The 274,526-nt window shown below is 46.9% G+C and overlaps 3 protein-coding genes, 1 non-coding gene and 3 pseudogenes across 4 annotated transcripts; 4 read left to right on the plus strand and 3 right to left on the minus strand.

Moving 5' to 3' along the window:
• Positions 1-39,864: 39,864 nt before the first annotated feature.
• On the minus strand, positions 39,865-78,476 carry EIF2S3 (eukaryotic translation initiation factor 2 subunit gamma). Its single transcript, XM_063956226.1, has 12 exons — positions 78,353-78,476; positions 67,817-67,880; positions 66,115-66,242; positions 65,367-65,488; positions 57,938-58,032; positions 57,239-57,397; positions 55,311-55,445; positions 54,276-54,370; positions 42,475-42,619; positions 41,908-42,077; positions 41,628-41,800; positions 39,865-40,270 (listed from the first exon to the last, which is right to left on the minus strand). Exons 1-12 carry the CDS (start codon positions 78,419-78,421, stop codon positions 40,207-40,209), a joined length of 1,419 nt encoding a protein of 472 aa, XP_063812296.1. The 5' UTR covers positions 78,422-78,476; the 3' UTR covers positions 39,865-40,206.
• Positions 78,477-83,201: 4,725 nt separating this feature from the next.
• Positions 83,202-227,443, minus strand: ACOT9 (acyl-CoA thioesterase 9). Its single transcript, XM_063956227.1, has 16 exons — positions 227,308-227,443; positions 198,797-198,894; positions 192,299-192,325; positions 183,549-183,594; positions 181,911-182,081; positions 181,773-181,810; positions 172,984-173,067; positions 170,944-171,047; positions 151,323-151,396; positions 148,499-148,569; positions 144,291-144,402; positions 127,824-127,914; positions 118,692-118,777; positions 117,412-117,499; positions 109,813-109,963; positions 83,202-84,442 (listed from the first exon to the last, which is right to left on the minus strand). Exons 1-16 carry the CDS (start codon positions 227,322-227,324, stop codon positions 84,363-84,365), a joined length of 1,338 nt encoding a protein of 445 aa, XP_063812297.1. The 5' UTR covers positions 227,325-227,443; the 3' UTR covers positions 83,202-84,362.
• LOC135054189 (U5 spliceosomal RNA) lies at positions 98,354-98,461 on the plus strand (annotated as a pseudogene).
• LOC135054106 (U5 spliceosomal RNA) lies at positions 100,069-100,185 on the plus strand. Its single transcript, XR_010243358.1, has one exon. It is a non-coding gene; the product is annotated as a U5 spliceosomal RNA (small nuclear RNA).
• Positions 227,444-239,708: 12,265 nt separating the features above from the next.
• On the plus strand, positions 239,709-244,522 carry SAT1 (spermidine/spermine N1-acetyltransferase 1). The gene is made up of 6 exons (XM_063956228.1): positions 239,709-239,960; positions 240,415-240,466; positions 240,738-240,821; positions 242,371-242,472; positions 242,558-242,598; positions 244,017-244,522. Exons 1-6 carry the CDS (start codon positions 239,895-239,897, stop codon positions 244,185-244,187), a joined length of 516 nt encoding a protein of 171 aa, XP_063812298.1. The 5' UTR covers positions 239,709-239,894; the 3' UTR covers positions 244,188-244,522.
• A 2,639-nt stretch (positions 244,523-247,161) lies between these two features.
• LOC135054047 (5S ribosomal RNA) lies at positions 247,162-247,281 on the minus strand (annotated as a pseudogene).
• A 1,472-nt stretch (positions 247,282-248,753) lies between these two features.
• LOC135054058 (5S ribosomal RNA) lies at positions 248,754-248,873 on the plus strand (annotated as a pseudogene).
• The last annotated feature ends 25,653 nt before the right edge of the window (positions 248,874-274,526 follow it).

Consider the following 274,526-nt stretch of genomic DNA (forward strand, 5'->3'; position numbering starts at 1 on the left):
AGTCCTTCGGCCCCAGAAAGGCAAGCGGGTTAAAGGCGCGTCCTTTCTGCCCAGAGGCAGAGGTAGAGGGAAAAAGCTGCAAAATACAGCCAGTTCCCAGGAACAAAAGTCCTCCCCCGCTTCCGCTAAGTCCACAGCATGACGCTGGGGCTCCACTGGCGGAGCCAGGTGCGGTGGGAGCCCGTCTCAAGTGCTTCAGTGATCAGTGGGCTTGCTCACAGGTGGATCCCTGGATTCTACAAGTATTGTCTCAGAGATACAAGCTGAAATTCGAGACGTCTCCCCCTCGCCGTTTCCTAAAATCTGCCTTGCCAACGTCTCCCTCAGACAGGGAGGCTGTGATAGAGGCAATTCACAAGCTGTATTCGCAGCAGGTGATAGTCAAGGTACCCCTCCTTCAACAAGGAAGGGGTTACTATTCCACAATGTTTGTGGTACCGAAACCGGACGGTTCGGTGAGACCCATTTTAAATTTAAAATCTTTGAACACGTATATAAAACGGTTCAAGTTCAAGATGGAATCGCTCAGGGCGGTTATCTCAAGCCTGGAGGAAGGGGATTACATGGTATCACTGGACATCAAGGATGCTTACCTGTCCCCATTTACTCTCCTCACCAGGAGTACCTCAGATTTGTGGTACAGGACTGTCATTACCAATTCCAGACGCTGCCGTTTGGTCTGTCCACGGCACCGAGGGTGTTTACCAAGGTAATGGCCGAGATGATGATACTCCTGCGAAAAAAGGGAGTTATAATTATCCCGTACTTGGACGATCTCCTGATAAAGGCGAGGTCCAAGGAACAGTTGTTGATCGGAGTAGCACTTGCTCGGCAGGTGCTACAACAGCACGGCTGGATCCTGAATATTCCAAAGTCGCAGCTGGTTCCTGCAACACGTCTATTGTTCCTGGGGATGGTTCTGGACACAGAACAGAAAAGGGTGTTTCTCCCGGAGGAGAAGGACAAGGAGTTGTCATCTCTAGTCAGAGACCTCCTAAGACCAAAACAGGTGTCGGTGCACCACTGCACGCGAGTCCTGGGAAAGATGGTAGCTTCTTACGAAGCAATTCCGTTCGGAAGGTTCCATGCACGGATCTTTCAGTGGGATCTGTTGGACAAGTGGTCCGGATCGCATCTTCAGATGCATCAGAGGATAACCCTGTCTGCAAGTACCAGGGTGTCTCTACTGTGGTGGCTGCAGAGTGCTCATCTTCTAGAGGGCCGCAGATTCGGCATACAGGACTAGGTCCTGGTAACCACGGACGCCAGCCTTCGAGGCTGGGGAGCAGTCACACAGGGACTATGGTCAAGCCAGGAAATGTCCCTACACATAAATATTCTGGAACTAAGAGCCAATTACAATGCCCTAAGTCAGGCAAGACCCCTGCTTCAAAGTCAGCCAGTACTGATTCAGTCAGACAACATCACGGCGGTTGCCCATGTAAACCGACAGGGCGGCACGAGAAGCAGGATGGCGATGGCAGAAGCCACGAGGATTCTCCGATGGGAAATCACGTGTTAGCACTGTCGGCAGTGTTTATTCCGGGAGTGGACAACTGGGAAGCAGACTTCCTCAGCAGACACGACCTCCACCCGGAAGAGTGGGGACTTCATCCAGAAGTCTTCCGGCTGATTACAAACCGATGGGAATGGCCACAGGTGGACATGATGGCGTCCCGCCTCAACAAAAAGCTAGAAAACTATTGCGCCAGGTCAAGGGACCCTCAGGCGATAGCGGTGGACGCTCTAGTGACACCGTGGTTGTACCGGTCGGTTTATGTGTTTCCTCCTCTTCCTCTCATACCAAGGGTGCTGAGGATAATAAGAAGGAGAAGAGTAAGAACTATAATCATTGTTCCGGAGTGGCCAAGAAGAGCTTGGTACCCAGAACTTCAAGAAATGATCTCAGAGGACCCATGGCCTCCACCGCTCAGACAAGACCTGCTGCAGCAGGGGCCTTGTCTGTTCCAAGACTTACCGCGGCTGCGTTTGATGGTATGGCGGTTGAACACCGGATCCTGAAGGAAAAGGGCATTCCGGAGGAAGTCATTCCTACGCTGATCAAAGCCAGGAAGGACGTGACCGCAAAACATTATCACCGCATATGGCGAAAATATGTTGCTTGGTGTGAGGCCAGGAAGGCCCCAACGGAGGAATTTCAACTGGGTCGATTCCTGCACTTCCTACAGTCAGGGGTGACTATGGGCCTCAAATTGGGGTCCATTAAGGTCCAGATTTCGGCTCTGTCGATTTTCTTCCAAAAAGAACTGGCTTCCATGCCGGAAGTTCAGACTTTTGTTAAAGGAGTGCTGCATATTCAGCCTCCTTTTGTGCCTCCAGTGGCACCTTGGGATCTCAACGTGGTGTTGGATTTCCTTAAATCGCATTTGTTTGAGCCACTTAAAACCGTGGAGTTAAAATATCTCACTTGGAAAGTGGTCATGCTATTGGCCCTGGCTTCGGCCAGGCGTGTGTCAGAGTTGGCGGCTTTGTCATGTAAAAGCCCTTTTCTCTGACGTCCTAGTGGATGCTGGGCACTCCGTAAGGACCATGGGGAATAGACGGGCTCCGCAGGAGACTGGGCACTCTAAAAGAAAGATTAGGTACTATCTGGTGTGCACTGGCTCCTCCCTCTATGCCCCTCCTCCAGACCTCAGTTAGATTTCTGTGCCCGGCCGAGCTGGATGCACACTAGGGGCTCTCCTGAGCTCCTGGAAAGAAAGTTTATTTTAGGTTTTTTATTTTACAGTGAGACCTGCTGGCAACAGGCTCACTGCATCGAGGGACTAAGGGGAGAAGAAGCGAACCTACCTGCTTGCAGCTAGCTTGGGCTTCTTAGGCTACTGGACACCATTAGCTCCAGAGGGATCGACCGCATGGAACTGGCCTTGGTGTTCGTTCCCAGAGCCGCGCCGACGTCCCCCTTACAGAGCCAGAAGCAAGAAGAAGTCCGGAAAATCGGCGGCAGAAGACATCAGTTTTCAACAAGGTAGCGCACAGCACTGCAGCTGTGCGCCATTGCTCCTCATACACACTTCACACTCCGGTCACTGAGGGTGCAGGGCGCTGGGGGGGGGCGCCCTGAGCAGCAATAAAAACACCTTGGCTGGCAAATATATCACAATATATAGCCCCAGAGGCTATATATGTGATAAATACCCCTGCCAGAATCCATTAAAAAGCGGGAGAAAAGTCAGCGAAAAAGGGGCGGAGCTATCTCCCTCAGCACACTGGCGCCATTTCTCCCTCACAGCTCCGCTGGAAGGAAGCTCCCTGGCTCTCCCCTGCAGTCTGCACTACAGAAAAGGGTAAAAAAGAGAGGGGGGGCACTAAATTTAGGCGCAGTAAATATAATAGCAGCTATAGGGGACATAATTCAGTTAGTCCCTGCATTATATAGCGCTCTGGTGTGTGCTGGCATATTCTCACTCTGTCTCCCCAAAGGGCTTTCGTGGGGTCCTGTCCTCTGTTAGAGCATTCCCTGTGTGTGTGCGGTGTGTCGGTACGGCTGTGTCGACATGTTTGATGAGGAAAATTATGTGGAGGCGGAGCAGATGCCTATAGAAGTGATGTCACCCCCTGCGGGGCAGACACCTGAGTGGATGGTCTTATGGAAGGAATTACGTGCAAGTGTCGACTCCTTACACAAAAAATTTGACGACATGCCAAATGCGGGACAGCCGGCTTCTCAGCTCGTGCCTGCCCAGGCGTCTCAAAGGCCATCAGGAGCTCTAAAACGCCCACTACCTCAGATGGCAGACGCAGATGTCGACACGGATACTGATACCAGTGTCGACGACGATGAGTCTAATCTAATGTCCACTAAGGCCATTCGTTGCATGATTGAGGCAATGAAAGAGGTGTTACACATTTCTGATATAAACCCAGGTACCACTAAAAAGGGTATTATGTTTGGGGAGAAAAAACTACCCGTAGTTTTTCCCCCATCGGAAGAATTAAATGAAGTGTGTGAAGAAGCGTGGGCTTTCCCCGATAAAAGATTGGTAATCTCTAAAAAGTTACTAATGGCGTTCCCTTTCCCGCCAGAGGATAGGGCACGTTGGGAAACACCTCCTAGGGTGGATAAAGCGCTCACACGTTTGTCTAAAAAGGTGGCACTACCGTCTCCGGATACGGCCGCCCTAAAGGAGCCTTCTGATAGAAAGCAGGAGGCGATCCTGAAGTCTGTATATACACACTCAGGCATTATACTGAGACCAGCGATTGCTTCGGCATGGATGTGCAGTGCTGCAGCTGCGTGGTCAGATTCCCTGTCGGAAAATATTGACACCCTAGACAGGGACACTATTCTGCTAACCGTAGAGCATATAAAAGACTCTTATACATGAGAGATGCACAGAGGGAGATCTGCCGGCTGGCATCAAAAATAAGTGCACTGTCCATCTCTGCTAGGAGAGGCTTATGGACTCGGCAGTGGACAGGGGATGCAGATTCGAAAAGGCACATGGAAGTTTTGCCTTATAAGGGTGAGGAGTTATTCGGGGAAGGTCTCTCAGACCTAGTTTCCACAGCAACAGCTGGGAAGTCAGCATTTTTGCCCATGTTCCCTCACAGCCTAAGAAAGCGCCGTATTATCAGGTACAGTCCTTTCGACCCCAGAAAAACAGGCGGGGAAAAGGCGGGTCCTTTCTGTCCAGAGGCAGAGGTAGGGGGAAAAAGCTGCAACAAACAGCAGGTTCCCAGGAACAAAAGTCCTCCCCCGCTTCTTCCAAGTCCGCCGCATGACGGTGGGGCTCCACAGGCGGAGCCAGGTACGGTGGGGGGCCGCCTCAAAAATTTCAGCGATCAGTGGGCTCGCTCACAGGTGGATCCCTGGATCCTTCAGGTAGTATCTCAGGGGTACAAGCTGGAATTCGAGGCGTCTCCCCCCCCGCCGTTTCCTGAAATCTGCCTTGCCGACAACTCCCTCGGGCAGGGAGGCTGTGCTAGAGGCAATTCACAAGCTGTATTCCCAGCAGGTGATAGTCAAGGTGCCCCTACTTCAACAAGGACGGGGGTACTATTCCACTCTGTTTGTGGTACCGAAACCGGACGGTTCGGTGAGATCCATTTTAAACTTGAAATCCTTGAACACATACATAAAAAAATTCAAGTTCAAGATGGAATCGCTCAGGGCGGTTATTGCAAGCCTGGAGGAGGGGGATTACATGGTATCCCTGGACATCAAGGATGCTTACCTACATGTCCTCATTTACCTTCCTCACCAGGAGTACCTCAGATTTGTGGTACAGGATTGCCATTACCAATTCCAAACACTGCCGTTTGGACTGTCCACGGCACCGAGGGTCTTTACCAAGGTAATGGCAGAAATGATGATACTCCTTCGAAAAAGGGGAGTTTTAATTATCCCGTACTTAGACGATCTCCTTATAAAGGCGAGGTCCAAGGAACAGTTGTTGATTGGAGTAGCACTATCTCGGGAAGTGCTACAACAGCACGGATGGATTCTAAACATTCCAAAGTCACAGCTGGTCCCTACCACACGCCTACTGTTCCTGGGGATGGTTCTGGACACAGAACAGAAAAAAGTGTTTCTCCCGCAGGAGAAAGCCAAGGAGCTGTCATCTCTAGTCAGAGACCTCCTGAAACCAAAACAGTTATCGGTGCATCACTGCACACGAGTCCTGGGAAAAATGGTAGCTTCTTACGAAGCAATTCCATTCGGCAGGTTCCATGCAAGAACTTTTCAGTGGGACCTCTTGGACAAGTGGTCGGGATCGCATCTTCAGATGCATCGGCTGATAACCCTGTCTCCAAGGACCAGGGTATCTCTACTGTGGTGGCTGCAGAGTGCTCATCTTCTAGAGGGCCGCAGATTCGGCATACAGGACTGGGTCCTGGTGACCACGGATGCCAGCCTTCGGGGCTGGGGGGCAGTCACACAGGGAAGAAATTTCCAAGGACTTTGGTCAAGTCAGGAGTCGTCCCTACACATAAATATTCTGGAACTGAGGGCCATTTACAATGCCCTATGTCAGGCAAGACCCCTGCTTCAAAACCAGCCGGTACTGATCCAATCAGACAACATCACGGCAGTCGCCCATGTAAACCGACAGGGCGGCACAAGAAGCAGGATGGCGATGGCAGAAGCCACAAGGATTCTCCGATGGGCGGAAAATCACGTCTTAGCACTGTCAGCAGTGTTCATTCCGGGAGTGGACAACTGGGAAGCAGACTTCCTCAGCAGACACGACCTACACCCGGGAGAGTGGGGACTTCATCCAGAAGTCTTCCAACTGTTGGTAAACCGTTGGGAAATGCCACAGGTGGACATGATGGCGTCCCGCCTCAACAAAAGCTAAAGAGATATTGCGCCAGGTCAAGGGACCCTCAGGCGATAGCTGTGGACGCTCTAGTGACACCGTGGGTGTACCAGTCGGTTTATGTGTTCCCTCCTCTGCCTCTCATACCAAAGGTACTGAGAATAATAAGAAGAAGAGGAGTAAGAACGATACTCGTGGTTCCGGATTGGCCAAGAAGAGCTTGGTACCCAGAACTTCAAGAAATTATATCAGAGGACCCATGGCCTCTACCGCTCAGACAGGATCTGCTACAGCAGGGGCCCTGTCTGTTCCAAGACTTACCGCGGCTGCGTTTGACGGCATGGCGGTTGAATTCCGGATCCTAAAGGAAAAGGGCATTCCGGAGGAAGTCATTCCTACGCTAATAAAAGCCAGGAAAGAAGTAACCGCAAACCATTATCACCGTATATGGCGAAAATATGTTGCGTGGTGTGAGGCCAGGAAGGCCCCTACAGAGGAATTTCAGCTGGGTCGTTTTCTACACTTCCTACAGTCGGGAGTGACTATGGGCCTAAAATTGGGTTCCATTAAGGTCCAGATTTCGGCTCTGTCGATTTTCTTCCAGAAAGAACTGGCTTCACTGCCTGAAGTTCAGACTTTTGTAATGGGAGTGCTACATATTCAGCCCCCTTTTGTGCCTCCTGTGGCACCTTGGGATCTCAACGTGGTGTTGAGTTTCCTGAAATCACATTGGTTTGAGCCACTTAAAACTGTGGATCTGAAATATCTCACGTGGAAAGTGGTCATGTTATTGGCCTTGGCTTCGGCCAGGCGGGTGTTAGAATTGGCGGCTTTGTCATGTAAAAGCCCTTATCTGATTTTCCATATGGATAGGGCAGAATTGAGGACTCGTCCCCACTTTCTCCCTAAGGTGGTATCAGCTTTTCACTTGAACCAACCTATTGTAGTGCCTGCGGCTACTAGGGACTTGGAAGATTCCAAGTTACTGAACGTAGTCAGGGCCTTGAAAATTTATGTTTCCAGGACGGCTGGAGTCAGGAAAACCGACTCGCTTTTTATCCTGTATGCACCCAACAAAATAGGTGCTCCTGCTTCTAAGCAGACTATTGCTCGCTGGATTTGTAGCACAATTGATCTGGCGCATTCTGCGGCTGGATTGCCGCATCCTAAATCAGTAAAAGCCCATTCCACAAGGAAGGTGGGCTCATCTTGGGCGGCTGCCCGAGGGGTCTCGGCTTTACAACTTTGCCGAGCTGCAACTTGGTCAGGGGCAAACACGTTTGCTAAATTCTACAAATTTGATACCCTGGCTGAGGAGGACCTTGAGTTCTCTCATTCGGTGCTGCAGAGTTATCCGCACTCTCCCGCCCGTTTGGGAGCTTTGGTATAATCCCCATGGTCCTTACGGAGTTCCCAGCATCCACTAGGACGTCAGAGAAAATAAGATTTTACTCACCGGTAAATCTATTTCTCGTAGTCCGTAGTGGATGCTGGGCGCCCATCCCAAGTGCGGATTGTCTGCAATACTTGTATATAGTTATTGCCTAACTAAAGGGTTATTGTTGAGCCATTTGTTGAGAGGCTCAGTTATATTTCATACTGTTAACTGGGTATAGTATCACGAGTTATACGGTGTGATTGGTGTGGCTGGTATGAGTCTTACCCGGGATTCAAAACCCTTCCTTATTGTGTCAGCTCTTCCGGGCACTGTATCCTAACTGAGGTCTGGAGGAGGGGCATAGAGGGAGGAGCCAGTGCACACCAGATAATACCTAATCTTTCTTTTAGAGTGCCCAGTCTCCTGCGGAGCCCGTCTATTCCCCATGGTCCTTACGGAGTGCCCAGCATCCACTACGGACTACGAGAAATAGATTTACCGGTGAGTAAAATCTTATTATCTGATTTTCCATATGGATAGGGCGGAATTGAGGACTCGTCCCCAATTTCTGCCTAAGGTGGTTTCAGCGTTTCATTTGAACCAACCTATTGTGGTGCCTGCGGCTACTCGGGACTTGGAGGATTCCAAGTTGCTGGATGTAGTCAGGGCCCTTAAAATTTATGTTTCCAGAACGGCTGGAGTCAGGAAAACTGACTCGCTGTTTATCCTCTACGCACCAAACAAGATGGGTGCTCCTGCTTCAAAGCAGACTATTGCTCGCTGGATATGTAGCACAATTCAGCTTGCACATTCTGCGGCGGGACTGCCGCATCCTAGATCAGTAAAAGCCCATTCCACGAGGAAGGTGGGCTCTTCTTGGGCGGCTGCCCGAGGGGTCTCGGCTTTACAACTTTGCCGAGCTGCTACTTGGTCGGGGTCAAACACATTTGCAAGATTTTACAAGTTTGACACCCTGGCTAAGGAGGACCTGGAGTTCGCTCATTCGGTGCTGCAGAGTCATCCGCACTCTCCCGCCCGTTTGGGAGCTTTGGTATAATCCCCATGGTCCTTACGGAGTCCCAGCATCCACTTAGGACGTCAGAGAAAATAAGATTTTACTCACCGGTAAATCTATTTCTCGTAGTCCGTAGTGGATGCTGGGCGCCCATCCCAAGTGCGGATTGTCTGCAATACTTGTACATAGTTATTGTTAACAAAAGGGTTATTGTTGAGAGCCATCTGTGCAGAGGCTCCGTTGTTGTCATACTGTTAACTGGGTATAATATCACGAGTTGTACGGTGTGATTGGTGTGGCTGGTATGAGTCTTACCCGGGATTCAAAATCCTTCCTTATTGTGTCAGCTCTTCCGGGCACAGTATCCTAACTGACGTCTGGAGGAGGTTCATAGGGGGAGGAGCCAGTGCACACCAGGTAGTCCTAAAGCTTTCTTTAGTTGTGCCCAGTCTCCTGCGGAGCCGCTGTTCCCCATGGTCCTTACGGAGTCCCAGCATCCACTACGACTACGAGAAATAGATTTACCGGTGAGTAAAATCTTATTATTTCTGCTGCGGGGTACACTGGGCTCCACAAGGATAGACATTGGGGGGGGGGGGGGGGGTAGAGTAGGATCTTGATCCGAGGCACCAACAGGCTCAAGGCTTTGACTGTTCCCAGAATGCACAGCGCCGCCTCCTCTATAAGCCCGCCTCCCTGCACAGGAGCTCAGTTGTGTAGTTGGTGCTGCAGTAAGCAGGCACATAACAGAGGGACTGCTCCAGGCAGCCCTAAGAAGAGCTTTTTTTGAAGAAAAAAGTGATGACTACAAGGGCAGCAGCGATGGTAAATGTCAGAAGACATTCACTGCTGCAGCTCCAGCTCTCCCCAGCGGCGCTGTACACTCCCGAGCCTTGGTTGCCGGGTAGCTACAGCAGGAGGCTCCGGTTTTCTTCACGGTCAGGCACACACGACGGGGGCTCTCCGGGATCGCGTGGCCGCGCTTCGGGAGGTGGTGATTGTGTCCCGCTTACGGGACCCGGTCTTTATCGCGATCCGGCGCGGTCAGTGGGAGGCGGGCCGCGCACGCTGGCGGTAGACACTGTGGCAGTACAGGCGATCCCACTAGATCACCAGGGCATGGGTGCAGGTCAGGTTTTCTCTCTAAACCATTTTCAGTAGCCCACAGTACCCGGTGGTTTTGCCAGCAGGGGGGTAAGGCTTAGACCTGAAGCCCCAGCCCCAGGGCGCCATTTCCCGCAAATGTTCCCGCCCTGGAGCTGCATATCTGTCTCTCCCCCACTCCCTGTCAGTGTCTGGGCGCCATTATCTCTCAGCTTCACTGTTCCTGGGACTGCTTGGGCAAATTCTCTGGTGTAAAGCCGCCTGGTTGTCAGTGCTGTGACTTTACATGACACTTAAGTATTCTACCTGCCTTTTTTAGTCAGCGTTAGTTAAGAAAGAGTGCATTTAGTCAGGGTTTCCTAGTACAATTACCCTGTGATATACATCCAGTACTTACTGTGCAGTGTTATATCTATTGACTAAATAGCTATATATATATATATATATATAAGCTAGTCCAGTGCAGTATTATTGTTAGTAATAACCTCTGCATTGTGCAAACTGTGACTATCTGTGTGTTCATTAGCTAGCTGAGTGGTGTCCATTTTGTGTCTTTCACTCAACTTGCTATCCCTATATTCTATAACCTGAGAGGGCTTGGTGCGTCAGGTTTTATATTGATATAGGATTTTCCCAAAGATATACTTTAATACTTATTTTTCTCTGTGATCTTAGTCACCATATCTCTCCTTTATCTCTGCTAGTGCTGACTACACTGCGCAGGGGTTTGGGTAAGAGGTATTGTGCTGCTGACAATTGTACTGTGTTACCTGATACTGCAAGTTATATCATGTCTGCTTCTGAAGGTAACGGTTCTGGGGCTGAACACACTGCCGGTGTTGCTGAAGCCACAGATCCCTATGAGGAAAATATAGCAGCCATGGGCTCTGGTTCTGGGGGCTCCTTGCCCCCCAGTGGGACTGTGGCAACGGAGGTACATAATGACCCACCGTGGGCCGCTTTTTCCACGCTTCTACATACGCTAGTTAATAAACTAACACCCCCTATAGGACCCCCTATGCCGGTACAACCGTATGTGGTCCCTGCAGCTAACCCGCCGTGGGCGGACAATTTATCTGCTCAATTGAAGAAGTTGAACCAGTCCCTGACTACTAAAAAGTCTGACCATCGCTCGCCTAAGCCCAAAGGGTCCTCTAAGCGAGCTCTTGTCTCACAATCCACTGCTGTCACTGACACCTCGTCTGATCAAGACGGCACTTACACTGACCCCACAGGTTCTGACTCAGATACTGCTGATGGGGAGGGTAGTATTTTAAATTTTTTGACAGCTAGGCCGCAAGTAGTTAGGCTTGGTAAATTTATGTCTGGTGAGATCTGTATAAGTACGGGGGTCCCACAAGGGTGTGTCCTGAGCCCGCTACTATATTCTCTATTTACGTATGATTGTTTTTCAACTTTTGATTCCGTTAAAGTGGTGAAATTTGCAGACAACACGGCGGTTGTCGGTTTGATAAGTGGTAACGATGAGTCATTTTATAGATCCAAAATTTTACGCTTACTGGAATGGAGTAAAGCAAACTGTTTGGTTTTAAACACGTCTAAAACAAAGGAGATGGTTGTTGATTTTAGGCGGGGTTGTAATAGACCATTATTTCCCGTGTCTTTGGACGGAAAGCCGATTGAGGAGGTGGTCTCTTTTAAATTTTTGGGCACATATATTACAAATGACTTAACTTGGTCTTTGAACAGTCTTTTTTTGATTAAAAAGGCGCAGCAACGCCTTTTCTTTTTGAGGAGGCTTAGAGCTGTTTGTTTAAGCACAAGCACTTTAGTTAGGTTCTATCATAGTATTGTAGAGAGTGTTTTAACGTACCGGATGATAGTGTGGTTTGGAAATTGCACTGTAGCGGAACGAATAGCTTTCGAGAGGGTGGTTAAAACTGCCAGTAGGATCACTGGGGTGCCTCTGCCAACTATGAAGGACTTGTATATTAGAAATGTATTAAGGAAAGCTAGGAGCATATTCACTGATGAGAGTCATCCAAATTGTTTGATCTTCGAAAGATTGCCATCTTTAAAACGGTTCAGGAGTATCCGCGCTCATACAAACCGCATGTCAAACAGCTTTTTTCCAACTGCTGTCCGGCTATTAAATGATCATTAGGTTGTGTGCAAATGTTTTCCAAAATGTGGCATAATGTTACTGTTATCTTATGGCATTGTGATGCTCTGATTGTATTTTCATTGACATTTCGTTGTTGATTTTGTTAATGACAAATAAAGTATATTATTATAGTTCACATGTGGATGTTCCTGATCTTTTGGAGGCTATTAAGTTAATTCTACAGATTACGGATGATCCCGAGCCATCTGTCCCTTCTAAGAAACCAGATAGGTTCAAGCGTCAGAAGGTGATTAAACAAGTTTTACCTCACTCTGACCACCTAGTGGATATACGTCAGGAACCCTGGGAAAACCCAGGTACGAAGTTTGTGCCTCACAAGAAGATGCTGGCTCGCTATCCCCTCGCACCAGAGCTGTCTAAGAATTGGGAAACGCCTCCTCCAGTAGACTCACATGTGGCTAGGATGGTGGTTTCCTCAGCTCTACCTGTCACTACCGTCACGTCTCTAAAAGAGCCTACGGATAAACGTGTGGAGGGTTGTCTGAAAGCGATTTACACCCTCACTGGTGCTGCACAAAGGCCCACTATTGCAGCAACATGGGCTGCAGAGGCTATTGAAGCATGGGCCTTGGAGTTAGAAGCTGAAATCTCTTCTGACCATGCTAGACAATGCTTGTCATATATTGTTACAGCTTCTCACTATATTAAAGAGGCGGCTTCTGATGCCGGTATTCTAGCAGCCAAGGCCTCTACTACGTCAGTCCTGGCTCGTCGAATATTGTGGCTGAGATCCTGGTCCGTGGATCTGGATTCTAGAATAACCCTGGAGGTACTCCCTTTCAAGGGAGATATTCTGTTTGGGGAGGACTTAAATAAGATAGTGGCTGACTTGGCTACTGCCAAAACTGCCTGACTGCCAAGTACCACTCCTTCAGTGTCGAAGGCTAAAGGTACTTCCTTTCGCCCCTTTCGGCCTTCAGGTAAAGCAAAAGATCAGGCGTACAACAAGCAGGCACGCACTTCCAAACCTGGTAAGCCAAAGCCCAAAAGAGCCTGGGCTGCCCGTCAGCCAGCTTCCAAGGCCGATAAGCCTGCCGCATGACGGGGCGGGCCTCCCCCTGGGGGACCCCAGGGTGGGGGGCCGGCTTCTAGGGTATACCAAGGAATGGTTGAAGACCACTTCAGATGCCTGGGTACGGGAAGTCGTCACTCGAGGTTACGCCATAGCCTTCAAAAACCGACCCCCTCTTCGATTTTGCCGGACAGACAAAGGCAAACTCTCTACATTCGGTGGTACAGACCCTCCTGGATACAGGAGTCGTAGTACAGGTGCCTCTTGCGCATAGGGGCCGGGGGTACTATTCTCCGCTGTTTCTAGTCCCGAAACCGAATGGGTCCTCCCGGCCCATTCTCAACCTCAAGGCATTGAATATGGTTTGTGAAGGTTTCCAAGTTCCGTATGGAAAACCTTCGCTCTATAGTTCTGGCCTTGGAACCTGGGGACTACATGGTCTCCCTGGATATACAGGATGCTTACTTGCATATTCCTATAGCAGCGTCACATCAGCAATACCTGAGGTTTGCGATTGGCAACCTCCATTACCAGTTTCGGGTGTTACCTTTTGGTTTAACAACGGCTCCGCGAGTCTTCACCAAAGTCATGGCGGTGATGACGGTGGTACTCCACTGTCAAGGGGTCAGTATACTGCCGTATCTGGATGACTTGCTAATCCTGGCAAATTCCCCAGAACTTCTCCTACGTCATCTGGATATGATAGTCCGGTTTCTACAAGCCCACGGGTGGCTCATCAACTGGACTAAATCCTCCCTGGTCCCTGTTCAGAGCATGGTGCATCTGGGAGCGCTCCTGGACACTCACAACCAGCGGTTGTTCTTGTGTCAGGAGAAAGTCCTGAAGCTTCAGGGCAGAATTTCTTGCTTCCTCTCTCGTCCGCAAGTTTCGATACATTCGGCAATGCAGGTGCTGGGCCTCATGATATCAGCATTCGACATGGTGGAGTATGCTCAATTCCATTCTCGCCCCCTCCAGAGGCTGATTCTAGCCAAGTGGGACGGCCTGCCTCATCGGATCAGGTCTCAAATGATCTCATTGACTCCGGAGGTCCATCTGTCGCTGCTCTGGTGGCTCCAGGACCAACAATTGTGCAGGGGCCGTCCCTTCTGGATATCCAACTGGGTCCTGTTGACGACAGATGCCAGTCTAAGAGGTTGGGGCGTGGTGCTGGAGCAACACTCCCTTCAGGGTCGGTGGACCAAGGAGGAGTCCCTCCTCTCAATCAACATTCTGGAATTGCGGGCGGTCTTCAATGCATTGAACCTAGCCCAGCATTTAATTCAGAACCGTCCTGTTCAAGTGCAGTCAGACAACGCCACCACAGTGGCTTACATAAATCATCAAGGTGACACTTGAAGCCGTCTAGCAATGAAGGAAGTCTCACGGATTCTACATTGGGCGGAACGCCATCTACCGGCCATATTGTCAATCATCATTCCGGGAGTCCTGAATTGGGAAGCGGACTTTCTCAGTCGTCAGGACGTACATGCCGGGAAGTGGGGCCTCCATCCAGAAGTGTTTCAACTCCTAGTGGAAAAGTGGGGCCTTCCAGACGTAGATCTGATGGCGTCTCGACACAATCACAAGGTTCCGGTCTTCGGAGCAAGGACAAGGGATCCTCAAGCAGCATTCGTGGATGCGCTGGCGGTGCCGTGGAGGTTTCGGCTGCCATACGTGTTCTCTCCGGTGTTACTCCTGCCCAGGGTAATTCGGAAGTTCAAACAAGAAAGAGGGATTCTGCTTCTCATAGCTCCGGCGTGGCCCAGACGGCACTGGTTCTCAGACCTGCAGGGTCTATCGTCAGAGCGTCCAATTCTACTTCCACAACGCCCAGACCTTCTCGTTCAGGGCCCCTGTGTCTACCAGGACCTAGCCCGGCTGTCTTTGACGGCGTGGCTCTTGAAGCTTCCGTCTTGAGGGCTAAAGGGTTTTCTGAGGTGGACATTCAAACTATGTTGCGGGCCCAGAAACCGGCTTCTGCTCGGATTTACTATAGGGTCTGGCATTCTTACTTTGTTTGGTGCGCATCTAACAATTATGACGCTTCCAAGTTTAGTACGGCCAAGTTGTTGGCTTTTCTTCAGCAGGGCCTGGACTTAGGCCTGCGTCTGGCCTCCCTCAAGGTTCATATTTCTGCCTTGTCGGTGTGGTTTCAGAGAAAAATTACGACCTTACCTGATGTGCATACCTTTACTCAGGGTGTGTTGCGTATCCAACCTCCCTATGTCCCGCCTGTGGCTCCTTGGGACTTGACAGTGGTTTTGGAGGCGTTACAAGAGTCTCCGTTTGAACCTCTTGGTTCAGCTGATCTTGAGTGGCTTTCCCTTAAAGTGGTGTTTCTGCTGGCTATTGCTTCAGCTAGAAGAGTCTCGGATTTGGGTGCCTTGTCTTGTAGTTCCCCATATCTGATATTTCACCGTGACCGGGCGGTTCTTAGGACTCGTCCCGGATATTTACCTAAGGTGGTTTCTTCGTTCCACCTTAAGCAGGAGATCGTGGTCCTGGCACTTGTTTCTTCTGATCTGTCTCCCAAAGAGCGGTCTTTACGGGCTCTCCGTATCTATGTGAAGAGAACTGCTTCTATTAGTAAATCTGATTCTCTCTTTGTGCTGTTTGTATTTCACAAACGGGGCTGGCCTGCTCATAAGCAAACTTTGGCCAGATGGATTAGAATGGTGATTGCACATGCTTATGTGAGGGTTGGCCTCTCGGCTCCTGCTCACATTACGGCCCATTCTACTCGGTCTGTGGGACCTTCTTGGGCGGCCTGCCGTGGTGCGACCCTTGAACAATTGTGCAAGGCGGCTACGTGGTCTTCAGTGAATACGTTCATAAGGTTCTATGCATTCGATACTGCCGCTTCCCAGGATGCTTCCTTTGGACGCCGGGTTCTTGTGCCCGCTACAGTGCGTCCCCTCCCATAAGGAACTGCTTTAGGACATCCCCTATGTCTTTCCTTGTGGAGCCCAGTGTACCCCGCAGCAGAAAACAAGTTTTATGGTAAGAACTTACCTTTGTTAAAACTCTTTCTGCGAGGTACACTGGGCTCCACAAGGTGCCCACCCTGACGCACTTAGCTTCTTTGGGTTGGTATGGCATTAGCCGCTGACACTTCTCCTGTCGTGAGAGTGTGGTGTATGTGTCTACTAACCGTTGTCGTCTCTTTTCCTGCTACTGCATTGGGCTGGTTAACTAAAAACTGAGCTCCTGTGCAGGGAGGCGGGGTTATAGAGGAGGCGGCGCTATACATTCTGGGAACAGTCAAAGCTTTTGAGCCTGTTGGTGCCTCGGATCAAGATCCTACTCTACACCCCTATGTCTATCCTTGTGGAGCCCAGTGTACCTCGCAGAAAGAGATTTAACAAAGGTAAGTTCTTACCATAAATCTCGTTTTTTGCATTTGTAAGCGATAACAAAGGACACGAGAGGATAGCCCACATTTTGCTAGCAATCTCCCTGTCTGTCAGGCACCAGAAGATGCAAACTTTTGCGCCCACCTATAGATGTCACCATGGTGCATTGCAACAAAATATACGATGTCACAAAACATGTACAAATTTGGGCAAGATGGGCGAGAACAATGAATTGATAGGTATAATTCTAGTAGAATCTTGTAAAAATCAATAAAAAAAATAATGAAATAATCATTTATGTTAGATAGTACTGTAGCGTTAATATTTGTGACCATAATATTGGCACAAGCAGCTGCCTCTCAGTTGAGGTGTTTTTGGGATTATAACTTCTAGCAAACAAATGGAGGATCTCACACAGAAACTTTCTCAAATTGCCAGAACTGTATTGAGAAAAACATATGTAGATAGATAATCCCTTACAAAAAGGGCAAAATCACTTTGTTGGTGGTGCTTCCAAGAGTCAAATGTACATTGCTGCACACAGTGCTGTAACTAGCCATTTTAGCGCTGTGGGCAAGAAACAGCATCGGCGCCCCCCCTTCCCCCGCAAATATAAAACAGGGACAATGCGCGCCGTAGGAGGCCTCCAAAAATATATGGGCGTGGCTTCATGGGGAAGGGGTGTGGCCACATAGCTCCCTTTTACACAGTACGGCAGACAGAGTCCCCTTTTACACAGTACGGCAAGCAGAGTCCCCCTTTTACACAGTACGGCAGGTAGAGTCCCCCTTTTACACAGTACAGCAGGTAGAGTCCCCCTTTTACACAGTACGGCAGGTAGAGTCCCCTTTTACACAGGCAGCAGAGTCCCCCTTTTTTACACATTAGGCAGCAGAGTCCCCATTTTTTACACATTAGGCAGCAGAGTCCCCCTTTGTTACATATTACAGTGAGAGTGAGTGAGAGTGTGTGTGTGACCTGTTCAGGCGATACGGCATCCAGGAGTACCAAGCACAGTACAAGCACTCCAGTCCCTCTCGACAGCTTACGCGGTGCAGACCCTCATGTACAGGCGCTCCACTCCTCCACAGCTGCCGCAGCGCCTGGTCTCACTGGCGGCATCAGTACACGCAGCAGCTGCTCATGTATGGGTGCACGCTACTGAAGGACCGCTCCCACTCACTCTCCATGTCAACGACGGCAGCGGGGCTCACCAGCGGAATTACCACACGACGAGCTGTGTGGCCATCACTCCACTTCCCTTACACAAGCGGCGGCTGGAGACAGGCGCCGGCGTACAGATGAAATTTCAGTACCTCACTGAATACAATGGGTGTACGTGGGGGGGTGCTGCCAGATGGTGCGCCTCCATTGCAGTTGTGCTGTGGGCAAGGCACCATCGGCACACATCTAGTTACGGCACTGGCTACACAGGTAAGAGAGAAAATAGACTCTTTTTGTTGGGGCACTCTTTAATTTATTATATGTATGTTTATTAAAACATAACTTTTAATAAAGGCTTCTAAAAATTATGTATCTCACTATGTATTCCCATATGCCACGAGAACATAAAAAAAACAAGTAACAATTATATAGTTAAAACATGGGTGGGTCTCCACTTATTGAAGATATAAGTGTTATGGATAGAGTCCTATCCTATAAAACGTCATACGTGAATCATCTTAATCTCGTGGAGAAGTTTCACCTTAGAAGACCAAACATTTGTCAAATACACAACTTACAGTATGTGTGTTATAAAATAGTGAAAAAATCTATTAGGTAAATGAGGATTCCAGGTCATAAATTGCATGAGATTATGATAAATCTGCTGATAGACATATGCAATATCAAGTTAATTCGGGGAGGTGTAATAAGTTTCCGGATGCACGAAAAGTGTTATAGTATATTTCTCTAACGTCCTAGTGGATGCTGGGGACTCCGTAAGGACCATGGGGAATAGACGGGCTCCGCAGGAGACTGGGCACTCTAAAGAAAGATTTAGTGCTACTGGTGTGCACTGGCTCCTCCCTCTATGTCCCTCCTCCAGACCTCAGTTAGAATCTGTGCCCGGAAGGAGCTGGGTGCATTTTAGTGAGCTCTCCTGAGATTGCTATTAAGAAAGTATTTTAGTTAGGTTTTTTTATTTTCAGAGAGCTTCTGCTGGCAACAGACTCTCTGCTACGTGGGACTGAGGGGAGAGAAGCAAACCTACTAACTGCGGCTAGGTTGCACTTCTTAGGCTACTGGACACCATTAGCTCCAGTGGGTTCGAACACAGGAACTTAACCTTGGTCGTCCGTTCCCGGAGCCGCGCCGCCGTCCCCCTTGCAGAGCCAGAAGACAGAAACCGGCGGATGAAGCAAGAAGACGTCAAAATCGGCGGCAGAAGACTCCTGTCTTCACATGAGGTAGCGCACAGCACTGCAGCTGTGCGCCATTGCGCCCACACTAACCCACACACTCCGGTCACTGTAGGGTGCAGGGTGCAGGGGGGGCGCCCTGGGCAGCAATTAAGTACCTCCTGGCAAAAGTAGCATATATACAGCTGGGCACTGTATATATGCATGAGCCCCCGCCATTTTTTTACACCGAATCGCGGGACAGAAGCCCGCCGCTGAGGGGGCGGGGCTTCTTCCTCAGCACTCACCAGCGCCATTTTCTCTCCACAGCTCCGCTGAGAGGAAGCTCCCCAGGCTCTCCCCTGCAGACTCACGGTAGAAAGAGGGTAAAAAGAGAGGGGGGGGGGGGCACATAAATTTAGCGCAATAATCATATATACAGCAGCTACTGAGTAAACACTAAGTTACTGTGTGATTCCTGGGTCATATAGCGCTGGGGTGTGTGCTGGCATACTCTCTGTCTCTCCAAAAGGCCTTGTGGGGGTCCTGTCCTCATAGAGCATTCCCTGTGTGTGTGGTGTGTCGGTACGTTTGTGTCGACATGTTTGACGAGGAGGGCTATGTGGAGGCAGAGCAGGTGCAGATGAATGAGGTGTCCCCGCCGACACCTGATTGGATGGATATGTGGAAGGTGTTAAATGATAATGTAAATTCCTTGCATAAAAGGTTGGATAAAGCTGAAGCCTTGGGACAGTCGGGGTCTCAGCCCATGCCTGATCCTACAGCGCAGAGGCCGTCAGGGTCTCAGAAGCGCCCACTATCCCATATTGTTGACACAGATATCGACACGGATTCTGACTCCAGTGTCGATGGCGATGATGCAAAATTGCAGCCTAAAATGGCTAAAGCCATCCGCTACATGATTGTAGCTATGAAGGATGTATTGCACATATCAGAGGTAAACCCTGTCCCTGACAAGAGGGTTTATATGTTTGGGGAGAAAAAGCAAGAGGTGACTTTTCCCCCTTCACATGAGTTAAATGAGTTATGTGAAAAAGCTTGGGATTCTCCTGATAGGAAAGTACTGATTTCCAAAAGGTTACTTATGGCGTACCCCTTCCCGCCAACGGACAGGATGCGCTGGGAATCCTCCCCTAGGGTAGACAAAGCTCTGACACGCTTATCTAAGAAGGTGGCCCTGCCGTCACAGGATACGGCCTCCCTAAAGGATCCTGCGGATAGGAAGCAGGAAGGTATCCTGAAGTCTGTTTATACACATTCAGGTACCATACTGCGGCCGGCAATTGCGTCGGCCTGGATGTGTAGTGCTGTAGCAGCATGGACAGATACACTGTCTGAGGAACTGGATACCTTGGACAAGGATACTATTTTACTGACCCTGGGGCATATAAAAGACGCTGTCCTATATATGAGGGATGCCCAGAGGGACATTTGCCTACTGGGCTCTAGAATAAATGCAATGTCGATTTCTGCCAGAAGGGTCCTGTGGACTCGGCAATGGACAGACGATGCCGACTCTAAAAAGCACATGGAGGTTTTACCTTATAAGGGTGAGGAATTGTTTGGGGACGGTCTCTCGGACCTAGTTTCCACAGCTACAGCTGGGAAGTCAAATTTTTTGCCATATATTCCCTCACAGCCTAAGAAAGCACCGTATTACCAAATGCAGTCCTTTCGATCACAAAAAGGCAAGAAAGTCAGAGGTGCGTCCTTTCTTGCCAGAGGCAGGGGTAGAGGAAAGAAGCTGCACCATACAGCTAGTTCCCAGGAACAGAAGTCCTCCCCGGCTTCCACTAAATCCACCGCATGACGCTGGGGCTCCACGGGTGGAGCCGGGAGCGGTGGGGGCGCGTCTCCGAAATTTCAGCCACCAGTGGGTTCGCTCACAGGTGGATCCCTGGGCTATACAGATTGTGTCTCAGGGATACAAGCTGGAATTCGAAGTGATGCCCCCTCATCGTTACCTAAACTCAGCCCTGCCTGCTTCCCCCATAGAAAGGGAAGTAGTGTTAGCGGCAATTCACAAATTATATCCCCAGCAGGTGGTGGTACAGGTTCCCCTCCCTCAACAGGGAAGGGGTTACTATTCCACAATGGTTGTGGTTCCGAAACCGGACGGTACGGTCAGACCCATATTGAATTTAAAATCCCTGAACATTTACCTGAAAAGGTTCAAGTTCAAGATGGAATCGCTCAGAGCGGTCATTGCAAGCCTGAAAGAGAGGGATTTTATGGTGTCTCTGGACATAAAGGATGCTTACCAGCATGTCCCCAGTTATCCACCTCATCAGGAGTACCTCAGATTTGTGGTACAGGATAGCACACTCTCAGGAAGTGTTGCAACTGCACGGCTGGATTTTGAATATTCCAAAGTCGCAGCTGATCCCTACGACTCGTCTGCCCTTCCTGGGCATGATTCTGGACACGGACCAGAAAAAGGTGTTTCTCCCGGCGGAGAAGGCTCAGGAGCTCGTGACTCTGGTCAGAGAACTCTTAAAACCAAAACAGGTGTCGGTGCATCACTGCACGCGAGTCCTGGGAAAGATGGTGGCGTCATACGAAGCCATTCCCTTCGGCAGGTTCCATGCGAGGACCTTTCAGTGGGATCTGTTGGACAAGTGGTCCGGATCGCATCTTCAGATGCATCGGCTAATCACCCTATCCCCCAGGGCCAGGGTGTCTCTTCTGTGGTGGCTGCAGAGTGCTCACCTTCTCGAGGGCCGCAGGTTTGGCATACAGGACTGGGTCCTGGTGACCACGGATGCAAGCCTCCGAGGATGGGGGGCAGTCACTCAGGGAAGAAACTTCCAAGGGCTGTGGTCAAGTCAGGAGGCTTGTCTGCACATCAATATCCTGGAACTAAGGGCCATATACAACGCCCTGAGTCAAGCGGAGCCTCTGCTTCGCAACCAACCGGTGCTGATTCAGTCAGACAACATCACAGCAGTGGCTAATGTAAACCGCCAGGGCGGCACAAGAAGCAGGGCAGCGATGGCGGAAGCCACCAGGATTCTTCGTTGGGCGGAAAATCACGTGCAAGCACTGTCAGCAGTGTTCATTCCGGGAGTGGACAACTGGGAAGCAGACTTCCTCAGCAGGCACGACCTCCACCCGGGAGAGTGGGGACTTCATCAAGAAGTCTTCACACAGATTACAAATCGATGGGAACTGCATGATGGCATCCTGCCTCAACAAAAGCTACAAAGGTATTGCGCCAGGTCAAGAGACCCTCAGGCGATAGCTGTGGACGCACTAGTAACACCGTGGGTGTTCCAGTCGGTCTATGTGTTTCCTCCTCTTCCTCTCATACCCGAGGTGCTGAGAATCGTAAGAAAAAGAGGAGTGAGAACAATACTCATTGTTCCGGATTGGCCAAGTAGGACTTGGTACCCGGAACTGCAAGAAATGCTCACAGAGGACCCATGGCCTTTGCCTCTCAGACAGGATCTGTTGCAACAGGGGCCCTGTCTGTTCCAAGACTTACCGCGGCTGCGTTTGACGGCATGGCGGTTGAACGCCGGATCCTAGCGGAGAAAGGCATTCCGGATGAAGTTATTCCTACGCTGATAAAGGCTAGGAAGGACGTGACAGCAAAACATTATCACCGTATATGGCGAAAATATGTTGCTTGGTGTGAGGCCAGGAAGGCCCCTACAGAGGAATTCCAGCTGGGCCGGTTCCTGCACTTCCTACAGTCAGGAGTGACTATGGGCTTAAAATTAGGGTCCATAAAGGTCCAGATTTAGGCCCTATCCATTTTCTTTCAAAAGGAACTGGCTTCGCTTCCTGAAGTTCAGACGTTTGTAAAGGGAGTGCTGCATATTTAGCCCCCTTTTGTGCCACCAGTGGCACCTTGGGATCTTAACGTGGTGTTGAGTTTCCTGAAATCTCACTGGTTTGAGCCACTTAAGACCGTGGAGCTAAAGTATCTCACGTGGAAAGTGGTCATGCTATTGGCCTTAGCTTCGGCTAGGCGTGTGTCAGAATTGGCGGCTTTGTCATGTAAAAGCCCCTATCTGGTTTTCCATATGGACAGGGCAAAATTACGGACTCGTCCGCAATTTCTGCCGAAGGTGGTGTCATCTTTTCATTTGAACCAACCTATTGTGGTGCCTGCGGCTACTCGTGACTTGGAGGACTCCAAGTTGCTTGATGTAGTCAGGGCTTTGAAGATTTATGTAGCCAGGACGGCTGGAGTCAGGAAAACTGACTCGCTGTTTATCCTGTATGCATCCAATAAGCTGGGTGCTCCTGCTTCAAAGCAAACTATTGCTCGCTGGATCTGTAACACGATTCAGCAGGCTCATTCTGCGGCTGGTTTGCCGCATCCAAAATCAGTGAAAGCCCATTCCACAAGGAAGGTGGGCTCTTCTTGGGCGGCTGCCCGAGGGGTCTCGGCATTACAACTTTGCCGAGCAGCTACTTAGTCGGGTTCAAACACCTTTGCAAAGTTCTATAAGTTTGATACCCTGGCTGAGGAGGACCTTGTGTTTGCCCATTCGGTGCTGCAGAGTCATCCGCACTCTCCCGCCCGTTTGGGAGCTTTGGTATAATCCCCATGGTCCTTACAGAGTCCCCAGCATCCACTAGGACGTTAGAGAAAATAAGATTTTACTCACCGGTAAATCTATTTCTCGTAGTCCGTAGTGGATGCTGGGCGCCCGTCCCAAGTGCGGACGACTTCTGCAATACTTGTATATAGTTATTGCTTAACTAATGGTTATGTTATGTTTGCATCAGGTTGTCTGATGCTCTGTTATTGTTCATACTGTTAACTGGGTAAGTTATCACAAGTTATACCGTGTGATTGGTGTGGCTGGTATGAGTCTTACCCTGGATTCCAAAATCCTTTCCTTGTAATGTCAGCTCTTCCGGGCACAGTTTCCTTAACTGAGGTCTGGAGGAGGGGCATAGAGGGAGGAGCCAGTGCACACCAGTAGTACTAATTATTTCTTAGAGTGCCCAGTCTCCTGCGGAGCCCGTCTATTCACCATGGTCCTTACGGAGTCCCCAGCATCCACTACGGACTACAAGAAATAGATTTACCGGTGAGTAAAATCTTATTTTTTTCAAAGCATTCGCCAGAAGAGTCTATGCAAAGTTGCATGCGCTCAAACCACTTGGTGAAGCAGCTGGACCAGTTGGAAGCAGATATGTCTTCTACATGCTGAATTAAGGTCTCCACTGCAACTTCCGTCAACTGAAAACGAATCCCATTCTTGTGGCCATGTCTTGACAGTATGACAGATGACTAAGATCATGGATGCGTTCATGGGCCAGAAAATCCATCACTTTTCTGAACTTGTGGGCAGGTGCATTGTTGTGATGGGGAAGGGCACCACGAGCATGAGTTCGTGGACGATGCCTGGAAATGGCTTCCAGCATTTGCGGCAGGCATTGGTTGGTGTACTAGTCCCCAGTGACAATGCACTGCTGCACAAATGGTATGGTAGCTACTTGACCAGTCTTGTCCACAAATACAGTCACCATTTGCTTTGCCACGCTGCACTCATGTTGGAACTTCTGTAGCGGCACATCTCCACCTGCAGTCCACTGGGCCAATTGTTGTTTGGTCCCGGGGTCGAAACTGTGGGTCCAGGATTCATCGCCACTGATGAGCTCCCAGACAGAGTTTGAGTGACCGCCAGCAAACCTGTCCAGCATGTTGTGGCACCCAGTCACCCAAGCCTCTTTCTGTTCTCTAGTTAGCTGATGGGCCACCCAGCGTGTAGAAACCTTGCCCAAGCCAAGCTTTTCGTGGAGGATCAAGCGGATGGATGCCAAGAGATGCCTCTCTCCTCTAACTGGGCCATGCTCACCCTGGCGTCCATCTCAACTGTGGCCCGCACAGCAGCAACATTGTCCTCGGTGATGACAGACACAGTTTGGCCATAGTGCTCATCTACCAGGGACCGTCTCCCGCACAGAAATTATGCAAACCACTCAAACACAGTGGTTCAGGATGGTGCTTCCCCTCCAAAAGCAGCTCACAGTTGGTCAAAATTCTACTGCTGTCGCAGACCACTCTTACAATGAGAGAAGATCATGGCTCTCCAGTGGCCTCTGTTGAGCTCCATAATGAGTTTGTGATGGTAGTGAACATACTGAATTTGTTTTTTGTTCTGGGGAGGAGGAAACTGAAAATGTACTGCAGGGGCGGCAGAGGGGCCATTCCCACGCTGCTGGTCATTGTCATGACATCATGGCTGCCACAAAATATTACTGTTTTCAGAATATTTCTGATAGCAAAATAACAGATATGAGTGACTCAACCTGTACTACATGGCAGCCGTAAAGAACGGGTTCATAGAGACAGGAACATAAAAGTTGACAACCCCAGAAGGTATATTGTGCAACTTCCTCTTACTTTCTTGCTTTTGAGTAACTACGTGGCCTCTGACAAATACTTATGCCATGCTTCCAGAAAATAAAGGAATTGAATTCTTGGTGAAATGCTTATTTCCTCCTCTGTCACCATGACAGATCTAACAAATATTATGTACACAAGCAATACCTAATGGTGGGTCCAAAAAAACGAGCACTAAGTGATCTATCCACATATTTGAAAAAAATTAACATCAGCCAGAAGGACGACATCCAGGAGATATTTGGACAAACAATGAATCGATGACTAGCCCGCTGCTTTACACAGATCCTTTGCTGAAGCCAGAGCGCTGTGTGCCAGGAGGATGCCTCTCCCTTTTTAAATACCTCTTCAGCATTTTTGCCACCACAAGTCTGTTCCACTTACAAGACTGTGGAATAACTTCACCACCCAATCTTGCAACAGTGTCTATGGATGGAGCTTGACATGGGAATTCTGCTGTGATCTGTGGTCTCTGTGTCTGTATTAGACGCTCTCTTTTGATTTGTCTCTATCTAGTCCAGGGTTGTTACTAGGAAGATCTTCTAGCTGCTACAGGTGATGGCATTTTTCTGTCTGGTACAGGCTAGGGCCCCGGGAAGGGAGGTGGGGGGGTTTAGGGCTAGGCACTTGGGGGGCGGGGTTAGCCCTAGCCACCAGCCCCCAAGGGGTAGGGTCAGGGTGGGAGGGGGTAGAAATACTTACCCCCTTGATCTCGGGACCTTCAATGTTGGGATGCAGCAGTTGGTCATGTGACCGACAGCGTTCTGCTAGAGGAATGGCAGAGTCACTGGTAATAAGGGACAAAAAGCCATGTTTAAAATCTTTGAAGGTAAAGTGGTTCTGAGAATCAATTTAACTTTCCTACCAAAGGTTACAGGAGAATGTGTTATCAATTCATCCTTTTTTCCCACAGTTATACCCCTTTCACACTGACAAATATTTCCTGGGTTATTGCACATGAACGCGCATCAACCCGGAAATTTGCTCAGTGTGAAATGGTACTGAAAGTATATCCTGAGTCGAGCGTCCCAGCATTTCATCCCAGGTCTCGACCTGGGTTGAATCCGGAATCGTCATGGGATGCGGTGCAGTGTGAACAGGTTAGCCGGATCAAGGCGACCCGGTACCCGTTCTCTGCAGAGGAGGAGGCGGCGCTTGGAGATGATGATCTCCAAGCGCCACCTCCAATAGCGTCAGCAGTGACGTCACCAACCCGGCAAAATGCCAGGTCGGGCCACAAGTCTGAAAGAGGTCTCAAGCCGGGTCGCACCTGGGAAACACCCGTGTACATATTCCCGGGTGCTATGTCAGTGTGAAAGGGGTACAAGTGAATGTAAAGGAGAAAAGACACTATCTATATATTTATCTAGGACACGGTCATAGAAACACAGAACAGCTGTTGGAGAGAACATGCTCCGTCCAAACTCTCATACACTTCAAGATGGATTACAGATGCGTCCTCATATACCTAGGGGTAAATTTACTAAGGTGGGAGTTTTTTTTTAGAACTGGTGATGTTGCTCACAGCAACCAATCAGATTCTACTTAACATTTATCTATCTGCTTGTAGAAGATAATAGAATCTGATTGGTTGCTATGGGCAACATCACCAGTTCTAAAAAATTCCCACCTTAGTAGATTTACCCCCTAGTGTCTTTTGGTCACATTGCATAACTCAGACCCTCTGCCACAGGTAGCGCAGTGTTCCTATTTCCTAAATATTGCCTCTAAAGCTGGGCAATTTGAGTGAACTACAGTTTTTCTGCGTTTTCCAGTGTTTCAGAACAAACGATTGTTTATCATTTGCTCTCATCCATTACCAGATTTTCATTCCAACCAGCCAGATCTGACTGTATAGTGTATACCCAGCTTTAGTCATATCTTAGCTGCATAAAAAGCTGCTCTCAATGTACAAGGGAAGGTGGTCTTCAGTATGCCGCCGCCACATATTCTCCCTCTTGGGGGTCCATAACCCCCCTGGAGGGAGACTAAATAGCCACCATGCCCGCAGCAATGGCGTATGCAGCGAGCCCGCAAGGGGCTCATTAGCGCTCGCCCAGCTGTCAGTATGCTGGCCCCTGGGATCCCAGCCGCCGGCCACTCATACTACACCCACCAGGTTGCTCCTTTTGTTGCAGAGGAATTGGTATAACATACAGTATGTACAAAGTTGCAATAGGAGAATTCCCTCTGAAGAAACGACTGGGTTTTGAGGTCGAGAAATGCATAAGGAAATAGGAGACCCCTGGGCCACTGTATTTGTTGTCACTGACCTCCTACTGTGGTGTTTGAGGCAGACTTTCAAACCACAAGTGGTCCGCTCGTTTCTTTGGCTGCCTGCAGCTAATGGCATTGCATTTGCCGCACTAGGATGCCGGAGCTCCAGTGGCCCAAGTCTAGCAGCTAAGCAAAACACCATCACCGTCTGGCCGCAACAACCGGCAGATCCACACTACTGCATACCTCACAGGAGGGGCAGAATGCTCTGCTCCTGGATTTCCCTCTTACTTTATGATTGCCATCACCTGTGCTGAAACACCTTTCTTATCCATTAACCTGTTCAACACTGGTGCTGGCAATCATAAATTGAGAGAAAAGTCCAGGAGCAGAGCATTGTGTCCCTCCTGGAGAGGGTCATGTTGGGAGGTATGCTACGGTCTGGCTGCAACGCATTCCCAGTGCACGGCCTCAGACAGCACAAGCATTGCCCAGTTACACCAGGTTCCAAAGGCATTAAATAAACTCTCGGACATTGCCTCACAGCTACACCAGGACCCACAGCACTGCTGGCTCCGAACGGACAGCAGAAGGAAAGAGGGCACCGACTACTGCAAGGCTGGCCAGCCGATAGGTGACTCTGGGGAGGATGTATTAACTTGGAAAAGGCATAAGGAAGTGATAAACCAGTGATAAGTGCAAGGTGATAAACGCACCAGCCAATCAGCTCCAATACATAAAAAAAAAAAAAAATAAGCTATCTACTTAAGACTCTTTTTAAGTTCTATTACGAATATTTCCTATTTATTAGGAGTCAAGATGTTATTGCGCTAAATCATTTTGTTACATTCAATTGGGTACTTAGTAGATAATAAGAATTTACTTACCGATAATTCTATTTCTCGTAGTCCGTAGTGGATGCTGGGGACTCCGTCAGGACCATGGGGAATAGCGGGCTCCGCAGGAGACAGGGCACATCTAAAAAGCTTTTTAGGTCACATGGTGTGTACTGGCTCCTCCCCCTATGACCCTCCTCCAAGCCTCAGTTAGGTACTGTGCCCGGACGAGCGTACACAATAAGGAAGGATCTTGAATCCCGGGTAAGACTCATACCAGCCACACCAATCACACCGTACAACTTGTGATCTGAACCCAGTTAACAGTATGATAACAAAACGAAGTAGCCTCCGAAAAGATGGCTCACAACAATAGTAATAACCCGATTTTTGTAACAATAACTATGTACAAGCATTGCAGACAATCCGCACTTGGGATGGGCGCCCAGCATCCACTACGGACTACGAGAAATAGAATTATCGGTAAGTAAATTCTTATTTTCTCTAACGTCCTAGTGGATGCTGGGGACTCCGTCAGGACCATGGGGATTATACCAAAGCTCCCAAACGGGCGGGAGAGTGCGGATGACTCTGCAGCACCGAATGAGAGAACTCCAGGTCCTCCTTAGCCAGAGTATCAAAATTTGTAAAATTTTACAAACGTGTTCTCCCCTGACCACGTAGCTGCTCGGCAAAGTTGTAATGCCGAGACTCCTCGGGCAGCCGCCCAGGATGAGCCCACCTTCCTTGTGGAATGGGCATCTACATATTTCGTCTGTGGCAGGCCTGCCACAGAATGTGCAAGCTGAATTGTACTACAAATCCAGCGTGCAATAGACTGCTTAGAAGCATGAGCACCCAGCTTGTTGGGTGTATACAGTATAAACAGCAAGTCAGACTTTCTGACTCCAGCCGTCCTAACTATATATATATATATATATATATATTTTTAGGGCCCTGACCACGTCTAGTAACTTGGAGTCCTCCAAGTCCCTAGTAGCCGCAGGCACCACAAGAGGTTGTTTCAGGTGAAAACGCTGACACCCCTTCATGAAGAAACTGGAGACGAGTCCCAGTTCTGTCCTGTTCAAATGGAAAATTTTAATATGGGCTTTTGTAAGACAAAGCCGCCCATTCTGACAATCGCCTGGCCGAGGCCAGGGCTAACAACATGGTCACTTCCCATGTGAGATATTTGTCAACAGCATGGTCACTTTCCATGTGAGATATTTAAAATCCACAGATTTGAGCGGTTCAAACCAATATGATTTTAAGAAATCCCAACACTATGTTGAGATCTCACGGTGCCCCTAGGGGCACAAAAAAGCTGTATATGCAATACATCCTTTACAATCTGGACTTCAGGAACTGAAGTCAATTCTTTCTGGAAGAAAATCTACAGGGCCGAAATTTAAATGTTAATGAACCCCAATTTGAGGTCCAAAACACTCCTGTTTTCAGGAAGTGTAGAAATCGACCTAGTTGAATTTCCGTCGTGGAGCCTTCCTGGCCTCACCCACGCAACATATTTTCACCACATGTGGTGATGACGTTGTGCGGTCACCTCCTTCCTGGCTTTGACCAGGGTAGGTATGACCTCTTATGGAATGCCTTTTCCCCTCAGGATCCGGCATTCAACCGCAATGCCGTCAAACGCAGCCGCGGTAAGTCTTGGAATAGACATGGTACTTGCTGAATCAAGTCCCTTCTTAGCTCCCCAGGCCCTTAGTCCTCTGTGAGCATTTCTTGAAGTTCCGGGTACCAAGTCCCTCTTGGCCAATCCGGAGCCACTAGTATAGTTCATACTCCTCTATGTCTTATAATTCTCAATACCCTGGTTATGAGAAACAGAGGAGGGAACACATACACAGACTGGTACACCCACGGTGTTACCAGAACATCCACAGCTATCGCCTGAAGGTCTCATGACCTGGCGGAATACCTGTCCCGTTTTTGTTCGGGCGGGACGCCATCATGTCCACCTTTGGTCTTTGCCAACGGTCCACAATCATGTTGAAAAACTTCCCTATGAAGTTTCCACTCTCCCGGGTGGAGGTCATGCCTGCTGAGGAAGTCTGCTTCCCAGTCGTCCACTCCCGGAAAGAACACTGCTGACAGTGCTATCACATGATTTTCCGCCTAGCGAAAAATCCTTGCAGTTTTCACTGCCCTCCTGCTTCTTGTGCCGCCCTTCTGTTTACGTGGGCGACTGCCGTGATGTTATCCCACTGGATCAATACCGGCTGACCTTGAAGCAGAGGTCTAGCTAAGTTTAGAGCATTATAAATTTGCTCTAAGCTTATTTATGCGGAGAGAATTCTCCAGACTTAATCACACTTCCCTGGAAATTTTTTCCCTGTGTGACTGTTCCCCAGCCTCTCAGGCTGGCCTCCGTGGTCACCGGCATCCAATCCTGAATGCCGAATCTGCGGCCCTCTAGAAGATGAGCACTCTGTAATCACCACAGGAGAGACACCCTTTTCCTTGGATATAGGGTTATCCGCTGATGCATCTGAGGATGCGATCCGGACCATTTGTCCAGCAGACCCCACTGAAGAGTTCTTGCGGGAAATCTGCCGAATGGAATTGCTTCGTAATAAGCCACCATTTTTACCAGGACTCTTGTGCAATGATGCACTGACACTTTTCCTGGTTTTAGGAGGATCCCGATTAGCTCGGATAACTCCCTGGTTTTCTCCACTGGGAGAAACACGTTTTTCTGGACTGTGTCCAGAATCTTCCCTAGGAACAGTAGACGTGTCGTCGGAAAAAGCTGCGATTTTGGAATATTTAGAATCCACTCGTGCTGTCGTAGAACTACTTAAGATAGTGCTACTCCGACCTCCAACTGTTCTCTGGACCTTGCCCTTATCAGGAAAGCGTCCATGTTTCTTTTAAGAAAAATCATCATTCCGGCCATTACCTTGGTAAAGACCCGGGGCGCCGTGGACCATCCAAACGGCAGCGTCTGAACTGATAGTGACAGTTCTGTACCAGGAACCTGAAGTACCCTTGGTGAGAAGGGCAAATTTGGACCTGTAGGTAAACGTCCCTGATATCCAGTGACATCATATCGTCCCCTTCTTCCTGGTTCGCTATCACTGCTCCGAGTGACTCCATCTTGATTTGAACGCTTGTATGTAAGTGTTCAAATATTTCAGATCTCACCGAGCCGGTTGGCTTCAGTACCACAATATAGTGTGGAATACTACCCCCTTCCTTGTTGTAAGAAGGGTACTTTGATTATCACCTGCTGGGAATACAGCCTGTGAATTGTGTGAGGGGGAGACGTCTCGAATTTCCAATGTACACCTGGGATATTACATGTAGGATCCCGGAGTTCCCTTGCGAGTGTTGCTGAAACTCTTGAGATGACCCCCTACCGCACCTGAGTCCGCTTGTACGGCCCCAGCGTTATGCTGCGGACTTGGCAGAAGCCGTGAGGAGCTTCTGTTCCTGGGAATGAGCTGCTTGCTGCAGTCTTCTTCCCTTTCCTCTCCCCCTGGGCAGATATGACTGGCCTTCGCCCGCCTGCCCGTATGGGGACGAAAGGACTGAGACTGAAAAGACTGTGTCCTTTTCTGCCAATATGTGACTCGGGGTAACAAAAGGTGGATTTTTCAGCTGTTGCCATGGCCACCAGGTCCAATGGACCGCCCCTTTATACGGCAATACTTCCATATGCCGTCTGGAATCTGCCTCACCTGACCACTGTCGTGTCTTCGTCTGGCAGATATGTACATCACATTTACTCTTTGATGCCAGAATGCAAATATGCCTCTGCGCATCACACATATATAGAAATGCATCCCTAAAATGCTCTATAGACAATAAAATCCTGTCCCTGTCAAGGGTATCAAAATTTTCAGTCAGGAAATCCGACCAAGCCCCCTCAGCGCTGCACATCCAGGCTGAGGCGATTGCTGGTCGTAGTATAACACCAGTATGTGTGTATATACTGTTATGATATTTTTCAGCTTCCTATCAGCTGGCTCCTTGAGGGCGGCCGTATCTGGAAACGGTAACGCCATGTTTTTTATATGCGTGTGAGCGCCTTGTCCACCCTAAGGTGTGTTTTCCAACTCGCCCTTACTACTGGCGGGAAAAAGGGTATACCGCCCATAACTTTCTGTCGGAGGAACCCCACGTATCATCACACACTTCATTTAATTTATCTGATTCAGGCAAAACTACAAGTAGTTTATTCCCACCCTACAAAATACCCTTATTTGTGGTACTTGTGGTATCAGAAATACGTAACACCTCCTTCATTGCCCTTAACATGTAACTTGTGGCCCTAAAGGAAAAATACGTTTGTTTCTTCACCGTCGACACTGGGGTCAGTGTCCGTGTCAGTGTCTGTCGACCGACTGAGGTAAATGGGCGTTTTTACAAGCCCCTGACGGTGTCTGAGACGCCTGGACCGATACTAATTTGTCCGCCGGCTGTCTCATGTCGTCAACCGGCTTGCAGCGTGTTGACATTATCACGTAATTCCATAAGTAAGCCATCCATTCTGGTGTCGACTCCCTAGAGAGTGACATCACCATTACAGGCAATTTTCTCCGTCTCCTCACCAACATTTTCCTCATACATGTCGACACACACGTACCGACCTACAGCACACACATACAGGGAATGCTCTGATAGAGGACAGGACCCACTAGCCCTTTGGGGAGACAGAGGGAGAGTTTGCCAGCACACACCAAAAGCGCCATAATGTATATAACAACCCTAGAAGGTGTTGTTTCTATATATGGGCTCTTAATATATAATTATATCGCCAATTTATGCCCCCCTTCTCTTTAACCCTGTTTCTGTAGTGCAGGGGAGAGTGGGAGCCTTCCTCACCAGCGGAGCTGGTCAGGAAAATGGCGCTGAGTGCTGAGGAGAATAAGCTCCGCCCCTTTCACGGCGGGCTTTTCTCCCGGTTATTAGGAAAACTGGCCTGGGTTAAATACATACATATAGCCTTAATGGCTATATGTGATGTATTTATTTGCCAAATAGGTATTTATATTGCTGCCCAGGGCGCCCCCAGCAGCGCCCTGCACCCTCCGTGACCGTGTCAGTGAGCCGTGTAGCAACAATGGCGCACAGCTGCAGTGCTGTGCGCTACCTCTCTGAAGACTGTGAAGTCTTCTGCCGCCTGTTTCCGGACCTCCGTTCCGCCGTCTTTCTTCAGCGTCTGTAAGGGGGATCGGCGGCGCGGCTCCGGGACGAACCCCAGGCTGACCTGTGTTCCGACTCCCTCTGGAGCTCAGTGTCCAGTAGCCTAAAACTTCAATCCTCCTGCACGCAGGTGAGTTGCAAGTCTCTCCCCTAAGTCCCTCGTTGCAGTGATCCTGTCGCCAGCAGGAATCACTGATTAGAAACCTAAAAAAAAAAACTTTACTAAACAGCTCCTTAAGAGAGCCATCCAGTTTGCACCCTTCTCGGACGGGCACAAAAACCTAACTGAGGCTTGGAGGAGGGTCATAGGGGGAGGAGCCAGTACACACCATGTGACCTAAAAAGCTTTTTAGATGTGCCCTGTCTCCTGCGGAGCCCGCTATTCCCCATGGTCCTGACGGAGTCCCCAGCATCCACTAGGACGTTAGAGAAACATTGTTAAAGCAATCTGCAATAAACATTATTATAATATTATTATAAGATATACTCACCTTTTCTACATTATCTGGTCCTAGGAGTTATTTGATCTTATATTACATCTCATTGAAATCTGTCAGTTTTTACATTGGTCTTAGTTGTTTTATAGAAAATATTTTTTTATATATTTTGTTTTATCATTTTTTTAAAATATGTTATATTACATTTGATACTAAAATTTCCCGTTATCTTTCAGCTCTTTTATACTGCAACAGGAAAATAGCTGCCACCGCTCATATCAGAATCTTTTTTACATAGATTTGTGACAAATGAGTCTATTTACTAAGCCTTGGATGGAGATGAAGTCGCTGTAGATAAAGTACCAGCCAATCAGCTCCTAACTGCTATGTTACAGGCTGTGTTTGAAAAATGACAGTTAGGAGCCGATTGGCTGGTACTTTATCTTCATCCAAGGCTTAGTACACACTATGCTGACGGATCTGCTGACCACTGGATCCACTGACAGAGCAGCCGATTTGGTATGCATACACACTTACCAATGAGGCGCTACATACATCTGGTTAGACATCACAACTGGGCTGCCATTTGAATTAGCACACCCAATTTGCGAGCATTTGCATGTATGACCGGCATATGGGACTGTCGCTGGGTCATCCGTATACACAGTCAGACATTCAGATATACGGTATCTGCATGATATATTGGCCTTGGCTGTGCTGCAGAGCTGACCTGATACGTATGTGACCTTCATTCACTGATATATGGGGTGTACACACCCGCCAATGAACACTCATACGAGTGATATATCATTCAAGTGTATACCCAGCCTTAATCGCACACATATGTACAAGTACCACAAGTCCCAGTGGTTAGTACACACTAGCAAATTATTTCTTGTCATTTTGCAGTGAAAATTGTATTAAAATTTTGAGGGGAAAAAAAAAAAAAAAGACACTTGGCCCGGCTAAGACGGAAGGTTATTGGCGCGCCTACAGCAAGAGGTGTAGTTATAGTGTCAATATTCACAATGTTTACAATCATAAAGTCAAAATATTGACATTGCGCATGTTGGCATCTGCAGAATGTCAACATGTTCACAATGCCGACATCCTGCACGGACCAGCAGCAGAGGGCCAGACTGCGGAAGGGGTGGGCTAGGGTTAGGCTGCAGAAGGGGTGGTCTAGGGTTAGGCTGTGGGAGGGGTGGTCTAGGGTTAGGCTGTGGGAGGGGTGGGCTAGGGTTAGGCTGTGGAAGGGGTAGGCTAGGGTCAGACTGCAGGAGGGGAAGTTAGGTTTAGGCTCTAGGAGGCTTAGAGTTTAGTCATGCTGCTGGATGAGCCGGAAGTTACCATCACCAGATTGCTGAACCTGGTGATACTTCTGGACCTTCCGTACCAGGTAAGTCACAACCAGGCCACCAGGAACGTTTTGTCAACATTCCATCAGTGTTGTAATGAATGTTGATGTTGTTAACGTCAACATGCCAAGCATGTCGTCATTCTGATTATGTCAACATTCTCTTGCCAGTAAATATACCACAGCCTATAGCAAAGGTGGAGGACACATAAATAATTACACATTGCATACAAGGAGAATGGCCATATACTGATATATATTGACATATTAGAACTAACGCTACTCAGGTGATGGCAAAACTGGAACCAAGTGCTATCAGGCATCAGTAACAGACCCTGGAACAGCAGGTGGGACATACCATCTGTAATTATTATCAGTTGGATATTCTACCCTCTATTGACTCTTGTGGCCTGTTTCTGAGTTACACGCATAAGTCAACGACTCAGTATTGGCGGCTGCCCATCCCTCGTGTAGATCCATGTTGCCAAATGTACAAGGACTGTTATACCTACCCACTTTTAGTGCCCATGCACACTGTAATACAGAGTGGTGCGTCATTAGGAGTCACCATTGAATATAGCACCAACCCTATGGTAGGTGTAGTGTCATCGTCTGACCACGGCCTCCTATGCTTAAAACTGTGCGTCCGGGACTGCACCCAATCACAGCAGCATTTTTAGGTGTACACTGTGCAACGCTTGCGTCATAGGGTTATCAAAACTTTCTGCGCAGTTGCAAATAATCACTTAACTACACAAATATCTGCATTTCATGCAACTCAGAATCCGGCTCTTTGTTTGGGAGAGGTGTTCTCCATCCAGCCAAGCAATGAATGTGGCTCATGCAGGATAATGTGGTTTTAATATTTCCCTATTAGACTTCTGGGTGCATCCCACCGTAGGGCAGCCATGGAGGTTTTTTTTAAGGAGAAATAGTCCCCTACTGTACCAATAATTCCTTCAGTCCTAACTACTGTACACTTGGCTTTAGGTCTCCAATCCATGCTTCAATATACACATTTTTCAGATACAGCTTTGGAGCCACTCGTAGATACTGGGGTAGAGGGATTATTTACCATTGTTTCAAAATGACCTCTCTCTACCCACTAGAATGGACCCGTGCCTACTGTAAGGCCTGCCACAGAATATTCAGAAAAAACATTTGTTAAATAAAAATTTGCCATTTTATTCTTGCATTTCTGTACCCTGAATCACTTGTGTGCAGAAGAGCACCCAGACTTTGGACTTGACATGCCGGACAACATTGGGGTCAGGAGTTTGATTCTAGACCACAGCCATTATTTGTGTGGAATCTGTATGTTCTCTCCATAATTGCATGAAGATTTTCTCTTGGTACACACACAGTTAATTGTTTTTTTTTTAACTAATAAATACTCTAACAGAGGGGTTGTCAGTGTGTGGCTCTCCAGGTGCTGTGGATCTATACATCCTGGTTGGGATGTGTAGTTCTACAGCAGCTGGAGTGCCAAAACCCTGCCCTAGGCATGTGTGCTAGGACATTTAGCATGTAAGTTTCAATGTGGCAAGAATATAGTGAACAACAAATATTCTCTGTACAATGCTGTGTGATTGGCAGCACTATAAAATAAGGGAATACATACGATTTACCGGCGAGCGGGATGCCGGCTGTCCATATCCCGACAGCAGCATCCCGTCTGGCAAAATGCCAGCAGCGGTGAGAGCGAAGAGGTCCCTTGCGGGTTCGGTGGCTCACTGCACTCACCACAGGATCTATTCCCACTCTATGGGTGTCGTGGACACCCACCAATGGGAATGGTCACATTTTGCTGGGATTCTGGCGTCTGTATCCTGACCATTGGGATCCTGACAGCCGGCAAACTGAACGGATCCCAAAATAAGGTATTCTGTAATATAGGAGTTGATGTATGCTGTATTCCCATAGTTTTATTAATATTTAATCAGAGTATTCAGCAGCTCAGAGTAAAATGTCCTAAGCTCCTCTTTAATCTCTGCTTCTGCTTTATCATATGAATCTTTCTAACCAGTCTATGGATTTAGATGAAGAGGATCCCTGAGGACACCAAACCAATCTGATACTTTATAACCTTTGACTTGATTTCATGTTTTCCTTGCAACCCCCTTCTCCCTTTGTAGGGCTTATCTAGAGGTGCCCTCTTTTTTTTTTCTGGGGGTGAGCTCAAGATCCATGCTGCAATTGTGTACAAATACTCAGCTGCAGTAGGTAACTAGCATTTCTTGTGCGTTCTATGAACAGTGACCTCAAAGGATGTCAACATCTGAGATCACAATGTCGTATGTTGTGCTAGACACACACATACTGGATGTGCTAAATTCTTTTCAACTTAGCACGTAATGTCCTGGATTTACTGTCTGAAGATAGTAAACACCCGCTCGGCCAACCACACATCCCATGGGGCATAATACTAGGGTGCTCTAGAAAACAGGGAAGCCCATAACCGAGAAAAGGGCACTACTGAGATGTAAACATAATAAGGGGCATTACTATGTGGTGTAATATGAATCGGGCACTACATGTGGTGTAATGTGAATAAAATTGAGCAAATGTGTGGTGTCATTTGAATTAGGGGTACTATTGCGTGACCACATTGCTTCTTTGTGTGATCATTGTCCCTTTATAAAGTATGGGACGTAGTGTACTAATTTACAGTTTGCAGGGGGGTGTCGAAAACACTAGCACTGGCTCCGCTTAATGTGAAGGTGGGTAGGTGGCCAGGTAAATAAGTTCCACCACCTCTCCAGGACCATTTTAGTGAGCCTGACCATAGGTTTAGGCCACACTGTCGCCCTCCGTTATGTGTAGTTTACTTAAACGGCTGCGTAGAGGCAGAAAAAAAAAATTGACACCCCCTGGAAGATATATAGTGCAACTTCCTTTGCTTTTCCACTCTATTTATTGCCGCGCAAAGCAGCAGGGAGTTGAGTAAGGGTTTGGGTTTTTTTTTGCTTGAAATTGGTATATTCACATTGCACTACACAATGGTACCCTATATATGTTATGCCACACATATATGTAGGAGTACCAGGAGGGGTGGGCTGTGGATGGAGGCGGACCACGGCACCAACTGGACCTGAAAAATGGGGAGGTGGCTGCAGCTCATCAGTAACACTAGCACTGCCCGCATCATCGATTGACGTAGGTTATGGGCAGGCTTTTCTGTTGATATTACTGTGCAAGGCAATGGAGGCGGTGGAACTAGTTCCTCCTGCCATTACAGGTGGTGGAACTCCGTTCCACCTCATTCCCCTTCACTTTAAACCCTGGTCAGGCCAATTCATTTTGCAAGAAATATTTAATGCATCGGTGATTGGCTGAATGATCACAAACAATGGGTCAGGCTGCAAAATGAATGCCTTCACCATGTTTCTAGGGATCATTCACACCTATTCACTGTGTACACACTATTTACAATAAGCCAATAACGATTCCCAGAAACTGTATTAAAAATAAAGTGGCTATAGGTTTCCACTGTATTCTAAAATATTAACGGTGTTTAAAACTGTAGCAGGCAGAATGACCCTTTTCTCATGGTAACAGGATGTAGTCTGTATTGGAAGTGTAACACATGAATAGCCAATGGAAAATCAGTCTAAAAAAAGTACTAGATGCAGAATACACATTGTCCTTGTGCATGAACAAGGACTTAATTTTTAGGTCCAAATTCTAGTATATCTAAATTCTGTAATCAGCAATAAACTGCATACTGCAGAGTTTATATTGGTGCCAGATTTCCTATTCCCCAAACATTTACGCATCTCAAACTCTGTTGCATGTGACATCGCTAGATCGATGTTGCACAGACCTGTACATGTATACACACGAACACACAACCTACACGTACAACGGCACATGAAACAATTAGACCAGCATAATGTTACTCTATACAGTAGTGTTGTTTGTTGCCATAGTACATAGGTGCATAGATACTACACAACCTCAAAACAAAGAGTGAATTTTCTTCCTGAAAATGATTGCCCTGCCTCTTTTTTCATAACTCACATTAGATCCTCGCCTCACTGATTGATAATAATACTTATTGAAAAGTAGAATTAACTTTCACGGCATTTGCCACACTGTTTTTGGGAACAGGATAGAATTCCAATTTGACTACACCTGTAACACTTTAAATACAAAAATATATTTATTATGCAACCTAGTGGATAGCTCCAAAGTTGCTAGAAGTGTGGATCAAAGTAGACTGGGACAAGGGTCAATAGGTCGACATAAAAAAAAAAAAAGGTAGGCACAACAAAAGGTCAACATGTACAATGGGTTGACAGTCAAAAGATCGCCATGGAAATGGTTGACAAGTTTTTTTTAATGTCATTTTGTATATTTAATCAGATGCAAGGCAAATTAGTGAAACAGCGTATCCTCGTGTGCTCGACACGCTTCGGGCAAGGTGCCTCGCTCCACTACTGCCGGGCTTGACACAGGTTATTATTCCCAATCGTAGTCCATGTGGATGGTAAATAATGAAAGTTTTTTGGTGTTCTGAATGAACCCCCCCCCATCCCCCCCAAAAATAAAAAATTGCATCGATTGTATGAACCTGTCAACCTCACGCATGTCAACCTTATGGGGTCGCTCTATTGACCTATCATCTGGAACCCTCTTGATAGATACCTCCACAGCTACATCCTGATCAATCGCTGTACAGCTTGTGTGTGTCAATCTAACATGTTTAGGTCACTTACACACTGAAATGCTCATCACGTCCTGCTGTATTGGCACTATTCTGCGTGTATCCCAGTTGTACAGCCCTGCTCCTAGTTACTTCAACAAAAGAAAAAAGGACACAGTTGGTCTTTTGGATTTTATTTCTTGACTCATTCATTGATGATAGAAGTCCTGAAGATTGGGGTCACTTCAGGAAGAATGAAGAATACGGTATTATACTTTATAACAAAAGCATAGAATTCACTGGGTTACAGAGCAGAAGGTCTCTGGACAGCATCAAGTGTTCATTTTGTGCTGCAAAACTGCTCAATTATAAATTAGAAATTGGGGCTATAAGTGAACTTGTGGTGTATGAAGAGTTAGGTTATCCCGGCAGGTGGCATTTTCTCCATAAGTGTATGGCCGGAGTTTTCAGATTATTCTTAAAACATTTTAGCAGCATTGGTGGTCTGCATCTCCGCTGTCTAGTCGTCATCAACAGTCGGCTTTATGGTCACGCCTCTTCTTATCTGACCCCAGCCAATCAAACTGCAAAGAAAGCAGCAACATTTTACCAAAACACATATGTAGACAAGGGGTGGCCGACCCTGGTCCTCGAGAGCTACCAACAGTTAACGTTTTCCAGGTCTCCTCACAGAATCACAAGTAATCAGCTCCACCTGTGGATCTTTTAAAATGTATCAGCAAGTAATGAATACACCTGTGCACCTGCTAGATGACCTGGAAAACATGAACTGTTGGTAGCTCTCGAGCACCCGGGTTGGCTACCACTGATATAGGCAAACAATCGTACTGCCTATAGTGCTCGTCCTCCAGTAACTGTCCTGTGAAATAGTGTCTCAATGTTAGCTGGTGTTAGGCTTTCAGTAATCAGTGGCTAAAGCGCTGATCTAGAAAGGGCTGCTATAGGAATGTCTACCTGGTAGGAAACACTCCAGTCATCTGAATAGGACTCTCTTAGTCACATATCGCTAGCAAGTGGCTATAAAAACGCTCACCGACAGTGAAATGAAACCGTAACTTGATGATCTTTTACTTACCAGCTGCTTTGTGACCTTTTACTCAATTGTCGCTAATGTAAAAGGGTTCTAGACAGTGGCACACTGGAGCTTTTGTTGCGTTGATGGATTATTAATGCAGTTCATGGCCAACGTAACAAGCAACTATAACACAACTAGGCATCCAGAGATATAATGTGTGTATTGGTTAAATGGCATATACATGAATCCTGCATGTCCTACTCCATTACATACAGTCTAACAGGAGAGCATATTGTTGCCAAGACAATGAGGACCGATGTCTTGTGAGGCAGACCTGCTGGTGAGCTGGTGGTGCCGTCATTTTCCAAAACCTACAACATAGGTTTCAACTTTAAAGTACAAGTCTTAGGGGGATATGTACTAAGCAGTGAAAGGAGTGGAGAAGTTGCCAATGGCAGCCAATTAGCAATGAAGTAACATTTATAATTTGCATACTATAACATTATACAGAGCAGCCCATTGATTGCCATGGGCAATTTTTCCACTGGCTCACTTCTCCACTCTTTTCACTGCTTAGTACATCTCCCCCTTAATGCTCTACCTCGTGGATCTTAGGATCTTTGTATAAAGTAACTGACATCTTAGCCTGCTAAAAAGGGAGAAAAACAAAAAGCCAACACCATTACTAATGTCGCCACACAACTGCTCTGTAGAGAGAATTCATTCTCAAGTTTCAACTCCACAAAGATCAAAAGCTTGTGGGGTGGAAGTTGCCTAGAACAACTATCACTTTATAGAAATGAACTTGATAAATGCTACCTCAAAGCTACTTCTCCGCTCTTTTCACATCTCCCCCTTAATTTGACAGCTACTATTTTACCGAGCGCATATCTAAGAAATCTTACCGCCAATGTTTCTCAACCCTCCGACTGAGAGCTATTTTCTCGCCTACTTCCGTGCACACTGGGTTTGTGAGCATAATTTTTCCTAAATCCGCTTTCACGGCACTGACACGACCTCCGGTGGACAAGGACCCAATGTTGACCATCAAAACCTCATTCTTAGACAGTTTTTGCACCTGAAAGACAAGTCACATCGAAGCTTTACACAGAGCAAGCTCATGGATTTTAAATGCTCATAAGAAGATATTTCCACGTTGCCACTATCTAGAGATGAAGCGCTCACCTTTGCAGCCTTCTTGTCACCTTCTGTGCGGACTCCGAGAAGACGGCGTAGGAGGAAGTAAGAGATCTCCAGCTCTGTGAATATTTCTGGTAGAGCGCCAACTGCACCTAGAACTTGCCCAACCATACGGTCAGCACGACACAGCGTTGGGTCAATCTTGGTACCAACACCTTTAGAAAAGAAAACCAAAGCAAAAAATATACATGGTCAATCTCAGAACTATAGAGGGAATATAATGGAACATTAGTGCTGATCATTTACACGTTTTGGAGGAAATATAAAAAAGTTATAACAGAAAACTAATGGTAACCATTACGTACTGTTAAAAGTACTGTGAAGTTGTAAATGCTGAAGTAGTGTAAAGAAATGCCAAGGTGCAGGCTACAAATTAGCATTACACTATTAAAACCATCAGAAAGAAACATTTTTAGAATGTTTTTTTTTTTTTTTTAACCAGCAGAAAAATAAAGAAAAAAAAGATAGGACATATGCAAAAAATGGACGCACTTTGTACAAACACAGCCGTATCCAGTTACTTGCTGCCGATGCACCAATGCGGTCTCTTACCAATAAGGCCTCCCGGAGCAGCGTACTGTAGATCATTGTGCTCCGCAAAGAGGGAAACTATTTTGGAGAAGATTGGCTTGCACATGAGTTTTCCTTCACTGTCCTTGGAAACAATGCCAGGACGCACCTCTATTTCCTGCCCCACCTGCACAATATAACAAGACAGCCCTCTTAAGGCAAACACAAACTGCAAAAGGCAACAACTGAATGGGTGGGAGAAAATTCCAAGTAGTTGTACTATGCACAGTACTGTATAATGCAACAGCTTGATCACGTTCTATAGATTAGAAACTTGCAAGCAAGGCCCTCTTACCATTGTAACATAAAAGGGACCACTTTCAATCTTGCAAACAAAGAAAATAATGTAAGTGTAAGTTGGTCAAGGTAGGTATGTAGGCAAGTCCACAATACATTGCATTCATTTTGCAGCACATATGCATACTCAATGTTGGGGGAGGAGAAACAAAAACCCTTCCACATATTCTCATGCATTGTGACATGTCTGCTAAACAAATGCTCAGATAATGTGACCAAAAGTGATCAGGATTCCTGCATGTCAAAAATAAGAATTTACTTACCGATAATTCTATTTCTCGGAGTCCGTAGTGGATGCTGGGGTTCCTGAAAGGACCATGGGGAATAGCGGCTCCGCAGGAGACAGGGCACAAAAAGTAAAGCTTTTCCAGATCAGGTGGTGTGCACTGGCTCCTCCCCCTATGACCCTCCTCCAGACTCCAGTTAGGTACTGTGCCCGGACGAGCGTACACAATAAGGGAGGATTTTGAATCCCGGGTAAGACTCATACCAGCCACACCAATCACACCGTACAACTTGTGATCTAAACCCAGTTAACAGTATGATAACAGAAGAGCCTCTGAAAGATGGCTCCCTAAACAATAACCCGAATTAGTTAACAATAACTATGTACAAGTATTGCAGATAATCCGCACTTGGGATGGGCGCCCAGCATCCACTACGGACTCCGAGAAATAGAATTATCGGTAAGTAAATTCTTATTTTCTCTATCGTCCTAGTGGATGCTGGGGTTCCTGAAAGGACCATGGGGATTATACCAAAGCTCCCAAACGGGCGGGAGAGTGCGGATGACTCTGCAGCACCGAATGAGAGAACTCCAGGTCCTCCTTTGCCAGGGTATCAAATTTGTAGAATTTTACAAACGTGTTCTCCCCTGACCACGTAGCTGCTCGGCAGAGTTGTAATGCCGAGACCCCTCGGGCAGCCGCCCAAGATGAGCCCACCTTCCTTGTGGAATGGGCCTTAACAGATTTAGGCTGTGGCAGGCCTGCCACAGAATGTGCAAGTTGAATTGTGTTACAAATCCAACGAGCAATCGACTGCTTAGAAGCAGGCGCACCCAACTTGTTGGGTGCATACAGTATAAACAGCGAGTCAGATTTTCTGACTCCAGCCGTCCTTGAAAATAAGAATTTACTTACCGATAATTCTATTTCTCGTAGTCCGTAGTGGATGCTGGGGACTCCGTCAGGACCATGGGGAATAGCGGGCTCCGCAGGAGACAGGGCACATCTAAAAAGCTTTTTAGGTCACATGGTGTGTACTGGCTCCTCCCCCTATGACCCTCCTCCAAGCCTCAGTTAGGTACTGTGCCCGGACGAGCGTACACAATAAGGAAGGATCTTGAATCCCGGGTAAGACTCATACCAGCCACACCAATCACACCGTACAACTTGTGATCTGAACCCAGTTAACAGTATGATAACAAAACGAAGTAGCCTCCGAAAAGATGGCTCACAACAATAGTAATAACCCGATTTTTGTAACAATAACTATGTACAAGCATTGCAGACAATCCGCACTTGGGATGGGCGCCCAGCATCCACTACGGACTACGAGAAATAGAATTATCGGTAAGTAAATTCTTATTTTCTCTAACGTCCTAGTGGATGCTGGGGACTCCGTCAGGACCATGGGGATTATACCAAAGCTCCCAAACGGGCGGGAGAGTGCGGATGACTCTGCAGCACCGAATGAGAGAACTCCAGGTCCTCCTTAGCCAGAGTATCAAAATTTGTAAAATTTTACAAACGTGTTCTCCCCTGACCACGTAGCTGCTCGGCAAAGTTGTAATGCCGAGACTCCTCGGGCAGCCGCCCAGGATGAGCCCACCTTCCTTGTGGAATGGGCATCTACATATTTCGTCTGTGGCAGGCCTGCCACAGAATGTGCAAGCTGAATTGTACTACAAATCCAGCGTGCAATAGACTGCTTAGAAGCATGAGCACCCAGCTTGTTGGGTGTATACAGTATAAACAGCAAGTCAGACTTTCTGACTCCAGCCGTCCTAACATATATATATATATATATATATATATATATATTTTTAGGGCCCTGACCACGTCTAGTAACTTGGAGTCCTCCAAGTCCCTAGTAGCCGCAGGCACCACAAGAGGTTGTTTCAGGTGAAAACGCTGACACCCCTTCATGAAGAAACTGGAGACGAGTCCCAGTTCTGTCCTGTTCAAATGGAAAATTTTAATATGGGCTTTTGTAAGACAAAGCCGCCCATTCTGACAATCGCCTGGCCGAGGCCAGGGCTAACAACATGGTCACTTCCCATGTGAGATATTTGTCAACAGCATGGTCACTTTCCATGTGAGATATTTCAAATCCACAGATTTGAGCGGTTCAAACCAATATGATTTTAAGAAATCCCAACACTATGTTGAGATCTCACGGTGCCCCTAGGGGCACAAAAAAGCTGTATATGCAATACATCCTTTACAATCTGGACTTCAGGAACTGAAGTCAATTCTTTCTGGAAGAAAATCTACAGGGCCGAAATTTAAATGTTAATGAACCCCAATTTGAGGTCCAAAACACTCCTGTTTTCAGGAAGTGTAGAAATCGACCTAGTTGAATTTCCGTCGTGGAGCCTTCCTGGCCTCACCCACGCAACATATTTTCACCACATGTGGTGATGACGTTGTGCGGTCACCTCCTTCCTGGCTTTGACCAGGGTAGGTATGACCTCTTATGGAATGCCTTTTCCCCTCAGGATCCGGCATTCAACCGCCATGCCGTCAAACGCAGCCGCGGTAAGTCTTGGAATAGACATGGTACTTGCTGAATCAAGTCCCTTCTTAGCTCCCCAGGCCCTTAGTCCTCTGTGAGCATTTCTTGAAGTTCCGGGTACCAAGTCCCTCTTGGCCAATCCGGAGCCACTAGTATAGTTCATACTCCTCTATGTCTTATAATTCTCAATACCCTGGTTATGAGAAACAGAGGAGGGAACACATACACAGACTGGTACACCCACGGTGTTACCAGAACATCCGCAGCTATCGCCTGAAGGTCTCATGACCTGGCGGAATACCTGTCCCGTTTTTGTTCGGGCGGGACGCCATCATGTCCACCTTTGGTCTTTGCCAACGGTCCACAATCATGTTGAAAAACTTCCCTATGAAGTTTCCACTCTCCCAGGTGGAGGTCATGCCTGCTGAGGAAGTCTGCTTCCCAGTCGTCCACTCCCGGAAAGAACACTGCTGACAGTGCTATCACATGATTTTCCGCCTAGCGAAAAATCCTTGCAGTTTTCACTGCCCTCCTGCTTCTTGTGCCGCCCTTCTGTTTACGTGGGCGACTGCCGTGATGTTATCCCACTGGATCAATACCGGCTGACCTTGAAGCAGAGGTCTAGCTAAGTTTAGAGCATTATAAATTTGCTCTAAGCTTATTTATGCGGAGAGAATTCTCCAGACTTAATCACACTTCCCTGGAAATTTTTTCCCTGTGTGACTGTTCCCCAGCCTCTCAGGCTGGCCTCCGTGGTCACCGGCATCCAATCCTGAATGCCGAATCTGCGGCCCTCTAGAAGATGAGCACTCTGTAATCACCACAGGAGAGACACCCTTTTCCTTGGATATAGGGTTATCCGCTGATGCATCTGAGGATGCGATCCGGACCATTTGTCCAGCAGACCCCACTGAAGAGTTCTTGCGGGAAATCTGCCGAATGGAATTGCTTCGTAATAAGCCACCATTTTTACCAGGACTCTTGTGCAATGATGCACTGACACTTTTCCTGGTTTTAGGAGGATCCCGATTAGCTCGGATAACTCCCTGGTTTTCTCCACTGGGAGAAACACGTTTTTCTGGACTGTGTCCAGAATCTTCCCTAGGAACAGTAGACGTGTCGTCGGAAAAAGCTGCGATTTTGGAATATTTAGAATCCACTCGTGCTGTCGTAGAACTACTTAAGATAGTGCTACTCCGACCTCCAACTGTTCTCTGGACCTTGCCCTTATCAGGAAAGCGTCCATGTTTCTTTTAAGAAAAATCATCATTCCGGCCATTACCTTGGTAAAGACCCGGGGCGCCGTGGACCATCCAAACGGCAGCGTCTGAACTGATAGTGACAGTTCTGTACCAGGAACCTGAAGTACCCTTGGTGAGAAGGGCAAATTTGGACCTGTAGGTAAACGTCCCTGATATCCAGTGACATCATATCGTCCCCTTCTTCCTGGTTCGCTATCACTGCTCCGAGTGACTCCATCTTGATTTGAACGCTTGTATGTAAGTGTTCAAATATTTCAGATCTCACCGAGCCGGTTGGCTTCAGTACCACAATATAGTGTGGAATACTACCCCCTTCCTTGTTGTAAGAAGGGTACTTTGATTATCACCTGCTGGGAATACAGCCTGTGAATTGTGTGAGGGGGAGACGTCTCGAATTTCCAATGTACACCTGGGATATTACATGTAGGATCCCGGAGTTCCCTTGCGAGTGTTGCTGAAACTCTTGAGATGACCCCCTACCGCACCTGAGTCCGCTTGTACGGCCCCAGCGTTATGCTGCGGACTTGGCAGAAGCCGTGAGGAGCTTCTGTTCCTGGGAATGAGCTGCTTGCTGCAGTCTTCTTCCCTTTCCTCTCCCCCTGGGCAGATATGACTGGCCTTCGCCCGCCTGCCCGTATGGGGACGAAAGGACTGAGACTGAAAAGACTGTGTCCTTTTCTGCCAATATGTGACTCGGGGTAACAAAAGGTGGATTTTTCAGCTGTTGCCATGGCCACCAGGTCCAATGGACCGCCCCTTTATACGGCAATACTTCCATATGCCGTCTGGAATCTGCCGCACCTGACCACTGTCGTGTCTTCGTCTGGCAGATATGTACATCACATTTACTCTTTGATGCCAGAATGCAAATATGCCTCTGCGCATCACACATATATAGAAATGCATCCCTAAAATGCTCTATAGACAATAAAATCCTGTCCCTGTCAAGGGTATCAAAATTTTCAGTCAGGAAATCCGACCAAGCCCCCTCAGCGCTGCACATCCAGGCTGAGGCGATTGCTGGTCGTAGTATAACACCAGTATGTGTGTATATACTGTTATGATATTTTTCAGCTTCCTATCAGCTGGCTCCTTGAGGGCGGCCGTATCTGGAAACGGTAACGCCATGTTTTTTATATGCGTGTGAGCGCCTTGTCCACCCTAAGGTGTGTTTTCCAACTCGCCCTTACTACTGGCGGGAAAAAGGGTATACCGCCCATAACTTTCTGTCGGAGGAACCCCACGTATCATCACACACTTCATTTAATTTATCTGATTCAGGCAAAACTACAAGTAGTTTATTCCCACCCTACAAAATACCCTTATTTGTGGTACTTGTGGTATCAGAAATACGTAACACCTCCTTCATTGCCCTTAACATGTAACTTGTGGCCCTAAAGGAAAAATACGTTTGTTTCTTCACCGTCGACACTGGGGTCAGTGTCCGTGTCAGTGTCTGTCGACCGACTGAGGTAAATGGGCGTTTTTACAAGCCCCTGACGGTGTCTGAGACGCCTGGACCGATACTAATTTGTCCGCCGGCTGTCTCATGTCGTCAACCGGCTTGCAGCGTGTTGACATTATCACGTAATTCCATAAGTAAGCCATCCATTCTGGTGTCGACTCCCTAGAGAGTGACATCACCATTACAGGCAATTTTCTCCGTCTCCTCACCAACATTTTCCTCATACATGTCGACACACACGTACCGACCTACAGCACACACATACAGGGAATGCTCTGATAGAGGACAGGACCCACTAGCCCTTTGGGGAGACAGAGGGAGAGTTTGCCAGCACACACCAAAAGCGCCATAATGTATATAACAACCCTAGAAGGTGTTGTTTCTATATATGGGCTCTTAATATATAATTATATCGCCAATTTATGCCCCCCTTCTCTTTAACCCTGTTTCTGTAGTGCAGGGGAGAGTGGGAGCCTTCCTCACCAGCGGAGCTGGTCAGGAAAATGGCGCTGAGTGCTGAGGAGAATAAGCTCCGCCCCTTTCACGGCGGGCTTTTCTCCCGGTTATTAGGAAAACTGGCCTGGGTTAAATACATACATATAGCCTTAATGGCTATATGTGATGTATTTATTTGCCAAATAGGTATTTATATTGCTGCCCAGGGCGCCCCCAGCAGCGCCCTGCACCCTCCGTGACCGTGTCAGTGAGCCGTGTAGCAACAATGGCGCACAGCTGCAGTGCTGTGCGCTACCTCTCTGAAGACTGTGAAGTCTTCTGCCGCCTGTTTCCGGACCTCCGTTCCGCCGTCTTTCTTCAGCGTCTGTAAGGGGGATCGGCGGCGCGGCTCCGGGACGAACCCCAGGCTGACCTGTGTTCCGACTCCCTCTGGAGCTCAGTGTCCAGTAGCCTAAAACTTCAATCCTCCTGCACGCAGGTGAGTTGCAAGTCTCTCCCCTAAGTCCCTCGTTGCAGTGATCCTGTCGCCAGCAGGAATCGCTGATTAGAAACCTAAAAAAAAAAACTTTACTAAACAGCTCCTTAAGAGAGCCATCCAGTTTGCACCCTTCTCGGACGGGCACAAAAACCTAACTGAGGCTTGGAGGAGGGTCATAGGGGGAGGAGCCAGTACACACCATGTGACCTAAAAAGCTTTTTAGATGTGCCCTGTCTCCTGCGGAGCCAGCTATTCCCCATGGTCCTGACGGAGTCCCCAGCATCCACTAGGACGTTAGAGAAATGTATATTTTTAAAGCTCTGACAACGTCCAACAACTTGGAGTCCTCCAAGTCGCTTGTAGCCGCAGGCACTACAATAGGCTGGTTCAGGTGAAACGCTGATACCACCTTAGGGAGAAAATGCGGACGCGTCCGCAGCTCTGCCCTATCCGAATGGAAAATTAAATAAGGGCTTTTATAAGATAAAGCCGCCAGTTCAGATACTCTCCTGGCGGACGCCAGGGCCAGTAACATAGTCACTTTCCATGTGAGATATTTCAAATCCACATTTTTTAGTGGTTCAAACCAATGGGATTTGAGGAAATCTAAAACTACATTTAGATCCCACGGTGCCACCGGAGGCACCACAGGAGGCTGTATATGCAGTACTCCTTTGACAAAAGTCTGGACCTCAGGAACTGAGGCCAATTCTTTTTGGAAGAATATTGACAGGGCCCAAATTTGAACCTTAATAGATCCCAATTTGAGACCCATAGACAATCCTGATTGCAGGAAATGTAGGAAACGACCCAGTTGAAATTCCTCCGTCGGAGCACTCCGATCCTCGCACCACGCAACATATTTCCGCCAAATGCGGTGATAATGCTTCGCGGTGACTTCCTTTCTTGCCTTAATCAAGGTAGGAATGACTTCTTCTGGAATGCCTTTTCCTTTTAGGATCTGGCGTTCAACCGCCATGCCGTCAAACGCAGCCGCGGTAAGTCTTGGAATAGACACGGTCCCTGCTGAAGCAGGTCCTGTCTTAGAGGTAGAGGCCACGGATCGTCCGTGACCAATCTCTTGAAGTTCCGGGTACCAAGACCTTCTTGGCCAATCCGGAGCCACTAGTATCGTTCTTACTCCGCTTTGCCGTATGATTCTCAATACCTTTGGTATGAGAGGCAGAGGAGGAAACACATACACCGACTGGTACACCCAAGGTGTTACCAGCTCGTCCACAGCTATTGCCTGCGGATCTCTTGACCTGGCGCAATACCTGTCCAGTTTTTTGTTGAGGCGAGACGCCATCATGTCCACCATTGGTCTTTCCCAACGGTTTATTAGCATGTGGAAAACTTCTGGATGAAGTCCCCACTCTCCCGGGTGAAGATCGTGTCTGCTGAGGAAGTCTGCTTCCCAGTTGTCCACTCCCGGGATGAACACTGCTGACAGTGCTATCACGTGATTCTCCGCCCAGCGAAGGATCCTGGCAGCTTCTGCCATTGCACTCCTGCTTCTTGTGCCGCCCTGTCTGTTTACATGGGCGACTGCCGTGATGTTGTCCGACTGGATCAACACCGGTCTTCCTTGAAGCAGAGGTTCCGCCTGGCTTAGAGCATTGTAGATTGCTCTTAGTTCCAGAATGTTTATGTGAAGAGACTTTTCCAGGCTCGACCACACTCCCTGGAAGTTTCTTCCTTGTGTGACTGCTCCCCAGCCTCTCAGGCTGGCGTCCGTGGTCACCAGGATCCAATCCTGTATGCCGAATCTGCGGCCCTCCAATAGATGAGCCCTCTGCAACCACCACAGAAGAGATACCCTTGTCCTTGGAGACAGGGTTATCCGCAGGTGCATCTGAAGATGCGTGCATTGATGTACAGACACCTTTCCTGGTTTTAGGAGATTCCTGACCAGGTCGGATAACTCCTTGGCTTTTTCCTCGGGAAGAAAAACCTTTTTCTGAACCGTGTCCAGAATCATCCCTAGGAACAGCAGACGAGTTGTCGGCATTAATTTGGATTTTGGAATATTCAGAATCCATCCGTGCTGCTTTAGCACCTCTTGAGATATTGCTAATCCCATCTCTAGCTGTTCTCTGGACCTTGCCCTTATTAGGAGATCGTCCAAGTATGGGATAATTAATACGCCTTTTCTTCGAAGAAGAATCATCATCTCGGCCATTACCTTTGTAAAGACCCGAGGTGCCGTGGACAAACCAAACGGCAGCGTCTGAAACTGATAGTGACAGTTTTGTACAACGAACCTGAGGTACCCCTGGTGTGAGGGGTAAATTGGAACGTGGAGATACGCATCCTTGATGTCCAAGGATACCATAAAGTCCCCTTCTTCCAGGTTCGCTATCACTGCTCTGAGTGACTCCATCTTGAACTTGAACTTCTTTATGTACAGGTTCAAGGACTTCAGATTTAGAATAGGCCTTACCGAGCCATCCGGCTTCGGTACCACAAATAGAGTGGAATAATACCCCTTCCCTTGTTGTAGAAGAGGTACCTTGACTATCACCTGCTGAGAGTACAGCTTGTGAATGGCTTCCAAAACCGTCTCCCTTTCGGAAGGGGACGTTGGTAAAGCAGACTTCAGGAAACGGCGAGGTGGATCTGTCTCTAATTCCAACCTGTACCCCTGAGATATTATCTGCAGGATCCAGGGATCTACCTGCGAGTGAGCCCACTGCGCGCTGTAATTTTCGAGACGACCTCCCACCGTCCCCGAGTCCGCTTGAGAAGCCCCAGCGTCATGCTGAGGCTTTTGTAGAAGCCGGGGAGGGCTTCTGTTCCTGGGAAGGAGCTGCCTGTTGCTGTTTCTTCCCTCGACCTCTGCCTCGTGGCAGATATGAATAGCCCTTTGCTCTCTTATTTTTAAAGGAACGAAAGGGCTGCGGTTGAAAAGTCGGTGCCTTTTTCTGTTGGGGAGTGACTTGAGGTAGAAAGGTGGATTTCCCGGCTGTAGCCGTGGCCACCAAATCTGATAGACCGACTCCAAATAACTCCTCCCCTTTATACGGCAAAACTTCCATATGCCGTTTTGAATCCGCATCGCCTGTCCACTGTCGCGTCCATAAAGCTCTTCTGGCCGAAATGGACATAGCACTTACCCGTGATGCCAGTGTGCAGATATCCCTCTGTGCATCACGCATATAAAGAAATGCATCCTTTATTTGTTCTAACGACAGTAAAATATTGTCCCTGTCCAGGGTATCAATATTTTCAATCAGGGACTCTGACCAAACTACCCCAGCACTGCACATCCAGGCAGTCGCTATAGCTGGTCGTAGTATAACACCTGCATGTGTGTATATACTTTTTTGGATATTTTCCATCCTCCTATCTGATGGATCTTTAAGTGCGGCCGTCTCAGGAGAAGGTAACGCCACTTGTTTTGATAAGCGTGTTAGCGCCTTGTCCACCCTAGGAGGTGTTTCCCAGCGCTCCCTAACCTCTGGTGGGAAAGGGTATAATGCCAATAATTTCTTTGAAATTATCAGCTTTTTATCAGGGGCAACCCACGCTTCATCACACACGTCATTTAATTCTTCTGATTCAGGAAAAACTATAGGTAGTTTTTTCACACCCCACATAATACCCTGTTTAGTGGTACCTGTAGTATCAGCTAAATGTAACGCCTCCTTCATTGCCAAAATCATATAACGTGTGGCCCTACTGGAAAATACGGTTGATTCGTCACCACTGGAATCAGTGCCTGTGTCTGGGTCTGTGTCGACCGACTGAGGCAAAGGGCGTTTTACAGCCCCTGACGGTGTTTGAGGCGCCTGGACAGGCACTAATTGATTGTCCGGCCGCCTCATGTCGTCAAACGACTGCTTTAGCGTGTTGACACTATCCCGTAATTCCATAAATAAAGGCATCCATTCTGGTGTCGACCCCCTAGGAGGTGACATCCCCATATTTGGCAATTGCTCCGCCTCCACACCAATATCGTCCTCATACATGTCGACACACACGTACCGACACACAGCAGACACACAGGGAATGCTCTAAACGAAGACAGGACCCACTAGCCCTTTGGGGAGACAGAGGGAGAGTCTGCCAGCACACACCAAAAAGCGCTATATATGACAGGGATAGCCTTATAATAAGTGCTCCCTTATAGCTGCTTTATATATATCAAGATATTGCCATTTAATTTGCCCCCCCTCTCTGTTTTACCCTGTTTCTGTAGTGCAGTGCAGGGGAGAGACCTGGGAGCCGTCCTGACCAGCGGAGCTGTGAGAGGAAATGGCGCCGTGTGCGGAGGAGACAGGCCCCGCCCCTTTTTCGGCGGGCTCGTCTCCCGCTATTTTGTGAATACAGGCAGGGGTTAAATATCTCCATATAGCCTCTGGGGGCTATATGTGAGGTATTTTTAGCCTTTATATAGGTTTACATTTGCCTCCCAGGGCGCCCCCCCCCCAGCGCCCTGCACCCTCAGTGACTGCGTGTGAAGTGTGCTGAGAGGAAAATGGCGCACAGCTGCAGTGCTGTGCGCTACCTTTAGAAGACTGCAGGAGTCTTCAGCCGCCGATTCTGGACCTCTTCTTACTTCAGCATCTGCAAGGGGGCCGGCGGCGCGGCTCCGGTGACCATCCAGGCTGTACCTGTGATCGTCCCTCTGGAGCTGATGTCCAGTAGCCAAGAAGCCAATCCATCCTGCACGCAGGTGAGTTCACTTCTTCTCCCCTCTGTCCCTCGTTGCAGTGATCCTGTTGCCAGCAGGAATCACTGTAAAATAAAAAACCTAAGCTAAACTTTCTCTAAGCAGCTCTTTATGAGAGCCACCTAGAATTGCACCCTTCTCGGCCGGGCACAAAAATCTAACTGGAGTCTGGAGGAGGGTCATAGGGGGAGGAGCCAGTGCACACCACCTGATCTGGAAAAGCTTTACTTTTTGTGCCCTGTCTCCTGCGGAGCCGCTATTCCCCATGGTCCTTTCAGGAACCCCAGCATCCACTAGGACGATAGAGAAACAGAGGTAATAGCTACACCCTTCCAGTCACAGCCCCCAGCACGTACTGTCTGTGGGTTTCAGCATTCAAACAGACTCCGGTCATTTGGTAAATGTCCGTACCTTTAATACACCTTTTAGAATACTGCCTCCAGCTACACCACCTTTTAGATCATCAACTTCACATCCAGGTTTGTTGACATCAAAAGACCGGATAACTGGAAGAACATAAAAAGGAAAAGTTTTCTGTCAGTTATGGAGACATACGTAAACGGTTTACAGAACATTTAGCAGACGCTGCACCTCCCATATCCCGCAAGCATTAGATGCTGATGCAGAGATCAGTAAATGTATACTCCTACCAAGAATGGGAAAGAAAAAAAAAAAAAAAGCTGCGCAATACAGGTGGGACGCCGCACTGCACACATAAGGGCCATTCTGGTAGTTTATTTTGGCTTGTGCTTCCAGCAGTCAAAAAATGGGGTGATTGATATACTGCGAAGCGGCTGAAAGCCCTTCTGACAGTAGCTCACAGCTAACTGCATCTGTCCCATAGAGTAAAGACTACACATGAATTATAAGTGTACATGACCAATAGCAAGACAATGCCACATTCTGTAAAGTACAGCTCAATATCTTCATCTATTTGGATGGAAGCTTCCCCATTAAAATTATTTTAAACATGCAGTGTACTAAACACCCTCTTTCTAGACCTTGCAGCATTCACATTTTCATCTTCTGTTGGCAGATACATGGGGGGAGAGGAATTAAAATTGTTTACGCCAGTGGCTGTCATTGCCGGGCTGCCGATGGAGCAATTGTTGCTCTGTTCGGGCGCAAACAGCTGCCAGCATTTCTGCTTGCTTCCTCCTGAGGAGGCGAACAGAAATGTGTGAAAAGTGACCCGTTTGGGTACCCAAACTGCACTTTTTGCGTTGTGCCCAGAACATTGGGCGGGTTTAGCTGTTTTACGCGGTATGATCATTGCAATAAACAAAGCAATTGAATAGCGCCTCCGATCTCCCGTCGCTTTAGACAGGCGATTGGGCGCGCATAAACAATTGAATCACCCCCACAGAGTGTAATCTAGTTTAATGATCAAAATGACATTTAAAGTTAATTATTGTTATCAAGACATGAGGATGGAGCAGAACTTACCAATAAGCCTTGGCTCAGAAGAGAAGTCTCGCAGAGGCACTGGGATTTTGTTTACAATATACTCACAAACTACCTCAATGTTATACTTCAGCTGAGCAGAGATCGGAATGATCGGAGCCCCCTCAGCAACTGTACCTATTAAAGCAACATATACAAACGTTTTAAACTCAATAAATCCAACTCCGTATGTTCAGTTACTACAATAAATCAGGCCTGGACAACCTGTAGCTGACTTTTAATTTCATAACACCTGGAGACCCATAAAGTGTCCAGACCCGAACTACAGTCCTCACTGTTGTCCTACAGAAAATAAGGAATGAAAACTGCATGAGGAAGCAGACACTGTTCTGCAAAACGCGTTTCTATTGAAGATTCTTATTTTTATTCTTGCTTGTGCGTTTTATTTTATTTCTAAACTATTTCCAAGGAAATACTTTCATAGCCATTTCATTCTGGTTACTAATTTTGAAATCAATACTGTGAATACTGGATTATAACTGTGCACTAATCGCAAGATTTTGTATACCAAGTCGTGACATATATGTTAAACTATATACTATGAATAAAGGTTTAAGCTTGCACGCCAATGTCACGGCTTCATCATTTCTGCCCGCGATGGCCTGACCAAAATATTAGATAATTCCTCATCATTTCACTCTACATACACGCAGATTTGTAGTAGTGACAAGCGCTGAAACCAATAATAGTTCTGTTTAGTATGTGCAAATGGCATTATGGTCACTAAGACCGTGTTGTGTATCAAATAGGTAAAAGATAAAAGCAGTGGAATTCTTAGGTTTTATTAAAAAAAATAAAAAAACAACTACTTAAGTGATAATCCATTTATTATTTATATATTAACAGTTTCTTATATAGCGCAGCAAATTCTGTTGTGCTTTCCAATTGAAGACAATGATGGAACAGAACTGGGTAATAACAGTCAGAGGAAGGAAGGCCCTGCTCACACGCTTATCAGCTATATTGTATTTGGGGATTATTAAACCCTGAGGTTAAGCAAAACTTCTGTATACTAACACACAGCATCTAAGCGTAAGATCCTAAGAAAATACATCATAAAACACAATACCAGACTTAAATAATATATTTAATAGATGAAAATCGCTAGATCATATGTATTGGATTCTGGTGCATTCGTAACCTACACTGGCTAGAGTTACTCACATCCTTTAAGCTACTGGAATGCTGAAGAACAGAAACAGTGGGGTAAATTTATGATGGGATGTTGTCCATAGCAACCAATCGGATTCTACTTCTCATTTATCTAGCACCTTCTAGAAGATAATACCCGAAATCTGATTGGCTGCTATAGGCAACATCCCATCTTAAACAGAACTCCCATCTTAGTACATTTACCCCAGTATGTCAGATAATCAGTGATTTTAGCTTACGGATTAACCATCTTGAACACAAATAACTGGCCTGTGCATTATGGTAGTATGGGAACACACGAGCCAACCAGACAAATCTAAAGCTGGGTAAACACTGCCCGATATGTCGGCCATTAATATAACTGCAGATATATTGTGGGCGCGTCAGCGGTTGTGTAGCAGAGATAGGTCTGTAAACAATGTCGTTCACAGAAATATCGTGTCAGCTGTGCAGCGCAGCCAACGGCTGATATATAGGTGCACCACACTGTGCGTACACTGTCAGCCAAAAGCCCATAGACTTGCTACGGAGGACACCGGTGACTGACATCCCAAATTGGCGGGCACATGTGGCTGCCTAGTTGTGACGTCAGGCCTGACTATCAGGCCGTTGATTAGTAAGTGCATACACACTTACCAATGGTAAGATAGGTCGGCAGATCAGCTGGACAGCTAATCAGTCGTCTTAGTGTATACCCGGCATAAGTGAATTTTTCCCAGAATACATTGCTCTTAATGAACAAACAACAAAAATCTCACCTTGTACAAACGCAAGGATCTGCTCGTATTGTTCCTTGGCCTGACTTTCCTTAACCAAATCAATCTTATTTTGTAAAATGAGGATGTGTTTTAGTTTCATGATTTCTATAGCAGCCAAATGCTCCGAGGTCTGGGGCTGCGGACAGGATTCATTGCCAGCTGGAAATCCAAAAAGTTAGCAGTGGTGAAAAAAAACAAAAACAAAATGATCAGCAAGCAATCCATTATACGTTCTGTTCTAGATAGATTACACAGTAGTAGAGGACAACATGAGAGATTATCAGAATTACATTGTACCTAACAGATGTACAGTATGTTATACATGAAATGTTAATTGCTTTTCATAACTGTTTTACATTAACTAGCACAGTGGAAGTGGGGAAGCTAGACATAGGAGTGTCATTGTTATAATGTACAGCATACGGCCCATTCATGATGCATTTATCTAGCACTTAAATTTCATGACCACTTTCAAGGGGTAATTCAATTTGACGCAATGCTTGCGATGTGCTGCTGAGACGCTTGCAGTGACAGAAACATTGCTAATTTTACCTTGCAACCCTCCCGCCACTCCCCAATAGGGTTGCGCAGTTCAGTGAGGGATGTTACTCCAACTGCCCCATCAGACTTCCCCTTGACCAAATGTTAAAAGCTATGATCACGATGATGCAGCTTCTACAGCAGAAGTCACAAGCTCACCTATTAACAGCAAGGCGGCATCCATAACCGCTGCACCGTTCAGCATAGTGGCCATCAAAATATCGTGTCCTGGGCAATCCACAAAGGACACGTGCCTGCCAAACCAAAGGAGAGGAACTTGTGAGGTACAGGAACGGAAAATGACGTACTGCTCGGTACCGAAATACATTTACTACACAGCTTGCAGAATCCATTAACAATTGTGTAAATAATAAGAATTTACTTACCGATAATTCTATTTCTCGTAGTCCGTAGTGGATGCTGGGGACTCCGTAAGGACCATGGGGAATAGCGGCTCCGCAGGAGACAGGGCACAAAAGTAAAAGCTTTAGGATCAGGTGGTGTGCGCTGGCTCCTCCCCCTATGACCCTCCTCCAAGCCTCAGTTAGGATACTGTGCCCGGACGAGCGTACACAATAAGGAAGGATTTTGAATCCCGGGTAAGACTCATACCAGCCACACCAATCACACTGTACAACCTGTGATCTGAACCCAGTTAACAGCATGATAACAGCGGAGCCTCTGAAAAGATGGCTCACAACAATAATAACCCGATTTTTGTAACAATAACTATGTACAAGTATTGCAGACAATCCGCACTTGGGATGGGCGCCCAGCATCCACTACGGACTACGAGAAATAGAATTATCGGTAAGTAAATTCTTATTTTCTCTGACGTCCTAAGTGGATGCTGGGGACTCCGTAAGGACCATGGGGATTATACCAAAGCTCCCAAACGGGCGGGAGAGTGCGGATGACTCTGCAGCACCGAATGAGAGAATTCCAGGTCCTCCTCAGCCAGGGTATCAAATTTGTAGAATTTTTCAAACGTGTTTGCCCCTGACCAAGTAGCAGCTCGGCAAAGTTGTAAAGCCGAGACCCCTCGGGCAGCCGCCCAAGATGAGCCCACCTTCCTTGTGGAATGGGCATTTACATATTTTGGCTGTGGCAGGCCTGCCACAGAATGTGCAAGCTGAATTGTACTACACATCCAACTAGCAATCGTCTGCTTAGAAGCAAGAGCACCCAGTTTGTTGGGTGCATACAGGATAACAGCAAGTCAGTTTTCCTGACTCCAGCCGTCCTGGAAATCTATATTTTCAGGGCCCTGACAACATCTAGCAACTTGGAGTCCTCCAAGTCCCTAGTAGCCGCAGGTACCACAATAAGCTGGTTCAGGTGAAACGCTGACACCACCTTAGGGAGAAACTGGGGACGAGTCCGCAGCTCTGCCCTGTCCGAATGGACAATCAGATATGGGCTTTTGTGAGACAAAGCCGCCAATTCTGACACTCGCCTGGCCGAGGCCAGGGCCAACAGCATGGTCACTTTCCATGTGAGATATTTCAAATCCACAGATTTGAACGGTTTAAACCAATGTGATTTGAGGAATCCCAGAACTACGTTGAGATCCCACAGTGCCACTGGAGGCACAAAAGGGGTTTGTATATGCAGTACTCCCTTGACAAACTTCTGGACTTCAGGAACTGAAGCCAATTCTTTCTGGAAGAAAATCGACAGGGCCGAAATTTGAACCTTAATGGACCCCAATTTGAGGCCCATAGACACTCCTGTTTGTAGGAAATGCAGGAATCGACAGAGTTGAAATTCCTCCGTGGGGGCCTTCCTGGCCTCACACCATGCAACATATTTTCGCCAAATGCGGTGATAATGTTGTGCGGTCACCTCCTTCCTGGCTCTGACCAGGGTAGGGATGACCTCTTCCGGAATGCCTTTTTCCCTTAGGATCCGGCGTTCAACCGCCATGCCGTCAAACGCAGCCGCGGTAAGTCTTGGAACAGACATGATCCTTGCTGAAGCAAGTCCCTTCTTAGTATCTCTTGAAGTTCCGGGTACCAAGTCCTTCTTTGCCAATCCGGAGCCACGAGTATAGTTCTTACTCCTCTCCGTTTTATAATTCTCAGTACCTTGGGTATGAGAGGCAGAGGAGGGAACACATACACCGACTGGTACACCCACGGTGTTACCAGAGCGTCCCAGCTATTGCCTGAGGGTCTCTAGACCTGGCGCAATACCTGTCCATTTTTTTGTTCATACGGGACGCCATCATGTCCACCTTTGGTCTTTCCCAACGGTTCACAATCATGTGGAAGACTTCCAGATGAAGTCCCCACTCTCCCGGGTGGAGGTCGTTCCTGCTGAGGAAGTCTGCTTCCCAGTTGTCCACTCCCGGAATGAACACCGCTGACAGTGTTATCACATGATTTTTCGCCCAGCGAAGAATCCTTGCTGCCATTGCCCTCCTGCTTCTTGTGCCGCCCTGTCTGTTTACGTGGGCGACTGCCGTGATGTTGTCCGACTGGATCAGCACCGGTTGACTTTGAAGCAGAGGTCTTTCTAGGCTCAGAGCATTGTAAATTGCCCTTAGCTCCAGTATATTTATGTGGAGAGAAGTCTCCAGACTTGACCACACCCCTTGGAAATTTCTTCCCTGTGTGACTGCTCCCCAGCCTCTCAGGCTGGCATCCGTGGTCACCAGAACCCAGTCCTGAATGCAGAATGTGCTGCCCTCTAGTAGATGAGCACTCTGCAGCCACCACAGAAGAGACACCCTTGTCCTTGGAGACAGGATTATCCGCTGATGCATCTGAAGATGCGATCCGGACCATTCGTCCAGCAGATCCCACTGAAAAATTCTTGCGTGAAATCTGCCGAACGGAATCGCTTCGTAAGAAGCCACCATTTTTCCCAGGACTCTTGTGCATTGATGCACTGACACTTGGCCTGGTTTTAGGAGGTTTCTGACTAGCTCGGATAACTCCCTGGCTTTCTCCTCCGGTAGAAACACCTTTTTCTGGACTGTGTCCAGAATCATCCCTAGGAACAGCAGACGTGTCGTCGGAATCAGCTGCGATTTTGGAATATTTAGAATCCACCCGTGCTGTCGTAGAACTACTTGAGATAGTGCTACTCCGACCTCCAACTGTTCTCTGGACCTTGCCCTTATCAGGAGATCGTCCAAGTAAGGGATAATTAAGACGCCTTTTCTTTGAAGAAGAATCATCATTTCGGCCATTACCTTGGTAAAGACCCGGGGTGCCGTGGACAATCCAAACGGCAGCGTCTGAAACTGATAGTGACAGTTCTCTACCACGAACCTGAGGTACCCTTGGTGAGAAGGGCAAATTGGTACATGGAGGTAAGCATCCTTGATGTCCAGGGACACCATATAGTCCCCTTCTTCCTGGTTCGCTATCACGGCTCTGAGTGACTCCATCTTGATTTGAACCTTTGTATGTAAGTGTTCAAAGATTTCAGATTTAGAATAGGTCTCATCGAGCCGTCTGGCTTCAGTACCACAAATAGTGTGGAATAATACCCCTTTCCTTGTTGTAGGAGGGGTACTTTGATTATCACCTGCTGGGAATACAGCTTGTGAATTGTTTCCAATACTGCCTCCCTGTCGGAGGGAGACGTTGGTAAAGCAGACTTCAGGAACCTGCGAGGGGGAGACGTCTCGAATTTCCAATCTGTACCCCTGGGATACTACTTGTAGGATCCAGGGGTCCACTTGCGAGTGAGCCCACTGCGCGCTGAAACTCTTGAGACGACCCCCCACCGCACCTGAGTCCGCTTGTACGGCCCCAGCGTCATGCTGAGGACTTGGCAGAAGCGGTGGAGGGCTTCTGTTCCTAGGAAGGGGCTGCCTGCTGCAGTCTTCTTCCCTTTCCTCTACCCCTGGGCAGATATGACTGGCCTTTTGCCCGCTTGCCCTTATGGGGACGAAAGGACTGAGGCTGAAAAGACGGTGTCTTTTTCTGCTGAGATGTGACTTGGGGTAAAAAAGGTGGATTTTCCAGCTGTTGCCGTGGCCACCAGGTCCGATGGACCGACCCCAAATAACTCCTCCCCTTTATACGGCAATACTTCCATGTGCCGTTTGGAATCTGCATCACCTGACCACTGTCGTGTCCATAAACATCTTCTGGCAGATATGGACATCGCACTTACTCTTGATGCCAGAGTGCAAATATCCCTCTGTGCATCTCGCATATATAGAAATGCATCCCTTAAATGCTCTATAGTCAATAAAATACTGTCCCTGTCAAGGGTATCAATATTTTCAGTCAGGGAATCCGACCAAGCCACCCCAGCGCTGCACATCCAGGCTGAGGCGATCGCTGGTCGCAGTATAACACCAGTATGTGTGTATATACTTTTTAGGATATTTTCCAGCCTCCTATCAGCTGGCCGTATCTGGAGACGGTAACGCCACTTGTTTTGATAAGCGTGTGAGCGCCTTATCCACCCTAAGGGGTGTTTCCCAACGCGCCCTAACTTCTGGCGGGAAAGGATATAACGCCAATAATTTTCTATCGGGGGAAACCCACGCATCATCACACACTTCATTTAATTTATCTGATTCAGGAAAAACTACAGGTAGTTTTTTCACACCCCACATAATACCCTTTTTTGTGGTACTTGTAGTATCAGACATATGTAACACCTCCTTCATTGCCCTTAACATGTAACGTGTGGCCCTAATGGAAAATATGTTTGTTTCTTCACCGTCGACACTGGAGTCAGTGTCTGTGTCGACCGACTGAGGTAAATGGGCGTTTTAAAGCCCCTGACGGTGTTTGAGACGCCTGGACAGGTACTAATTGGTTTGCCGGCCGTCTCATGTCGTCAACCGACCTTGCAGCGTGTTGACATTATCACGTAATTCCCTAAATAAGCCATCCATTCCGGTGTCGACTCCCTAGAGCAGGCCTGGCCAACCTGTGGCTCTCCAGCTGTTGTAAAACTACAAGTCCCATCATGCTTTGCCACAGTTTTGCTATTAGGGAAGGCTAAAACTGTGGAAGGGCATGCTGGGATGTGTAGTTTCACAACATCTGGAGAGCCACAGGTTGGCCAGGCCTGCCCTAGAGAGTGACATCACCATTACTGGCAATTGCTCCGCCTCCTCACCAACATCGTCCTCATACATGTCGACACACACGTACCGACACACAGCACACACACAGGGAATGCTCTGATAGAGGACAGGACCCCACTAGCCCTTTGGGGAGACAGAGGGAGAGTTTGCCAGCACACACCAAAACGCTATAATTATACAGGGACAACCTTATATAAGTGTTTTCCCTTATAGCATCTTAATATATAATAATATCGTCAAATAAGTGCCCCCCCTCTCTGTTTTAACCCTGTTTCTGTAGTGCAGTGCAGGAGAGAGCCTGGGAGCCTTCCTAGCAGCGGAGCTGTGTAGGAAAATGGCGCTGTGTGCTGAGGAGAATAGGCCCCGCCCCCTTTTCGGCGGGCTTCTTCTCCCGTTTTTCTGACAACCTGGCAGGGGTTAAATACATCCATATAGCCCCAGAGGCTATATGTGATGTATTTTTAGCCAGCATAGGTACTTTCATTGCTGCCCAGGGCGCCCCCCCCAGCGCCCTGCACCCTCAGTGACCGTTGGTGTGAAGTGTGCTGAGAGCAATGGCGCACAGCTGCCGTGCTGTGCGCTACCTTAAGAAGACTGGGAAGTCTTCAGCCGCCGATTTCTGGACCTCTTCTCTCTTCAGCATCTGCAAGGGGGTCGGCGGCGCGGCTCCGGTGACCCATCCAGGCTGTACCTGTGATCGTCCCTCTGGAGCTAGTGTCCAGTAGCCTAAGAAGCCAATCCATCCTGCACGCAGGTGAGTTCACTTCTTCTCCCCTAAGTCCCTCGTTGCAGTGAGCCTGTTGCCAGCAGGACTCACTGAAAATAAAAAACCTAACAAAACTTTTACTCTAAGCAGCTCTTTAGGAGAGCCACCTAGATTGCACCCTTCTCGGCCGGGCACAAAAACCTAACTGAGGCTTGGAGGAGGGTCATAGGGGGAGGAGCCAGTGCACACCACCTGATCCTAAAGCTTTTACTTTTGTGCCCTGTCTCCTGCGGAGCCGCTATTCCCCATGGTCCTTACGGAGTCCCCAGCATCCACTTAGGACGTCAGAGAAAATGTATTTGATAATTTGCAGTCGCTGAATCGGATATTACTAAACTGGCAAATACTCATTCACGATGTTTGTCACCTCAACTTTCTCTCTCAAGGCTCTGAATTGCCCACTATAATTTTTAAACTACACTATAAGGGAAACGTAATAGTCTGTGAGAGGATAGCATCAGCATGAATATGGCAAGTCAGCCCGATGTTTTAAAGAAACAATAAATTAAAAAGGTTACTGACCTGTCTTATCTCATTACTAACATACTGTACCACACCGCCGGTAACTGCGCAGACCATGGTTGTTTATCATCAATAAATGAAAAGCCTTCTGCCCTACAGTAACCAGCCAATCGCTCTCCTCACATCAGTTACAGATGGTACCCCACTAACTCACGTACAGATTATTCGCACATCTTAGATTGTACACTCAGTTACACAGATCATCATTACCTACCATTTAATAGCATTATGTCATTTACTTGTAATAGCCTCGATGTATAGAGCAGCATAATATGTTGACACTTTATAAATAGAATAATAATCTTAAAGTGAGTTTAGCCAAGCATAGGTGGCAACGTTTCACCCATCTCTTAGGCCTCCTCTAATGTCCCTGAATTTTCCACGTCAGCCAGAACCACAAACCCTGCATCTACTTCCTGTACCGGTGTTGTGGAGATATCATTTAACTCGGACTTTACATTCCAATCACTGACCAAATCCTGCCAATCCGACAAATGCAATCAAAATCTAATTTCATGCACTCCTTAAAAGCCTCTGCCAGGATTATTCAGCTACTAAACAGCATAACCTCAGCTGCCCCTATGCAAACCCTAGCTCTAGCCAAGATACAACTAAGAAGTACTTAGAGCACCATCTGCCTCCACACTTCACACTGCTCGTCTCTCCCATGGTCTCCTTTAGATAGTAAACTCTCACACAAAAGTGTACCTTCATGCTTTTTCATATGTAAAAAAACACATTAATCTCTCCAAAAGGGAGCACCATGGGGGTCATTCAGACCCTGCCGCATATGCGGCTCGTAGCGCAGTTTACCAATTTCTGCAAACTACGCATGCGCACGGATTTCCACACTGCGGCCGCATCCCCGATGGATATGTCCGCAATGTGACTGACAGTGGCGGGCATTGCAACTGGTGGAGTTAGGGCAGTACTGGGAAAACGGGGGCGGATCGACTGTTTTCGCGCAGTCGCTCCGATGAAAATAACCACTGACCACCTTGACAGCGCCAGGGGTCAACATTGGTTCGGATGCATCCACAATGAGATTGCGGACGCGTCCTCACGTGTGCTGGGCGGCCCCCGGCATGTGCAGAAATGAATGCAGATCTTGCTGCGTATGCAGCCATCTCTATTCATCTCTGAATAACCCCTAATGTACACTGCAGCCTCTTAATACTGGATAACAATTAGAAAGCATTTTCGGTCATAGGAAATAAAACCATACATCAGCTCTTTACCTGACCAACTTAAAATTGCCCTTGGCATTGGACATGTCTGCAGGAAACTCATCAGGAGTGCTGCTACCACAGGACCGATAGCATTCGGGACGGGAACAGCTAGGGTCGTCGAGTTTATAGATCTGCAATGACAAGTGGTCAGTAAAACTATCCTAGCTACAATTCAATTCCAATCCTGATAGATCATACTAAAAAAAAAAGCTAATCCATTCCAAACTTATAACTCATCAATAATACAGGACTGTTCCATTCCAAGAGCAGAAGCACAGGTGATAAAGGACATCATATTTAGGGAGGATTTCAATAGGTTTTTGGACACCTGTTAGTAATTGGCGCCTGATGGAGTTATTCAACCGTTTTGCAGATCAGGTGCGAGTGCCATGGGCGCCTATTTCTTTTCTCACCCCCTAACATGGCGAAGAGAAATGCACATAAAGTCCTGCTTTTGGGTACCCTAAAAAGCTATTGCGCACGACAAGCACATTAAGTGCCCGTGCCATTCAAACCCATCAGCAAAACAAATGAATAGCAGAAAGTCAGCTTAACAATGAGCCACTTATTCTACCCTTACTGCTCATATATGAAATTGCCAATTTTGGGGTGAGCGGTCCTTTAAGCTGCAATTTTCTGGCATGCCGATTGTTTAGGGCCAAACAGAAATAGGATGGCAATTTTCTGATACTGACAATGGTATTTTATTCCTATATGTGGCAAACATGAATGCCATACAAGAGAACCATGAACTGACCTTGGCATTGGCATAACCAAGCTTGATGGTGATATTTCTCTCCAGTTCATTCTTAAATCGGACAGTGTGTACACCAGAAATGGCTTTTACTACGGTGGATTTACCATGGGCTACATGACCGATGGTACCTGTAAAAGACAAAACCCGTACATTTAATCACATCACAAAGGCAAGACAGCAAGTAATGCGACTAAGACATCATACATTCTATAAATAGGGGAGATATATACACAAACTGGCTATTAACTCATCTTATTTTCTTCTAGTATTTCTATGAAGGATCAGATATCTGCATCCTCAGACAACCAAAAGAAAGGCTATGAGAATCTCTCTCCAGAAAAAAGATTTAGACTCTGATCACAGAAATTTCCTTTCAGTGAGCCACACTGATCTGGGACACTGGAAAAAAAATAAAATTGTTGCATATGTCATAAGCCACTTTATGAATATCACTCATTTGAGGGGAGATGTATCAAGCCTTGGAGGGAGATAAAATGGAGACGGAAAGTACCAACTAATCCGCTCGTGTCATTTTATCGGCTCTGCTAAAAAAACAACTGACAGGCAGGAGCTGACTGGTTGGTACTTTAGCTGTCTCCAAGGCTTGATGCATCTCTCCCATGGTCACATAATGCAGCACTAAGTATATCAAGTGCAACTTAATGGCATGTAACCATGTCCTGTGAGAATAAGCCAAGTGTAGCTCTGTTACCTGCCTGGGGCTGCTTTGTTAAGACAAGGTATCTCTCTATAAGTAGGGACAAGCTTGCTTCACATTTATTGCCATCTTACCCCAGACACTCAATAGTGGCTATCTAGATAAATCTGAATGTGGTGTACTACAACAAGCAATCTGGGGAGCAGCATTATCTATAAACATGATAGTCATCCTGCATATCACAATAGATGAGATCACAAGCGTGGAATATTCCAATTCTAGAATTACTTTTCAGAATATTTTTCCCACAGTTTTTCATTTTTTCCTAATTTTAATAAGTTCCTCTTGCAGACATGAATACATAAAATGTGTGTTCAGATTGTGTGCGTCTTGTAGCACAATTAGAAGATGGTAAGGAAAAGGCTTTCTCACAAGTATCTAAAGTAACATATCCACCAGGGAAACAGGTTACTTTGGTGAATCCCTTGAGAAAAGTTTGGTTATAAAGAATATATTACACAAGAGTTTGCCAAACTGCAGTCCAGGTTTTAAGGATATCCATGCTTGATCACAGGTGACTTGATTAGTACCTCAGTCAACTTGATTTAACCATCTGGACTCAAACATGGATATCCTTAAAACCTGGATAGCAATGGAAGAGTTTGGGAATACTAAGACACATTTATGTCGTCATTCTATTTCCATTGAAACCAATGTAGCTGGTTTATTTGTAAGAGCCACAATAGGCATGTTCATATTGCACAACTGATGAATATACTGACAATATCAGTAAGATTAAGGGTTTGGGTTAGGGCTGCAAAAAACAATCACTCCATGGCTTTTCTTTTTTTACATGAAACAGCTGTCACAGAGGAAGTCAGTACACATAAAAATATAGTTTCACATTCATTTTTACAGGTTCTAGACAGTTGTATGTATCAGTCTTCCCATAGGTATAGCCTACAAGCCAGGCTGAAGAACAGTAACGTTAAGGAATCAACAGGGTGAGCATAGAGCGATATGTGCCGTGCCTACTAATATTACCTATGTTAATTGTCGCTTGTCTGCTGATGATCTCTCTGGAAAGGGGCGTCAGTTTGGAGACATCCTGTAAATATAAAAATTTTTATTTAGAATATTGTATATGACTAGATAACTAACCCCAAATGGCCGCACACTTGTGAGGACAAGGACATATATACAACTAATCCCCAAGGCCTGCAGACTTCGGAGGACAAGGGCATATATACAACTAACCCAATATTTACATTTTTTATTTTCATAAAAAGCTCACACGGTGCAATTCATCACATTCACACTGGCTCCTCTTCCCACACAAATACCCTGTGATAATCAAACATTCGTTTTCTCCATGTGACAGGCGTGTATCTAAATCCAATATCAGAAGAGACAGCTATATTACATTTTTATACTCAAATATTTTCCTGGCTGTTAAAACAATTTAAATGTATAGACCACCATCAGCCGACCAATTACAAATAATAAAGCTTATCACAGTCAGAAATACTGTAACTACACATGTAATGTAGCAGACCCATAACTCCAGTGATTAGTGTCAGGCTGATCACAGAAGTACTATTTTTCAGGCCAATGGGGGGTCATTCCGAGTTGTTCGCTCGCAAGCTGTTTTTAGCATCTTTACACACGCTAAGCCGCCGCCTACTGGGAGTGAATCTTAGCATCTTAAAATTGCGAACGAAAGATTCTCAAAATTGCGATTACACACCTCTTAGCAGTTTCTGAGTAGCTTCAACCTTACTCGGCATCTGCGATCAGTTCAGTGCTTGTCGTTCCTGGGTTGACGTCATAAACACACCCAGCGTTCGCCCAGACACTCCTCCGTTTCTCCAGCCACTCCCGCGTTTTTCCCAGAAACGGTAGCGTTTTTCCGCACACACCCATAAAACGGCCAGTTTCCGCCCAGTAAAACCCACTTCCTGTCAATCACACTACGATCACCAGAACGAAGAAAAAGCCGTGAGTAAAATTCCTAACTGCATAGCAAATTTACTTGGCGCAGTCGCACTGCGGACATTGCGCATGCGCACTAAGCGGAAAATTGCTGCGATGCGAAAAAAATTACCGAGCGAACAACTCGGAATGACCCCCAATGTTGCTAGAAAGCTATACGGGATGGCAAAGTATTTCAGAGAAAAACAATGGGAGGGGGATTTAATTTCATCACTATTCAATGGACTGCACCCCGGCACTGAACCCGGGAGATGCACCGTACCGCGACTACTGACCAGGGCTTGGTCATGGTAAATGACATGTTCTGGGATAAGCGCTGGACGCGGTGCTGGTACCACATGCAGTAACACAGTAACTAGCCCTGAGGCACTAGTTAGCAAGAATTTACCATGCAGACATCTGTATAGTTTCGGGCACTTAATGCAGGAGCTACATCCCTGTGATTAGAATGATTCACCCCAATGAGCGGATATGATAAAATATGCGATCAATATTGTGCCACAAATTTAAGCTGCCTCTTCTGCTGATTACTTTCTCCCATTCCAAGATTTTGCCTGTGCTGCTCCTTACCTCTGGATTTCTCTCCCTATCAGACTTTCCACAAAACTTCAAGACGCTCTTCTTAATCAAACCCAGCCATCTCTCATCCTAACCCTCTGTCCCACGCTCACCGTCTACCCGATCTGTTTGCTCCTCCCCTTTAGAATGTAAGCTCTCATGAGCAGGACCCAATCCTCTTACTAATACTACCATCTACTTTATACTCCGTACAACAACACCTAACCCTCGGTTTCTGCAACCCTTCTGCTTATTTGAGTGCTACGAACTCTGTTGCAGCAATGTTTATAAACCATGTACTTGTCCTGCAAAGTCATTTATGTACCTTGTTAGCTGCTGTGGAGCCCTTGTGGCGCAATATAAATAAAGGATAATAATACTGATCATTTGTAATGCAAACACACACTCACTTAAAAAACAAAACAGACTACTGTGAAAATATACATATCAAATTTATAGCCTTATCAAGAGGTGAATGTGTGTTCTAAATCAAATTAATAGCGAGCGGGTACTTGGCAGCAACACTATACATCATACAACATACATGTAATAACTATTGTTATGGCTGCAGGAATGCCTGTTACATGATAAGTGCGCTATGTTCCCCTGTCTATATCGGCACTGCTATCTACAAGATCACCAATGTGCAGGGCAATCACCAATCTGCAATCACCAATGTGCGGGGCAATGTATGAATGGTCAGTGACCGTTCTGACACTTTGCCGCTATCAATTTCGACAGCTGCAGGTGTCGTTGTCCCACTGACTAACGGCTTTGTGCGGCAAACTGGAGATCTTGCGATAGCAGTGGGATCTCACGCCTGCTCAGAGGAGGCGGACGCGGAAGAGACACAGCACATCAGCAATGGGCTGATGTGCCAAGTGCTCTAGCGGGCATAGAGGGGGAAGATTTTACTTCCACACTCTGGAAAATGAGATATTCTTACATCTCGACACAGTGGCGCAGCAGGAAGAGCTACCAGTGCCGCTAAAGTACATCTACCTCAGTCTGTACACTGAAGGAACCAACTAGATACGAAACCAGCAGGACCAACAGAAATTGACCTATACATTAAGGGCCGTGTGTATTTGCACCCTTTGCAGTGCAACTTGGTTTGTCCAGGTGCAGAGTTACTTGCTTTTTTGCTTTACTTCCACACCTCAGAATCAGGCCCTAAGGGTTCATTTAATTAGGTGTGAGGTACTATTTAATGCATTCTGGAATGACATGACAGCATTTCCTACATCTCCGATTTCTGGAGGCTCCAATAAAGGTGCGCACAAAAACTGGCAAAGTAGCCATGATTACACGCCCGCCCAGTTCATGACGCCAGTCCCCGACGGATTGGGCAGTGTGTATGCTCAACACACTGCCCGATCCGTCCACAGATATATCTGCCGATCAATTGATCAGCAGATATATCTACCAGTGTGTACCCACCTTTACCGATGTGTTTATGTTTAAAAGGGCAATGCTTTTCATAATAAAAAACCCCATGGTTTCAATTTTGGGCATAAACAAGCTGGGAAGTGTAAATAAACCCCTGTGACATCAGCTGTCAAACAGAGGCAGAAACATGATGATCCGGGGCAGTTTTGCTGGATTCAGAGTCTAAAACTTGCACAGTGACTGGCAACCTGAACTTAAAGCGCAACCACTGCATTTTGCAGCACTGTACAATACCATGTGGTCTAAACCTAGTTGGTTAAGGGTGCCCTACAGCAAGATAATACCCTGAAACAAACCTCCAGCCTATGTCAGAACCAGACGATAGGCTTCAAATTATGGAATACACATACAGACTTTAAATCCCAGAGAGCTGGTTTGTGATGAACTGGAGAGAAAGGTAAAGGCAAAGCCACCTACAAGTGCAAAACATTTGTGGGAACTTCTGCAGCAGTGTTGGGAACAATATTTGACTTCCATTGTAGAAAGAACATCCAAACGTGTTCAGCAGTTACATCTTGGTTATACACATTGGGGGGAATTCAATTGTTTGAAAAGTCAGTTGGGCGTCTGTTTTTTCCTGTCTAAACATTTTTAGACGCCCAAATGAACAATCACAATTCAACTATCATGCCTTGGGGCGTCTAAAGTTTGCCTATCTTTAACATGGGATTTGCAATTCAATTGTTTTAAACAGTCATGAAAAAAAAATTAACCCGAACCGTTGGAGTGCCTTGAGGACCACGTTTAAGAACCTCTGCTCTAGATGGAAAGTGGGAGGACACAGAGAGAGTGAGGGGAGTAGATATGGAAAATGCAGAGGCTGGAAAGTGAAGAGGAGGTTGTTCGTTAGGCTTGAATGAAATGAGATTTAAGAGCATATTTAAGGGCAGAGGAAGCTGAATGCAAGTTTAAGAAAGTGTTGAATTATACAACAGAAGATAACCAAAAGACAGCACTAACCCTTTCAGACTGCCACAGCCTGAACACGGGTTATTGGCACATGAACACTCATAACCTGTGTTCAAGTGTGGTCTGAAAGGTTCAAGGGTCGAAATACCGGGTCGAGTGAGCCCAAGACGGGTCGCGCGCTGGGAGCTCCCGTGTGCGACCCGCCTCAGTCGGTCTGAAAGAGGTATAAGTGACATGGGAGAAGGGAGCCATTGGCATACAGGTATTACTGGAAGATGAACAAGCTGATAAGCCCACAGAAGAAAGATGTAGAGAAAAAAGGCAAAAAGCCGGGGAGGTAGAAGTGTGAATACAGAAGAAACAGTTGGAGACATAAGAGATGAACCAAGAGAGCTCTGTGTGGCAGAGGCCAGTGTAGGATTTTGTGAACTGCGTCAACCACCACCATGAGGTCAAGGGGAATAAGAAAGACAACATTACCATAAAATTTGGAAATGAGGACCACTATCCAATGAAGGCAGTGCTGGTGGAATGCGGAGAGGAAGGAGTCAAGGTGATTGTAGACAGCTCACACATGATGAGATTGAAGGTATAGTTTAGAGTAAAGATGGGGTGTAATTTTCAGAGTAAGAAAGGGTTTAGTAAGTCAGGGGAAAACGAGAGGAAGATACAAGAGGAAAAGGATTGGTTAACCAGGTGGGTGATGTAGGAGCAGGCAACAGGGAGTGTGGTACTGGAGAAGGTGAGAAGGGATAGGACCAATAGGGCAATAACAACGCCTGGGATTTGTGTATCCCTGATTCTGCCCTCTAAAAGGAACAATGTCAACAAAGAAACATTTCAAGTCCCACACAAGTGTGAAGAAGCTGCCAAACTCCAATACTAATGCCCTCACACTAATACCATCACAACTAATCCTATCATTATTATTACCAGATATTTATATAGCGCACACATATTCTGCAGCGCTTTGCAGAGAATGTGTGGCCATTCACATCAGTCCCTGCCCCAGTGGAGTTAACAATCTATACTCCCTGCCACATGCACCGGTACAAACATTCACGCTAGGGTTAATTTTTTTGTCAGCAGCCAATTAACATACTAGCTTATTTTTTGGATTGTGGGAGAAAACCGGAGTACCCGGAGAATACCCACGCAAGTACGGGGAGAATATACAAACTCCACACCGTTAGGGCCTTGTTGAGAATCAAACCCATGACCTCAGTGCCATGAGACAGTAATGCTAACCATTACACCATCCTACTACCCTAACACCCCAAACCTTACTCTTAATCCAAAACCACACTTTAAAAGGAGAGACTAGATGGGCAAAATGGTTCTTATCTGTCATTCTATGTTTCTATATTTAATTTGCTGACACATGGGCTGATCACACCAGTGATTATGTCAAGTCACAGGATATCCATCCAATTTATCTACAGGCATAAAGAGGCAGATTTAACCTAACAATAGCAGATTTCTGCTTGTATCTCCATAGGCTGCACGCATAAACCAGCTGGTGGTAACCAACACACGTAGCTGCCAGAGCCAAAGGTATGCAACAGGGTAGACACACCAGGTGGGGTAAAACAAATGATTGAGGATCTAGGTAGACTAGAGGAATGGTCAAGAGTCTGGCAATTACAGTTTAATGCCAAAAAATGCAAAATCATGCACTTGGGTCTCAAAAATCCTAAAGCTAAATACAGTATTAATGGCACTATACTGGAAACTACTGAGGAGGAAAGGGATCTAGGAGTCACTATTTCAGATGACTTAAAAGCAGGTAAGCGATGTAACAAGGCAATGAGGAAGGCTAGTCAGATGCTTGGCTGCATTGGGAGAGGAATCAGCAGCAGAAAGAAAGAAGTAATAATGCCACTGTATAGGTCATTGGTACGGCCTCATCACTGTGTTCAATTCTGGAGGCCATATCTTCAAAAGGATATTAATACATTAGAAACTGCACAAAGGAGGGCAACTAAAATGGTGCATGGCCTACATCACAAAACATACCCAGAAAGACTAAGAAATCTCAATATGTATAGTTTGGAGCAGAGAAGGGAAAGGGGGGACATGATAGAAACTTTCAAATATATGAAGGGTTTTAACAAAGTCCAGGAGGGAAACATTCTCCAAATGAAGAGAAGCAATAGGACACGAGGACATGCACTGAGACTGGAGGGGGGGAGGTTCAGGGGAAATTTGCGGAAAAATTATTTCACAGAAAGGGTAGTGGACAAGTGGAATAGCCTCCCATCAGAGGTGGTGGAGGCTAAGACAGTAGAGCAATTTAAACATGCATGGGATAGACATAAGGACATCCTTACAAAGAAATAAGGATCAAATAAGGTTAGTGATAAAAAATAATATAAAAAAAATAAAAAAAATAAGGGGCAGACTAGATGGGCCAAGTGGTTCTTATCTGCCGACAAATTCTATGTTTCTATGTTTCAGTTACGCTGACTACGGCGCCTAACTGAATCTGGCCCAAAGCATTCAAATAAGAGATTAGATTTTCAGCCTCCTTGTTCCTGAGTCGTTAGGCTGAGCTGATCTGTTACCTCGTGGGTCTTTAGGACCTCTTACTGTAGTTGGACAATTACATACTCAGGGGGAAATTTACTAAGCTCCCGATTTTGACCGAGATGCCGTTTTTTCATCAAAGTGTCATCTCGGTAATTTACTAAGCACTAATCACGGCAGTGATGAGGGCATTCGGAATTTTTTGCAAGTTCAGGTAAAAAATTACGAATGAATACACCATCGGTCAAAACGCGGCTGTTTAAGTATGAATCTCGGTCATTTACTAAGAAGTGCAAAGCAAAAAAAGAACAAACACTGCCGTGAAAAATTACAACTCGTAAAAAAGTGCTAAAAAAAAACAGACCTTTTTTTTTTCCCCGTGATTAGATAGGCATGCAGGGATCCATGAGATCCGTGCATGTATATCAATGGGAAGGGGTGGGAAAGTGCTTATTTTGTCAAAAAAAATTGCGTGGGGTCCCCCCTCCTAAGCATAACCAGCCTCGGGCTCTTTGAGCCGATCCTGGTTGCAAAAATATGGGGAAAAAAATGACAGGGGTTCCCCCATATTTAAGCAACCAGCATCGGGCTCTGCGCCTGGTCCCAAAAATACGGGGGACAAAAAGAGTAGGGGTCCCCCGTATTTTTAAAACCAGCACCGGGCTCCACTAGCTGGACAGATAATGCCACAGCCGGGGGTCACTTTTATATAGTGCCCTGCGGCCGTGGCATCAAAAATCCAACTAGTCACCCCTGGCCGGGGTACCCTGGGGGAGTGGGGACCCCTTCAATCAAGGGGTCCCCCCCCCCCCAGCCACCCAAGGGCCAGGGGTGAAGCCCGAGGCTGTCCCCCCCATCCAATGGGCTGCGGATGGGGGGGCTGATAGCCTTTGATGTTAAAGAAAAGATATTGTTTTTAGTAGCAGTACTACAAGTCCCAGCAAGCCTCCCCCGCATGCTGGTACTTGGAGAACCACAAGTACCAGCATGCGGCGGAAAAACTGGCCCGCTGGTACCTGTAGTACTACTACTAAAAAAATACCCAAAAAAAGACAAGACACACACACCGTGAAAGTATAATTTTATTACATACATACACACATACATACATACATACTTACCTTAAGTTCCCACGCAGGTCGGTCCTCTTCTCCAGTAGAATCCAAGGGGTACCTGTTGAAGAAATTATACTCACGAGATCCAGGGGTCCAGGCTCCTCGGCAAATCCAGGGTTAATCCACGTACTTGAAAAAAAAAAAAAAACGGTGTCCCGACCACGAACTGAAAGGGGACCCATGTTTGCACATGGGTCACCTTTCCACGAATGCCAGAAACCCACTTTGACTTCTGTCTAAGTGGGTTTCTGCAGCCAATCAGGGAGCGCCACGTTGTAGCACTCTCCTGATCAGCTGTGTGCTCTTGTCCTCACTGACAGGCAGCACACGGCAGTGTTACAATGTAGCGCCTATGCGCTACATTGTAACCAATGATGGGAACTTTCAGCTCAGCGGTGACGTCACTTTAGGTCAACCGCAGGGCAGAAAGTTCCCATCATTGGTTACAATGTAGCGCATAGGCGCTACATTGTAACACTGCTGTGTGCTGCCTGTCAGTGAGGACAAGAGCACACAGCTGATCAGGAGAGTGCTACAACGTGGCGCTCCCTGATTGGCTGCAGAAACCCACTTAGACAGAAGTCAAAGTGGGTTTCTGGCATTCGTGGAAAGGTGACCCATGTGCAAACATGGGTCCCCTTTCAGTTCGTGGTCGGGACACCGTTTTTTTTTTTTTTTCAAGTACGTGGATTAACCCTGGATTTGCCGAGGAGCCTGGACCCCTGGATCTCGTGAGTATAATTTCTTCAACAGGTACCCCTTGGATTCTACTGGAGAAGAGGACCGACCTGCGTGGGAACTTAAGGTAAGTATGTATGTATGTGTGTATGTATGTAATAAAATTATACTTTCACGGTGTGTGTGTCTTGTCTTTTTTTGGGTATTTTTTTAGTAGTAGTACTACAGGTACCAGCGGGCCAGTTTTTCCGCCGCATGCTGGTACTTGTGGTTCTCCAAGTACCAGCATGCGGGGGAGGCTTGCTGGGACTTGTAGTACTGCTACTAAAAACAATATCTTTTCTTTAACATCAAAGGCCATCAGCCCCCCCATCCGCAGCCCATTGGATGGGGGGGGACAGCCTCGGGCTTCACCCCTGGCCCTTGGGTGGCTGGGGGGGGGGGACCCCTTGATTGAAGGGGTCCCCACTCCCCCAGGGTACCCCGGCCAGGGGTGACTAGTTGGATTTTTGATGCCACGGCCGCAGGGCACTATATAAAAGTGACCCCCGGCTGTGGCATTATCTGTCCAGCTAGTGGAGCCCGGTGCTGGTTTTAAAAATACAGGGGACCCCTACTCTTTGTCCCCCGTATTTTTGGGACCAGGACCAGGCGCAGAGCCCGATGCTGGTTGCTTAAATATGGGGGAACCCCTGTCATTTTTTCCCCATATTTTTGCAACCAGGATCGGCTCAAAGAGCCCGAGGCTGGTTATGCTTAGGAGGGGGGACCCCACGCATTTTTTTTAATGATTTTACAGTGTTTAATTTAAAAAAAAAAAAAAAAAAAAACCCCAGCACGGATCACACAGATCCGGCCGAGATTGATTGTAAAAAAAGTCTGCAGTGTTTTGCTAATCACTGCCGTAAAAATAGGTAAAAAACCACGAATGACATCGACATCGGAAGAAAAGAAAAACCCGAATACGACAGCTTAGTAAATCCATCGTAATCAATTCAAAAAGTTGCAATTTTACACTGTCGATGGCATTCGTGATTGAACTTGGACATGATTCTGGAAAATACGAATCTTAGTAAATGTACCCCTCAGACAGAAAGCAATCACCATCTCACTGCACTTACAAGCACGCCAGCTATGAAGCCTATTTATTTCAGTAGGATATCTGCCATCTGGCCTGATGCGGCAGCATGTGAGGCCAACACTATGCATGCAGAGCACCAGACACCCATAAGCCTGCCAAACCTTAAGGCCAGTACTCACTGACTGATGCGGGAGAGATGTGTGCTGAGCGTGGGGGGGGAGACGCTCATTTCACCCAGCGGGTGAAATGAGTGACCTGCTAGATTGGCCTGCACGGCAGGCCAATCTAGCACCAGCAATAGCGATGCACGGGGCTGCGTATCGCTGTCGCTGTGGGGGCTACACACGGAGCGATCCTGCTTAAAATCTAAGCAATCTAGTCAGATTACTTAGATTTTAAGCAGCGATCGCTCCGTGAGTACCCCCCTTTAGTCTTTTAAGCAAAGCTGAGGATAAATTTATACCAGCAGTATTTGTACAAAGTATAATGTACTTGTACATGATACAGATAATTATCAGATAATGTTCTGAGAAGATATAAATGATATTAGCATAACATGGGAATAGCTTATAAGGACAATAAGTAGTTCTATCCCGTCGGCATGTAGTCAGCATGCCAGTATTCGAGATCCCGGCGGTCAAACCTCTGCTTTATGCTTTTTAATTTGACTTTGGGAAGGAAAGCATTATACTACAATACATCTACCCACTCACTGCAAAAATAAACCCACAGCTGCTTCCACAAATGACTAGCAGAGGGCTCACACGCATCCTTTGTGCTGGTTACAGATCTCATGGTCAGACAAGCCACTGCCTATTGCTAAACCAGGAGCGTCCAATGATAGGTGGCTACCAGGAACATCATAATATTATATAACACTTTATTCTCCAACAGGACTCAGGGCATGATGAAACAATGCAGAGAGTATAGCCCTGGAGTGTACAGCATGCTACTTGCAGCCCTCTCAGCGCAGATACTAATACACATATATTGACCATTGTACCACATACACTGCTGGAGTAGAAGCCTAACCCGGACGCAGACTCCGCACAGCAGCCAGGACCAGGGGAGACACAGCGGCCTGGAGAAGCAGTGCCAGTAGATGTGACCCAGCGCTGACCCGGGGGCCCCCCGCACTGACTGGGCCTGCGCTCTGGCCGGCACACGAGGCAGAAGGGAAGCCCCGGCACCGCTACAGGTCCCCTCCACCCCCTTTCACACCGCCCTCCCCCAGCTCAGCCAGCCGGGCCGCATACAGTGACGGACACTCACCAGGGTAGTGAGATCCTGCCTGGAGAGATGCGGCTGCCCGAGAGTGACTCCCGACTCGTCGCCCGCCATTTTGGTGAAGAGGAAGTATCCGGCACACGACAGTCAGTCCCAGAATGCTGCTCACAGCCACTTCCGGCGCACGCTGCGTTCCACGCCTCGTCTTCGCCCTGTCCTCCTGCGAGCGCTAGCACGTGATTGGCCTACAGCCGGCAAAGCAACAGCTGGGGCGTTTCCGGGCACCCTTTCCCTGCCACGGGGAACATACGGGTCTGCCGGCCGCTCTGTGTTCATTCATTCACAACCCGGGCCTCTGCCTCTGCCTCCGCCAGCGTGCAGGGATTGCAGAATGCTTTGAACCAGAAGTAGTTTCCACTAGGGTGGTTGGGAATATGCAATAGCATCCTCCTCTTTTCTGTCGCCAGACTCCAGCTGATGCAATAGGGAGAGTGTTCCTGTCAGACACTGATTACACTGCAGACACAGCTGGCAGCAGTCGGGACAACAACTATATCACTAACTTTGGGTTTTCTATCTACTTGTCTTTGTTAAAAATAAAAATACAAAACTTTTTCAGTCCATTTCATTTTTTATTTTATTTAATCCTGTAACGTGTTACACAAATTATAGAATATAAACAGGATAAGGCGTTTTAGCAGGCCGGCTGTTTGTCTGGTCTTCAGCCATAATTTAGGAGATGCAATACTGTACTATAATTGTCTTATATATTATTTGCATTTAGAATTTTTTTATATTTTGCGTTTTAATGGATTAGGAAATGCACTGTATAGCGCTGCAGAATATGTGCACTATATAAATATTGGGTAATAAATGCATTAATAGTTATAATTCTGTAATTGTAAGCATGAATATTTTATGTAGCAAGTGTAGTGTATTCTTACATGTATACGCGTAGGAGGGTCAGGACTGAAATGCCCGTGGTCAGAATTCCGACTGCGGCATCCCGCTGTTTATAATCCGGACAGGACCCGGGAACCATGTTATCCCTCACTTATCCTAACCCTCCCCTATTGCCCCCACCAACCTGCAGCCTAACCCCCCACAGGGGCGTGCCTAAACCTAACCCTCCTCCCGCAGCCTAAGACCAAGACCTGACTGGTTCCCGCTTCGGCCTACCATACTATGGGGGATATTCAGTTCCCACGATGAAGCTTCGGGTGATATTTCAATGTTTTTTCACCTGGAAGAAACCTTTTTCACCTGAAAACACACAGGTTTAGCGAAACCTGTGTGTTTTCAGTAGAAACAGCCCCGTTTTGGGGTGAAAACGGGGCTGTTATTGGGGATTTTGCTTTGCCTGCCGGATGCACACGCCGGTTTAGCAGGGCTAATTAGATAGCCCTCTCAGCGATACTTTTACACCCGCAGTTGCTGCGGGTAATTGAATATCCCCCTATCCGTTCACACTAGGACACATGTTCTCTAGCTGCTTAAAACCAGGCTTGAAGTCAGCCAGCCACAGAACCTGTGTAATTTCAAGTGACCCAGTAGTGTGGTAAGCCTATGGGGTCTATTCATGAAGCAGTGAAAGTGTGGAGAAATGATCCTGGGGAGAAATTGCCTATGGCAACCAATCAGTGTTGAGGTAACATTTCTAAAATGCATTCTATGAAATTACACGTAGCAGTTGATGGGTTGCTATGGGAACCTTCTCCATTGGCTCACATCTCCACACTTTTCACTGCTTCGTGAATATACCCCTATATAGGCTCCTTTTATTTCAGTAGAAAAGATGAGTGTGATTTCTTAATAACTTGTTTAATTTCATGTGACCATTGGTCAGACTATGCCATCTAGGAAAAGGCATCTGAACTCCATTATCTGTGTCCATCGCGCCTGTCAGTTCTAGGATAAGACATGTTGGCTATAGGGTTCAAATGGAAAGCGTTAGAGTATCAATGTGTGAGAACAAACTTCTAAGAAATTGAACAGCGCAATAAGCCATTGAGTCAGTATTGTGGGTAAATAATAAGCACCAGATGATTTTCGCCTTGTCAGTGTACGATGGGTGATTTCGTCATCTCCCTTCCCCGATCTATGGCCCTCATTCCGAGTTGATCGGTCGCAAGGCGAATTTAGCAGAGTTACACACGCTAAGCCGCCGCCTACTGGGAGTGAATCTTAGCTTCTTAAAATTGCGACCGATGTATTCGCAATATTGCGATTACTAACTACTTAGCAGTTTCAGAGTAGCTCCAGACTTACTCTGCCTGTGCGATCAGTTCAGTGCTTGTCGTTCCTGGTTGACGTCACAAACACACCCAGCGTTCGCCCAGGCACTCCCACCGTTTCCCCGGCCACTCCTGCGTTTTTTCCGGAAACGGTAGCGTTTTCAGCCACACGCCCCTGAAACGCCGTGTTTCCGCCCAGTAACACCCATTTCCTGTCAATCACATTACGATCGCCGGAGCGAAGAAAAAGCCGTGAGTAAAAATACTATCTTCATAGTAAAGTTACTTGGCGCAGTCGCAGTGCGAACATTGCGCATGCGTACTAAGCGGATTTTCACTGCGATGCGATGAAAAATACCGAGCGAACAACTCGGAATGAGGGCCTATGTTCTCTGTAATGCCTTGGTAAAGCAAAACCTCAAAATATAAAGTTCTCCTTATGGCTCTAAGAAAGTTTATGTAGCTTGGTCTTCAGTCTACAGGCAAATTAGCGTTATAACCTCACAGTAATTAAGTCATGCGTTCAATTCCTGGTCATGACCAAACGGCCTGGTTTTTATGTTTTCCCATTGTTTCAATGAAATTATTCTGCATGCTGAAGTTTCCTTCCACACCTCAAAAACAGGATCCAGTTTGGATCTCACTGTTCAGGATCCCGCCACTGCTCAGAATACAGACGCCGGGGAGGGGGGGGAGAGTTAGGCACCACCAGGGAGGGTTAGGGTACTTACCTTACAGGTGTAGGGATCCTTCACGTCAGGAAGCTGTTGTCGGTATTCTGACCACCAGCATCCAAAGTGTCAGGATCCTGATACCGTCCCCCAAAAACATACCGGTAGGTTAATTGGCTTCTGACAATAAAAATAAACACGTCTCTGTCCATGTGCTAGGGAGCATAGATTGTTAGCTGCACAGGAGCAGGGACAAATGTGAACAAGTGAAATATTGGCCCTCATTCAGACCTGATCGCACGCTGCAGTTTTTCGCAGTGGTGCCATCAGGTCTGAAGTGCGCCTGCGCATGGGTCGCAATACGTAGGCGCGTCGCTCCGTGGCGACGGCCCGGCCGTCACCAGGGAGCAGCAGATCTAACGAAAGCGATCGCACCGGCGATCACAAGAAGATTGACAGGAAGAAGCCGTTCGTGGGCGTCAACTGACCGTTTTCAGGGAGTGTCCGTGCGAACGCAGGCGTGCCCGGCCGGTTCCAGGGAGGGATCCTGACGTCAGTTCCGTCCTGGTTCATCGCAACGGGTAAGTCCTGAGCTATACAGAGACTCTCTGCACAAGCGTGTGTAGCCCTGCCCAGCCATTACCCCCTCCCCTGTAGGCGACGACTACCTGATCGCAGCAGTGCTAAAAATAGCTTGCGAGCGATCAGGTCGGAATGACCCCCATTCTCTGTAAAGTGCTGTGGAATATGTGTGCGCTATACAAATGTTATATAAATGTTAATAAAAGTAAATGAGTATTTCCAGGCAGAGCGAAGTGCCTAGACCACTTGCCAATGTGCAGAATCTTATGGTAAAATATCCACATGCATTGTCAATGTGATTGGTCTGCACATGGCAGCTCATAGACTTGGCTTACAGCACAGGGTCGCTTCCATCCATCTCATCTTCTTGTACATATCAAAAACTTGCAGGTTCAGTAGGAGTATGTACATGATATATTCCGCTATACCTTCCTAGTAATGGAGCCTGCTACATTCACATCCCGCCTATACTTTACTGCACTTCACTTACCACATAATGACGGGTATGGGTCGTTGACCTAAGTTGTGTCGACCCAACAGTCATTAGGTCGACCACTGAAGGTCAACATGGGCATTAGGTCGACAGGTGAAAATGTCGACATGAGTTTTTGGACTTTTTTTGGTGTCATTTTCTTCGTAATGTGACCGGGAACCCCAATTAGTGCACCGTGTCCCCTCGCATGGCTCAATTCGGGCAAGGTGCCTCGCTGCGCTCGGCCAAGGTTACCTTTCCCAATTGTAGTCCGCGTGGATCGTAAAGTATGAAAAAGTCCAAAAATTGTGCGCCTCATCCAATACCATTTCAGGACTCTGACAGCGCGTCCTGTAGGACCCGCTCATTTTTAAAAAGTGAGTCCGTCGCTACCTGTAGCGTGTGAAAAAGCGCTGTAGGCTTTACACTCAGCAGCTGCCTCCGGGCTGGCCAAAATGCCTGTCCGAGCCGGATAAGGCCCGTGGGCCGGAGGTTACCCACCCCTGAGCTAACGCATTGTTTGAGCAACTACACAATGGGGGTAATTCCAAGTTGATCGCACAGGAAATTTTGTAGCAGTTGGGCAAAACCATGTGCACTGCAGGGGGGGGGGGGGGGGGGCAGATATAACATGTGCAGAGAGAGTTAGATTTGGGTGGGTTATTTTGTTTCTGTGCAGGGTAAATACTGGCTGCTTTATTTTTACACTGCAAATTAGATTGCAGATTGAACACACCCCACCCAAATCTATCTCTCTCTGCACATGTTATATCTATCTCCCCTGCAGTGCACATGGTTTTGCCCAACTGCTAACAAAGTTCCTGCTGCGATCAACTCAGAATTACCCCCATTATCTGAAGAACTATACCAGGAGGTACTGTACAAGCAACTCTGCATCAAGAATATACAGAACAGAACTAATGGCTGCACCTACAGTTGTTCTGAAACAGATCTAATTTTATAAAACAACCTATGTCATTTGAAAAACACAACAATGATGAATGACAGGAAAACATTCAGATATAGAAAATGTTTTGGTTTCTACAAACGCTGACTTTTGTTTTTTGGGAAAAAAAATGGAATACATTTTGTAATATTCCTACATAATGAAGCATGAATATACAATATCGCACTCAGACTGGAAGGCATTGCGCTCTCTTATGTGTGCGTGTTCTCTCTTTAGGAACAAGGGCGGTAATTCCAAGTTGATCGCAGCAGGACATTTTTTAGCAGTTGGGCAAAACCATGTGTACTGCAGGGGAGGCAGATATAACATGTGCAGAGAGAGTTAGATTTGGGTGGGTTATTTTATTTCTGTGCAGGGTAAATACTGGCTGCTTTATTTTTACACTGCAAAATAGATTGCAGATTGAACACACCCCACCCAAATCTAACTCTCTCTGCACATGTTATATCTGCCTCCCCTGCAGTGCACATGGTTTAGCCCAACTGCTAACAAAATTCCTGCTGCGATCAACTTGGAATTACCCCCATGTGCACTGCAGAGGGGGCAGATATAACATTTGCAGAGAGATATATATTTGGGTGGGTTATTTTGTTTCTGTGCAGGGTAAATACTGGCTGCTTTATTTTTACACTGCAGTTTAGATTTCAGTTTGAACACACCCACCCAAATCTAACTCTCTCTGCATGTTATATCTGCCCCCCTGCAGTGCACATGGGGGGTAATTCCAAGTCGATCACAGCAGGATTTATGTTAGCAATTGGGCAAAACCATGTGCACTGCAGGGGAGGCATATATAACATGTGCAGAGAGAGTTAGATTTTCGGTGGGGTGTGTTCAAGCTGCAATCTATTTTGCAGTGTAAATATAAAGCAGCCAGTATTTACCATGCACAGAAATAAAATAACCCACCCAAATCTATCTCTCTCTGCAAATGTTATATCTGCCTCCCCCTGCAGTGCACATGGTTTTGCCCAATTGCTATCAAAAATCCTGCTGCGATCAACTTGGAATTACCCCCATGGTTTTGCCCAACTCCTAACAAATTTGCTGCTGCGATCAACTCTGAATTACCCCCAAAGTTTTTTCCATGCTGCAATCCTGGTAAGATCTGTAGAGTGGCGCAGGTGGTTTACAAGCTGTGGCTCTGACCATTTCTACTTTGCACGGCGGCATTAAAATGACGTCTTCCATCTAAATATAGCATGGATTCTGCATCAAAAAGGAAAAAAAAAAACATGTATACAGCAATAAAATTTATCTATAGGCAAACGCAACATGCATTTTGCGCAAAGTGGCTTCCGGTGCACTTAATACATCTCCCCTCAGAACTGAACAGATAATGTTAACTCTACAAGAAATATATTTTATCTAGGAAAATAGAACATACACTACACGTGTAAAACATGGATAGATCAGTCTTGCTTCACATGAAAATGTGAAGAAATAAACGGTACACATTTATTTATATTGATGGCATATTGGGAATATGTAATCTATAAATACATAAAATGTAATAAAGATATGGATTTACTGTATTTTGGATGCTTGATGCCCAGAGCATGCTTTTGGGTGATTCTTTGAGACAGGATGTGGCATGTTAATAAGTCTCTGGTCTGAGTCCTGGGGCAGGGTGGGTGTGCCATTGACATTATTTTGATTGAGTGTTGGCAAAGCCCAGTAGGGGCTCGTTCTGTGTGAGGGAAGTCTAGTAGGGGACGTTATCCCAATAACAAAGCTTACCTGTGTAGCCATGTTATTATAAACAGAGAATAAAGACAATTGTGTTTATAGGCACACCATTGTTCCCTGTGATTATAGCTGTACCCTGATGCCAATCATTAGTGCGTTATATAGCCGTGCTGAAATATTTTCTGTTTACAGGAGAAGAGGTCTGTACTATGGCTAAGAAGGGGTAAGGACTATTCTCCTACAACTGGGGAGCCACAGTGATGGACATTTATCATGCTGTTAAGTAGTTATACCAGTGGTTCCCAGACTGAAGCAAGGCACCCTAGAGTATCAGAATCATTTTCACGGCACTCCTAGGCCAAAAGTAACTTATTCACAATTCAGAAAATAAGATTTTAAACCTACCGGTAAATCTTTTTCTCGTAGTCCGTAGAGGATGCTGGGGACTCCGTAAGGACCATGGGGATAGACGGGCTCCGCAGGAGACATGGGCACTTTAAGAAAGACTTTGACTCTGGGTGTGCACTGGCTCCTCCCTCTATGCCCCTCCTCCAGACCTCAGTTAGAGAAACTGTGCCCAGAGGAGACGGACAGTACGAGGAAAGGATTTTTGTTAATCCAAGGGCAAGATTCATACCAGCCACACCAATCACACCGTATAACCTGTGATATACTATCTAGTTAACAGTATGAAAAAACAACATATCATCGGTCCAAAACCGATGAAATTATAACATAACCCTTATGTAAGCAATAACTATATACAAGTCTTGCAGAAGTAGTCCACACTTGGGACGGGCGCCCAGCATCCACTACGGACTACGAGAAAAAGATTTACCGGTAGGTTTAAAATCTTATTTTCTCTAACGTCCTAGAGGATGCTGGGGACTCCGTAAGGACCATGGGGATTATACCAAAGCTCCCAAACGGGCGGGAGAGTGCGGATGACTCTGCAGCACCGATTGAGCAAACAGGAGGTCCTCCTCAGCCAGGGTATCAAACTTATAGAACTTTGCAAAGGTGTTTGACCCCGATAAAGTAGCAGCTCGGCACAGCTGTAGTGCCGAGACCCCTCGGGCAGCCGCCCAAGACGAGCCCACCTTCCTAGTGGAATTTCGGTAACGGCAATCCTGCCGTAGAATGCGCCTGCTGAATCGTGTTACAGATCCAGCGAGCAATAGTCTGCTTTGAAGCAGGGCCGCCAACCTTGTTGGCTGCATACAGGACAAACAGTGCTTATGTTTTTCTGATCCTAGCCGTTCTGGCCACGTAAACTTTCAAAGCCCTAACCACATCCAGGGACTCAGAATCCTCCAAGTCACGTGTATCCACAGGCACGACAATAGGTTGGTTCATATGAAAGGATGAGACCACCTTAGGTAGGAATTGAGGACGGGTCCGCAATTACGCTCTATCCATATGGAAAACCAGATAGGGGCTTTTATGTGATAAAGCCGCCAATTCCGAAACTCGCCTAGCCGAAGCCAAGGCTAACAACATGACCACCTTCCAAGTGAGATATTTAAACTCCACTGTTTTAAGTGGTTCAAACCAATGTGACTTAAGGAAACTTAACACCACGTTAAGGTCCCAAGGCGCCACCGAAGGTACAAAAGGAGGTTGAATATGCAGTACTCCCTTCACAAAAGTCTGTACTTCAGGTAAAGAGGCCAATTCCTTTTGAAAGAAAATGGATAAGGCCGAAATCTGAACTTTAATGGAGACTAATTTTAGGCCCAAATCCACTCCAGTTTGTAGGAAGTGAAGAAAACGGCCTAGATGGAATTCTTCCGTAGGAGCATTCCTGGCCTCACACCAAGAAACATATTTTCGCCATATTCGGTGATAATGTTTAGATGTCACGTCCTTCCTAGCCTTTATTAGCGTAGGAATAACCTCATCCGGAATACCTTTTTCTGCTAGGATCCGGCGTTCAACCGCCATGCCGTCAAACGCAGCCGCGGTAAGTCTTGGAACAGACAGGGACCTTGTTGTAACAGGTCCTGCCTTAGAGGAAGAGGCCACGGATCTTCTGTGAGCATTTCCTGCAGATCCGGATACCAGGTCCTTCGTGGCCAATCCGGAACAATGAGTATTGTTCTCACTCCTATTTTTCTTATTACCCTCAACACCTTGGGTATGAGAGGAAGAGGAGGAAACACATAGACCGACTGGAACACCCACGGTGTCACTAGGGCGTCCACAGCTATCGCCTGAGGGTCTCTTGACCTGGCACAATACCTTTGTAGCTTTTTGTTGAGACGGGACACCATCATGTCTATTTGGGGCAGTCCCCACCGACTTGCAATCTGCGCGAAGACTTCTTGATGAAGTCCCCACTCTCCCGGATGCAGGTCGTGCCTGCTGAGGAAGTCTGCTTCCCAGTTGTCCACTCCCGGAATGAACACTGCTGACAGAGCGCTTACATGATTCTCCGCCCAGCGAAGAATTCTGGTGGCTTCCACCATTGCCACTCTGCTCCTTGTGCCGCCTTGGCGGTTTACATGAGCTACTGCGGTGACGTTGTCTGACTGGATCAGAACTGGTCGATCGCGAAGTAAGATCTCCGCTTGACGTAGGGCGTTGTATATGGCCCTTAGTTCCAGGATGTTGATGTGAAGACAAGTCTCTTGACTTGACCAAAGGCCTTGGAAATTTCTTCCCTGTGTGACTGCTCCCCAACCTCGGAGGCTCGCGTCCGTGGTCACCAGGATCCAGTCCTGAATGCCGAACCTGCGGCCCTCTAGAAGGTGAGCACTTTTCAGCCACCACAGGAGAGATACTCTGGCCCTGGGGGACAGGGTGATCAGCTGATGCATTTGCAGATGTGACCCGGACCATTTGTCCAATAGGTCCCATTGGAAGGTCCTTGCATGGAATCTGCCGTAGGGAATGGCTTCGTATGTCGCCACCATTTTTCCCAGGACTTGAGTGCAATGACGTATTGACACTTGTTTTGGCTTCAACAAGTTCATGACTAGAGTCAGGAGTTCCTGCGCTTTTTCTGTCGGAAGAAAAACCTTCCTCTGGTCTGTGTCCAGGATCATGCCCAAGAAGGGCAGACGAGTTGTAGGATTCAGCTGCGACTTTGGAATATTGATAATCCAGCCGTGTCGCTGTAACCCAGTCAGTGAAAGTGATACGCTGTTCAGCAACTTCTCCCGTGATCTCGCTTTTATGAGGAGATCGTCCAAGTACGGGATAATTGTGACACCCTGTTTGCGCAGGAGCACCATCATTTCCGCCATTACCTTGGTGAAAATTCTTGGGGCCATGGAAAGCCCAAACGGCAACGTCTGAAATTGGTAATCACAATCCTGTACCGCAAATCTCAGGTACGCCTGATGAGGAGGATATATGGGAACATGCAGGTATGCATCCTTTATGTCCAGAGATACCATAAAATCTCCCCCTTCCAGGCTGGCGATGACCACTCTGAGCGATTCCATCTTGAACTTGAACCGTTTTAAGTAAAGGTTCAGGGATTTTAAATTCAAAATGGGTCTGACCGAACCGTCCGGTTTCGGGACCACAAACAGAGTTGAGTAGTACCCCTTCCCTCTTTGAAGCAGGGGAACCTCTACCACCACTTGTTGAAGACACAATTTGCGAATCGCATGTAACACTATCTCCCTTTCCATGGGGGAAGTCGGTAGGGCCGATTTGAAAAACCGGCGAGGAGGCACCTCTTCGAATTCCAGCTTGTAACCCTGGGAAACAATTTCTATTGCCCAGGGATCCACCTGTGAGTGAACCCAGATGTGGCTGAACAGTCGAAGACGTGCCCCCACTGGGGCGGACTCCCTCAGGGGAGCCCCAGCGTCATGCGGTGGATTTTGCAGAGGCCGGGGAGGACTTCTGTTCCTGGGAACTAGCTGTGTTGTGCAGCTTTTTACCTCTGCCCTTACCTCTGGCAAGAAAGGACGATCCACGTACTCTCTTGCTTTTATTGGAACGAAAGGACTGCATTTGATAATGAGGCGCTTTCTTAGATTGTGAGGGAATATATGGCAAAAAATTCGACTTACCTGCCGTAGCCGTGGAGACGAGGTCCGAGAGGCCCTCTCCAAACAATTCTTGTAAGGCAACAACTCCATATGTCTCTTGGAGTCGGCATCACCTGACCACTGTCGGGTCCATAAGACACGCCTAGCAAAAATAGACAGCGTTTATCCTGGAACCCAGTAAACTAATGTCTCTTTGAGCATCCCTCATATATAAGACAGCATCTTTTATATACCCTAGGGTCATTAAAATGGTATCCTTATCAAGGGTCTCAATATCCGCTGATAAGGAATCTGTCCATGCTGCTACAGCACTACAAACCCAGTCCGACGCAATAGCCGGTCTGAGTAACGTACCAGAATGTGTGTAAATGGACTTCAAGGTAACCTCCTGCTTGCGGTCAGCAGGATCCTTGAGGGTAGCCGTATCTTGGGATGGAAGCGCTATCTTTTTTGATAAGCGCGTCAAAGCTTTGTCTACCCTAGGGGAGGATTCCCACCGGATTCTGTCCTGCGACGGGTAAGGATACGCTATTAGAATCCTTTTGGGAATCTGCAGTTTTTTGTCTGGAGTTTCCCACGCTTTTTCGCATAATTCGTTCAGCTCATGTGATGAGGGAAAGGTGACCTCAGGTTTCTTTCCCTTATACATGTGTACCCTCGTGTCAGGGACAGGGGGTTCCTCAGTGATATGCAAAACATCTTTTATTGCGATAATCATATATCGAATACATTTAGCCACCGTTGGCTGTAATTTTGCATCATCGTAGTCGACACTGGAGTCTGAATCCGTATCGGTATCTGTGTCAACTATTTGGGATAGTGGGCGCTTCTGAGACCCCGAAGGTCCAGGCGACATTGGGACAGGCATGGGTTGACTCCCTGACTGTACCCCAGCTTCAGCTTTGTCTAATCTTTTGTGCAATAAATTAACATTAGCACTTAAAACATTCCACATATCCATCAAGTCAGGTGTCGGCACCGCCGACGGAGACCTAACATTCATACACTCCCCCTCCTTCTTAGGTGAGCCTTCAATCTCATACATGTCGACACATGCGTACCGACACACCACACACACACAGGGAAGCTCTTTTCTGAAGACAGGTTCCCCACCAGGCCCTTTGGAGAGACAGAGAGAGAGTATGCCAGCACACACCCCAGCGCTGTATGACCCAGGAAAAAATAGGATTTTACTTACCGGTAAATCTATTTCTCGTAGTCCGTAGAGGATGCTGGGGACTCCGTAAGGACCATGGGGAATAGACGGGCTCCGCAGGAGATAGGGCACTTTAAGAAAGCTTTAGATTCTGGGTGTGCACTGGCTCCTCCCTCTATGTCCCTCCTCCAGACCTCAGTTAGAGAAACTGTGCCCAGAGGATATGAACAGTACGAGGAAAGGATTTATGTAACCTAAGGGCGAGATTCATACCAGCCACACCAATCACACCGTATAACTTGTGATAAACTACCCAGTTAACAGTATGAACAAGTAACATAGCCTCGGTTGAAGACCGACCAACTATAACATAACCCTTATGTAAGCAATAACTATATACAAGTCTTGCAGAAGAAGTCCGCACTTGGGACGGGCGCCCAGCATCCTCTATGGACTACGAGAAATAGATTTACCGGTAAGTAAAATCCTATTTTCTCTAACGTCCTAGAGGATGCTGGGGACTCCGTAAGGACCATGGGGATTATACCAAAGCTCCCAAACGGGCGGGAGAGTGCGGATGACTCTGCAGCACCGATTGAGCAAACAGGAGGTCCTCCTCAGCCAGGGTATCAAACTTATAGAACTTTGCAAAGGTGTTTGACCCCGACCAAGTAGCAGCTCGGCACAGTTGTAGTGCCGAGACCCCTCGGGCAGCCGCCCAAGAAGAGCCCACCTTCCTAGTGGAATGGGCCTTAACAGATTTAGGCAATGGCAATCCTGCCGTAGAATGCGCCTGCTGAATCGTGTTACAGATCCAGCGAGCAATTGTCTGCTTTGAAGCAGGAGCGCCAACCTTGTTGGCCGCATACAGAACAAACAGAGCTTCAGTCTTCCTGATCCTAGCTGTTCTGGTCACGTAAATCTTCAAAGCCCTGACCACATCCAGGGACTCGGAGTCCTCCAAGTCCCGTGTAGCCACAGGCACGACAATAGGTTGGTTCATATGAAAAGATGAGACCACCTTGGGCAGAAATTGAGGACGAGTCCCCAACTCTGCCCTATCCACGTGAAAAATCATGTATGGGCTTTTATATGATAAAGGCGCTAATTCCGAAACACGCCAACAACATGACCACTTTCCAAGTGAGGTATTTCAACTCCACTGTTTTGAGTGGTTCAAACCAAGGTGACTTGAGGAAACTTAATACCACGTTAAGATCCCAAGGCGCCACCGGAGGTACAAAGGGAGGCTGAATATGCAGCACTCCCTTCACAAAAGTCTGTACTTCAGGAAGAGAAGCCAATTCTTTTTGAAAGAAAATGGATAAGGCCGAAATTTGGACCTTTATGGACCCTAATTTTAGGCCCAAATTCACTCCCGTTTGAAGGAAGTGAAGCAGACGGCCCAAATGGAACTCCTCCGTAGGAGCAGCTCTGGCCTCACACCAAGAAACATATTTCCGCCATATACGGTGATAATGTTTCGATGTCACATCCTTCCTAGCCTTGATCAGGGTAGGAATGACCTCCTCCGGAATCCCTTTTTCAGCTAGGATCTGGCGTTCAACCGCCATGCCGTCAAACGCAGCCGCGGTAAGTCTTGGAACAGACAGGGCCACTGCTGCAGCAGGTCCAGACTTAGAGGAAGAGGCCACGGATCTTCTGTGAGCAACTCTTGCAGATCCGGATACCAAGTCCTCCTTGGCCAATTTGGAACAATGAGAATTGTTCTGACCCTTCTTAGTCTTATTAATCTCAACACCTTGGGTATGAGAGGCAGAGGAGGAAACACATAGACCGATCTGAACACCCATGGTGTCACCAGAGCGTCTACCGCTACCACCTGAGGGTCTCTTGACCTGGCGCAATACCTCTTTAGCTTGTTGTTGAGACGGGACGCCATCATGTCTATTTGAGGCAGTCCCCACCGATCCACGATCTGTGTGAAGAATTCTTGTTGAAGTCCCCACTCTCCCGGATGCAGGTCGTGCCTGCTGAGGAAGTCCGCCTCCCAGTTGTCCACCCCCGGGATGAACACTGCTGATAGTGCGCTTACATGGCCTTCCGCCCAGCGCATAATCCTGGTCGCCTCTGCCATGGCCACTCTGCTCCTTGTGCCGCCTTGGCGGTTTACATGAGCCACTGCCGTGATATTGTCCGACTGAATCAGAACCGGTTTATTCTGAAGCCACTCCTCCGCCTGGCGTAGGGCGTTGTAAATGGCCCTTAACTCCAGGACACTGATGTGGAGACAAGTCTCTAGGCTTGACCAGAGACCTTGGAAATTTCTACCCAGTGTGACAGCCCCCCAACCTCGGAGGCTCGCGTCCGTGGTCACCAGGATCCAGTCCTGAATGCCGAACCTGCGACCCTCTAGGAGGTGAGCACTGTGCAGCCACCACAGGAGAGATACCCTGGCCCAGGGAGACAGGGTGATCCGTTTCTGCATATGTAGATGGGACCCGGCCCATTTGTCCAATAGGTCCCATTGGAAAGTCCTCGCATGGAACCTGCCGAAGGGGATGGCCTCGTATGAAGCCACCATCTTCCCCAGAACCTTTGTGCAATGATGCACCAAAACCTTTTTTGGCTTTTAAAAGGTTCCTGACCAGGGCTATGTGCTCCTGAGCCTTCTCCACCGAAAGAAAAACTCTTTTTTGGTCTGTGTCTAGAATCAGGCCCAAAAAGGTCAGACGCGTTGCAGGTACTAGCTGGGATTTCGGTAAATTGAGAATCCAGCCGTGCATCTGCAACGTCTTCACGGACAGAGACACGCCGTCCAGCAACTTCTCCCGAGATCTCGCCTTTATAAGGAGATCGTCCAAGTACGGGATAATTGTGACTCCCTGCTTGCGCAGGAGCACCTTCATTTCCGCCATTACCTTGGTGAAAATTCTCGGGGCCGTGGAAAGACCAAACGGCAACATCTGAAATTGGTAGTGACAATCCTGTACTGCAAATCTCAGAAACGCCTGGTGAGGGGGGAAAATCGGAACATGAAGGTACGCATCCTTTATGTCCAGGGACACCATCCAATCCCCTCCCTCCAGGCTGGCGATGACCATTCTGAGCGATTCCATTTTGAACTTGAACCTCTTCAAGTACAGGTTCAGGGATTTTAGATTTAGAATGGGTCTGACCGAACCGTCCGGTTTCGGTACCACAAACAGGGATGAATAATAACCCTCTCCTTGCTGGAGATGAGGAACCTTGATTATCACCTGTTGAATGTACAATTTGTGAATTGCCGCTAACACTAGCTCCCTCTCTGACGGGGAAGCCGGCAGAGCCGATTTGAAAAACCGGCGAGGGGGCATGTCTTCGAATTCCAGTATGTATCCCTGGGAAACAATCTCTATTGCCCAGGGATCCACCTGTGATTGAACCCAGACGTGGCTGAAAAGACGAAGACGTGCCCCCACTTGATCTGACCCCCCCCCCCGGAAAGCCCCAGCGTCATGCTGTGGACTTTGCGGAAGTAGGGGAGGACTTCTGCTCCTGGGAACTAGCTGCGTGCAGCTTTTTTCCCTTGCCTTTACCTCTGGCAACGAAGGACGATCCTCGTACCTTCTTGTTTTTATTGGAACGAAAGGACTGCATTTGATAATGTGGTACCTGCTTAGAATGCTGCGGGGAAACATAAGGTAAAAAATTCGATTTACCGGCTGTAGCAGTAGAGACTAGGTCCGAGAGGCCTTCTCCAAACAACTCCTCCCCCTTGTAAGGCAATGACTCCATATGCCGCTTTGAGTCGGCTTCTCCCGTCCACTGTCGGGTCCACAAGTGCCGCCTAGCAGAAATAGACATAGCGTTTATTCTAGAGCTTAGTAAACAAATGTCTCTCTGAGCATCCCTTATATACAAGGCAGCATCTCTGATATGCTCCATGGTCATTAGAATGGTATCCCTATCTAAGGTGTCCATCTCCGTAGATAAGGAGTCTGCCCATGCCACGACAGCACTACAAACCCAGGCCGACGCCATGGCCGGCCTAACTATAGTTCCTGAATGTGTGTAAATGTGTTTCATGGTAATTTCCTGCTTGCGATCAGCAGGATCCTTGAGGGAAGCAGTATCCGGAGAAGGCAGTGCCACCTTCTTGGATAAGCGTGTCAGCGCCTTGTCTACTTTAGGCGCAGATTCCCATCGTATCCGATCCTTCTGTGGAAAGGGATACGCCATGAGAATCCTTTTGGGAACATGGAGTCTCCTATCCGGAGATTCCCAAGCCTTTTCGCATAATTCGCTTAGCTGCTCAAATGAGGACGGAAACGTGACCTCAGGCTTTTTCCCTTTATACATGTGAACCCTCGTGTCAGGGACAGGGGGTTCCTCCGTGATATGCAAAACCTCTTTTATGGCAATAATCATGTACCTAATACCTTTTGCCACCTTCGGCTGTAATTTTGCATCCTCATAGTCGACACTAGAGTCAGTATCTGTGTCGGTATCTGTGTCAGCGACCTGGGATATGGGGCGCTTTTGAGACCCTGAAGGTCCTGGCACCACAGGTACAGGCACGGACTGGCTACCTGACTGATCCCTAGCTTCAGCTTTGTCTAATCTTTTATGCAGGAGATTTACATTTGCATTCAAGACATTCAGCATATCCACCCAGTCCGGTGTCGGCGTTGCCGACGGCGACCTGATATTCAAGCACTCCCCCTCCACATTAAGCGAGCCTTCCTCATCAAACATGTCGACACACACGTACCGACACACTGCACACACCCAGGGAAACTTTTTCTGAAGACAGTATCCCCTGAAAGGCCCTTTGGAGAGACAGAGAGCGAGTATGCCAGCACACACCCAAGCGCAACAACCTGGAGGCCAACACAGAATGCTTTTCCCCAGCAGCGCTGTATTATACTTTATCCGCCAATTATGTGCCCCCCCCCCCCTCTTTTTAAACTCCCTTCACCGTGTGTAAGCAGGGGAGAGTCCGGGGAGCTTCCTCTCAGCGTTCTGTGGAGAGAGAAATGGCGCTGGTGAGTGCTGAGGGAGAAGCCTCGCCCCCTCGGCGGCAGGCTTCTGTCCCGCTCAAAATCGTGTAAAATGGCGGGGGCTCAATTATATACATGTACAGTGCCCAGCTGTACATGTATATACCTATATGCCATCTAAGAGGTGTTATTATTGCTGCCCAGGGCGCCCCCCCTGCGCCCTGCACCCATACAGTGACCGGAGTGTGTGAGGTGATGTGGAGCAATGACGCACAGCTGCAGTGCTGTGCGTTACCTCTGTGAAGCTGAAGGCTTCTGCCGCCTGAGACGTCTTCTTGCTTCTGTTCTTCTGGCTCTGTGAGGAGAACGTCGGCGTGCCTCCGGGGGTGGACGCCCAGGACGAACCTGTGTTCACCTCCTCTGAAGCTAATGGTGTCCAGTAGCCGAGGAAGCAGATCCTATCAGCTAAGTAGGTCTGCCCCTCTCTCCTCAGTCCCTTGATGCAAGGAGCCTGTTGCCAGCAGTGCTCCCTGTGAAAAAAGTAAAAATCCAAACAAAAATGTTTCTGTAGCAAAGAACTCAAGAGAGCTCCCTGCAGTGCACCCTTCATCCTCTGGGCACAGTATAAAACTGAGGTCTGGAGGAGGGACATAGAGGGAGGAGCCAGTGCACACCCAGAATCCAAAGCTTTCTTAAAGTGCCCTATCTCCTGCGGAGCCAGTCTATTCCCCATGGTCCTTACGGAGTCCCCAGCATCCTCTAGGATGTTAGAGAAAACACAGTATGTTTACCCAGTAGCGCTTTTGTTATGTATATGCGCCAATTATGTGCCCCCCCTCTACTCTAAAACCCTTCTTTCACCTTGTGTTAAGCAGGGGAGAGTCCGGAGAGCTTCCTCTCAGCGGTGCTGTGGAGAAAAATGGCGCTGGTGAGTGCTGAGGGAGAAGCCCCGCCCCCTCGGCGGCGGGCTTCTGTCCCGCTCAAATTTCGCAATAACATGGCGGGGTCTCTTTATATACATGTACAGTACCCAGCTGTACATGTGTGTATATATATATATATATATAAGCCACAGGACAGAAATTGGCGGCACTCACGGACTTTTCAGAAGCTAAAGGACCACAAAAGCCTTCTAGCGCTTAGCGTTTCGGTTTATTTCAACCGTCATCAGAAGCAATACACATCTTACAAATAGACATACCTTTATACACAAACATATCACCACACGTGCATGATCCCCGGAGCCCCGGGGGCGGATATCCGGTTGCGTCGTGTATGTCTCGATTGATCGGGATTGACAAGGATTCTATTGTTGTATATAAGTATTCTGAAGTTGTTACAGCTTTATGTCATACTGTTACGTATCATGTTATTTTGTAACATTGAAGCCGGATCTCTTCATGCATTCTGTAGATGTTTCCATGGTGATGGTGTACACAGAAGCCGGGAAGCGTCATCGGCTGGGCAGGCTTGTCAGTGTGAGATGACGCAACCGGATATCCGCCCCCGGGGCTCATGCACGTGTGGTGATTTGTTTGTGTATAAAGGTATGTCTATTTCTTTTTCATCCACTAGGGGTCACTGGAGTACTCTTGGGATATGGACGGGCGGAGCCGAACAAAGGCACTGAATATTCAAATTTAGGACCCTCCCACCCCTCCATATCCCCGAGTACCTCAGTGTACTGTCTCAGTGTTTTTTCGGTGCTCACAGCACGAACATCGGCTTGTGGTATAGCCACACTTGGATTTTTATTTTTAAATTTTATTTTTAATTTTTATTTTTACAACTTAGCACATCCCTTCCCAGTTTCTGAAAAAACATGGGTCCGGGATAGTGCCGCTGCACGGGCAGCGCATGGCGTGTCGGTCCTCACAAAGAGCACCCTCACAGCCACAGACAGCATGGCGTGTCGGTCCTCACAAAGAGCACCCTCACGGCCACAGACAGCACTGCTTCTACAAACAGCAGCCAGGACTAGAGAGCTGGACGGGCTTGCAAAAAGCCGTCGCAGCCAATAGATCACTGGAAGCTGACTGCGTCACAAGGACTACAGAGCTGACGGAGCTTACACAACGAAGCCCCGTTGCAGCCATGAGTCACACCACTGAAGCTGGACGGAGCTTATACAGAAAGTCCCGCCACAGCCAGAAGTTACAGAAAGGTAGGCTGGGGAGCGGGGCGGTCAGCGCAGGCTGCCGCCCCGCTATGTGTGGGTTAATGTGAATACAATACAGCTCCGTCCCGCCGCACAGCAGGGGGAGCTCATACCCGCCAAGACAGCCACTACCTTCTGAGGAGACAAGCCGTCCCAGTGCTCCGGCAGCCGCCAACTCCGTCCTGCCGCATAGCAGGGGGAGATCAGACGACGCTAAACAGCCGCTATGTATCACACAGACGGGGACATCAAGCCGCCCGTCCCAGCGCTCCGGTCGCCGCCAAGCTCCCTCCTGCCGCAGCAGGGGGAGTTCATACGAAGCAGCTGCTCCGTCTGACATCAGGCCGCCCGTCCCAGCGCTCCGGTAGCCGCCAGTCCGTCCTGCCGCACACTGGGCTCCGTACGGCTGCACAGCAGGTAAGCCATACTTAGTACCAGTATGACCGCCGCTCCGTCACGGCCTGCAAATGCCAGGGCAGGCTTCCAACACTGGGTATATATATACGGCCGCCCAGCTACGTCCGGCCGCCCATCAGTCTCACTACAGAGACGATCACAAGTGCAGGCTTCCCGCAGATGATCATAGGGGGGGAAGAGGCACGGTGGAAGCTGGCGGATATATGACCAGCTGGGTATATATATATTTATATATATATCTATCACAGATATAAGCTTGTTACCGATACTGACAGTAATAATTGAACTATATTACTGGCTGTGATTTTCAGAGTTTAACCTATATTAATGGCTGCTATTAACAAAGCTAGGGAGCCTATATTAATATATTAATATTAATGTCTGATGTGATCATGGCCTATCAGCTTATATATATATTTATTCATAGAACAGTTGTAACCGTCCTGTGGTTATACTGTATAATAACCTATACGGAAAGGTCAGCATGGCAAACGGGCCATTTTAACCATGCTGCCTGTTGTTTTCCAGTTTGTGATTCTGGAACATTCCTGCCCTACATCTCTAAGCCACTGGAGGCGCAGGGGTGTTAGTGGGAAATTTTAATCGGCATAAGTAAGCCATGTAAACTGTTTTTCTACATGATTCTAGAACATTCCTGCCCTACATCTCTAAGCCACCAGAGGCGTAGGGGGGTTAGTAGGAATTTGGTTCGGGTTTCATAGGCCATGTGAACTGCTTTTCACATAAAGATTACTCTGTTTTTTCTTCACAGCGAATAAATCTTTAGTTTTACTAAAGATTTCCGTAGAGAGAATCAACCTTGAGTTTAATATTATTATGCTGTTCACCAATACAATATATATATATGACATGATAACGTCATAAGGCGTGCAATGGCTGTCCGTGGCCTATTGGGGTGTCTGTCTGCATAGCGAGTAAGGCTCTAGTACAGACCAAAAAAAATACCATTGGCATCGGAGTCTCGGAAGTTATTCCGCCAGCTCTAACAAAAGACAGTTTTCCAGAGGAATTCCCTTTGGGTACCACAGTGCTTATTTAACTGGTCTTATAATGTAATGCACGATTCTATGTCAAATCTCACACCGATAACCACGAGTGAGAAGGGTTCATTAGACCAGCACTCAGATAGTGCAGGGTTGTTGCGAACATACATTGCTAAATTACAGGGAGTCAATGTCTCCATTGTTCCACTTAGTAGACTTTGACCACTATTTAATCGTTTACAATATGACGCCATCCGACATTGGTAAATGCGTCTGTGTCAAACATAAAGACCCATGAAACATTTGGGTCACTAGACATTACGGTTAAAAGAAGCTACAGAGTATATCTGTAAAGCTTCTAACGACGTTTCATCGTCGCCAGTTCAGCACGACAAGGCCACAGCTTGTTGGTCCTACATTTGATATTCAGCCGTTAATCGAAACGGAATTCTTGTGCCGGCATTTAATCCCTTTAGACTTCAGTTTCAAGGCGGTGATACAAACACTCACGCCTTGTAACGACAGGTCGCTACGGTCTGCAAGCCAGTAGTTGATGACCTCTTTTCCAATTGTGGGAGCGCGTCTTTACATGTTACCTTTGCGGGGTTTCCAGACTTCAACAGGGTCATGACTGCCTCTGTCGAACGGATTGGCAGGTAGCCATTTGGTCTCTACTGGGTTTCAGCTGTCTTTATAATACAGGCAGAGTCAGGGTGGCTTATTCCCCTCTGGTTGGGGTAACCAATCCATACAGCTCCGTCGCAGTTGCAATCAACAAATCACTTACTGCAGTTTGAAAATGGATTTGCTGCGGGTAGTATTGGCATATTGGAGCCACAAAATACTGGCATTTGCAATGCGTATATACCCATTCCGGTTTGTTCATCACAGGTTTTAGCGTTTGCAATTCGCCACAACCATTAACCATTTCATGTCTACCGTTGCTTATCGCTTTGGGTGTTTACCAAAAGTGATGTTGGGATGATAGCTCATCTCACATACGAACTCTGTCTCAACAAAGTTCCTCTAAACTTGCGCTACTAAGGTATACTGCGGTAGCAGAGCAAGTTCGAAAACAATCGCATCTAATTCCGTCTAAACGATGTCAATGCCTAGGTAAGATGATAAATACGGTAAATCAAAGACTTTTACCTACTACACCAGCAATAACAAATGTACGTCTAGTAATTAGTGCAAAACACGCACACTAGCGGTACATTGGTGTATTCACCTATTACGAATAACGATGTGTTTTCAATTTAGTTCGCCACCCTTCACTCGCGTTTCCCACAGAGGGAAAAGGGTGCATATACTCTGGACGACAGTCGCAGAGGGTCAGGATTTGTAGTTAAAATTAGCAACAAAGGTTCTAAAACACGACAGATTGCTGTCGATAAATGTCCTAGAACTCTGGGCATTTTACAATGCAATACATAATTCGCTTTCAGTCTGACCAGGTATATACTCTGGTTTCTCTTCAGAACGAATAAATCTTTCGCCTTTTACTAAAGATTTCGGTGGAGAGGAACAACCATGAGTTTCATGTAAATTTTTGATGCATGTCCCACGCTGGCCTTAAGCAGTCAAACAAGGCAACGGCAGTTGCATACACAACAACCAGTGAGAACCAAGTAGCCGCATGGCAATGCGGCAGGTAACTCAGATCCTCAATGACTCAGAACACCATTATGTGAAAATGTCAAGAGATCATTATGTGAGTGGACATCTGTTAGACAGAGGATCTCACCCGTCAGGATTTGGATCCTGAAAACTGGACATTAAATCTAGAGGTGTTTCATATGTGAGTCCACAGAAGGGGGTTACCCTCAAGTATACATGATGGCATCTCGCCACAATTACGAAAGTTCAGTATGTGTACAAAACAGATCACAAGGGCAGTGGCGGTGGAGTCTCTCACATTCATGTGGTCATTCAGCATCGTGTATCTGGCTCCACCATTTTCCGCTGCTCTCTCCGTTGTCAAAACGGATCATAAGACAGTTTGTCACAGTCATACTGGTGGTATCTCATGGGTTTCGGAGAAGTTGCTTCTCGAATTTTCAAGGAATACTTGCACACGATCTTGGCCCGCTCATAATACGTCCAACCTGTTACATCAGGGAACGTTAGTTTACCCATAGTTCCCTAGGTACCTATTATCTAGGTACCGCAGCTGCGGTTGACGGGGTGAGGGTTCAGACCGCCCTCTTAAGAAATTGAGCATTACAGTATCGGTTATACTAACCATGTTACGAAATAGTAAGCCGTTTAAGGCAGCTCATTTTTACAAAATTTCGTGTGCTTACATAGGTTGTAAACCTCGGAAGTTCCAACATCATCCTTCAAGTAACCCGTATTCTGTTAAACGGGGTGGGATGGAAAACTGCGTTGATCTGCACGAAGAGTGCAGGTATCTGTGTGGTAAACTTATTTTCAAAGACGTTTGCTTCTATTTGCGTCTGTACACATCTTTCTACAAGGTGTCATCAAAGTTCACACTCTATTTATCCCACCTACAGCGCCAGGCGACTTGAAGTTGGGTTCAGATTTCTTACAGTTTCATATTGTGAACCCTTTCAACAAATGGGAATTAAGTTTCTCACTTTGGAAAACAATTTTTTCTTCTAGCCTTGGCTTCGGCAAGGGTTTGTTTTCATATTTGGGTGCCTTGTATTCCAAGCCACCGTATTTCAGTTTTCTCATGACAAAGCAGATCTTCGGACGAATCACGCTTTCGTATTCTTCACATCAATGTACCAATAGGGGTTCCTGTGTGGACAGCACATTCTAGAACTGAATGTGGTACACGCATTACGCGTTTATATATGTGCCGAACGTCAACAGTACGTGTTATGAATACGTTGTTTGTTCTCTATGATACTGCCAACTGGGGTTAGCCAGTTTCTCAGCAGACATTATCGAGTTGGGTAATAATGATGACTACAAGTCAGGCTTACCTTAAGGCTAGGTTACAATCGCCTACGTCAGTAATAACTCATCCCACAGGTTCTGTGGGAATGTCAGACCCAGTGGGTCGTGGAGTGTCTAAAACGCGGCTATATAGCCTTCATGTGCACCATGTTTGTGCACGTTTACACGTTATAAATGGTGGCGCCATCAGCATCTAGCCTTGGGCTGCCTACTGTTACAAGTATCAAACAGCTCTCCCGCCCACGAGGGAAGCTTTGGTACGTCCCAAGAGTACTCCAGTGACCCCTAGTGGATGAAAAAGAAAATAGGATTTTGGTACTTACCAGGTAAATCCTTTTCTTTGAATCCATAGGGGGCACTGGACGCCCACCCAGAGCAGTTTACCTGGGTTGTTTTAAGCTCAAGAGAGCTTAGGGTAACAAGTTTTACTTGATTGATATTAAGCTCAGAGGAGCTTATGGTAACACATTTTCACCGATTGGTTCAAATTATAAAGTTCTATCGGTTATGGTGTCAACTGTTTAGTTGACAGTAAGGTTATGGGTCAACATTGTTGTTGTCCGTTATGTTATAGGTATTCTCCATTGTCAACCTCTCTATATCGTTCCTGTTCGCTCAGTAAAAAACACTGAGACAGTACACTGAGGTACTCGGGGATATGGAGGGGTGGGAGGGTCCTAAATTTGAATATTCAGTGCCTTTGTTCGGCTCCGCCCGTCCATATCCCAAGAGTACTCCAGTGCCCCCTATGGATTCAAAGAAAAGGATTTACCTGGTAAGTACCAAAATCCTATTTTGTAAGATGTGTATTGCTTCTGATGACGGTTGAAATAAACCGAAACGTTAAGCGCTAGAAGGCTTTTGTGGTCCTTTAGCTTCTGAAAAGTCCGTGAGTGCCGCCAATTTCTGTCCTGTTTATGCTGTGAAGTTTCACTATGGATGGCACCCGGCATGCTGTTTTTTCATGTTAAAGTGAGTGCCGAATATCTACTATATATATATGCCACAGGAGAGGTTTATATTGCTGCCCAGGGCGCCCCCCCCCTGCGCCCTGCACCCTTACAGTGACCGAGGTGTGTGAGGTGAATGGAAGCAATGGCGCACAGCTGCAGTGCTGTGTGTTACCTCTATGCAGATCAAGGTGTCTTCTGCCGCCTCTGATGTTCTTTTCCTCAATACTCACCAGGCTTCAATCTTCCGGCTCTGCGAGGAGGACGGCGGCGCGGCTCTGGGACGGACGGCTAGGGTGAGACCTGCGTACCGATCCCTCTGGAGCTAATGGTGTCCAGTAGCCTAAGAAACAGAGCCCTGAAACTCAGAGAAGTGGGTCTGTTTCTCTCTCCTCAGTCCCTCGATGCAGGGAGTCTGTTGCCAGCAGGTTCTCTGAACATAAAAAACCTAACAAAAATGCTTTCTTTACAGGAAACTCAGGAGAGCTCCTGAAATGCACCCAGTCTCCACTGGGCACAGTATCAAACTGAGGTCTGGGGGAGGGGCATAGAGGGAGGAGCCAGTGCACACCCAGAGTCAAAGTCTTTCTTAAAGTGCTCATGTCTCCTGCGGTGCCCGTCTATCCCCATGGTCCTTACGGAGTCCCCAGCATCCTCTAGGACGTTAGAGAAAATAAGATTTTACTTACCGGTAAATCTATTTCTCGTAGTCCGTAGTGGATGCTGGGGACTCCGTAAGGACCATGGGGAATAGACGGGCTCCGCAGGAGACATGGGCACTTTAAGAAAGAATTTGGATACTGGTGTGCTCTGGCTCCTCCCTCTATGTCCCTCCTCCAGATCTCAGTAAGAGAAACTGTGCCCGGAAGAGCTGACAGTACAAGGAAAGGATTTTGGAATCCAGGGTAAGACTCATACCAGCCACACCAATCACACCGTATAACTTGTGATAAACTTACCCAGTTAACAGTATGAACAACAACAGAGCATCCGATCAACCCTGATGCAACTATAACATAACCCTTATGTAAGCAATAACTATATACAAGCATTGCAGAAGAAGTCCGCACTTGGGACGGGCACCCAGCATCCACTACGGACTACGAGAAATAGATTTACCGGTAAGTAAAATCTTATTTTCTCTAACGTCCTAGTGGATGCTGGGGACTCAGTAAGGACCATGGGGATTATACCAAAGCTCCCAAACGGGCGGGAGAGTGCGGATGACTCTGCAGCCGCCCAAGAAGAGCCCACCTTCCTTGTGGAATGGGCTTTTACTGATTTTGGCAGCGGCAATCCAGCCGCAGAATGAGCTTGCTGAATCGTGTTACAGATCCAGTGAGCAATAGTTTGCTTTGAAGCAGGAGCACCCAGCTTGTTGGGTGCATACAGGATAAACAGCGACTCAGTTTTCCTGACTCTAGCCGTTCTGGCTACATAAACCTTCAAAGCCCTGACCACATCTAGTAACTCGGAATCCTCCAAGTCACGAGTAGCCACAGGCACCGCAATAGGTTGGTTCATATGAAAAGATGACACCACTTTTGGCAGAAATTGCGGACGGGTCCGCAATTCTGCCCTGTCCATATGGAAAACCAGATAGGGGCTTTTATGTGACAAAGCCGCTAATTCTGACACACGCCTAGCAGAAGCCAAGGCTAATAGCATGACCACCTTCCACGTGAGAAATTTTAACTCCGCGGTTTTAAGTGGCTCAAACCAGTGTGACTTCAGGAAACTCAACACCACGTTAAGATCCCAAGGTGCCACTGGAGGCACAAAAGGGGGCTGAATATGCAGCACTCCCTTTACAAACGTCTGAACTTCAGGTAGAGAAGCCAGTTCTTTTTGAAAGAAAATGGATAGGGCCGAAATCTGGACCTTAATGGAACCCAATTTTAGGCCCAAAGTCACTCCCGACTGTAGGAAGTGAAGGAAACGGCCCAGCTGGAATTCCTCCGTAGGGGCATTCCTGGCCTCACACCAAGCAACATATTTTCGCCATATACGGTGATAATGTTTAGCCGTCACGTCCTTCCTAGCCTTTATCAGCGTAGGAATAACCTCATCCGGAATGCCTTTTTCTGCTAGGATCCGGCGTTCAACCGCCATGCCGTCAAACGCAGCCGCGGTAAGTCTTGGAACAGACAGGGCCCCTGTTGCAACAAGTCCTGTCTTAGAGGCAGAGGCCATGGGTCCTCTGTGAGCATTTCTTGCAGCTCTGGATACCAAGTCCTTCTTGGCCAATCCGGAACAATGAGTATTGTTCTCACTCCTCTTCTTCTTATGATTCTCAGCACCTTGGGTATGAGAGGAAGAGGAGGAAATACATAGACCGACTGGAACACCCACGGTGTCACTAGTGCGTCTACAGCTATCGCCTGAGACTCTCTTGACCTGGCGCAATTCCTCTGTAGCTTTTTGTTGAGGCGGGATGCCATCATGTCTACTTGTGGCAGTTCCCACCGACTTGCAATCTGCGTGAAGACTTCTTGATGTAGTCCCCACTCTCCCGGGTGGAGGTTGTGCCTGCTGAGGAAGTCTGCTTCCCAGTTGTCCACTCCCGGAATGAACACTGCTGACAGTGCTCTTACGTGATTCTCCGCCCAGCGAAGAATTCTGGTGGCTTCCGCCATCGCCACCCTGCTCCTTGTGCCGCCTTGGCGGTTTACATGAGCCACTGCGGTGATGTTGTCTAACTGAATCAGCATCGATCGGTCGCGAAGCAGGGTCTCCGCTTGACGTAGGGCGTTGTATATGGCCCTTAGTTCCAGGATATTGATGTGAAGGCAAGTCTCCTGACTTGACCACAGACCTTGGAAATTTCTTCCCTGTGTGACTGCTCGCCACCCTCGGAGGCTTGCGTCCGTGGTCACCAGGACCCAGTCCTGAATGCCGAATCTGCGGCCCTCGAGAAGGTGAGCACTCTGCAGCCACCACAGGAGAGACATCCTGGCCCTGGGGGATAGGGTGATCAGCCGATGCATTTGTAGATGTGATCCGGACCACTTGTCCAACAGATCCCATTGAAAGGTCCTCGCATGGAACCTGCCGAAGGGAATGGCCTTGTATGATGCCACCATCTTTCCCAGGACTCGCGTGCAGTGATGCACCGACACCTGTTTTGGTTTTAATTGGTCTCTGACCAGTGTCATGAGCTCCTGAGCCTTCTCCATCGGGAGATAAACCCTCTTCTGGCCTGTGTCCAGAATCATGCCCAGGAAGGGCAGACGCGTCGTAGGAATCAACTGCGACTTTGGAATATTTAGAATCCAGCCGTGCTGTTGTAACACTTCCCAAGAGCGTGCTACGCTGATCAGCAACTGCTCTCTGGACCTCGTCTTTATGAGGAGATCGTCCAAGTATGGGATAATTGTGACTCCTTGCCGTCGCAGGAGCACCATCATTTCCGCCATTACCTTGGTAAATATTCTCGGTGCCGTGGAGAGACCAAACGGCAACGTCTGGAATTGGTAATGACAATCCTGTACCACAAATCTGAGGTACTCCTGATGAGGTGGATAAATGGGGACATGAAGGTAATCATCCTTTATGTCCAGAGACACCATAAAATCCCCCCCTTCCAGGCTTGCGATGACCGCTCTGAGCGATTCCATCTTGAACTTGAACCTTTTCAGGTATATGTTCAGGGATTTTAAATTCAATATGGGTCTGACCGAACCGTCCGGTTTCGGTACCACAAACATGGTCGAATAGTAACCCCTTCCTTGTTGAAGGAGGGGAACCTTGACCACCACCTGCTGAAGATACAATTTGTGAATTGCAGCTAACACTATTTCTCTCTCTAAGGGGGAAGCTGGCAGGGCCGATTTGAGGTAACGGTGAGGGGGCATCTCTTCGAATTCCAGCTTGTATCCCTGAGACACAATCTCTATAGCCCAGGGATCCACCTGGGAGTGAACCCACTTGTGGCTGAAATTTCGGAGACGTGCCCCCACCGGGCCTAGCTCCGCATGTGGAGCCCCAGCGTCATGCGGTGGATTTAGTGGAAGCCGGGGAGGACTTCTGTTCCTGGGAACTAGCTGTATTGTGCAGCTTCTTTCCTCTACCCCTGCCTCTGGCAAGAAAGGACGCACCTCGGACTTTCTTGCCTTTTTGTGATCGAAAGGACTGCATTTGGTAATACGGTGCTTTCTTAGGTTGTGAGGGAACATATTGCAAAAAATATGACTTCCCAGCCGTAGCTGTGGAGACCAGGTCCGAGAGACCCTCCCCAAACAACTCCTCACCCTTGTAAGGTAAAACCTCCGTGTGCCTTTTTGAGTCGGCATCGCCTGTCCATTGCCGAGTCCACAGGACCCTTCTGGCAGAAATCGACATTGCATTTATTCTAGAGCCCAGTAGGCTAATGTCTCTTTGAGCATTTCTCATATATAGGACAGCGTCTTTTATATGCCCCAGGGTCAGTAATATAGTATCCTTGTCCAAGGTATCAAGTTCCTCAGATAAGGTATCCGTCCATGCTGCTACAGCACTACACATCCAGGCCAACGCAATCGCCGCCCTTAGTAAGGTACCTGAATGTGTATAAATGGACTTCAGGGTACCCTCCTGCTTTCTATCCGCACCATCTTTTAGGGTGGCCGTATCCTGTGACGGCAGGGCTACCCTCTTGGATAAGCTTGGTAAAACTTTGTCTACCCTAGGGGAGGAATCCCAGCGTAACCTGTCCGTTGGCGGGAAAGGATACGCCATAAGCATCCGTTTGGAAATCTGCAGTTTTTTATCTGGAAATTCTCAAGCCTTTTCACATAACTCATTTAGCTCATGTGAAGGGGGAAAGGTCACCTCTTGCCTTTTTTCCCCATACATATAAACCCTCTTGTCAGGGACTGGGGTTACCTCTGTGATGTGCAACACATCCTTCATTGCTATAATCATATAACAGGTGGCTTTAGCCAATTTAGGCTGTAACTTTGCATCATCGCAATCAACACTGGAGTCAGAATCCGTGTCGATATCTGTGTCAACAATTTGGGATAGTGGGCGCTTCTGAGACCCTGACGGCCTCTGCGACATAGGATCAGGCATGGGCTGAGACCCCGGCTGTCCTAAGGCTTCAGCTTTATCCAACCTTTTATGCAAGGAAGTAACATTATCATTTAAAACCTTCCACATATCCATCCAATTGGGTGTCAGCGCCGTCGGCGGCGACCCCACATTAATTTGTTCCCGCTCTGCTTCCACACAGCCTTCCTCGTCAAACATGCCGACACAAGCGTACCGACACACCACACACACAGGGGATGCTCTTTTTGAAGACAGTTCCCCCACAAGGCCTTTTGGAGAGACAGAGAGAGAGTATGCCAGCACACACCCCAGCGCTATATGACCCAGGAATCACACAGTAACTTAGTGTTAACCCAGTAGCTGCTGTATATACTGTTTTTGCGCCTAATTTATGTTCCCCCCCTCTCTTTTTACCCTCTTCTACCGTGTTTCTGCAGGGGAGAGCCTGGGGAGCTTCCTCTCAGCGGAGCTGTGGAGAGAAAATGGCGCTGGTAAGTGCTGAGGAAGAAGCCCCGCCCCCTCAGCGGCGGGCTTCTGTCCCACGTTTCTGTGTAAAAATATGGCGGGGGCCCATGCATATATACAGTGCCCAACTGTATATATGCCCACTTTTGCCAAGAGGTCTCTAATTGCTGCCCAGGGCGCCCTCCCCTGCGCCCTGCACCCTACAGTGACCGGAGTATGTGGGTGTAGTGTGGGAGCAATGGCGCACAGCTGCAGTGCTGTGCGCTACCTCAGTATGAAGACTGGAGTCTTCTGCCGCCGATTTCAAAGTCTTCTTGCTTCTTTCACTGGCTTCTGTCTTCCGGCTCTGCGAGGGGGACGGCGGCGCGGCTCCGGGATCGGACGACAAAGGGTGAGATCCTGTGTACGATCCCTCTGGAGCTAATGGTGTCCAGTAACCTAAGAAGCAGGACCTATCTTCAGTGAGTAGGGCTGCTTCTCTCCCCTCAGTCCCACGTAGCAGAGTCTGTTGCCAGCAGATCTCTCTGAAAATAAAAAAACCTAACAAAATACTTTCTTTTATAGCAAGCTCAGGAGAGCTCACTAAGTAGCACCCAGCTCGTCCGGGCACAGATTCAAACTGAGGTCTGGAGGAGGGACATAGAGGGAGGAGCCAGAGCACACTAGTATCCAAATTCTTTCTTAAAGTGCCCTGTCTCCTGCGGAGCCCGTCTATTCCCCATGGTCCTTACGGAGTCCCCAGCATCCTCTAGGACGTTAGAGAAATAAAATTAAATTACGCAAACTGTGTTTATATGTCATTCTTTAATTCAGTTATATGTTGAAGGACAGGATTAGCTCCTGTTTGTCCACGTATTTTATGATTTACAGCCACCAGCACTGGTTTTGCCTATTTCATTGACCATTAATAATTTGAATTGGTCCTGGACCACCAAACCCAGGGCACCCCTGCAAGTGTCATGAGGCACCCAGAGTGCAGCCTACCCAGTTTGGGAACCACTGAGTTACATACAGGTTACTGTTGGTAAGAGACAGCCCAAGACACAACGCACCTAACCCCAACAGGGTGGCAAAGTGAGCCCACGCTGTCACACTATGTTGTGACTGGCGGTCAGGCTGCCAGTCACAATACTGACGCTGGGATCCCGGCTGTTATATGGCCAGCGGGAAGGGGGGGCGCCACGATATCCCTTGCGGGCCACCACACAGCGGACTCGGTGGCTCGCTACACTCGCCACAGGTTCTATTCCCACTCTATGGGTGTCGGGGCGGGATATTCAAGGTTCGGGATCCCGGCTTCGGTATTGTGACCGCCGGTCACATAACCGCATCCCCGAGTGCACAAGGGGAATGCTTAAACTGGCATTTGAACATTCTCGCAGAGAATCCGCAAGTAATCGCAGCCCCGCATGATCTGCCTGCACCTCTGAATCAGGCGTTATGTGTAAAATGTGTTTATACTAAGTAAATATATGTGGTTTTTTTTAAATAGCGCAGGTGGAGAATATTTTCAAAACGGTTTTCAGCAATTAGTGAGACCCTCAAAATTTGCCTTGAAGTGGAATCAGCTAGAACTATACCAAATATGCCAAATATGTGCACTGGTTTCTAGATAATTAATATAGGCTGCTTGTCTCAATGATGGCTTCATAATGTACAGTAGGTAATTATTTAGGTTCTATTTAAGAAACAGTTGTTCAAGAATGTTGAATATTTTTTTTTTTCAAGAAAGTTCCCTATAACGCAATATTGGTACACTGCATGAACCATTCTGTTTTACTTTAATTAATTAATGATACAAAATGACTCTGTACACTCATATACTCACCTCCGTATGTCTTTGGAACAATTTGTGGCACTTCTTTATCGGACATGTATGTAAAGTGGAAGATGTTGGTTGTGTGATGCTCTCCGGTGATTGGATCAGAAACTTCGCTGTGCACTCGGATCTGCATGTAATTATTCTCTGTGTAACACACCTACACAAAACAGACAGTAAAACAGAGGTTGGTTGTGGTAGCATTGGATGGGATGTAGAAATCTATAGAAAGGTATACCAGTTTTACAATGGGAAATGTAATTCCCCTTTAATTCAATCATAGTAGACAGTTATCCTATTAGCTGCGAAAACGCAGTGTCGCGATAAAAACAGCTTTTTCTCGCAATTGCAAAAAAGAGGATTTTGGTACTTACCGATAAATCCATTTCTCTGAATCCTCTAGGGGACACTGGAGTCTTATACAGTAGGGGTGTGAAGCTTGCAACCGGAGGTGTGGCACAATCTAAAATTAGCATTGTCTGCACAGCCGGCTCCTCCCCCTTCACATCCCTCGACCCTCAGTTTGGAAAATTTGACTGAGAGAATAGGACATGATTATAGCCCGTGGCGAGGAACCGAACCGTACAACATATCAAACAGCAACTAAGAAACTCTTAACAGAAAAACTAACGCTGTTTGCACGAAATGTGTGAACAAGAACCTTGAACACAGCAGGTTGACAGCACCGAGGCGGGCGTCCAGTGTCCCCTAGAGGATTCAGAGAAATGGATTTATCGGTAAGTACCAAAATCCTCTTTTCTCTTTCATCCACTAGGGGACACTGGAGTCTTATACAGTAGGGGACGTCCCAAAGTAATCCCCAAGGGAGGGAGTGCTGTCGGTGGCCTGCAAAACTAAACGTCCGCACTTAAGAGTCTCCGGACGCAAAGATATCAAACTTGTAAAATTTCGCAAACGTGTGGGCTGAGGACCACGTCGCCGCTCTGCAAAGTTGAGTAGCGGAAGCACCACTGGCAGCCGCCCATGCGGCACCCACTGAACTGGTGGTATGAGCACCAGCCTGACCTGTCGACCACAGGAATTACAAGCTTGCCGAATGGCAAGTCTAATCCATCTAGACAAGAACTGCATAGATGCTGGCCAACCCTTCTTTGGCCCATCATAGAGAACTAACAAATGGGCCAACCTTCCGAAGGACGACGTAACTTTTACGTATAGTCGCAAAGCTCGGACAACATCCAAAGACACGTCCCCATCTGCAAATCCCTGAAAAGATGGGACTACAATCGTCTGGTTTACGTGAAACCCCAAAATGACCTTAGGAAGGAAATCCGCTCATGGAGTTCTGCCATATTTTCACGGAAATTGTTTTCTTTCTTTTTTTTGTTTTTTTAAAAAGAACGACTCATACATAAGGCTCCTAACTCAGAAACCTTTCTGGCCGAAGCAAGTAATAACGTGACCTTCCAAGAGAGAAATTTCAGGTCTGTCCTCTCTAACGGCTCAAAAGTTGGTGACTTCAAAAATTCCAATACCAAATTTAAGTCCCACGGCACAGTGGGGGAGGGGGAGGGGGGGGGGGGGGGGGGGAGACACAGAAAGGAGGCTGTATCCTCAGAACCCCCTGTAAAAAGGTTTTAACCTCTTGTAAGGATGCTAACCACTGTTGAAATAGGATGGAGAGTCGAAACTTGAACCTTCAAGGAACCTAGTCTTAGTCCTCCATCTAAACCAGCTTGAAGAAAAAGTAGAAGTCTGGATAAGCTTGTCGAATTCCAACCACGTTTCTGACACCATGTACTTCTTCCAAATTCTGTAGTAGTGCATGGCTGTAACCGGCTTCCTAGCAGCAATCATCATAGGAATAGCCGTTCGCAGGATCTCTCTGTTCCTTAAATCCGGGTTTCAATAATCACACCGTTAAACGCAGCCTGTTCAGGTCTGGGTGTAGTAACGGCCCCTGAGATAGCAGGTCCTGTCTCTGAGGTAACCGCCAAGGAACATCCGCTAGTAATCCCCTTAAGTCTGAGTACCAACTCCTGCGGGGCCAATCTGGTGCTATCAGAATTTCCCACACTCGTTCTCGGTTCCCCTTCTTCAGAACCCTGTTATGAGTGGGAAAGGTGGAAAAATGTAAACCCTTCTGTAACCCAAGGAAGTGTCAATGTGTCCACTTCGTCTGCTGCTGGACCTTGAAAATCCCGGATACATGTAATGGCGATTGAGATAATCCGCTTCCCAGTTCTCCACACCTGGAATGAACACTGCCAAGAGGATGATGTTTCGCTTTTCTGCCCACAACAAAATCTTTGTGGCTTCCTTTAACGCCACCCTGCTCTTTGTTCCTCCTTGACGGCTTATGTAAGCCGTCGTCGTGACATTGTCCGACTGTATCCTAAGGTGTTGACCCATGACTAAGTCTTCGGCTAAGAGAAGCGCATTGTAAACTGCTCTCAGTTCTAAACGGTTTATGGGTAGACTGCTCTCCCGTAACGTCCCTCTGCCCTGAAACTGATGTTCCTCTAGGACGGCACCCCAAACTCTGAGACTGGCGTCCGTTGTCAGGATCCTCCAATCCCAAATGTCGAATCTCTTGCCTGCTGCTAGATTCGTGTGCAACGACCACCAAATCAAGGAGGTTCATATGCGCGGTGGAAGTCGGATTCTTGGGTGTAGACGCCAGTGCGAACCTGCTCCCTGAGCAATGAGGTTCATCTGGAATGGTCGGGAATGAAGTCTGCCGTACTGGAGAGCTTCGAACGTCGCCACCATCTTCCCGAGAAGTTGCACACAGAGGTGTAGAGAAACAGTCTGTGTTCTTAGTACCGGAGCCACTAACCTCTGTAGGGCCTGGATCTTGTTCTCTGGTGAGAATACTCTCAATTTTATAGTGTCCAAGATGAGACCGAGGAATTGAATCCGTTGAGTTGGCATGAGGTCGGATTTCTGGAAGTTCACAATCCACGCATGTTGAATGAGAAATTGATGTCTCAATCCTGCCACCATTATTGCCATGATCTTCGTTAAGATTCTAGGGGCTGATGATAGACCGAATGGCATGGCCCAGAATTGGTAGTGATCCGTCACCTGTGCAAACCTTCAGTAAGCTTGGTGAGAAGTCCAAATTGGGATATGCAGGTATGCATGTTCCAAACCTGCAATGACTGACTGGATTGATTCCATCTTAAATTTGTAGACCCTTAGAAACCGTTTAAAGCTTTTAAATTGAGTATGGGTCTGACCGTCCCATCTGGCTTTGGCACAACCAACAGACTGGAATAGAAACCCGTTCCCTTTTGAGAGGCGGGAACTGGAATAATGAGCTCTGACCGTAGCAATTTTTTAATCGCTGTCAGTAGTGCTTTTGATTTCAGAGGGCACCGAGGCAATCCCGTTGCAAAAAAACTGACTGTGAGGTCTCTGTTGAAAATCCATTTTGTACCCCTTTATGTTGTTTATCCAAAGTTCTGGTGAGGTTTTGGCCCAGTTGTCCTGAAAACCTTCCAGACGCGCGCCCACCAAGTCTTGTCAGCCGGTTTATCCTGCTTTCTGGTCGGTGCCTGTGAGCGGCCTCTATCTCTGCCTCCACGTACTTGTGTACCGAAAACTCTTCTTTGGGCTCGAAAGGACTGCGATCTGAATGAATGAGACCTTGGTCCCGAATAACCTCTCCTAACCTGTGGTGTGGTTCTCGTAGAAGGAGTAGGTAGAAAGGTGGACTTGTGGAAAAGGCAGTAGCTTGTGAAATCCACTTGTCCAACTCTGGCCCGAAAAGCATTTCACCCACAAAGGGGATGGATTCCACCTTGCCATTCTCTGAGCCATAAAACCGGTCTAGCCAATATGGCCTATGCAGAGATGCGCGATGCTATCCTACTAATATCCTTTGAGGCTTGACACAAGTATGAAGCAGATTCTCGAATGTGTTCCGCCAGTTGGGTAATTTCTTCCAAGCTATTTTCCTCCTCAATAGCCTGTATAATACGTCCAGACCATGCTCCCATGGCCTTGTTAACCCAAGCACAGACGATCGTAGGTCTCTGTGCTGCACCTGCTGCTACAAAAAATTGACTTTAAAGCTGTGTCAATTTTACGATCTGAAGCATCTTGAAAGTCGTTACATGAGGTACAAAGGAGACAATCTTACCGACTGTCTCCTTTGACAAACCACATTGGGATTTAAACTCTTGCAGTTTAGTATCCTTATTAACCGCTTCTATAAGGAAAGCTGGACCCGTCACCTCTGGGTCCTCCTCCTGAGTATCAACATCAAAGGTAGTCTCAATTAACTCGCCTTAATGTATGACCAGGCCCCTCTCTGACTTGTAAAATTGGGAGTGGTCTCTGACCGCCTTGCGCACATTATTTATTGTTCGCAGGCGGTGTTAATTTATCAGAAATGCCTCCATAGCTTTGAAAAACCCTCAGCCCAGTCGGACTGATGCCTGTGGGATTCTCCTCTTTGGAATTATTTGCCAGGGCAAATAATTGCCCCTGTTGGAATACCACTCACGGGTTTAGCGTCCTTATGAATCGCACATCCCGGAGCTGCTCCCCTAGTGCTCTTATTACACTTGTTTGAGGTGCTTTAACCACTGAGCGCACCGTAAAACTTTTCCTCCTTTTTTAATAGGAATGGAAAAACCGTAACGGATGATGGGCGGAAAGGTACACTGGATACACCGGTCTGGATTTTTTTCGATATATATATATATATATATATAAAAATAATAATAATAATAAAATTAAATAAATAATAATAAACACCAGCTTTGTAGCAACTCCCGCACACCCAACTGTTTGTCAGCTGTGAGGCCGGGGTTTGCGATCCAGTCGTTTCTTTTATTTTCTCAGGATCTGTGTATCAGAAGTCCCTTGAAAATATAGATCATCCAATTGTTAAGACACATTGAAAATCCATTGCAGCAGAGCCTAACTGTCCAGTAGAGGGAGCAACTTCTCTCTATTTATAAAAAATCCCTCCCTCCCACCTAATTTGTTGTCCCTAGTGGGTAGCCTGTTGGCGCCTCTTCTGTATATGAAAGATGGCCACCACTGAAATTTTTTGATCACTTCATTAAAAACCCTAGCGCCCCTTCAGCATGGTTTATGCTTCTGTTTGGGGCATTAATGTGATGAGCAACTGAGGCTTTGTCATGCCGCTTACATCGTTTCCCCCCCTGCCCCGATTAGCCCTCCGTGTCCTGTGAATCCCTCCCTACTAGTGCACGTGGGAGGTTTGCAAGTGGCATAGTCAAACTGTGCAGTTGGGGAGCCGCGGCTTCCAGACACTAAGTCACTGCCAGCGGAGGGAGAGGGGGCGGCAGGGTAAGCTGCGCTGCTTCCGCCTCCGACACTGAGGGTAGCAGTGTAGTTGTTGAAGAGACCAGCAAGGCTGCGGCTTCCAGCCACGAGATGTCCCAGCGTCAGCGGAAGGGGGACGGAGGGGGAGGCTGCGTTGCTTCCTCCTCCGATACTGAAGGCATCTGAGTGCAGAGACCAGCGGGACTACAGCTTTCAGCCGCGAGATGTCCCAGCGTCAGCGGAAGGAAGGGAGACAGAGGGGGAGGCTGCGTTGCTTCCTCCTCCGATACTGAAGGCAGCTGAGTGCAGAGACCAGCGGGACTGCAGCTTCCAGCCGCGAGATGTCCCAGCGTCAGCGGAAGGGAGATGGAGGGGGAGGCTGCGTTGCTTCCTCCTCCGATACTGAAGGCAGCTGAGGGAGCCGCGAGGTGTCCAGCGCTAGCGGAGGGAGGGGGGCAGCGGGGGAAGCTGCGCTGCAGTGCCAGGGCTCAGAGCCAGAAGACAGCAGCATGATCAGCGTGAGGCGCGGGTCCGGTGGCGGGAGTAAGCTTGTACCGCGGGACCACAGATTCCCCCTGTGCTTCTCTGTATAAGCTATATACTTGGAGATTAACTAGGGCCCTTAACAACCAGTACTCACTGCCCTTGATCTGTTTGCTGCTCTGTGCTCAGGATTTTCTGTGGAGAGATGCAGGTCCCCTTTATTAGGGATCATTGTCTCTCAAGTTTAAAGACATTTGTCCCCCTTTTCATTAGGTTGACTCAGCCTCTTAATGTAATGGAGCAGGAGCTCCCTTCTTGTGCTTGTACCTCCTAGGCACAATTTTCCAAACTGAGGGTCGAGGGATGTGAAGGGGAAGGAGCCGGCTGTGCAGACAATGCTAATTTTAGATTGTGCCACACCTCCGGTTGCTAGCTTCACACCCCTACTGTATAAGACTCCAGTGTCCCCTAGTGGATGAAAGAGAAACTCAGTATCCAATTAGCTGCAAAAAGTTATCAGCGATAAGTCTCCATAGGTTTTATCGCAAGTTTGTTTTCACCATCGCAGAGCAGGTGATAAGTAGCCTATTTTTGCTGTAAAAATATGGGGATTTGGTTCAGAACCCCTGGGACACAGCCCTGAATGACTAATTAGGCACTTTAGAAATTTTTAATTCGTTTTAATTGGCCATTAATGGCATGTCATTATTGGGGTAAAAAAATGCAAAGTGATGGAAATTGGGATACAAGGTATGGGACAGGTACATTGGGGTGCTTTATGAGTGGGATAACTGTTTTTAGGCTTGCAGGTGGGAGTAGTATTTTTTTTTTTTAAATGTCTATAAATTACTCAAATATATACTTATACCCATTTTTTTACGTGCCCCTAATATAATGAGAGCTCTTACTTTGCTGAAAAAAAATAGCTTTCTATTATGTTTTCACATTTAAAAGAATGGATATAACTGCCATTTATCCAATTTAAGTACACCAAATAGTTATATCATGGCCACAAATAGACTTCTATAATGATTTCCTATATTGGGGGTACAGGCATATTTGCCCATTTTCTTCTATACTTATTGCCCGTTTTCATGCTTTTAGAAAAGGATAGGTGCGAAAAACAGGAGCGCGCATACCCTGATAAGCTGAAACTTTTGTCCAATAGGTGCGAATAGTTGACCTGCGCTAAAATGGCGCATTTTCACGGCTAATAGGATACCCCCTAAATATCTGTATATTTAGGTGCATTTTTGCAAAATACACTTATTGCATTTAGGAACAGGTCTGTCCATATTTAAAGAAGACATTTACTGTCCACTTGCAGCAGGACTGTTCATGTAACATCCGAATTTATGGAACTGAAATATTTACTACATTTATGGGGACAGGTTTTTTTGGTAAAGCGTGTGCATTCCAAACAATACACACACACACACACACACACACACACACACACACACACACACACACACACACACACACACACACACACACACACACACACACACACACACACACACACAAGTCTATATAGGTTGCTGAAGGTGGCACTCAAACAGGATTTCCACAAGCACAATATATAGGTTATATATATATATATATATATATATATATACACATATATGTGTGATGTATGTATATAAATGTAGGGTCAGTTGTTTCACAGCAGAATAGACAACGACGTGAAAGAACCATTCCTGGATGTATTAATTTGCTCCCATATTTCTTAGCACAGACTACGTTACCGAATTAACCTGAAGTTTGTTAATTCGTCAACAGATATATTTCAGATGAAATGGTTTAGGCTGCCATCTAGCCTCTAATATCCATACTTCATATACCGAGTGAAACCCCTACCTGAGAGGACAGGAACAGTAAGGATCCAATCTCCACCGGTCTCTGGAACATGATGTCGTCCACAGCTACAACATACGGTCTAGATCCGCTGGAAGAGAAAGATCTACTGTCGTCAAATATCACACGAATTCCCAGTATACATTCATTGTATTATACATATGTATAACTGTGCAAAAGACTAGATGACCGAGCGGCCCTCATTATTGTTATTTCTGTTACATTGTGAATGACAAGTAGAATCGTTTTTTGGAGCATGATACAGAGATTTACAGTGAAGACAATGCCACTTACAGTGACAGATGCACATCTACATCTAAGTGTACTTTTCCTTGTCTCATTGGATGGACGGACACTTTTCAATCACTAACATGAAACATGACTCTAGCACATAGGCATACCTCCCAACATGTCCCTCTCCAGGAGGGACACAATGCTCTGCTTCTGGACTTTTCTCTTAATTTAAGATTGCTGGCACCTATGTTGAACAGGTTAATGGATAAGAAAGGTGTTTCAGCACAGGTGATGGCGATCGTAAATTAACAGAAAAGTCCAGGAACAGAGCATTCTGTCCCTCCTGGAGGTCCCTCCTGGAGAGGGTCATGTTGGGAGGTATGCATAGGTCTGCAAACTCAGTCCTCATTACCCCACACGGTGCATGTTTTGCAGGTCTCCTCACAGAATCACAAGTGAAATAATTACCTCCACCTGTGCACCTTTTAAAATGTGCCTGTGAGTAATTAATACACCTGTGCACCTGCTGGGTTACCTGCAAAACATGCACTGTGTGGGGGTAATGAGGACCGAGTTTGCAGACCTATGCTGTAGCAGGATAACTGAACTGTGATCAGCACATATGGAAATAGAATATTTTGTAGCACTTCAATCGGTAGAACATACAGCTGTGTGTACGTGTAACGTGGAATTTTTCATGTATGTGTGTCTGCATGTGCTTTCTAACTCATCCCCCAGGTAGTAAGACCGTCACTGCACACAGACTCACTATGATATAGCTCTTGCGGATGCTAGTCAATCTGTTATCTGGCTAGTAACACAGAAAACCAAAACTGGGCCTCAGGAATGGATTCCCGCCCTCTCTACCCATTCATTCTAGAAACCAGAATCCCTCTCTTACCTGAGCCCTGCTTTTGGAAAGCGGTTTCTCTCCAATATACTAAGCAGTTTTCCTGGACTGTAGGAAGCATACGATGGAAATCTGGGACACACATGCAGGACATTCCCAGTGGCTCGACCATAGTGCATAGTGGACACTGATAACTCACCCATAGGAACATGCAGTAGCCCATCCCAATTCATTGGCTTTCCTCATTAGAAAGCCACCAAAGATCCTGTTGAAGATATTCCTTTGCTTAAGACAAAAAAAAAGAGGAACAGTGAAAAAACAGGAAACCCGATTATGTATTTCACGGAAATGTATGGAGTATATAAAGCAAACCAATCTCTAATGTACAAGCTCAAAAAATACCTGTGTGTAATTCTGTACCAATGCTACAGTCCAGGCCTACCTACTCTCCCAGAACTTTCGGGAGATTCCCCAATTTGGGGAGTCCTCCTGGCTCCAGGAGAGTGATTAGCACCTCCACATTCTGCCCACTTTTCCAGAGTAGCAGACGGAACTGCAATGGTGCAATGCACAGCATCATACCCATGTTACATGGATCTCCCTACATCTCATGTAGGCAGGCAGTCAAAGGAAGCAAGTATGCTGCAGTGGTATAATAAAACAAGCAAAACATCACACATGTTGATCACTTTAAGATGTAATTACTCTAAAAGTAATACCAACAGTGAACATCACCAATTAGCAGATTTGGATGCAAACTATTCATTGAAGTTACTGAGGAGGAAGATCATGTAAGAATCCATATGCCAAGCAGTCACTAAGGGGCCCATTTATCAAATAATATTTGCGGCTATATCCCGGAAAAGAAATACTAAGGGGTATATTCAATAAGAGTCGGGTCCATTCCGACATGCAGTTGTCGGAATGGACCCGATAACCCTTATTCAAAAGAGCGGCCAAATCCGACTGTCGTATATTTGGCCGCTCCCGGTGTCCTGTCCTGCTGCTGCTGTCAGCAGCGGGGGAAGCTGTCAGCGGTGCCAGGGGAAGGGAGCTGTCAGCGGCGCCGGGCGGAGGTGAAGTCTGCGGCGCCGGGGGGGAGAGCAGCAGAGGAGACCAAGCAGACGGGGGAGGAGAGGAGGAGACGGGGGGAGCAGCGGCTGCAGCAGCATAACAGGAGGCTCAGGGCAGCGTCCACCCGGCTCCAGCAAGCGGGACCTCGGACAACCGGGTGGACGCTGCCACTGGGTTCCTGCTCTCCCCACTGCTCCCCCGTCTCCTGCTCTCAGCTCACTCATCTCAATCCGGCTTTTTTTAAAGTCGGATTGAGACTGTAGGAAACAGGGCTAAAACCTGTCTGGTTTGGCCCCGCTTCCGACAATGCACGCTGATCGGCGGCTGAAGCCACCGATCAACGTGCTTTCCGACAAGTCGGGTTTCCCGACTTGTCGGAATAAATGGGGCCGTAATGAATAGGTCAGAGCCCCTTCCGACCTAAAACTGTCGGAAACTGCCGTCTTTCCAACAAGACGGCAGCTTCCGACAGTTATTGAATATACCCCTAAGTATCCCTGGTATGTATAAAGGAGGGATGGCAGCGGGTACCTGCTGCAATCGCTCCATTACCACCTGCAGCCGCATTCCCCATAGGTTTCTATGGGGGATGGGATGCTGCCCAATGTATCAATATCAGGAATGCATTCCCAATATTGTTCCCCACAGCTACTGCAATCTTTTGACAGCGGAAGGCCATTGTAGCCTATGGGCTACAGACCGGAGAAAGTAGCTACGGCTGGGTTCTTTGGGAACCCCCCGCCGGAAAATAGGATTTTAATACTTACCAGGTAAATCCTTTTCTTTGAATCCATAGGGGGCACTGGAGTACTCTTGGGATATGGACGGTGTTAGCAAGGACAGGGCACTGAATATTCAAATTTCAGTAACTCTCCTCCCTTCCATACTCCCAGAATACCTCAGTGTTTTTTCCTGAGGCGAACAGGAGCGATAGAGAGGATGAACAATGGAGAATTACCTATAACGTTATAACATAACGGACAACAAGAAAGTTGACACATAACGTAACTGACAACTAACCAGTTGACACCATAACCGATAAATCGGTGAGAATGTGTTACCATAAGATCCACTGAACTTACCACAACCAGGTAAAACTGCTCTGGGTGGGCGTCCAGTGCCCCCTATGGATTCAAAGAAAAGGATTTACCTGGTAAGTACCAAAATCCTATTTTCTTTTTCATCCACTAGGGGTCATTGGAGTACTCTTGGGACGTACCAAAGCTTCCCCTGTGGGCGGGAGAGCTGTTTGGCACCTGTAACACTAAGCGGCCAAAGCTAGATGCTGATGCCGCATACGTATCAAGCTTGTAAAAGCGCACAAACGTGTGCACTGATGACCATGTAGCCGCACGGCAAAGCTGCGTCGTAGAAGCTCCACGACCAGCTGCCCATGAAGTTCCCACAGAACGTGTGGAATGAGCTGTAACCGATGTAGGCGGCTGTAACCTAGCCTGAAGGTAAGCCTGACGTATGGTCAGTTTTATCCATCTGGATAAGGTCTGCTTAGAAGCTGGCCAACCCATCTTGGCAGCATCATAGAGAACAAATAACGTATCCGTTGTACGAACTGTAGACGGTCGGGATACAGAAACGCGTAGGGCGCGTACCACATCCAAAGTTCCAGAATCGTCTGTTAACACAGGAACTGCCATTGGTTGATTGATGTGAAAAGATGACACTACCTTTGGTAAGAAAGCGGGATTTGTCCGAAATTCCGCTCTGTCATCATGAAACACCAAAGACGGTGGCTTGCATAACAAGGCACCCAATCTGAAACACGCCTTGCTGAAGCTAAGGCTAGGAGAAAAATTGTTTTCCAAATGAGAAACTTAATATCCACTTGTTGTAAGGGTTCAAAATATGAAGACTAAAAAAATCCAAAACCAGATTCAAGTCCCATGGCGCTGAAGGTGGAATGAATGGAGGCTGTACTCTGAGGACACCTTGCAGAAAGGTGTGTACAGACGGCAATAGAGCCAATCGTCTTTGAAAGTAAATTGACAAAACAGATACCTGCACCTTTAGTGTAGATAAACGCAGTCCTCCATCTAACCCCGTCTGTAAAAATAACAAAAGACGGGATAACTTGAAAGATGACGTCGGAAACATCTGAGCGTCACACCAACCTATATAGGCACGCCGACTCCCGTAATAATGAGCAGCCGTAACTGGCTTACTAGCACGTAACATGGTTGATGGAATGTCCTCTCTTCTTAAGAGGGCATTCTCAACAGCCACCCCGTCAAACGCAGCCGCGCTAAATCGGGGTAAAGGAATGGACTCTGTGTAACAGGTCCGGACGTAGCGGGAGCGGCCAAGGATCGTCTGCGAGTTGCCCGTGAAGATCCGAGAACCAAGCTCTCCGAGGCCAATGAGGCACCACTAGTATGACTGTGGCAGACTCTCGGTTGATCCGTTTTAGCAACAGAGGGAGCAGCGGAAACGGTGGAAACAGATACACGAGGCTGTATGGCCACGCGATTGTGAGAGCATCCACCGCCACTGCCTTTGGATCTCGCGTTCTGGACACATACTGGGGCGTTTGGTGATTGTGGCAAGATGCCATCAGGTCCACTTGAGGGTAACCCCACCTCTGGACCAACATGTGAAACACTTCTGGATTTAATGCCCATTCTCCTGGATGAAAATCCCGACGGCTGAGATAATCCACCTCCCCGTTGTCCACTCCCGGAATGAACACTGCCGACAATATCACTTGGTGATGCTCGGGCCAATTGAGGATTCAAGCTACTTCCCGCATGGCCATGCGGCTTCTCGTTCCTCCTTGTTTGTTGATGTACGCGACCGCCGTCACGTTGTCTGACTACACTTGGACAATCTGAGACCGAAGCATGTGCACTGCTTGTCGTAGCGCATTGTAAATTGCCCGGAGTTCTAGGACATTTATAGACAGCAATCTTTCGTGATCCGCCCAGAGACCCTGGAGCTGACAATTTTGAACTACAGCTCCCCAACCTCTGAGACTTGCGTCCGTCTTTAGAATTAACCAATTCCAGACGCCGAACCGTCTCCCTGCTGTTAGTGTACTTTGAGCCACCAGAGTAGAGAGACTCTGGCTCGTGGAGACAACCTCACCCTCTGGTGAATCTGCAGATGCGAGGCCGACCACTGTGCGAGCACTTCTAGTTGAAAAGGACGCGAGTGAAATATTCCGAACTGAAGCACTTCGAAAGCCGCCACCATTGTGCCGAACAGGCGAATGCACAAATGTACCGAGACTGTGCGAGGCTTGAGCACCAATTGTACCAGATGACTTTCTGTTCTGGTAGGTAAATTCTTTGATCTACCATATCGAGAATCATCTCTAGGAATTGAAATCGTTGAAACGGAAGCAGATGTGATTTCTTGAAGTTAACAATCCAACCGTGCCGAACTAGTACATTGTACGTTAGCAACGCATGTTGGAGGAGCATCTGTTGAGACGGAGCTTTGATGAGCAGAACGTCCAAGTACGGAACTATTATCACTCCCAGGGATCTGAGATGAGCTATCATCAGAGACATCACTTTGGTGAATACCCGAGGCGCTGACGAGAGGCCAAACGGTAGAACCTGAAACTGATAAGGGTTCTGCCGTATCGCAAAACGCAAGAACCTCTGATGAGGTGGCCAAAGCGGAATGTGTAAGTACGCATCCTTGAGATCCAGCGCAATCATGAATTCCTGTGGCTCTAAACCTGCAATTACTGACCGCAGAGATTCCATCTTGAATCTGTAGTAAGTGACGTACTGATTGAGGCCCTTTAAGTTCAATATTGGCCTGACCGAGCCATCCGGCTTTGGTACCACAAACAGACTGGAATAATAACCCTGACCTTGTTGGTGTACAGGGACCTGAATCAAAACTGCTGAATCCAGCAGAGACTGAATGGCAATCTGCAGAACCGCCCTCTTGTCGTCCGACACAGGCAGTCCTGTCTTGAAAAACCGCAGAGGCGGTAGACAGTCGAACTCTATATTGTAACCTTTTAACACTAAATTGCGTATCCACCCATCTGTGGATGTCTGGAACCACGCCAAATGGAACATCTGAAGGCGCGCTCCCACAACTGGAGATCCGAGAAGGGCTGGGAGCCCGTCATGCCACTGGCTTGTCGGTGACCTTAGCGTCCTGACTACAGGTGTTGGTTTGTTGAAAACCACGTCCTCGACCTCGTCTACCAGGCGTGGCTGTTCCTCTACCACGGCCTCGAAAGGGCTGAGGTCTAAAGGATTTGAACGCCGGGCCAGAGCAGGTCCGTCTAGGTACCGTTGGAGGCAATGGTAGGAAAACAGACTTCCCTCCCGTGGCCTCAGAAATCCATTTGTCCAATGCAGGACCAAACAACTTCTCGCCACCGTAAGGTAACGCCTCTATACCTCGCTTAACCTCTGCCTCCGCTTGCCAAGACCGCAGCCAGAGTGCTCGTCGTGCCGTAACTAGCGACGATGAAATGCGAGAAGTGAGCTGACAGACGTCAGTAGAAGCTGTACCTAGAGACTCCGCAGCCTCACACATTTGATCTGTGAGAAGTATAAGGTGATCGTCATGTAGACCAGCCTTGTGTTTCGGTATCCATACCATTAGCGCCTTAGTTACCCAAATGCCAATCAAACCAGGTCTAAGCAACACTCCTGCTGCTGTATACATGGACTTTAGCATAGCTTCTAGTTTACGCTCTGACGGGTCTTGAAGCGTAGTAGCAGTTGTTACTGGAATGTTAATATTTTTAGTAAGTTTTGACACAGACGAATCCACCATTGGCGGATTCCCCCATGTAGATGTTACAAACTCTGGAAATGGGTAACTAGACTTAAATCTGCGAGGTATAGAAAACCGGTTATCTGGATTTTTCCGTGTTTCTACTAACATCTTATTAAGAGATTCCGAAACCGGAAAACACACCGGGGCTCTGTTTCATCTAGTAAATACTACCCCATCAGGCATTAGAGTTTCTTCAGTCTCTGTAAACTTCAGAGACTGACGCACCGCCCTGGTGAAATTAACACTGCCCGGCTGTTAATATCCTCACTATCTTGCGCAGTGAGGTTTTGCTGGCGCCTTACCTATTATGTAACCAGACAAATTCCACGACTCAGTAAAATTCCTAACGTGTGTATATGGCTGAAGAGCAGTGCACGTGGCCAGACGTATATAAACGTGAGTGAAAATTCCTACTAACACCCCTGCGCCATCTGGTGGAGCAGTGTTGTAGGACAGGAAAGTTCTAGAAAAGAAACAGGAAGCATTGTTAAAAATGGCCTCCAGCCATGTGCGTATAGTCAAAGTTACATAGAGCATACTACATATTGCATTTCAATGTTATAAAACGTGCCCTTATGCATATATAACACAATACAGCCTTCTTTAGCAAAAGCTGTCTATTGCTGCTGCTGTGGGCACAAACTCCCCCCCCCCCCTGCAGCTGCGCTGCATGGAATAGGGGCAGTGAAACTCCTGTCTGCCTAGAATGAGCCCAGTAACTACGAGAGGACTGTTTTTAGGGACAGACCGCGGCAGCACTGAGCGCTGTCCGCGGTCTGAGTGAGCAGAGCCGCCGGCAACTTCCCCCCCAGCGTGTCCTTTTGAGTGACTGAGCTGGCGCCGTTACAGGGACAGACCGCGGCAGCAGTGAGCGCTGTCCGCGGTCTAAGTGAGCAGAGCCGCCGGTAACAGGGACAGACCGCGGCAGCAGTGAACGCTGTCCACGGTCTGTGCAGAGCAGGACAGGCAGGGAGCGCTGACAACGGCGCTTGGAGCGGCCATCCAGCGCATCCCTCTGAGCGGCGGCCGGAAGTATCGGCCGGGAGGGGGGCGGCGGGGAGCGGACATCAGTGGTGGCGGGGAGCGGTAGTTTCGGGGGGGGTGGCAACGTGACTAATAGTCCCCCACACGGCGGGGCGGCAGCGTGACTGACCGTCCCGTTCATAAATACCTTTTTGCTTGTCGGGCTTCTCCAGCAAGATCCGTTCTGCAGCACTGCTGAAGTTAGCTGACCTGTGCTCATGGGCTCTGACGGGGCTTCTCGATCAAGTTCCGTCCAGTCCTTTCTGCAGCATCAGCTGAAGTTAGCTGAGCTGCTTGTGGCTGTGAGGGGGCTCTATTGTGAGGCCCGACACGCCAAGAGCTGCAGGCAGCAGCTTCTGTAATCCCGGACCCATAGCTTTTGTGTAAGCTGGGAAAGGATTGTAAATAGAAAAAAGTATAAAAAATAAAACAATCTAAAAGTAGAATATGTGGAGGAGCTCCACACTTTGTGCTCCTATCCATGTGAGCACCGAAAAAACACTGAGGTATTCTGGGAGTATGGAAGGGAGGAGAGTTACTGAAATTTGAATATTCAGTGCCCTGTCCTAGCTAACACCGTCCATATCCCAAGAGTACTCCAGTGACCCCTAGTGGATGAAAAAGAAATACATCAGTGATTCGTGGTCAAGTGTGACCGCACATGTGCAGGACCCCCGTCTGCCCGCAGAACACATAGCAGGAATGGGGTCCTTTCTTAGGCCCTGTCCCTGCGGGTTCTGGGTCAGATCCCGCCCAGTTCTCATTCAATATGTAATCCATGATAAATTGGCCACTCACAGTGATAACATATATAGCAAAATCTCTCATAAGTAAACAACAGATATGAAAGTGTCCTTTAGCTATACACAAGTGGAAACAACCATTTTGAAGCCAAAAAGAATATTTAAGAGTATGCAAGTGTTCCCACATTATCCAAATGTGTGACTGCGATGATCCTGTATTCCCATCCCCCTCCTCTTCTTCCTAACCCTACTCTTTATCTTCCAGAGATTAATGGTTAAATTCTGTTTTCCTCCTGGACCTCATGCAGTTTCTTTGAATGCAAATTCCTGTGAGGGAAAGCGTGGTGATTTATTATGGTATATAAAATCTTGTTATAACTGTTGAACCAATATATAGAAGAAAGAAGAAAAAAATATCCAAAAGTTTGGGAAATATTCTGGGATCTAGCAATTGAGGGTAGGCCCCTATGCAAGAATAAAACACATAATGGTATTTCGGCAATTCAAACTAATGTATCAGGCCCATGTATTCCAGCCAGGATGTGCCTCAAATATATGGAAGTGAAAAGAGAAAATAAAGTTAAATATATGAAATAAATGGTATATTTATTTTCTTTTATTCTAAATTACAGAATTTAATAATAGTCCATCATGGGATGCAAACATACAGATATCTGCAGGCGATCCTAGTTTTCTGCACTGAAGTATGTGAATATTGCTGTTTCTATCAGATGGGCCTAGAAGCTAAGCCCAGTCTTGCTCAGCATATTGTCACTGCTACACATCCACAAAGGGGGCGGTTCCAGTACAAAATAATAGGGGGGGGGGGGGGGGTAACCATGAGAGGGGAAGAGAGTACGGGGGAAGGAGCGGTATTTAAACACTACTGGAAAAGTTGGCATGGTCTCACAACAAGTGGCATGGCCTCAAAGGAAGTGCCATATCCGTATGAGGGAGAGGGTGATGCCTTGAAGAGGCAGAGGGTGACAAGAGAGAGAGAGGGTGATGGGGAGTTACACAAGGGAAAGACAGAGGGTGAGACAATGGGTGATAGGGAGAAATAGTGGAACGCAGAGAGGCAGTGGGTGACAAGTGAGAGGCAGTGAGTGACGCCAGGGAATGGGTGATAGAGGGAAGAAGAGTGCGAAGCCAAGGCAAGACAATGGGTGACGTAGGGGATGATGGTAAGAGGCAGTGGGTGACAGGAAGAGCAGACAAGGCAGGGGCGAAGTCCAGGCACCAGGAGTGATAGAGGAGACCCTGATAAGCATACTTGACTGTATCCTAGGGACAGGGGGGCTCCTCTCTGGATTCTGGTAAGATGAGGCAGGGGGGGGGGGGGGGGGGACCCACCTCCTCTTCTACGGCCAGAAGAAAGCCTTGTTAGGTTTGTTACTGCCTGAGACCAGCTGCAGTGTATAGTAGTGAGTCGGTCTAACTCATTACTAGTACTCCTGTCAATGTCACTGTCGCAGGCCGTTGCAGAGGGCCACCTGCTAAGTGTAGAGGGATGTGACTCCTGAGTCAATAGTAGTTGTTTAAATGAAATAAAATAAAAATAAAATAAAATCCCCCCCCCCCCCTGAATCCGCCCCCGCTTGGGGCCTCTGGCTGTGTCACACAACAACAACCCATGTAGCAGGTGAGTTGAATGGTATCTTGCACTACCAAAAAGGTCAGAATCCACTGTGGTAGGTGATGACAGAGCAGCAAATGGGGAATACCTGTGGGTGACAGATCTCCAATCCTTTGAGTTTGGCATCTTCCATCCACACTGAATTGAAAGGCAAAACACGACTTCTGAAGCTCACTGTCCTATACAAAAACATTTCAAGAAAACATCTATAAAGAACTCTGGGGAATGTGAAACATTAAAGAGAAACATAGCGTTCCTGCTGGGCTATTTCAGAAGGGTGCCCGACCTGCCCTTATATAGGTGCCCCCATAAGTGCAGGGTGTGGCGCTTTGCTGATCTTATGCTGACCTCGGTGTGCTCGCAGCACCCCATTTCCCGCTTTGCTGCTGCTGTGGTGTGTAGATGCTGGTGCACCTCTCCCTCTGTCTATTGGGGGGGCGGGGAGCGGAAGATGAGCACACTCACCACTAGCTGAATAGATGCAATGCAATTGTGAATGGCATCTACTTACAGTGCAGGAGAGCTTCTGCATCTCAGGGAGTGCAGGGCATGTCCACAGTATGACACAAAGAGAATGTGCCACCTAGTCATACCACCTCCCCAAGAGGTCACACCCCATCAGCACGTGCAGATGTGCCCTCCCAAACAGCCAGTGCCCTACCCTAACAAAACTCTAGTATAAACACTAGAATCGGGGTCTAATTTATCTTAGGACTACCTTTCAATTTGAAGTGCACCTTTGACCTACGCAAAGCAGGGGTAGCAATTTTATGGGTGGGGCTATATTCCCTACATCAGCCCAACAAGCCGCAGTGATGTAACTGGTTCCTAGTGATTTAAAGGGCAGCGTTCTTAATAATGTTGTTTCAGCCCACAAAATATCTATCTCTACTGTGTGTAGACAACAGGGCACACCCAGGTCCAGATTAAGGGCCACATGAGCCTGGAGCTGAAATGTTCTTCAGGACTATACTGAAAAAGGGAGGGTCTGTAACCAGTGCTGTGTGGGTGTAGTCAGTGCTATGTTGGTGTCTACAATATAGGTAGCTTGTTATCATTATGCTGTTATGATGATGGACCTATTTTTATGTGGAACCCTGGAGCTGTAGCTCCAACTGCTCCATTATTAATCTGGCCCTGGGCACTGTCCTGGCTTTTGGTGGCTACTGGGTCTCTTGCTCTCAAACATTAGCAAATATGGTGTCCAGTCTGCTGAGTGGCAGCAGATAGTGATGGACAGCTGGCTGGGTAGCGGGCCATTCTGTCTGCAGGTGCTGGTGCTGAGGAGCACAGTAAGAAGGGTTGACAGCTATGGTGACAGTCGGCTTTGTAGAGTGTCCGGACTGTGGGAGAGATGTACTAAGGCTTGGAAAGTGATAAAGTGGAGAAAGTTAAAGTACCAGCCAATTAGTTTTTAACTGCCATGCCAGTCAATCAGCTGCTAACTGCCATGTTACAGACTGTGTGGTTGAGTAGGAGCTGACTGGTTGGTAGTTTATCTCTCTTTACTTTATTACTCTGGAAAACACTTCTTTCTGCGGTAATCAGCGGCCGGTGCTAGTAGCGGGAGCCTGTCAGTTTGGATTGGCAGGCAATATGCAGCAATCGGGCTCAAAGGCTGGGCTGTCCGTTAGGCGAGCAGAGCTCAGCAATCAGCGGATGTCACTGCTGCTCCGCTCTCTGGGTCACTAGGGATCCTGCACTCACAGACACAGCTTCTTTTTCCCCCCGGGGTCTCAGATACTACCAGCCGACGTCCCCATTCCTCAGCACCGCTCTCTAGTACCTCCCCACCATGGAACTTCCCGACCGGTGTGCGAGACCCTTGCCACTTGCCCTGCATGCACTAAGAGGACACCAGCATCAGCACGAGGGCCATCCCCTAATGTTCAGGTGACCATCAGTGTCCACTCAACACCAGTGAGTCCTTTAGTCCATAGTCACTTTCCCCTATTATACAAATACTTTAAATAAGAATTTACTCACCGGTAATTCTATTTCTCGTAGTCCGTAGTGGATGCTGGGTACTCCGTAAGGACCATGGGGAATAGACGGGCTCCGCAGGAGACTGGGCACTCTAAAAGAAAGAGTAGGTACTATCTGGTGTGCACTGGCTCCTCCCTCTATGCCCCTGCTCCAGACCTCAGTTAGGGAAACTGTGCCCGGAAGAGCCGACACTACAAGGAAAGGATTTGGAATCCCGGGTAAGACTCATACCAGCCACACCAATCACACCGTACAACTCGTGATAACTATACCCAGTTAACAGTATGAACAACAAATGAGCCTCATTAACAGATGGCTCATAACAAAACCCTTTAGTTAAGCAATAACTATATACACGTATTGCAGAGAGTCCGCACTTGGGACGGGCTCCCAGCATCCACTACTGACTACGAGAAATAGAATTACCGGTGTGTAAATTCTTATTTTCTCTGACGTCCTAGTGGATGCTGGGTACTCCGTAAGGACCATGGGGTTTATACCAAAGCTCCCAAACGGGCGGGAGAGTGCGGATGACTCTGCAGCACCGCATGAGCAAACTCAAGGTCCTCCTCAGCCAGGGTATCAAACTTGTAGAATTTTGCAAACGTGTTTGACCCCGACCAGGTAGCAGCTCGGCAAAGTTATAATGCCGAGACCCCTTGGGCAGGCGCCCAAGAAGAGCCCCCTTCCTCGTGGAATGGGCTTTTTTACTGATTTAGGATGCGGCAGTCCAGCCGCAGAATGTGCAAGTTGAATCGCGCCACAGATCCAGCGAGCAATAGTCTGCTTAGAAGCAGGAGCACCCAGCTTGTTGGGTGCATGCAGGATAACAGCGAGTCAGGATTTTTGACTCTAGCCGTCCTGGAAACATAAATTTTCAGGGCCCGGACTACATCCAGCAACTTGGAGGCCTCCAAGTCCAGAGTAGCCGCAGGCACCACAAAAGGTTGGTTCAAATGAAACGCTGATACCACCTTAGGGAGAAATTGGGGACGAATCCTCAATTCTGCCCTGTCCCTATGGAAGATCAGATAAGGGCTTTCACATGACAAAGCCGCCAATTCTGACACACGCCTAGCCGAAGCCAAGGCCAAATATATATATGACCACTTTCCACGTGAGATACTTCAACTCCACGTTCTGAAGTGGCTCAAAACAATGTGATTTTAGGAAAACCAACACTACGTTGAGATCCCAAGGTGCCACTGGAGGCACAAAAGGGGGCTGAATATGCAGCACTCCCTTAACAACGTCTGAACTTCAGGCAGCGTTTTTCCTAGCCTTTAACAGTGTAGGAATCACTTCATCTGGAACGCCCTTTTCCGTTAGGATCCCGCGTTCAACCGCCAAGCCTTCAAACGCAGCCGCGGTAAGTCTTGGAACAGACAGGGCCCCTGCAGTAACAGGTCCGTCTGAGAGACAGAGGCCATGGGTCCTCCGAGATCATTTCTTGTAGTTCTGGGTACCAAGTTCTTCTTGGCCAATCCGGAACTACGAGTATAGTTCTTACTCCTCTCTTACTTACTCAGTACCTTGGGTATGGGAGGAAGAGGAGGGAACACATAAACCTACTGGCACACCCACGGTGTCACTAGTGCGTCCACAGCTATCGCCTGAGGGTCTCTTGACCTGGCGCAATACTTTTTTAGCTTTTTGTTGAGGCGGGACGCCATCATGTCCACCTGTGGTCGTTCCCAACGGTTCACAATCTGTGTGAAGACTTCTGGATGAAGTCCCCACTCTCCCGGGTGGAGGTCGTGCCTGCTGAGGAAGTCTGCTTCCTAGTTTTCCACACCCGGAATGAACACTGCTGACAGTGTTAGCACGTGATACTCCGCCCATCGGAGAATCCTTGTGGCTTCTGCCAACGCCATCCTGCTTCTTGTGCCGCCTTGTCGGTTTACATGGGCGACAGCCGTGATGTTGTCTGACAGAATCAGCACCGACTGGTTTTGAAGCAGGGGTTCTGCTTGCCTTAGGGCATTGTAAATGGCCCTTAGGTCCAGAATATTTATGTGTAGGGAAGTCTCCTGACTCGACCATTGTCCTTGGAAATTTCTTCCCTGAGTGACTGCTCCCCAACCTCGGAGGCTTGCATCCGCAGTCACCAGGACCCAGTCCTGAATGCCGAATCTGCGGCCCTCGAGAAGATGAGCCCTCTGCAGCCACCACAGCAAAGACACCCTGGCCCTCGGGGACAGGGTGATCAGCTGATGCATCTAAAGATGCGATCCTCACTTGTCTAACAGGTCCCACTGAAAGTTCCTTGCATGGAACCTGCCGAAGGGAATTGCTTCGTAAGAAGCTACCACCTTTTCCAGGACTCGCGTGCAATGATGCACCGACACCTGTTTTGGTTTTAGGAGGTCTCTGACCAGAGATGACAACTCCTTGGTCTTCTCCTCCGGGAGAAACACCTTCTTCTGTTCTGTGTCCAGAAACATGCCCAATATCAGCAGACGCGTCGTAGGAACCAGCTGCGACTTTGGGATATTCAGAATCCAGCCGTGCTGTTGTAGCACTTCCTGAGATAGTGCTACTCCGATCAACGACTGCTCCTTGGACCTCGCCTTTATAAGGAGATCGTCCAAGTACGGGATAATTATAACTCCCTTCTTTCGAAGGAATATCATCATTTTGGCCATTACCTTGGAACACACCCTCGGTGCCGTGGACAGACCAAACGGCAACGTCTGGAATTGGTAATGGCAGTTCTGTACCACAACCTTGAGGTACTCCTGGTGAGGTGGGTAAATGGGGACATGTAGGTAAGCATCCATGATGTCCAGTGACCATGTAATCCCCCTCTTCCAGGCTTGCAATAACCGCCCTGAGCGATTCCATTTTGAACTCGAACTTCCTTATATAAGTGTTCAAGGATTTCAAATTTAGAATGGGTCTCACCGAACAGTCTGGTTTCGGTACCACAAACATTGTGGAATAGTAACCCCGTCCCTGTTGAAGGAGGGGAACTTTTATTATCACCTGCTGGAGGTACAGCTTGTGAATTGCCGCCAGTACTACCTCCCTGTCCTGGGGAGTAGTTGGCAAGGCTGATTTGAGGTAACGGCGAGGGGGAGACGCCTCGAATTCCAGCTTGTATCCCTGCGATACCACTTGTAGAACCCAGAGATCCACCTGTGAGCGAACCCACTGGTCGCTGAAGTTCCGGAGACGCGCCCCCACCGCACCTGGCTCCGTCTGTGGAGCCCCAGCGTCATGCAGTGGACTCAGTAGAAGCAGGGGAGGATTTTTGTTCCTGGGAACTGGCTGTCTGGTGCAGCTTTTTCCCTCTCCGCCTGCCTCTGGGCAGAAAGCAAGCACCTTTGATCCGCTTGCCTTTCTGAGGCCGAAAGGACTGTACCTGATAGTACGGTGCTTTCTTAGGTTGTGAGGGAGCCTGAGGTAAAAATGTCGATTTCCCAGCTGTTGCTGTGGATACGAGGTCCGAGAGACCATCCCCAAACAATTCCTCACCCTTATAAGGCAAAACCTCCATGTGCCTTTTAGAATCAGCATCACCTGTCCACTGCCGGGTCCATAATACCCTCCTGGCAGAAATGGACATTGCATTCATTCTAGATGCCAGCCGGCAAATATCCCTCTGTGCATCCCTCATATATAAGACGACGTCTTTAATATGCTCTATGGTTAGCAAAATAGTATCCCTGTCGAGGGTATCAATATTATCTGACAGGGTATCAGACCACGCTGCAGCAGCACTACACATCCATGCTGAAGCAATTGCAGGTCTCAGTATAGTACCTGAGTGTGTATATACAGACTTCAGGATAGCCTCCTTCTTTCTATCAGCAGGCTCCTTCAAGGCGGCCGTATCCTGAGACGACAGTGCCACCTTTTTTGACAAGCGTGTGAGCGCCCTATCCACCCTAGGAGATATCTCCCAACGTGACCTATCCTCTGGCGGGAAAGGGTACGCCATCAGTAATTTTTTAGAAATTACCAGTTTCTTATCGGGGGAACCCCACGCTTCTTCACACACTTCATTCAACTCATTTGATGGGGGAAAAAACACTGGCTGCTTTTTCTCCCCAAACATAATACTCTTTTTAGTGGTACCTGGGTTAATGTCAGAAAATAAGAATTTACTTACCGATAATTCTATTTCTCGTAGTCCGTAGTGGATGCTGGGGACTCCGTAAGGACCATGGGGAATAGCGTCTCCGCAGGAGACTGGGCACAAAAGTAAAGCTTTAGGACTACCTGGTGTGCACTGGCTCCTCCCCCTATGACCCTCCTCCAAGCCTCAGTTAGGATACTGTGCCCGGACGAGCGTACACAATAAGGAAGGATTTTGAATCCCGGGTAAGACTCATACCAGCCACACCAATCACACCGTATAACTTGTGATCTAAACCCAGTTAACAGCATGATAACAGAGGAGCCTCTAGAAAAGATGGCTCACTACAGCAATAACCCGATTTTTGGTAACAATAACTATGTACCAGTATTGCAGACAATCCGCACTTGGGATGGGCGCCCAGCATCCACTACGGACTACGAGAAATAGAATTATCGGTAAGTAAATTCTTATTTTCTCTGACGTCCTAGTGGATGCTGGGGACTCCGTAAGGACCATGGGGATTATACCAAAGCTCCCAAACGGGCGGGAGAGTGCGGATGACTCTGCAGCACCAAATGAGAGAACTCCAGGTCCTCCTCAGCCAGGGTATCAAATTTGTAGAATTTTACAAACGTATTTGCTCCTGACCAAGTAGCTGCTCGGCAAAGTTGTAAAGCCGAGACCCCTCGGGCAGCCGCCCAAGATGAGCCCACCTTCCTTGTGGAGTGGGCATTTACAGATTTTTGGCTGTGGCAGGCCTGCCACAGAATGTGCAAGCTGAATTGTACTACAAATCCAACGAGCAATAGTCTGCTTAGAAGCAGGAGCACCCAGCTTGTTGGGTGCATACAGGATAAACAGCGAGTCAGATTTTCTGACTCCAGCCGTCCTGGAAACATATATTTTCAGGGCCCTGACAAAGTCTAGCAACTTGGAGTCCTCCAAGTCCCTAGTAGCCGCAGGCACCACAATAGGTTGGTTCAGGTGAAACGCTGAAACCACCTTAGGGAGAAACTGAGGACGAGTCCTCAATTCCGCCCTGTCCGAATGGAAAATCAGATAAGGGCTTTTACAGGATAAAGCCGCCAATTCTGACACGCGCCTGGCCCAGGCCAGGGCCAACAGCATGACCACTTTCCATGTGAGATATTTTAACTCCACAGATTTAAGTGGTTCAAACCAATGTGACTTTTGGAACCCAAAAACTACATTGAGATCCCAAGGTGCCACTGGAGGCACAAAAGGAGGCTGTATATACAGTACCCCTTTTACAAACGTCTGAACTTCAGGGACTGAAGCTAGTTCTTTTTGGAAGAAAATTGACAGGGCCGAAATTTGAACCTTAATGGACCCCAATTTCAGGCCCATAGACACTCCTGTTTGCAGGAAATGTAGGAATCGACCCAGTTGAAATTCCTCCGTCGGGCCTTACTGGCCTCGCACCACGCAACATATTTTCGCCAAATGCGGTGATAATGTTTTGCGGTTACATCCTTCCTGGCCTTGATCAGGATAGGGATGACTTCATCCGGAATGCCTTTTTCCTTCAGGATCCGGCGTTCAACCGCCATGCCGTCAAACGCAGCCGCGGTAAGTCTTGGAACAGACAGGGTCCTTGCTGGAGCAGGTCCCTTCTTAGAGGCAGAGGCCACGGATCCTCCGTGAGCATCTCTTGAAGTTCCGGTTACCAAGTCCTTCTTGGCCAATCCGGAGCCACGAATATAGTGCTTACTCCTCTCCATCTTATAATTCTCAGTACCTTGGGTATGAGAGGCAGAGGATGGAACACATACACCGACCGGTACACCCACGGTGTTACCAGAGCGTCTACAGCTATTGCCTGAGGGTCCCTTGACCTGGCGCAATACCTGTCGAGTTTTTCCCAACGGTTTATAATCATGTGGAAGACTTCTGGGTGAAGTCCCCACTCTCCCGGGTGGAGGTCGTGTCTGCTGAGGAAGTCTGCTTCCCAGTTGTCCACTCCCGGAATGAATACTGCTGACAGTGCTATCACATGATTTTCCGCCCAGCGAAGAATCCTTGCAGCTTCTGCCATTGCCCTCCTGCTTCTTGTGCCACCCTGTCTGTTTACGTGGGTGACTGCCGTGATGTTGTCCGACTGGATCAACACCGGCTGACCTTGAAGCAGAGGTCTTGCTAAGCTTAGAGCATTGTAAATGGCCCTTAGCTTCAGGATATTTATGTGAAGTGATGTCTCCAGGCTTGACCATAAGCCCTGGAAATTCCTTCCCTGTGTGACTGCTCCCCAGCCTCGCAGGCTGGCATCCGTGGTCACCAGGACCCAGTCCTGAATGCCGAATCTGCGGCCCTCTAGAAGATGAGCACTCTGCAACCACCACAGGAGGGACACCCTTGTCCTTGGTGACAGGGTTATCCGCTGATGCATCTGAAGATGCGACCCGGACCATTTATCCAGCAAGTCCCACTGGAAAGTTCTTGCGTGGAATCTGCCGAATGGGATTGCTTCGTAGGAAGCCACCATTTTTCCCAGAACCCTTGTGCATTGATGCACTGAGACTTGGCTCGGTTTTAGGAGGTTCCTGACTAGCTCGGATAACTCCCTGGCTTTCTCCTCCGGGAGAAACACCTTTTTCTGGACTGTGTCCAGGATCATCCCTAGGAACAGAAGACGAGTCGTCGGAACCAGCTGCGATTTTGGAATATTGAGAATCCAACCGTGCTGCCGCAACACTACCTGAGATAGTGCTACACCGACCAACTGTTCTCTGGATCTTACCCTTATCAGGAGATCGTCCAAGTAAGGGATAACTAAAACTCCCTTCCTTCGAAGGAGTATCATCATTTCGGCCATTACCTTGGTAAAGACCCGGGGTGCCGTGGACCATCCAAACGGCAGCGTCTGAAACTGATAGTGACAGTTCTGTACCACAAACCTGAGGTACCCTTGGTGAGAAGGGTAAATTGGGACATGAAGGTAAGCATCCTTGATGTCCAGAGACACCATGTAGTCCCCTCCTTCCAGGTTCGCAATCACTGCTCTGAGTGACTCCATCTTGAATTTGAACTTCTGTATGTAAGTGTTCAAAGATTTTAGATTTAAAATCGGTCTCACCGAGCCGTCCGGCTTTGGTACCACAACAGTGTGGAATAATACCCCTTTCCCTGTTGCAGGAGGGGTACCTTGATTATCACCTGCTGGGAATACAGCTTGTGAATGGCTTCCAAAACTGCCTCCCTGTCGGAGGGAGACGTCGGTAAAGCCGACTTTAGGAAACGGCGAGGGGGAGACGTCTAGAATTCCAATTTGTACCCCTGAGATACCACCTGAAGGATCCAGGGGTCTACTTGCGAGTGAGCCCACTGCGCGCTGAAATTCTTGAGACGGGCCCCCACCGTGCCTGAGTCCGCTTGTAAAGCCCCAGCGTCATGCTGAGGGCTTGGCAGAGGCGGGAGAGGGCTTCTGTTCCTGGGAACTGGCTGATTTCTGCAGCCTTTTTCCTCTTCCTCTGTCACGGGGCAGAAATGAGGAACCTTTTGCCCGCTTGCCCTTATGGGAACGAAAGGACTGCGCCTGATAATACGGCGTCTTCTTATGTTGAGAGGCGACCTGGGGTAAAAACGTGGATTTCCCAGCTGTTGCCGTGGCCACCAGGTCTGAAAGACCGACCCCAAATAACTCCTCCCCTTTATAAGGCAATACTTCCATATGCCGTTTGGAATCCGCATCACCTGACCACTGTCGTGTCCATAACCCTCTTCTGGCAGAAATGGACAACGCACTTACTCTTGATGCCAGTCGGCAAATATTCCGCTGTGCATCACGCATATATAGAAATGCATCTTTAAAATGCTCTATAGGCAATAATATACTGTCCCTATCTAGGGTATCAATATTCTCAGTCAGGGAATCCGACCACGCCAACCCAGCACTGCACATCCAGGCTGAGGCGATTGCTGGTCGCAGTATAACACCAGTATGTGTGTAGGATACCCTCCTGCTTTCTATCAGCAGGATCCTTAAGGGCGGCCATCTCAGGAGAGGGTAGAGCCCTTGTTTTTACAAGCGTGTGAGCGCTTTATCCACCCTAGGGGGTGTTTCCCAACGCACCCTAACCTCTGCGGGAAAGGATATAATGCCAATAACTTTTTAGAAATTATCAGTTTTTATCGGGGGAAACCCACGCTTCATCACACACCTCATTTAATTTCTCAGATTCAGGAAAACTACTGGTAGTTTTTCCTCACCGAACATAATACCCCTTTTGGTGGTACTCGTATTATCAGAAATGTGTAAAACATTTTTCATTGCCTCAATCATGTAACGTGTGGCCCTACTGGAAGTCACATTTGTCTCTTCACCGTCGACACTGGAGTCAGTATCCGTGTCGGCGTCTGTATCTGCCATCTGAGGTAACGGGCGCTTTAGAGCCCCTGACGGCCTATGAGACATCTGGACAGGCACAAGCTGAGTAGCCGGCTGTCTCATGTCAACCACTATCTTTTGTAAAGAGCTGACACTGTTAATTCCTTCCAACAGTTCACCCACTCAGGTGTCGACCCCCTAGGGGGTGACATCCCTATTACAGGCAATTTGCTCCGCCTCCACATCATTTTCCTCCTCATACATGTCGACACAAACGTACCGACACACAGCACACACACAGGGAATGCTCTGATAGAGGACAGGACCCCACTAGCCCTTTGGGGAGACAGAGGGAGAGTTTGCCAGCACACACCAGAGCGCTATATATATATACAGGGATAACCTTATATAAGTGTTTTTCCCCTTATAGCTGCTGTATTGTTAATACTGCGCCTAATTAGTGCCCCCCTCTCTTTTTTAACCCTTTCTGTAGTGTAGTGACTGCAGGGGAGAGCCAGGGAGCTTCCCTCCAACGGAGCTGTGAGGGAAAATGGCGCCAGTGTGCTGAGGAGATAGGCTCCGCCCCTTTTTCGCTGACTTTTCTCCTGCTTTTTTATGGATTCTGGCAGGGGTTAAAATTCATCCATATAGCCCTGGGGGCTATATGTGATGTATTTTCGCCAGCCAAGGTGTTTTTATTGCTGCTCAGGGCGCCCCCCCCTAGCGCCCTGCACCCTCAGTGACCGAAGTGTGAAGTGTGCTGAGGAGCAATGGCGCACAGCTGCAGTGCTGTGCGCTACCTTGGTGAACACAGGATGTCTTCTGCCGCCGATTTTCCGGACCTCTTCTTGCTTCTGGCTCTGTAAGGGGGCCGGCGGCGCGGCTCTGGGACCGGACTCCATGGCTGGGCCTGTGTTCGATCCCTCTGGAGCTAATGGTGTCCAGTAGCCTAAGAAGCCCAATCCACTCTGCACGCAGGTGAGTTCGCTTCTTCTCCCCTTAGTCCCTCGATGCAGTGAGCCTGTTGCCAGCAGGTCTCACTGAAAATAAAAAACCTAAAACTAAACTTTTCACTAAGCAGCTCAGGAGAGCCACCTAGTGTGCACCCTTCTCGTTCGGGCACAAAAATCTAACTGAGGCTTGGAGGAGGGTCATAGGGGGAGGAGCCAGTGCACACCAGGTAGTCCTAAAGCTTTACTTTTGTGCCCAGTCTCCTGCGGAGCCGCTATTCCCCATGGTCCTTACGGAGTCCCCAGCATCCACTAGGACGTCAGAGAAATATGTAACACATTTTTCATTGCCGTAATCATGCAACGGATGCCCCTTGTGGATTGTGTATATGTCTTATCTTCGTCGACACTGGAGTCAGACTCCGTGTCGACATCTGTGTCTGCCATCTGAGGTAGCGGGCGTTTGTGAGCCCCTGATGGTCTTTGAGACGCCTGGGCAGGCACGGGCTGAGAAGCCGGCTGTCCCACAGCTGTTACGTCATCCAGGCTTTTATGTAAGGAGTTGACATTGTCGGTTAATACCTTCCACATATCCATCCACTCTGGTGTCGACCCCGCAGGGGGTGACATCACATTTATCGGCACCTGCTCCGCCTCCACATAAGCCTCCTCATCAAACATGTCGACACAGCCGTACCGACACACCGCACACACACAGGGAATGCTCTGACTGAGGACAGGACCCCACAAAGTCCTTTGGGGAGACAGAGAGAGAGTATGCCAGCACACACCACAGCGCTATATAATCAGGGATTTACACTAACACAAAGTAATTTTTCCCTATAGCTGCTTTACATGTATAATTTGCGCCTAAATTTAGTGCCCCCCCTCTCTTTTTTACCCTTTGAGCCTGGAAACTACAGGGGAGAGCCTGGGGAGCTGTCTTCCAGCGGAACTGTGAAGAGAAATGGCGCCAGTGTGCTGAGGGAGATAGCCCCGCCCCCTTCACGGCGGACTTCTCCCGCTCTTATATTAATATTATGGCAGGGAATTTTTGCACATATATAGTTTTTTAGACTATATTATGTGCTGTTTGCCAATGTAAGGTACTCTAATTGCAGCCCAGGCCCCCCCCCCTCCCCCCCCCCTCCCCCCCCAGCGCCCTGCACCCATCAGTGACCGGAGTATGTGGTGTGCATAGGGAGCAATGGGGCACAGCTGCAGTGCTGTGTGCTACCTTAATGAAGACCGAAGTCTTCAGCCGCCGATTTCCAGGATGTTCTTCTTGCTTCTGGCTCTGCAAGGGGGACGGCGGCACGGCTCCGGGACCGGACGACCGAGGCTGGGCCTGTGTTCGATCCCTCTGGAGCTAATGGTGTCCAGTAGCCTAGAAGCCCAAGCTAGCTGCAAGCAGGTAGGTTCGCTTCTCTCCCCTAAGTCCCTCGTAGCAGTGAGTCTGTTGCCAGCAGATCTCGCTGAAAATAAAAAACCTAACAAATACTTTCTTTACTAGAAGCTCAGGAGAGCCCCTAGTGTGCAACCAGCTCGAGCCGGGCACAGATTCTAACTGAGGTCTGGAGGAGGGGCATAGAGGGAGGAGCCAATGCACACCAGATAGTACCTAATCTTTCTTTTAGAGTGCCCAGTCTCCTGCGGAGCCCGTCTATTCCCCATGGTCCTTACGGAGTACCCAGCATCCACTAGGACGTCAGAGAAAATACATTACTACAATATTTATTTAAACCAGACAAATGGAACATATACATGTACTTTCAGTTATTATCTTTTACACTACCATTACAATAATGAATACATAAATTGTAGTTATTAACAATAAATTCATACTTTAAAAAAAAAAAACTAATATAATCCTAAATGATTTATTACATTACAGTAAATATGTTTTGATATGAAACACAAAAGCGTCACAACTATGGGGGTAATTCAGAGTTGATCGTAGACGTGCTAAATTTAGCACCTTTAAGGGGGGTGCACATGGAGAGATCCGTTCTTAAAATCAAAGCAATCTGACTAGATTGCTTAGATTTTAAGCACGGATCTCTCGTGTGTATATGCCCCACAGTGATAGCGAAGTGCGGCCCCGCGTGTTGCTATCGCCAGTGCTATGCACAATCTAGCACATCGCGGGGTGAAATGAGCGCACCCCCCCCCCCCCCTGCTCAGCACACATCACGCTGTGCTGAGTGGGGGGAGAGACGTGTGCTGAGCGGTCACTGATAGATCGCTCAGCACACATCTCTGGACGTGTGTACTGGCCTTCAGTAGCAGCACTAGTAGTATTATTAGTGGGGGCAGTTCTTATTGCCAGAAATAACTCACATTGCAGTTATCCGTATTAAGGGCCTAATTCAGAGTTGATCGCAGCAGCAAATTTGTTAGCAGTTGGGCAAAACCATGTGCACTGCAGGGGGTCAGATATAACATGTGCAGAGAGAGTTAGATTTGGGTGGGGTGTGTTGAAACTGAAATGTAAATTGCAGTGTAAAAATAAAGCAGCCAGTATTCACCCTGCACAGAAACAATATAACCCACCCAAATCTAACTCTCTCTGCAAATGTTATATCTGTCGTCCCCCCCCATCCCCCCCTGGCGTGCACATGGTTTTGCCCAACTGCTAACAAATTTGCTGCTGCCATCAACTCTGAATTACCCTCTAAGTTGTTAGTAAAGCCTGATTGGATTAAAAGCAATTGTGTACAGTAAATTCCACTTGTTCCCTTTTCAAGCATTCCTGTCAATTATGTGGATTTCAAACACCTCATTTATTTTCCATGCCCGGCCAGGCAAAAGGCTGGATGCCAGAGTATTAGACCGGTAATTAATCCCACTTTTATCACTCTACAAGGCAGCTGGAACAGATATCTCAGCTTATGTGCGCTACTTACAGCAATCATGAGCAAAGCAGAGTCACACGCATCTCAGATGTGCCTCCGCTTGCAGCTGAGTGGGTGTTACAGGTGTTCTGTGAGCGCGCTGATGAAATGGAGGGGTCTTTAGAGATGAGTGTATACAGAGATCCGCCTGACTTCAGTCACATCTCCTGCACCAAGCATAGGCCTGATGCAAATGTATGATAATGATGATGACTATTGCCACCAGCACATGGACGGGGGAGCTGAGGAGCCATGAACGACATGAACCCTCATTTCCTAAATTGCTGCTGCTTTACATGCAACCCTGAATCAGGCCCTTACTGTACAAAATGTCCTTTTCAACAGCGCAATATGATTTGTATTTTGAGAAATAAATACTTTGTGATTACAAATTACATGCTTGTGATGAGAATCTAGGGTGTATATTTACTAACGGTCGATTTCTATCGATTTAAAATTGATACAACTCAGTCTCAATCGTTTGGGTTACAGGGAATGAAACACACATTTGCTAAGAGTTGTTTTTCTATATACATTATTCAATATTTATACATGTACGTTTCAGCCCTGGAAGCAGAACGTCGATTTTGATTGATTTTAAATCACTCGGAATCGACCTTTGGTAAATATGCCCCTAGAAGTAATAAAACCAGTAGCAATGGAAGAACATAATTCGCAGTCCTGAATATCCACACTACAGTATATGTATATTTTGCCTTGTGCTCCTGTTTTTGTTCTCTCTACACATTTTGGAATTTCAAGTAACCTGGGCTTAATGAAGCAATTCATTTCTCTATATCCAGATTAAATCAATATAAACATAAGTGTGAACAAGTTGAATGTCTGCACTTTGGGCCTGAGTCATGTTTGTAAGTAAAGCAAAAAAAACAAAACAACAACACAACTTTGTGCCAGGAACAAATCATGTAGCAACGCAAGGGGAGCAAATACATTTATATTTTTTTCTGTGCAGGGTAAATACTGGCTGCTTTTGCATGTACCCCGCAAATGCTTTATTTTTATACTGCAATTTAGATTTCAGTTTGAACACACACCACCCAAATCTAACTCTCTCTGCACATGTTACATCTGCCCCACCCGCAGTGCAACATGGTATTGCCCAGCTTGCTTTTTTGCTTTACTTACAGACATAAATAAGGCCCATTGTTCCATAGAAGTACACTTCACACAATCTTTTAGTGTCAATTTGACAAGGAAGCTCACAGCCATACAAAGTGCTGATGCGGAACTTGCTAGTTCCTCCATATAAAACATTTCCTCCATAAACGGGAACATCAGACGCACATCGGTCGCAACATCGGACCTCTCTGCGTCCCTATTTTGAATGAGCGACTGTCTTCAGATGCCTGGGCCTCTCCTAGGAACGAGGAGGTGGCCGACTAGGTAACATCCATAAAACGGTTCCGACACGTCTGAGGTTTTCTGGACTCCTCCCATTTCCTGCCCCAAACGGGATCGGTATGAAATACCTACAATCAAATCCCGACAGCAGTTGACCAACGGTCAAAATCCAGACATGGACAAAATACCGACATTTAACATACCAACAAGGTCAAAATACCGACATGTAAAATGTCGACAGGTCAAAATGCAGACATGCATTTTTCATTGTTTTTTGGTGTGTATGTCGGCATAGGTCAACATGGACACTATATAAAAGTGTACCGCGTGCGCTCGCCATGCTTTGGGCACGGTGTCTTGCTGCGCTCGGCACACTATTATATTCCCCCTCCAGGTTCACTGGGATGGTAAAGTATGAACAAGTCAGTTTCAATGGAAAAATCATGAAAAACTCATGTCGGCATTTTGACCTGTCGACATTTTACATGTCGGGATTTTGACCTTGTCGGGATTTTGACCATGTCGGGGTTTTGACCGTCGGTCAATTGCTGTTGGGATTTTGACCGTCGGTAAATTGACTGCATCCTGCATCCCCCCAAACACGAACTATAGCTGTTCAATCGCTGCATGTGTACAGTGGCAAAACAATCGTTCCACTGCGTCTGACGTGGACACTGGGCCTGAATCCTAGGTGCGCACAGAGTCACTCATACACTCACATGTGATCGGTACGCTTATCTCCTTAAATAGTCTCGTACTGAGGTTGTGCTGCCCCCACCTGCTCCAAAATTAAAACTAAGAACATCTGAATGAGCTGGCGATGACCATTTATAACAAGAGGTTCTCTTGCCCTAGTCTAACAGTTTATGAAGGAAAAAAGGAAAATTTGGTATTTATGGCTTTGTGTGCGTGTTATATATGTCTTTACACATACCTTGTATCCAATGTGTTGAGAAACATGTCATGAACAATCTTCCGTTCTTCCGCTGTCGGAGCCATTTTCAGTAAAGATGCCGTGCTGAATTCAATGCGCCTCAGTTTGTTCACTGGAGAAAGTAAAAAACACAAATCAGCTTTAACTGTAGAGGAGCCGTGTCGATGGGCAATAACATTAGAAACAAGCATTGAATACAGGCAAAGTACCCCAAGAACAAAATAAGAAAAGTGAATACAGTCAGTATAACAAGACCTACTGGTCGAAAAACACGGGGGAGGACTCTGGACATTTGACATCAGGGCACTAGCATTTTGTTGGGACTAAATACCAGGGCCATTTCCCTTTGTGGGATGTGTTTTACCTTACTATGTAGGCAATAACGAGTTACTTCTTGTCTATAAATTGGTAAGGAAAGTAAGGTGACTTGCACACCAGGCACTTGGTTTCAAGACTGTATTTAGCCCTATAAAGGGTGGGTGCGATCAGATATATAGGCCTTATTAAGTTGTGGCTGGAGTAGCGGCATATGCCGCAAAGTACTGATGTTGGTTACTTTGCGCATGTACTGGAACCGTACTGCAACACCGGTTGTACTATGGCAGGCCTGGCCAACCTGTGGCTCTCCAGCTGTTGTAAAACTTCAAGTCCCATCATGCCTTGCCACAGTTTTGCTATTAGGGAATGCTAAAACTGTGGCAGGGCATGCTAGGATGTGTAGTTTCACAACATCTGGAGAGCCACGTGTTGGCCAGGCCTGATCTATGGCATCAGACTGTCAGTGATTGACAGTCTGATGCCGTTTGGGGGTTGGTGGCGACGCCTCTGTTTCTCCAAAGGCGCCGTTCCAGGGAAGGCGCTGTTCCAGGTAATGGACAAGGCAAGGATCTCCGTCAGAAGACAAGAGATTTCCTGGACTCTAGGTAGGACTTGTGGCGGCCAGTTTGCAGGACACCATGGTGGTGGTGTTACAGATGATCCGTTACTGTGTCCTAGGATGCAGCTCAGGTCGTTAATGCAGCAGGAGGCGTGACGCCCCCTGCTGCATTATCATATTTGTGCTATGGCTGCTGCTTTTATGTAAGCAGCAGTGATAACTACTCCAATCACATCTGAATCAGGCCCTATATGTGTTTTTTTCTTTTACAAGTACCCATTCAGAGGCGGAACTACTGCCAGTGCAACCAGTGCGTTGCACTGGGGCCCGCCTCTGTCCAGGGGCCCAAAGCATGTAATGAGTCAAACTGACTCATTACATGCCGCTGTGCGCTGCGGGCAACCGCTGCCCGCAGCGCACAGCCGCCCGGAGAGAGGAGAGGAGCAGCGGTACGGGGGAAGGAGGAGGAGGGAGGTGAAGGAGGGAGCTGCAGCAGCGCTTTACTACTGAGAACAGCCTATAGTGAAGCAGAGGGGCAGCAGCGCCTCCACCAATAACACAGCGCTGCTGCGGCTCCCTCCTCCACCTCCCTCCTCCTCCTTCTCTCCAGCCCGGGAATCGTCTGACGCTGCACCGAGGAGCCTGAGCCAGCGGAGAGGGTAAGTATAATTCTTCTTTCTTTCTGTCTCTTTCTTTCTTTCTTTGTTGGGACTGCCTGCCGCAATGTGTAAAAATGGGGGACTGCCTGCCGCAATGTGTAAAAAGGGGGAATCTGCCTGCCGCAATGTGTAAAAATGGGGAATCTGCCTGCCGCAATGTGTAAAAACGGGGGACTGCCTGCCGCAATGTGTAAAAAGGGGGAATCTGCCTGCCGCAATGCGTAAAAAGGGGGGACTGCCTGCCGCTATGTGTAAAAATGGGGAATCTGCCTGCCGCTATGTGTAAAAAGGGGGAATCTGCTTGCTGCAATGTGTAAAAAGGGGGACGCTGTCTGCCGTAATGTGTAACAAGGGCACGCTGTCTGCCGTAATGTGTAAAAGGGGACGCTGTCTGCCGTTATGTGTAAAAAGTGCACGCTGTCTGCCGCTATGTTTAACAAGGGCACGCTGTCTGCCGTTATGTGTAAAAAATGTACGCTGTCTGCCGCTATGTGTAACAAGGGCACGCTGTCTGCCGTTATGTGTAAAAAGGGGACGCTGTCTGCCGTTATGTGTAAAAAGTGCACGCTGTCTGCCGTAATGTGTAAAAAGGGGGACGCTGTCTGCCGTTATGTGTAAAAAGTGTACGCTGTCTGCCGCTATGTTTAACAAGGGCATGCTGTCTGCCGTTAGGTGTAAAAAGTGTACGCTGTCTTCCGCTATGTGTAAAAAGGGCACGCTGTCTGCAGTTATGTGTAAAAAGGGGACGCTGTCTGCCGTTATGTGTAAAAAGTGCACGCTGTCTGCCGTAATGTGTAAAAAGGGGGACGCTGTCTGCCGTTATGTGTAAAAAGTGTACGCTGTCTGCCGCTATGTTTAACAAGGGCACGCTGTCTGCTGTTATGTGTAAAAAGTGTACGCTGTCTGCCGCTATGTGTAACAAGGGCACGCTGTCTGCCGTTATGTGTAAAAAGGGGACGCTATCTGCCGTTATGTGTAAAAAGTGCACGCTGTCTGCCGTAATGTGTAAAAAGGGGGACGCTGTCTGCTGTAATGTGTAAAAAGGGGGACGCTGTCTGCCGTAATGTGTAAAAAGGGGACGCTGTCTGCCGTAATGTGTAAAAAGAGGAATCTGTCCGCTGCAAGGTGTAAAAGGGTCTCTACCTGGTGTAGTGGTGCTACTGTGCGGCGTAATTTGAAGAATGGAGACTACTGTGCACCGTTTTATGAATTGGTATTATTTTGTGGCCACACCCCTTCCCCACGAAGCCACGCCACTATGTATTTTTGCACGCGCCTACGGCGCGCACTGCCCCTGTTTTGTATGCAGGGGTGGGGCTCCGATGCCGTTTCTTGCACGTGCTAAAATGTCTAGTTACGGCACTGTTGCTAGGTATCCATTTCTCTGGCCCTGAGTAGGTCCCCCTCACCAGATCCTCTCCAGGGGTGAGGGGGTGGACTTGGATGGGATGTGGGGGGAGGGGGGGGGGCGGCAAAGCATTTTGTCGCACCTGGGCCCACCGCTCGCTAGTTCCGCCACTGTACCCATTTATATATCAACATGCAAAGCGATGTTCCCCTCATTTACCAGTGGTTGGAGGTTTACACCAGTACTCACTTGGGTGGTGTGCAGAAGTATTTTTTTTTTTTTTAAATCAGGACTGCTGTCTAACAATCATTTATGCATTTTCTCTTTTCTCCCTACCATTCATATCCTACATTGTGAGTCCAACTGTTGAGAACCTGCATTGTTTTTTAGGATTTGACGTTTTGGTTGATGGGTGACACCTTTAGGTTCTGATAGAAGCAGGCAGCTCTATGGTTGCGCAGTAAGTGTGTTTTCACTTATTTGTATAGCCAGTATACCAAACACAGCTTCATGCAGGCCACATACAGGTTGAGTATCCCATATCCAAATATTCCGAAATACGGAATGCTGTATTAGCAGGTTTCTAAAATATGGTAGGAGAACACGTTCACCGCTAACGATGGCCAGGGAGAGCTTCTAAATTATATCCGAACAACCACTACATCAAACTTTGGTGAGATAAGATGTAACTTTGTGGACTAGTGAATAGGAGATTGGAGGGACATGTGGAAGGTATTTTGAAAGAACTGAGGGGCCAATGTATCAAGCAACGAAAAATAAGAGTGGAGAAGTGGACCAGTGGAGAAGTTGGGTGCTATGGGCAATCAGCTTTGAGGTACCATTTATCAAGTACATTCTATAAAATGATAGGTAGGAGCTGTTTAGTTGCTATGGGCAACTTCTCCACAGTCCAGTTATCCATTCTTTTCACTGCTTGATCAACCTCTGAGTCCTCACAAAAACTATGGGTTAATTTGAAGAACACCATTCTCGATTTCATTAATTAGAGAGATCGTTAATGCAGGGGGACGGTACAGGATACCAAGACCAAAAAGCTGGTAGATGAAGAAGGATTGAACTCTAAACTGCTCACAGAGAGCACGAGAGTGATGACAACTTCCATGTCCAGGAAGTAACATATGCGAGATAGGGGTACCTGGCATCCATGTCAGCGGTAGCGTAAGCTTGTGAGATATTCTGAACAATCTCTATACAGATACAAAGTTTTAAAAAAGCCATAGCTCATTTATAAATGGGGGAATTGCCTACATGTATAGAGAACCTTAGCATGATCATCATATTAATACAGCAAACATAAAACCACGTACTCTCTCCTGTTTCAAAAGGTCTTCCTCTTCCATTCCATCAGGAATTAATGGATTAACAAATGCTGGCCTGAGGGTGGTAATAGAAAAGGGTAAATGAGAAGGTGACCTCCAATACTCATAGCAAACTTGTAGAGAAATACACAATTAAGGCCAAGACTGTAGTACTAACACATGGTAATTACACGCAGTAAGGGTCACAAGGTGTGAAGTATGTTTTAAACAAATACCTGCACATTTTTTAGCGACTTCTTCAAAATGACCCCCTGATGCTTCTTTATCATAGCTTACATACAGTGCACGCCTTCACACTGCACATCAAGTGCTACAAGAGTTACTCCGTATTCATAGCTTTAGCTACTGTATATAGCAGCATACACTTACACACTGTCTTATACTATCTGCAACAATTTATTTATTTATTTATTTATTAGCAGTTTCTTATATAGCGCAGCATATTCCGTTGCGCTTTACAATTAGAACAACAGTTATAGAACAAAACAGGGCAAAGACAGACATAGCTGTAGGAAGGCCCTGCTCGCAAGCTTACAATCTATAGGGAAATAGGTATTGATACACAAGGATAGATGCAAACTGTTACATAATGTTTCCCCAGATTGCAAGGTTCTTGGGACTGTGCAGAGGGAATGTAACTGGATAGGGAAGCATTGAAGGTTATGTGTGTGGGTCAGGAATTTGGTAGGCTTGTCTGAAGAGATGAGTTTTCAGGGAACGTTTAAAGGTTTGGAGACTAGTGGAGAGTCTTATTGTGCGTGGGAGGGCATTCCACAGAGTGGGTGAAGCCCGGGTAAAGTCCTGTAATTTTGAGTGGGAACAGGTAATACATCTGGATGAGAGACGCAGGTCTTGTGCAGAGCGGAGTGGTCTGGTAGGGAGATATTTTGAGATGAGTGAGGAGATGTATGATGGTGCAGTTTGGGTAATAGCCTTGTATGTAAGTAAATGTATTTTATATTTGACACGGTAGAATACCGGTAACCAATGGAGGGACTGACAGAGCGGATCAGCAGACGAAGAACGTCTGGCTAGGAAGATTAGCCTTGCAGCTGCATTTAAAATGGATTGAAGTGGTGAGAGCCTATGTTTGGGAAGACCAGTAAGGAGACTATTACAATAATCAATGTGGGAGATGATGAGTGCATGGATCAGAGTTTTTGCAGTGTCTTGTGTAAGATAAGGGCGTATTTTGGATATGTTTTTAAGGTGCATGTAACATGATTTAGAGACAGATTGAATGTGTGGAACAAACGACAGTTCAGAGTCAAGGATGACACCTAGGCAGCGAGCTTGTGGGGTAGGGTGGATAGTTGCATTGTCAACAGTTATGGCAATATCAGGTTGGTAACTACCCTTAGCTGGTGGGAAAATAATTAATTCTGTTTTGGAAATGTTGAGTTTGAGATGGCGAGATGACATCCAAGATGAAATGGCAGACAGGCATCCAGTGACACGAGCCAATACAGATGGTGATAAATCTGGGGAGGATAGGTAGATTTGAGTATCATCAGCGTACAAATGATACTGAAATCCGAAGGAGCTGATTAGTTAACCAAGAGAGGAGGTATAGATTGAGAAAAGCAGAGGACCTAAGACTGAGCCTTGCGGTACTCCAACTGATAAGAGGTAGAGAAGAGGAGGTAGAATCAGAGAAGCGAACACTGAAAGATCGATTAGATAGGTAGGATGAGAACCAAGTAAGGGCTGTGTCCTGAAGACCTAGGGACTCTAGTGTTTGTATGAGGAGAGTGGTCAACAGTGTCAAAAGCAGCAGAGAGATCTAGAAGAATAAGTAGTGTGTAATGGCCTTTTGATCTAGCAGTGACCAGATCATTCACTACTTTGGTCAGTGCCGTCTCCGTGGAGTGTTGGGCACGAAAGCCTGACTGAAGTGGGTCCAGTAAGTTGTGGGAGTTAAGAAAGTGTGTAAGGCGAGTGTAGGCAAGTCTCTCAAGTAGCTTGGAGGGGCATGGGAGCTGAGAAATGGGACAGTAGTTAGAGAGTGTGTTTGGGTCAGAGTTGTGTTTTTTCAGAATGGGAGTAATCACTGCATGTTTAAACAGAGATGGAAAGATGCCAGTAGAGAGAGAGAGATTACAGATTTTAGTTAAGGTTGGGATAAGCACAGGAGACAAACTTTTGCTGACCTGTGACAATGTGTGGGAATAGCAACTTCAAGTTAAGGAATCAAACATAGAAGAGGTGCCGCCCAAAGAACTTTACAACCTAATATGTAAGATAATGTACTCCCTGCTGTAAATTATAAGGGCATAATAAAATATAGGCACACCTTGAGCAATCTTCTAGCCCAAATAAAAGTTATTTACAGGCTGGGCAAAGATTCAACTTCAACTCCAGCTACCCGCCGATTTCTCTACTAAATGTAGACCTGAAGATTTTTGCCAAGGTGTTGGCGATTAGACCAGACCAGGCCATTACAGCACTAATCCGTCCACACCAAGATGGCATAATTCCAAGCCATCCATTGAAATGTAGACTTTATACATATAGTCAAACTCAGAACAGGTCTTCACTGTTAGCACGAATGGAAAGGTCCATTACGTGATAAACCCTGAATACTAATGGGCTTCATCGGATTCTTTCTCAATACCAAATAATTATAGAACCTTTACTGGCAAGAGTTAGAGCAAATTCAAACGTTGCTGGGCTCCATGTCGGCAACTGTAGTCATAAAATTCCTCTACACGCTGGTGATATACTTCTCACTCTAATACGGGGTGGGGTGGGGGGATAATGTCAACAAGTATATATGATTTGTGCATTATAATTAACCGATGCGTTCACCTCTTATTCTCTGGATCTCTGGCCACCATAACGAATGTTGCATCGAGCACTGGACTATAAACATCATCATGGAGCTACAGTCAAAAAGGAATAGGAAACAGAACAGTTACAATAGCTGGTCATCCCACATCAAAGAGATGCTACACAATTGGCAGGTCAATTATGTGAGGCATTGGTCACTGACAAGGCATAAGTGTGTGGAGCTCGAACAGACTTTCAGGTTGTGTCAGCAGAACCAACAACCTTACTATAGACAAAATATTAGTTTTTCATATTAGGGATAATCAAGTAGCTGGAAGAGCAAGGACCTGCCATCAAGCCAAACAAGACACGTATAGGAAACCTTCAAGTTGCATCATAGCAAACCAGGGCCGTTCACTGATAAGACTAAAGTTAATAAGGGGGTTACTGAGTATGAATGAAATTAATGGATGCCTTAATACGTAAGCGTTGATGGGCAGAGCCTACATGGAGACTTGTGCTCCTTTGTCTCCATGTCAGCTCACCAATACTGCATGTTCCTCTTTCCCTTGTGTACAGGCTCACTGGGTGCTGTACTCCTCCCTGTGCCCTTCCACCACTTGCCCAGCAAGATACTGAGTAACCCTACCCTGTGTCCGCATTCTACTTAGTCTATCATTTTATTGCTGTATGTTGTTCCTAGATATGTCAAGCTACACTGTTAGTATGTATATTCCTTGTATGGTGCTGTTGCGACTTAAAAACAGTGGATGACAAAAATAATTAACAATGTGGGTGTTAATTATTTGGATGAGGGAGTTGATGATTATAATAGGATTTTAATACCTACCAGTAAATCCTTTTCTCTTAGTCCGTAGAGGATGCTGGGGACTCCAAAAGGACCATAGGGGTATAGACGGGATCCGCAGGAGACATGGGCACTTCAAGACTTTAAATGGGTGTGATCTGGCTCCTCCCTCTATGCCCCTCCTCCAGACCTCAGTTATAGGAACTGTGCCCAGGGAGACGGACATTTCGAGGAAAAGATTTTTGTTAACCAAGGGTGAGATACATATCAGCTCACACCACAACACACCGTACAACATGGCATTTAACTAAAACCAGTTAACAGCATGAACCAAAAAATCAGCAACAGGCTGATCGAAACCAAAACACAACCTTTGTGTAACAAAAGCAATAACTATGAACAAGTACTGCAGATAGAGTCCGCACTGGGACGGGCGCCCAGCATCCTCTACGGACTAAGAGAAAAGGATTTACCGGTAGGTATTAAAATCCTATTTTCTCCTTCGTCCTAGAGGATGCTGGGGACTCCAAAAGGACCATGGGGTTTATACCAAAGCTCCAGACCGGGCGGGAGAGTGCGGATGACTCTGCAGCATCGATTGAGCAAACATGAGGTCCTCATCAGCCAGGGTATCCAACTTGTAGAATTTTGCAAAAGTGTTTGAACCCGACCAAGTAGCTGCTCGGCAAAGTTGTAGCGCCGAGACTCCCCGGGCAGCCGCCCAAGATGAGCCCACCTTCCTGGCAGAATGGGCCTTCACTGATTTCGGTAACGGCAATCCAGCCGTAGAATGAGCATACTGAATCGTATTACAGATCCAGCGTGCAATAGTCTGCGTAGAAGCAGGAGCCCCAATCTTGTTGGAAGCGTACAGGACAAACAGAGCCTCCGTTTTCCTAATTCGAGCCGTTCTGGCTACATAAATTTTCAAAGCTCTGACCACATCGAGAGACTTTGAATCAGCCAAGGCTACAATAGGTTGGTTCATGTGAAACAAAGAAACCACCTTTGGTAGAAATTCTTGACGAGTTCTCAACTCCGCTCTATCCTCGTGGAAAATCAAATAGGGGCTTTTGCGAGACAAAGCAGCCAATTCCGACACCCGCCTTGCGGACGCCAAGGCCAATAGCATGATCACTTTCCAAGTGAGAAATTTCAACTCAACCGTTTGTAAAGGTTCAAACCAATGTGACATAAGGAACTGTAACACCACATTAAGGTCCCATGGTGCCACTGGGGGCACAGATGGAGGTTGGATGTGCAGCACACCTTTCACAAAAGTCTGTACTTCTGGAAGCGAGGCCAATTCCCTTTGAAAGAAAATTGATAAGGCCGAAATCTGCACTTTAATGGAGCCTAACTTCAGGCCCACATCCACACCTGCTTGTAAAAAATGGAGAAACCGACCCAGCTGAAATTCTTCCGTAAGAGCCTTCTTGGATTCAATCCAAGACATATATTTTCTCCAAATACGGTGGTAATGCTTTGCCGTTACCTCCTTCCTAGCTTTCAGTAGAGTGGGGATGACCTCACCGGGAATATCCTTTCGCGCTAGGATTTTGCGTTCAACCGCCACGCTGTCAAACACAACCGCGGTAAGTCTTGGAACACGCACGGCCCTCGCTGTAACAGATCCTCTCTTAGAGGAAGAGGCCAGGGATCTTCTATGAGTAATTCCTGAAGATCCGGATACCAGGCCCTCCGTGAAGTTTCTTGTTGAGGCGAGACGCCATCATGTCTATTTGAGGAATTCTTGATGAAGACCCCACTCTCCTGGATGGAGATCATGTCTGCTGAAGAAGTCTGCTTCCCAGTTGTCCACGCCTGGAATGAAGACCGCCGACAGAGCGCTTGCCTGTTTTTCCTCCCAGCGAAGAACTTTTTTGGCCTCCGCCATCGCCGCTCTGCTCCTTGTTCCGCCCTGGTGGTTTATGTGCGCCACTGCTGTTATGTTGTCCGACTGAATCAGGACGGGCAGGCCGCGAAGAAGATGTTCTGCTTGTAGTAGGCCGTTGTAGATGGCCCTTAATTCCAGAATGTTTATGTGCAGACAAGTCTCCTGGCTTGACCATTTTCGCTGGAAATTTTGTCCCTGTGGACTGCTCCCCAACCTCGGAGACTTGCATCCGTGGTTACTAGGATCCAATCTTGGATCCCGAACCTGCAACCCTCTAGAAGGTGAGAACTTTGGAGCCACCACAGGAGAGAAATCCTGGCCCTGGAAGATAGGCTTATCTTCCGGTGCATGTGTAGGTGAGACCCGGACCACTTGTCCAACAGGTCCCACTGAAAAACCCTGGCATGGAACCTGCCAAACGGCATTGCCTCGTAGGCCGCCACCATCTTCCCCAGCACCCGAGTGCATTGATGAATCGACACCCTTGCCGGTTTCAGAATCCCCTTGACCATGTTCTGTACTTCCAGAGCTTTTTCCATCGGGAGAAAAATTCTCTACAGTTCCGTGTCCAGAATCATGCCCAAGAACGACAGCCGTGTTGTTGGAATCAACTGTGACTTTGGCAAATTTAGGAGCCAACCATGTTGCTGCAGAACTGCCAGGGAGAGCGCAACGTTTTTTAGTAACTGCTCCTTTGATCTCGCCTTTATCAGGAGATCGTCCAAGTACGGGATAATTGTGACACCCTGCTTGCGCAGGAGCACTATCACTTCCGCCATTACTTTGGTGAAAATCCTCGGGGCCGTGGAAAGACCAATCGGCAACGTCTGAAATTGGTAATGACAATCCTGAACAGCAAACCTTAGGTAAGCCTGATGTGGAGGATATATGGGGACATGTAGGTAAGCATCCTTTATGTCGATTGACACCCTAAAATCCCCCCCTTCCAGATTGGAAATCACTGCTCGGAGAGATTCCATCTTGAATTTGAATCTTTTCAAATATAGATTTAGGGATTTTAAGTTCAGAATCGGTCTGACCGAGCCATCCGGCTTCGGGACCACGAACAGGCTTGAATAAAACCCTTCTCCCCGTTGTGACGGGGGTACCGTGACAATGACTTGCTGTTGACACAGCTTTTGTATTGCAGCGCACACCACTTCTCTTTCCGGAAGAGAAGCTGGCAAGGCCGATTTGAAAAATCGGTGGGGGGCACGTCTTGAAACTCGTTTGTATCCTTGGGCCACAATTTCCAGCACCCTATGATCCAGGCCTGAGTGAGCCCAGACCCGACTGAAGAGCTGAAGACGTGCCCCCACCGTTGCGGACTCCCGCAGCGGAGCCCCAGCGTCATGCGATGGACTTGGCAGAAGCCGGGGAGGACTTCTGCTCCTGGGAGTTTGCCACAGCCGGTGATCTTTTTCCCCTTCCCTTACCTCTAGCAGCAAGGAAGGAGGACCCTCGTCCTTTTTTGAATTTACTAGACCGAAAGGACTGCATCTGATACTGAGGCGTTTTCTTTTGCTGTGGAGGGACAAAAGGTAGAAAAGATGACTTACCCGCGGTAGCTGTAGATACCAGGTCTGCGAGGCCCTCACCAAACAAAACACCACCTTTATACAGCAGAGCCTCCATAGCCCTCTTAGAGTCAGCATCACCATTCCATTGATGAGTCCATAATGCTCTCCTAGCCGGGATTGCCATGGCATTGGCCCTTGATCCCAAGAGGCCAATATCTCTCGCAGCGTCCCTTAGATAGACGGCAGCATCCCTGATATGACCCAGCGTAAAAAGAACGCTATCCCTATCCAGGGTGTCCAAGTCAGATAATAAGTTATCTGTCCACTTTTCAATTGCACTACTCACCCATGCTGATGCCACTGCAGGTCTGAGCAGTGTACCCGTAGTGACATAAATAGATTTCAAGGTAGTTTCCTGCTTACGATGCGCAGGATCCTTTAGGGCCGCCGTGTCAGGGGATGGGAGCGCCACCTTCTTGGATAGCCATGCTTGAGCTTTGTCTACATTGGGGGTCGACTCCCACTTTTTCCTATCCTCAGAAGGAAACGGATATGCCATAATAATTCTCTTGGGAATCAGCAACTTTTTGTCAGGAATTTCCCAAGCCTTTTCAAAAAGAGTATTCAGTTCATGAGAGGGAGGAAACGTTACCGGAGGTTTCTTTCCTTTAAACATACAGACCCTTGTCTGAGGAACAGCAGGGTACATGTAACACCTCTTTTATTGCCACAATCATGTACTGAATGCTCTTAGCCAGTTTAGGATTCAACCTGGCATCACCATAGTCGACACTGGAGTCCGAATTCGTGTCGGTATTTGTGTCTGCTATCTGGGTAAACGAACGTTTCTGTGACTCTGAGTTTGTGACAAAACATCTTCCATGGATTGTCTCCATGCTTGGTTCTGAGACTCAGATTTGTCTAATCTCTTATGCAACGAAGCCACACTTGCATTTAAGACACTCCACATATCTACCCAATCAGCAGTCGGCAGCGCCGACAGAGTCACTCCCACATTCTGTTCTGCCCCCACACCAGCCTCCTTCTGGGAAGAGCATTCAGCCTCAGACATGTCGACACATGCGTACCGACACCCACTATCACACTGGGCTATAGGGAACAGACCCACAGTAAGGCCCCTCAGAAAGACCGAGATGGAGTTTGCCAACTCACACCCAGCGCCTCACCCGGTCTGAAGGAATATACAATGCCCCAGACCTTGCAGCTCTTTTATATATATATATATATATATATATATATATATATTCAACACCAAATATGCTGTGCCCCCCCTGTTTTTGCACCCTGTTACTTGTGACAGAAGTGAAGGGCCAGGACCAGCGTCTCTGCAGCATGCTGTGAAGAGACGCTGATAAGAGCTGGAAGGAGGAAGCCCCGCCCCCTAAATGGCGCAATTGTGTCCCGCTTATTTTTATACTGGCGGGGGTCTGTATACAGTGCCTGCGCACTGTATACCTCTGTGCCAAATCTTAAAAGAGGTTTTATTGCTGCCCAGGACGCCCCCCCCCCTGCGCCCTGCACCCGTGTAGTGCCGTCTGTGAGTGGGAGCAATGGCGCGCAGCGTGACCGATGCGCGGTACCTCCGAGACTGATGTCTTCTGCCGCCTTCACTGAAGTCTTCTTTGCTTCGGTTACTCACCCGGCTTCTCTCTTCTGGCTCTGTGAGGGGGACGGGGGCGCGGCTCCGGGAACGAGCAGCTAGGCTATACCAAGTGATCAGACCCCCTGGAGCTAATGGTGTCCAGTAGCCTAAGAAGCAGAGCCTTTACCTCACAGAAGTAGGTCTGCTTCTCTCCCCTCAGTCCCACGAAGCAGGGAGCCTGTAGCCAGCAGTGCTCCCTGAAAACAATAAACCTAACAGAAAGTCTTTTCTAGAGAAACTCTGTAGAGCTCCCTTAGTGTGTGTCCAGTCTCTCTGGGCACAGAATCTAACTGAGGTCTGGAGGAGAGGCATAGAGGGAGGAGCCAGTTCATACCCATTTAAAGTCTTGAAGTGCCCATGTCTCCTGCGGATCCCGTCTACACCCCCATGGTCCTTTTGGAGTCCCCAGTATCCTCTAGGACGAAGGAGAAAAAGAAGCTAATTATATTAAGCGATTGTTATGATAAAGCTGAACCAGTTACCGGTAATTGTTTTGAGGAGGGAACCATTAATGAGGACATGATATTTTATGGCAGTCACAAAAATGCTTTATGATATGGTAGTCACTGGAATCCTCTCTGCACCTATGTCGGTCACTGAAATTTACTCTGTACCTATGATGGACACAGAGATTTATTCTGTACCTATGGCGGTCACTGAAATTTACTTTGCACCTATGGCGGACACTGAGATTTACTCTGCAACTATGGCGGTCACCGAGATGTTTTCTCCACCTAGAGTGAAAACAGATATTCTCAGCACTTATAGTGGTCACTGGGATGTTCTAAGTACCTATGGCAGCCACTATAATGTTCTATGTACTTGCGGTCACAAGGATGTAGAGCAGATTACAGACTCAACAAGCGAATGAGCTTAAGTAACACAATTTCCGACTTCCGGTTCCGGCGCCCATGTGAGGAGAAGCTGATTGCTGCAGCTCTCCTGCACCCTCGGCAACCGGAGCACACAGCGCCTCCAATTCGCGGCTTTTCTCCGCGCCGGCTGCACAATACCAGTAGGAAGGTGTAGAGAACTGGATGGAGAGATTTCTGTCCTCCCCTATGCCCCCTAAAGTCCAAAGATCGAGGTCTTAAAAACGGCCGGGAGAATCCAAGATGGCCGCCGCATCTAACTCACAAACGAGTCTGCAGGCTGCTGGCAGCACCAAACAGGCTTCTGCAAAACACACTTCTCCCTCAGGTGAGCCTGACTGTACCCCTGTCTCTCCAGTGACTTATGCTGATGTAGTAAGAGCTGTTAGGGATGCCATGGAGCCTATCATGGATGCACATGCTGTTAAAATGCAGCAGGCAGTAAAAGATCTAAAATCCCAAATCAAGCAGCTCACCAAGACTGTTCTTACAAATGAACAAAGGCTGGGGGAGACTTTTCAGGATGTTGGGGATCTTAAGCACAGATATGATGAGCTCCAGAAATCTCACTTTCAACTGCTGAACAAGGTTGATGATCTTGAAAATAGATCGAGGAGATCGAATCTTCGGGTACTGGGGCTCCCTGAGTCACTGAAAGGTCCTGATTTGACTCTGTTTTTGCAAACGTCCCTCCTTGATTTACTGCATATCCAAGATGAATGCACCGGCTTAGTTATTGAGAGAGCCCACAGACTGGGTCCCCCACGTTCTGCACCTAATAGCAGACCACGTGTGGTCATATTTAAATGTCTGAACTTTCTCCATAAGGAGGCAATATGGTCGGCATCCAGGAAGCATAGAAATTTACAATGGGAGGGAGCTCGTCTGGCCATTTTCCAGGACTACTCCGCGGAGGTTTCCCGGGCCCGTCGAGAATTTACCCCCCTTTGCTCTCGTTTGGTAAAGGCGAATAAAAAATTTGCTCTGCTCTTCCCTGCAAGACTACGTCTGTTTGATGGAAATTCCTTTCGAGACTTTACAAATCTTGCAGATGCAGAGGCTTATGTCTCCGAGGCCTCCCAGGCAGATGACGACTCCTCTCAGGTGGACGACACCCTGGAGAGGGATGGCTGAGTATTGCTCCTGGACTTCTCTGTTTCTGGCGATGCCCGCCAATCTAATTTAATTTAATTATTGCGGTAGAAGCTGCTGCAGGTGTTTTTCCCCACAAAAGAGCATTTGGTCTTATACAACGGGCCGAACCATTTTACTTTGTTTTATGTTTTAGATTTTTCTTATACATCTGCTGTTTTCTCCTGGAAATGCAATCTTTCTAGAATGTTTACATATGTTTAGAGGAGATATTTCCATCCTTTTATTTATGTGACAGGCTGCATTTTTCTTTTTCTGTAACATGCTCTGTGTGCTCTGATATTTTCTGGTTCATTTTCTTAGATATATTTTCATATAATATGTTGCCGAGGGTGGGTAAGGGCGCCCCCTCCCTCACTTTTTTTTCTCAGGTTATCAAATTCTGGCTGGCTCAGTGGTGGTCTATGACGGCCTCTGTGCTTGCTCGAACCGGTTGTTCTTGTTTTCTGAAGTTATGATCGTCCTTAGCAGGACTTTCTTTCACAATTTTAATGTTATATTCTGTGTGTTTTCTATGTTTTTGTTCTTCTTTTCTTCTCCCCCTCCCCTTCTTTTCCTTATGTGTCCACCCCTGTATGTTTGGTATTTGTTTCTCGACGGCTGTAGATATTATGGTTACTGTGCATGTTTTCAGGTTCTCCCAGGTCATTTGATGCATGGCTAGTCTGAGCGTAGGCACGTGGAATGTGGGAGGGTTCAACTCCCCAGCTAAACGCAGAAAGATTTTACTCTATCTTCGGAAGGTGGGGATGGATGTAGTTTTCATTCAGGAATCTCACCTTATGCCAAATGAGGTGGTGAAACTGAACACTATGGGTTGGTCTGTGGTAGCCTCTTCCTCCTTCTCTTCTATAGGGGGGTACTCACGGGAGAGATGTGTGCTGAGCGATCTTAACACAGACCGCTCAGCACACATCTCTCACCCCGCTCAGCACAGCGCGATGTGCTGAGCGAGGGGGAAAGCCGACGGGGGGCCGCTCACTTCACACAACGGTGAAGTGAGCGACCCGCTAGATTGAGCCTGCATGCAGGCTCAATCTAGCACCGGCGATAGCGATGCGCGGGGCCGCGCATCGCTATCGCTGGAGGGCATACACACGGCAGATCCGTGCTTAAAATCTAAGCAATCTAGCAAGATTGCTTAGATTTTAAGCACGGATCTCTCCGTGTGTACCCCCCTTAAGGCTAGAGGAGTGATTATATTAGCACGACACACGGTCCCTATCTCTGTCCAAGCTATTATAGATGACACTCAGGGTAGGTATGTATTGGCAGATGTCACATTGTATGCATCCAGGTTCCTACTTTGTAATATTTATGCCCCTAATCAGTACTCTAAGCAATTCTATACGAACATGGTCACTAAGCTACTAAGTTACTCTGAAATTCCCATAATACTGGGTGGAGATTTTAATATATATTCTTCTTCAACCATGGATAAATCCCCTCCCCCCCGCACTCCCCCCTCGTTACCGCGTATTGGTATCCCCTATATTTGCTCGCAGCTGTCCTTAGTGGATGTGTGGCGCGCATGCTATCCATTAGAAAGGGAGTTTACATGTCTCTCAGCTGCGCACCACACGTTCTCGAGGATTGATTATCTGCTGTTATCTGAATCCCTTTTCTCAAAAGTGGCTGACTCAAAAATCGAGAATATCTGTATTTCAGATCATGCTCTATGCTGGATGAAATTGATGCTCCTCTCAGAAAAATCCCCATTCCGCTCCTGGCACTTCCCCTCTCATTTAAGTGGCTCTCTAAAATTCCGCTCCTCATTAGATGCAGCGTGGCTGGATTATCATGTGCACAATGGAGAAACTCTGAACGACGATCCTGCTCTTTTCTGGCAGGCGTCAAAATCAGTTATCCGGGGACACATTATTTCCTATAGTAAAAAAATAAGAATTTACTTACCGATAATTCTATTTCTCGTAGTCCGTAGTGGATGCTGGGGACTCCGTCAGGACCATGGGGAATAGCGGCTCCGCAGGAGACAGGGCACAAAAATAAAGCTTTAGGATTAGGTGGTGTGTACTGGCTCCTCCCCCTATGACCCTCCTCCAAGCCTCAGTTAGGATACTGTGCCCGGACGAGCGTACACAATAAGGAAGGATATTGAATCCCGGGTAAGACTCATACCAGCCACACCAATCACACCGTATAACTTGTGATCTGAACCCAGTTAACAGTATGACAAACGTAGGAGCCTCTGAACAGACGGCTCACAACAATAACAACCCGAATTTGTTTGTAACAATAACTATGTACAAGTATTGCAGACAATCCGCACTTGGGATGGGCGCCCAGCATCCACTACGGACTACGAGAAATAGAATTATCGGTAAGTAAATTCTTATTTTCTCTAACGTCCTAAGTGGATGCTGGGGACTCCGTCAGGACCATGGGGATTATACCAAAGCTCCCAAACGGGCGGGAGAGTGCGGATGACTCTGCAGCACCGAATGAGAGAACTCAAGGTCCTCCTCAGCCAGGGTATCAAATTTGTAGAATTTTGCAAACGTGTTTGCCCCTGACCAAGTAGCAGCTCGGCAGAGTTGTAATGCCGAGACCCCCGGGCAGCCGCCCAGGATGAGCCCACTTTCCTTGTGGAATGGGCCTTGACAGATTTAGGTTGTGGCAAGCCTGCCACAGAATGTGCAAGTTGAATTGTGCTACAAATCCAACGAGCAATCGTCTGCTTAGAAGCAGGAGCACCCATCTTGTTGGGTGCATACAATATAAACAGTGAGTCAGACTTTCTGACTCCCGCCGTTCTTGAAATATATATTTTCAATGCCCGGACCACGTCCAACAACTTGGAATCCTCCAACTCGTTAGTAGCCGCAGGCACCACAATAGGCTGGTTCAGGTGAAACGCTGACACCACCTTAGGCAGAAAATGAGGACGCGTCCGCAGTTCTGCCCTGTCCGTATGGAAAATCAGATATGGGCTCTTATATGATAAAGCCGCCAATTCTGATACTCTCCTGGCTGAAGCCAGGGCCAGTAGCATGGTTACTTTCCATGTAAGATACTTCAACTCCACCGATTTGAGCGGCTCAAACCAATGGGATTTGAGAAAATCCAAGACTACATTAAGATCCCACGGTGCCACTGGGGGCACAACCGGGGGCTGTATATGTAGTACTCCTTTTACAAAAGTCTGGACTTCAGGAACTGAAGCCAATTCTTTCTGGAAGAAAATCGACAGGGCCGAAATTTGAACCTTAATGGACCCCAATTTGAGGCCCATAGACAATCCTGTTTGCAGGAAATGTAGGAATCGACCCAGTTGAAATTCCTCCGTGGGGGCCTTCCTGGCCTCACACCACGCAACATATTTTCTCCAAATGCGGTGATAATGTTGTGCAGTCACCTCCTTCCTGGCTTTTACCAGTGTAGGAATGACCTCTTCCGGAATGCCTTTTTCCCTTAGAATTCGGCGTTCAACCGCCATGCCGTCAAACGCAGCCGCGGTAAGTCTTGGAATAGACACGGTCCCTGCTGAAGCAGGTCCCGTCTTAGAGGTAGAGGCCACGGATCCTCCGTGAGCATCTCTTGAAGTTCCGGGTACCAAGTTCTTCTTGGCCAATCCGGAGCCACTAGTATCGTTCTTACTCCCTTTTGCCGTATAATTCTCAGTACTTTTGGTATGAGAGGCAGAGGAGGGAACACATACACTGACTGGAACACCCACGGTGTTACCAGAGCGTCCACAGCTATTGCCTGAGGATCTCTTGACCTGGCGCAATACCTGTCCAGTTTTTTGTTGAGGCGGGACGCCATCATATCCACCATTGGTTTTTCCCAACGGTTCACAATCATGTGGAAGACTTCTGGATGAAGTCCCCACTCTCCCGGGTGTAGATCGTGTCTGCTGAGGAAGTCTGCTTCCCAGTTGTCCACTCCCGGAATGAATACTGCTGACAGTGCTATCACATGATCTTCCGCCCAGCGAAGAATCCTTGCAGCTTCTGCCATTGCTGTCCTGCTTCTTGTGCCGCCCTGTCTGTTTACGTTGGCGACTGCCGTGATGTTGTCCGACTGGATCAACACCGGCTGACCCTGAAGCAGGGGTTTTGCCAGACTTAGAGCATTGTAAATCGCTCTTAGCTCCAGTATATTTATGTGAAGAGACATCTCCAGGCTTGACCATACTCCCTGGAAGTTTCTTCCCTGTGTGACCGCTCCCCAGCCTCTCAGACTGGCATCCGTGGTCACCAGGACCCAGTCCTGTATGCCGAATCTGCGGCCCTCTAACAGATGAGCACTCTGCAACCACCACAGAAGAGACACCCTTGTCCGTGGCGATAAGGTTATCCGCTGATGCATCTGCAGATGCGATCCGGACCATTTGTCCAGCAGATCCCACTGAAAAGTTCGTGCGTGGAATCTGCCGAATGGAATCGCTTCGTAAGAAGCCACCATCTTTCCCAGGACTCTTGTGCATTGATGCACAGACACTGTCCCTGGTTTTAGGAGGTTCCTGACAAGTTCGGATAACTCCCTGGCTTTCTCCTCCGGAAGAAACACCTTTTTCTGAACCGTGTCCAGAATCATTCCCAGGAACAGCAGACGTGTCGTCGGGGTCAACTGAGATTTTGGAAAATTCAGAATCCACCCGTGTTGTTGCAGCACTAGTTGGGTTAGTGCTACTCCGTCTTCCAGCTGTTCTCTGGACCTTGCCCTTATCAGGAGATCGTCCAAGTAAGGGATAATTAATACGCCTCTTCTTCGTAGAAGGATCATCATTTCGGCCATTACCTTGGTAAAGACCTGAGGTGCCGTGGACAATCCAAACGGCAGCGTCTGAAACTGATAATGACAGTTTTGCACCACGAACCTGAGGTACCCTTGATGTGAAGGGCAAATTGGGACATGCAGGTAAGCATCCTTTATGTCCAGGGACACCATAAAGTCCCCTTCTTCCAGATTCGCTATCACTGCTCTGAGTGACTCCATCTTGAACTTGAATTTTTGTATGTACAGGTTCAAAGATTTCAGATTTAGAATAGGTCTTACCGAGCCGTCCGGCTTCGGTACCACAAATAGCGTGGAGTAATACCCCTTTCCCTGTTGTAGGAGGGGTACCTTGACTATCACCTGCTGAGAAAACAGCTTGTGAATGGCTTCCAATACCGTCGCCCTGTCTGAGGGAGACGTTGGCAAAGCAGACTTTAGGAACCGGCGAGGGGGAGACTTCTCGAATTCCAACCTGTAACCCTGAGATACTACCTGCAGAATCCAGGGGTCCACCTGTGAGCAAGCCCACTGTGCGCTGAAATTCTTGAGTCGACCCCCCACCGCTCCTGAGTCCGCTTGTAAAGCCCCAGCGTCATGCTGAGGGCTTTGCAGAACCCTGGGAGGGCTTCTGTTCCTGGGCAGGGGCTGCTTGCTGCCCTCTCTTACCCCTTCCTCTGCCCCGAGGCAGATATGACTGTCCTTTTGTCCGCTTGTTCTTATAGGACCGAAAGGACTGCGGCTGAAAAGACGGTGTCTTTTTCTGTTGGGAGGGGGTCTGAGGTAAAAAAGTGGATTTCCCGGCAGTTGCCGTGGCCACCAGATCCGATAGACCGACGCCAAATAATTCCTCCCCTTTATACAGCAATACTTCCATATGTCGTTTGGAATCCGCATCACCTGACCACTGTCGCGTCCATAAACTCCTTCTGGCAGATATGGACATCGCATTTACTCTCGATGCCAGAGTGCAAATATCTCTCTGCGCATCTCGCATATAAAGGAAAGCATCCTTTAATTGCTCTATAGTCAATAAAATACTGTCCCTATCCAGGGTATCAATATTTTCAGTCAGGGAATCCAACCAGACGACCCCAGCACTGCACATCCAGGCTGAGGCGATGGCTGGTCGCAGTATAACACCAGTATGTGTGTATATACTTTTTAGGGTAGTTTCCAGTCTCCTATCCGCTGGATCCCTGAGGGCGGCCGTATCAGGAGACGGTAACGCCACTTGTTTTGATAAGCGTGTGAGCGCCTTATCCACCCTAGGGGGTGTTTCCCAGCGCGCCCTAACCTCTGGCGGGAAAGGGTATAATGCTAATAACTTTTTTGAAATTAGCATTTTTCTATCTGGGTTAACCCACGCTTCATCACATACATCATTTAATTCCTCTGATTCAGGAAAAACTACAGGTAGTTTTTTCACCCCCCACATAATACCCCTTTTTGTGGTACTTGCAGTATCAGAGATATGCAAAGCCTCCTTCATTGCCGTGATCATATAACGTGTGGCCCTACTTGAAAATACGTTTGTTTCATCACCGTCGACACTAGATTCAGTGTCTGTGTCTGGGTCTGTGTCGACCGACTGAGGTAAAGGGCGCTTTACAGCCCCTGACGGTGTCTGAGACGCCTGGGCAGGTACTAACTGGTTTGCCGGCCGTCTCATGTCGTCAACTGATTTTTGTAATGTGCTGACATTATCACGTAATTCCATAAACAAAGCCATCCATTCCGGTGTCGACTCCCTGGGGGGTGACATCACCATTATCGGCAATTGCTCTGCCTCCACGCCAACATCGTCCTCATACATGTCGACACACACGTACCGACACACAGCAGACACACAGGGAATGCTCTTATCGAAGACAGGACCCCACTAGCCCTTTGGGGAGACAGAGGGAGAGTTTGCCAGCACACACCCAAGCGCTATAATATATATGGGAACAACCTTATATAAGTGTTGTTCCTTATAGCAGCTTAAATATATCCAATATATCGCCAAAAAATGCCCCCCCTCTCTGTTTTACCCTGTTTCTGTAGTGCAGTGCAGGGGAGAGTCCTGGGAGCCTTCCTCACAGCGGAGCTGAGCAGGAAAATGGCGCTGTGTGCTGAGGAGAATAAGCCCCGCCCCCTATTTCGGCGGGCTTTCCTCCCGTAGTTTTAGATAACTGGCATGGGTTAAATACATACATATAGCCTTAATGGCTATATGTGATGTATTCTTTTGCCATAAGGTATTAAAATATTGCTGCCCAGGGCGCCCCCAGCAGCGCCCTGCACCCTCCGTGACCGCTTGGTGTGAAGTGTGTGACAACAATGGCGCACAGCTGCAGTGCTGTGCGCTACCTTCATGAAGACTGAAGAGCCTTCTGCCGCCTGTTTCCGGACCTTCAATCTTCAGCATCTGTAAGGGGGGTCGGCGGCGCGGCTCCGGGACGAACCCCAGGGTGAGACCTGTGTTCCGACTCCCTCTGGAGCTAATGGTGTCCAGTAGCCTAAGAATCCAATCCATCCTGCACGCAGGTGAGTTGAAATTCTCTCCCCTAAGTCCCTCGATGCAGTGAGCCTGTTGCCAGCAGGACTCACTGAAAATAAAAAACCTAAAAAACTTTTTCTAAGCAGCTCTTTAGGAGAGCCACCTAGATTGCACCCTGCTCGGACGGGCACAAAAACCTAACTGAGGCTTGGAGGAGGGTCATAGGGGGAGGAGCCAGTACACACCACCTAATCCTAAAGCTTTATTTTTGTGCCCTGTCTCCTGCGGAGCCGCTATTCCCCATGGTCCTGACGGAGTCCCCAGCATCCACTTAGGACGTTAGAGAAAAGGGATTTAGATTTAAATTCACAATATTTGGAAGCCCAGGCGGCTCTCACTCTCGCTTTCCAGGAATTTAAGTACTCCCCCTCCCCTTCTACTAGAGAACGGTACCTTACACAAAAAACACTGTTCGATACCCTCCTTTCTCAATTGGAAGCGAAATATTCATTTTCAAGAGACTGTAGCATTTACAGATATGGCAACAAGTCTGGCAAACTGTTATCACGTTTATTAAAGGGCAGACACCCTAAAGTGGTCATTCACTCTCTGCTCACCCAAGGTGGGGACAGAGTGCGGACCTCGGCCGAAATTGCTGAGGTGCTACAGTCTTTTTATTCCACTCTGTATGCACGTCCTATTATCAACCAGACACACAAGTCTAGCTTTTGGTCTTCTACTGATCTGCCTCAAATGTCTGAGTCGCATTGTACCTCTCTTCTTGCACCTTTCACCACTGAGGAAGTTTCTCTAGCAATAGCTGGACTGAAGACTGGGAAGACTCCGGGTCCTGACGGTTTCGCCAATGACTACTATAAAATTCTATCTACTAGACTGAGCGAACCTCTTTCTGTCTTATTTAATTCTTTTATGCAGGGTGCTCCCTTGCCCCAATATTTTAATTCAGCCGTCATAAAGGTTATCCCGAAGCCTGACCGGGATCCTGAGTCTCCCAGTTCTTATCGTCCGATCTCCCTTTTAAACACGGATTATAAATTATTCACTAAAATCCTCTCAAATAGACTCAAATTCATAGTCCATGACATAGTGCATACGGACCAGACTGGATTTGTCTGGGGTCGGCAATCAGTGAGCAATATCCGAAAGGTCTTGACTGTTATGCAGGCCTTTCAGCTTTCCAAACCCACTGATACTAATGTATTATTATCCATTGATGCCGAAAAGGCGTTCGACCTGGTCACCTGGGACCATCTGTATGAAACGCTCCATCGCTTTGGTGCACCTGAGGACTTTGTCTCTCTTATTTCCCGTCTATATGAATCTCCCTCCACTCAAGTTTTGGGGAATAGTATTCTCTCTTCCCCTTTCCTTATCCAGAGTGGCACACGACAGGGCTGCCCCTTGTCACCTTTATTATTTGCCTTAGCTTTAGAACCCTTAGCCGTTTCCCTGAGAAACTCTCCCGAATTTGCAGGCATAAAAATCATGGACACCACGGTAAAATTATCACTGTATGCCGATGACATGCTGCTATTTATTTCCCATCCGGATACGTCCATCCCTGCGATTGTCTCCCTGATTGAACAATTTGGTTCTTTTGCGGGATACAAGATTAATATATCCAAATCCGAGCTCCTCCTCCTTTCAGGGGACTCCTCCCTCTTTCCATCACACCCGGTCCTGTCCCGATTCCCAGTTACCCGAGATAGTCTTAAATATTTAGGAGTTCAGATCCCTACTTCTCTCCCGGATCTATATGCGATTAATTTTGGTCCTATTTTGTCCAAGGTGTCTAAAATACTTACTGACTGGGCATCCCTGCCCTTATCTCTTATGGGTCGTGCAGAGGTTATTAAATCTGTGACATTTCCCAAGATTGCTTATTTCCTGCTTATGCTCCCTATTGCCCTCGTTGAGAAAGATGTCCTTTTCCTTAAACAATGTTTCACTAGATTTCTATGGGCCGGAAAACGACCAAGAGTCCCCTACGCTAGATTGCAGCTATTACGTGAAGAGGGAGGTATGGGAATCCCGGATCCAGTCCTATTTAGTAGAGCAGCAATGTACAGGTATATCACAGACTGGCTTTGGGGCAGATCAGTATTTACGAACCTGACACTTGAACTGGCCGTATTTCACCCTTTCTCCCCTGCTGCACTCTTACACACCCCAAACTCCCGCCTCCCACCTGGGATAAAACAGAATATTTTGTTTTGGCATACATATCGAGCATGGCAGGCCACTCACACTAAAGCCCAGAGAAAACCTGACATCTCTCTTCACACTACATTCTGGGGTAACCCATGTTTCCTTCCTGGCCTTGATAACACACATTTTTTGAGTTGGAGAGAAAAGGGGATCGCAGCTATTAGAGACATATACGACCCAGGAGGCAACGCAGTGCTTTCTTTCTCTGACATCCAGATAAAGTTTGGTATATCCCACCGGGAATTTTTTATGTACCTACAGGCTAGGCATTTTGCTCAATCCCAGTCTCATCCTATGATTTCTGAGGCTACCACAGACCCGCTGCGCACCCTAATGGTGCTCACTAAAGATTGTCCTTACCATCTCAATTATTTCAGAAACACCTTTAGGGTCTCATATAGAGACCGGCTCTGGGAACCCGCGCTGTCCTCATGGTCCAGAGATATCCCCAATATGGGATCGAGCGCTGAATTATTAGATAACATTTTACCCATTTTTAGGTCCTTATACTCTGCCTCTTTGCAAGAGGTACACTTGAAAACGCTCCAAAGGGCATATATAGCACCTAATCAGAGGGCACACATGGTCCCAGACGACACTGGCTGTTGCATCAAATGTACTGCACAGAATGCCACCTTGTACCACAATATGTGGTCTTGCAGGAAAATATCTAAGTTTTGGTATAAGGTGGTCGCTTATCTCAACACAGTATTTAGCTTACAGTTAATAAAACGTCCTAAGGCTTGCTTGTTACTTGATTTTAGGGAATGGTCTCTTGGGCCTGAAGATAGAGATATTGTTCCGGTAATCTCTGTCATTTTGACAATTGCCAAGAAACAAATTCTTAATAATTGGATCAAACCGTCTACCCCTTCTTTGATGGCTGTAAAACACATGACCCTCCGAATTATTTATTTTGAGAGGCGTGCTACTCTTCCTGACATAGAAATGGGGGTCAGGCGTTTTGCCAAGAAGTGGGAGAGGTACATTGATACTCTAGATCCGGACATACAATCTTTCATCTATAAACTATTTGAGACCACAAAGTGGTACCTATATAGACAAATCGATAGGGCCTATTGATAATTTAGGTCTATGTACTGTTCCTTTGAGACCTCCTGTTCTTTTCCTAGGAAATGTAATCATACTAATCTTAATACCCCACGCTGTATGTTTAGTCCGAGGCCAATTAGATACTGAACCTTCTCTTTGGTTAGAGTGGCTAACCATGCCGGAAATGCCTTTTTATTATTCTTAATTAAGATGTCTTTGGCCGTTACTCATTCAGGAACTGATCATACTTGTATTGTCTTCCCCATTTGTTTTCATCATTTCCTAGACCTCATGTAGATTAAGATTGTCCATCCTTTGCCTCTTACCCAAGCCCACAGCTACCGACCATATATGTATTTGTTGATTTCACTGATGTGATTTAAAAGCACTTTACGTTGGAACACTGTAACTATACCGGTTTCTCTCCGGTCTTTGGTTTGTCTGTACCATGAAGGTCTTCCCTGTACTTTGTATTTCTATATAAAAATCTAATAAAAATTGTTGAATTAAAAAAAAAAAAAGTAACACAATTTCCATCTGGAGATATGTAGACTACGATGTAATTATTTGGGGTTTATATATTTGGGACGTGGCATTATCTCATATCCAACACTTTATTGCTTGTCAGAATCGGGCAGCTCTGTTATTGAAGCCCTTCCCATGTGCAATTCCAACTCACATGGAAGAGTTATCAGTAACTGTCTGTATTACGCTGACCAACAGTAACAACATAAAACGGAGCCGTGCATGATTTGCCGCATTTTTGTAACTCTGCACCCAGATAAATACAATTATGTATCGTGAGCTGTCCTGGAAATAAGCAAAATGTTATAAATGGTGATCTCTATGAAGCAGAGGACAACCCAGGGGCAGATGTATAAAGCCTGGAGAAGGGATAAAGAAGTGATAAAGCAGTAATAAGTGCAAGGTGATAATGCACCGGCCAGTCAGCTCCTGTCACTTTTCAAATCCGTAATGACTTATGGTGCTTTATCACCTTGCACTTATCACTTATTTATCCCTTCTCCAGGTTAATACATCTGCCCCATATGTTTGTAATGGTGAGTTTTTTCTAAACTCTGCTCATGTACCCCCAATATGGGGGTATGTCATTTATATACCGTCTGCTCGTGTCAGGTTGCACAGTCGCTGCTGACGACTGGTGGAAGCCTACATGCCACAAGTCAGACACGTGAGATAAGCTATGATCAGTTGTGCTTTATGATCATTTACATTTTACTCACCTGTAACATGTGCATTTTAACTTCCATTGATGTTTTCCCAACCCAGGACACATGTCCTGTCAGCTTTATGTCACAGTCAGGATAAATGAGCTGCTTCCGGAGATCTTAAAGAGATAGCCGGAGACAAATGCTTATTCACTAAATCAGGAATTTGCAAAAAAAAAAAAAAAATGTTTGTGTGATTCAAAAATGTCACCTCTTTTGTCTCTATGAAAGATCTAAGTGAAATCTCTATTTTCCAGGATATATGTTTCTGCATTAAACCTGTCTCGGGTGAATATGCGCATCCAATGTCCAGGACACTATAGTTTGGGAGAAACTGCCCACTCACCACTGCATGTCGTCCCTGGAGGCTTATAGACTGTAGTTAGTGCGAACGCAAGCTTTGGCCCCCACCAGTGTTTCCCACCATTGCAGAGAGAAGGGAACAGGGAAATCATCACAACCATTAAGGAAATCTTGCCCATATCAAGCAGGAGACCTGGCACAAACACACATTTTCTGGACAGCATCCTCCCAGGGGGTAGCACAGGTAGAGCAGACAGGGCCCGACTGTCCTGCAGGCAGCTCGGTTTGGCTTTTTGAATAGATCAAGGTTAGGGGCTTAGCAGGAGCTATAGTCTTATAGGTGCGTACACACTAGATGATATCGTGTATGATGTGCCCAATTCGGACATATCGTTCACAATATCGTCCAGTGTGTATGTAGTATGTTGCTGATGATGTGCGCTCCCACGCATCATCAACGACACCCTCCGTTGGACCATACAGGTCCGACAGGCGACATTGGCAGCGAGGGCACCCACTCCCCCTCCGCCGTCGTTCGTCGCTGCCGGCATCGGCAAGTGTGTATGCACTGGGTCCCGTCGCGGACAACATCGCATCTTAGTGTAACCAAGAGCACAGAATGCCTTATGTGTGTGATCTGGGAACACTTATTTCTCGTAAACTGACTCCACTAGGGAGGCCAATCCCGGGATCGGGATTGGCGGGATCCCGGGATTTGGGCCCAAAAATGCCGGGATTTGAATCCCGGGATTGGAGCATCCAATCCCGGGATTCACAGGATTATACTGCGCAGGCGCGGCGGCGGGAGGGTGGGTGTGTAAGTAATAGTACTTACTAATATTAGGCGGGCGGCAGCCATGAACAAGTTGAACGCGGCGGCACTTCAAATGTAGCGCCGGCCGCCAGTCAATCAAAACTGGCGGACCAGTAGCCAATCAGGGAAGCTGCAGCGGCAGCCAATCAGGAACGACTGCTGCGGCCGCTTTCCTGATTGGCTGCCGGTCCGCCAGCTCTGGTTGGCTGGCGGCCGGCGCTTCATTTGAAATGCCGCCGCGTTCAGTGTGTTAATGGTTGCCGCCCGTCTAATAGTAAGTACTATTACTTACACCCACCCTCTCTCCCTCCGTGCATTCAGTGGTGCTCCCTACAGCCTTCCTCCCTCCCACGCCGCTACCAACCCTCCCTGCCGCGACCTACACCCTCCCTTCTGAGACCTGCACCGCTACCTACACCCTCCCTACCTCCCGCACCGCTACCTACACCCTCCCTACCTCCCGCACAGCTACCTACACACTCCCTACCTCCTGCACCGCTACCTACACCCTCCCTACCTCCCGCACCGCTACCTACACACTCCCTACCTCCCGCACGGCTACCTACACCCTCCCTACCTCCCGCACCGCTACCTACACCCTCCCTACCTCCCGCACCGCTACCTACACCCTCCCTACCTCCCGCACCGCTACCTACACCCTCCCTACCTCCAGCACCGCCACCTACACCCTCCCTCCAGCGCTGCTCCCTACAACTTTCTCTGATCCCTACTGCAATCCCGGGAATCCCGGGATTGACCGTTTTTCAATCCCGAATCCCGGGATTGAAAAAACAGCCCGGGATTGGCCTCCCTAGACTCCACTAATGTGTACCACCAAGCTCTGTCCCCCTAACGCAACCCTGCCACCCATCAGAATTTTATCTTCCTTTAGTATGCAAAAAATAAAATAAAAAGAGAAGGTAACAGACACAACTCACCAATCTTGTCCACCAAGGCAGTGACTATTGACAGGGGAGAGGTGTGACGAGATTCAGACTTTGTGTGAGTGTAACAGACGAGAACTGGTGCAGAAAGGATACAAAATCATTATACTCTGCAGTAATGACAGCACACATTTACCAAACGTCCATGTGCCACCTATGAGACTTACACAATGCGGAAAGGAACAGAGCACCTGGTTATGTGTTCTATCGCTTTCTAACATCTGCTGGAGACACGAAGCAAAGTACATAGCACTCAAGGGGCCTGCAAACTGGGTGATGTTGGCAATATTATCCACCATCGATATAATCGATGGTCGATTTTACCGCCAACGATTTAAAGCCTACACACTGGACGATATCGATGGCCAATTTGGAAGATATGAGATATCGTCCAAATTGACTGGCATGTTTAAACGATGATCGTTCAACGATAAACGATTGTGGGCACGTGCATCATTTATTGCTGAAGCATCCACACTGAAAGATATGAACGACACTGTTCATATCTTTCAAATATATGGACCAGTGTGTAGGGCCCTTAAATTACAGACCACACTTTGCATTGCATCTGTTAACGATTTGTTTGAGATTACAATTAGGACGACTGTGCGTGAGATATTATGAGTATATGGACAACAATGGATCACTGCGTTGGGTATAATTAAAACAAATCATAAGAAATAGTCCCCGTTACCAAAGAACTGAAGTATTGATGTGACATTGTGCAATCTTGCCTCACAGCGTGCACCTGCTTGGCTCACTTACACTGTACTGGCTTTCATCTCCATGCTGTCCCGGAAAACTGTATGCGGGTGAAACCTCTGCCGCACACAAGAATTGCTGTATTAGCACTGATAATAGGAGAAGATGCACATTTTGTAGTATCTGCCAGCATACTTTCTCTAACGTCCTAGTGGATGCTGGGGACTCCGTCAGGACCATGGGGAATAGCGGCTCCGCAGGAGACAGGGCACAAAAGTAAAAGCTTTAGGATCAGGTGGTGTGCACTGGCTCCTCCCCCCATGACCCTCCTCCAAGCCTAGTTAGATTTTTGTGCCCGGCCGAGAAGGGTGCAATCTAGGTGGCTCTCCTAAAGAGCTGCTTAGAGTAAAAGTTTTGTTAGGTTTTTTATTTTCAGTGAGTCCTGCTGGCAACAGGCTCACTGCATCGAGGGACTTAGGGGAGAGAAGTGAACTCACCTGCGTGCAGGATGGATTGGCTTCTTAGGCTACTGGACACCATTAGCTCCAGAGGGAGTCGGAACACAGGTCTCACCCTGGGGTTCGTCCCGGAGCCGCGCCGCCGACCCCCTTGCAGATGCCGAAAATTGAAGAGGTCCAGAAACCTGCGGCAGAAGACTTTTCAGTCTTCATAAGGTAGCGCACAGCACTGCAGCTGTGCGCCATTGTTGTCAGCACACTTCATAACAGCGGTCACTGAGGGTGCAGGGTGCTGGGGGGGGCGCCCTGGGCAGCAATGATAGTACCTTATTCTGGCTAAAAATACATCACATATAGCCCCTGGGGGCTATATGGATGTATTTAACCCCTGCCAGGTCTCAGAAAAACGGGAGAAGAAGCCCGCCGAAAAGGGGGCGGGGCCTATTCTCAGCACACAGCGCCATTTTCCCTCACAGAAATGCTGGTGGGAAGGCTCCCAGGCTCTCCCCTGCACTGCACTACAGAAACAGGGTTAAAACAGAGAGGGGGGGCACTGATTTGGCGATATGACTACATATATTAAAATGCTATAAGGGAAAAGCACTTATATAAAGGTTGTCCCTGTATAATTATAGCGTTTTTGGTGTGTGCTGGCAAACTCTCCCTCTGTCTCCCCAAAGGGCTAGTAGGTCCTGTCCTCTATCAGAGCATTCCCTGTGTGTGTGCTGTGTGTCGGTACGTGTGTGTCGACATGTATGAGGACGATGTTGAGAGGCGGAGCAAATTGCCTGTAATGGTGATGTCACTCTCTAGGGAGTCGACACCGGAATAGATGGCTTATTTAAGGAATTACGTGATAATGTCAACACGCTGCAAGTCGGTTGACGACATGAGACGGCCGGCAAACATATTAGTATCTGTCCAGGCGTCTAAAACACCGTCAGGGACGTTATAATGCCCATTTTACCTCAGTCGGTCGACACAGACACAGACACGGACACTGACTCAAGTGTCGACGGTGAAGAAACAAACGTATTTTCCTTTAGGGCCACACGTTACTTGTTAAGGGCAATGAAGGAGGTGTTACATATTTCTGATACTACAAGTACCACAAAAAAGGGTATTATGTGGGGTGTGGAAAAACTACCTATAGTTTTTCCTGAATCAGATAAATTAAATGAAGTGTGTGATGAGGCGCGGGGTTCCCCCGATAGAAAATTATTGGCGGTATACCCTTTCCCGCCAGAAGTTAGGGCGCGTTGGGAAACACCCCTTAGGGTGGATAAGGCGCTCACACGCTTATCAAAACAAGTGGCGGTACCGTCTCCAGATACGGCCGCCCTCAAGGAGCCAGCTGATAGGAGGCTGGAAAATATCCTAAAAAGTATATACACACATACTGGTGTTATACTGCGACCAGCAATCGCCTCAGCCTGGATGTGCAGCGCGGGGGTGGCTTGGTCGGATTCCCTGACTGAAAATATTGATACCCTTGACAGGGACAGTATTTTATTTACTATAGAGCATTTAAAGAATGCATTTCTATATATGCGAGATGCACAGAGGGATATTTGCACTCTGGCATCAAGAGTAAGTGCGATGTCCATATCTGCCAAAAGATGTTTATGGACACGACAGTGGTCAGGTGATGCAGATTCCAAACGGCACAAAGATGTATTGCCGTATAAAGGGGAGGAGTTATTTGGGGGTCGGTCCATCGGACCTGGTGGCCACGGCAACTGCTGGGAAATCCACCGTTTTTACCCTAAGTCACATCTATGCAGAAAAAGACACCGTCTTTTCAGCCTCAGTCCTTTCGTCCCCATAAGATTATCTGCCCAGGGATAGAGGAAAGGGAAGAAGACTGCAGCAGGCAGCCCATTCCCAGGAACAGAAGCCTTCCACCGCTTCTGCCAAGTTCTCAGCATGACGCTGGGGCCGTACAGGACCCCTGGATCCTACAAGTAGTATCCCAGGGGTACAGATTGGAAAGTCGAGACGTTTCCCCTCGCAGGTTCCTGAAGTCTGCTTTACCAACGTCTCCCTCCGACAGGGAGGCAGTATTGGAAACAATTCACAAGCTGTATTCCCAGCAGGTGATAATCAAAGTACCCCTCCTACAACAAGGAAAGGGGTATTATTCCACACTATATTGTGGTACTGAAACCAGAAGGCTCGGTGAGACCTATTCTAAATCTGAAATATTTGAACACTTACAAAGGTTCAAATCAAGATGGAGTCACTCAGAGCAGTGATAGCGAACCAGGAAGAAGGGGACTATATGGTGTCCCGGGACATCAGGGATGCTTACCTCCATGTCCCAATTTGCCCTTCTCACCAAGGGTATCTCAGGTTCGTGGTACAGAACTGTCACTATCAGTTTCAGACGCTGCCGTTTGGATTGTCCACGGCACTCCGGGTCTTTACCAAGGTAATGCCCGAAATGATGATTCTTCTTCGAAGAAAATGGACGACCTCCTGATAAGAGCAAGGTCCAGAGAACAGTTGGAGGTCGGAGTAGCACTATCTCAAGTAGTTCTACGACAGCACGGGTGGATTCTAAATATTCCAAAACCGCAGTTGTTTCCGACGACACGTCTGCTGTTCCTAGGGACTGGACACAGTCCAGAAAAAGGTGTTTCTCCCGGAGGAGAAAGCCAGGGAGTTATCCGAGCTAGTCAGGAACCTCCTAAAACCAGGAAAAGTGTCAGTGCATCATTGCACAAGAGTCCTGGGAAAAATGGTGGCTTATTACGAAGCGATTCCATTCGGCAGATTCCACGCAAGAACTTTTCAGTGGGATCTGCTGGACAAATGGTCCGGATCGCATCTTCAGATGCATCAGCGGATAACCCTATCTCCAAGGACAAGGGTGTCTCTCCTGTGGTGGTTACAGAGTGCTCATCTTCTAGAGGGCCGCAGATTCGGCATTCAGGATTGGATGCTGGTGACCACGGAGGCCAGCCTGAGAGGCTGGGGAGCAGTCACACAGGGAAAAAATTTCCAGGGAGTGTGATTAAGTCTGGAGACTTTTCTCCACATAAATATACTGGAGCTAAGGGCAATTTATAATGCTCTAAGCTTAGCAAGACCTCTGCTTCAAGGTCAGCCGGTATTGATCCAGTGGGACAACATCACGGCAGTCGCCCACGTAAACAGACAGGGCGGCACAAGAAGCAGGAGGGCAATGGCAAAAACTGCAAGGATTCTTCGCTGGGCGGAAAATCATGTGATAGCACTGTCAGCAGTGTTCATTCCGGGAGTGGACAACTGGGAAGCAGACTTCCTCAGCAGGCACGACCTCCACCCGGGAGAGTGGGGACTTCATCGGGAAGTTTTCCACATGATTGTGAACCGTTGGGAAAGACCAAAGGTGTACATGATGGCGTCCCGCCTGAACAAAAAACTGGACAGGTATTGCGCCAGGTCAAGAGACTTTCAGGCAATAGCTGTGGACGTTCTGGTAACACCGTGGGCGTACCAGTCGGTGTATGTGTTCCCTCCTCTGCTTCTCATACCCAAGGTATTGAGAATTATAAGACGTAGAGGAGTAAGAACTATACTCGTGGCTCCGGATTGGCCAAGAAGGACTTGGTACCCGGAACTTCAAGAGATACTCACAGAGGACTCATGACCTCTGCCGCTAAGAAGGGACTTGCTTCAGCACGTACCATGTCTGTTCCAAGACTTACCGCGACTGCGTTTGACGGCATGGCGGTTGAACGCCGGATCCTAAGGGAAAAAGGCATTCCGGAAGAGGTCATTCCTACCCTGGTCAAAGCCAGGAAGGACGTGACCGCACAACATTATCACCACATGTGGCGAAAATATGTTGCGTGGTGTGAGGCCAGGAAGGCTCCACGAAGAAATTTCAACTCGGTCGATTCCTGCATTTCCTGCAAACAGGAGTGTCTATGGGCCTCAGATTGGGGTCCATTAAGGTTCAAATTTCGGCCCTGTCGATTTTCTTCCAGAAAGAATTGGCTTCAGTTCCTGAAGTCCAGAAGTTTGTCAAGGGAGTACTGCATATACAACCCCCTTTTGTGCCTCCAGTGGCACTGTGGGATCTCAACGTAGTTCTGGGATTCCTCAAATCACATTGGTTTAAACCGCTCAAATCTGTGGATTTGAAATATCTCACATGGAAAGTGACCATGATGTTGGCCCTGGCCTCGGCCAGGCGAGTGTCAGAATTGGCGGCTTTGTCTCACAAAAGCCCATATCCGATTGTCCATTCGGACAGGGCAGAGCTGCGGACTCGTCCCCAGTTTCTCCCTAAGGTGGTGTCAGCGTTTCACCTGAACCAGCTTATTGTGGTACCTGCGGCTACTAGGGACTTGGAGGACTCCAAGTTGCTAGATGTTGTCAGGGCCCTGAAAATATCGGTTTCCAGGACGGCTGGAGTCAGGAAAACGGACTTGCTGTTATCCTGTATGCACCCAACAAACTGGGTGCTCTTGCTTCTAAGCAGACGATTGCTAGTTGGATGTGTAGTACAATTCAGCTTGCACATTCTGTGGCAGGCCTGCCACAGCCAAAATATGTAAATGCCCATTCCACAAGGAAGGTGGGCTCATCCTGGGCGGCTGCCCGAGGGGTCTCGGCATTACAACTCTGCCGAGCAGCTACGTGGTCGGGGGGAGAACACGTTTGTAAAATTCTACAAATTTGATACCCTGGCTAAAGAGGACCTGGAGTTCTCTCATTCGGTGCTGCAGAGTCATCCGCACTCTCCCGCCCGTTTGGGAGCTTTGGTATAATCCCCATGGTCCTGACGGAGTCCCCAGCATCCACTACGGACTACGAGAAATAGATTTATCGGTAAGTAAAATCTTATTTTCTTGCTTGTATGAGTTCAGCGCTACATCCTACAGTAGTGGGAACTAACTGTGCCATCAAACCATCTACGCTGGGACACCAGCAATGGCCACTGCACTCCTTAAAGCAGAAGCTGTCGTGCTCAGGTCCCAACTTTCTAGATGAGGAAAGGATAAAAGCAATGCAAGAAAGCAGACAATATACCACTATAAGAGTGCTAAACAAACTACCAAACCATCCTGGGAGGGAATATTTATGACCATTTAGGTTATACATATAATCTTATACACCGGTTTTTATTATCTTAAAACACCTGAATATAAATTAGAAAAGAGACAGCCTGTTCCTATGAATTTTGAAACTATGCAAGTCGTATCCATTTACAAACTCAAGCAGGAGCACTGCTACATGTAACATTTTAATGATTGTATCTTTTTAGATCTGTATTTTGGTGTTGTTATAATAATCGTATCAATGTACTAGTAAAATTATAATACAGAATTTATGAGCCAATAGGGGGGTACTCAATTAAAGGTGAAGCGTGCGAATTGCTTTTGCCACGGCGTTTAAACGCCAGCAACGGCACACCCTTCGCCCGCCCGTCTGATTCTGGAACTCGCACAAAAAAGTGCTCACCACCCTATGGGGTAGCTGCCGTTCTAATTCGGCTGGATGAGATCAATTAACCAGCATCTGAATTCCTCCTCAGTGTCTTAAGTGATGGGGAGATCATTGTAATTATATATATATATATATATATATATATATATATATATGCATTCAGTTAGTTCCGCCAGTTTGCAGGTCGAATTCACATTCGCCCTATCCAAAGCCCGGCCCGATTTTTCGACTTGTCAAAAAGTCCGGCTGGCCAAAAACCACGTGGATCAGCGAATTTGCCGCCAATTCACTTGCTTGTCGAATTCACGGGCGATTGACAGTTTTTTGGTCCATTTTCGCCCATGCCGATTCGACACAAAAAAAAAATAATAATGGCAAAACGGAACAAAAACCTGTTGCAAACACCTGCGATTGAATAGCCAACGCTCAAATTAGTGCCGGTTTTCCTACTGTATAAAAAAATCGGCACTTATTGAATATCCCTCTAAATCTATCGAAAAGGTTTTTATTATACCCAGTGCAGTGTTCTATTGTTGTTTGTTCTCCAATTTGGAGCGGTGGCACAGCTTCTTTCACTTGCTGCGGGCAGACAATTCTGTTATAAAGGGATTATGTACTATTTTAGCACCAGGAGTTTTGGTGGGGGTTTCTCACCTATCAGTTGTTTACGTACATATGGTACACATTTTTGAAATTAAGCATTCTTCAGAAATTTGCATATAATGATACTAGGAAAAAACAAAAAAAACATGGAAACATCTTAAATCTGGGAATGTCAATAATATGAAACAGGTAAACGACTATGGGGATCATTCCGAGTTGATCGTAGCTGTGCTAAATTTAGCACAGCTACGATCATTCACACTGACATGCGGGGGGACGCCCCGCATGTCAGTGCCGCCCCCCACCCCCCTGCGCAGAAGTGCAAAGGCATCGCAGCGGAAATGCCTTTGCACTTCAAGAGTAGCTCCCGGCCAGCGCAGCTTTAGCGGGCTGGCCGGGAGCTACTCATCGCTCCCCGGCCCGCAGCGGCTGCGTGTGACGTCACGCAGCCGCTGCGGCCCGTCCCATGAAACGGCGGCCAAACGCCGCCGTTCCACCCCCTCCCGCCCAGCGACCGCCTCTGCCGGTCAATCAGGCAGAGGCGATCGCAGCCCTGCTACGGCCTTCGGCCGTCTGGCATGCGCCGGCGCATGCGCAGTAGACACCCGTTCGCTCGCCTGCGACAAACAGCAGCGAGCGGGTCAGAATGACCCCCTATGTTATACTAACTTCCATCTGCTGTACAACCTCGGGATATAACGCTCTGCAGGACAAATTACTACTAAAAAAACATAGATACAAAGCCCTGTAGCGTTTGTATATAGTCATTGGATATGGAAGACTGGATCTAGCAGCAGCCTGGCCCTCTATGCTTGTCAGGCAGCAGGCTGCACAAACTAATCACAATTTAAACGAGGTTGCAAAAAATTTGCTCACTCTGCACAGAACACCATTGAGTGACATCCATGGGAATAGATCCAAATTGGAAAGGTTAATGCAGATGATAGCACCTCACTTAGGGCCTAATTCAGACTTGATTGCAGCAGCAGCAGCATTTTTCTCTAATGGGCAAAACCATGTACAATGCAGGTGGGGCAGATGTAACGTGTACTGACCCTCTCCAGTAGGGACACAAAGCTCCATTAACCTGTTCAACAGAAACAGAATCCAGAAGCAGAGCATTATGTGCCTACTGGAGAGGGTCATGTTGGGAGGTAGGTTATATTGTTTCTGTGCAGGGTAAATACTGGCTGCTTTATTTTTACACTGCAATTTAGATTTCAGTTTGAACACACCCCACCCAAATCTAACTCTCTCTGCACATGTTACATCTGCCCCACCTGCAGTGCACATGGTTTTGCCCATTAGTGTGCTTTTTTGGTTTGCTAACAAAACCTAAATAAGGCCCTTAGACGCCTAATCAAATTTGTGCGTACAAATCCAAATTAGGTTCTAAGCTTGTTTAGGGATACAAGGTACTGCAGGTACCAATAATATAACTATAGAACTCTGTATTCTGCTGCCTTAGAAAGCAAGGAGCTAAAATCTACCTGTGAAACAGCCTTATACTTTACCTGTGAGTGTTAATGGGAATTATGCGCTGCTTTTATAAAGACATGTTGACGTAAGTAAATACTGTACCTCCCAAGCTGTCCAGATCTTCAAGGATTCTACCAAACCTACAAACAACACATAGAAACATTTACTTAAGAGAATTGAGACAATTTTCCAACAGGTTCTGAATAACATGTAATCACTGGTCGGAGGTGCTCTCATTACCGGACATTATTATACACATTCAGGTACTTCTCCCGCAGCTCAGGCTGGCTGCCCAGCGGCAGCATGACCTCAATGTAACTGTCCTTCATCCTGCGTGGGGGGAGATCTTGTTGCTTGCTCACTAACAGTGACTGTAGCGTCTTCCTATCCTCCATGGCTTGGACATGATCTCTAGCAAATGCAGAAGCTTTTAGCAAATTTATATACAACAACAACAACATATCATAAATATCCTACTTTTACTACACTTCAGATCATTTTCCTTGAACAATCTTCAACAAAGCGCTCCTGTTCCTTGCTAAAAAGGTTCTCAATGAAAATGGTAATTAACTGGGGAGTAAATAAATTGAAAAAATAAATAAATTGTAATATTATGAAAAAGAGTGAGAATTCACCTATTATAAACATGCTGCCAGCCTAAATCAGGGGTTGGCAACCCCCTGGCACGTGTGCCTGGGGTTATACACAGAACGCTTTTAAGGGGCACAGCATCTGGCTGGGAGAAGAACAGGCTCATGTCGTTGTGCAAGGGGGAAGACCTACGCAGGTAGGTGAGAATCGGTGCGATCGAGTGAAGGTTGGAGGAGGAACGCGTGCTGTTACACTTCTTTGCAAGAGCTTCAGTGGCAGTGGGATGGAATTCTGTTTAGTATATACAGTATATGGCATGTGGTGCAGGTCCCATGGCATATGAGAGATGTGCGTGTGTGTGTGTGTGTGTGTGGGTGGCGGGAAGGAAGGGGAGGGGGGTTCCCATGGCAGATGAGTAACATGTAGAGGGGGTCCCATGCCATATGAGAAGCCATCTGGAGGGGATCCCGTGGCATATTGAAAACATATGAAGGGGTCCCATGACATGCGAAACATGTGGAGGGGGTCTGATGGCATAGGCGGGACATGTGGCAGAGGTCTGCTCGCTAATGAGAGATGTATGAACCGGGTCTAATGGCATGAGGCAAGTAGGGGAGCATGATGGCATATAAGGGGCATATTGGGTATAAAACATACAATACATATTTTTTGCCACTCCTGATATGGCACAGCGCAGGTTGCTTAGTGGTGATATATATATATATATATATATATATATATATACACACACTGCTCAAAAAAATAAAGGGAACACTGAAATAACACATCCTAGATCTGTATGAATGAAATATTCTTATTTAATACCTTGTTCTTTACATAGTTGAATGTGCTGACAACAAAATCACACAAAAATTATCAATGGAAATCAACTTTATTAACCCATGGAGGTCTGGATTTGGAGTCACCCTCAAAATGAAAGTGGAAAAACACACTACAGGCTGATCCAACTTTGATGTAATGTCCTTAAAACAAGTCAAAATGAGGCTCCACACACACTACTGGTCTCACACACACCAAAATCCAGCTGATAAACTTCACCTCCATTTCCACTAATGGAGGGGGGGAATTGACATTTGCTGCTCTTATTGCTTGTGCCCTAGTAGTTATTAACTCTTTCCAACATGTGCTCCACTTTGTCTTATAGATCCTAAATCTTTTAAACTATGTTTCAGTGAACGAAGTTATCGGTCAGTACATTTTTGTTATCAGTAAAAATATTGTTTGGCAACAGTACAGCAGAGGTCTCAGTACATTAACGGACTATACCTCCAGTTTGTAGAGGCTCCAACTATCTCCCTCAGTTTATTGCGCACTGAAATGAGAATCAGACGGACACTATTACTGGCTGACACAAATAATGTGCAGAGGTAAACAAATCTGACAGACATGCAAGGGAGGAGAAGAGGAGCAAGAGAAGCAGCGTTTGGGAAATCCCAGCACAGTATAAGCCTTTATAGCACAAGATCTCTCCCAATGTGTTTACATACAAATTTAACACTAGAGAAATATTTTCTGGTATCCCAAAGTCAAAAATAAACGGGAAACATTGTAGATATAGGCCCAGATTTATCCAGCCTTGGAGAGTGATAAATTGCATGGTGATAAAGTAACAGCCAATCAGCTCCTAACTGTCATTTTTCAAACCCAACCTGCAACAAGGTAGTTTGGAGCGGATTGGCTGGTACTATATCACCGTGCAATTTATCACTCTCTTGGCTTGATAAATCTGGGCCATAGTGTAAAGCTGGCTGCGCTGTATTGTCATTTTACTGAATATCCAAAAACTATGTTAAAAAAATATTCGGAAGCTGCTGACTGTAAATATGTCACCTTAACGATGTGACGTCACATTTCAGTTAACAGAAAATGGGAGAAAAAAATGATTTTAATTACCTACCAGTAAATCCTTTTCTCGAAGTCCATAAAGGATATTGGGAAATCTAGTACGATGGGGTATAAACGGGGTCCAAAGGAGCCGGTGCACTTTAAATTTCTTCACTGGGTTTGCTGGCTCCTTCCCTCTATGCCCCCTCCCACAGGCAGTTATAGGTAAAAACGTGCCCGAAGGAGAAAAGACATATGTGAGAGAAGGAAACTTGACAACAAGGAGTGGTGAGATTTATACACCAGCACACCACTAACATATAACGACCAGCAATGGCTGGAAACACCAATGCAACAGCTGAACAGGTAACCACGTAAAAGAGAACCTGTAGAAAAGTCAACGCACTGAGGCGGGCGCCCAATATCCCTTATGGACTACGAGAAAAGGATTTACCGGTAGGTAATTAAAATCCAATTTTCTCTAGCATCCATAAGGGATATTGGGGAATCTAGTACTATGGGGACATCCCAAAGCTTCCAGAATGGGCGGGAACGTGTGGAGACTGCTGCAGCACCGCCTGCCCTTTGGCCAGGGTATCAAATTTGTAGAACTTTACAAAGGTGTTCTTCCCCGACCATGTGGCAACTCGGCATAGTTGCAAGGCAGAGACTCCACGGGCAGCTGCCCAGGAAGAGCCCACTGATCTTGTAGAGTGGGCCTTCAGAGACTTAGGAACAGGTAAGGCTGCAGACACATAGGCCTGTTGGATAGTAAGCCTAATCCAACGAGCAATGGACTGCTTCGAAGCAGGACAACCTTTTTTCTGTGCATCATAGAGCACGAACAATGAATCCATATTTCTAAACCGAGCTGTGCGCTTGACATAGATTTTCAAGACACGCACAGCATCCAATGCCTCCAGAGGAGCAGAAGTATCAGAACTGGACTGAACCACAATAGGTTGATTCAGGTGAAACGCAGAGACAACCTTCAGCAGGAACTGCTGTCTAGTCCTGAGCTCCGCTCTGTCCTCATAAACGACCAAGTACGGACTTTTACACAATAAGGCCCCCAATTCTGAGACACGACAAGCAGAAGCCAGGGTCAGTAACATCACCGTCTTCCACGTGAGGTACTTGTCTTCTACCATCAGCAGAGGTTCAAACCAGGAGGACTGTAGAAATTCCAACATTGCATTCAAATCCCAGGGTGCCGTAGGTGGCACAAAAGGAGGTTGGATGTGGAGAACCCCTTGCAAGAAGGTCTGAATTTCTTGTCAACACTGCCAATTTCTTCTGGAAGAAAATGGAGAGGGCTGAAATCTGGACCTTAATGGAACCCAGACGTAAGACCTTATCCACACCAGCCTGCAGGAAATGTAAGAAACGTCCCAAGTGAAACTCCGCAGGCGGATACGTGCGTTTCTCGCACCAAGAGACATATCTTCTCCAGATATGATAGTGTTTTGACGTCATAGGTTTCCTGGCCTGAACCATGGTAGTGATAACCTTTTTGGTAAGGCCCTTGTGAGCTAGGATGTTCCACTCAAGCTCCATACCGTCAAACAAAGTCGCCGTAAGTCAGGGTAGACGAACGGTCCTTGTTGAAGAAGATCTCTTCTGAGAGGTAGAGGCCCAGGGTCTTCGACGGACATGTCCAGAAGATCCGCGTACCACGCCCTCCGAGGCCAATCCGGTGCAATTATAATTGCCTGGACACCTTGATTCCTGATTCGCTTGAGCACTCTTGGGAGCAATGGGATCGAAGGAAACAGGTAAACCAGCCGGTACAGCCAAGGCGATGTCAGTGCTTCCACTGCCCTCGCCTGAGGGTCCCTGGTCCGCGAGCAATACCAGGGAAGTTTCTTGTTGAGACGAGAAGCCATCATGTCTTATTTGTGGGCAACCCCACCGGTCGATGATCTGCTGGAACACTAGATGGTGGAGTCCCCACTCCCCCGGGTGGAGTTCGTGACGACTCAGGAAATCCGCTTCCCAGTTGTCCACACCCAGAATGAAGATTGCCGACATTGCTCTTGCATTTCTTTCCGCCCAGAGGAGTATTTTTGACATCTCTCGCATGCCGGCTCTGCTGTTTGTTCCTCCTTGCCGATTGATGTATGCCACTGCTGTGGCGTTGTCTGACTGTACTTGGATCGCGTGATCCTTGAGCAGAGGAGAGGCCTGAAGCAGAGCATTGTAGATCGCCCGAAGTTCCAGAATGTTGATCGGAAGGAGGGCTTCGTGGGCTGACCATCTGACCCGTAACTGCGCCCCTTGGGTGACAGCTCCCTATCCTCTCAGACTCGCATCCGTTGTGAGGATCCAATCCTGAATCCCGAAACTCCAGCCTTCCAGGAGATTGGAGGATTGCAACCACCACAGGAGGGAAATCCTGGCTTGAGGCGACAGCCGTATCATCCGGTGCATCTGAAGATGTGATCCGGACCATTTGTTCAGGAGATCCAGCTGAAAAGTCCTGGCATGGAACCTCCCATATTGGATCGGCTCATATAAGGCGACCATCTTTCCCAACAATTTTTTGCAAAGATGGATGGACACTCGAGTAGGTCGGAGCACCATGCGGACCATCTCCTGAGGTGTTCTCACCTTGTCCTCTGGTAGGATCACCTTCTGGGTCACAGTATCCAGCAACATCCCCAGGAACAGGAGCCGCTGAGTCGGCTCCAGGTGGGACTTCTGTAAGTTGAGGATCCACCCATGGCGTGACAGAAGATGGATAGTGCGAATGACATGGAGCAACAAAAGCTCCCTAGACCTTGCTTTGATCAGAAGATTGTCCAGGTAAGGGACAAGATTGACTCCGTGGGCTCGGAGCTGGAACATCATCTCCGCCATCATCTTTGTGAACACCCTCGGAGCTGTGGATAGGCTGAAGGGCAGTGCCTGGAATTGGAAGTGATTGTCCAGCAGGGCAAACCTCAGGTACGCCTGATGAGTTGCCCAAATCGGAATATGGAGGTAGGCGTCCTTGATATCAAAGGAAACCATGAATTCCTGTTCTTCCAGGCCCGCAATCACTGCTCACAAGGATTCCATTTTGAACATGAACACCTTCAGGACTTTAGATTCAAAATGGGCCTTACCGAACCGTCCGGTTTTGGTACCACAAACAGGTTGTGGTACTGGAACAATGACGTGGGACTGGACCAACTTTAGGATGGCCTGTTGCAACGTAACCTGCATATCTTCCAAAGCTGGTAAGCTTGATTTGAAAAATCGTTGGGGAGGAGCACTGTCGAACTCCAGCTTGTAGCCTTGAGAAACGAGATCCCTGACCCACGTATCCTGGCAGGAAGCCTCCCAGACGCAGCTGAAGTGACGCAGTTGAGCTCCCACCTCGAGATCCCCTCGGGGTGGGTGGGCACCGTCATGCTGAGGCCTTAGTGGAAGCAGAACTGGTCGTCTGTTCCTGAGAGCTGGTGCTTGCATGCTTTCTCGACTTACCTCTGGTGCCTCTAATCGCATACGAGGCACCTCTGGCCTTAGATTGAAATCTGCGAGACCGAAAGGACTGTACAGATGGCCCCGGGTAGGAGCGTCTCGCCGGCGGGGCCCCAGAGGGGAGAAACGTGGATTTCCCAGCAGTAACTTTTGGAAATCCACAAATTCAATTCAACCCCAAAGAGCCATTCCCGTGAAAAGTGGAAGGATTCCACACTGCGTTTAGATTCCGCGTCCGCTATCCACTGACGCAACCACAAGGCCCTACGCGCCGACACTGCTATGGCAGAGGTCCTAGCATTAATGTTCCCCCTCTCCTTGAGTGAATCACAGAGGACGCGTGTAGTGTCCTGAATGTGCTTTAGGAGGGTCACCATAGTGACCAGGGGCATAGCCCCGGAGATGCCCTCCTGAATTTGAGTGGCCCATGAATAAATGGCATGGGTCATCCAGCAACCCGCAATGACCAGTCTTTGCTGCCATGCCATACCTGCTGCCATGTAAACAGATTTGAGTGTAGCTTCATTTTCCCTATCCCCAGGATCCTTTATGGTAAAGGAGCCCGGGACAGGCAGCATCGACAGACTGATACATCAACCCTTGGGTATTCCTCCCAAAATGTCCTACCTTCAGGAGCAAACGGGAAAGTGCGCAAAAACTTTTTTGACACTTGGAAATTTCTGTCTGGATTTTTCCAGGCCAAGTTGAATAGGTCATCTGACTCTGCAGAATCAGGGAAAGTGACATTAGGCTTGTTTTGTGTAAAGAAAAACGACTGCTGTGACGTAGTGTCCTTTAGAGGGAGCTTTAACACGTCTCGTATAGCCAGAATTAGGGGTTCAATACCCTGAGCAGAATCGGTATCGACACTAACGGGGTTCAAGTCCTCCCCATCCTCCTGTATACCCTCATCTGTGTCAGATAGCAGAGCAGGCAAACCACGCTTTTGTGGTCCTGCTTGAGTGGAGGGGGGCTGAGCAACATCTGCCCTAGCAACTAAATCTGCAACAGCCTGTTGTAGTAGCTGAGTTTTCTTAACATTAGCAGTGAGCTGGGAGGACATATCAGACATCATAGCTTTAAGAGACCCTAGCCAGTGGGGCTCTGGACCATCTCCCCCAGCCCCTTCACTGAGTTGTGAAGATTGGCTGCATTGTTCACATGAAACAGAATCAGATGATAATGGAGGGAATCTAGTGTGGCATACACTGCACAGCTTGTGTTTACCCATGTTTCACAGTAAGCACAATGACATACACATACACACAGACAGTAATATATTGCAAGCCTGCCCTACTGTATGTGAGAGGAGATACACAGAGAGAAGGACATCGGCACACCCCTAGCTGTACAGCCCCAGTGAGGTTGTCAGCTAACTTTATCACAGTAAACACTAAGAACTTCTGTCCTGTAGAGGACCCAGATAGTGTACAATAGCGGCTGTCCCCCTTTGCTACACCATGTACCAGATATCCAGCGTGTCTGAGGAGTCAGGAAGCGCTGTGTGTGCTGTCCATGGCTGCAGTAAGCAGAGGAAGGCGCCAAAATGCCTCTGGTCCCGCTCTGAGTTGGCTCCGTCCCCTCCAATGGCGCTGGAGCTATAGTTATTATTTATACTGGCAATATCTCCTTTCAGCTTAAAAACATCACAACAAGTGCTAGTCTAAGCGATTGTGATCCAGTCTACACGGGGGATCTTAGCGGGACTCCCCCAGGAGGGTCCCATACGCTGTGCCCGCATTCAGCCGCACAGTGAACTAAGAAACCCCCGGTTTGTACTCACCACAGATGTCACCTTCAGGCAGTGTTAGGGGTGTGCGGCGTGCTGCGGCTGTGACAGCCAAGGCGCAGCGCCCCGCTGAACAACCCCCTCAGGGCGGTGATCCTGCAGCAGGGAAGTGGCTCTGCACCTTGTAATGGGCCCTACACACTCGGCCGTATCCACTGAGCTGCCCTACGGCGGACGCCTCCATAGCAGTGCATGCCAATATGGACGAGATTGGCCATATTGGCCTGCGTGCACAAGCGGCCCGGCACCAACGATTAAGGAGCGTGGGGACGCGCATCGTTATTCGTTGGTGCCTGCACACTGCACAATGTGAATGAGTTCTCACTCATTAATGAACGAGAACGTTCATATCGTGCAGTGAGATCTGTAAGTGTGTAGGGCCCATTAGGCCGGTGACTCCCCCCCCCCCCCCCCCAACTGCCATGGTGCAGGTATGCTGTTGCCCAGACAGCATACCGAAAATAACAAACATTAAAAAGAAAATTGAAGAAAACTCTCTGGAGCTCAGAGATGTGCATCCTCTCCTGAGGGCACTTTTTTCTAAACTGCCTGTGGGAGGGGGCATAGAGGGGAGGAGCCAGCACACCCAGTGAAGAAAATTTAAAGTGCACTGGCTCCTTTGTACCCCGTCTATACCCCATCGTACAAGATTCCCCAATATCCCTTATGGATGCTAGAGAAAAGGGATTTCCATTACCAATTTACTTTGTATACCTTAGAAATTGGACCATCAAATCAGTAAGTACTGCAAATATATACAGCATGAGATAATGACATGTATATGTATTTTATATATACAGGTTGAGTATCCCATATCAGGCAGCAGTATCCCATATCCAAATATCCGAAATACGGAATATTCCGAAATACGGACTTTTTTGAGCGAGAGTGAGATAGTGAAACTTTTGTTTTTTGATGGCTCAATGTACACAAACTTTGTTTAATACACACAGTTATTAAAAATATTGTATTAAATGACCTTCAGACTGTGTATATAAGGTGTATATGAAACATAAATGAATTGTGTGAATGTAGACACACTTTGTTTAATGCACAAAGTTATAAAAAATATTGGCTAAAATGACCTTCAGGCTGTGTGTATAAGGTGTATATGAAACATAAATGCATTATGTGCTTAGATTTAGGTCCCATTGCCATGATATCTCATTATGGTATGCAATTATTCCAAAATACGGAAAAATCCGATATCCAATATATCTCTGGTCCCAAGCATTTTGGATAAGGGAGACTCAACCTGTATTGGTGAATTTCCTATTAGGTGTGTGCCTATGGGAGCCCTTAGCTGGGGAGCGGTACTCAGATGCTTGTTATTTTACTGTCAAGTCTGACATGTACACACACACATATACAGAGATACATAATATATAACAGAAATAACTGAAACCTTTAACAGGAACAGAAAAGAAGGAAAAAACACCTAAAAAATACATAACAGCAAAAAATGAAAGTGAAACTGCTGCCTGATTCAGGTCCTGACACATCAGCGGCACTAATTTCCCAGCAGTAGCTGCAGCGGCCGGGTAACACATCCCCATGGGTCACTCAGCCGGCCAATAGAGTCGCAGGTGATCCCTTCTGTGTCCTAGGACGCAGCACTGGATCACTAATGCATGCAGGAGGCAGCTACTTACACCAGACGCCCCCTGCTGCATTACCATATTTTGGCATTGCTGCTGCTTCCATGTAAACAGCAGAAATAACACATCCAACTGCATCTGAATCAAACCCACAGTGCCAAGCCACCCTTTCTTCTCAGCCTCGAAAAGACATAAGCAACTAGTACATAGAGAGCCAACCAGCACAGAAGCAGATATCACAGCGAGTAAAGTGAGGATGGAAATAGTACGGAAACAGATTATTCATGGCAGTCTAGCATCAATTCCGAATACCGATGCATTTTGCTTGCTGGTTCTGCTGTGGAAACATCTGATTGGTGCGACTGTCAGTTAATTTTCATATTATATATTCATTCATTTATATTGTAAGAACAGTTGTTGTTTTGTTTTTTGTTTTTAATTACTGTATGACTGGCTGCTGCCAAGATGGCTGAGGTCTCATTTCAGCACTGTCTGTGAGACGCTACGTCAATACTTTCCTTACACCCGGTGCACGAGACAGCACAGAGAGATCTGACTGCAGTAACTCCACTTCCCTGGTAAATGAGGGGTAAAATTGAGGGGCAATTAATGGTATTTGTGAGGGAAAGTTACACATTTATCAGTAGTTGTCCTGACTGTAAAGCGGTCACTGTGTACACCTTCGCTCCACCGCGTTCTGTGTATCACACCTACAGCTTCAAGATATTGCAGCTTGTAATGGGCCTTCCATTCACATCCCCCAGCCGCAGTTTAGAGAGGACAAGATAGATTTACTAATATGGCTGTGGACACTCACAATGTTAACACAGTAATGTCGAAAGGTTCTGGATATCGATAATTTAGTTCATAACGTCAACATGCAACATGTTCAAAATGCTGACATTATGCAAGTCATTGTTGACATTCGTGCCGGCGACAGGTCGAACATGCTGAAATGATGTCAGTGTGAGTGAATGTTAACATGACATCTGTCAATTTTTCAACCCTGCTGGCATTAAATGTCAGTCATTAATGTGAATGCTATAGTAGCAGTCATTTTCAGGGAACATCTGTCCTGCATTCCAGTTATCAGGAAGTCAGAGGAGAAACCTATCCCCATTATTGAGCATCACATTCACGTTAGTTGTTTATTAAATTGCAGCAGTGCTTCGATGCACGTTTGATTTGATAGCTATAGAAAATCACAGTGTGCGTGATTAGGACTAGGACAGTTTAACAACAAACCTAATGTGTCTCCACAATCCAGAGCAAAATGCAGTCGGCAAAAGAGGGTTAAAGCAAGGTGATGAGCTATAAACATGCTTTAAGTTACCACACACCGTCATTGACATGGACAGGTATGCATCCTGTAAGGAAAGATATATTTTATACAAACCAGGTAAAAAAAAGTCTATACAAAGATTATAAATGATATTTAGTAACAGCCCTCATGTAATGTCCCATTGGATCCACAAAGAGGCTGATGTGTAGTGACTACTATGCCAGTTTATGTCATTTGTGTGACGTCACAGAAAAATGGCTACACTCGTGATTACTACAGGCAGCACCCGTGTTTCTGACGTAGGCAGTGTACATTATGGTGTGATCACGTAAATGTGACCAGATGCAGATCGGAATAAAGAGGCATGGGTGCCTCTGAAAGTCATATTATTTGCGGGTGGTTAGGGGCAAGAACAAGCAAATGATGATGGATTCGCAGTACTAGCAATCTGCTTTGGCAATGCTCCACTGTTAAAACAAAACGTTTTTTGTTTTGTTTTTTGCCATACATGAGACAGGGAGATGCATCTGCTGTATTAGAAGTCATTGCAGTTATATTGATGCCTGATATTGTGAGTGTCTCAGTTAACATGGCCAGATCTCGGATGCAAGTGGATGTGACTCATGCTCTGCTTCAGCCATGTCAGCACCTTATTTGCTGACCAGGACGCATCTCAAGATAGCGGACACTTTGCATATGGCGAGAATTTAGTCTTTTTTTCATTTATGCAAATTGCGCTTGTGATTTATGGCACAATTATGCTCAACTCTGCATCAGCCCCTAAATGCTTAAAATGTTTTTTCATGTTTGCTGCCCAACACAGTCCAGTGATAACCTGGTGTTCACATTTTCCAACAGTACATTGCTGCCAGTGGCTCCAGCGCCTCCTAGAAATCGAGGTCCCTTTCCCTCAGAACATGGCATGGATTGTATTATCCAAGCTGTCACATTGGAGGGGCCATACATCATATCAAAGATCACAGCAGGAGACCAGCTTACCATAGACCAGCGGCGGCCAACCTGTGGCTCTTTCTTTATTCAAATGTGGCTCCCAACACTCTAAATCATGTGACCACAACAGATACAGAAACCGCTGCACTCCAGCCAGACACGCAGCAGCGCTACAGGGATTGAAAACTGAAGGAGCCAGATACTAGAGGTGAGACACCCACAAGCAAACAGAGGACACATTAGGGACTGCTGGAATGGCACGAGTTGGTGGGGGGGCTGAGGGTGGGCTACAGTGACACATGGCAGATCTGGCTGGAGAGACACAGGAGGGTCCTGGCAGGAGTGACGTGGGAGGGTGCTGGAAGTAGTGACAAATGGGGGAGCTGGCTGGAGTGATATAGGAGTGTGGTAGCAGGAGTGACACATGGGGGAGCTAGCTGGAGTGATATAGGAGTATGGTAGCAGGAGTGACACATGGGGGAGCTGGCTGGAGTGATATAGGAGGGTGCTAGCAGGGGTCACACATGGGAGAGCTGGCTGGAGTGACATAGGAGTGTGCTAGCAGGAGAGACACATGGGAGAGCTGGCTGGAGTGATATAGGAGGGTGCTAGCAGGAGAGACACATGGGAGAGCTGGCTGGAGTGATATAGGAGGGTGCTAGCAGGAGAGACACATGGGGGAGCTGGCTGGAGTGACATAGGAGGGTGCTAGCAGGAGAGACACATGGGGGAGCTGGCTGGAGTGACAGAAGGGTGTTGGCTGGAGTGACACAGCAGGGTCTTGGCAGTAGTGACACATGGGAGACCTGGCTGGAGTGACACATGGGGAGCTGCAGTTTATTGTGTGAATCTGTCCTGTTCAATAATTTTTTGTGAAAGTGGCTTTTTCAATGGATCTGTCTTTAAAAAATGTATTTTATGTCGTTCTGGCTTTTTCAATGAATTTTATACCAGGGGTGTGGTCTAGCAGGCACAAGGCCACATTCCATTTTTGCATGCGCGCCATCGGCTCAACGTCGGCTCTTTGACGTACCTAACAAGGTTTTTTGGCTCTTTGTCACTGACTGGTTGGCCACCCCTGCCATAGACGGTCCTACTTTGTTAGAAAGCCAAAAGTACATTTGAGGACACCACATTTTAACAAGACCACTGGGACAGAGGGGTCATGTGCAACAATTTAACTATATACTGGCCAGTAGCCGTGCACACTTATATTTCAAAGTTTACATGGAGTAACTTTAAAATGGCTATAGCACTAGTATAGCAAGACAATGCATTTTGTTCATTGGTAAAATTAAGGGATCTATGTACTAAGCCTTGGAGAGAGATAAAGTGGACGGAGATTAAGTACCAGCCAATCAGCTCATAACTGCCATGTTACAGGCTGTGTTTGAAATATGACAGTTAGGAGCTGATTGGTTGGTAGTTTATGTCTCTCCACTTTCTCCAAGGCTTAAATCATAGACACCCAAGTCTTAGTACATAGACCCTAAATCTCTCAGCAATAAAACAAATATAATATAAACTGTAGACTTTGCTGAAGTAATAATTAAAAGGCAGCGTCTGTCACAAGAAGAGAATTTAGTAGCAGATGTGGATGGGTGTGGATTATAAGGTCGACCACACTTCGGTCGACTGTCATTAGGTCCACCACTATTGGTCGACAGTGTCTAGGTAGACACCTGAAATAGGTTGACAGTCATTAGGTCGACATGGAACAATGTCGACAATTTTTTTGGTGTAATTTTCTTCGTAAAGTGACTGGGAACCCCAATTAGTGCACCGTGTCCCCTTGGCAAGGTTACTATTCCCAATTGTACTCCACGTGGATCATAAAGTGTGAAAAAAAAAAAAATTTAAAAACTCATATCAACCTTTTTCCATGTCGACCTAGTACATGACGACCTAATGCATGTTGACCAATAGTGGTACTAAGTGTGGTCGACCTAAAGACCGGATACCGATGTGGATATTTACCACTAGGTGGATCTCAAATTGATCCACATACTTTCTTAAAGTCTACTAAGGAAAAAGTTAAAAGCATCTTACGGAGGACTTTCATCCTGGGCCTTGTGACCCAAATGAAAAGTCCCCACGCCATTTAGGGTGGGACTCCATAAACCAGAGAAAATAAGTTGACGTCATATGCCAAGCCTGCCAGTGCTTTGTGATAGACTTACGTGTGGGTGGGATGGAGCACCTGTAATTTAACACATGCAAAAATAATGGAACAAAAAACAGCCACTTAGCAGGCACTCACACACTGGCAGCACATTGTGTTATCAGCAGTATAACTATATGTTCTCGCATCACACACAAGTACATTCTCCAGCCTTGTGCTGGAATAAGTGACATGACTGTTGGAATAATCACCTATTACTTAATCCATATTACAAAACTCTGCTTCAGCTACGCCCAACCTTGCTATATCATACCAGCGATGCAGACAGTGCATCATTATTTAGATTCATTAGTGCTACAAAATAATCCTTAGATATGATTTGTGGTTGTGAATGTTGATTTGTCAATTTTTCCGAACACTTGGCTCAGATTTGTGACGTGTCTTAAGGGTTAACCCACATACTATTCATAAGGCCACTGTGTTATAAAGAATGTTATATAGGGTTTGTGATGAGGTGTATGTATGCATCAAAATCATTCCACGGTATGCGGTCAGCATCCTGGCGGTCTGGATGCCGGCGGTCAGGTGACTGATGCCGGAATCCTGGCACTGGAACACAAACAGCCCAAAGGTAAGTACTGGGCTGACGGTTAGGGCCTGGGTGGGTGGGGGTTTTAGGGTTAGGCACTAGTGGTGGGGGGTAGCAGTAGCCGCCACCCGTCCGAGTCTTAGCCCTCGCCGACACCCCATGTGATTAGCAGTAGCTGCCACACCCACTATCTTAGTCCTAGTTGGTCATTGGCAATAAGCTTATTCCGCCAACAGTTGATAATACTGTTATATATTACGTTGTTTTGGCCCAAAAATGATGCGTGTGTAATAGCGAATACAGAGGGAGCTTTATGAAACCTTCTAAAAAGAGGTCAAGAAAAAGTATTGCCCATAGAAACCAATCTTTTATCTAGTACAGCTTACAAAATTGATCTAACGGCTGTGTGCAACACCTCCACTGCTGTTCTTTACTAGGTCTGATACATCTCCCCCTGCACTAATCTATCTAGGCCAAATGAAAATAGAATGCAGTTATCTCAAGTTTTGGAAACATCTACATATTTATTTGCAAATGTTATGATTTTTTTTAAGTAATGTTATTTGCTGTCTGAATGCTGTGAGACACTTTTTATTAGTAAAAATAGGATTTTAATACCTACCGGTAAATCCTTTTCTCCTAGTCCGTAGAGGATGCTGGGGACTCCAGCGGTCTTTCTTCCGGGCGTGGACAACTGGGAAGCAGATTTCCTCAGCAGACACGATCTCCATCCAGGAGAGTGGGGTCTTCATCAAGAGGTTTTTGCAGAAGTGACAAGTCGTTGGGGAATTCCTCAAATAGACATGATGGCGTCTCGCCTCAACAAGAAGCTTTAGAGATATTGTTCCAGGTCGAGGGACCCTCAAGCCAGTGCAGTGGACGCCCTGGTGACTCTGTGGGTGTTTCAGTCAGTATATGTGTTCCCTCCACTTCCACTTATTCCAAAAGTGATAAGGATCTTAAGAAGAACAAGGGTTCAGGTGGTACTCATTGTTCCAGATTGGCCACGGAGGGCCTGGTATCCGGATCTTCAGGAATTGCTCATAGAAGATTCCTGACCTCTTCCTCTCAGAGAGGATCTGTTACTGCAGGGGCCGTGCGTCTTCCAGGACTTACCGCGGTTGCGTTTGACGGCGTGGAGGTTGAACGCCAAATCCTAGCTCGAAAGGGTATTCCCGGGGAAGTCATCCCCACTCTCCTTAAGGCTAGAAAGAAGGTCACGGTGAAGAATCACTGTATTTGGAGAAAGTATGTGTCTTGGTGTGAAGCCAAGAAGGCTCCTACAGAGGAGTTTCAGCTGGGTCGTTTGCTCCATTTTTTGCAGGCAGGTGTGGATGCTGGCCTGAAATTAGGTTCCATTAAAGTGCAGATTTCGGCTTTATCTATTTTCTTTCAAAAAGAATTGGCCGCCCTTCCAGAGGTTCAGACTTTCGTGAAGGGAGTACTGCACATCCATCCTCCGTTTGTGCCACCCGTGGCACCGTGGGATCTTGACGTGGTGTTGCAATTTCTTATGTCTCACTGGTTTGAACCTTTGCGAAAGGTTGAGTTGAAATTTCTCACTTGGAAGGTGGGCATGCTTTTGGCCTTGGCGTCCGCAAGACGGGTGTCGGAATTGGCGGTTTTGTCTCACAAGAGCCCCTATTTGATTTTCCATGTGGATAGAGCGGAATTGAGAACTCGTCAACAATTTCTGCCGAAGGTGGTTTCTTCGTTTCACATAAACCAACTTATTGTGGTACCTGTGGCTACAGATGCCTTGGCTGTTTCAAAATCTCCCGATGCAGTCAGGGCTTTGAAAATTTATGTCGCCAGAACGGCTCAAATTAGGAAATCAGAGGCTGTTTGTCGTGTATGCTCCCAACAAAATTGGGGCTCCTGCTTCCAAGCAGACTATTGCCCGCTGGATCTGTAATACGATTCGGCATGCTCATTCTACGGCTGGATTGCCGTTGCCGAAGTCAGTGAAAGCCCATTCTACCAGGAAGGTGGGCTCATCTTGGGCGGCTGCCCGAGGAGTCTCGGCGCTTCAACTTTGCCGAGCAGGTACGTGGTTGGGTTCAAACACTTTTGCAAAGTTCTACAAGTTTGATACACTGGCTGATGAGGACCTCATGTTTGCTCAATCGGTGAAGCAGAGTCGTCCGCACTCTCCCGCCCGGTCTAGAACTTTGGTATAGACCCCATGGTCCTTTTGGAGTCCCCAGTATCCTCTAGGATGTAAGAGAAAATAGGATTTTAATACCTACCGGTAAATCCTTTTCTCCTAGTCCGTAGAGGATGCTGGGCGCCCGTCCCTGTGTGGACTGTTTTTGCAGTAGTATTGATGGTTATGGCTTCTGTTACACGGAGGTTGTGTATCGGTTATGTTCAGCTTGTTGCTGTTTTTAGTTCATGCTGTTAACTGGTATTGCTTAAAAGCCATGTTGTACGGTGTGTTGTGGTGTGAGCTGGTGTGTTTCTCACCCTTGGTTAACAAAAATCCTTTTCCTCGAAATGTCCATCTCCCTGGGCACAGTTCCTATAACTGAGGTCTGGAGGAGGGGCATAGAGGGAGGAGCCAGTTCACACCCATTCAAAGTCTTATAGTGTGCCCATGTCTCCTTTGGATCCCGTCTATACCCCCTGGACCTTTTGGAGACCCCAGCATCCTCTAGGATGTAAGAGAAATACTTCAATGGTAAATAGGTTGCTGCTAACTGGCTTTCACTGAAACTGGTTCTAGAAACCCAATCACCAGTTCCGGACAGACATCTCTTCTATAATAATGGGAAATAAAAGGAATATATTTTTTTATTGTGAAGTTGGACACGAATGCCTCAAGGTTTCAGGTAGTGGCTTTGACATGTTCTCACATGATTAAACTAAAATGTCACATATTAGAATATAGTTACCTTCATTCATGTCTGGTAGTGGGCCCTTAGAGTGCATCGTTCTGGCTGTCATCAGAGATCTACTGAGAAATCGTGACATCTGACAGGTCACACCAAGTCTGGAAAACAAATGAAAAAAAAACAAGTGAGACAGCAGAAGATACCACTAGCCGGTGAGAGTAGTCGTCAAGACAGGAGGATAATAAGAGTTATGGAAGACCATGGTTAACTCTATTTCTGCGAGGTCCATAGGCTCCACAGGAATACCATGGGGTTTAGGTGGTTTGGAACGAACTGGGCACCAAACAGTTAAAGCTTTTCTCTGACGTCCTAGTGGATGCTGGGGACTCCGTAAGGACCATGGGGAATAGACGGCTCCGCAGGAGACTGGGCACATCTAAAGAAAGCTTTAGGACTATCTGGTGTGCACTGGCTCCTCCCCATATGACCATCCTCCAAGCCTCAGTTAGATTTCTGTGCCCGGCTGAGCTGGATGCACACTAGGGGCTCTCCTGAGCTCCTAGGAAGAAAGTATATGTTAGGTTTTTTATTTTCAGTAAGACCTGCTGGCAACAGGCTCACTGCACCGAGGGACTAAGGGGAGAAGAAGCGAACCTACCTAAGTGGTGGTAGCTTGGGCTTCTTAGGCTACTGGACACCATTAGCTCCAGAGGGATCGAACACAGGACCCGACCTCGTCGTCCGTTCCCGGAGCCGCGCCGCCGTCCCCCTTACAGAGCCAGAAGCAAGAAGGTGGTCCGGAAAATCGGCGGCTGAAGACTTCTGTCTTCTCCAAGGTAGCGCACAGCACTGCAGCTGTGCGCCATTGCTCCTCATGCACACCACACACTGCGGTCACTGATGGGTGCAGGGCGCTGGGGGGGGGGGGGCGCCCTGAGCAGCAATATTAACACCTTGGCTGGCGAACTGACACCATATATAGCCCCAGGGGCTATATAGGTGTTTATTAACCCCTGCCAGAACTTTTACAATAGCGGGAGAAAGCCCGCAGAAAAAGGGGCGGAGCCATCTCCCTCAGCACACTGGCGCCATTTTCCCTCACAGCTCTGCTGGAGGGATCGCTCCCTGGCTCTCCCCTGCAGTCCTGCACTACAGAAAAGGGTTAAAAAGAGAGGGGCGGGGCACAAATTAGGCGCAGTATATATATATATATTATGCAGCTATAAGGGAAAACACTCTCTATAGGTGATATCCCTGTGATATATAGCGCTCTGGTGTGTGCTGGCATACTCTCCCTCTGTCTCCCCAAAGGGCTTTGTGGGGTCCTGTCCTCTGTCAGAGCATTCCCTGTGTGTGTGCTGTGTGTCGGTACTGCTGTGTCGACATGTATGATGAGGATAATGATGTGGAGGCGGAGCAAATGCCTGTGAATGGGATGTCACCCCCTGCGGGGTCGACACCGGTGTGGATGGACTTATGGAAGGAATTACGTGACAGTGTCAACTCCTTACATAAAAGGTTTGACGACATAGGACAGCCGGCTGCTCAGCTTGTGCCTGTCCAAGCGTCTCACATGTCATCAGGGGCTCTAAAACGCCCGCTACCTCAGATGGCAGACACAGATGTTGACACGGATACCGACTCCAGTGTCGACGACGATGAGACTAGTGTACCTTCCAATAGGGCCACCCGTTACATGATTGAGGCAATGAAAAATGTATTACACATTTCTGATAATACCCCAGATACCACAAAAAAGGGTATTATGTTTGGTGACAGAAAACTACCAGTAGTTTTCCTGCATCTGAGGAATTGATATGAGGTGTGTGAGGAAGCGTGGACTTCCCCCGATAAGAAATTGATAATTTCTAAGCAGCGTACCCTTTTCCGCCAGAGGATAGGTCACGTTGGGAAATAACCCCTAGGGTAGATAAAGCGGTTACACGCTTATTAAAAAAGGTGGCACTACCGTCACGGATAAGGCCGCCCTGAAGGACCTGCTAATAGAATAGAAAGCAGAAAACTACCCTTAAAGCTATATACACACACACGGGCATTATATTGAGACCTGCTATTGCCTCGGCATGGATGTGCAGTGCGGCAGCTGCGTGGTCAGATTCCCTGTCGGATAATATTTATACTATAGATAGGGACAATATTTTGCTGAAAATAGAGCATATAAAAGACGCTGTCTTATACATGCGTGATGCACAGAGGGATATTTGCCGACTGGCATCACTAATAAGCGCTATGTAAAACCATTGCCGCCAGACGGGGGTTATGGACTCGGCAATGGTCGGGCGATGCCGATTCAAAACGGCACATGGAAGTTTGCCCTAGAAGGGGGTGGAACTGTTTAGGGATGGTCTTTCAGACCTCGTTTCCACAGCTACGGCTGGGAAATCAAAACTTTTGCCACAAGCTACCCCACAGCAAAAGTAAGCACTGTATTATCAGGTACAGTCCCTTCGGCCCCAGAAAAGTAGAGGGCTAGAGGCTCATCTTTTCTGCCAAGAGGAAAAGGTAGAGGGAAAAAGCTGCAGCACACAGCTAGTTCCCGGGAGCAGAAGTCCTCCCCTGCGTCCGGTAAGTCCACAGCATGACGCTGGGGCTGCTCATGCGGACCCGGGTACGGTGGGGGCCCGTCTCAGAAATTTCAGCGCACAGTGGGCTCTCTCACAGGTGGATCCCTGGGTTCTTCAAACAGTATCTCAGAGGTACAGGCTGGAATTCGAGACGTCTCCCCCCTGCCGTTTCCTAAAATCTGCCTTACCGGCAACTTCCTCTGCCAGGGAGGCAGTGTTGGTGGCTATCCAAAAAACTGTATTCACGGCAAGTGATTATCAAGGTACCCCTCCTTCAACAGGAAAAGGGTTACTTTTCCACAATGTTGTGGTACCGAAACCGGACGGTTCGGTGAGACCCATCTTAAATTTAAAATCCTTGAACACATATAACAAAAGATTCAAGTTCAAGATGGAATCGCTCAGGGCGATTATTGCGATCCTGGACGAGGGGGATTACAGGGTCTCTCTGGACATCAAGGATAGTTACCTGCATGTCCCCATTTACCCTCCTCACCAGGAGTACCTCAAGATTGTGGTACAGGACTGTCACTATCAGTTCCAGACGCTGCCGTTTGGATTATCCACGGCACCGAGGGTCTTTACCATGGGTAATGACCGAAATGATGATACTCCTTCGCAAGAAGGGAGTTTTAATTATCCCGTACTTGGACGATCTCCTGATAAAGGCGAGGTCCAAGGAACAGTTGGTAAGGGGGTAGCACTTTCTCGGGAAGTGCTGCAACAGCAGGACTGGATTCTCAATTCCAAAGTCACAGCTGGTCCCGACGACACGTCTTCTGTTCCTGGGAATGATTCTGGAAACAGACCAGAAAAAAGTGTTTCTTCCAATGGAAAAAGCCGAGGAGTTGTCATCTCTAGTCAGAAACCTCCTAAGACCGGGACAGGTGTCGGTACATCAATGCACACGAGTCCTGGGAAAAATGGTAGCTTCGTACGAAGCAATTCCATTCGGAAAGTTCCACGCAAGGATTTTCCAGTGGGACCTGTTGGACAAATGGTCCGGGTCCCATCTCCAGATACAGCAGCGGATAACCCGGTCGGCAAGAATCAGGGTGTCGCTGCGGTGGTGGCTGCAGAGGGTTCATCTACTAGAGGGCCGCAGATTCGGAATACAGGACTGGGTCCTGGGGACCATGGATGCCAGCCTTCGGGGCTGGGGTGCAGTCACACAGGGAATAAAATTCCAAGGACTATGGTCCAAACAGGAGTTTTCACTTAACATAAATTTTCTGGAGATAAGAGCCATTTACAAGGCCCTAAGCAAAACAAGGCCCCTGCTTCACCAGCCGTACTGATCCAATCAGACAACATCACGGCGCTCGCCCATGTAAACAGGCAGGGCGGCACAAGAAGCAGGAGGGCGATGGCAGAAGCCACAAGGATTCCCCGTTGGGCGGAAAATCATGTGGTAGCACTGGCAGCAGTGTTCATTCCGGGAGTGGACAACTGGGAAGCAGACTTCCGCAGCAGACTCCACCCGGGAGAATAGGGACTTCATCCAGAAGTCTTCCAAATGCTGGTAAACCGTTGGGAAAGACCACAGGTGGACATGATGGCGTCCCGCCTCAACAAAAAAGATATTGCGCCAGGTCAAGGGAACCTCAGGCGATCGCTGTGGACGCTCTAGTGACACCGCGGGTGTACCAGTCGGTTTATGTGTTCCCTCCTTTCCCTCTCATACCCAAGGTACTGAGGATAATAAGGAAAAGAGGAGTAAGAACTATACTCATTGTTCCGGATTGGCCAAGCAGGGCTTGGTACCTGGAACTTCAGGAGTTGATCTCAGAGGACCCATGGCCTCTGCCACTCAGACAGGATCTGCTGCAGCAGGGGCCCTGTCTGTTCAAAGACTTACCGCGGCTGCATTGACGGCATGGCGGTTGAACACCGGATCCTGAGTGAAAAAGGCATTCCGGAGGAAGTCATTCTTATCCTGATCAAAGCCAGGAAGGATGTCAGCCTGAAGTTCAGATGTTGTAAGGGAGTGCTGCATATTCAGCCCCTTTTTTGTGCCCCAGTGGCACCTTGGGATCTCAATGTGGTTTTGAAGTTCCTGGAATCACATTGGTTTGAGCCACTTAAAACCGTGGATTTGAAATATCTCACATGAAAAGTGGTCATGTGTTGGCTCTGGCTTCGGCCAGGCATGTGTCAGAATTGGCGGCTTTGTCATAAAAAAAGCCCTTACCTGACTTTCCATATGGATAGGGCAGAGTTGAGGACTCGTCCTCACTTTCTCCCGAAGGTGGTATCAAGTTTTCACTTGTACCAACCTATTGTGGTGCCTGCGGCTACTAGGGACCTGGAGGATTCCAAGTTACTGGACGTAGTCAGGGCCCTGAAAAATTATATTTCCAGGACGGCTGGAGTCAGGAAAACTGACTCGCTGTTTATCCTAGATGCACCCAACATGCTGGGTGCTCCTGCTTCTAAGCAGACTATAGCACGCTGGATTTGTAGCACTATTCAGCTTGCGCATTCTGCGGTGGGACTACCGCAGCCTAAATCTGTAAAAGCCCATTCCACATGGAAGGGGGCTCATCTTGGGCGGCTGCCCGAGGGGTCTCGGCTTTACAACTTGGCCGAGCTGCAACTTGGTCAGGGGCAAACACGTTGCAAAATTCTACAAATTTGATACCCTGGCTGAGGAGGACCTTGAGTTCTCTCATTCGGTGCTGCAGAGTCATCCGCACTCTCCCGCCCGTTTGGGAGCTTTGGTATAATCCCCATGGTCCTTACGGAGTCCCCAGCATCCACTAGGACGTCAGAGAAAATAAGATTTTACTCACCGGTAAATCTATTTCTCGTAGTCCGTAGTGGATGCTGGGCGCCCATCCCTAGTGCGGATTGTCTGCAATACTTGTAAATAGTTATTGTTACACAAATCGGGTTGTTATTGCGAACCATCTATTCAGAGGTTCCATTGTTATCATACTGTTAACCGGGGTTCCTATCACGAGTTATATGGTGTGATTGGTGTGGCTGGTATGAGTCTTACCCGGGATTCAAAATCCTTCCTTATTGTATCAGCTCTTCCGGGCACAGTGTCCTAACTGAGGCTTGGAGGAGGGTCATAGGGGGAGGAGCCAGTGCACACCAGATAGTCCTAAAGCTTTCTTTAGATGTGCCCAGTCTCCTGCGGAGCCGTCTATTCCCCATGGTCCTTACGGAGTCCCCAGCATCCACTACGGACTACGAGAAATAGATTTACCGGTGAGTAAAATCTTATTTTTGGTCCCAGAATGCACTGGGTGCTCCTCACCTATAACCCCTCCCCAGCCCATTCAGTTTAGTAAACAAGCCCAAAGCAGGACAGATGAGAAGGAAGAATGGAACACTCAAGAAACATATTCATATTAGAAGAGAACTAGTGACCATATAATAATAGTAATACCCACAAGTCAAGTGCATCAGGGTGGGAGCTCTGCGGAGCCTATGGACCTCGAAGAAAAAGAGTTAACCATGGCAAGTCTACTATAACTCTTATTTTCTTCTTCAGGGTCCATAGGCTTCAACGGAATAACATGGGAATGTCCTAAAGCAGTATGCCTTAAGGGAGGGGACGTTCCTGAGCAGAACGGAGAACCCGTCGCCCAAATGCAGCATCCTGTGAGGAAAAGTTATTAAAAAAGCGGGAAGTATGGACAGACGACCACGTGGTTGTTCTGCACAACTGTTAGGCAGATGCCCATGAAATCCTCACAGACCAAGTGGAATGAGCCATGAGCACCATAGGAACAGGTAGATCCACTTCCATGTATGCCTAAGCAATGGTCATTCAAAGCCATCAAGACAAGGACTGCTTATTAGCAGGCCATCCTCTTTTGTGAAAACCGTACAAAAGAAAAAGCGCATCAGATTTACGGATAGACTTTGGGCCTAATTCAGACCTGATCGCAGCAGCAAATTTATTCTCTAATGGGCAAAACAATGTGCACTGCAGGTGGGGGCATATATAGCATATGCAGATAGAGTTAGATTTGGGTGGGGTGTGTTCAAACTGAAAGAAGCTTGAGGCTGCAACAGCAGTCTCCTGTAAAAAAGGTGCATCCAGCTGCTACCAGCACCAAAACAAAACTGAATGGGCTGGGATGGGGTCATAGGTGAGGAGGACCCAGTGCATTCTGGGACCAAAAAGCTTTAACTGTTTGGTGCCCAGTTCGTTCAAAAACCACCTAAACACAATGGTATTTCTGTGGAATTGTCTGTCCATATATGTTATGACTGGTAGTAACCAGCACTGGTTTTGCCTATCACAGTGGTTCCCAAACTTTTTTGAGAAATTTAGAAAGAAATATTAAATTAAGTAAATTGTGTTTATATGTCATCCTTAGGTTAAATTCTGTGGTACGGGACAAGGGGGCAGATGTATTAATCTGGAGAAGGCATAAGGAATTGATAAACCAGTGATAAATGCAAGATGATAAATGCACCAGCCAATCAGTGTCAGGTCCGGGTGTTTTTGTGAATCCGTTAACCTGGAACCAACCTCAGGTGTAGGTGCTGGGGTATGAAGAAAACAGGGAGGACGAAGGAAGTTCCGTTTCATATATTTATTAAAGTAACAATTCGGTAAGGAGTTAAATGACTAGTTGTTAATCATCATTATACTGAAGTATTGCAGGAATGACAGAAATAATATGCAAGAGAAAACTCAGAAATAAATAAAAGAAATGTTCATGGAAACATATGCAAAAACAAGCTGAAGAATAAATGTTGAATTGTCCAAATATAAACAGGCTTTGATGCTGAACTGCAGATTGTGTTTAACTGGTTAATGCAGACATGGAGAATTAACTGTAAGAATTTGCAATGGAGTTTTAAGAGTTAACTGAGAGACTGTGAAGAATTATCCTTGTAATGACAACATAGAAAAAGTACTGAATTGGGTTACTTGCGGGTTCCGGAGATCACTGTGAAACTGTAGTAGATGGCAAGGTGATGAATGGGTTAAATGCAGAGTTGAACAAACGAACAGCTGAGGGAATTGGAATCCTCCAGACTTTGTATGATAGGCAGACAGACAGGGTAACCTCATGCAGGACACTGGGAATCCGAGTATTTCCAATAGGTGTGCAATTGACTGATAGCACAATGGAGAGCCGGTAGATCTTTGGCAGTGAAGGCTGCAAAACGGACCTCTGGGAACGGAGGCGATATCTGGACCACGGGAATCACACAGGAATGCACGGAGAGAGTTCAGAGCTAGAGCACAGCTTTGATACAACAAAGCACTGGCCCAGAGTGACATAATCCCAGCCTACTTAAAGGCAGCACAAGCACGGGATTGGCTTACACCTGCCCACAGGTGTTTTCACAAGTGCTCAGTATTAGCTATTTGGTCTCCAACATGGCCACCTCCTATACAGCAGACACACCGCAGTGCCTTAGGCCATTTGGTCCCCGCACTCACAGTTCCCAGACTCTGCATTACCTGTGCCATTGATCACGCCGTGTCCCCACACGGGCGCACAGCACCGCGAGCAACCGCACTGGCAACGGATGAACCCCAGAACCCGCAAAGGTGAGAGACCGGTTCGTGACAGTACCCCCTCTTCTACGGGTGGTCTCCGAACACCTTTGAACCTTGTCAGGATTTTTGGAGAAGTATTTCTGTACCAGTCTTGGAGCATGAACATCTTCAGAGAAAACCCAGGATCTCTCCTCCGGGCCGTAACCCTTCCAGTCGACCAGAAACTGTAAACGTCCATATCGGGAACGTGAGTCCACAATCTCTTTAACTTCAAATTCCTCATTCTGCAAAGAGTGAACTTTAGGAGATTTGGACTGGGTAGTACGGAACTTATTGAGAATCAAAGGCTTCAGTAAAGATGTATGAAAGGCGTTAGGAATTCTCAAAGACGGAGGCAGCTTGACTTTGTATGACACAGGGTTGAGTACCTTTACAATGGGAAATGGACCAATAAACCTGGGAGCAAATTTCTTAGAAGGAACTTTGAACTTGAGATTGCGCGTAGAAATCCAAACTTGGTCTCCCACTTTGTAATTCGGTACAGCTTTACGTTTTCTATCTGCAAAAGATTTATAACGAGCGGAAGTTTTGACCAAGGACTTACGTACACAACTCCAGATGCTAGATAGACGTTGAAGCTCTTGATCTGCCGCTGGGACCTCTAGGGCTGGCAATGGATGAAACTCTGGCACACGAGGATGAAAGCCGAAGTTAATATAAAAGGGCGTAGATTCTGAAGATGAATGGAAGAGATTATTATGAGCAAATTCTGCCAATGGAAGGTAGTCAACCCAGTCATCCTGTGAGGACGATATATATAGCCGGAGAAATGTTTCAAGGTCTTGGTTGACTCTCTCAGTTTGTCCATCTGTCTGAGGATGATATGCAGAAGAAAAGTTCAACTTGACATTTAAAGATGAACAAAGCGACCTCCAAAACTTGGCCACAAACTGTGTTCCCCGATCAGAAACAATTTCTCGAGGAAGGCCATGCAACTTGAAGATTTCAGAGATGAACAATCTGGCTAGTAAAGGGGCAGATGGTAACCCAGTTAATGGAATGAAATGTGCCATTTTCGAAAATCGATCCACTATCACCCAAATGGTATTTCGCCCTTTTGATGGAGGTAGATCGGTCACGAAATCCATTGAGATATGAGTCCATGGTTGTTTGGGTATGGATAGTGGATGTAACAAACCTGGTGGAGAACTTCTTGGACTCTTATGTTGGGCACATTTAGGACATGCTGCTATAAACTCTTGGACATCGGCTTTGAGACGTGGCCACCAATAAGACTGTTGAATAAACTTGAGAGTCTTTAGAACCCCAGGATGACCCATGAAGGAAGAGGAGTGAGCCCAGGTAAGCAGCCGTTTTCGAAGACTTGTGGCGACAAAGGTCTTGCCAGGCGGAGGAACTGGAGAGGTTCGAGTCATTAAAAAGGACCTAGGATTCACAATGGCTTGATTCGTGGTAGCATCATTTAATTCAGAAGAAGCAAAGGACCGGGAAAGGGCATCTGCCTTTTTGTTCTGAGACCCTGGACGATAGGTGAGTTTGAAATCAAATCGTGAGAAGAAAAGCGCCCATCGAGCTTGTCGTGGATTCAAACACTGAGCTGACTGCAGATACAGAAGATTCTTATGATCAGTATAAACTGTAATGCGATGTTGAGCTCCTTCTAGAAGGTATCTCCACTCCTCAAATGCCAACTTGATGGCAAGTAACTCTTGCTCACCGATTGCATAATTACGTTCTGCCGGGAGGAACTTACGGGAGAAATATCCGCAGGGATGGACCTTTTTATCTTCAAAGACTTGTGACAACACAGCTCCTACTGCTTCTGTAGATGCATCCACCTCTAGTAGAAAGGGACGATTCAGATCAGGCTGTCGAAGAATGGGGGCTGACACAAAGGCTTGCTTTAAATCAGAGAAGGCTTTGATTGCTTCTGAAGACCAGTTCGTAGGATTTGCTCCCTTACGAGTTAGGGCTGTGATGGGAGCAGCTAACGTAGAATAATTCTTAATGAATCTCCTATAGAAATTAGCAAAGCCGAGAAATCGCTGAATCCCCTTGAGAGTTGTAGGAGTGGACCAATCTCGGATAGCTTGTACCTTACCGGGATCCATACATAGCTCTGATCCAGAAATGATGTAACCAAGGAACGGTATGGAAGATACTTCAAAAGTGCACTTCTCTAACTTACAATAAAGTTGATTTTTCCTCAGACGTGTCAGTACCTCTTTAACTTGGTGACGGTGAGACTTTATATCCCTAGAGAATATTAGGATATCATCCAGGTACACTACTAGACACTTGTAGAGAAGATCATGAAAAAGTTCATTCACATAGCTTTGAAAAACTGCAGGTGCATTACAAAGACCGAAAGGCATTACAAGGTATTCGTAATGCCCATCCCGGGTATTAAAAGCAGTTTTCCACTCGTCCCCTTCTCGGATGCGGATTAAATTGTAGGCTCCTCGGAGATCCAGTTTTGTAAACACAGTAGCTCCTTTTACCCGGTCAAATAATTCTGGAATTAAGGGTAATGGATACTTGTTTTTCACAGTGATCTCATTGAGTCCACGGTAATCTATGCATGGTCGTAACCCACCGTCCTTCTTCTTAACGAAAAAGAATCCGGCTCCTGCAGGTGAAGAAGATGGTCTGATAAATCCTTTGGTTAGATTTTCTTGTATATAATCAGACATAGCTTGCGTCTCTGGGATGGATAGCGGATAAATTCGTCCCCTAGGAGGTGTTTTACCCGGAACCAGGACAATTGGGCAGTCCCATTCGCGATGAGGAGGTAGAGAGTCTGCTGCTTGTTTACTGAAAACATCCGCAAAGGATTGATACACCGGAGGTAGGTCGGGAAGGCTGATTGACCGGAGAGGTACAATTGAGGCTAAACAGTCCTTGGTACAAGATTTACCCCATGAAAGGACTTCCATGGTTTGCCAATTAAGTTGAGGGTTATGTTTCTGCAGCCAAGGTAAACCAAGTATCACATCTTGAGAGGCTTTGGGAATCACGTAGAAGGAGAGGTATTCGGAATGGAGCACACCAACTTTCATCTTGAGACATACGGTTCGATGAGTAATTATACCATCTGGAATTCGACTTCCATCCACTGCTGTAACGGCAACTGCTGCTTCCAGAGGCATGGTTTGAACTTTAGACCGCATGACAAAGGCTGAGGAGATGAAGTTCTCGGCTGCCCCAGAATCTAGGAGAGCTGAAACTTTCACTGTAGAACTTGGAACTTCTAATTGAATAGACAAAGTCGGCTCTTCCCCAGAACGTGATTCTAGAGTAACTCCTAGCTTAACCTCTCTTGAATAAGCTAGGAGCGAGAGTTTCCCGGTCGGAGTTTGCAGAATTTAACTAAGTGTTCAGAGGACCCACAGTACATGCAGAGGTTACCCTGTCGACGACGAAGTCGTTCCTCTTCTGTGAGGCGAGAGCGCCCAATCTGCATAGGTTCGTCTGTCGTTACCGGAGACTGTGATGAAGAATCTTGTCGAGGCCTAGGATGATAACGTGGACTGGATCGCTCTGCCCTGGATTTCTCTAAACATCGCTCCCTGTAGCGTAGGTCAAGTTTGTTACAGAGAGAAATCAATTCATCCAGTTTAGTTGGCACATCCCGGATAGTTAAATCGTCCTTGATTCTCTCAGAAAGTCCATTCCAAAACGCGGCGATCAGGGCCTCCTCATTCCAGTTTAACTCTGAAGACAACGTGCGAAACTGAACAATATATTGATTGACAGGACGTAAACCTTGACGTAGACGGAGAATCTCCAAAGATGCTGAGGTGGTCCTGCCGGGTTCGTCAAAGATTCTCCGGAAAGAAGATACAAACTCTTTGTAATTAGAGAGGATAGGATCACCTCTCTCCCATAATGGTGATGCCCACTCCAGAGCCTGACCGGAGAGGAGGGCAATAATATATGCGACCTTAGAACGAGCTGATGGGAAACTGGCGGACATCAGTTCGAACTGGATCTCGCATTGATTCAGGAATCCCCTGCAAAGTTTTGGAGTTCCGTCAAACTTACTCGGAGAGGGTAACTGCAAGCGGGACGTAGGCAGCATCACAGGAGAAGCTGTAGTGGTAACTGGGACAACCGGAGTTGGAATCTGGACTTGAGACGTTTTAATTGCTGTATGAAGAGTCTCTAAACGGTCTGCCATAGTTTGCATAAACTGCACTATTTGTGTCTGTATAGACTCCTGGTTTTCCAGACGGGAAAGGATATTTGACGTAGCACCGCCTCCTGCGAATTGGTCACTGACGGATCCATATGGCCAGTGCTTACTGTCAGGTCCGGGTGTTTTTGTGAATCCGTTAACCTGGAACCAACCTCAGGTGTAGGTGCTGGGGTATGAAGAAAACAGGGAGGACGAAGGAAGTTCCGTTTCATATATTTATTAAAGTAACAATTCGGTAAGGAGTTAAATGACTAGTTGTTAATCATCATTATACTGAAGTATTGCAGGAATGACAGAAATAATATGCAAGAGAAAACTCAGAAATAAATAAAAGAAATGTTCATGGAAACATATGCAAAAACAAGCTGAAGAATAAATGTTGAATTGTCCAAATATAAACAGGCTTTGATGCTGAACTGCAGATTGTGTTTAACTGGTTAATGCAGACATGGAGAATTAACTGTAAGAATTTGCAATGGAGTTTTAAGAGTTAACTGAGAGACTGTGAAGAATTATCCTTGTAATGACAACATAGAAAAAGTACTGAATTGGGTTACTTGCGGGTTCCGGAGATCACTGTGAAACTGTAGTAGATGGCAAGGTGATGAATGGGTTAAATGCAGAGTTGAACAAACGAACAGCTGAGGGAATTGGAATCCTCCAGACTTTGTATGATAGGCAGACAGACAGGGTAACCTCATGCAGGACACTGGGAATCCGAGTATTTCCAATAGGTGTGCAATTGACTGATAGCACAATGGAGAGCCGGTAGATCTTTGGCAGTGAAGGCTGCAAAACGGACCTCTGGGAACGGAGGCGATATCTGGACCACGGGAATCACACAGGAATGCACGGAGAGAGTTCAGAGCTAGAGCACAGCTTTGATACAACAAAGCACTGGCCCAGAGTGACATAATCCCAGCCTACTTAAAGGCAGCACAAGCACGGGATTGGCTTACACCTGCCCACAGGTGTTTTCACAAGTGCTCAGTATTAGCTATTTGGTCTCCAACATGGCCACCTCCTATACAGCAGACACACCGCAGTGCCTTAGGCCATTTGGTCCCCGCACTCACAGTTCCCAGACTCTGCATTACCTGTGCCATTGATCACGCCGTGTCCCCACACGGGCGCACAGCACCGCGAGCAACCGCACTGGCAACGGATGAACCCCAGAACCCGCAAAGGTGAGAGACCGGTTCGTGACAATCAGCTCCTAACTGTTAATTTACATATTGGAGCTGATTGGCTGGTGTGTTATTACCTTGCACATATCACTGGTTTATCACTTCCTTATGCCTTCTCCAGGTTAATACACCTGCCCCAAGATTTGCTTCTGTTTGTCCATGTATTTTATGATTGACAGTCACCATCACTGGTTTTTCTTATTACATTGACCATAAATAATTTGAATTGATCCTTTACAACCAACCCAGGGCACCCCTGCAAGTGTCCCGAGGCACCCCATGGTGACTAGGCACAGTTTGAGAACCACTGGCCTATCACATTGACCATAAACAATTTTATTTGGTCCTGAACCACCAATCCGGCTGTTTTAGCAGGGCACTGTGCCCTGACCGATTTTTGAACAGTAAAATGTGCCGTGTCCTTTTAGCAGCACCCTGCTAAAACAGCCTGCCTGATGCCATGCTGCCACCGCATGACTAGATGCCGTGCGCACATACATGACATCTATTCATATTATGGGCAGAGCTGGGGGGAGGCCCATATCCTCTGTAAGTGCTGGGAATGCCCTCATCAGTGACGCCGACGGGGCCGTACCGCATCCCCCTCCCCAGTCGGCCACTGCCTTCTTTTTTAGCTGAATGGCGGTCATAAAACCGGAGCTGGAATCCCAACACCACTCAGAATCCCAACAGTCAGCATCCCTAATGTAAACATAAGGGTTAGGGGGAGGGTAAGGAGAAGTGTTAGCAAAATGACTAAAATGTGTCAGGATTCTGATCATCGGGATGTCTTTGTCTGTATTATGACTGCTGGCACCCTGACTGTAGGGATCCCATGGGATGTAGTTATGCTACTGGCAGTCGGGATACTGCCGTTCACTATAACGACGCCGGCATCCCGACCACCACACATCCCAACAGTCAGCATGCCGACTAACAGGCACTATTTCCACTCGTGGGAATAGAACCTGTGGCTTCGGTGCGCCACCCCCCCAGGATGCTGACCGCCGGGATCTCAGACGTCGGTAAAGCATTCCCAACCCGATACCATACCCAACCATTATTTAAATTGCGATAGACAAAGGATGGTTTGAATCTGAGTGGCTGCTATAGGCAAGCTCTCCACTCTAGGGGGGTCATTCCGACCCGATCGCACGCTGCAGTATTTGGCAGCGGTGCGATCGGGTCTGAACTGCGCAGGCGACACGCTGCCCGGCAGCAGGTAATGCGGGTCTGAACTGCGCAGGTGACACGCTGCCCGACGGCGGGTAACGCCGGGCAGCGTGGGACCTTACGAGGAACGCGATCACAGCAAGAAGGTGTTTCTGGGTGGCAACTGACCGTTTTCTGGGAGTGCTGTGGAAAACACAGGCGTATCCAGGCGTTTGCAGGGCGGGGTGTCTGACGTCAATTCCAGGACCTGACAGGCTGAAGTGATCACAGCGGCTGAGTAAGTTCAGAGCTACTCAGAAACCGCACAAAAACTTTTTGCACAGCTCCCCTGCACAAGCGATCGCACACTTGCTATGCTAAAATACACTCCCCCATAGGCGGCGACTATCTGATCGCACGGCTGCAGAAAACTGCTACCGTGCGATCAACTCGGAATGACCCCCTATGTCTCTAGATGCTTTGATACATCTCTGCCTTAAATCCATTTCTCCAACGCTATATGGAGAAATATGTTTTACAGTACCTCTTGTAATCATAGTACTGGAAAACAAAAACAGCCTCTTCCACCTCCCTATAACCCCCAGATTCCCTGATTCATTCTCATTTACAATTTGCCCAGCAAGGAGATGAGAAAAATAACAAAATGAAAACATGGACATGCGTTGCTGGGTGACTATGACCCCCACATCCTCAGAGAAGTATTTTAACAAGAAGTACAACACAACACTTTTTTGCTACAGCAATAGGGGGACAACAAACATGGTGGGTGTCCCAAAGAGACCCCTCAACAGTAGGGTGGGGGGGAATGAATAGCAGCTCTGAGAATGAATAAAGAAGGCCTTAGGTTAATGTCCACTTTGTAAAATATGGAAGAAGTGTAGACATCTACATGGCAGCTCTGCAATCCTTGTCCGCTACATACTATGACCTACCAATCAAGAAGGGCTTACCACACTGGTCAAATCTGACATCAGTTTAAAGAATATTGGTCCACCATCACAGAATAGGCCCGTCATATTTCAAACATGAGTTTGGCTAATAGGATATAACACATGGTTAGATGGAGACTGCGGAGCTTGATAGTAAGCTACAAATGGTGAACAACCAGCTCTCTGGCTTGGACTCCGTTAAAGACTTGCATAGGTAATCACACCTGAACTGCATTGAATTGCTCTGTCGGGTGCCATCTAGTGGCAGCTGTGGGGAAAAACAATTGAATCCCCCCACACCCCATATCTGTTATAGCTTCTGTTGGGAGTTTTTCCACAGAAGTGTGTATGTCATGTGATGGAGTAACAAAAACGTTGCTGAGGAGTTTAATTGGCTGGGAAGGGGAATGCTGCACTTCAGTGGACTGTGAAGAATCAGCGCTATGCTAGCGATTCACAACAGAGTGCGACATCACATACACCAAGTACTGCAATCAGAGCTGAGGAGTAACACTGACTGCAAAGTACAGCACAGCACTTCTAGTAAGCAACAACAATTATGGCTGAAGATCAACATCTAAATGTTGCCCATATTTATCATTCACAAGGAGCAGAGCTTGAATAATTACAGAAATGCCTTGTTTAAAGGCTAGCTTGTATTGGCTTCTTTTTTGTTGTTGTTATTCTTCCAACTAACTTCTACAGTATCCAATACTATAGCCACAGGTTAAATTCCCAAATATTTTATACTCTCTAACCTACTGACCATGAATCATCCATCACTAATAGTCTCCCTTGGAGTAGCTGTATTGTCAAGAGAAGAGTGTTCCAGCTTGCTAAGAGCAAAAGGACCTTCTCCTGGGAGTCTCCAACCAGACCTTCAGTGTGACATAACCTGCAGGTCCTTGAAAGGTCCATAATGAACTGTGAGGTAAATATACAATGCTCAAAAAAATAAAGGGAACACTAAAATAACACATCCTAGATCTGAATGAATGAAATATTCTTATTAAATACTTTGTTCTTTACATAGTTGAATGTGCTGACAACAAAATCACACAAAAATTATCAATGAAAATCAAATTTATTAACCCATGGAGGTCTGGATTTGGAGTCACACTCAAAATGAAAGTGGAAAAACACACTACAGGCTGATCCAACTTTGATGTAATGTCCTTAAAACAAGTCAAAATGAGGCTCAGTAGTGTGTGTGGCCTCCACGTGCCTGTATGACCTCCCTACAACGCCTGGGCATGCTCCTGATGAGGTGGCGGATGGTCTCCTGAGGGATCTCCTCCCAGACCTGGACTAAAGCATCCGCCAACTCCTGGACAGTCTGTGGTGCAACGTGGCGTTGGTGGATGGAGCAAGACATGATGTCCCAGATGTGCTCAATTGGATTCAGGTCTGGGGAACGGGCGGGCCAGTCCATAGCATCAATGCCTTCGTCTTGCAGGAACTGCTGACACACTCCAGCCACATGAGGTCTAGCATTGTCTTGCATTAGGAGGAACCCAGGGCCAACCGCACCAGCATATGGTCTCACAAGGGGTCTGAGGATCTCATCTCGGTACCTAATGGCAGTTAGGCTACCTCTGGCGAGCATATGGAGGGCTGTGCGGCCCCCCAAAGAAATGCCACCCCACACCATTAAGGACCCACTGCCAAACCGGTCATGATGGAGGATGTTGCAGGCAACAGAACGTTCTCCTTGGCGTCTCCAGACTCTGTCACATGTGCTCAATGAGAACCTGCTTTCATCTGTGAAGAGCACAGGGCGCCAGTGGCGAATTTGCCAATCTTGGTGTTCTCTGGCAAATGCCAAACGTCCTGCATGGTGTTGGCCTGTAAGCACAACCCCCACTTGTGGACGTCGGGCCCTCATACCACCCTCATGGAGTCTGTTTCTGTTCGTTTGAGTAGACACATGCACTTTTGTGGCTTGCTGGAGGTCATTTTGCAGGGCTCTGGCAGTGCTCCTCCTGTTCCTCCTTGCACAAAGGCGGAGGTAGCGGTACTGCTGCTGGGTTGATGCCCTCCTACGGCCTCCTCCACGTCTCCTGATGTACTGGCCTGTCTCCTGGTAGCGCCTCCATGCTCTGGACACTACGCTGACAAAGTGAACCTTCTTGCCACAGCTCGCATTGATGTGCCATCCTGGATGAGCTGCACTACCTGAGCCACTTGTGTGGGTTATAGACTCCGTCTCATGCTACCACTAGAGTGAAAGCACCGCCAGCTTTCAAAAGCGACCAAAACATCAGCCAGAAAGCATAGGAGCTGAGAAGTAGTCTGTGGTCACCACCTGCAGAACAACTCCTTTATTGGGGGTGTCTTGCTAATTGCCTATAATTCCCACCTGTTGTTTATTCCATTTGCACAACAGCATGTGAAATTGATTGTCAATCAGTGTTGCTTCCTAAGTGGACAGTTTGAGTTCACAGAAGTGTGATTGACTTGGAGTTACATTGTGTTGTTTAAGTGTTCCCTTTATTTTTTTGAGCAGTGTATTATAGCCTAATACTTCCTACTTTGCCTCTTTACCGAGATGAAGCAGTAGCGCCAAGATGTATTAACATCTTGGATGCGATCACTGTCAGACCCCCACAGCGCACTGGGGCAGATATATTAACCTGGAGAAGTGATAAAGCAGTGATAAGTGCAAGGTGATAACACACCAGCCAATCATTACGGATTTGAAAAAATGACAGTTAGGAGCTGACTGGCTGGTGCGTTATCACCTTGCACTTATCACTTCTTTATCCCTTCTCCAGGCTTAATACATCTGCCCCTGTGTCTCTTCTCCGGCCGGCTCACTGGGCATGTGGGAGATCTCGCTACTCTCGCAAGACCTCTTGGGCAGCCTGGAGCCAGCAGCTGCCACAACCAGGGACAGCACTGTCTCTGCTGTGGTGTATGGGCAACGACAACTGCAGTTGTCAAAATCGATAGCTGCAGCTGTTGCCGTAACGGTCAGTGCCAGTGACTGTTCATACATTGCTCGGCACATCAGTGTTCTAGCTTGCAGATAGCAGCGCCGATATTAACAGGAGCTTATATCGCCGCTGTCTTACAGCGCACATCCCCGTATTCATACCTGGGGGAGAAGCGGTATCAGCGCTGATACCACTTCTTCTCCATTACAGCCAGTCTTACCCCTGTATTACTGATCAAACCCAGGATGGTACTGGGACAGAATGAGATGTGGCATTACACTACCACACTTCACCTTAAGTTGCCATAGATCCACATGTCCTAAGGCTAAGTACAAGAATAGAAATGGTGGAATGTCACGTGGGTGAACCCAGTGCCACCTCCCATACAGGGCACTTAAAAAATGAATTAAGAAGGAACATAGGCAGATTATATGAAGGAGAAAACCATTCTGGCTCTAGTTTCTGCCTATTAGATATTAAACATAACTCGCTGCCTCTGTCCCCCTTATATCTGGAGAAAGACCACTCTCTCTCACATATTTAGCGGACAGTAAAATAGTAAGACCTAGAGCATGCTGTGAACTCAAACTGTAAGTATGGCAAATCATTGAATGTTACCTAGATGTGCCCAACTCTCCATACTAGAAGTCACAAATGGCTTCCTGACCTATAAGTGCAACGATTACTAGTAACCTGGGTATGCGGTTAGCATACCGATCGCCGGGATCCCAGCAGTCACAATACAGACGCCAGGATTCCGACGGGGGCACCATACCGCTAAGGTAGGTGATTCCCCCTCTATGGGTGTCCACAACTCCCATAGAGGGAGAATAGAACCTGTGGCGAGCTAAGCTCGCCACCGAGCACGCAAGGGGCTTAGTTGCGCTCGCCCCCCTGCCGGTATTCCATCACTTGGGATGCCAATGTCGGTATTCTGACACTCGGCATCCCGTGCGGCGGTAACGCATACCGAAACCATAACCTGTATACAGGCATGCATTTGTAATTCACAATGCCTAGATCAGTGGTTCCCAATCTGGGTGCCGGAGGTTGGTGGTCCAGGACCAAATCAAATTATGTATGCTCTATGCCAGGCTTTTTCAACCAGTGTGCCGTGGCACACTAGTGTGCCGCGACCAGTTGCAAGGTGTGTCGCGGAGCCAGAGCAGCTTCCTGCAACTTCAGAGTGAACTGTTGGCCCGGGCTCATCTTAGAGGATCAGTCGTGCTCCGACCGTGACCTATGCCTTGAAGACGCAGCGGTGTGATATCATAGGTCACAGACGCTACATCTCACCACCCAGCCAGCCCACCTGCCTGCATACACATCTTCCAGTTCCTGCCTGCATACACAGCTTTCCTTGCCCACCCACATCCACACCTGCCCGACCGCCCGCTGCTCAATATTCGCAGCACTCCACTATGAACAACCCACGCCACTGAGAGACAGGGAGGAGGACAGCTGAACGTAGAGGCTGATATTTGTTATTTTATTTCTCCTGTGGGGAACAATAGGATTTATGTGGGGAGAATCAGTAGCAGGAAAAAAGAAGTGATAATGCCACTGTATAGGTCATTGGTACGGCCCCATCTGGAATACTGTGTCCAGTTCTGGAGACCCTATCTCCAGAAGGATATAAATACATTAGAGAGTGTACAAAGAAGGGCAACTAAAATGGTGCATGGCCTACATCACAAAACTTACCCGGAAAGGCTAAAATATCTTAACATGTATAGTTTGGAGGAGAGAAGGGAAAGGGGGGACATGATTGAAACTTTCAAATATATCAAGGGTCTTAACAAAGTTCAGGAGGGAAACATTCTTCAAAGGAAAAGTAGTATTAGAACTCGAGGGCATACATTGAGACTGGAGGGGGGGAGGTTCAGGGGAAATTTAAGGAAAAATTACTTCACAGAAAGGGTAGTGGATAAGTGGAATAGCCTCCCATCAGAGGTGGTAGAGGCTAAGACTGTAGAGCAATTTAAACATGCTTGGGACAGGCATATGAATATCCTTACAAAGAATTAAGGTTAAAAAAGGGTTGAGATTGCCTAAAGGATAAAATAAAAAAGGGGCAGACTAGATGGGCCAAGTGGTTCTTATCTGCCGTCAAATCCTATGTTTCTATGTTTAATAAGGATTTATGGGGGGGGAATAATGTGAATAATTCATGTGGGGAGCAATAGGATTTATGTGGGGAGAAATGTGATTGATTTATGTGTGAGCAACATGATTTATATGGGGAGCAATGTGACTGATTTATGTGGGGAGCAATAGGATTTATGTGTGGAGCAGTGCGATTGTTTTTTCTGTGTAGGCCAATGTATGTGTGTTGTTTTATTTTACTGTGAGGGCCAATGTGTATTTTTTGTTTTTTTGTCTGTGGGGAACTGATGCCTTGAATTGCCTTGGCAATTTTAAAATATTGTTCAGTGTGCCACAAGTTAAAAAGGTTGAAAATCACTGCTCTATGCAATAGGCAAATCCAGAGCTGGTGGCTGGCAATCACAAAATATGCGGACAATCAGATGCACAACCCTGTCCAGAACCACAAAACTGAGCCTGAGGATAAAAGTTTAAGAACAATTTACTTAATCTACATTTTTTTTTTCTTTCCATTTCTCATTAAGAAAAATAAGATTTTAAACCTACCGGTAAATCTATTTCTCCTAGTCCGTAGAGGATGCTGGGGACTCCGTAAGGACTATGGAGTATAGATGGGCTCCGCAGGAGATAGGGCACCTAAAAAGAACTTTTACTATGGGTGTGCACTGGCTCCTCCCTCTATGCCCCTCCTCCAGACCCCAGTTAGAGAACTGTGCCCAGAGGAGATGGACAATACAAGGCAGGATTTAGCAATCCAAGGGCAAGATTCATACCAGCCCACACCAATCATACCATGTACTGGAACATACATAACCAGTTAACAATATGAACAAAACAACAGTAACGGTCCAAGACCTATTCCAACTGTAACATAACCCTTATGTAAGCAACAACTATATACAAGTCTTGCAGAGTTTCCGCACTGGGACGGGCGCCCAGCATCCTCTACGGACTAGGAGAAATAGATTTACCGGTAGGTTTAAAATCTTATTTTCTCTTACGTCCTAGAGGATGCTGGGGACTCCGTAAGGACCATGGGGTTTATACCAAAGCATCCAATCGGGCGGGAGAGTGCATATGACTCTGCAGCACCGACTGAGCAAACGCTAGGTCCTCATCAGCCAGGGTATCAAATTTAGCAAAAGTGTTTGACCCCGATCAAGTCGCCGCTCGGCAAAGCTTTAATGCCGAGACGCCTCGGGCAGCCGCCCAAGAAGAGCCCACCTTCCTAGTGGAATGGGCTTTAACCGAATTTGGTATCGGCAATCCAGCCGTAGAATGAGCCTGCTGAATCGTATTACAGATCCAGCGAGCAATAGTCTGCTTCGAAGCAGGTGCGCCAATCTTATTAGCAGCATACAGGACAAACAGAGCCTCTGTTTTCCTAATTTTAGCCGTTCTGGCTACATAAATTTTTAAGGCCCTGACTACATCCAGGGATCTGGAATCCTCCAGGTCACTCGTAGCCACAGGCACCACAATAGGTTGATTCATATGGAATGAAGAAACCACTTTAGGCAAAAATTGCGGACGTGTCCTCAATTCAGCTCGATCCACATGAAAAATCAAATAGGGGCTCTTGTGTGACAAAGCCGCCAATTCAGACACTCACCTTGCTGATGCCAAGGCCAACAGCATGACCACCTTCCAGGTAAGAAATTTCAACTCAACCTTGTTAAGCGGTTCAAACCAATGAGATTTTAGGAACTGCAACACCACGTTCAGGTCCCATGGAGCCACTGGAGGCACAAAAGGGGTCTGGATATGCAGCACTCCCTTTACAAACGTCTGGACTTCTGGAAGAGAAGCCAATTCCTTCTGAAAGAAAATCGAGAGGGCCGAAATCTGTACCTTAACAGAGCCAAATTTCAGGCCCATATCCACTCCTGTCCGTAGGAAGTGGAGAAAACGACCCAGATGAAAATCTTCCGTAGGTGCATTCTTGGTCTCACACCAAGACACATACTTTCGCCAGATACAGTGATAATGCTTAACCGTCACCTCCTTCCTAGCCTTTATTAAAGTAGGGATGACCTCTTCCGGAATCCCCTTTTTCGCTAGGATTCGGCGTTCAACCGCCATGCAGTCAAACGTAACCGCGGTAAGTCTTGAAATACACAGGGCCCCTGTTGCAACCGGTCTTCCCTCAGAGGAAGAGGCCAGGGATCTCCTGTGAGCATCTCTTGTAGATCTGAGTACCAGGCCCTTCGAGGCCAGTCTGGGACAATGAGTATTGTCTGTACGTTTCTTTGCCTTATGATCCTCAACACTTTTGTGATGAGAGGAAAAGGAGGAAACCCGTAGACCGATTTGAACAGCCACGGTGTTATCAGAGCATCTACTGCCACTGCCTGAGGGTCCCGAGACCCGGCACAATACCTCCGAAGCTTTTTGTTGAGGCGTGACGCCATCATGTCTATTTGAGGAGTTCCCCAAAGACGTGTTATGTCTGCAAAGACTTCTTGATGAAGTCCCCACTCTCCTGGATGGAGATCGTGTCTGCTGAGGAAGTCTGCTTTCCAGTTGTCCACTCCCGGAATGAAGACAGCCGACAGAGCACTTACATGATTTTCCGCCCAGCGAAGAATCCTTGTGGCTTCCGCCATCGCGACTCTGGTTCTTGTCCCACCTTGGCGGTTCACATGAGCCACTGCTGTGACATTGTCTGATTGAATCAGAACCGGTAGGTTTCGAAGAAGACTCTCCGCTTGTCGAAGGCCGTTGTAAATGGCCCTGAGTTCCAACACATTGATATGTAGACAGGACTCCTGGTCTGACCAAAGACCCTGAAAATATTTTCCCTGTGTGACCGCTCCCCATCCTCGGAAGCTCGCGTCCGTGGTAACCAGGATCCAATCCTGAATTCCGAACCTGCGACCCTCCAGCAGGTGAGAACTTTGCAACCACCACAGGAGAGACACTCTGGCCCCTGGGGACAGAGTTATTTTCCGATGTAAGTGCAGATGGGACCTGGAACACTTGTCCAGAAGGTCCCATTGAAAAGTCCTTGCATGGAACCTTCCGAAGGGAATGGCCTCGTAGGCCGCCACCATTTTTCCCAGAACTCGAGTGCATTGATGAACTGACACCCTTTTCGGTTTTAGCAGGTCTCTGACCATGGTCTGGATGTCCTGGGCTTTCTCTATTGGGAGGAAGACCTTCATTTGTTCCGTATCCAGTATCATACCTAGGAACGGTAGTCGAGTTGTCGGAATCAACTGTGACTTTGGTAGATTTAGAATCCAACCGTGTTGCTGGAGCACTCTCAGAGAGAGCGCCACACTGCTCAGCAATTTGTCCCTTGATCTCGCTTTTATCAGGAGATCGTCCAAGTATGGGATAATTGTGACTCCATGCTTGCGCAGGACCACCATCATTTCCGCCATTATCTTGGTGAAAATCCTCGGGGCCGTGGAAAGTCCAAATGGCAACGTCTGAAATTGGTAATGACAATCCTGTACAGCGAATCTCAGGTATTCCTGATGGGGGGCATATATGGGGACATGAAGGTACGCATCCTTTATGTCCAGAGATACCATAAACTCCCCCTCCTCCATGTTGGCTATTATCGCTCTGAGTGATTCCATTTTCAATTTGAATCTTTTTATGTACAGGTTTACGGATTTCAGATTCAAAATAGGTCTAACCGAACCGTCCGGTTTCGGGACCACAAATAGGGTTGAGTAGTAACCTCTTCCCTGCTGGTGCAGGGGAACCTTGATTATCACTTGCTGTATACACAGCGTTTGAATTGCAGCTAACACTATATCCCTTTCCGATGTGGAAGCTGGTAGGGCCGATTTGAAAAATCGGCGCGGGGGCACCTCCTCGAATTCCAATTTGTAACCCTGGGAAACTATTTCCAACACCCAGGGATTCAGGTCTGAACTGACCCAGGCCTGACTGAAAAGTCGAAGACGTGCCCCCACCGGTGCGGACTCCCTCAGGGGAGCCCCAGCGTCATGCTGTGGGTTTTGGAGCAGCCGGGGAGGACTTTTGTTCCTGGGCACCTGCCGAAGCAGGTGCTCTTTTGGCTCTGCCCTTACCTTTGGCGAGGAAAGAGGATCCCCGACCTCTTCTGGACTTGTGCGACCGAAAGGACTGCATCTGATAGGGTGTTGCTTTCTTTTGCTGTTGGGGAACATATGGTAAAAAATTTGATTTACCTGCTGTAGCTGTGGAAACCAGGTCCGTCAGCCCATCCCCAAACAATACATCACCCTTATAGGGTAGTATTTCCATATGTTTTTTGGAATCCGCATCACCCGTCCATTGGCGAGTCCATAAGGATCTTCTCGCTGAGATAGACATGGCATTGGCCCTAGAAGCTAGCAATCCAATGTCCCTTTGAACATCCCTCATAAATAAGACTGCGTCTTTAATATGGGCTAGAGTTAAGAATATAGTATCCTTATCCATATTATCAAATTGATCTGTCAGCTCATCTGTCCAAACTGCAATTGCGCTACACACCCATGCCGACGCAATTGTCGGTCTTAGCACAGCACCCGTATGAGAATAAATACACTTTAAGGTAGTTTCTTGCCTGCGATCTGCAGGGTCCTTAAGGGCCGCTGTGTCAGGAGACGGTAGCGCCACTTTCTTGGACAAGCGCGTCAGGGCCTTGTCCACAGTGGGGGATGATTCCCAAATCTCCCTGTCCTGCTTAGGGAAGGGGTATGCCATATAAATTCTTTTGGGAATCTGCGGTCTCTTTTCCGGAGTCTCCCAAGCTTTTCCAAAGAAATCATTTAATTCATGGGATGCGGGAAAATTAATAATCTGTTTCTTTCCCTTAAACATGTGTACCCTTGTGTCGGGGACCGAGGGTTCATCCTCAATATGCAACACATCCCTTATTGCCACAATCATACACTGAATGGTTTTAGTCACCCTAGGGTGCAATTTTACTTCGTCGTAGTCGACACTGGAGTCAGAATCCGTGTCGGTAGTAGTGTCTTGTGTTAAGGGACGCTTTTGAGACCCCGACGGGCCCTGTGAGTCGGTCCGATCCGAGGATTGACCCCCTGATGTCCCCCCTAAGTCAGCCTTATCAAGCCTTTTATGTAAAGATGCCACACTTGCATTCAACATATGCCACATGTCCATCCAATCCGGAGTCGGCACAACCGACGGGGACACACCACTCATTTGCTCCACCTCCTCCTTCGAGAAGCCTTCCGCCTCAGACATGTCGACCAGTGGCGGTTCTTGCCACGGGCAAGCGGTACTTTTGCCCGGGGCGCCGCCTTTCCGGAGGGCGCCGGCGCCATCCGGAGGGCGCCGCACCAGGGCAAGATCCGCCACTGTGCCCCCCGCAGTGCCCTGCTGTGCCCCCCCGCTTTGAAGGGAACCAGACGCGTAGCGTCTAGTTTCCTTTCATTGAGAGGACCTTAGTTGTGCGGTGCGCGATGACGTCATCGCGCACCGCACAGCAAAGGTCCTCTCCATGAAGGGAAACTAGACGCTACGGTCTAGTTTCCCTTCATGTAGAGGACCTTTGCTGTGCGATGCACGATGACGTCATCGCGCACCGCACAGCATAGTGGCACAGACACTAGGGGTCATAATTGACCTCTAGTGTCTATGCTGTTCTATGGGAGAGACGTAATAACGTCTCTCCCATAGATCGATGAGAGGAGAGGAGAAGAGCGGCGCCGCCGGCGGAGGGGTCTGCAGCGGTCTGGATCAGGAACGGGGATGGTAAGTATACTTTTTTATTATTTAATTTTTTCTTTCCGCGTCGTGACCACGCCCCCATTTGAAGCCACGCCGCTATATTTTGCCCGGGGCGCCACAAGGCCAAGAACCAGCCCTGATGTCGACACACACGTACCGACACCCCACACACACACAGGGATTAACCTACAAGGGGACAAAACCCCAACCAGGCCCTTAGGAGAAACAGAGATAGAGTATGCCAGCACACACCAGCGCCTAAAAACACTGGAAAAAATATGACCAGATAGCGCTTTTTTGTATATAATATACCAATTTCCACTCACTGCGTCGCTAATGTGCCCCCCTCCTCTTTTTTCCAGCCTGTGAAGTTCAGCAGGGGAGAGACCAGGGAGCCAGCGTTCATGCATGCAGCTTCTGTGGAGAAAATGGCGCTGGTTAGTGCTGAGGATCAAGCCCCGCCCACCCGACGGCGGGCTTCGGTCCCAGTGACTTTTCTATTAAAATGGCGGGGGATCTTAGATTTACTGCCTCCGCAGCCTAATCTATCTGAATTTGCCCAAAAGTGAGGAATATTGCTGCCCAGGGCGCCCCCCCCTGCACCCTGCACCCTTCAGTGCTGCTCTGCACCCTTCTGCGCCTTACCTCATGAAGATCTGATGTCTTCTGCCGCCTAAGATGTCTTCTGCCTTCTCATACTCACCCGGCTTCTATCTTCGGCATCTGTGAGGAGGACGGCGGCGCGGCTCCGGGACGAACCCCAGGTGAGACCTGTGTCCGACACCCTCTGGAGCTAATGGTGTCCAGTAGCCTTAGAAGCAATGCCCAACTTGACAAGCCAGCTCTGCTTCTCTCTCCTCAGTCCCACGATGCAGGGAGCCCGTTGCCAACAGGACTCCCTGAAAATAAAAAACTTAACAAAATTATTTTTCAACAGAAAACTCAGGAGAGCTCTCTGCAGTGCACCCATTCTCCTCTGGGCACAAGATCTAACTGAGGTCTGGAGGAGGGGCATAGAGGGAGGAGCCAGTGCACACCCATAGTAAAAGTTCTTTTTTGGGTGCCCTATCTCCTGCGGAGCCCGTCTATACCCCATGGTCCTTACGGAGTCCCCAGCATCCTCTAGGACGTAAGAGAAATTATGTTACTCTAGTGCTCCGGAATTGTAAAAGCTTGGGAACCACTGGGCTAGATGATGATGCTACAGAGGCAAAATGGAAAGCGGAAAGATCCGCAATGTGGGTAATATATTAACTGCACATGAATACCTAAATACTGAAGATTTATTTTAGTTGTAATCACATTCATGTCAATTGTAATTTTCTTTATTACGATGAGTGTTATCAGACACAGGGCAGAGGTAGATGTGTGATCAGGGGTGCAAGTATGCGGGTACGCTCGGGTACGGAGTACCCTTAAGAATTTGGCAGTGGGTATGCAGTACCACCTGCCACACACTTTACTATTACCACAATTATAATTTGCCACAAAGCAACGAGACCATGGTGCTTGGCAGCATGACGGCTCCTCCCACTTTGTCAGGGTTACTGGTTGTATTTTCCGGTTATAATGGAGGCATTACAATATATTGTTATTAAATTGTGGGCATTACTACATATTTCTATTATACTGGAGGTATCACTATATATTTCTATTATAGTGGAGGCATTACTATATATTTTTAGCCTTGCTTCCAGATTCCCCCCAAAAAAGGGGCAGTCGTGTGGCCACGCTGCTAGTGTAATGTAGCCACTCCCACTAGCATGTGGCCACGCCCCTCTCAACACATAGTCACGCCTATTTTTCGTCACTCAGTACCACTTAGAAAATATTTCTATTTGCACCACTGTGTGATACTGAGCATAGGTAGGACATCCCATAAAAGTGGCACAGTCACACGTGTATGCATGCATACAGCATTCAGACATAAGTGCAGTCACACATTCCTGTAACCCAACCACAGAGCAAGCAAGCACAGTATACACACCCTGTCCAAAAACAGACTGTGTGCCACCACCATCCCTGCCCTTCCTGTTCCTCAGTGCTCCCACACTACCCAATTGTCATAATGCCAGCTATGGGGCTTACTATATGTCTAATAACATAGACTCTTCTACATACTGTAGTCTTCAGTAGGTAACTGCAGAAGACATGTAACAGCAGCAGCAGCCTCCTCGGCTCCAATCCTCCACTAAGGGAGTTGGCATAATCTGCAAGACACATACATGGCAGCATGCTCTGCAATATACATATATATATACTGTATATACAGTAATTCTACCTGAATGTGAGCAGCATATTGAGCTATGTGTCACACAGTGACAGCGCTGAGCCAGCCTCTTCTCCTGCAGCACAGTATACTCTGCGATGTACAGCAGCAGCAGCAAGACAGCAAGTTACTGCCCAAGACACACCCACGTGTTCCCTGCCAATCTAGGCCGGTCCTCCAACACCATAGATAGATGTGTTGGGGCAGAGCGTCTGAGAGCAACAAATGTCATTGTCTGCAGTGGAGAACAGTGTCTGATTAACCCCATCACAGCCAGACCTGGATTCACCTCTGCTAATAGCATAACTCAAGTCATAATAAATCTTAAAAGCCAAGGCACAGGTGTTTTGCAAACCCTTATTATTATTATTATTATTATTATTATTATTAGATTTATTTTGTGTTATTGTATGCATCCGATTCCCAACAGTGTGAAAAGCTACATTGTAACATAACTAGGCGCAGCCTTAAGGTGTGTACACACGGCGAGATCCTTGCTATGCCCGATTTTCACTTACGATTTCCCCTGAACTCCCCGGTGCCCAGCATCACCGATTTTGACTAACTTTTCTTGAGATATGGACTATGTGTGCTTACGATTTTGGCTTATGTGAGATTTTGGCTTAAAGGTGTGTACACACGGTGAGATATTTTCTTTCGATTTTGACTATATAGTCAAAATCGCAAGAAAAGTTAGTGCAAATTGCAAGGTGTTATGCCGCTTGCGATCCCAATTCGATCCCGATGCACACTCCCTCGGGGTTGGCATCGCAAGAAAAGATAGACTGCAGGCAAGTCAATCCTTGCTAGATCGGTGTACTATCTAGTTCATCTCACATGTCAATTACATCTCACATAAGCCAAAATCTCACATAAGCCAAAATTGTAAGCACACATAGGCCCTCATTCCGAGTTGATCGGTCGCAAGGCGAATTTAGCAGAGTTACACACGCTAAGCCGCCGCCTACTGGGAGTGAATCTTAGCTTCTTAAAATTGCGACCGATGTATTCGCAATAATGCGATTACTAACTACTTAGCAGTTTCAGAGTAGCTCCAGACTTACTCTGCCTGTGCGATCATTTCAGTGCTTGTCGTTCCTGGTTGACGTCACAAACACACCCAGCGTTCGCCCAGGCACTCCCACCGTTTCTCCGGCCACTCCTGCGTTTTTTCCGGAAACGGTAGCGTTTTCAGCCACACGCCCCTGAAACGCCGTGTTTCCGCCCAGTAACACCCATTTCCTGTCAATCACATTACGATCGCCGGAGCGAAGAAAAAGCCGTGAGTAAAAATACTTTCATCATAGTAAAGTTACTTGGCGCAGTCGCAGTGCGAACATTGCGCATGCGTACTAAGCGGATTTTCACTGCGATGCGATGAAAAATACCGAGCGAACAACTCGGAATGAGGGCCATAGTCCATATCTCAAGAAAAGTTAGTCAAAATCGGTGGTGCTGGGCTCCGGGGAGTTCAGGGGAAATCGCAAGTGAAAATCAGGCATAGCAAGGATCTCACCGTGTGTACACACCTTTAATCAGGCTGTGGGATCTCTATAATTCATTAGGACAGTGGCAGAGGGACTACTTCAATAAAACTTGCCCTTACATAGAGACTTATCAGTTTTTTTCATTATGCATTATGTACAGTCCTTTCCCTGATGGAAGAATGGCATTACACACTGGCTGAATTCAACACTGGCTCTGGCCACTCACAAAATCTTATTTTGCATCTTGGGTTCACAGTAGATCAATATGGGCACGATTTGCTATATCAGAACAACAAATCAGATTGTCTAATATGTTCCCGGGCTACTGTGGATTGTATGTGAAATCATCCACTCGGCCTAAGTTTACGGCCACCCGGAATATATCATGTGCGACCCGGTGCATTATAAAGAAGGACGGAACGAGATGTCGCTCCGTCCTTCATTACATGGTCTAATGTGTATGGGCATTCTGGCATGGCTCGGGACAGAGAGAATTTGGACCAACCATTGGCCCAATTGCCTGTCGTACAAGTGCGTACCCATGTCCAATCCCAGGTACTTGCAAGCCTCGTCACTCAGCCTCCCTTCTTGTGACACAGATTTATTCCTCAAGTCCAGTTAAAGGGTTAATTAGACTGCTGACTGTACATATCAGACATTACATCCTACAATGATCTCTGATGTATAAACTAGAGATGTGCACTTGAAATTTTTCGGGTTTTGTGTTTTGGTTTTGGGTTCGGTTCCGCGGCCGTGTTTTGGGTTCGACCGCGTTTTGGCAAAACCTCACCGAATTTTTTTTGTCGGATTCGGGTGTGTTTTGGATTCAGGTGTTTTTTTCAAAAAACACTAAAAAACAGCTTAAATCATAGAATTTGGGGGTCATTTTGATCCCAAAGTATTATTAACCTCAAAAACCATAATTTCCACTCATTTTCAGTCTATTCTGAATACCTCACACCTCACAATATTATTTTTAGTCCTAAAATTTGCACCGAGGTCGCTGGATGACTAAGCTAAGCGACCCTAGTGGCCGACACAAACACCTGGCCCATCTAGGAGTGGCACTGCAGTGTCACGCAGGATGGCCCTTCCAAAAAACACTCCCCAAACAGCACATGACGCAAAGAAAAAAAGAGGCGCAATGAGGTAGCTGTGTGAGTAAGATAAGCGACCCTAGTGGCCGACACAAACACCTGGCCCATCTAGGAGTGGCACTACAGTGTCACGCAGGATGGCCCTTCCACAAAACCCTCCCCAAACAGCACATGACGCAAAGAAAAAAAGAGGCGCAATGAGGTAGCTGTGTGAGTAAGATAAGCGACCCTAGTGGCCGACACAAACACCGGGCCCATCTAGGAGTGGCACTGCAGTGTCACGCAGGATGTCCCTTCCAAAAAACCCTCCCCAAACAGCACATGACGCAAAGAAAAAAAGAGGCGCAATGAGGTAGCTGTGTGAGTAAGATAAGCGACCCTAGTGGCCGACACAAACACCGGGCCCATCTAGGAGTGGCACTGCAGTGTCACGCAGGATGTCCCTTCCAAAAAACCCTCCCCAAACAGCACATGACGCAAAGAAAAAAAGAGGCGCAATGAGGTAGCTGTGTGAGTAAGATAAGCGACCCTAGTGGCCGACACAAACACCGGGCCCATCTAGGAGTGGCACTGCAGTGTCACGCAGGATGTCCCTTCCAAAAAAACCTCCCCAAACAGCACATGTCGCAAAGAAAAAGAGGCGCAATGAGGTAGCTGTGTGAGTAAGATAAGCGACCCTAGTGGCCGACACAAACACCTGGCCCATCTAGGAGTGGCACTGCAGTGTCACGCAGGATGGCCCTTCCAAAAAACCCTCCCCAAACAGCACATGACGCAAAGAAAAAAAGAGGCGCAATGAGGTAGCTGTGTGAGTAAGATAAGCGACCCTAGTGGCCGACACAAACACCGGGCCCATCTAGGAGTGGCACTGCAGTGTCACGCAGGATGTCCCTTCCAAAAAACCCTCCCCAAACAGCACATGACGCAAAGAAAAAAAGAGGCGCAATGAGGTAGCTGTGTGAGTAAGATAAGCGACCCTAGTGGCCGACACAAACACCGGGCCCATCTAGGAGTGGCACTGCAGTGTCACGCAGGATGTCCCTTCCAAAAAACCCTCCCCAAACAGCACATGACGCAAAGAAAAAAAGAGGCGCAATGAGGTAGCTGTGTGAGTAAGATAAGCGACCCTAGTGGCCGACACAAACACCGGGCCCATCTAGGAGTGGCACTGCAGTGTCACGCAGGATGGCCCTTCCAAAAAACCCTCCCCAAACAGCACATGACGCAAAGAAAAAAAGAGGCGCAATGAGGTAGCTGTGTGAGTAAGATAAGCGACCCTAGTGGCCGACACAAACACCGGGCCCATCTAGGAGTGGCACTGCAGTGTCACGCAGGATGGCCCTTCCAAAAAATACTCCCCAAACAGCACATGACGCAAAGAAAAATTAAAGAAAAAAGAGGTGCAAGATGGAATTGTCCTTGGGCCCTCCCACCCACCCTTATGTTGTATAAACAGGACATGCACACTTTAACCAACCCATCATTTCAGTGACAGGGTCTGCCACACGACTGTGACTGAAATGACGGGTTGGTTTGGACCCCCACCTAAAAAGAAGCAATTAATCTCTCCTTGCACAAACTGGCTCTACAGAGGCAAGATGTCCACCTCATCATCATCCTCCGATATATCACCGTGTACATCCCCCTCCTCACAGATTATCAATTCGTCCCCACTGGAATCCACCATCTCAGCTCCCTGTGTACTTTGTGGAGGCAATTGCTGCTGGTCAATGTCTCCACGGAGGAATTGATTATAATTCATTTTAATGAACATCATCTTCTCCACATTTTCTGGATGTAACCTCGTACGCCGATTGCTGACAAGGTGAGCGGCGGCACTAAACACTCTTTCGGAGTACACACTTGTGGGAGGGCAACTTAGGTAGAATAAAGCCAGTTTGTGCAAGGGCCTCCAAATTGCCTCTTTTTCCTGCCAGTATAAGTACGGACTGTGTGACGTGCCTACTTGGATGCGGTCACTCATATAATCCTCCACCATTCTTTCAATGGTGAGAGAATCATATGCAGTGACAGTAGACGACATGTCCGTAATCGTTGTCAGGTCCTTCAGTCCGGACCAGATGTCAGCATCAGCAGTCGCTCCAGACTGCCCTGCATCACCGCCAGCGGGTGGGCTCGGAATTCTGAGCCTTTTCCTCGCACCCCCAGTTGCGGGAGAATGTGAAGGAGGAGATGTTGACAGGTCGCGTTCCGCTTGACTTGACAATTTTCTCACCAGCAGGTCTTTGAACCCCAGCAGACTTGTGTCTGCCGGAAAGAGAGATCCAAGGTAGGCTTTAAATCTAGGATCGAGCATGGTGGCCAAAATGTAGTGCTCTGATTTCAACAGATTGACCACCCGTGAATCCTTGTTAAGCGAATTAAGGGCTCCATCCACAAGTCCCACATGCCTAGCGGAATCGCTCTGTGTTAGCTCCTCCTTCAATGTCTCCAGCTTCTTCTGCAAAAGCCTGATGAGGGGAATGACCTGACTCAGGCTGGCAGTGTCTGAACTGACTTCACGTGTGGCAAGTTCAAAGGGCATCAGAACCTTGCACAATGTTGAAATCATTCTCCACTGCGCTTGAGACAGGTGCATTCCACCTCCTATATCGTGCTGAATTGTATAGGCTTGAATGGCCTTTTGCTGCTCCTCCAACCTCTGAAGCATATAGAGGGTTGAATTCCACCTCGTTACCACTTCTTGCTTCAGATGATGGCAGGGCAGGTTCAGTTGTTTTTGGTGGTGCTCCAGTCTTCTGTACGTGGTGCCTGTACGCCGAAAGTGTCCCGCAATTCTTCTGGCCACCGACAGCATCTCTTGCACACCCCTGTCGTTTTTTAAAAAATTCTGCACCACCAAATTCAAGGTATGTGCAAAACATGGGACGTGCTGGAATTTGCCCATATTTAATGCACACACAATATTGCTGGCGTTGTCCGATGCCACAAATCCACAGGAGAGTCCAATTGGGGTAAGCCATTCCGCGATGATCTTCCTCAGTTGCCGTAAGAGGTTTTCAGCTGTGTGCGTATTCTGGAAAGCGGTGATACAAAGCGTAGCCTACCTAGGAAAGAGTTGGCGTTTGCGAGATGCTGCTACTGGTGCCGCCGCTGCTGTTCTTGCGGCGGGAGTCCATACATCTACCCAGTGGGCTGTCACAGTCATATAGTCCTGACCCTGCCCTGCTCCACTTGTCCACATGTCCGTGGTTAAGTGGACATTGGGTACAACTGCATTTTTTAGGACACTGGTGAGTCTTTTTCTGACGTCCGTGTACATTCTCGGTATCGCCTGCCTAGAGAAGTGGAACCTAGATGGTATTTGGTAACGGGGGCACACTGCCTCAATAAATTGTCTAGTTCCCTGTGAACTAACGGCGGATACCGGACGCACGTCTAACACCAACATAGTTGTCAAGGCCTCAGTTATCCGCTTTGCAGCAGGATGACTGCTGTGATATTTCATCTTCCTCGCAAAGGACTGTTGGACAGTCAATTGCTTACTGGAAGTAGTACAAGTGGGCTTACGACTTCCCCTCTGGGATGACGATCAACTCCCAGCAGCAACAACAGCAGCGCCAGCAGCAGTAGGCATTACACTCAAGGATGCATCGGAGGAATCCCAGGCAGGAAAGGAATCGTCAGAATTGCCAGTGACATGGCCTGCAGGACTATTGGCATTCCTGGGTAAGGAGGAAATTGACACTGAGGGAGTTGGTGGGGTGGTTTGCGTGAGCTTGGTTACAAGAGGAAGGGATTTACTGGTCAGTGGACTGCTTCCGCTGTCACCCAAAGTTTTTGAACTTGTCACTGGCTTATTATGAATGCGCTGCAGGTGACGTATAAGGGAGGATGTTCCGAGGTGGTTAACGTCCTTACCCCTACTTATTACAGCTTGACAAAGGCAACACACGGCTTGACACCTGTTGTCTGCATTTCTGTTGAAATACTTCCACACCGAAGAGCTGATTTTTTTGGTATTTTCACCAGGCATGTCAATGGCCATATTCCTCCCAAGGACAACAGGTGTCTCCCCGGGTGCCTGACTTAAACAAACCACCTCACCATCAGAATCCTCCTGGTCAATTTCCTCCCCAGCGCCAGCAACACCCATATCCTCCTCATCCTGGGTTACTTCAACACTGACATCTTCAATCTGACTATCAGGAACTGGACTGCGGGTGCTCCTTCCAGCACTTGCAGGGGGCGTGCAAATGGTGGAAGGCGCATGCTCTTCACGTCCAGTGTTGGGAAGGTCAGGCATCGCAACCGACACAATTGGACTCTCCTTGTGGATTTGGGATTTCGAAGAACGCACAGTTCTTTGCGGTGCTTTTGCCAGCTTGAGTCTTTTCATTTTTCTAGCGAGAGGCTGAGTGCTTCCATCCTCATGTGAAGCTGAACCACTAGCCATGAACATAGGCCAGGGCCTCAGCCGTTCCTTGCCACTCCGTGTGGTAAATGGCATATTGGCAAGTTTACGCTTCTCCTCCGACAATTTTATTTTAGGTTTTGGAGTCCTTTTTTTACTGATATTTGGTGTTTTGGATTTTACATGCTCTGTACTATGACATTGGGCATCGGCCTTGGCAGACGACGTTGCTGGCATTTCATCGTCTCGGCCATGACTAGTGGCAGCAGCTTCAGCACGAGGTGGAAGTGGATCTTGATCTTTCCCTAATTTTGGAACCTCAACATTTTTGTTCTCCATATTTTAATAGGCACAACTAAAAGGCACCTCAGGTAAACAATGGAGATGGATGGATACTAGTATACTTATGGATGGACTGCCGAGTGCCGACACAGAGGTAGCTACAGCCGTGGACTACCGTACTGTGTCTGCTGCTAATATAGACTGGATGATAATGAGATGAAATCAATATATATGTATATATAATATCACTAGTACTGCAGCCGGACAGGTATATATTATATATTTATTATGTAATGACTGATGACGGACCTGCTGGACACTGTCAGCTCAGCAGCACCGCAGACTGCTACAGTAAGCTACTATAGTAGTATGTATAAAGAAGAAAGAAAAAAAAAACAACCACGGGTAGGTGGTATACAATTATGGATGGACTGCCGAGTGCCGACACAGAGGTAGCTACAGCCGTGGACTAACGTACTGTGTCTGCTGATAATATAGACTGGATGATAATGAGATGAAATCAATATATATGTATATATAATATCACTAGTACTGCAGCCGGACAGGTATATATTATATATTTATTATGTAATGACTGATGACGGACCTGCTGGACACTGTCAGCTCAGCAGCACCGCAGACTGCTACAGTAAGCTACTATAGTAGTATGTATAAAGAAGAAAGAAAAAAAAAACAACCACGGGTAGGTGGTATACAATTATGGATGGACTGCCGAGTGCCGACACAGAGGTAGCTACAGCCGTGGACTAACGTACTGTGTCTGCTGATAATATAGACTGGATGATAATGAGATGAAATCAATATATATGTATATATAATATCACTAGTACTGCAGCCGGACAGGTATATATTATATATTTATTATGTAATGACTGATGACGGACCTGCTGGACACTGTCAGCTCAGCAGCACCGCAGACTGCTACAGTAAGCTACTATAGTAGTATGTATAAAGAAGAAAGAAAAAAAAAAAAAAACACGGGTAGGTGCTAGGTGGTATACAATATTATATATATATTATATACAATTTTATATATATATATATATATATATATATATATATATTAAACTCATAAACTGGTGGTGATTATTAAACTGGTGGTCAGGTCACTGGTCACACTATCAGCAACTTGCAAGTAGTACTCCTGAGTCCTAAGCAGACAATCACAATATATATTATACTGGTGGTCAGTGTGGTCACAAACAATGGCAGTGTGGCTGGCACTCTGGCAGCAAAAGTGTGCACTGTACGTTATATGTACTCCTGAGTCCTGAGTCCTGCTCTCAGACTCTAACTGCTCCCCACTGTCAGTGTCTCCCCCACAAGTCAGATAATACAGTCACACTATCTCTCTCTATCACTTCAGCAAGTACTAGTAGTAGTAGTACTCCTCCTAATGCTCCCCAAATTACTACTGTGTCTCTCTCTGTCTCACTCTCTTCTCGAATCTCTATAAACGGAGAGAACGCCAGCCACGTCCTCTCCCTATGAATCTCAATGCACGTGTGAAAAATGGCGGCGACGCGCGGCTCCTTATATAGAATCCGAGTCTCGCGATAGAATCCGAGCCTCGCGAGAATCCGACAGCGTGATGATGACGTTCGGGCGCGCTCGGGTTAACCGAGCAAGGCGGGAAGATCCGAGTCGCTCGGACCCGTGTAAAAAAACATGAAGTTCGGGCGGGTTCGGATTCCGAGGAACCGAACCCGCTCATCTCTAGTATAAACTGCTATTTAATAATGATACTTATACCCCTTTCACATCACACAAATAACCCGATATATTGCCGAGTCAAGGTGCGGTGTGAAAGGGGTATGTTACAATTTGCTGGGTCGACTGACCCGGTATTTCAACTCGGGAATAGAGCAGGGTTATTCCCAGGTTGAAGTGCAGTGTGAACAGGTTGACAGGTCGATTCTATAGGGAGAGGCAGCGATATAGGGACAGACAGCAAGATGATCTAATTTCCATTCTCCATCTAAATTGCTGCAGTGATAATGGCATGTCACAGAAACAGGTTTGGTTTTGGTGCACTGTCTTTGATAGCGGCAGGACAGATGTTCAAGATGAGCAGCTATCTGGCCAGCCAAACATGTCCACCACAGATGACAATTTATACCACAATGAAGGTCTGATTCAGGAGGACAGAAGCATTCGAGTTAGTGATTTTGCTGTTGAATTGACCATCTCAGTGGGTACTGTGCATGCACAACATTGTTCGTGAGCAACTGGGATGCAGGAAAAAAAAGGTAAATGCTGGGTACTGAAGCAACTCACAGAAGTTCACAAAACCAACAGGAAAGGATTGTCTCTCCTGCACTTGACGCAGTTCCATGAGGAGGGAGTGCAGTTCCTGCAGCACATTTGTTACAGGTGATGAAACGTGGGTGCAACATGTGATACCATAAACCAAGCAGGCATCCATGACATGGAAACACGCATCATCTCCGCCTTCAAAGAAATTCAAAACAACTTCATCAGCAAAGAAGGTCATGGTCATGATTTCCTCACCACAGAGATACTGTGAATGCTGACCTCTATCATGACACATTGAGCCACTTATGTAGGGCAATTTGTCAAAAACAATGTGGGTTGCTGCACGATAATACCAGGCCACGCTCAGCCAACTGCACACGTGAGTTGTTATGGTACTACGGTACTACCATTGGGAGGTACTGGACCATGCTACCTACAGCCCTGACCAGGCAGAGAGTGTGCGTTCCATCTCTTTGGACAATTTAAAAAGTACCTAGGTGGAAGGTGATTCACAACCGATGGTGAAGTTCAGACAGCCATCATGTCCTGGTTTCAGGCACTTGACAATTATTTCTTCCATGCCGGGATAGATGCCTTGTCTGCAGGTCAGGCTTGTAAGAGGTCTCTGACGAGCTGACCAAATTGTGGGAAGTCTGGGCCTTGGAAAGATGGAAACAAGTAAGCCGAATATAGTTCTTATTCATGGACCACAAATGTCTAGAAAGTACGAGAAAGCTTGAGTGACTGGGTACTGTGGTTTGAAAACATGGTCTGCGGAAGACTGGGTTTTGGATACTGTGGCACAAAGACACGGACTATTGAAGATTAGATATTCTAAAACTGTAACTTGAAAACATAAACTGCAGAAGACTGGATACTGTATACTGGGGCTTGAAGACACGGACTACAGAAGACTGAATGCTGGATACTGAGGATGGAAAACACAGACTGCAGAAGACTGAATGTTGGATAATATGGCTGGAAAACATGAACTGCAGAAGACTGAATACTGGATAGCTGTGCATGAAGTGAATGGCACTACAAGCAACGCTGGATCACTAAGTAAACCTGCCCAGTATGCAGGTGGCCGCAGGGAGCCGCAACGACTCCACTCTCAGTTAGTGAGCACAGCAAAGTCACAGTAAGACACTGACAACAATAAAAATAAGCCTCCGGGAGATTTTAGGAACACCTGCCTTTAGGCAGCAACTTAAAGCACTGGCAGTGCTCTGCAAAAGCCCAAGAGGGTCATTCCGACTCGATCGCACGCTGCAGTTGTTTGCAGCGCAGCAATCGGGTCAGAACTGCGCATGCACCAGTGTCGCAGTGCGTCAGCGCGTGCCAGACGGCCGAAGGCCGTCATTACCTAGTGATCGCCTCGTTAGCTGGGCAGGAGGGAGCGGCACGGTGGCGTTTAGCCGCCGTTTTCGGGGCACGGTCCGGCCAACGCAGGCGTGGCCGGACCGTGCAGGGGACGGGCCGCAGCAGCTGCGTGACGTCACACGCAGCCACTGCGACCCGGGGCAGCGACGAGTAACTCTCGGCCAGCCGCAGGAGCTGCGCTGGCCGGGAGTTACTCTTCAAGTACAAAAGCATTGCCGCTGTGCGATGCTTTTGTACTTGTGCGGAGGGGGGGGGGGGGGGGAGGGGGCCGGACTGACATGCGGTGCGGACTAGCCTTGTGCTGGGCATCCCCCCGCATGTCTCGGAGGATGATTGTAGCTGTGCTAAATTTAGCACAGCTATGATCAACTGGGAATGACCCCCAAACCCTTTTAAAAGGAATGGGAAGTAGGGATTGGCTGAGAACCCCTTTTTCTGAACTGCCATTGGCTGATAATGCATAATTGGTCTCCAACACGGCTGCACCCTGAATGGCAGACAGGACAAGGAAGCGCCCACCTGTAAGAGGCTATCCCTGATCCCGGAGCTCCAGAGCCGCGTGCCTGCACCACCCGCCTCAGCCCAGCTCTCCGCCGCCACTAACCAGGAGCGGAGACCGGCCGCCGCAGCACTACCAGCACCCATACAGCCAATCCCCGGGACCCGGCACCACCAGTAAATCCACCACGGCCCCTGACATCGGTGTCCCATTGGAACAAATGCTTAGACACTCCGCACAAGTACAAAAGCATCGCACAGCGGCAATGCTTTTGTACTTGAAGAGTAACTCCCGGCCAGCGCAGCTCCTGCGTGGAATAAAAATCTGTACAACAGCCATACTATTTATTATATGTATATGTTCCAGTTGAATAAATTTACACAATGAGAGGTCTTGTTACCTTATTTATTGAACCACCCTCGCATAATTCTGGAATACCCGTGCCTCTGATTCCGTCTTGGATGCTACAGATCAGTCAGGGCCATTATATATATTAAATATTTCCAAACTGTGCCAACATATTTATTGTAGCAGATGAAACTTCTACATTTCTTTACAGTTTTGTCAAACACACACCAATATTTGAAAGTGTGACGGATGCGTGGGACACCTTCGTGGTTGGTGAAGACTACAGTGCTGGCCACATTAGCTAGTGCCCCAGCGAATGACACGTAAAAAAAAAAAAAAAAGAGAGAGATTCAGCGTATACAAGCTTATATACAAGCTTGTGTATATATTTGGTTGTATACTTTATGTGTATGTTTAGTTTATGTAAATGTGGAGAGTATTTCAAGTTGGTTATTCTGTTTCTACAACGTAACCTGTTTCATGCCACTAGGTGGTGCTACAGCAAAGGCCAGATCATAGCATGAGTCACAACTTCCGGGACGATGAACGCAGAGAGGCAGGGTGAGAAGGAAAAGAGTTGTGCAATACCTGTGTGTGATTGGTCAGCGCAGATAGCTGGGGGTGGCTACCACAGGTCTGAAATCTATAAGTACAATTGCTTGCCTGCCGCTCTCATACTTCATCGTTGGAGTTTGCTGAGCACGGTGGCTGCTTTGTGGTTTGATAGCCGAGTCAGGCTCCCAGACTGACTAAGGAGCGAAAGCCCCTGGGAAGCGAATGAAGAAACACCTCCTACTACACTTCACGTACAGGGGACTTGTCAGAAAAGGGAAAAAGAGCAAGAGACGAAAATGGCTAATTTCACCATCCGATCAGCTGTGCCCGGTGACTGTAAGGACATCCTGCGACTCATAAAGGTGACTGCAGTCACTGCTCTGGACCAAGGACCTGTCATGTTACAATTAGCTGTGTGTGTGTGTGTGTGTGTGTGTGTCTGTGTCTATATATAGATAGATATTATTGTATAGAATTTTGCACAATGTGCACTTGTCCTCCCAGCAGTGTGGAGGAAGTGGTAGGTGGCCTTTGTTTCCGACAGGCTGTACAGACGACTGTGTTCTCCTCCTCCAGTGATCCTCCCCTCCCTTCTCCTGAGCCCATAATCACTAGGGGTGGGTGGGGGGCACCCTCTCCTTGCTGGATGGAACTGAAGCTGCTCTCCCGCATCTCTTCTTGGGGGCTTTGTAAAGCATTATTAATCTTACAGCCAGCGTTATTAGTTTGGTCTTTGTATCCTGTGTGTTGTCCCCTTAGAATCCCTGAACTGACATAACTGTTACGTTTTAGTAACCATTTACATTTTTTTTTTAGGAATTGGCTAAATACGAAGATATGGAAAATCAAGTAGTACTAACTGAGACAGGTATGTTCCATCTAGATCTAGTAACTTGGCTTTCCAAGTGTCTGTTTTATTATTGCTTTTCACCTGTTGTCTAGACTGTAATTTGTTACTTGATAAAAATCCTGCTGTTGTGTTGTAGCCGCTAAGCTTAGAATGGGCTGTTTGCCAAGCTGGTCCCATGAGCTTTTGGAACACGGCTAAATAGAAACAGCAGGGGTGGGGGTAGGGTTACCTACGGAGATCCGTGTTGAAGAGTGGCCAATATGTTTTTGTTTTTTTTTCCCATGTGCAGATCTCTTGGAAGACGGCTTTGGGGAACATCCTTTCTACCACTGCCTTGTTGCTGAAGTGCCGAAGGAGAACAAGACTGTTGATGGTAATGCGTCTTTCAAGTTTTACTTCTTAAAACCTATCTTCCGTTAGCTAAACCTTGTGGCATTTCTTGTATTTGACCCTCTTTGTAAGCAGATGCAATATTTGTTAAATCATTTTCTCTTTAATTTGTCCCCAATCTTCAGGTTACAGTCTCTAGCTTCGCCATGTACATGGATGGCCCTTCCGTGTACATGGGTGGGCGGGGAGGTAACTAAAAGATCCGTTACACAATAACATAGATGAGCATGAAACGAGGTAAGGCCACCAGGGACAACCATTTGCACATAATCTGCAAACACGGTAGATCAGAAAACCTGTGCAGCTGATGGGAGAAGGACTGGTGTGCAGAACGCTTTGCTGGAAATGAAACTTTTTTTCATTAGAGCCACAGATCATTCTCCACCATTTGTCTTTGTTTTCAAGAGCAGCCTGTTCCCAATTTATGTAAAGCTGATGGAGGGGGCAGCAGTGTCTTGTAAACCTGCCCCAACGTTACGCCATATGCTTTCTTTGGCCTCTTCCCAACCTTTTCCTGACATCTTTCTTTTTGGAAAGACTTTGTAATACTATTGTCTTAACATTTTTTTTTTTTTTTCAGTCTTTGCAATTTGGGATTAAGTGCTCAACCAAAGTTGTGGTTTTAGATATTTTTATTTTTTATTAATTTTAAAACCTACAGTAAAACTTGGCATTATTGATCACCTGTTCTGAACTGCCGTGTGAAAGGAAATAACTCCTTAACCTGACTTATGTACAATTTTTTTTTTTTTTTTTTACTTTTTTTTTTTTTTACTTTTTTTTTTAACTTTTTTTTACTCCAGTTTGTTACCCCACTGAGGGCCTGAGTCTTCTGAGTTATGAATAAAGCAAGAAAATGCAAAATAACTTTGCACCTTGGAAAGACTGTTGCACTGCAGGTGGTGCAGATTTAAAATATGCAGAGATTTAGATTTGAGGTGTGTGGAACCTATAGCTGTCCAGCATTTGTGGGCTACATGCAAAAGCACCCAGTACTTACCCTGCATACAAAAAAATTTGCACTAGGGTTGGCCATTGATGGTTGTAAACAATCAATGGTTAAATAAGTATTAGTTTTGCAATCAATGGTGGAGAACCAATGGTTCTTTACAGTCAGTGGTACAAAACCCTCTGATGGGTTTTCCACCCTAGTTGATGCTGGAACATGAAGCCCCTCCCCAGGTTCTGATTGGCTTATGGGCCAGTGAGTAAAAGAGCAGGGATGGCAATCAGTGGGTAAAACAATCAATGGTCCTCTACTGCATAGTTTGCTACCATTGACTCACTCAGTTTACCCATTGATGGCAAGCATACTGATAGCTATCCCTAATTTGCACCCTTACATTGCAACATGCTTCATTCAAGTAGTTACTTGCTCTTCCTTACTTTATTCCTAACTTGGAATCAGGACTTTCTGAAGTATCTGAACATTCTGAATTGTGTGTTGGCAGACTGATTATATTTGCATGTTTCAGATGGCTATAGTATATGCTGTTTGTTTCATTCTAAATAACGCTGTTCTTTCTTTGCAGGGTACACAATTGTTGGCTTTGCTATGTACTACTTCACATATGACCCATGGATAGGAAAACTGCTGTACCTTGAAGACTTCTTTGTGATGAACGAGTTCAGAGGTACTAATGATTTATGTACTTAAGCAATGTAGTACAATACGCATAGAATATGTTTTTAAAAAAATTCTTCTTTCCTCTGCCTTAGGGTCTGGTATTGGATCAGAAATATTCAAGCACCTGAGCCAAGTGAGTGTGTGGTTTGTGTGGGTTTCTGTTAGAACACTACAATAGGATTGATGCACCTACAACTTTTTAGGATTAAGTGGCTCATTAAGAACATGTTAATGAAACAAGCAGTATGTATGATGTGTAGTGTTTAAATTAACTACGGGCAACAATGCTTTACGTTATTATAATAAAGTTCCATGATAAATGGATGGGACATGGTTAGTCAAATATCAGCAGCATTGATGTCTTTCAGTTATAAACTTCAATGTTGTCTTTTGATATTCCAATCCCTACTGGCATGATGTACATGGAATGTAGGGTCACAGCTCTAGGATGTAGCGTCACAGCTCTAGGGTGTACATGGAATGTAGGGTCACAGCTCTAGGGTGTAGCATGTAGGGTCACAGCTCTAGGATGTACATGGAATGTAGGGTCAGCTCTAGGGTGTAGCATGTAGGGTCACAGCTCTAGGGTGTAGCATGTAGGGTCACAGCTGCTACTGGTAATATCTGGATTACTCCTCTGCACCCTGAATAGTTCTAATAACATTTACTTATATAGTGTAGCTCCAACATATTGTGCTTTACTATAGGAATCTATACACTAAGGTACTCTATGTAACTGGCATAGAAGACTTTCCTATTTAATGTGCTATGGCAGTGGTTCTCGAGCACCATCAGGTCATGTTTTGTGGATGTCTTGAATAATGTACAGGTGAGTTAATCTATTTTGGTGGATCAGTAATTACCCCACCTACTTCCTCATAACATGACCTGTTGTGTCAACTTGAGGGTTGAAGAACCACTGGGCTAAGGAACACTAGTCTATAAACACAGTGCCTAGGTGTTTAATAGGTTGCAGCCGGGATGCCGGTGGCCAGAATACTAACCGCGGCATCCCGATGGTGAGAAACCCAAAACCAACCCACCGCAGCCTGACCCTTCCTAAGCCAGCCGGCGAACACTTGTGATCCTAGTCGTGATGTCAGAGCCGGCATTCTGAGCATTGTCAGAACTCTAACTCCATTATTTTGACTGCCAGGATCCTGTTTAATGCATTTGAGGACGCTTGTATTTGTTGAATCTGCTCTAATCATTCAGTGAAGTCTACTACAGCCTGGTTATAGCACTGCATGTCCCTCTCTTGCCCACTCTTCCATGACAGACAAGTATATACTTGCAGTTCCTGTTATTTTTGGCAAGGTAACACTGACTCCACTGGCTGTTACCTCCCTCCTGGTGAAAGACTGGATCTGCTCGCAGTAGCTTTGTTGGGAAGAGGATTTGGGGCTTCAGGGTTTCATTATTAGGGTCCCAGTTACTAGCATGATGGGAATTCAGCTAATCAATCAATTAATGTTCCACCTAAAACATGTCAGCTGGCAAGTTTATTTTTACTTTTTTAAATCTTGACTGGTCTTTGCTTTTTCTGTCTAGATTGCTGTGAAGTGTCGTTGCAGTAGCATGCACTTCCTGGTGGCAGAATGGAACGAACCATCCATTAGATTCTATAAGAGACGTGGGGCATCTGATCTCTCCACTGAAGAAGGGTGGCGCCTCTTTAAAATTGACAAAGAGTACTTGTGTAAGATGGCAAATGAGGAGTGAGAACAAGAGCCTCAGAAGATTTTTAATTAATAAAATTGCTTTTCTTTTTTCTTTGCTTGCTTATTCTTTTAGTCCTTGCATGGTGACTAATTCAAAAGCTTTAGTACCAGTGGCATTGTAGCATAAAATGATTTGTCACCTATCCACTTCAGCGATGTCTTTCTCTTACAGTCTAAGATGTTTCCCAAGCCCTATAAACATGAGATCCTCAGTTGTGTGTATATATGTAACTTCATTCTTGTAAGTCATTTGATCGTGTACAATGTACACACTGGTATTTAGGGTTTTTGTATCATTAACCTGTTTTTACAAATTAAAGAGCAGCATTTGTTCTATGTGTTGAGTGGTACTTTGTTAACAGCATGAGCACAAGGAAACTATAGGGTTAAGTGTTCAAGAACTTAAAACTGTCTGCATTTCCCATTTTAGTGTAAAGTGTGTAAGTATATTGTCTGGTTCATTCCTACAATGTTAATGTTCACTTTACTTATTGTACTGGGGAAATGGAGAGGAGACGTAACTTGTGGAAAGAGATGGTACCAAGGGCATAGTTACCATGGGTGTAGTTGCTATGGGGCCCACCTTCCCTGTCAAATGTTTTTATGTTAATTTTCACAATTGGTAGATACATAGGGGTATATTCAATTAGTGTTGGATCCATTCCAACATGCATTTGTCATGAATGGATCCGAAAACCCCTGTTCCCATCTCAATTTGACTTTTTCAAGTCAAATTGAGATGAAGAACTCAGAGGAGGAGAGGGGGGGGAAGCCATGGGGGTGACAGCCGCCAGCAGCCAGAGGAGATCAGTGCCACAGTAGCAGTTTAGAAGGATGTCACACAGCCGCCCAACCTCATGGCAGTGTCCACCTGGCTCCAGCAAGCTTGCTGGAGCTGGGTGGATGTTGCTGTGAGCAGCATCGCTGTGTGACATCCTGCTGCAGCATTGGTGCCTCTGGCAGACCCCTGTCTCCCTGCGGCTCTTCCCCCTCTCCTCCTCTGCGTCCACATCTCAGTCTGACATCTTTTGATGTCAGACTGAGATAGGTTTTGGCCCCGTTTTCGCCACAAGCACGTGGATCGGCAGCTATTCCGCCGATCCACGTGCTTTTTGACAAGTCGAATAATTTAGGGATATATTGAATAGGTTGAATCAGGATTCGACCTTAAGTTGAAAACTGCTGTCTTTTCGACAGACTGCCGTTTTTTGACTTTAAATATACCCCATAGAAGCCCTTATGACCTTTTGTCTTGGGACCTACAATATGCCAGGATGCCCCTGGACCTGCTCATTTTAATGTGGTATAAAATGAACTGTAGGCCATTATAATGTTACATAATATGTACTGGGGGGGGGGGTGTGTACTGTGTTGCCTAATGTGTACAGGCAGCAATACACTGACATAACATGAACTAAGGCACTACTGTGGCTCAGAAAATGAACTAAGGGGGTAATTCCAAGTTGATTGCAATTTGGGCAAAACCATGTGCACTGCAGGGGAGGCAGATATAACATGTGCAGAGAGTTAGATTTGGGTGGGTTATTTTATTTCTGTGCAGGGTAAATACTGGCTGCTTTATTTTTACACAGCAAATTAGATTGCAGATTGAACACACCCCACCCAAATCTAACTCTCTCTGCACATGTTATATCTGCCACCCCTGCAGTGCACATGGTTTTGCCCAATTGCAATCAAAAATCCTGCTGCAATCAACTTGGAATTACCCCCTAAGGCACTGATATGGAGCATAAAATGAATAATTGCAGTGGAGAGGTTCCTCTCTAGAAGCATTGGGAAAGGGGCCCCTTCATAGTTTCTGGTTACACCTCTGGATGGGACCAACCAATCTGCTCCTTACTGAATTTTCAAAGACTGCTTGTAGAATGACAAGCTGTTTGGTCCTTTTATCTCTGTCCACTTTACCTCTCAAGATACATCTTCACCCCCTTAACCTGTAACACAGTAGGGCAAGATTGTTTTGTAATACACTAAACAAGTTTTATTTGGTAAATATCCCTATGTGCAGATGTGCCCTCATACATCTACTCTCAATATGCCACGTAGCTGGAGATGCCTGTTGCGATAAAGCTAACAAGTTACATGCAACTCTGCTAGCATCCATTGTCTGGGTTTTTTATTTGCAGTATATGCACCTCAGGCACAACTTTATGCAGCTAGGACGCAACAGACTGCTGATCTAATTTCATATGTGACACTTGTGTATCTGTGTGTGACTGAGTCTGTATATGAAGCCCAACAGAACTTGGAACAGAAAAAAAAAATTGCAGCTTATATGCAGAAAAAGGGGTTTGTGGGAGCCGCACCGGTCTAGCAACAATTTTTGTATGAAAAGTAATCTGAATAATGTCCTCTGAGAAACTGAATTTTATGTTATAGAATTGCTTCAGATTAAGGTAACTGTGCATATAAGATAGTATATCTTCTAAGGTGCACTAAATATAGTTACCATGCAGTGGTGCTCCCATGAGTCAAAAATATATTGAGAAAAATACCAAATAAGAAATGGAAAAAGAAGTAGACTCTTGTTTGGAAGCACTCTAACTCAGAGGAACTAAGTTATATACATGTCTTAGGCTGGTAAAATCATGATTTTATTGAATTCCTATTAAAATATATAGAATTATCGGAGTTCAAAACTAGTTCTATGTGATTCAAGACTATGAGCAAAAATATCTATGTCAATTTAATGAATAATTAGCGAAAATTGCTATAATATGATGTAAGCCGGACAAGCTTTAGAATTCACAAAAAAAGGGGTGGGGGGTGGGGGGGGAAGGAAAGGACACCTACTAGTCTCAATGGTGTCTGTCAGATGAATATATATGAATATAATATATGACCATCATTCATACTGCAAAAATCCCAAATGGAAAAAGTAGTTGCAGGGGATTAAATCATGGGTCATATGAATCCGAGTACCCATCTGTGACTTAGAATTGGGCAGCAAAATTTATTTGCAGTACCAGGATGTTCCAAGGTGGTCTCCCATCCGAGTACTGGTCCGGCCCTCCACTGCTTAGCTTCCAAGATCGGAAGAGATTGGGCATCTCCAGTGGGGTATGTCCGCAATTTCTTAAGCTAGCCCTTTCATATGTCACTTTGTATTAGAAATGGAATCGTTCATATTTTCAACAAGAAAAATAAAAAAGGGGGACAGACACACATTTGGACGGTAGGCTCAAAAAGTGCAGATTGGATATGACAATTATATGGCAAGAAAATATCAAGGCCATAAATATCCAATCACAGTGAATTCTTCCTTATTTGTATTGTACTATACACCAGTCAATTGTATATAGATAACAAAATCATTCTTGGTTATGCTGTCTAAATAGGACAGTATTAAGCATAAATTGATCACCAAGAAAGAACAGGGTAATAACTACAAAGAATCCTTTATAGTTAGTGGCTTAGTATCTGTGTTTTTCTCACAACCAAAGATCCACCATTGGTATACAAAATCTCTGAATTAAAATGAGAACAAATATTGCAATATCTAGTTGTTCCAAAGTGGTCCCTCATCCAAGTACCACCCTGTTCACCGGTACTATACACCAGTCAATTGTATAACAAAATCATTCTTGGTTATGCTGTCTAAATAGGACAGTAATAAGCATAAATTGATCACCAAGAAAGAACAGGGTAATAACTACAAAGTATCCTTTATAGTTAATAGCTTAGTATCTGTGTTTTCACAACCAAAGATCCACCATTGGTATGACAGAAAAGGCGAGTATCTTTCTAGACCTACACCTAAGACATTTTGTTCTAGACCTCCCCTCATACGTCCAGGACACAACTGATATTTTGAGGAAGCTACACGACATAAAACTAGAGGATAATCAATATCTAGTGTCACTTGACGTTGAGGCACTATACACCTCCATAGGCCATCATACCAATGGTGGATCTTTGGTTGTGAAAACACAGATACTAAGCTATTAACTATAAAGGATTCTTTGTAGTTATTACCCTGTTCTTTCTTGGTGATCAATTTATGCTTATTACTGTCCTATTTAGACAGCATAACCAAGAATGATTTTGTTATACAATTGACTGGTGTATAGTACCGGTGAACAGGGTGGTACTTGGATGAGGGACCACTTTGGAACAACTAGATATTGCAATATTTGTTCTCATTTTAATTCAGAGATTTTGTATACCAATGGTGGATCTTTGGTTGTGAGAAAAACACAGATACTAAGCCACTAACTATAAAGGATTCTTTGTAGTTATTACCCTGTTCTTTCTTGGTGATCAATTTATGCTTAATACTGTCCTATTTAGACAGCATAACCAAGAATGATTTTGTTATCTATATACAATTGACTGGTGTATAGTACAATACAAATAAGGAAGAATTCACTGTGATTGGATATTTATGGCCTTGATATTTTCTTGCCATATAATTGTCATATCCAATCTGCACTTTTTGAGCCTACCGTCCAAATGTGTGTCTGTCCCCCTTTTTCATTTTTCTTGTTGAAAATATGAACGATTCCATTTCTAATACAAAGTGACATATGAAAGGGCTAGCTTAAGAAATTGCGGACATACCCCACTGGAGATGCCCAATCTCTTCCGATCTTGGAAGCTAAGCAGTGGAGGGCCGGACCAGTACTCGGATGGGAGACCACCTTGGAACATCCTGGTACTGCAAATAAATTTTGCTGCCCAATTCTAAGTCACAGATGGGTACTCGGATTCATATGACCCATGATTTAATCCCCTGCAACTACTTTTTCCATTTGGGATTTTTGCAGTATGAATGATGGTCATATATTATATTCATATATATTCATCTGACAGACACCATTGAGACTAGTAGGTGTCCTTTCCTCCCCCCCCCCCCCACCCCTTTTTTTGTGAATTCTAAAGCTTGTCCGGCTTACATCATATTATAGCAATTTTCGCTAATTATTCATTAAATTGACATAGATATTTTTGCTCATAGTCTTGAATCACATAGAACTAGTTTTGAACTCCGATAATTCTATATATTTTAATAGGAATTCAATAAAATCATGATTTTACCAGCCTAAGACATGTATATAACTTAGTTCCTCTGAGTTAGAGTGCTTCCAAACAAGAGTCTACTTCTTTTTCCATTTCTTATTTGGTATTTTTCTCAGCTTATATGCAGATCCAGAGACACACAGATATAAGTGTTGCATATCAAATTAATCAGCACAGACTTCTGGTGCATCCTAGCTGTGTTGTGTCTAATTTTTGGCAAGCAAGACACCGGACACTAGCAGAGTCTCATGGACCCTGGCATGTCTAGGCAGAGCCGGCCCTAGGCATAGGCAAATTAATAGGGGCACAAGCGGCTTCTGATTAAAATGATATGTGGCATGCCTATATTCTGTGTGTGATTGCATCTGCATACAAAAACGCATTTCGTATGCGGATGCAGCCACAGTCACACACAGAATATAGGCATGTGGCGTATAATTTTAATAAGCAGAAGCTGCTTGTGCATCCTAGCCATATAGCAATGCAAATAAGATGCATTTTTGCAAAAAGGCGCCTGACTTTTCAGCAAAAAAAGGATCTCCTGCTGCATGGCGTCTTGAGGTAAGATGGGTGAGGACATGTCTGTATCCAAGTAGAGGCAGAGGTCACAGTATTAGCAGCCGTGTGAGTGGGTTGGTTGTGCAATAGTGTTCAGCATATGTGTAATGGGCATTGGGGGTAATTCCAAGTTGATCGCAGCAGGAAATTTTTTAGCAGTTGGGCAAAACCATGTGTACTGCAGGGGAGACAGATATAACATTTGCAGAGAGAGTTAGATTTGGGTGGGTTATTTTGTTTCTGTTCAGGGTAAATACTGGCTGCTTTATTTTTACACTGCAATTTAGATTGCAGATTGAACACACCACACCCAAATCTAACTCTCTCTGCACATGTTATATCTGCCTCCCCTGCAGTGCACATGGTTTTGCCCAACTGCTAAAAAATTTCCTGCTGCGATCAACTTGGAATTACCCCCATTGTCGGTCGTGTATATAAATGCATTAATGTGCGTCAGATGTGTAATGGACATTATGTGTATAAGGGCATTAATAAAGGTTGGCATAATGTGTAAGGTGCTTTATGTTTATAAGGACACTAATAATGTTTGTCATGTGTAAGGGCATTACTGTGTGGTATTATGTGTATAAATGCATTACTAATGTGTGGCATTATGTGTATAAGGTGCTCTATTGTATGGCATAATGTATAGAAAGAGAACTATTGTGTGGTCTAATGTGTATGAAGAGCAATATGGTGTGGTGTAGTGTGAATAAGGGGCAATTCAGTGTGATGTAAAGTGTATATAAGGGCCACTACTGTGAGGAGTAACGTATATAAGGTAAGGGGTACTACGGTGTGATGTAACGTGGACAAGGGACACTATTGCATGACAAAATGTGAATAAAGTTGCACTACTGTGTGACCTAATTTAAATTGGGGGTACTATTGTGTGGTCATGCCCCTTCCCAGCAAGAACACGTCCCTTTTTGTGCTGTGTGCCAAATGTGTGCACTGTTCCTATTTAAAATATAGGGGGTAGGCACACCAAAATGAGGATTGCTATGGGTGAGGGGTGATGGTGCTGGGAAATGGATGCAGGGTCAGAGGTGGAACTAGGAGCGGTGCTAGGTGGCACCAGCTAAAAACTTGCCTAGGGCATCATATTGGTTAGAGCCGACTCTGCCAAGAGGGGCTGTTTAGTGCAACTGCACCAAAGATGAGGACACATCTGTACTTCCACCTAATTGGAAGTAGTTTTGTGCATTTGCACTGTAAACTGGATTAGTAAGTATGAGCCTGAAGTGTGAAGCATTGTATCCAGCAGACACTTGGCTGGAGGTGCAATCATTTAGCATGATGACCCAAAGTAACTTCAATGGAAAAAAAGCTAAGGAAATACTTAGACTTTTTTTTTAAATTTAGCAAAGAAATGGAAATAGTGTGACATTGACTCTCATGCTGAAATATAACAGAGCGGATATTGATAACTGCTGCTTTATGTGGTGCAGGTGGCACTTACTATAAAGAAAGTGCTGATTAAAATCTTATGCAGAATTAATAGTAACCATTCCTAATTAATTTAGCCAGGTACCTTTTTTTTTTTAAATATATCTAAGAATGCACCCAAAATGTTTATTAATTATGTAAATAGTTATCTGAATGTGATTTATTTAGTAACATTTGTGTATCTTTGTTAATAATATTATATGGAATCAGATTTAACTATTTACATAATTTGATTTAAAATAATCAAGTATTTGGGGGATATTTTTGGAAAACTTTAATCCAGTTTAATAAGAGCCACCAACAGCGAGTGGGGGGAGGGTTCCTGAGAAATGCCCATTATTGCTCTCTAGAAGAAATTGGGCAAGGTGCAGCTGAGATCTGCAATCCTAATAGGGTGGGGTGGGCAATCCTATTATGATTGCAGATCTCTGGCCATGTCTACAGTGAACCATCCAAGTTCAGGCTGCAGGGAGATTCTCTTCCTATAGCCATGGACTGGAGTGGCCAGGCACTATGAGCCTGGTGGGTATTTCTGACACTGTCGCATCTGGAGTGACCATGCCAGGCAAGTGCTTAAGGCTGTCTACTAATCTCTTTAAAAACCCCAATGCTGGGAATACTTTTCTGTCTTCATACTATAATGCCACGCTATCCGGATTTTAGGTCGACCACACTTAGTGTGACACTCATTAGGTCAACCACTATTGGTCAACATGTATTAGGTTGACACATGAAAAGGTCAGCATGAGTTTTTCACATTTCTTTTACTTTTTCATAGTTTACGATCCACGTGGACTACGACTGGGAACAGTAACCTGTGCCGAGCGCAGCGGTAGCAGAGCGAGGCATGTTGTCGCTAGCCATGTGAGGGGACACGGTGCACTAATTGGGTTCCCGGTCCCTTTACGAAGAAAACGACACAAAAACCCCTCATGTCGACCTATTTCATGTGTCGACCAATAGTTGTCGGCCTAATGACTGTCGACCCAACGATCCACACCCAATGCCACTGTTTTTGGTAATTCCTAGCCTGGTGACATATGCATGCCATACTTTTGGGATGTAATTGTTCAGTGGTGAGCTCTAAAAGCCTTAAGCTAGCCATACATTAAAACGACTTGCAAACGAGCAATATCGCTAACGATTTCCCTTTAACTCCCCGCCAGTCCCGGACTCACAATATAGACCCTGATACAGCATGGATCGCTAATGTGTAGAAGTCGCTATTTGGCGATTTCTGCACATGTGCAAGGTTTACACTGCATTCTCTTCAGAATACAGTCTAAGACCTGGTGGGGGGGGGCGTTGACGACGTGTTTTGTGGGCGCACCGCTTGGCGGGTGCGGCCCGGGCAACAGAGGCGTGTCTGGACCGTTTGTGGGGCGGGGTTGCCATCTGCCTTCGCAGCTAGACTGCATAGGTAGGGGGCTATCCTTGTCATGTGAGCGCTTCACATGTTACCGGGGACCCCCTCCCCGGTAACATGTGAAGCGCTCACATGACAAGGATAGCCTTGCCTTGTGCTGGGTAGCACCCGTATGTTAGTGTAATGAGTTGTAGTTGTGCGAATAATTGCACAACTATAAGTCATGCTGAATCAGGTACATAAGGGTGATTCACATCTGATCGCTGCTGTGCGTTATCGCACAGCTGGTGATCAGGTACTAAATGTGCAATGCATATGCACCGCAATGCGCACGTAAATCAGACAACATCAAAGGGCATCGCCGGCCAGCGATGGGATGGTGCGAAAATTCTATTCGCACGGGCATTCGCAAGCTGATTGACAGGAGGAAGCCGGTTTACTGGGAGTGTTCAGAAAAACGCAGACGTGTCCAAGCGTTTTCAGGAGGGTGTCCGACGTCAGCTCCGGCCCCGATCAGCCTGATGTGATCGCACTCGGGCTGCGCAGAGACTGCACACAGTGGATTTTAGCAGCTCCTCGTACACATGGGATCCCACACTAGCACAGTGAAAATACACTCCCCCTGTAGGCAGTGACTAACTGAACACAGGACAGCAAAATTAGCAGCCCAGCCACCAGATCTGAATGACCCCCATAGTGCATACACATAAGATAGATCTTTAAGACCTTGCTAAAGATCTGAAGAGTGGCCACATCCAGGAGCATGCTGTCATTGGCGATAGCTTCAGATTGTACGTGCAGCAGGTAAGATCTGAAGAAATGACAAACGACCAATGGGACCGCGTATCGGATAGTTATCGTTCGTGAAAACAGCCCGATTTGCACAATTTCAAGCAATTTATAATTCTGAAGCGTTGAAATCGTGCAATCGTCCCTAAAATCATTCTAATGTACGTCCGGCTTTATAACTGCTACGTGCTTACAGGAAGTGTGCTATTTCCTATTTTATAAAGATGTGGTTAAAGTATTTGTTTGTAAAGCATCAACAGTTTAAGCTCTGTATCACACATAAGAGATGCACTGCATAGTGAAACCAAACAGTACTAGATTGGAGTGTAGTATGGTATGCCGGCGGCCGTGCTCCCGGTGGCCAGCATACCGGCGCCGGAATCCCGACAGCTGTGGGCACGGTGGCGTGCTACGCTATCTATCTTCCCTTCAGGGGGGTCGTGGACCCCCAAGAGGGAGAAAAGGTGTCGGTATGACGGGTGTCGGGATTCCAGCGCCGGTATACTGTGTACCAGGATCCCAACAGCCGGCAACCTAAATACCACCCCTAAATAGAGAGAAGTGCCCTGCTTAACAGCAGAATGTTCTTTTCACAGAGCCATACGTAATAATTTTAAGACAGAGCCTGTGTTAGTTATCAGTATATTACATATATATGTCTAGTGCAAAATCCAATAAGCTCTGAAAGGTATGCGGTAGCCCCTGTCGGGATCCCGGCTTTGGTATTGTGAGAGCCGAGATCCCGACAGGGGCACCATACCGCCGCTGGTGTACCGCCGAGGTAGGTGATTCCCCCTCTGTGGGTGTCCACGACACCCATAGAAGGAGAATAGAACCTGTGGCGAGCCCGCAAGGGGCTTTGTTGCGCTCGTCTCCCTGCCAGCATTCCAATGCACAGGATGCCGATGTCGGGATCCTGATGTTCGGCATCCAGGCCGGGCGGGAAATCATACCGATCCCCTCTGCAAGCAGAATGGTCACAGCAGCCATACACTGTATGGATGCTTGTGTGGTATACTTTGAGATGCAGGCACTGCCACCTGAACCACCGGTAATATACAATCAGCAACGGCATTTCATTCAGTCATTGTGCCCTGATTCTGAGTTACACACTAACTGCATGCAATGCTGACTGCACATGGGCCCTCATTCCGAGTTGTTCGCTCATTGCCGATTTTCTCTATATTGCGATTAGTCACTTACTGCGCATGCGCAATGTTTGCAGAGCTCATGCGCTTAGTTATTTTACTCAACAGTTAGGTATTTTACTCACGGCATTACGAGGAATTTTCTTCGTTCTGGTGATCGGAGTGTGATTGACAGGAAGTGGGTGTTTCTGGGCGGAAACTGACCGTTTTATGGGTGTGTATGAAAAAACGCTACCGTTTCTGGGAAAAACGCGGGAGTGGCTGGAGAAATGGGGGAGTGTCTGGGCGAACGCTGGGTGTGTTTGTGACGTCAAACCAGGAACGAAAGTGACTGAACTGATCGCAGTGGCAGAGTAAGTGTCGAGCTACTCAGAAACTGCTAAGACATTTCTATTCGCAATTTTGAGAATCTTTCGTTCGCAATTCTGCTAAGCTAAGATTCACTCCCAGTAGGCGGCGGCTTAGCGTGTGCAATGCTGCTAAAAGCAGCTAGCGAGCGAAAAACTCGGAATGAGGGCCATAGTTGGCTGTACTGCACATATATCCCAATTGTTGCCTCACGGAGATGCAGAACGAATTTGGTTACAGGAAGTGTGGGGTGTAACGGGTGGTTAGGCAAGCAGAGGTGTATTGCTGACTGTGATTGTGTCCAAAGTTGCAAAGCCGCTCACACCACACCAGCAATGCGCATTTCGCTCTGGTGTCGGGCTTCCACAGGGCAGTAATCCCTGAGGAAGCCCGACACTGGTGTGAAATGCGCATTGGTGGCTAGTGTGGCACGTCTAAGATATAATATATATCCATGGCGTTTACACTAGCCTTCTTTTGCGGGGCGCTGCGCCCTGCCCCTTTTCTGAGTGACAGAATGTGCCCTGCCCGTTTGTGCCCACCATGCTGATTACCAAAGGACTGCCTCACTGCCGTGCCAGGCCGCGCTGTCACTCCTCCCTGCCACGCTGTCACTCCTCCCTGCCGCGCTGTCACTCCTCCCTGCCGCGCTGTCACTCCTTCCCGCCACTGCCTTAGGCTTGTCGCGCTGATGTGCTGACAGCTCTCGGCTGAAGGCAATACTGTAGGCTGCTGGGGATCTGGTGAGATGAGGAGGGCTGGGTTTGCCTCTCCCACTGAGGTAAACCCAGCCCTCCTCTGTGTACATAACCCTATAAAAGAGGACGCCAGGGTGCATCATTGTGGCGGCCATTTTCATCCAGCTCTGCGGTGTGTGAGGGGGAACTAGCGCGCGCGCTTGCAGCATCAGCCTCCAGTAAGTTGAATTGACACATAAACATCATCTAAGAATAGTGCTGCCAGACTAAGCTATTTATCCTGTATAGATCGCCTGGTGCCCTTTTAGTTTTAATCTGGCAGCACTCAACTCTAATCTTATTGTGACACATTACCTATGAATTACAAATGAATGTGTAAGAGATCTAAGCCCAGTCCTAACAAACTGCTGGTTTCTTCCACTGGAGACAATGGTGACTGTTATTTTTTTCTAATGGCCAACAGTTTTTGGCAATGTATTTGTAGCTGCAGAAAATATTGTAATAGCATTGGGAAATCCTACATGCTTTATACCAGGCATGTCCAAACTGTGGCCCTCCAGCTGTTGAGAAACGACACATCGCAGCATGCCCTGACACAACTTTAACATTCTCTGACAGAAAAACTGTGTCAGGGCATGCTGGGATATGTAGTTTCACAACAGCTGGAGGGCCACAGTTTGGACATGCCTGCTTTATAAAATCTAATAACTAATGTAACCTATTAGGCTTTAGATGCAAGAGGATATCCCCAGCTTGTTTACCCTGGAGAGCCCCCAGTTTCTAAACATCCCTGATATATTCTGAAGTGTCTCAATAGGGTTTAGATAGTTTATTAAACTATATAAACCCTATTGAGACACTTCAGAAATAAACTAGCAGCACATGAATGCTATATAAACCATCCTGGGACACCTTCGCTTCAGTCTGACAGCACATTTAAACTTAAGATACGATGTGCTGCCAGTTTATTTCTGAAGTGTCTCAATATGGTTTATATAGCAACACATGCTGCCAGTTTATTTCTGAAGTGTCTCCATAGGGTTTATATAGCAACATGTGCTGCTAGTTTAATTCTGAAGTGTCTCAATAGGGTTTATATAGCAAAATGTGCTGCCAGTTTTTTTCTGAAGTGTCTCAATAGGGTTTATGTAGCAACGTGTTCTGCCAGGTTTTTTCTTAAGTGTCTCAATATTGTTTATATAGCAACATGTGCTGCCAGTTTAATTCTGTAGTGTCTCAATAGGGTTTATATAGTTTAATAAACTATATAAACCCTATTGAGATACTTCAGAAATAAACTGGCAGCACATGAATGCTATGTAAACCATTCTGGGACACCTTCGCTTCAATCTGACAGCACATTTAAACTTAAAATGTGCTGTCAGATTGAAGTAAAGGTGTCCCAGGATGGTTTATAAGATACAATGTGCTGCCAGTTTAAGACACCTGCATACATATTACAGTATGTACATCATTTTTCCCTACTAAATAAAAATGTGCCCTCCCCAAGGTCAGCACCCCATACTTGCCTACCTGACCCTCTCCATGAGGGAGAAAATGCTCTGTTCCTGGACTTTCCTGGTAATGTATGATTGCCATCACCTGTGGTGAGCTAGGTAATTGATAAGAAAGGCGTTTCACCACAGGTGATGGCAATCATACATTACCAGGAAAGTCCAGGAACAGAGCATTTTCTCCCTCATGGAGAGGGTCAGGTAAGCAAGTATGCAGCACCCTGCCCTAAAAAATTCCTAGTGTAAACACTATATCCACATATTCCCAGTATTACTAATAGCTCAATTTGTACCTGAAGGGTTACCTCTTCTGTCTTGGTACATATTACTTTTTATATGATCAGTTTCCTTGTGGTGGTTACAGTGTAAAAGTGAATATTTCTATTTCCCTAGTGAAGGGTTAAAACATGCTATATGAACTCTTATGTGTTTGCATGGATACGTGCTGCCCTGTGCTAGGTGCCTTTGTCTCTCATACAGATACCAGGCCTGTGTGGGTCTGGCATCCAAGGTCAGTTCCATACCAGATGAAACTTGTTCTTTCTACCCAAATATACTGTGTTACAAAAACTTTGTTAAATGTTTGAGAAACTTGTAGAAAACCCATATATGGACATCCGCCTTTTCTGTTCTGCCTGGTAACTATTAACGAGCCAATGGGAGTGTAACGACATGTCAGTTACACTCATATGCATTGCCTTATATACTTTTGTTAACCTCATAATAAAACAGTGTGAATTTTTACTGCTTGTGTTGTGCATGTACCTTGTGGTTAAAAGTTTACACTCCAGACGTCTAAGAGGCCATCACATCGAGGGTTAAAGAATATAAGGTCAAATCCTTTCAGCTGGGGGCTACGTCCGCGATTCAGTGATCGTCCCTGAATGGTAAGATAGAGAATTTATTGTCTGTCTTTGCCATACAGGATTGCGGTCATACACTGAAGCTGAATCCGTGTCAGTGTTCCGGGAACACGTGACAAGGTAATATTTAAGTCCGGGACTTAATATTACGAAGTTTTATGTAAAAGCATAAAACAGGTATCAGGGATACCATAGAATCTTTAATGTCTGGGACTTAAAGATACGTCTGAGAAAGGACCCGAGGTCCAAGCGCAATTCTCCAAAGACGTCAGTATCTGGGATACTTAAAAAAATAGACCTGGGGTCTATACGTAACGTAGATCATACCTCGATTTGATCGTCTATATATATTCTTGTATGTTTGTAGTGAGATAAGTTCTTATATTTGGTCCAGACGGCTGGTAAGTTTTCGTCTGCCAGATATCTTTACTCAAACACTTTTCTTGCTTCCTGTTTAAAACGCTGTATTTTTCTGACATCTTGTACGAATGTAAGTATCGTACGCGTCAAAAGATTTCATGTTCTCACTATACAGATAATATTGTGATATTGTCAATGACTAATTAACTGGTTAGCTGATGCATGTATAGTAGAGTTGTAAATTTTAGATATTTTCCTTTAAAGTTGTACTGTTGATTTATATTACTGTCTGACAATGGGCTCTAGTCAGAGTAAAAAAACTACATATCCCCCGCCCCTCCCAGGTGAGACATGCAAGATGTATGTCGCCCGCAACTCTACCTCAGAGTATTACTTAGTTAACCCATGGGTGGATAATTTAGCGGGATGGACAGAGAAAGCAGGACAGGACCCATTCCTACGGGAAGGCAGTAATTACCCTTTCTATATGGAGATTTAAGAAAAAATGTCAGTTTAGCACAGAAGCGAAACTGCAGAGAACTGTAAATCTTTTAAAATCCCTCTCGCCTCCCCCCCTTGCATTCCAATGTATCCTGCGCTCAGAGACACAAATCTCTTGGCAGCAGTAACCCTTTCACACTAGATGGGATCGCCTCCAACTTCACTGCTGGAGGGTGCGTCCACTAGCTCTATCCCTAGCACCAATAACCCAGAGTTTAGATAATAGTAAAACACTGCCCCAAGCCCACCATTACCCTCGATGGCTGTATATCTTATTTGCGCAAAGCTTGCAAAGGACGCAGCTATACACATATGAAGGAACTCTTTAAAACCCGTGCTCCTTTGCCTGTGCTTTTTTTGCCTGTCGCTGTAGCTTGTAAACAGAAACCTTCATAGTCTGTTACTGCGTTTTGGAAAAGGTTTAAGGACTGCTGGACAGATGACGCTGGCTTACCTTTGCTTAACTCAGAAAGCTTACTCACTTCCCCACTCACTCATAACTATCAGAACTCCAGACGCTTTGACAGACAGAACCAACCCCGCAGTCAGGGAAGATTCCAAAGACCCCGCGCACTGACGGGGCCCGGAGGAGGGTATCCCAGCCTTTATTCAACTCTCCCGTCATAGTAAAGATTCACCTCTGCTGCCACTTATTATAAATGGAAGTAAAATTCCCTTTTTAGTGGACAGCGGTGCAACAACCAGTGTTTTGTGTTCTGACCTATGCAGTATCCCCTCTCACCAGAAAAGATAGAAGGTCTCCGCCCCATGATACAGCAATTCTTACAACAGGGTATTCTCAGACATATTGTATCACCATACTGTACTCCTGTGAACCCTGTTGCCAAAGCTGATGGCAGTATAAGATTTGTACAGAATCTCAGAGCGATCAATCAGTTAATTGTTCCAGATGTAAACTCACTCATTTCTGCAATCCCTGCAGATGCTGCGTTCTTCTCTGTAATTGATTTGAAGAATGCCTTTTTTCAGCATACCTGTAGATTCACAGACACAATTACTTTTTGCCTTTTCTTTTGAGGGTAAACAACTTACCTGGTGCAGATTATTGACGCACCTGTTGTCTCCAGGCCACATTGGGGCCCTGGCAACCTCACCATGGTTCAGTCCTGCTACAGTATGCAGATGATCTGCTGCTCTGTAGTAAAACTGAGGAGGCCTGCCGAGAGGATGGTGTTTCATTACTAAACTGGCTTTGTGAATGTGGACACAAGGTGTCCAAAAATAAAAATGCAATGGTGTAAAAAGCATGTTGATTACTTAGGTTTTGTGCTCACTCAGGGAGAGAGGAAAGTCAGTCCACAACGCATACAGTCTGTATTGGGCCTGGTCACCCCAACTACCCAGAGGGAACTACTGTCCTTCCTGGGTATGGTAAATTACTGCAGACAGTGGATTTCTGATTGCTCCTATTATGATAACATTTTGAGACAAGCCACACTGAAGGACAAACCTAAAACTGTACAATGGTCACAAGAAATGTTAACTGCATATGAAAGTTTAAAATGTATGTTGATAAAAAGTCCGGCACTTGGCCTCCCCAGTTATGTACTACCTTTCCATCTATATGCAAGGGACAATTGTAAAACCATGGCGGGGGTGCTCACACAGTTTCATGGAGGGAAGTTGCGCCCCGTGCATTTTTTTTCAAAAGTCATGCCAGTGTCTGTGCAAGGTATGCCTGCCTGCCTCAGGGCTTTGGCAGCCTGTGCAATGGTTGCAGAAATGGCCACTACCCTCACTTTAGGCCACATCACAGTACTCCACACCACACATGATGTCCTGGCAATACTTAAAGGCTTGCACACACAGCACATGTCAGCACAACGCCTTAGTGGATATGAAGTACTCCTTTTGAGTAACCCTACCCTTACCATCAAGTACACTGCTAGTTCTTCTGGCCCTGCACCCATTCTCAATGCCCTTTTAGGCTTGAAAGGTCCCGAGGATGAACCACCCGACCTACATGACTGTGCTGCTTCCATTGAAGCTGAAACCTCTCCCAGACTTGACATGTCTCCCGTTCCCATACCAGGCGCAGACATTGTTTTTGTTGACGGCTCCTGTAGTAGGCCCAATGACAATACATACCAGGCTGGCTATGCCATTGTCACCCTCCCTGACACTGTGTTGGAAACCCTACCAATACCTTATCAGTCCGCGCAAGCTGCAGAACTCATTGCACTCACTAGAGCATGTCCCTCCCTTGACAACGTCCATCTGCTCACTCAACTTCAAGCTGCTGCGACTAATGCTGATCTCTCCGACTGAACTTACCCAATTCTGCAGAAAAAATCCTAAATCAGGATTAATCTGCAAAGAGGGGAAACCCTGTATACCCCAGTCCAGTGCCCCTTTGCTCGTTGCCCAGTGCCGTGGTGTTGGTCACCGTGGTGAAGCCACAACACTCCTCCTACTAACCAATGATTTTTATGTTACTAATGCCAAATCACTTGTGGACCAGTATGTTAGCAGATGCATCACTTGCCTCAGGAACAACCCTAATAAAGCTAAACACCAGCATCTTGAATACCCCACAGAAAACTCTAGGATACTCACCCTTTGAAATACTAATGGGTAGACCCTTTTCCTACACCCTGGGCTAAGAAACCACTAGTAATACAGGAAGGAGATCTAGAACTCATCAGAGAAGAGTATGTCAGGTCCCTGATAACAAAACTGAATGAAATTGAACATGAGGTTGTTTGTAAAAACCCTTTGAATCCACAGGAACCTACACACCCCTTTAAAGTCAGAGACAGAGTCGTGGTGAAGGTGCTCCCCAGGAACAAGAGCCCAGGAGACTTCACCTATGGTCCAGAGACAGAGGTCGTAGCAGTTACCCGAACAGCAGTCCTGACAGAGGAAAGTCCTACCTGGATCCATGCATCCCGAGTAAAAAAGGTTCCTAGACCAGACCTAGAGAGGGAAGCAAGTGATTCCAGTGAGGTACGAACCGGGGCAGACAGCCCTGACCTCCCACCTAGCGAAGAAAGAAGAACAGAAGAAGATGAGGAACCTGTCCCCTATCTTTATCCTGGGGACTATCTCGATAGCCCTACTGGCCCTCATTCACCTCACAATATGTGAAGTCGACATCACACAAACAGATGGGGTCCCCACCTTGTGGTACAATTCCTCCAATACACACGTAGCCACATACATCCTTGATTATTTCATGTTCCCTAAACTTGCTGACAACAAACATTTCATACAGCAGAAAAGGAAATCAGGAATGTCTGAGACAGTATATATTTGTGTTACTGACGAATGGTACTATGACATTAGATATTATGGATCTAATTGTAATTCCTGGGAAGCTGTGGGGTGGAATACAGGAGCAGATTGGAAATATGGCCCATCATTTGCAAAAAATAGATATAGCAAATATCCCCAAAACAAACCTTTAAAGCCCCATATTGCCACTTCTAAAGATATGGTGGCTATTACTAACCCTACCTTTGAAGACACCCTAGCTATTGAAACTGGTTTCCCTGACATTAATTTTTGGTTGGAATGGATGAAGTATAGTGCTAACAAACACAATAAAAGCAACTGTTATGTCTGTGGCAAATCTAGGCCCCACCTAGGTACAGTGCCCCTTAATATACCCCTAGAACAGGAAAATTGTTTTTTCAGCCTTTTTAATGACACCAAAACAAATGACAGTCAGTGCGAAATGTGGAAAAGGGAATATCCCATATTGTCAAAAAATCCCAACCCAGGAAGCACCATAACCATATATCCTGGAAACTATACCTGTTATACATCTAACACCACCACAGGGAGAAATCTAAAAACCTTCCCACCAGGGTATTGTGCAAATAAGCATATTCATACTTGTAACTTTAATTCTTGTAGGCATTATAGTTTATTGTGTAATTCCCTGTGGAAAGAAACTTACCTCCAAAGGCATTGATAAGGCCCTGATGTATTATGATATAACCACCAGTCCTGTCACCTCCTCTGATAGTGAGGGACCCGACGATTATGTCCAATATCTCAAGAACTGGAGGAACAAGAAAGGAGCCTCACTCAAGAATCATGTCATATAATAATCATGATTCTAAGAGGGGATTGAAGGGTTACCTCTTCTGTCTTGGTACATATTACTTTTTATATGATCAGTTTCCTTGTGGTGGTTACAGTGTAAAAGTGAATATTTCTATTTCCCTAGTGAAGGGTTAAAACATGCTATATGAACTCTTATGTGTTTGCATGGATACGTGCTGCCCTGTGCTAGGTGCCTTTGTCTCTCATACAGATACCAGGCCTGTGTGGGTCTGGCATCCAAGGTCAGTTCCATACCAGATGAAACTTGTTCTTTCTACCCAAATATACTGTGTTACAAAAACTTTGTTAAATGTTTGAGAAACTTGTAGAAAACCCATATATGGACATCCGCCTTTTCTGTTCTGCCTGGTAACTATTAACGAGCCAATGGGAGTGTAACGACATGTCAGTTACACCCATATGCATTGCCTTATATACTTTTGTTAACCTCATAATAAAACAGTGTGAATTTTTACTGCTTGTGTTGTGCATGTACCTTGTGGTTAAAAGTTTACACTCCAGACGTCTAAGAGGCCATCACATCGAGGGTTAAAGAATATAAGGTCAAATCCTTTCAGTACCCCACTGCGGTCTTTATCAAGGGAGCGGCGGACACAGCCGTATGGGATCTGAGCGGTGTGCAGGAGGTCCGATTATAACGGTCCCGCACAGCAGGGACGCCCGCTGATTGTAGTGCACTAAACACATGTTTCCAAGTATGCTTTACCAGTGACAGAAATTTTGATACTAGTATAAGGATTTATATGTATTCTGGGGTGTATATCATTTATGAATGTGAAGTGTAGCAATTTACAATAAAGCCTGTTTAGTAAAAAAACGAAGGTTAGAATTATCAAACAAGGTCTGGATTAACACTACCTGTAATAACAAGAGTTTGTACACAACATCACCATCATTATTATTGTATGGCTGCAGGGATTTATTAGTAACATTACTATTGTTACATATGGACCATAATAATATCAAAATAATAAAAGCCGATCCGTGGCTAGGAATCATAATCCCAAGTGTAACCATTGGAGTCCACATAGATGAATGTTACATGACCACAGGCCATACTTGCCTACCTGACCCTCTCCATGAGGGAGAAAATGCTCTGTTCCTGGACTTTCCTGGTAATGTATGATTGCCATCACCTGTGGTGAGCTAGTTCATTGATAAGAAAGGTGTTTCACCACAGGTGATGGCAATCATACATTACCAGAAAAGTCCAGGAACAGAGCATTTTCTCCCTCATGGAGAGGGTCAGGTAGGCAAGTATGCCACAGGCTAATTATAAACTTTTCTAAAACACCACATTCATCAGCTGTTAGATATAAGAGCTACAACCCAGGAAACTAAAATAATTATTATTGATTAGTTACAAGTATCACTTATAATGTAACCATTGAGGGTTACATAATACCATAAACTGGACACTTAGGGGTACATTTACTAAGCAGTGATAAGAGCGGAGCCAGTGGAGAAGTTTCCCATGGCAACCAATCAGCACTGAAGTAACATCTATAATTTGCATACTATAAAATGATACAGAGCTGCTGATTGGTTGATGGGGAAATTTCTCCACTGGCTCACTTCTCCGCTCTTATCACTGCTTAGTAAATGTACCCCTTATTCTCCTGTTTGTGGATTAAACACCATATATCTCAATATACAAAACAGCACACATATTAACCCCGTGCATACAATTCACTGGTCGCATATGTATGGGAATTTCATATATAATAGTCAAATAAGTGACGTGACACATAGCATAATTTTAAATCTTTATTCGCATTTCTTATATTTCTTTCACAACCTTTTTTTTCTAATTTCTCTACTTCGCACAATTAACCTATTATAGGCTAAAGAGTTAAAAAAAACACAGAATATAATTTACAGGTCGTACAGGCTGCTGAACTGAGTATTTATGCTGATATCTGTTTTTAAATGAATAAAGTGGATTTTAACAGTATTTCAATTTAGGGGACAGAGTGCACCCAATTGAACCCAATTCTCTTTCTTTATTCGTAATCCAATATATTCTTAGAATTGGTGGGGGCACCCAACAAGGACGGTTTGATAAAAGATGGAGACGTAATCATTCCAATTACTGAGTCCAATGCTCCCTTTAAATAATTATTCACATTCCGGTGTGGAAAAACCTCTTTTCTCTGCCGCTAACTGAATCTGCCCAACAGAGGCAGCCATATTGTGAGCTGAACCATATTTGTGAGAACATCCACTCAATGTACTAGGAATGATTGTGCCTCAGGGCTTTGTTATATCTCTACTGTAGTGCTTCTCAAATACAGGGCCTAATTCAGACTTGATCGCAGGGGCAAATTTGTTAGCAAATGGGCAAAACCATGTGCACTGCAGATGGGGCACTTATAACGTGTAGAGAGCGTTAGATTTGGGTGGGTTATATTGTTTCTGTGCAGAGTAAATACTGGCTGCTTTATTTTTACACTACAATTTAGATTTCCATTTGAACCCACCACACCCAAATCTAACTCTCTCTGCACATGTTATATCTGCCCCCCCCCCCCCCTGCAGTGCACATGGGAGGGTCATTCAGATCAGATAGGCAGCGATTTTTGCTGTCCTGCGATCAGATAGTCGGCGCCTACGGGGGGAGTGTATTTTTTTGCTATGCAAGTGTGCGATCGCATGTGTAGTAGAGCTGCACAAACTGATTTTGCGCAGCCAAGGACTTACTCAGCCGCTGCCATCACATCAGGCTGTTCGGGACCGGATTTGACGTCAGGCACCCACCCTGAAAATGCTTGTTCTCGCCTGCGTTTTCCCGGACACCCCCTGAAAATGGTCAATTGCCACCCACAAACGCCCTCTTCCTGTCAATCTCCTTGCGAATGCCTGTGCGAATGGATCCTTCACACCATCCAGTCGCTGACTGTTGTAGCTGTGTGACACGCTGGCACAGTGCGGTGCATATGCAGTTCGGATCTGATCACCAAAAACACACAGCAGTGATCAGATCTGAATGACCCTCCAGGTTTTGCCCATTTGCTAACAAATTTGCTGGTGCGATCAGGTGTGAATTAGGCCCACAGTCCTCTGCACACACTCTATAAGATTATCTGTCCAATCTGGCTGATTGGAAAGAAAATTTGGTAATATCTGGGAGCAACAAAAATCTACCATTTGTTCACAAAATCCAGAAAAATCAGTTATTCGGATAAATTGGTTAAATCAAACGGATTTAACCAATTTGTCTGAATGACCATTTTTGTCTGTTTTCCAGTGTTTGGGAACCTATGGTCAAATGTCATTTGCTCCCATACATTACCAGATTTTTGTTCTAACCAGAAAGATTACACAGATAATCTTATAGTGTGTATCCATCATTTGGGTACACAGTGCGCCAACCTAGTGGCTGATCCAGTTAAGCATATACACTTACTAATGTGTAATCCTGATGTCACAGATGGGCTGGCATTTGAATCTGCCCACCCAGCTTTGACTTCAGTCCCCACTTGAGTCCAGGTGGTTAAATAAAATTGACTGAGGTACTAATTAAGTTACCTGTGCACAGGCATGGATATATTTAAAAGATGGATTATAATGGCAGAGATTGGGAACCTCCGTGTTACACCCCTTTCAGATATGAGGCACAGGAATGTGCAGGTCTATTAAGCGGGAAAATTCCCAGGTCTAAGCCCGACCCTGGTAATGAACAGGGTCCGGACCCGGGACTTAGTCCTGGGTTGTTTCGCTTCACACTGATACCCCTTTTTCACTGGCGCTATAACCCGTGGGTCAGCTCAATGTAAAATTGTTAATCCGGGTCCAGTGACCTGGGAATCCAACCAAGGTAGCTTGCAGGGTTGGTCCCAGGAAGGATCGGATTAAGGGGCAGTGTAAACGGGTATGCCTGGTCATCCGACCCAGCTCCTGTTTACAACATGGGGAGATCCATAGGGACACTGGTCCCTCCATCACTGACACTGAACCGGGGGTGGGGCCAGTGATGTCATGGGGCAGAGCCGGAATATCTACTAGGGCTAATGCTGCAACTAAGACTGCCAGCGCTACTGCAAACTGGGAATAATCTGGGTCAATCCCAGGACTGACCTGGTTTGGAACCACATTTACGGATTTTGCGTGTAGTGTGAAAGAGGTGTTAGTGTGTCCTGACTGGATTTGAGGTAATGCTCTAGTGGCTAGTAAATTGTTATGCTGAACATGGTTTGAGCCAACAAAATGGCTGCCTCCACTAATTTTTCAGAAACCCTTTATGACACCTGCAGTTAAAGACTTTTTCTGTATAACACTCCCTCCCCCAGCATCTACTTGTCTGTATTGAGTTATATACTCGTAACATAAGAGCCGGTTTGGGTAATCTGCCAGGTCTGCAAACTCCACATTTAGAAACAAGCCTCAAAGGGTTTACATAATAGGGTTTTGTTAGGTGTGGCTGTTATGCTGACATTTCTTTCCTTAATGCAGCTACCAAACTACCATGGCTCCACTTGCTTTACTCTCCAGATGTTTAGTTGATGACCTTACAGAATTTTCCTGTAACTTTATAACATCTGGCCCCGTGCAATGGAGGAAAGATTATTTGTATTATTGTGCAAAGCAGATGTTGTAGCTGCAGGGCTGATCAGTATGCTGAGGAGTATTGTATACTCTAATAAGATGTTTAATATGTTCCGCTATATCAGTGGTTCTCAAACTTGGCCCTCAGAACCCCAAAAAGCTCACGTTTTCAGGGTCACCTAGCAGGCTCTAAGGTCTATTAATTACTCACTGACACAGTTTAAAAGACCCACAGGTGGAGCTAAATTTTTCATTTGTGATTCTGTGCGGACACATGAAAAACATGAACTGTTTGGAGTCCTGAGGAGTGAGTTTGAGAAACACTGCACTATATTAAAAGTGTTGCCTTGCGTGTCCATGCGCTCATACCGACCTGAAAACGTCTATAAAACACCTCTGGATGTCTTTAGCATAATTCTACATATTCACTTTTGTATTTATATAATCAGGTAGCGTTGTTTGTTTTATCACACACAGGGCAATTCGATTAAGTGTGAGGTACTATTGTAGCCTCACGTGATGTATCATTGGGGCAGATTTATTAACCTGGAGAAGGCATAAGGAAGTGATAAACCAGTGATAAGTGCAAGATAATACATGCACCAGCCAATCAGCTCCTAACTGTCAATCTGCATATTGGAGCTGATTGGCTTGTGTGTTTATCATCTTGCATTTATCACTGGTTTATGACTTCCTTATGCCTTCTCCAGGTTAATACATCTGAAGTTTCCTGGTGTCATTAATGCCCATAGTTAATTCATTTCCTTAGCAAATCACATAGATTGATAGGAAGCATGTAGGAACAAGCTTCTATTGTACTGTGTAATTGTTTAATATCAGAAGCAATGGCAATGCTCCATTTTTTATTTTGTTTACTATAGATAACATGAATGTATAATAAGTTTGTAAAACTTGGACTAATCCACATTTAGGTTCAAAGAGATGCTACGGAGCCTCTGGGCATGTGATGGACAATTAGGAAGTGAGTAGTACATCAGAGTCTCACATGCACAATACCATGACTCACTGAGATTATTTCACCTCCGTCATTAGTTCCTTGCCTTTATTTTTTACTTGGCAAGCAAAATGGGTGTGATTCTTTTTAGCATTACACAATGTGAATAAAGAGCATTTTTCATCAAAACCTCTTGTCAAATGGTGCTACAAATGCTGTACTAACTAACAGTATACTATACAGTGCATCCGGAAAGTATTCACAGCGCTTCACTTTTTCCACATTTTGTTACGTTCCAGTCTTATTCCAAAATGGAATAAATATTTTTTTCCCCTCAAAATTCTACACACAATACCCTATAATGACAATGTAAAAAAAAATTTTTGGAAGATTTTTATAAAAAAATAAAAAAACTAAGAAATCACATATACATAAGTATTAACAGCCTTTGCCATGAAGGTCAAAATTGAGCTCAGGTGCATCCTGTTTCCACTGATCATCCTTGAGAGTCCACCTGTGGTAAATTCAGTTGATTGGACATGATTTGGAAAGGCACACACCTGTCTATACTCTACATAAGGTCCCAGTCAGGGCCGTTTCTTGTGGCAGGCGAGCAGTGCAACCGCACTGGGCGCCCGCCGCGGCACTAACTGTGGCTCCCTGCATCCCCCTCCTATTTCTCCCCGAGTAACCCGCTCGGGGGGCGGAGTTTCACGGAATGATGCGGTTGCGTCGTTACGTCACGACGCAACCCCGTCACTCCGCGAACCTCCCCCCCCCCCCCCCCCCCCCCGAGCGGAGTACAGAGGGGGATCCAAGTTAGGAAGAGAGAAAGGCCGGCGCGAGGAGCGACTGGTGAGGCGGGCCGAAGAGTGGTAATCGCCTCTGTAAGTATTCTCTCTCTCTCTCTCTTAATGTGTAAAATGGGGACACCTGCCGTAATGTGTGAAATGGGGACTTTTGCCTGCCGTAGTGTGGGGATTTAATGTATCAAGGGCATTGCGGTGTGTGGCATAATATGGTGCAGGGGGCATTACTGTGTGGGGCTTAATATGGTAGAATTTATTTTTCCTGTGGTGGTCGTGATCTGTTGGAGCAGGGTCAAAAACTGGATTGTGAGGTAGTCTTTTCAGACGAGGCCATGCCCATTTAAATGAGGCCACACCCATTTAGATGAGGCCATGCCCCCTTGCCGAGTGTGCGCGCAAATTTTTTTTTTTTATCTAGGTGTGTGTGTGTGTGTGTGGGACGACACATTTTTTTTATGTCATGGGGGGGGGGGGGGCGCATTTTTAAATCTCGCACTGGGAGCCAAATTGGCTAGAAACAGCCCTGGGTCCCACACTTGACAGTGCATATAAATAACCAATGATGAAACTACAGTTTCTGCTTACATTTTTGTATCACCGCTATGTAACAGTAGCCTAATGCAGGAGAGTTCATTAGAATCTGAAGATTGCAGACCCCTTTTTTTATCAATAGGGAAGACAGTCTGACCCCTGACCCATATTTGCCAAGTCTGGTCCCGCTGGTTTATGTCATCCTTGGATCTGACATATATAAATACTAGTACCCAGCGTTGCCCGGGATATTAAGAATGCCTGTTTACAAAAATAAATGTAAAGAATAAACACACAGTATAAATAACATTGTAGATAGCTGAATACCCATGCTTCGCTGTGGTATGAGGATGGCAAATTAGAATGATAGTTGTTCGTTAATTACGTTGGTTGGAGATCTAGTATATAGGCATATCTTGCTTCCCTGACACACTTTGTGTTGTGGCCGGACCCCTTTTTGGTCCCCCAAGGGACCCTGCTCTTCCCACTATACAACTCTCAGTCTGTGGCTTCCTGCTGCCTCCATTCCCCTCCTCACATCATGTCAGTGCCCCTGTGAAATTATAGATTTTTTTTACAGTTTCTTATATAGCGTAGCACATTATGTATCGCCTGATATACTCTGTGCTGCTGGGGGGCCGTGCTACTTCCACTATATAACTCATTGTGTGGGTTTGTGCTACCTGCATTCCCCTCCTCACATCATGTCACTGGCCCTGTCACATGCAGCCTTGTCATCACTGACATATCATGCATGTACTGATATAGTCTGTGCTGCTGGCCCACCCCTAGGGGTGCTAGGGGTGTCTGACCCCCACAGTGTTTGTTCCCAGGGTGTAAGTCATATGTGTAGCAAGTTTGGTGTAAATTGCTTCAGGCATTCCAGAGTTATGCTATCTGCTGAAAAACTCTGTGCTGCTGCCTCACCCCTAGGGGTGCTAGGGGTGTCTTCCCCCCACAGTGTTTGTTCCCAGCTTGTAAGTCATATGTGTACCAAGTTTGTTGTAAATTGGTCCAGGCATTTGGGCGTTATGCTGTCTCCTGAAATACTCTGTGCTGCTGTCCCACTCCTAGGGGTGCTAGGGGCCCGTCTAACCCCCACAGAGTTTGTTCTTATATTGTAAAGACCCATACACACTGGGCAATTTTGAGCTGAAAGCAGGTCACCTTTGGTGTGTTGAGCTGCTTTCAGCTCAAAGCCGCCCAGTGTGTATGCACAAGCAATGAGCGGTGAGCGCTGATGCGTGCTCCTGCTTCATCGCTGACGGCCGCCGTTCATCTACTGGTATTACCAGCACATGAACGACGGGGTGAGCGGCTTTCCATAGCGTCCTGCTATGAAAAGCCGCTCACCCCCGCTGACATCGCTGGGCAGGGGGGGGGGAAACTCCCAGTGTGTATGCACCTTAAGTCAGATGTGTACCAAGTTTGGTGTAAATTGCTCCAGGCCTTCTACAATTTTGCTGTCTGCTGACATAATCTGTGCTGCTGTTCCACTGCTAGGGGTGACTGAACCCCACAGTGCTTGTTTCCAGAGTGTAAGTCATATGTGTACCAAGTTTGTTGTACATTGCTGCAGGCATTTCAGAGTTATGCTGTCTGCTGAAATACTCAGTGCTGCTGCCTCACCCCTAGGGGTGCTAGGGGTGTCTTCTCCCCACAGTGTTTGTTACCAGATTGTAAGGCATATGTGTACCAATTTTTTAGTACATTGCTCCAGCAATTCCGGAGTTATGCTGTCTCCTGATATACTCTGTGCCCCCTAGGGGTAAGCTCTCACGAGCAGGGCCCTCTTCCCTCATGTGCTTATCCTTTTTCTTACTTTAATAATCTTCAGCTGCACCAAATCCAGCAGTCTTCTGCCACCTGATACTTATTCCAGTGTCCTCTGCTGATGTAACTATGTTTAGTTACCCTGTACTTGTCCTATACTGTCATTAACTGTAAGTTTCTGTTTTCCTGTTTGATTGTTTATGTACTCTGTAATTGGGCGCTGCAGAACCCTTGTGGCGCCATATAAATAAAGGATAATAATAATAATGTGTGCTAAAATTTCACGATCTTCGCTTGTAAACTGTGGATTTATATAGAAAGACAGAAGGACAAATTTTCATTTTTATATACAGGTTGAGTATCCCTTATCCAAAATGCTTGGGACCAGAAGTATTTTGGATATCGGATTTTTCCGGATTTTGGAATAATTGCATACCATAGTGAGATATCATGGTGATGGGACCTAAATCTAAGCACAGAATGCATTTATGTTACATATACACCTTATACACACAGCCTGAAGGTCATTTTAGCCAATATTTTTTATAACTGTGTATTAAACAAAGTGTGTGTACATTCACACAATTCATTTATGTGTCATATATACCTTATACACACAGCCTGAAGGTCATTTAATATAATATTTTTTAATAACTTTGTGTATTAAACAAAGTTTGTGTACATTGAGCCATCAAAAAACAAAGGTTTCACTATCTCACTCTCTCTAAAAAAAAAGTCCGTATTTCGGAATATTCCGTATTTCGGAATATTTGGATATGGGATACTCAACCTGTATTAGATATATAAAGAGTAGGGTACCCAATAGCGCTAGATGTGATTCCAAAGCATTACCTCTAGAAGAACCTCCTGTTACCCTAGGTTCAAAACAAACATCAAATACACAGATCTAAGGGGGCTAAATTAATGGTGCATGTTACATTTTATAAAGAAAAAATATTTAAAAATCCTAAATTGGTGACACGGCTGTTTCTAGACCTTACGGACCTCAGGGCGAAAGTTTCCTTTGGACCCCCCTCCCCCATGTTTAATACAGGGATGGAAATATAGGACTGTTGCTTCATGGGGGAGGGGTGTGGCCACAGAATAGTACCGAGTCAGATTACACCGCACAGTATAGTCCGTTATTCACATTACACCACACAGTAGTACCCCTTATACACGTTATGCCACAGTAGAGTCACTTATACATGTTATGCCACAGTAGAGCTGCTTATATATGTTACTCTGCAGCTTCTTATGCAGGGAGAGGTGCTGCAGCTGCGGCAGAGAGAGTGAGCTGCTGCAGCATCAAAGTAGAGAGTGGTTCTGTAGTAGCCGGGACATAGAGGGGTGTTGTAACAGCAGAGAGAGAGGTGCTGCAGCAGCTGGGGCAGAAAGAGGTGCTGCTGCAGCAGCTGGGACAGAGAAAGAAGCTGCTGCAGCAGCTGAGGCAGAAAGAGATGCTGCAGCAGCAGAGGCAGAGAATGGTGTATCAAGACAGAAGTAGCCTGCTGCACAGCTACAAGCAGACAGTGAGACATATAAAGAGGGCTGGCAGAGCTCCTGCATGTGCTGGCTGTCAGTGTCTCCTGCTGTCGCCTCTGGACTGCCCTGTTTCCTACCTAGCCTCTGAGTCCAAATAAGTTTGCACCTCTCTGCTTCTCCTACTTCTGCGCTGCAGCTGCCAGTACAGTGGCCAGCAGTATAGTTGGTGGAGGGAGGGGGGCAGGCGGCACGTCCTTTAACTTTTCCGGCACTCGGAGCTTGCGCTCCACTGGAGCCAACTTTGCTACACCCCTGGGTTGGAAGGCCCTGCTCACAAGCTTACAATCTATAGGTAAGTAGGCATTGATACACAATGATAGATACTACCTATTGCAAAGGTCCTTCCAGATTGCAAAGGTTCTTAATGGGTTGTATGATATGGTCATCCAGCAATGTTGGCCAAGGGTCAAGAGAATGTGAAAGTGAAGAAATCTATTTATCTGTCTATCACAGACCACTGCTTCCCCTCACGGCCTGTAGACTGTGCCCAGTGGTGTAACTATAGAGGGTGCAGGGGATGCAGCTGCTATGGTCATGGTGGCTGGGGGGAACCTGAAGGCAATCCCACTGCACCCTCCAAAAACATTTTTTTTTTCTTCATTTTTTTTTTCATTTTTAATTACTGTTGCTGCACCGGGTTCGGGGCCCGGCAGTATATTTACTGGTACGGAGGCGGAAGTGTGTCTGCGCCAGCAGTAGCGGCATCAGGGCAGTGCGGCTGATGGACGTGCACTGATTGTGCTTATACAGTATCACATCTGTCAGCAGCGCACCACATGCACCCCTACTGCAAGCGCAGCCGGATTCTCTAGAACAAGTACACCGCCGGGCCCTGAACCTGGCGTGGCAGCAGTAAGTAAATATACCGAAATTAAGGAAAAAAATTAATATTACATAATAATACATTTTTGAGGGGCACCTTGTATAGTTAGAGGGTCCGGCCATGTCTGTGCGTCTATGCCCCCTCTCATCTATCCGTTATTGCCCCCTTCTGTCCATCCATCTATGCCCCCTCCTTTCCGTCCATGCCCCCATATGGTACTTTGTTTGTCCACCCATGCCCCTGTCCGTCTATGACTTTCCTGTCCATCTGTCAATACTCCCATAGGGTGCTCTATCCATCTGTTTTTCTGTGTATGCCCTGGCCGTCTGTCCGTCCCTCTATACCTCATATGGTGGTCTGTCTGTCTGTCCATCTGTCTGTCTATCCCCCCTTCCATCCGTCTATGTCCCTATTTTCTGCTCTGTATGTCCATCTGTCCGTCAATGCCACCAAATTCCGTCTATACCCTCATATGGTGCTTTGTCCATCCGTTTGTCTGCCCATCAGCGGTGCAAGTATGCGGGGAGTACGCTCGGGTAAGGAGTACCCTACAGAATTTGGCAGCGGGAGCGCAGTACCACCTGCCACACATTTTGCCATTACCACAATTATAATGTGTCACAAAGCAACAAG

The sequence above is a fragment of the Pseudophryne corroboree genome, chromosome 2, assembly GCF_028390025.1.
Source record: "Pseudophryne corroboree isolate aPseCor3 chromosome 2, aPseCor3.hap2, whole genome shotgun sequence".
Taxonomy (NCBI): Eukaryota; Metazoa; Chordata; class Amphibia; order Anura; family Myobatrachidae; genus Pseudophryne; species Pseudophryne corroboree.

Bases quoted from the DNA above. Each gene is read 5' to 3' on its own strand.
- EIF2S3 (XM_063956226.1), bottom strand. From the start codon at position 78,421: ATGGCGGGCGACGAGTCGGGAGTCACTCTCGGGCAGCCGCATCTCTCC. The intron at 67,881-78,352 runs GTGAGTGTCCGT...TTATATTTACAG, and splicing joins GGCAGGATCTCACTACCCTG to GATGTCTCCAAACTGACGCC. The intron at 57,398-57,937 runs GTGAGCTTGTGA...TTGGATTTCCAG, and splicing joins TGCCGCCTTGCTGTTAATAG to CTGGCAATGAATCCTGTCCG.
- ACOT9 (XM_063956227.1), bottom strand. The intron at 182,082-183,548 runs GTATAGTCCGTT...TGCATTTGCTAG, and splicing joins GGAGCCTCTACAAACTGGAG to AGATCATGTCCAAGCCATGG. The intron at 117,500-118,691 runs GTGAGTTATCAG...TTTCTCTTCCAG, and splicing joins GCTACTGCATGTTCCTATGG to CGGATCTAGACCGTATGTTG.
- SAT1 (XM_063956228.1), top strand. From the start codon at position 239,895: ATGGCTAATTTCACCATCCGATCAGCTGTGCCCGGTGACTGTAAGGAC. The intron at 240,822-242,370 runs GTAATGCGTCTT...CTTTCTTTGCAG, and splicing joins GGAGAACAAGACTGTTGATG to GGTACACAATTGTTGGCTTT. The intron at 242,599-244,016 runs GTGAGTGTGTGG...TTTTCTGTCTAG, and splicing joins TATTCAAGCACCTGAGCCAA to ATTGCTGTGAAGTGTCGTTG.